General features: G+C 44.4%; 2 protein-coding genes, 1 long non-coding RNA gene and 1 pseudogene across 9 annotated transcripts in view; 2 read left to right on the top strand and 2 right to left on the bottom strand.

Moving 5' to 3' along the window:
- The window catches only part of TCF12 (transcription factor 12), a 394,477-nt gene extending 376,833 nt beyond the window's left edge, over positions 1–17,644 (top strand). For 3 of the 5 annotated variants that reach the window (XM_065940082.1, XM_065940084.1, XM_065940085.1), the window contains 3 exons: positions 3,620–3,852; positions 10,459–10,612; positions 13,732–17,644. In XM_065940082.1, the coding sequence (XP_065796154.1) occupies positions 3,620–3,852; positions 10,459–10,601 (376 nt within the window). In that variant the 3' untranslated portion in view covers positions 10,602–10,612; positions 13,732–17,644. The remainder of the gene's footprint in view (positions 1–3,619; positions 3,853–10,458; positions 10,613–13,731) is intronic. The other 2 variants (XM_065940083.1, XM_065940086.1) reach the window with 1 other exon arrangement.
- A 79,298-nt stretch (positions 17,645–96,942) lies between these two features.
- On the top strand, positions 96,943–267,746 carry CGNL1 (cingulin like 1). 3 transcript variants are annotated; one of them, XM_065940429.1, is made up of 19 exons: positions 96,943–97,057; positions 156,765–158,357; positions 159,145–159,239; positions 161,069–161,174; positions 163,475–163,576; positions 164,671–164,819; positions 171,964–172,099; positions 179,938–180,150; positions 234,661–234,867; positions 235,815–235,919; positions 241,402–241,554; positions 242,450–242,620; positions 246,700–246,861; positions 250,082–250,171; positions 260,991–261,074; positions 262,013–262,137; positions 263,043–263,151; positions 263,532–263,695; positions 264,766–267,746. In XM_065940429.1, the coding sequence occupies exons 2-19, from the start codon at positions 156,780–156,782 to the stop codon at positions 264,899–264,901; spliced, it is 3,885 nt and encodes a 1,294-aa protein (XP_065796501.1). In that variant the 5' UTR covers positions 96,943–97,057; positions 156,765–156,779; the 3' UTR covers positions 264,902–267,746. The 3 variants fall into 3 exon arrangements, with proteins under 3 accessions (XP_065796501.1, XP_065796503.1, XP_065796502.1); XM_065940431.1 differs by lacking the exon at positions 96,943–97,057 and adding an exon at positions 97,082–97,192; XM_065940430.1 differs by lacking the exon at positions 96,943–97,057 and adding an exon at positions 133,317–133,334.
- On the bottom strand, positions 165,790–166,275 carry LOC136172402 (BBSome-interacting protein 1-like; annotated as a pseudogene).
- On the bottom strand, positions 250,072–260,976 carry LOC136171628 (uncharacterized). The gene is made up of 3 exons (XR_010663897.1): positions 256,292–260,976; positions 255,740–255,845; positions 250,072–250,206 (listed from the first exon to the last, which is right to left on the bottom strand). It is a non-coding gene; the product is annotated as an uncharacterized lncRNA (long non-coding RNA).
- Positions 267,747–288,358: the final 20,612 nt, after the last annotated feature.

The raw sequence follows: 288,358 nt of genomic DNA, 5'->3' as shown, positions 1-288,358 counted from the left end.
GTTGCTTCCATGTCCTAGCTATTATAAACAGTGTTGCGATGAACATTGGGGTACATGTGTCTCTTTCAGATCTGGTTTCCTCTGTGTCCAGTTTACTTGTTGCTTCCTGACCTGCATACAGTTTTCTCAAGAGGCAGGTCAGGTGGTCTGGTGTTCCCATCTCTTTCAGGATTTTCTACAGTTTATTGTGATCCACACAGTCAAATGCTTTGGCATAGTCAATAAAGCAGAAATAGACATTTTTCTGGAACTCTCTTGCTTTTTCGATGATCCAGCAGATGTTGGCAACTTGATCTCTGGTTCCTCTGCCTTTTCTAAAACCAGCTTGAACGTCTGGAAGTTCACGGTTCACATATTGCTGAAGCCTGGCTTGGAGAGTTTTGAGCATTACTCTACTAGCGTGTGAGATGAGTGCAATTGTGTGGTAGTTTGAGCATTCTTTGGCATTGCCTTTCTCTGGGATTGGAATGAAAACTGACCTTTTTCAGTCCTGTGGCCACTACTGAGTTTTCCAAATTTGCGGGCCTACTGAGTGCAGCACTTTGACAGCATCATCTTTTAGGAGTCGAAATAGCTCAACTGGAATTCCATCACCTGCACTAGCTTTGTTCATAATGATGCTTCCTAAGGCCTACTTGACTTTTCACATTCCAGGATGTCTGGCTCTAGGTGAGTGATCACATCATCGTGATTTTCTGGGTCGTGAAGATCTTTTTTGTACAGTTCTTCTGTGTATTCTTACCACCTCTTCTTAATATCTTCTGCTTCTATTAGGCCCATACCTTTTCTGTCCTTTATTGAGTCCATCTTTGCGTGAAATGCTCCCTTGGTATCTCTGATTTTCTTGAAGAGATCTCGAGTCTTTCCCATTCTGTTCTTTTCCTCTATTTCTTTGCGTTGATCGCTGAGGAAGGCTTTTTTGTCTCTTCTTGCTATTCTTTGGAACTCTGCATTCAGATGGGTGTATCTTTCCTTTTCTCCTTTGCTTTTTGCTTCCCTTCTTTTCACAGCTATTTGTAAGGCCTCCTCAGACAAGGCTTTGGATTTTTTTTGCAAATTTGTCCCTCAAAAAAAAATGTTCCAGTTCAACCGTGTTTTTAAAATCATCACCGCTGATGGTAATATTTCTTTCTGGAACAGAAAGTAGTAGTTTTCTGAGATACTTCATTCATTCCGTATCTTAAGCTTTTCTTCCTCCTCCTCAGTGGACTGGGGAAAAGAACATAAGAACATAAACTATAATACATTAATATAATAGGACAGTGTTTCTCAGATGTTAATGTACATATGAATCTTGTTAAAATGAAGCGTCTGATTCAGTAGGTTTTCAGTAGAATCTGAGATGCTATATTTTTAACAGTAATGCAACACTGTTATTACAGTATGTTAAAAAGTAAAGTTTTTAAACAACAATACTGATGCTGCTAATCATATTTGGAAAAGCAGGGTGCTATAATATGTGGTCATTCAAATTATATTTATGAAGTGTTTCACTAATTTGAAGAAGTCTTTATGCAGTAATGTACAGTGAAAATACATTTAAATGTGTGGTATAATTTCAACTATATAGTTATTTACATCAAGGAAAGATTGAAAATTAATACACAGTATTTAAATGTAGCTGTTATCATTTGATAAAATGTATAGGTCATATACATAGAAAACTGTAAAACACTGATGAAAGAAATCAAAGAAGACACAAACAGATGGAGAAACACACCGTGTTCATGGATTGGAAGAATCAATATTGTCAAAATGGCTATTCTACCCAAAGCAATCTATAGATTCAATGCAATCCCTATCAAGCTACCAACGGGATTTTTCACAGAACTAGAACAAATAATTTCACAATTTGTATGGAAATACAAAAAACCTCGAATAGCCAAAGTAATCTTGAGAAAGAAGAATGGAACTGGAGGAATCAACCTGCCTGACTTCAGACTCTACTACAAAGCCACAGTCATCAAGACAGTATGGTACTGGCACAAAGACAGAAATATAGATCAATGGAACAGAATAGAAAGCCCAGAGATATATCTACGAACCTATGGACACCTTATCTTTGACAAAGGAGCCAAGGATATACAATGGAAAAAAGACAACCTCTTTAACAAGTGGTGCTGAGGAAACTGGTCAACCACTTGTAAAAGAATGAAACTAGAACACTTTCTAACACCATACACAAAAATAAACTCAAAATGGATTAAAGATCTAAATGTAAGACCAGAAACTATAAAACTCCTAGAGGAGAACATAGGCAGAACACTCTCCAACATGAATCACAGCAAGATCATCTTTGACCCACCTCCCAGAATATTGGAAATAAAAGCAAAAATAAACAAATGGGACCTAATGAAACTTAGAAGCTTTTGCACAACAAAGGAAACTATAAGTAAGGTGAAAAGACAGCCCTCAGGTTGGGAGAAAATAATAGCAAATGAAGCAACAGACAAAGGATTAATCTCAAAAATATACAAGCAACTCCTGAAGCTCAATTCCAGAAAAATAAATGACCCAATCATAAAATGGGCCAAAGAACTAAACAGACATTTCTCCAAAGAAGACATACAGATGGCTAACAAACACATGAAAAGATGCTCAACATCACGCATTATCAGAGAAATGCAAATCAAAACCACAATGAGGTACCATTACACGCCAGTCAGGATGGCTGCTATCCAAAAGTCTACAAGCAATAAATGCTGGAGAGGGTGTGGAGAAAAGGGAACCCTCTTACACTGTTGGTGGGAATGCAAACTAGTACAGCCTCTGTAGAGAACAGTGTGGAGATTTCTTTAAAAACTGGAAATAGAACTGCCATATGACCCAGCAATCCCACTTCTGGGCATACACACCGAGGAAACCAGATCTGAAAGAGACACGTGCACCCCAATGTTCATCACAGCACTGTTTATAATAGCCAGGACATGGAAGCAACCTAGATGCCCATCAGCAGACGAATGGATAAGGAAGCTGTGGTACATATACACCATGGAATATTACTCAGCCGTTAAAAAGAATTCATTTGAATCAGTTCTGTTGAGATGGATGAAACTGGAGCCCATTATACAGAGTGAAGTAAGCCAGAAAGATAAAGAACATTACAGCATACTAACACATATATATGGAATTTAGAAAGATGGTAATGATAACCCTATATGCAAAACAGAAAAAGAGACACAGAAGTATAGAACAGACTTTTGAACTCTGTGGGAGAAGGTGAGGGTGGGCTGTTTCGAAAGAACAGCATGTGTATTATCTATAGTGAAACAGATCACCAGCCCAGGTGGGATGCATGAGACAAGTGCTCGGGCCTGGTGCACTGGGAGGACCCAGAGGAATCGGGTGGAGAGAGAGGTGGGAGGGGGGATCGGGATGGAGAATACATGTAACTCCATGGCTGATTCATGTCAATGTATGACAAAACCCATTGAAATGTTGTGAAGTAATTAGCCTCCAACTAATAAAAAAAATAAAATAAAATTGAAAAAAATAATAAAAATTAAAAAATAATAAAATGTATAGATCATTTTAATTTTTATACTTTATAATTTTGTGCAATTAGCATATCTTACTTTATAGGGAACCTAATGGACATTGTTGTTACTTTCTTTTCCAGCAGTACTAATGAAGATGAGGATTTGAACCCAGAACAGAAGATAGAAAGGGAGAAAGAAAGGCGGATGGCTAACAATGCCAGAGAACGCTTGCGTGTACGAGATATTAATGAGGCATTCAAGGAGCTTGGTCGAATGTGTCAGCTTCATTTAAAGAGTGAAAAACCCCAAACAAAACTCCTTATTCTTCATCAGGCCGTGGCAGTCATCCTTAGTCTAGAACAGCAAGTCAGAGGTAAGTAGGTTCAACAGAGACATGTAACTGTTCTCCTTCTAATGGGCAGACATTAATGTGTCCACTCGCTCTTCGCTTGGGCAAGTTGTTTATGTGTTCTCCTAGTCCTCTTGCCACCGCATCATCTAGATCAGGTTTTCCCTGGTTATTTCACCTATGTCTCACTATGTTGGTCAATATCTGTAGCTTCAGTGCTTCCCACAATCCAGCAGAGAGCAACGCTATCAAACAGTGCAGTGAGCAGCCAGCCTGCCACTCAGCATTAGTGTCTCATGCCTCTTTGTTCTCATTGACTCTGGGATCCCACGCTCCTGAATTTACCTGCCTGCACGTGTCCTTCTTCCTGCTCCTTCCTTCTTCCCTACTTTTCTGTAGCCAGTTTCTTGCCTGTTTTCCCCTGGGGCATCTGTGAGGCCGTGCTGGTTAATAGGATGTTTGGTCATGGCCTCTCTTCGCTTTGCCTCCTATGACTATCCTTTGTATGCTTGTCAGTAAGGTGTCAAGAGTTGCTTCATTGATCCCTCATCAGGAATGCCATGTACTTCTTGGATGAATGTGTACTGGCATGCTTGTGTGTCCCTAAGGACAAAAGTGTGCTTTACACAGACTTATCCACTGTTGACTCAGGCAACTCTCCCAACTGGTTGACTCAGACAACTCTCCCAACTGTTATTTTGATGGAATCTTTGGCGGGGAGTGGGGGGGGATGGCGGGGGGGAGGTGGGGGGGTAGAGGGCACAGCACACGGCGTGCCTTTTAAGTTCTTAGTTCCCCAACCAGAAATTGAGCCCAGGCCATGACAGTGAAACGTCCAGAACCCTAACCACTAACGCACCAGGGAACTCCCTTAATGGACTCTTAAAGAAGCTTTGAAACTTTTTTTTTTAACAAAGTGTTTATTGCGCATCTCCTCTGTCCCAGGCAGCTATGTTCTAGACCATGGGTTATCAATTAATACAAGCTTCCAGCCCTTGAGCAGTTCTATCATCAAGCTTGCTTTTTTGCATATACCTATATATCTTCTTATTTGAAGCTACGAATGCCTCATCCTTAGGCTCCTTTGCAAAAAATGTATAGATTTTGGCATTTGGTTCCAGACTCCATCGCTAGCCTCTCTCATTGAAAGCAACTTTTCTTCCTTATTTATTGGGTATTTATATGATACTTTATTTAAAGAAAGTTGGAAAAGAAAAAAGAGTAGGAATGGACAGATGCTTGATAACTACAACAGGAACCCTCAGCACTGATCATAGAAGGAATATTCTTTCTAAGGAAACCAGAGTTAGAGAATTTGAACACATTTTCAGAAAGACATACACTAGTAATTAATTCATCTATTTTTTCCCTCCAGTGTTTTTAATAAATAAGAAAGATCAATAAGTAACATATCTACCACTAAAACCAGATGCTTGCTCCTGTTGTCTTAAGACTTTTGAAGTATCTGTAGAGTGTAGATGTTGGTGAAACCTGATTTTATGCAATCATTTGTAAGATCTGACCTTGTCTTGATTCCATGCAAGCCCCTACAGTAGAAAACCTTAGTCTCAAAGACTATCTAATATCTCGACTTATCCAGCTGCCTGCTAACTTCCTGGTCATTGTTATGGGTACTGACTTTTTCACACTATTCTGGAAAACTATATATAAGGAACCGTTGACCAATTAGAATGAATAAAGCTTACGTACACTGAACTGTAACTTCATTAGGGACTGCTTTAATATTTATAAAAGCCTATCTTCCTCCTACCTTTAAACTCTGGACTTCAAAACCCATGACCTACTTTGGACATCCTCTAGGCATTCTGAATACCTGCTTTGGTATGAGGTGGTGTTCCAAGACCACATCTAGCTATCCACATCCTGGCATCCTTAGACAAGTGGTAACACCAGGAGGGCAACCAGACTTGGGTCTAAGTGCATCCTTAAGAAAAGCAGAAAGTGGCTTCCAAGCCTCAGATTTTCCCAGAGCACTTTTTGTGCCTTGGTGCCCCATATATATAAGAATCCCATCTGGTCTATCATTGGCAGTTTAAACCTCTTCATTATCATGACTATAATTTTATCATTACTGTTTTACTAATACTCAGCAGATTTCACATATTACCTTCAAGTTTGTCCTCTCAGTTTTACTAAAGATTAAATTAGTGGTCAAACGCTTCCTCCTCAAACTCTTTCATAGGTCAGGTTGATAAACTCATTTCTCTTCTTGTGGTAATTTAGGGACAGTAGAACTATTAGGATTTTAGCTCCCCAGTCTCTTGGTGAATCTGAAGATGAATAAACTGGGACAGTGATTCTCAAATCTCGCTAGTCTCAGAATTACCTGAGGCTTTTCCTTTTCCCAGACAAATTTCCTACCCTCAGTAGATTTAATTCAGTTGCAATGAGATGGTCAAACATAGTAATAAATGGTCAAAAATATTCATTTTTAATACACCACTGAAATGAATAAAAATGGCATAAAGGATAAAGGGAATATAATAGATGAGAGAGTAAAAAATATGTGTAAGATAGTAGATAGAGAAGTGGTAACTGACTGACTTAGAAGAAATTAAGTGTAGCAGAGAGGAATACCAACAAGAAGCCCATCCCCTGAAAGCCTCTGGACTTTGGAGGTACCAATTATTGGGAAAAAGCAGAAGTCAGGCATCAGACCCCGAAACAGATTCATTGGAGCTTGCTGTGTAAGGCTGGATCCCTAAGTCTCCTCTGTACTACATATTACTTCTGCCCTCTCTTCCCTTCTACCATAGAAGTCAGGGGGGTTATTTTCTGTAAAAAGTGAAATCTAAAGACTGCAAATCTGGAACATGAAGAACAGAGAATGGGTGAAGCATAAAGCTGAACAGTGGGACCCCCTAGCCCTGTATTCTGCCTTGCTTCCCTAATGCTGGCAGCAGAGTATGTTAATGCTATCCTCAAGGAAATGGGCTAATTGTTTTCCAGAGAAAATAAAATACTCTAGAGAAAAGACTTCCAGGTTTAGGAATTCCTGAGTAATAATACCTCACTTTTAGATTACCATAGAGTAAAGCCCACCAGTTGATGTCTTACTTTAATGTTAAAGGACAACCAAAGATTTAAGAAAAACCAGCATGAAAAAGAGAAATTGAGATCAAACCAAACCAAAGAGAAACTCAGAAGAAAACGAAAACATGCAAAAGGCATTAGGAAACCTTTGAAAACTAAATATTTTCTAAGAGAAAAGGTATGCATAAAAGAGAAGCCATGAAAAACAAATAGTCAGGTAATATGATAGCAGAAAAAATATAGTAGACAAGTTAGCTGATGAAGCTGAAAAAATCTCCTAGAAAGAGATGAAAGATAGAAGAGAAGAACTAGTAAAATTAGAGAGGATTAATCTAGAAGTCTAGCATCTGACCAATAGGATTTATAGTATAAGAGGAGAAAGGAATGAAGGGGATTATGGTAATAATACAGGAAATTTATAAGTACTGAAGATTACATGTCTCAAGATTCATAAAATCTAATCTTCTATTAAGAATAATGACTTTTAAAATTACCTCAAGCTCAAGTATATCATTATGAAATTTCAGAGCATCAGAGTTACAAAAGAATATCCTAAAGCTTTTAGAGACAACATTTTAATAGCTCACAGAAAAAGGAACAAGAGTCAAAATGTCATCAGAGTTCTGAAGTAGTGTTGGATTCCAGGAGATAGTGGAACAATACCTCCAGAATTCTGAGGAAAAATCATATTCAACCTAGTATTCTGTACCTACCCAAACTATTAAAATGTGAAGATAAATATATTTCAGATACACAAAGGCTTTAACATTTTGCCTTCTTAGAAGTGCCTCTGCCACTTTCTGAGAGAGCATCTGGAACATGTGCTTAAACCAAGTAAGGACATAATCAGCAAAGCCAAGGGCATAGCACCTGGGAAAGAAAGGATGTACCACATAGGAGTAGCAGAAGAAAATCCTGTAACAAGAACTGCTAGACCTAGAAAAGAACTAGTCCATACTGAAAATAGAAGACTGTCAGAAGAAAGGTCTCCCTGAAAATAAGATAGAATTAATAAATAATATGATGATGTGTTTGAGATTTTAGGAAGAAATGTTGAGAGGCATTTGTTAGATCTATTTAGATCATTTTGAGGGGGAAAATTAGCATTATTAACAAATGAAAAGCAAAGCAACTATAAGTACAGGAAAAACAATCATATGAACAAGGAAACAATCAATTTAAAATTATTGACTTATATGTATATCCACATAGAAATAATGACACATATTTACCTAATCATAATATTATAAGAAGTAACTATTGAATTAGCCAAAAACTGTGCTATAAACACGTTAAGAAGAAGATGGTATTATAAAAGAGGTAAATTCTCAATCATCTACCAGAGGGTAAGAGATAGACACCTGATAGAAATGTGGGAATAACAATCACTTGTCATGCCCCACAGGGGATGTCTGACTTCTGAAAATTCCATGGACAGAGGAGTCTGGCAGGCTACAGTCCATGGGGTCACAAAGAGTCTTAGCTTTACATCAGGCCTTCTTGACTACATAACATGTTTGCCATGGGCTTCTCACACAGACCAGGAAGTATGAAGCAACAGCTCTAGCTTTTGCTTTTTTGAATCAAAGCTCACTTTACTTCACATTTAGTAGATCTTGTGTGTGTAGTTACTCAGTCATGTCCGACCCTTTGCTCTGTCCATGGGATTTTCCAGGCAAGGATACTGGAGAGGGTTGCCATTTCCTTCTCCAGGGGATCTTCCTGACCCAGGGATTGAACCCAGGTCTCCTGCATTGCAGGCAGATGCTTTACTGTCTGAGCTACTAGTAGAGCTTACTGTAGCATATTCTCTTGGTTCTTCTAGTCCTAAGTGTTGTCTCACTCATTGTAGGAGTCTACAATATCTTGTCTAACTTGAGTTTTTGGTTCTTGTCCTTTCCAGCTATCTTAATCATACCTCTCAGATCAAGTGTGACACAGAGTCATAGTTAGCTAAGAGTGATGTTCCATGGTAAGAGAAACGTGAGAATGTTTCGATTAGGAAATGTTCAAATCCTCTTTGGATTTTACATGTTAATTTGTGCCCTCTTTTCAGTCTCTCTGGTCATCGTATGAGACTCTTGCTACAAAATAAAGGGGATGTGACACCTCATGAAAGACAAGCTTCTCATTAGTCAGAGGTGCACAATCACTTGTTAAGAAAGCAGCTCCTAGTATTTTTACATAATGATGGACATGCCAGTTTCTACTATAAGTTATCCTGATAAATTAAGTAAAAGTATACCTTCCTTCTTTCATTGCCTCCCCAGAGTTGTATACAAGGCTTCATGTCTTTTCCTAAATGCAGGGGCCTAGATGATGAAGTGTTATCATGTATGAGTAACAGTTAATAGAGTCAGTAAGTTTACCATATAGTAAAGTCTTTTATCTACTTTTTTAAACTCAGAAGTGAACTAATGTATCTTGATACATGCACTTTCAAATATGTTTTCACTCTCTCTGAAAGAGGAGATGCATTAAAAAAAAAAAAAAAGCTCTGCTTGTTGCATTCAGCTAGGCCATCATTTTAAGAAAATCTAATATGTAAAAAAAATCAAATTATACAAAATTGTTTTCATTACAGACTAATTTAAGTGATCTTTTTATATTATATTTGTTAAGACATTTTAATCAGTTTATAAGAATAAATGCAGCAACTTTTATACTGTATGTTATAAACTGAAATAAAAAACTACACCAGGAGGCATCATGAGTTAAATATCTTTTTTTTTTTTTCTAATATCTTGTACTTACAACTCATTTAAAGAAATTATCAAGGAACTATTGTTCCTAAGTAGATTTTCATCCGGTGGGTCTTTAGTTCAGTGGATTTTCTTTACTTTTATTTTATATGGTAATATCCCATACTTTAAGTGTCTTTGAAAATGCCCACATCAGAAACTCCATTTGGTCTTCTCTGCTACCTAATTTATATACAAAGCAGTAAAGGTTTTTATAACCCTCTCAGTCACAACCCCAACCGTAGAAAGAGCATCTCAGTCATCTTGTCCTACGTATAAATCAAAGAAGAAAAACAGATATACTCAGGCTACCTCTCTTCCTGGAGGAACTGGCACACTTTCCTATAGAGGAATGGCTGAGGGTGTCTCTTAGTTTATCATTTTCTCAACTGGCAGAATTCTGGATAAAGCACAGATGTCCCTCTCCAGTACATAGAGAGTGTCAGCATTCATAGCAGTTCAGAGATCACCTTTGCAGGACATTGAGGAGATTGAGTAGTCTAATAACAGCACTTGCTACGGTGTTTGGATGAAACAGTAGAAGAACAAATTTTAGATACTGATGTAGATCAAGTCAAATCCTGGAAAACCAAGTCATAAGAACACACAAAATGGTCAGTAAGAATTATAAGTTTCAAGGCTCATTTAACGCTGAGGTGTTTTGTGAGCATATCATTGTTGCCTCTGCAGTATTATTCATCATGGGAATGAAATTACAGAGAGATTTGTAATCCCCACAAAAAGAAAAAATAGCAGCAGTCTGTTCAGTTTAAGACCTGAGTCCATGGCTCATAACTTGTGACTCTAATGAGAAAATTATTTTTCCTTATTTCAGAGAGGAACCTTAACCCCAAAGCAGCCTGCCTTAAGCGAAGGGAAGAAGAAAAAGTTTCTGCCGTATCGGCAGAGCCACCAGCCACACTGCCAGGATCCCATCCTGGGCTCAGTGAAACTACCAACCCTATGGGTCATATGTAAACAGCAGCCAGGTAAGTGTGTGTGTGAGAAAGTGCATGGCAGTCCCCCAGTTCAGCTCAAAGTCGAGCTAGAACCTTTGAGTTCTAACCTTTGTATTTTCTGGTGGCACTGGTCATGATAAGTGATTTGGAATCCAACAGCTTATTTTTCTGCTATATAGTTAGAGAACCCATGCCATTTTGTACCAAATTACTGTTCTCTTCAAAATGTGATACTGTGTGTGTGTGTGTGTGTGTGTGTTAGTGGCTCAGTCATGTCTAACTCTTTGCAACCCCATGGGCTGTAACCTGCCAGGCTCCTCTGTCCATGGAATTCTCCAGACAAGAATACTGGAGTAGGTTGTCATTCCCTTCTCCAGGGGATCTTCCCAACCCAGGGATCAAACTGGGGTCTCCTGCATTGCAGGTGGATTCCTTACCATCTGAGCCACCAGGGAAGTATACTTTGATTTATAAAGAATTTGGTACTGTTATGTTCTAGATCATCATGTATACTCCCTCACGTGAATATTATTCTGATCCAAGAAAAAAACAATACTATGATTTATCTGTCAAATAATACTTTTGCTACTACTGGTGGTCCTCATTCCCCTACCCAGAAGTACTTGGTGGCATCATCAACCAGTTTTTTTGTTAGCCATCTGCCTCTTCTTTATCATGAGATCTTCATACATAAAACAGTGCTTTCTTCCACTTGAATCATTAATGCAAGTCTGTAATACTCATATTCCTTCTCCTGTAAGAATATCAGTTACACCTTCTGGAATCTATTCAGGAATGTAAAGGTGTTGTGTACGACAGAACCAGAGCATCCTTCTCTTGGGAATTTACTTGTTAAAAGACTGGTTTTTTTAATCTTCCTCTTCATGAATTAAATACAGTTTGCTTCTTTATGGTCTTTTTTTTTTAAACAAAGTGACAACAGTGGTAGCAGGTTGTTGTCCAAGTAGTTAGATAATGTGAACCGTCTTTTTCTTAAACTATATACATTCATTTTATCTATAAGTTGTAAGGTTAATGTTTGCTGTGACAGAAATTAATATAGAACATAATTAAATATTTGGATCAGTAACAAAATACAGCTTGCAAGCATGGATTAGATATAGAAATGGGAACTTCATTTTTATAACCTGCCTCCACCAATGTATAGTTATTTTCCTAGATTAATCCGCAGAGTAAAAGCAATAAGTAAAAGTAAATGGATGTGAGATTTGGAGCAGGAAAAATATATTCAGTGCAGTTTCATTTTGTTAACTTTGTGGCTATCTCATTTTGAATTTCATTTCATTTGGAATTTGATAGAATATTTTGTAAACTACAAACGTTAGTTAATAACCCAACTTTACTTGAAGAAATTGATTTCCTACCACCTCTTCATATATCCTCCTTAGGATCAAACTAGACAGAAATGGATGATTTCATTCGGGGACAAAGAAGGGAAGTCTTGATGTAATTATTTAGGTGTCAACTATAATTCTAACATTAGCACCCTGGAAAAAGCTCTCAATCACCTTTCCCACCAAAAAAAAAAAGAAAATCAGCAATATAACAGACTATGCTTGTCAAAGAGAAGAGCTAGTTGAATTACAGATCCTCTGAAACCCAAGCCATTGATTGCTTCATATTCTGTGGAGACTATAGAATATCATGAAAAATATTTTTATTCAAAAATATGTTTTAAAGTCTTTAAAATAAAAACAAGCCAGTTGCCTGTTATCAGGTAACCTGCTTCTTGTGAGAAGAGCACTTCACATTCAGCTGTCACATTGCCTGCCTCAGAGGCTTTGTCTTCTTTTCTTGTCTTTCTCTCATTTGTTGCACACATTTCCTCTTCTTCTTTTCCTAGTGTCTCTTTAGCTCTTTCTCAGTCAGCTTTCCCTACCTCACATCTCTCTTCTCTCCTACTGTTTACTTCCTGTTCTTTCATTGCTTCTGTATCTCCTGCTGCTTTCATAGTTCTATTTTTATCTCTTTTTTGTGGAAACTCCCCAACTTTAGGTTAAAAGTAAGTCTTGAGCATTGTCACCTATCAAAGAGAATCCTTTTTTAAAAAGTATGGGGGAGAGGGGTGGGAGTTGTTCAAGGTTATAAGAAATGTAGTAAATGCATTTTGTTCCATAAGATTTCAAAGGCCTAGTGTTGATGAAATTAAAATACGTTTTAAAGTTAGCTAATTTCATGAAATCATTTATCTGGTTTCACCTGATAACCTTCAGTTATTTATAGAACTGGGTAGCAGATTAAAACCAGCAAAAGATAATCAACTACTAGAATCAAAATAGTTGATAAAAATGGATGACCACAGAATGACTGGCTAAAAAGTGCAAGAATTTGCCACCACATAATATAAGGCGAAGTAGCTTACTATTGCAGTTATCCATCCCTAAGAGCATCACTCTAATATAAAACCATTCTGTGGTCCTTGTTTAATAAGAAAGTGAAAGGTATGATTCTTCCTAAAACTGTTTCCATCCAAAATGGCTGAAATGGGAAATTTCAGAGCTCCTACTATGTATATTAAGAATATAAACATAAAATTTGTACTAATAGAGTAAAATTCTCTTAATAAATTTGTTGAACAAACATTTATTTGAGGACCTACTATGGACCAGGAACAGAAATCAATGTGAAAATGAGTTCAAAGTGAAAGTTTTTTTATTCAAAACTTTTGTTTTCTGACGTCCCCACCCTCAGAAACTTTCAGTTTAGAAGAAAGAGATGTAAACAATTAACACAGTACAGTGTACTAGATGTAGCAATAAATATATGTTTTAACGTTGTCTCCCCACTGAGAACTGGACTAGCAGAACCTCAGAGCTCAGGTATTGCTAACCTGCATGTTGCCAAAACTAAGGTTTGCATAATTACCACAGCTGTTGTAGCATCCCGTATTTTGGGATTCTATACTTACATGAGCTCCTTTAGAAATCTTACCACATACATCAAGAAAAACCATTTTGGTTATACCTTTAAAGAAAGAACATTTATAAGTTATGTAACTAATTGTGAATTTTTTGTCAACCTGGGCATAAATGAGGAATACCAAGTTGTTTTGTTTCTGGGAAGGTGTTTATTTTTACCAGTGATGTCCTAATTGGTTCTCTTCTCTCCCTTGACTCTCCCTGCCACAGTTCCAGAGTTATCAATAGGCTAGATAGAAGGTGACCTCTCCTCATAAGGACTTGGACAACTCAGATTATCTGAAGACACAAACCTGATAGGAGGGAGAAGAAAAAAAACACTTGAAGCAAGAAATGCAAATGTAATCCTACGATCAAAGCAACTGGTCAACACTTCCATCAGAAGTGAAGATAGGAAGCTCATCAGATAGAACGTCACCCCATGAGATGTTTGCAACAGATCATTTTGTTGCAAGCAGTGTGTCGCTTCTGCACAATCAGAGACTGTCTCGATCTCTCCACTCACCGTGGAAGTTGCCTTGTGCCTAAACTGAATTGACAAATGCATTGTAACTACAAATTTTATTTATTGTTATGGAACTGTAAGGTCTACATATAAAGGGAAAAAGTTAATGTGGAAAGCTGATCTCCACTCAGCTGATGCCAGCATTAGTTAAAGCTGTTCACGTGCAGAGAACAAAGCAGTGACAACCATTGGCCCTTAGCATTCCCGGCATACCTATTAGTGTCTTAAAAAGGAAGGGAAAAGTCTTTTGTTGCCCTCTCCTGTCCTTTTGCCATATGAATAGTGTTTTCCATGAAATAGGAAAATATTACTTGGTATAGCATTTCTCTCGTGTTCATTTTTTCATTCGTTTTTATTTTTTTGTTGTGGCTGTTGTATTTGGTCTCTGAATCTGAATAGATTATGGTCACAGTCCAGAGTCCTCCACGTAGCTCTATGTGCTTTGCATATTTACCTTACAAAGATAAGCAGAGACCATCTGTGACCATAGCCTAGCTAAGATTTTAAAAGGGGAAATTTTGTCCCCTAGATTTTCCCCAAAATAAATATTTGCTTTATTTCTAATAATAACCAAGACTTTTCAAGCTTCTAGGTTTTCATAGTAAAGCTTGTAATAGCAAGAAGTGTAAATTACAAGGGAAGAATTTACTTTTTAGAAATTGCTTTGTTTTCCAAGCAGTAAGTACTACATATAGTACTTGTAAAGTGTTAGCTGTAAGTAAGCACAAAATGGATTTAAAATACAAAGAAGATTTTTCAGGCTGTGATTATGTTGAACATAACAACCCAGTAGTCAATAAGGCAGGTAGTGTGATAAATGAACACACCACTCTGAGGCTAATTACCTAATGGAATATAAGAGCGATGGTCACGTGTGTGTCCTCCTTTTCACCCTTACTTCTCTGTCATTTGGATGGCTGGTCAGTGGGGAGGAATTGGATGGGTGATGTAATCAACTGCAAACCGTCTGCCCCGTCCCAAGAAGAAGAGCCAGATTAGCATCAAACCAGTCCTAGTCAGTCCATCTTATACTGTGCATTAAGGCACCCCTCTGTCTCTAATCCTTAAGAGTTGCTTTTTAAGACATAATAATCACTTTGAACTTCCATGAAACCTGTCTTCCACCACAACAACCCTGGGAGAGAAAAACATGCTGAACAAGGTTGTCTTGGCTTAATAATTCCTCATAGCCAATATCGACAGTGGCAATCAGCACACAGAAGAAAGGACCCAAATCACTATGTAACTTAAAGATTTCTGTTAATTTGAAAGAACAAAAACAATTAAGACAGAACTTCAGATCCTCCGATCAGGATGGTTCCTAACAAATCACTCTTTTGTAAACATAGTGGACATTTTGGTTACTTTAATTTGCCTGTATTCTCCGATTACATCAGACTCTATCTGTGGCCTTGTTCTTCATTTCAGTGTTAATCAGCTAAACAGAAGTTGTTGCTTATGATGTGTGAGTGAACATATGCCACTGCCTGGCCTTTTTCTTCAGAGCTTGTTGTCTTTTTCGCTATATTAGACTCTGCAGTATGCCCAGAAGCTTTCCTTCATAAAATAGAAAGAAAAAAACATTTGGCTTATTTTTCACTGTAGCTAGTCTTTTATACAATAATCTTGTAAGAAAATTTCTTGAATTCTAAATATTACTCTTTCTAGATTTTTGAAATCGAAAAGTTTTCAGTAAAAAGTTTCTTACTTTATTTTATTATATTAGGTAGTAAAAATGTAGGGTTATTTACCATAACCTGTTCATTAATATCAGAAATTTACAATAGCATTTTAAGACCATAGTAGGATTCTAGCATACCGTGTAGTACCTATGGAGTATTGTAAGAGCTAATTGTTCGAGATGAATTGCTTCTCATCTTGTTCTCCAGTTTCCATTGTTGGTTTATTGCAGATTTGTATCCTGTGTCAAATTCAAGGTATTATTGATAAACCTTTTCAACCAGCAGCAAGAAGTTCAAAATTTTTTCTGTCACTGTAACAGAAAACACAATATGTATATAACATTTATGTAGCAATAAATGTGCCATCTTTTTTTTAACATAGTAAACTAGTGAGTTTTTTACATTCCTCTCAAACAGTAATGCATTCTGGTTTTTTTCCCCCCACCATCTCATTGTCCCCAGGAATGCTCATACTGCTTTTTTTTCTTTTCTCCTACCTTTCTTGAGATATAATTGACATATGATATTGTGAATGTTTAAGGTGTACAACTTCATGATTGCTATATGTATATATTGCAAAACAATTACCACAGTAAGTTTAGTTAACATATGCATCACCTTAATGTAGTTCTTTTGTGTGTGTACGTGTGTGGCAAGAATATTTTTAAGGACCACGCTGCTTTTCTTGTGTGCATTGTCTGTGACCTTATCTGGAAAACCCATCAAGACAGAATCAGGCTTGTATAACCTAAGCTGATAATGTAGTCTACAGCTTCTCTGGGTTTTTTATTTCTCCTCTTACTCTCTCTACTGATAGTGGCCATTTAGCCTTTTCCTGAAGGCTGACCAAACAGTGATTAGTAGTTAAAATGTACTTATTTACACATTTAGAGCAAAAATGAAGATAGAAGAAGACGCAGATGAAGCTTTTCAAATTAACATTCTTTGAAGCACTTTCAGGTTTTATATCTCCTTCCTCACAAAAAGCCTGTATATTAGGGGATGGTATTTTACTGCTTTCAGATTAAAAGCTCTGTGTTTATTCCAGTTTCCACATAAACCCCCACTAACACTCCCCCACCAAAAATATGCATAATGATTATCCACAAGGACCTCATGGCAAGCAAGAGCCTAAAAGAAACAATGGATAAACTTCTTTGGACAAACATTTGTAGGTCTATATGTGAGACACCTGGGACATCCTCACACCCTCTTGGAATCCTGGCAAATTGCTTTTCTTGGTGAATTACAAAATCTGCTCTTCACATTGTAGGCCCAATGGATCATTTCACCTGTGGGAGTTAATGAAAAGAAACATTTTAGTCTGATTTCTCTTTATACAAATTGATAGTATAAAAAGCTCCATCTCAGAATAAAATATAGAATGTCAGAGCTGAAATTAAATCTTGAAACTGTCTTGTCAGTTCCTCGTTAGTAGATTTTTAAAAACTGAGGCCCAGAGGTAGTGTTATGTCTCCAAGAGCACATAGCTAATAAGAAACCAAGATACTTAAAATGTGTCCTGTAAAATCTCCTTGCCTTTCTGTTCTTTGTCTTATAGATCTTTAGGCCAGTTCTATTCAGTAGCTTCACTTTCTTTCCTCTACTGCATTTTTTCTTTCTTTTTCTCTCTTCTTGTTCATTTACTTTTTCTTCCATGGAAACTCAAAAAATTTAAATGTACATCACATTGTGTGTGTGTGTGTGTGCGTGCGTGCGTGCATGTGTGTATGCGTTGAAGGTTATAGAGTATTAGCTTTGCCATCAGTCTTCAATTCAGTCTGAGCTCAACATCTAATTAGCTCCATTTCCCTATCTGAAAAACGGAGAGCCTGTTAGAATTGTGTAAGTATTGAATGAAACAATGTATGGAAAGCTCTTACCATGGTTCCTGTCACATAAGTACTCAATAAATGATAAATATTTTTAAAATAAATAGTAGCTTTCCTTGTAACCAGCTCCCAGGAAGATTCTTCTCCAACCATCTTGTGAAGAAAGGTAAATGGTAAAATCAACTGCAAGGTGATGTCAGCCCATCTTTGCAGGAGTCTGCATTCTTTGGGGGCAATTCAATGAAACATTTATATTCCATGCCCTCCAATGGGTACATTTTATGAGGACTTTAAAAAAAAAAAAACAACTTCACAATTTGAAAGAATGAGCCAGGAGGCTTTGCTTGGTCACACTTCATGGGCTGACAGCTATGTCACACTGGGTCTTCAGGAAGGAGATACCAAGATGAAATTAGCAGGGCAGGGGATTTATTGGAAATAGTGCCTGTGGGGAGAGAATCAGGAGTAATTAAGGATGGCCTTCAGACCATAAAGTGGGTCTGACATCTGTGAAAGAAGAGAGGAAGGAAGATTAGGTAGGGAGAACCATGATTGCCTGTAGCTCTGGAGAAAGTCCTGGGCAGTCCTGAGGGCCAGCAAGATTTCCCATTGAGTTTTGTGTTGGACAGATGATATGGTTCCAGGGTCCCTGATTTGAGCAGTCATCTAGGAGTAACCTGGGGCAACAGGCCTCGGTTTGAACACTCCAAAGGTGCTGCACCTGAAGGCTGATGGCTAACCGCCCTGCCCTGACAGGTTATCCCTTAAAAGGAGATCTCAGAGGTGAATCCATAGCCTCCACAGGACTTCATTACTACTTCCTACAGAAATGGCAGAACAAATCCAGAGGGTCTTCTGCAGTCATTGGGACCACAGCTGACCTCAACAAGCTGATCAGAATTTCCAAAACTGCAGTTCTTTCTCCCCTGGTATTATGCAGTCAAAAAAACCAACACATGTCATCAAGAAGGATAATCTCACTCCTCTTATCTTCATGGGCCATGATGTGGACTGGTGTAATCTGGGTCTGAGTCCCTGAAGCTGCTGTGTTAATCTGCTGTTCTTCATTGGACATTGTGATGGTCTCTGCCTTCTGGGTCAGTGGATGGTCCACGGGGTCTTTGTGACCACCTGAGTCTGGAAGGCCATAATGTCCTCATTGTTTTAAGGTGTTTGCCTACTCTGTCTCTAGCCCCTGGAACTCTATCTCTGCTCTATACTTGGGGCATGTTCGTGTAAGTGGAAATTTCTTGTCTTCTTTTTCTTTCCTTCTTTAACCAATTATTCAAGAAGACATCCTTAAAAGGCTTTTCTGTTCCCTTTGGTGTAGACTGCTAATATCCTGGAACTGATGTGGAGCACTGCTGTATGCTCCCAGTTTCTCCTTTCTCACTCCTGACAGTGGGTGCCCCCCTAGACAAGGGTGCCTGGCTGTGTGCTTTTTCAGGCTCTGGACCGTTTTTATCCTTGGGCATTGCAGGCACAATGACCAAGGTCTCCGAGCCTGTTAAAGCCTATGAATATGCAACCTGAAAAAGAAAGTGCTGAAAGATTAAGCTGAACGTTTAAAAAAACTGCAAAAATGAAATTTTTTAAAAACAATTACAAAAATCATTTCAAATTTTTATAGTAAACTATTTAATGTTGGATTTGAGCTCATTTAATATATTTGGTATTCTTGCCTGTAAAATCCCATGTAAAGAGGAGCCTGGCAGGCTACAGTCCTCAGGGTTGCAAGGTTGCAAAGACTCAGACACAAACTGAGCAGCTGAGCAAAAAATTTGATGGAAAGGACTTCAAGACCTTCCAAAGACCTGACATCCTCAGTTCCTTCAATTCCAGTCTCTCTCATTTAATACTTTTGTCTTTGGCTTCTTAAGTCTTGGGAAGACATGCAACCATGTCTTCCCCTCAGGATGCAAGGGCCACCAGTGTACCTCTGAAGATCTAACATGCCTAGGCCATGAGGACACCCAGAGCGCACGAGTTCTTTAGAAGCTCTAAACAGACCACTCTTCCCTTCCTCCTACAGTGAGGCCTTTCTTCCTCTGTCCCATGCAGCCCTTTGAGATTCTTTGCTTCGCCCCATTGCTCTGGTCTTCAGCCCTGTCCTACAAGCCTCAGCTTTCCTCGTTGGACTGAGGTGGTAGCCCGGGTTGGGAGCTGGTCCAGGACAGGATGTCTGATCTGCAAGCTGGAGGTATCACCTTGTCCTGAAATAGAGTCTCCGTCTGAGTATTCCCAGTGGCCACCCTTGCAGCCAGGGAAGCTGGATGGTGTTCCAAAGCAGCACAGTGATGAAGCTCTGGCCCCTCCCTTGCAGGGCTGTGGGCACTGGGAGGTCCTCCCGTGGGGCCCCCACACACTCAAGCTACAGCCCCTGGAGCCTCTCCTGACACCTCTGTCCTGTGGGGCTAAACCACCAGACCCAGTCACTCCAGGGCGCCCCCAGGCCATCCCGCCTCGCCCTCATTAGAGCCTGTGCTGAAAGGAGCCGGGTTGTTTTTCAGACTCTTTCTCTGGCAGGGAGGTATTGATCAACCCTGATAGTGCGAGGAGCTTGATCTCACCCCAGACTGGCAGAGATTAATTAGCCTGATTCCCTAGCATAATCCCTAATTAGGCACAAGAAGAAAGGAAAGGAAGCACAAAGGAACTATTCTTCTGTCCAGAGCTGGAGGGGGAGGAGCAGGAAACCAAGGAAGAAACAGGTAAACATGTCCCAGCACCCCTGTGCCTCCTGCCCATTCCCAGCCGAAAAGAAGAGCGCAAGCAGTGCTAAGGAGGGGGTGTCTTCCTGCAAGGATCGCATATGAAAATGTGTGTTTAGCTTCTTTGCTTTGCTCCCTGCCTAACCACACACAGGAAGGCGCGATCAAACCAGACGCTTTGAAATAGCTGCCCTAGGCTTGCTCAGCCTTCAGGAGCTGAGGATGCTGCAGGGGAGAACAGCTCCATTGGGCTGGGAGAGAAAGGTTGACTAGGGAGATGGAAATCACCCTGAGACCCAAGTAGAAATAGTGAAAGGAACCATTTTCTGCAGCAGTGAAGCAGGAACCATCTTGTTCTATTGTTACAGGAAGGGGGACCCCTTCCCGGCCCAAGAGTGGGCTCTAACACTCAGAAGTGAATTGCCTGAGAAGACACATGTGCCGACAAAGCGAGAACCATATGGGGAAGGGGCACCCGGGCAGAGAGCAGGAGGGGAAGCTCAGAGTCCTAACCACTGGTATCCATACTTAGTTGAGAAGTACTTGGTTGCTCAGTTCTGTCTGACTCTATGACCCCATGAACTGTAGCCGGCCAGGCTCCTCTGTCCATGGAAGTTCTCCAGGCTAGAATACTGGAGTGGGTTACCATATCTTCCTCCAGGGGATCCTCCCAGCCCAGGAATCAAACCTAGGTCTCCCACATTGCAGGCGGATTCTTTACCGTATGAGCCACGAGGGAAGCCCTGACCACTGGACCACCAGGGAAAGCCCTCCTAGCATTTTCTAGAACTTTCCAGTCAGGACTAATGAGAGTAGGGAGGGTAATGGGAAGAAGGAGGGACTTCACTGAATAGCTGTGGGATTTGGCCTATCGAAACTTTACCCCTCAGAGCTTCAGTTTCCTCTTCTATAAAAAGGGTAATTTATAATCCTAGCTCGTGTGATGTTTTTATGAGAATTAACTGAGGGGTTCAGAGGTGCATGTGCATGGCGCAAGTAGGCACTTCTAACCCACCTAACAAAAACAAACCTAGGGAGCAGCAAATCAGAAAATGATGTAACTGTTAAGAAAACAGTTGTTTATATTTTTAGATGTGATTTTTTTTCTAAAAGTCCTTGTCTTTTAGAGACGCATATGTTGTTCAGTCACTAAGTCCAATTCTTTGTGATCCCATGGGCTGCAGCACACCAGGTTTCCCTGTCCTTTACTATCTCTTGGAACTCGCTCAAACTCATGTTCATTGAGTTGGTGATGCCATCTAACCATCTCATCCTCTGTCGTCCCCTTCTCCTCCTGCCTTCAGTCTTTCCCAGCATCAGGGTCTTTTCTAATGAGTCATCAGAGAAGCATATACTGCAATGTTTACAGAGGGAATGATGAGGTGTCTGGAGTTAGCTTAACTATAAGGTAAGCAGTGGGGATGGGATGGGATAAGAGGATTTAAATGAAACAAGATTGGCTGTGCATTGTAACTGTTAAAATTGAGTGACAGATACACAGGGGTTCTTTATGCTCTTTATTTTGTAGAGATGTTTGACATTTCTCTTAAGTTGAAAGAGAGGAGAAAGGGAGGAAGAGGGGAGAAGGTAGTGGGAGAGGAAAGAAGATCCTGCCCGAGTGTCCCTTCCCAAAGCTTCCCTGATCCCCACACTGGCAGGGACAGAGTGTATTTTCTGCTCATCCGGAGTAAAGAGGTCCCTGAGAAGACAGGAGGGACATCCAGGGAGCAGCCGCAAGCTGCAAAGTCCCTCCGGGGACCTTGGAGACAGTAGGACCGGGTGACAATGGACAGTGGAGCCTAGCACAGGTGGTGCCCATGACATTGAGGGCTTAAGGGTCACGGGATCAGAAGAGGTGCACTAGAGGGGAGAACACGAACAGTTGTGGAGAAGGAGGCAATGGCGTCCACGTCCTACCTAAAGAAAGGCGGGGCGGGGGCAGGCAAGGTTGGGGTGGGGTGCTCCAGGATTAAAGTGGTCCTGAAGGAGGCAGAGAGGCAACTGTACCCCAGGCGGATGTATCTGGAGAGACACAGGCCACTGAAAACAGTTCGTGGTCTGGAAATTGGATATGTCTGCACCCCTCAGCCACCCCAACCCCTCCACGCTCCCACCAACTGACAGATGGCGCTGGTTCTAGGTGTTGGGCCTGCCACCGTCGGGGGCAGAGTCCCCCACATGCCTTCCTGGGGAGACAGGCACCCCGAGCCCTCAGAGGACCAGAGCATCCCCCTTTCCCTGAGGTCCCCACAGGACTGAGACGCGTACTGCAATGACCCTTCCTCAAGGAAGGGCTGTGTCCCGGAGCAGCTGGCATGGGGGAAAGAATGTGTCGGGGTAACATGTCCACATCTGCTCGGGGAGGCTGGTAATGTGGAGAGATGTTTCTGCCAATTGACGAAAAGTGGATTTTGCAACAAGCTCGATGATGTTAAAAGCTTGGGTGGGGGCGGCCTGAGAAGACCAAATGTTTAATATTTGGAAAAGAGACTGTCTAAACAAAGCAATTAGGATGCTCCTTTGTAGTGATATGAAAGAGATGAATTGGGTTTATCCGACATCAAAGGACAGGAGACACAATGGGGAATGAGGCCCATGGGCAGCGTGGGCAGGGCAGAGCAGAGACTTGGGAGCAGAGACTTGGTTGTAGAGGAGGAGAGCTCTATATAGTGTGTGTTTGAGGATCACTTTGAAGCCTCCTCGCCACTAAGGCTTTCTCCCACTCAGTTAACACACTTCCTAAAACCTCCCCCCAAACTACCTTTTCAAAAGCAGTGTTTACCACCAACCAGGAGAAACACAGGAGCCTGACCTCCGCTGTTTACCAAAGGGTGCACACAAAGGGTTCTTTCTTGAAGATAAACTAAGGACAGGGGCCTGCCCACCTGGTGGAGCTCTGGGATTCAGCTGACCTGGGTGAATCCTGCCTCTGCCTCCACTGACTGGGTAACCTGGGCAAGTCATTCGGCCTCTCGAAGCATTAACTGCCTGTAAGGTGGAACAGTAACCCTTAAGTCACAAGGGTACAGTGCTGAGGAAGGAAGCTGGAGAAAGGGAAAAGGCTCCTTTGGATGAACTCTGATGAGCACAAGAAGAACTAAAGCTGTCACCCCAGGGGACCTTCCCCAGAACTCTAGAAGAGAGCTGATTATAGTCTCCACTAAGTACCCTACATCCTCCTGGCCCCTCCTGGGTACCGGTAGGGGCCAGGTACCTGCTGCACAGCCTGCCAGCTCTGGCTGGCTTGTTAGAACACAGGATGACTTTTGAGGTTCATTTAAGCCCCAAATTCAGTGATGCTACTTTTTGGGTTTTTTTTTTTTAATTTTTGCTTTGCTGGATCTTCTTGTGCTGTGAGGGCTTTTGTAGTAGTCAGCATAGTTGCCCAGCGGCATGTGGGATCTTAGTTCCCTGACCAGAAATCAAACCCACATCCCAGCATTGGAAGGCAGATTCTTAACCACTGGACCACTAGGGAAGTCCCCAGTGATGCTACATCTTGAGCTCATATTTTGAAGTGTTTTTGGGTGAAATGATATCTGGGTTTTAAGATAATTTAACAACAACCAGAAAAAAAGTACAGAGTAGGTCAAATGAGAATGTCAGAACATTGATAATTTTGAAACCAGATGAAGGCTTTTTATTTTATTCTCCCCTACTTTTGTGTACATTTGACAGTCTTCATAAGAAAAAGTTAAAGTTTCAGAAGTGCATTTCAGGTTCTTGTAGCTCTAGTTTTGTGCCAGTTGGGACTGAAGCTGAGTTGATGGGACTCCCTGCTCCTCCCTCCCTTTCTCCCCACAAAATTCAGGTTCTCCTGAAGCGGCAGGCCCTGCCCTTGATGCTGAGGGAAGCACAGAGATGACCATGATGCAGACCTGCAGGAGAGGCGGAGACATTAATGAGAAATAATAAGATAGTAAGGGCCCCCCAGGGTGTAGACCCAGGGCTCTGGAATCTGAGAAGTTAACTCAGACAAGAGAGCATGTCAGGGAGGACCGACCACAGTGACAAACTAATAGCAGCCCCAGCAGCAAACATTGGCTTCTAGCGGGCCGTGGGCCTCACATGGGTTTAGAGCATAGGCCCATTCACCATATTGTGGCGTTTCTTGAACTTGCTAACCTGAGCTGAATTCTACATTCAGATCTACCCATGATTGAGAAGTCAGATGTGCCATTAAGCCGGCGGGAAGTTAAAAGCTCAGTCCAGCCACTGACCTTGGGTCCTCTTGGAAATAAATCAGGTTTCCTGGGCAAACCTCATTCCCATTCCCCCATTCATAAAATTTTTCAGTTACAAATAATTTTTTTTTAATTTCTTATAACTCTGTGGGTCAGGGAATCAGGCAGGGGTCAGTTGGGCAGTTCCTTTGTTCCACATGGCACTGGCTGGGGTCACCACATCCTTGGGGGGGGGCTCCAGTCTAGTTGGGGTGTCAGATAGGTTAACACCAAGTTCGAGAAATGTTCACACCTTCCATCTTCATGGGTAGGAGTTCTTTCTAGTGGATGAGAGGATTGCAGTTTAAACAATATTACTGTGTTAGCCAGCCAAGTACACCCGGAGTCTGGAGAATGTACAGTGCAGTACTTTACTCCTAGTTCAAGTCACATCCTCTACAACATGCAGATGGCACAGGGCAGGCCGAGGTGTGTGTGGAGGTAACCCTGCCTCCTATTCTGCCTATGCGATGCTGGGAGTCCTGGGACCTCCACCTACGGGACTGACTCCCTGCCTCCTCTTCTTCCCATGTTTCCTCCTCTTTGTATCCGACCAGAGCTGGGCCAATCATCCAGGACCATTGTGGGTGGACAGAGGGGAAGGGCCATCACATCCTGGAGGTGGGTATCTGGGAGACGGCCAAGTCAAGTCTCCCGCAGTGCATCTCCCTGGTGTGATCAGGAGTCAGCGTAACTAGAGGCCCCTGCGCTGTCCTAGCTTTGGGGTGTGCCTGGACAGGAAAGAATGAGTATTTGAGGGGAGATGGGGATATCTGGAGTTCACACCCTAGCCCCTCCACTGGTTATAAAAACTGGGGGGCAGCCCAAGGAACTCAGGAGAGAGGAGGGAAGGCAGTCCTTTGGGGATCAGGTGACTCGGGCCTCAGGCGACTCCACAGTTAAAAGTGAAATTGTGTTTCTTGTGATTCTGTGGCTCAGGAATTCTTGTCCCACCCTCTCTCTCCAGGCCTGGGCAGAGGAGGGGTTCCCAGACCCCAGCAGACACTCTCGGGTCTTCCCTTAATGCCGGGCAGCCGTCTGGGACAGGCTGGTCTCTCTAAGCTAGTTTGGGGATATCTCAGTGGAAGGAACCACAGGGAATCTGCAACCAGGTAACCCTTCGTGGTGGGCTTTACCTGATGGCCCCGTGGGGTTTTCAACTGGGCTGCTTCCTTGCCTGGCTCTCAGCTCCTATATGCTGCCTGGCAACCTGATCCTACCTATCCTGGAGGGAGAAATCCCATTTCCCCCCAACCAGCCTCCCGCATGCTCCTTTCTAGAGCAACAAGGATGCGTGACTGAGTCCCTTGTCTAGAGTTTGGTGGCAGAGCGTCAGGTGGATGGGGATGTGGATTGGGGCCAGAAAATTTTCTCAATCATTGAACAAAGGATTTAGTTATTTAGACTAATTAAATGTTACACTATTTTTACCACATAGATTCATTTTTCAAAATGTTTAATGTCTCAACTTTATCCAGAGACTAAAAGGCCTATAGAAAGCAAGAAATGTGTTGGAGAGGATCTTTGAATGTGCCTAGTGAAAACCACTGGCTGGCTGATTCCCTGAGAAAAGGAGCATGGTCACTGAGAACTGCCAACCCAGGGTCTAGAGAAGGTGAGTGCTCCTCCATTGAGGGTGAGCAAAGTCAGATAAAATGCTACTGCTGCTGCTAAGTCACTTCAGTCATGTCTGACTCTGTGAGACCCCATAGATGGCAGCCCACCAGGCTCCTCTGTCCCTGGGATTCTCCACGCAAGAATACTGGAGTGAGTTGCCATTTCCTTCTCCTATGCATGCATGCATGCTAAGGCGCTTTAGTTGTGTCCGATTCTGTGTGACCCCATGGACAGCAGCCCACCAGGCTCCTCTGTCCACGGGATTCTCTAGGCAAGAATACTTGAGTGGGTCAGATAAAATGAGGGAGCTGAAAACAATGGAGGGCCTGGAACAGGGGAGGAGTGTTTTATTTATTGTTTCAGTGGGGAGTCCTCCAGAAATATCTAGGGTCCACAGCCGGCTGTCTATTCCAGATCGCAGGCATCCTCCCTTTTCTCCTGCTGAGAGAGCAAATCCCGGCCTTAGACTTAAAAAAAAAGTTATTTTTTAATGTATTTTTTGGTTATGCTGGGTCTTTGTTGCTGTGCGTGGGCTTTCTCTAGTTGGAGTGAGCAGGGGCTACTCTCTAGTTGTGGTGCGTGGGCTTCTCATTGTAATGGCCTCTCTGTGGTAGAGGACAAGCTCTAGGGCTCTCAGACTTCAGTAATTGTGGCGCAGGGGCTTAGTTGCCTCACGGCCTGTGGGATCTTCCCAGACCAGTGATTGAGCCAGTGTCCCCTGCATCGGAAGGTGGATTTTTAATCACTGGACCACCAGGGAGGAATGTGGGGTTTAGTTGCTAAGTCATGTTCAGCTCTTTTGCCACCCCATGGACTGTAGCCCACCAGGCTTCTCTTGTCCATAGGATTTCCCAGGCAAGAATACTGGAGAGGGTTGCCATTTCCTACTCCAGGGGATCTTCCCAATCCACGATTGAACCCTATAGTCTCCTGCATTGGCAGGTGGATTCTTTACCACTGAGCTACAAGGTAGCACTGAAAGTGAAAGTGAAAACCGCTCCGTCCTGTCCAACTCCTTGTGACCCCATGGACTACACAGTCCATGGAATTCTCCAGGCCAGAATACTGGCATGAGTAGCCTTTCCCTTTTCCAGGGGATCTTCCTAACCCAGGGATTGAACCCAGGTCTCCCACATTAAGGATAAATATTATGATCAGGAGTGATCCAAAGACACATCAAACTATTTGCAGGAGTCATTTAACTTGGCCCATTGTGCAGCTGTCAGTATTGGGCTCCAGACATGAGCAGTGAAGGCCCCTCCAAGGGGCAGTTTTGGGCCAGGATGGTATTGGGCTGCTTTCTACTCCTCTTTCGAGCCCCTCAAATGAGAGGGGAGGTCCAGAGACAGGATGCCCAGAGCCACTGAAGGTACAGCCCTGTTGGCCAAGAGGGTGCTGGTCAGAGAGAACCAGAGATGTGGTTGGTGTGTGGATTAGATGTTGGTGAAAGATGACAAAAATGTGGTAAGTGAAAGTGAAAATGTTAGTCACTCAGTCGTGTCGAACTCTTTGCAACCCTTGGTTCCTCTGTGCAGGGGATTCTACAGGCAAGAATACTGGAGTGGGTTGCCATGCCCTTCTCCAGGGGACCTCCCCGACCCTGGAATCGAATCTGGGTCTCCTGCATTATAGGTGGATTCTTTATTGTCTAAGCCACCAGGGAAGTCAAAAATATGGTAAGAACCAAACAACTGGGAAACCACTCAGGAGACTGAGACCAGAGTAGAGCCTAACACATCGTGAGCTCTCAGTAATTAGTCGTTGGTTGAATGACTCAGTGGGAATGAAACAAAGAACACTGGACTGGGATTCCTGTTACTTGAGTCTTTCAGTCCAGGTTTTTTGGCTTGTGTTTGTTTTTGGTGTTTTTTTTTGCCAATTTGCTGTGTGACCCTGAGTGAGTTACCTAACTTCTGGTAACTTCCGTCTGGGCTTCATATTCCGTCTGTGTGAATTGTGAGGACATTGTGGAGACATGGGGACTAGGCCTGGTCTAGAAGCAAAGCGCTCAGCCCCCTTCTTCCTGTGTCAGCCCACTTTCTGTGGTCCCGCCTAACTGTGGGACTCCTTACTGTGCTTTCAAAGCAGAGGTGGAAATCTTGGCACGTGTGGAAGACCCAGGGCACTGTTGGAAGCTTGCCAGCATGTGCAGGACAGTAAAGGCTGTTGTCCCTGTTCTGCCTGTTTTTGCTCTGCGCGTCCCACATGTGCTCCCTAGGTTTCTCTTCATCCGCCCTGACTGGTCTAGTCTCCTGTTTGTCCTCAGCTGCTGAAAGGGCCACGTTTGTTTTAATCACAATAAGATCCTTGAGGTGGGGGCAGACCTGTCCCACTCTCAAAGGGTCCCCACAGGCTCTCTGAACAGCGATCATGTCCTTCCACTTCCTCCGTGTTTAGACAAAGATGCGATCGAAGGGGCTTCTGGCCCTGAGAGGAGTTTGTCACTCATAACCTGAACGTGTGTATTCCTAGACCAAAGCAGAGATGATCTCTTTGCCCTCCAGGGAGGAAGATCATGAGACAAAAAAAGGACTTTTCAGAGGTGGAGTTGGGGTGCATTTGAGGACTTATTCTTCGTGTTTGATTTACTTTTCGAACTGGATTCTCCTTCCCAGGCGGGGCTCTTTCTAGCCCTAAGCTGCCTCTGTCGGGGCTGCCTTAGTGCAGGGGTGTAGTCCAGCTGCCCCGCCCTCAGGCTTTTCCTCCCCGACCAGTTTCCCTGGAGTCCCTGCCCTCCCCCTGGTCACCCAAGCCCAGCCTGGGGCTCGCACACCTGGCCCAGCCAGCCTTTAACTTCCAGCACTGGGGCTCCCCCTGCTGCTACAAATTATTGTGACCACTGGGCAGAGGTTTCATTTAGGGGCTGCTTGGGTTCACCCCACGGGGCAGCAAGCAGTGGCCAACAGTTAGCCGAAAAGAACCTGGGTCATCAGCAGGCCTGCACACTGCTGGGGATTGTGGAGGAAGCAGGGTAAGACAGGGACCATGGCTGCCGGACTCCAACCAGCGGTGTCGCCTGCACCCTGCCCACCTCCTGCCTGGAAGGCCCACCCCAGGCCACCTGACTCAGCTTTCAGCAAGACCCCAGGCTCTGCACCAGCCTGGTCACTGCAGAGGAGAGATCTGAGACCCCTGGGTGAGGAGGGTCAGTGAGACAGCATCAGGGTCCCATCCTAGCAGACCCCGCCCTCCCGCCTCCCAGACGCTCCTTTCCTAGGGGCCAGCCAAGCAGGAGCCAGTGATGACCCCCTCCCCCCATTCTGGTCCTGCTCCCTTCTCCGCTTCAGAACTGAGTCAGCTTTTCCACCTTCCAGGGACCAGAGCCCTGTCCCCAGCCTGTGTGGCCTCAAGGCCCAGGACCAGGGCCCACTCACCCACGAAACCCCAAGAGGCCCTCCATACCTTAAGAGCCTGTGGGAGTGTTTCCATGTCTTGTAAAATCAGATGGCAAAAATAAACTTTTAGGTTGAAGAAAACATTTTGGTATACAATATTAACATTTTCATCTTTATACTAACTCAGTCGTAAAATATAACTCCAAATACTATTTTGAGAGTGAAAAGGGCCCATCCAAGTTCTGATGCCGGGGAAGGCCAGATTACTTGGATGTGGCAGTGACAGGATTCTCTTTAAAGGGCCTCATGTGGATTCTTGGCTTTTTATTTTCTCTCTTAATAAAAATGTGTGATGTTTACATTGTCGCAGAACAAACAGAACCTTGGCTTGTGTTTCATGTCTTAGGAAATGGGTCTCATGTACCTTTGGCTGTTCCCTCATGTTCCTGGGAGTTATAATCCAGCCCCTTTGGAACGCAGGGACAGTACCTTTGGATGCTGGTGAGGTACTGTCAAGACATAAAATGTCAAGACATAAAAATAAATAAAATCAAAAGGCCATTTAAAAATATAACAATCCCCTCCCCCCAATAATAAAACATGTATCCAGAAGTCCTCTTTAGTAGAGCTGTTCCCCGTAGTGCAAAGCCTTTAGGATAGGCACTCGTAACTGCCAGCAATGGGGGCAGAGGGCAGGCAGGTCCCCCCGTCAGCCCCTCCCCTCGACTGATGGCCCTGGAATCCCGGCTCTGTCTTTCAGGCTGGCCCTCCTCCAGTTCCCACATCTGCCCTTGGGCATCCGATGATTCCAGTTCCACGCCCAAGTGGCCTTTCTTCTTCCTACAGGCCACCCCTCCTACGTGTCCTCTCAGGGGTTCTGGAAACCTCTTCCGTATCTATTACATTGTTTCTCCCACTGTGTTAGTTTGCCAGGGCTGCCAGAACAAAGGACACAGGCCGTGCGGCTAAACCACAGCAATCCCTTCTTCTGCAGCTCTTGAAGCTCAAAGTCTGACAGCCCGGTGCCGGCGGTGGTTTCTTCCGAGGCGCTGCTCCCTGGCCTGGAGATGGCCAAGCTGCCCCTGTGTTTTCACCTGGTCTTCCATCTCTCCTTGTGTCCTCATCTCTCCTTAGAGGGAGCCCAGTCTTTGGATTAGGACTGGCCCTAATGACCTCATTTTAGCTTCATTGTCTCTTGAAAGGCCCAGTCTCCAAACAGTCACATTCTGAGGGACTGGACCTCAACATGGGGATTTATGGGGCCACAGTTCAGCCTGCAACACCCACCACCACCTCTCCTTCCACACACAGAAATGGTGGCCAGAGCTACAGAATATGCATGTGTGAAGGGTGACAGTCTGAGAAGTCTCAGACTGAAGGGTGACAGTCTGAGAAGTCACAAGAAAGACGATTTTGAGGGCTGTGGGCCACGATGATGGGAAGCATGGTTGCCAACAGGCCAAGTGCTGCCGAGGCCTGCCAGCATCAGAGCCAAGAGGGGACACCGTGCATCAGGGTGAAACAGGGTTTCCATGGCGGGAAGAGGGTGTTCACTTGGCCAGCCCTGGAGAAGACTGCCTCTCAATGGTCGTACAATAATAATTAAAATGGGAAAGATTTAGTGCTTCTTAGTCTAAATGTGTGGGTATTCTTTATTCCAGGCTTATCATAAAGACCAATAGTACCCCCTCCCCTAGGCCTTCCTAGTCCATGGTGCCTCGGTCCAGACATTATCTGTCTTTTTAACCAAAAAGTCTGATACTGTCTGAATTTCTGGTCCGGTAATTCAACAGTGATATCTCCAAATTCATGAATTGAGTTTATGAAGAACCTCCTAGAGGATTCTTTTTTCTAGGGGAACTTGGCATGAACTCAGTCCGCACCTATCCTGTACTTGGGTAGAACATTCCTGGAAAGATGCTAACTTCCAACCAGCTTCCCCCATCACGCACCCCCCCCACCCCCCCCCACCCCGCAACTTCTGACCCCACCCATCTGATTGGTGCATGCTCAAGGAGTACAGTTCATCCACAGAGGAGCACAGTGGGGAAGATTAATCTTTTCCAAAGAGGGTAATTCCCTGTATTCCAAAGCCAAATGCAAATTAAAATGCTATTTTCTGAGATAAAATGCTGCTCAGTGTATTCTAGGCCTGGTGCTCCTCTTAATTATTACAGTTCCCAGTCTCTGTTCTGAGCCCATCAGTTCTCCTGCTAGTAAAATAAGAATGAGCTGGAGGATCACTTTTTAATTTTACCCACTTTGGCAGCAATCCTCTCTGGCCTCCCTTCACCAGACCACATTTTTCCTGGCGGTGGGAGACAGGGAGACGGGGGAGGGGAACGTTGTTGCAGCTGTGTCATCGCCTTCAAAGCAAAGCCCTCTGCTTACGTCTCCAGATGCTGACCAGGCCTTGGAGGAACACTAAATCCCATCCTGATTGCCACTCAGCCCAGAGTCCCTTGTGCAGAATAGCAACATCCCCCAAACTACTCTGCACATGGAGTTTGAACCCAGAGGCAGCCTCCCTCTAACTGTGCTCTGGGCCCCACAGAGACCCATGAAAACCTCAGACTTAGTTCCTGAGCAACTCCCACACTGTTCTTTTACTCCCTGCTTCTCCCATCTCTGCTCCCAGGCAACTTCATCCAAACATACTTCTTGCTTCCTTCCTCACACAAATGGTAAATGGTATGAGTCCCAGGGGCTGCACAGATTCATCAGATATACTTATTCTGGAACCCAGGTTAGGCTCATCTGGGGCTCCCCCCAGTTAGTTCTGCCAGAGACCTTTCCATCTCTGAAGGTCCCTCTGTCCAGGGATCTCACCATGGTGCCTACTGGTAAGTAAACCTCAGCCTGGGTTCTTTGTGGTCTCAACAGCAGGAGTGAGGCAGGGATCACTTATGGAGTGCCCTGAGCCCTTCCCCCACCAGTGCCCTCCATTATATTAGCATGCAAATGCTTTCAATTTCAGTAAGTCTTGAAATCATTTTTTTTAACTTTTTATTTTATATTGGAGTGCATGCTCAGTTGCTTCAGTAATGTCTGACTCTTTGTGATCCTATGGACTATAGCCCTCCAAGCTCCTCAGTCCGTGGGATTTTCCAGGCAAGAATACTGGAGTGGGTTGCCATTTCCTCCTCCAGGGGAATCTTCCTGACCCAGGGATCAAACCTAGTCTCCTGCATTGCAGGCAGATTCTTTACCGCTGAGCCACGGGGGAAGCCCATATTGGAGTATAGCTGATTAACAATGTCGTGATCGTTCCAGGCGCACAGCACAGGGACTCAGTCATACACGTCAAATGAGTCATGAACTCTCAAAGGAGGAAGAAACTCTGAAGCTGCCAGTCCAACTCTGACCCAGCGTTTGACGGGCACAGACAATGGACTATGCTAATCAGGGGTCTAGGGAAACAAAACACCAGAAAGTGGCTTCGATGTCCCGAGAGCTGGAGCAGGGGATAGAGCAGGACAAGAGACACCTAGTCCCAGCCAAGCTCTGGGTCCTGGATGCTTCGGAAGGCCTGGCTTATGAGGGCTGGGGGCCTGCAGAAGATGCAGGGGGCTGCAGGTTTGCCTAGGCAAACCTTCCTTGAGACTTATCTCTGGGACCAGTGTTCTGTTTCACCAGAGGCAACAAAAGAACTGGATTTGAGCTGGAAGTGTAGTGGGGATGCCATTAACCCAGCTAGAAAGGGAGCCCCAGAGGGCAAGCAGACTTGGTGAGTTTGCTGCTTAACATGTGTGTGTGTGTGGCATGGGGAGGGGGGGGGTGGCAGAAGGTTTTGCTCAAACTTCCTTGTATCCGGTGGCTGCCCAGAGGACCAAGAAAGTCATGCCCTCCTCAAAATGACTCAATTCCTTAGGAACTACGCCTGGAACTTCTCTCAGACCTGCACTAGATCTCACCAGTCTATGTCTTGGCTACAAAGTGTGGTCCATGAACCACAGCATCGGCAGCACCTGGGGAGCTTGTTAGAAATATAGACTCCTGGGTCTTGCCCCAGAGAGTGACTCAGAACCTGTATCTTCTGATCCTAGGATACCTGTATCCATTCAGGTCCAGAAACACTGCTCAGTTCTGGCTACATAATTCATGAGGCCCAACACAAAACAAAAATAGGGGACTCGTTAAAAAACTAACCATTTGAAGACAGCAGCAGCAGCAGAATTCTGTTTTTATTGTGGTAACATCTCTGTAACAGTTGTCATGTGAGCTCTTTCAGAATGCACAGTTTGGTAGCATTAAGTACATCCACACTGACAACCACCACCAAGATCCATCTTCAGAACTTTTCCATCTTCCCAAATGGAAACTATTTTACTTAGACAATAGCTCCTCATTACCAGTCCTCCCGGCCCCTGGCAGCCACCATTCTATTTTCTGTCAATGAATTTGACTCTTCTACATGCCTTGGATAAGTGGCATCATGCAGTACTTGTCCTTCTTCCACTGAACTTAATGTCCCCAAGCCTTGTCAATGTGAAGCTGAGTATTAAACCAAGTGTGGGGGCCTTATGGGCACTGGGCCCCCCGTGGCTGCACAGGTCACAGGTCCTGATACTCCTCTCCAGGAAGAAGCTGTTTTTCCAGAACACATCAAGAAAGCTTCTCAGTGTTTCCTCAAATCAGAGGCTGTCAGATTTTCTTTTAAAGCATCTTTTCAAAGCCAAGGAGAAGCCTCAGTACGCTTCCCTAATGAGAACAATAGGGCAATGGGAAAGTCATTATCAAGGTGTGAAAATGTCGGCATGACCTAGACACTTCCAGTAGGAACCATGGAGAGAAGAAAAAGGTTATTTCTAAGTCACAAGTCCAGAAAATATATCCCCAGTGGCTTCCAAAAAGGAGCAAAAATACATATAGTTCCTGAAACCCCAGAAGAAAATCAGGTCCAAAACCCCAGAGAGGTGGTGTCAGGGAGACAGTCAGCATGTCTGGTCTCTACCATCCTCCTGGAAGACACTACAATTTATCCTTGACAAGGAGCTGGGCACAAGATATGTGTGTGTGCAAGTGGTAACTCATCACACAGTGTGGCCCTCCAAATCGATGACCACGGGCACAGAGCCTTAGTGTTGGGATTGCATTTCATCCACAAAACTGACCCAACCCCTTATCTAAGTTAGCATCACATGTTATTTTACATCATTTTCAAAATTACCAGTGTATTAATATTTTAAATAATTGTTTAATATTTTAAATAAGCATTTTACCAACTACTTACTACCCCACTTGAGTGGAGGAGGTCTCAGCAACTTAGTGAATGACTGAATTCCATCTAGTTTAAAACTAAGCAGCTTTATTGCTCCAAGAGCATGCAGAAGCTTAGGCAAGCTAAATCTCAGGGGGGAAGATTCCATTGGGATCATTAATGAAGACTGGAAAATGGTTTATCGCTAGCTTATCAGTTAGTGCGAGGAAATGGAAGATTTCTTCATTCTGGAAAAGCCTGCAGTGATATCTTGTTTACACCATCGTTCGCTCAGCCCACTCCACCCTCACCATTTCCACCAAAGTAAACGTCAGCCCCGATTCTGCAAAACATCACACATTTTAAATTGCTGCATTTAAGTAAATTCTTGATATCTTATCCTGCCTTATTCCAGGCTCTTAACATGCTTTTTAAAGAAAACTGCTTGTATCTGTGGAAATAGGTGGTTCTGATATGTTTCTTTTTGAAGATAAAAGTGGCAGAAATGTGAAGGCTGTGACTTCATGACCTGCCTGAGTTCCCAGACACCCCATCGTTCATCTCCTCATTTACTGGGCAAGAATGCCCTCTGCTCACAGTCCTGGGCTTGCGGGAGAGGCCGGGGCGGCGGGAAGCTGCCCGACACCTTCACCGCCCTGTGAGACCACAGCACAAGCTCGGCTTGGCCGTGGCCGCTGCCTGTGCAGCCTCGTGGCCTGGCACCCGACCGCGTGTGCCTGCGCTGCCTGAGTCATTTGTTTTCCTCTTGCATCCTGAGGCTGCGCGCCAACACGGCCGTGGCCACAGACGCGCGGAACCCCACAGCTTCCTGGCGATGACATGATTTTCACACTTCTATTTTTAAAAGCCTTGGGAACAAGTCACCTGGGAGATCAGGGTGGTTGGGTGAATGTCTTTCCAAAGTTCTCACTGTCCTGGCAGGGGTCCCAACACAACTGTGAAACCAAAATGCCAAGACAGGTTGGCTCTGCAGTCCTGTTCCTTATGATAAAAACAAAACCCCCAGAGGCTCCCAGACCACCACGGCCTGTCTTACGTGACCACAAAGAGGACGCTCTGGCTCCAGGTCCCCAGGTGGTCTAGACTGTCACCTGGCCGCTTTGCATGGCTACACAATGCTTTTGCGCACAGGAGTCTACCACCAGGGAGCCAGCCCAGGAAGGAGGTGGGCGCTGGAGGGGAATGACTGGGGGTGTTAGGGAGGATTCTTGGGATGTCATCTGGGAGGGGGTAGGTGTGGGTGGAGAGAGGAATCGAGCTGGGGTGCATCTCATTAGACCTTCGGCTGCTCTGAAGCTGGGTGACCCCTTAGAGCAGCACAGGGGCCGAGGGGCTCAGAACTTGATACCCCAGGCCAGTCTGGCATTAGAGTGGCCCCTGGAAGCAGGGGTGTTGCGGGGATGCCCTGTGAGGGGCTGACAACCCAGGCCTGTGTATGGACAGCATCCCAGGAGGCAGGAAGGGGAGGTAAGTCAATGTCGCTTCCTGAAATGGGCCCTGCCTACGTCAGAGCACCCATGGAAGCATTTCATTTCTCTCCTTTCTTCCGCAATTTTTTTTAACGGAGGCAAATTTCACATCCCACAAAAACATAAAATGAATCATTTTAAAATGTACAATCCAGTGGCACTTATTACATTCACAGTGTTGTACAACTACCACCTGTCTCAAGTTTCAAAGTACTTGTTGTTCAGTCACTTAGTCATGTCTGACTGTGACCCATGGACTGCAGCATGCCAGGCTTCCCTGTCCTTCACTATCTCCTGGAGTTTGCTCAAATTCATGTCCGTTAAATCGGTGATGCCATCCAAACATCTCATCTTCTATCACCCCCTTCTTCTCCTGCCCTCAATCTTCCCCAACATCAGAGTCTTTTCCAAAGTACTTTCATTACCACAAATGAAACCCCCTACTCATTCAGCAGTCATTACCTTGCCCTCCTCCCCGACCCCCCACCAGCACCCCCCCCCCCTCGCCGCCACCAGCCCTGGGCAAGCACCAGTCTGCTTTCTGTCCCTATGGATTTACCTATCCTGGACATTTCATATAAATGGAATCATATGTGAACTTTTGTGTCAGACTTATATTACTTGGAATAAGATTTTCAAGATTTATCCATGTCACACCATGTGTCAGTACTTTAAATTCCTTTTAATGGCCAAATAATACTCCATTGTATGGATATACCATATTTCATTTATCCATTCAGCCACTGGTGGATGTTTGAATTGTAGCATCTTTTATATAGGGAGCTGAGGATCAGTGTGGAAGTTCTTGATTATCAAGGATATGACCTCATTTCATTTGGAAGCAGAAAAAGCCCCCCCCAGACTTGCTGTGTGGAAGGGACATAGTATGAATTTACATCCAAGGAGAGGTTTCTGCTCCATAGCGAGTCCAGTGCCTGCTGGCCTTGCTGGGCCTGACAGCACCACTTCACATGTGTCCCCCGCTCTCCTGCCATGCCAGGGTGATCTCAACCCAGTCTTACCTTGTTCAGGCCACACTGAGCCAGTTCTGGGCATGCTGCTTGCTCTCACTCCCCTCTGCTCCAGGGAACCAGCCCCAGCCCTGGGCTCAGGCCTCCTTTCCATCTCCCAAGGCCAACAGAAAGTCTTTTCCCTTCAAGTGTCAGAGTCACCCTCCTTGGCTTGAAGTCAGAACCACCATTCTAGAAGACATGGGGGCTGAACTCACATCCTCCCAGGCTCAGCCCATTGGTGACTCTCCACTTGGCCCTCTGCCCCAACCATCTCCACCTGAGGGCAGAGAAGATGCTGCTCCCCATTATTCTCTTGTGCCCACGCCCAGGGAAGATGCTGGCTGGGTAGCCGCAGCCCTGGCTACTCATCTGACCCCTCTGGATCCTGTCTGTCCAGCTCGTGCCCACCCATTTCTGTTCACCTCCTTCTCTGCCCCTCCATCGCTGTTCCCTGTTCCCTCCCCATCAAGCACTCATTGGTGACCCAGCACCTAGCAGAGAGTTGCTCAAAAAAATCTTCATGGACTGAAGAATCTCTTTCTTGGACAATTCAACTCCATACCTAAGACCTTCTCTAGAAAAAACTTTGTGAGAAGGATTTGTCCTCCTGTCATTTGTTGTTCTAATTTTATATACACAGAGTATGATCCTCAGAGCAATCCCAGGAGGCAGGCAGTACCTGGCCTGCAGGTGAGGAAGTTCAGGACCCAGGCGGGAATAGCTGACCCCGATGGGAAGCGGCAGGGCCGGGATTGCCCCCACTAGTGCTGCCAGGGCCAGCCCTGCCCCCATCCCTGAGCTGCCTGGGCCCATCAGCTCGGTTCTATCCTGAACCCCCTCCTGCCAGGCACGGAGGCTTGCTGGGCTCCTAAGGTGCTCTGAAGGGTGGGGCTGGGGAGGGTGCTTTCAAGTGACTTTTGGGGGGAGGGGCATTTTACCACCGGAGAGCTGTGCTCAGCCTGAGGGAAGGGCCCCGTTTCCGTGGAATTTGGGGTGACATACAAACAACTATTTATAGCATGCGTGCCTGCTAAGTCGCTTCAGTCATGTCTGACTTTTCGCGACCCTATGGACTGTAGCCCACCAGGCTCTTCTGTCCATGGGATTCTCCAGGCAAGAATACTGGAGTAGGATAGCATGCCCTCCTCCAGAGGATCTTCCCACCCCAGGGTGGAGCCCACGTCTCCTGCGGAGCCACCTGCTAGGCCCCAGAAGTCAGTTATCCAGATATCGGGAGGAGGAAGGGCGGCAATCTCGAGTCTGAAGTGGAGGCAAAGGTGAGTGAGGGTGTCTCGTTTTTCCTTTTCTTCCGGGCGGTGAGTAGTGAATTGTGCCTGCCACGAGACACTAACGCCGAAGCCCAAGGGCACCTGATTGGCGTTTAGCGGAACCCACCTGGCCTGCGCCCGGCGTGCCTGAGCGTGGCCAGCAGCCCAGACTTGGTGTCCGGCCGGAAGGAGGTCGAGGGAGCCACTGGCTGTATCCCTAAACGGGGTGGCCGCCTTTTCCCCCCTCTGCTCCCCCGCTCCCCCAGGGGGCAAACCCAGCGCCCCGGGTAGACCACCTGGCTGTGGTGAGCCTCTCGGACAGAGAAGCAGCCTGGCGGTGGCCCCTCGTGCTGCGGCGGGGAAGCCCGGAGGAGGAGGCCGGGAGGCCCAGTCCACACCACCTGTCACCAGGTCGCTTCGCTTCACTGCGTTCCTGACGTGGAGCTCTAAAGCAAAGAGCTTCCCAGTGAGGAGAAAGAAGGTTCTGGAGTCCTGGACGTGGTGAGTAGGGCGGGCCGAATGGGACGCTGAGGTGGGTGGTATGGAGGTGAAGGCTCTGAGCCAAACAGGAGAGAGACAGACAGACAGACAGAGACAGAAGCGTCCCAGGATTCAGGAGGCGAGAGAGCTCCCCGGCCTTGGAGAAGCTCCATGGGTCTCTGGCTGGTTGAGACTTAGGCCTTGCACTCCCCAAGCCTTCCCTGCCTCTCTCTGCGGTGGGGTCCAGGGAGGGGATGGGGGAGGTGCTGATAGTCTCCAGTCAGATGCACCCCACCTCAGCTACTTGCCTTAGAAGTCCCTGCAGCTGTAAATGGGCCCAGGTCGTTCCAGCAGAATGCCCTGTGGACAGGAAGGATGAGGGGGACAGTCACAGGGGTATGAGAAAGGGAGGGAGCGCTCTCCAGAGAGCTGGCAGCTCCAGGCAGTCGCCACCGTGGCAGGGTCCCTCACTTGCCCTCCACTCCCCCTGGGCCAGCACCCACGCATCCCTGCCCACCGGACCAGGATGCCCGGTCCCACTTCTCCTCTGCCAACGGAGTGTTAGAGGCCAAGTCTGACCAGAGGGGGCTCGCCTCTTTCTTTTCCCATCTTGTCCAGAGGAAAGGAGATGCTTTCTGACACAGGGGAAAGGATGGGGAGGAGGGATGAGAAGGGAAGGTGGTCCCCCCGGCATAGTTTGGGGAAAAGGCCTGGGCGGCAGCCAAGGACCAGCCGCCAAGGACAGCAGATGGCCTGGGCTCCCCCGCCTGCAGACCTCGTAGCAGCCTGCCCCACTCCAGGCTTCCCACATTTCCTCAGATGCCTGTGGGTCTGGCTTGCACTTGGACAGCCCTGATTATTGTTTCCTCTCAGAGGCTCTGCTCAGCCTTCACCTCAGCTGAAGGCTGAAGATTAGGCCAATTTCGTGGTCTCTCAGGCTTATATAGACGAGAGGCCTCAAATCCTAGGCAGAGGGCTTCGTCTCTACTTCCTTCCTAGGGCTCCAAGGACATAAAATGTTTGCTATGGGGATTCCCGCATTTGTAGAGGAACTGTTTTCAGGAAAAAAAAAGGATGATTCATAAGTTCTTTGAGGAGGAACAGAGTTCGTCCTTGGGGAGGTATGATGTAACAGCGTTAAGAAGAGGAATGATGACTGGCTTCAGTTTGTGTACTTTTTCTCTTTCCTCTCGGATCCTTGTGCAGGCTCGGGGCCTGCCAGCCACTCCCTCAGAGAACCTCATTCTGCCCAGAGTTCTAGCTGGTGCCCCACACCTGCATTTGCCTCTTGGAAACATCTAAGTGCAGATTTTAAAAAAGAATGTTAGAAATACCCAGCTAGGCTCACCAGGGACCGTCAGGGTCTCAGAAAGTGTCTTCATGGCCATTTTTGGGCCTTGCTGGCTGGACAAAGTTATTAGCTTGAGGGCCTTTGAACTTTCATCCCCATCTAACTAGCCCAGCAGAGGACCTTTCCTGTACTGACTCTCTGAGAAGTCTGCGGTTAACAGCACAAACTGGAAACTAAGTGTCCACAGGAGGGGAGGGAATGACCCAAGGCCCCACTGTGTGTAAGTGGCAGAGCTAGTCCCGGAAGCCAGGCTTTCTAAGCTGTGGCCAGCAGAGCAGCAACTGGGAGGAATGCTTTTATGAACACACACATTGTCTAATAATTGCCAAAGGAAAGGAGGTTGATTGGTGGAAGCAATGTAAATAAATAATAAGGGGCTGAAATTAGATGCTTTTCAGTCTTCTCTTTTCCAGTCTTTTCCAGTAGTCGAGAGAGCTGGACTATAAAGAGACCTGAGTGCTGAAGAATTGATGCTTTTGAACTGTGGTGCTGGAGAAGATTCTTGAGAATTCCTTGGACTGCAAGGAGATCCAACCAGTCCATCCTAAGGGAAATCAGTTCTGAATATTCTTTGGAAGGACTGTTGCTAAAGCTGAAACTCCAATACTTTGGCCACCTGATGTGAAGAACTAACTCATCTAAGAAGACCTTGGTGCTGGGAAAGATTGAAGGTGGGAGGAAAAGGAGACGATAGAGGATGAGATGGTTGGATGGCATCACCGACTCAATGGACATGAGTTTGAGTAAGCTCTGGGAGTTGGTGATGGACAGGGAGGCCTGGCGTGCTGCAGTTCATCAGGTCACAAAGAGTCGGACACGACAGAGTGACTGAACTGAAGTTAGACTGACATGTGATGGAGACAATCCTTTTTTTCTTTTCGAAAAAGCATTCCACTGGGCTTCGGCTGCGTGACCTTGAGGAGTTCGCTTTCCCTTTCTGGGTTTCAGCTTTGTTAGCTGCTCAGCTGTGTGCAACTCCTTTGTGACCCCACAGATGGCAGCCCCCCAGGCTCCTCTGCCTATGGGATCTCCAGGCCAGGATACTGGAGTGGGTAACCATTCCCTTCTCCAGGGGATCTTCCCAACCCAAGGATCGAACCCAGGTCTCTGCATTATAGGCAGATTCTTTACAATCTGAGCCATTAGGGAAGCCCAGGGCTTCAGCTTTCTCACCTGCTAAATAAAAGGGCTGAGCTTGAATGAGCTCGGATCCCTTCCCATGATGACATGCTTGTATACTGCCCCCGTGCTGGAAATACGAGTGAGGGCCTCTCCACACTAAACTTTCTGTTCAAAGATTCCTCGTGGTCCACAGCATCAAGCCCACACCCCTTAGCCTGGAGTTCAAGGCTCTGAGTGATCTGTCATAGCTCATCTTCCCAGTCTGGCCTCCCACTCACTACTTCCTATGGATTACCTGTTTCACAGCCTGTCTGCACCCTCTATACAGAGCTCGCCTCCACCTGCCCCAGTACCCTGGCCGGAAAAAGTCCACCTAGTACTTTAGCTCTCAGTTAAGATGCCTCGTTCTTTGGGCACCCCTCCTAAAATTCTGAGCTTGGACTCGTAATCTTTCCAAGTCTGTATCCACGATTATTGCCTTTACCTGAGTGCGTATTGTAATTATTTAGTCATTCAATCCATCAAATATCCCTGAATGATTAGCATGTGCTCTGACAATGACAGATTTGGACATAGTTCTGCCTTCATGGTGCGGGAAGGGAGACATTAATCAAAGAATCGAGCTGAGGCATGTATAACTGCAAACAGAAAGGTGTGAAGAGGAAGAAGAAAGAGTTCCTGAGAGCTTGTCTGATGTCTGGGAGGAGGAGAGGGTGGGAGGCAGAAGGAGATGTTCTGTGGAGGGAAGACCACGTGCTGATTCTGGCTGAAGGGAGTGTAAAGGATGAGGGGGCTGGAAGAAGGCCAGGGTGAGGGGAGGACTTCCAGAGACGTCAGGGGTGGGGTGGTGGGGGTGGGGAGCATGAGGGGACAGGGGTTTATTAGTACCATTATTAGTAATGGTACTAAGTGATCCCCTTGATCAGGGGAACCATCTGGGAAGCCTAGGAGGGGTTTAAAGAGGGGAGTGACAGATCAAATATGTGTTTCAGAACAGTTATCTTGGCGTCTGCACAAGGTGGCCTGGAGTGGTGCTTTGTAGCCCCAGATGTGTTGGAACCACAGAGAACCTTGAGAAGGACCCGCACCGTGGCCTCCCCTCCTGACATCCCCATTGAGTTATTCTGGAGGGAGGCAAAAGGAAAGAAGGTGCCCAGTAGGAGACCCTGCGGTGGTGCAGCCAGGAGACGAAGGCACCTCGGGCAGGGGCTGGAATGGACAGGGGATGGAATGGACAGGGTTTGGCCATTGACTCGCCTGGAGATGAAGGAGGAGGTGTTAAGATTGAGCCCTGAGTTTCCGGCATGTGCAAGCGGATGGAGAGGATGGCATTCTGAGATGAAAACATGGGCAACGATGGGGTGTTGGGGGGGCAAGGGACTGAATTGCAGATACCAGCCTCCTATCCCAACCTGGCTGGCATCTCCCCACACTCTGCGCCTGCACAGGGCTGGAGGCTGTGCCTAGCTGGGCCCCCCTGCAGCCCCTAGGAGCACTTGCCCTCAGAAGTCGGGGTGGGTCAGAGAGGCTTGCGGAGTGGAGATAAGAGGGAGGCCTAGAGGCCAGTAGCACTCAGGCTAGCAGAGCCCAGGCAGAGCCCAGTGTTCCAGCACATTTGGAAAGAATAATAGCACTAAGTGATCCCCAGTCTGGGAGTGGGTGTCAGCGGGGCTTTAGCTGCCTCCGGATTGGGGGCACCTTCAGGCAGGAAAGTGAAGAGGCAATGAGCTCCCTGTAACCAGGTCCACGGGGTGATGGGAGCTGGCAGGCGCCTTCCCTCACATCAGACAGACAGACAGACACGGCCATCAGTTCACTCAGGTTCCCTCTGCAGGGATGGCAGAGCAGTTGAAAAACCTGTCCACCTTCATTTCCTCCAGCTACTTAATGCAGTCGGAGTTGAAGGAACTGGGTGGGAGGCTTGTTTGGGGGTGGGGGAGATGGTGACAGATTTTGTGAGCTTGGGGAAGTCACTTAGATCACGAGATCCTGGGAGGGCTGGATGCAGGAGGAAGACCGGCCCTCTCTGAAGGCTCCCCGGCTCTCTAGCAGTGTGACAGACTCTGGGCAAAGAGCTACCTGGCCAGGTTTCCTGGAGGGAAAGGAGAGAGAGGGAGAGGTGAGGGAGGGCAGGAAGAGAGCGGAGAGGAGAAAGCCTGTCTCCCTGCATCCCCACCCCACACTGCACCTATGGGCAGGAGGAATTGTAGTGTGTTTGTACCACAATGACTATTTTTTGTCTTTTTTTTTTTTAATTGAAGCATAGTTGATTTACAGTATTGTGTTAGTTCCTGGTATACAGCAAAGCGATTCAGTTCTACATCTATATACATATTCTTTTCCATTATGGTTTATCACAGGATATTGAATATGGTTCCCTGTGCTATACAGTAAGACCTTATTGTTTATCTTATATCTAGTAGGTGTGTCTGCTAAAATGAAACGCCAAGGTTGAACTTCCAGTTGTTTTCATTTGTCATTTTACTTCCTGTATGAACACCCATAATGACTACTCTAATACATACACTTTTTGTGTGTTTGTTGATTAGCACTTTCCCCAAAACATGTTTTCTTATGTCCCTCAGTCCCTTTATCTATACTATACCTGTAACTCTAGGTAACAGTCTGAAAACCTGCCCTTTCCTCCGTGTGCATTCAAACATGTGTACCTGTGTGCTAAATTGCTTCAATTATCTCTGACTCTCTGTGACCCCATGGACTGTAGCCTGTAGGCTCCTCTGTCCATGGGATTCTCCAGGCAAGAATACTGGAGTGGGTTTCCCTGCACTCCTCCAGGGGATCTTCCTGACCTAGGGATTGAATCTGTGTCTCTTACGTCTCCTGCATTGGCAGGCGGGTTCTTTACCACGAGTGCTACTTAGGAAGCCACATTCAAACATATTCACACATAAAGGCTGTCACTGCTTTTCTGTCACTGTTTGTTTTACAAAAGTTGCATCACACTGTGTACAGCTCTCTTCCACTTGTCTGGCTCCCTGAGCAGTAACTACATCATGAAACTCCCTCTGCATGAGCAAATAAAGACCTTTTTCTTTTTAATGGTATGTTATACTCCATGGTATGGACTTAAGAGAACACTCCTACATAGACAAGATATTTTTCTTCCCAACAATAAAATAGAAAGAGGTTTGTTTGTTTTTTCAGTGCTGGAGACTTTAGTGAGGTCTGTTTACCTGGCAGGGAGCTAAACTGCCTGTATGGTTCAAGAGCCTAGACTGGCACCCGCTGTGTATGGGTTTGTTGGTAAAGACAGAGAATGGGCTTTGCTCTGAGGCGTTCACTCTGTTATGATGCAGAGATGGTGCCCTGTCCTTAGACAGTGTCCCTGAAACTCATGCCTGCAGGAGCCAAGGCTCGACTTAGCCCCCTGTGAGAGGGCAATCTAGAAGGAAAGTGCAGAGCCAGAAATTATCTGATGTCAGAAATTACCGAGTCAGATATTCCCTGGTAGCCCAGGGGTTAGCACTCAGCGCTTTCACTGCCAGGGCCGGAGGTCATTCCCTGCTCTGACAACTAAGATCCTACAAGCCACGAGGTGCAGCCAAAAAATATATATATATATCTGATGTGCCCCGTGGTCAAGACATGAAGCTAAGAAGGAGAAAGTAGGATTATTCACTGTGTAGGCTGAATAGACCCCTGCTTCCCATTGACTTTGCCCTGGAATTTCAGTCCCTCCAGCTTATTTTTGGCCTTTGTTTGGTTTCCCCCTCTGGAGGTTGAGCCTCCCGTCTCTTGATTTTCTAACTGCAGGATGGATAAAAGTCCCGAGATTTCAATCAAATGCTTAAGAAAATAATAATCCCTGGTTGTCCTAATTCTTTCCTGAAAATACCTCACACTGACAGAAATTGTCTCTAAGCCCCTTTTCTCTTCTCTCGTGCTTTAAATTTCTTCCTTAATTACAAAGAATTGTTTACCTGATGTGACTCCACTGGGCATATTTATTTTAACACTCTTCTTGTTTTTTTTTTTTTCCTTATCTTAACCCGTGACTTGATAACTCTATAACTCTCTATTCCTGTCTCAAAATGTCCATTGTCTCTGTCACCAAGGGATCATAATAATGAACTTTATAATCAGCCCATCTCTGTTCCCATGGCATGGAAACCATGTCTATAACAAGCAGAAAGCACTGAGCCCCTGAATTCAGCTGCCCAAAATTGGCCTCCTGTCCCTAGCAGAGATTTTAGAATGGTCTTCTAAGAATAATATTTCAGTTTCACTCACCCCTACCAACATTTGATGACTCCATTATCTAAAAATTAATGATGAATTAATGCCTGCATTCCAAAGTACCTGGCTAAATTTGCTGTGTAAAAAACAAGGGCAAGAGGCACAGCCAAACAGATATATCATTGAAACCCTGCAAGTGTTGACTGACAGAATTTTTTCCCATCCCTTAAGACGATGAAGTGCAGTACCCAGCCTGAGAATGCCTCTGAGGCACACCATGCAGTGACTTGGATCCTCAAGCCCAGAGGATTGTGATAGAATTAAGTCTGACTCAACAAATGAGGTCACTGGGAAGAAGGAGTGGCGTTAAATTTCCCGTTAATGCTGGGGGCTCATTTACTAAACAGTTATCTGCTTCTGGTTCCAGAAGACCGCTGGGTAATTTCCAGACACTGCCTGGGCTGCAGATAGCTTGGCCATGAAGTCACTGCACCCTGGCCAGTGTGACTTTTGGTGACCACCTCGCAGTACACCAGAAAGTATTTGCAGAGGCAGGGTGCCATTTTGGTGTGTAAAACCTTGGAAATCTGTGGAAGGTGACTCCTTATGTTAAATCTAGAAATGGGATGGCAGGAAGGGCGCATGTGACTCTTGGTGCCAGGAGGCTCAAAGTCTGGTTCTTGTGCTCATTAATAACAGCAGATGTTACTAATAACTGCAGTTCAAGTCGCTGAATGGCTCATCTTAGAGGTGTTTCTTGGTTAGAGATTGTTCTGCAACTAGAGGTGTAGAAAGGTAAGGAGTTCGCATTCACCAGTTGTCAGGTATAAAGGGTGCCTTCCCCCTCCCACTTCTCTGAGCTCTCCTTTCCTTATCTGTCAGATGGAAACACTAATTACTTGCTCACCTTCCACTGTACTCTTTTTTACCTTGTTAACATGAGTAAAAAGAGAACATAGATTTGAAATTACCATGAAAAATTCAAAGTTCGACACGACCAGAAAGCACAGATGGAGATCATTTCTATATTCTGATGAAACTTTTCAGTCATTTCCAACCACAGATTTAGTAATTCATCCAGCACATTCTTGCTGTTGAGCCTGTATCTGTTCAAACATTACAACCCAATGGCCAATGGTCTCTTCTCTGGCCAGCTCCTTGGGGGTTGGTCTGGCCTTCTTGCTGGTTCATCACTGCCTCACACTCTCTGCTCCTGACACTGGGGAAGCAAGAAACAGAGATGAACCTCTTGACTTCCTCCTAAAACTGTCTTCCTCACGGTTTCTCGGTGTGTTATCCAGAGTCTTCTTTTTGAATTCTTGGCTGGCAACCACTTTCATTAAACCAAGTCAAGTCTCCTGAATTCCTAGAGGCAGCCAAGCCTGGGACAGCTTGTGGGACTTTGGGCTACAGATCATTTATTAATTATCCAGCAACCTTACTGAGCTTTGGCTTTCTTATTTGTAAAATGGAGGTAATAAATCTACTTTACCAGGAATCCATGAGGATGAAATAAAAGAACATAGGTGAAAGAACATGGCATTTAATTTATTTTTGGCTGTGTTGTCTTCATGACTGTGTGTGGGCTTTCTCTAGTTGTGGCGAGCGGAGGTTACTCTATTTGTGGTGTGCAGGCTTCTCATTGCGGTGGCTTCTCTTGTTGCAGAGCGTTGGCTTGAGGGTACTTGGGCTCAGTAGTCGTGGCACATGGGCCTGGTTTCCCCAAGCATGTGGAATCTTCCCGGACGAGGGATTGAACCCATGTTCCCTGCATTGGCAGGTGACCAACTTCACTGAACCACCAGGGAAGTTCAGACTTGGCAAATTGTAGAAGCTGAAAATGCATTATTTTCCTTTCTCCTTCTTTCCGCATTCCTTCCCCACTCAGCTGCCTACAAGTCACTGTCTCCTCTCTCCTGATTATGTGCTCTGTTTACTGTCTTTGCAAAGGAGGTGTAAAAAAGCAGATTTAGCCACCTGTCTGTGCATTTTCCTGGAGAAGCCTTCACAAGGCTAAGTCTCCCCATCCACCCTGGCCTTCTCGGTGTGATTCTAGAGTCTTCACATTTGGAGTTGTGGGGTGGGGGGAACATCTGGATGTGGTCCCTAATTTTCCAGTTGCGTCTGGTTGTGTCACCCAGCCACACTGTAACTGCCCACTGAGCATCACGTCATGTGTGCTGCCAAAGCCTAGAGGTGGCTTTGTGTTCTATGCTGGGAGCTGCTGGGTTGGGTCCAGAGGAAGCAAGAGGGAACTCTGAGCACCTGCAGAGATGAGGCGTCAGATAGGATCATTCACTGAAGGTTGTTGACATACTTCTCGTAAACTCTCCACTTCCTGCTGCTTTCACAGGAGGAAAGATGGTGGGGGCTGGGAATCAAGCTAAGCAAAGGTTTCCCAAGGCACTTTTGCTCTTCCTTTGAATCCAGGGCCCTGGGGTAGCACGGCCTGTCAGCCACCCCTGTTTTGTCCTTGTCGCCCATCTCCATTCTGCAGAGGGAGCAGGAGGAGAGCAGAGGGATGATCACAGAAGTGCTGTCATTGACATCTGCATCCCACCCACCATGATGTCCGTTCCCCATCTCCTGCCCTCCACTCTGTCTCTCTCTTTTTTTCTTTTTATTGCTGTATGTATAAGATAGAATGTTCACTCTATTTATACACAAGAATCTGCCTGCAATGCAGGAGACCTGGGTTCTGTCCCTGGGTCAGGAAGATCCCCTGTAGAAGGGAATGGCAACCCACTCCAGTATTCTTGCCTGGAGAATTACATGGACAGAGGAGCCTGGTGGGCTACATTCCATGGGTTTGCAAAGAGTTGGACACGACTGAGTGACTAATACTTTCACTTCTACTTCACAATGTATAATATACACACATGTATATTTGAAGAAAAAGTTACAAGGAAAATTAACAAAATTTTAAGGTAATGAGCATCTTTCAATGGTGGAAGTATGAGGAATTAAATTTTAAATAAACTTTCATAATTCTGTGCATCTTCCCTGTTTTACTACAAAGGATTTGCATTATTTTGATAAACTGGTAAAACCAGATATTTTTTCCTAGTTTACAGTTATTTTCCCTGAGGTCTCTCTCTCTCTCTCTCTCTTTTTTTTTTGTTAAGTCTTGATTGGATTTGTTACAATGTTGCTTCTGTTTTATGTTTTGGTTTTTTTGACCATAAGGCATGTGGCATCTTAGCTCCCCGACCAGGGCTTGAACCCACGTTCCCTGCATTGGAAGGCAGATTCTTAACCACTAGACCACCAAGCAAGTTCACCTCCCCTGTCTCTCCATCCATGTTTCTCTTTATTTTTGTCTGTCCCCATGGCTGTCAGGGGGCTCTTGGGTCACCTTTGTCATCATAAACTCATGGGTTCCAAAGTGTGCTCTGTGGAACACTTACTTGAAAATATATCTCAGAAAACCAGATCCCACCTAGACCCTGTTATACAGAAAGAGGTAAGCCAGAAGGAAAAAGACAAATACCATTTATTAATGCATGTATATGGAATCCAGAAAGATGGTACCCACGATCGTATGTGCAGGGTGACAAAGGAGACAGAGACATAAAGGACAAAATTTTGGACACATTGGGGGAAAGAGAAGATGGGATGATTTGAGAGAATAGCATTGAGACATATACATTACCATAGGTGAAATATGACGCAGGGAACCCAAAGTTGGTGCTCTGTGACATCCTGGATGGAAGGGGTGGGGAGGAGGGTTCAGGAGGGAGGGGACACATGTATGCCTTGTGGCTGATTCATGTTGATGTGTGGCAGAGGCAAACACAATATTGTAAAGTAATTATCCTCCAATTACAATAAATTTAAAAACTTCTTTTAAAAAAATCTTTAAAAAATCAGATTCCTGGCCAATGACCAGGAATGCACCATACTCTGTGTCCGTCTCAGAGATTATCAGTTCATATTACCTATTGAGAACTCTGAAAAATTCCATAATAAATAGCTTAACATTGCTTAGTTAGTTTTTCCCAAAACCTTTTTGATCATGGACCCTTTCCTATGAACTCCCAAGGAATACCTATTAGCAGGGTCTAGGGAACTACGCTTTAGGAAAAGCTGGCATGAACAATGTATTATTTGTAGAAATGCTGTGAAGTCAAAATTCACTAATGAGAACTCTGGCATCAAAGGCCTGTGGAAAAATGTGTGTGCTCTGCTTCAATGAAAATATGACATTTGTGTAGATCAGAGGTCCTCACCCCTTTCACCAGAAAGATCCTTTTTAGTTCTTTCCTCAAGGGATTCCGTGCTTTGAAAGCTTTTATCTACCCAACAAACTACATTTATTGAATAATAATTTTTTCCTTTGAGTTTTATTCATCAAAGACATATAACTGCCAATTAGTGCTTCTGATCAGTCAAGATAACCACTGTTACCACACTGAGTTGATATGACTCCAGCCCAAAGCAAATAAACTTAATGTTTTATTTAGTCTGGGAACCTCATTGAGGTAAATGTATGATTTCCTTTGGGCTTTTTTGAAATTTTGAAAATAGCTTACAGACCCCCTCCCTGCCTTCCCAGAGCAAAAGGTGGGTGGGAAGCAGGACTGCGTGTGTAAAGCCAAGGAGGACACATGGTTGGGAGGAAGGGAGGGAAGCGGAGGTTATAGGGTTTGCCCATGGGCAGTGAGGACCGCAGCGTGGGGCTTGGGGAGCCTCTGCAGCCTCTGTGAAGCCCGATGGTCCATGGATTATGGGGCCCAGATCCTGATGAACAGATGAGAAGCCCCTGGCCAAAGGCACACACGTCAGGCTCCCCAGATGTGGGCAAGAACCTGGGTAAAGCCTCTCCCCTCCATGCACCCCCTACACCCCCATATCCAGAAGAGCTGTGGAAGATGGCAGGCCCAGGGAGGTGGGACGGGGGAAAGGAGTGTTTCGTGGGGCCGCTGGCTGCTCTGCCAGGCTCCTCTCCCTGGGCCGGCCTGACACTGGGTAGTTTTTGTCTGAGGCTACTAGGAGGTGCCTGAACTCAATTTGGTCACCCCCGTGGGTATTGATGGAGCCCTTAGAGACCTGAAACCCCTAGGTACCACCTTCCATTCTGTAGCTGGCTCCCTCCTAACACAAAAGGAAGAACCTCTACCCAAGGGGCTCATCCTGGCCTAGCAGTCCCCCTCCAGCTCCTCTGGGAGACTGTGGGCATCGCGGAGCTCAGCCTCAGACACCAGCGATCACAGGCTCTTGACAGAGACTCCTAGAACATTTTGAGACCAGGCACCCTGCGATCTGGGCTCCACTGGACTTTGCAGAAGAGCTGTAGGGGCAGCTATGGGTGCCGCAGGGGTGGCCCCATTCCCTTCAATGAGAGGGGGCTCCTCCATGGGAAGGAAGTGCTCGGGCCAAGCCCTGTACAGCCCAAACCACCACCATAGGCTGGGTCCCCAAACCCGTCCAGCCATGGCCTGGACCTCAACACCCAGCCTTGCTTCTCGGCTCTTCTCTCATCAGCCAGGACATTTTCCCAGAAGATACAATCTCTGTCTGGCAGAAACCCACTTGCAAAAATAAATCTTCCCCTGAACATATTCCAGGCCCATTTTAGAAACAAATCTGGGTGATGCCTTTTACTCATTTCCAGAGACAAACAGCCAACGCCCAAGGCCTCTCTCCCCTCAGAAACGTTCCAAGAATGGAGTACAGGCTCTGCCTCCCTTCAAGCAGGGAGGGTGGGCTTCCCTGGCAATTGTACTCCCCCAAACCACTGCCCAGGTCTGGGGACACAGGTGGGATGGAGCTCACAGACCGGGGCCCCAGGATGGTGTAGCCTCACGGCCCGGGGTCTCCCTGTGGAGCCTTCCTGTGGCTTCTGGAAGCTGCAGAAGTTGCAACCGCCACAGCATCCATCCATTCTCGTATGAAATATTTACACTGAGCACCTGTTAAGTCAGTATAGGTGGCATGCTAGGAGCTGCAATTCAGCAGGGAACGTGTGCTAAGGCCCCACGTCTGTGAGGCAACGACTCAATGACTGAGTGATGCGGGCATCACTGGAGTGATGATCACACAGAAAACATCACTGGAGTCTCTGTGCTTCATCAGGGTATTATCTCATTTGATTTTTACAACAGCCCTGTGAACTGGGAAAGAAGGAAGGAAAAGAAAGGAAGAAAAGGAAGTTTCTATTTACCGGGTCAGTTGTTGTTCAGTTGCTAAGTTGTATCTGACTCTTTGCAACGCCATGGACTGTAGCACTCCAGGCTTCCCTGTCCTTCACCATCTCCCAGAGTTTTATCAAACTCATGTCCATTGAGTCGGTGATGTCGTCCAGTCATCTCAGCCTCTGCCATCCCCTTCTTCTCCTGCCTTCTATCTTGCCCAGCATCAGGATCTTTTCCAATGAGTCAGTTCTTCATATCAGGTGGCCAAACTATTGGAGCTTCAGCTTTAGCATCAGTGAATATTCAAGGTTGATTTCCTTTAGGATTGACTGGCTTGATCTTGCAGTCCAAGGGACTCTCAAGAATCTTCTCCAGCATCACAGTTTGAAAGCGTCAGTTCTTCGGTGCTCAGCCTTCTTTACAGTTCAACTCTCATGTCCCATCCATACATGACTACTAGAAAAACCATAACTTTGACTGTATGAACCTTTGTGAGCAAAGTGATGTCTCTACCTTTTAATATGCTGCCTAGGTTTGTCATAGCTTTTTTTTCGAGGAGCAAGCATCTTTTAATTTCATGACTGCAGTCACCATCCTCAGTGATTTTGGAGCCCAAGAAAATAAAACCTGCCACTGTTTCCATTTTTTCCCACCTGTTTTCCATGAAGTGATGGGTCAGTGGTCTATGCTTTTACATGCACTACTTATCTTTTTTTATATACTTTTATTTATTTTTGACTGTGCTGGGTATTCGTTGCTGTGTACAGGTTTTCTCTTGTTGCGGCGATCAGGGGCTACTCTCTAGCTGAACTGTGTGGGCTTCTCATTGCAGTGGCTTCTGTTGTGGTGGAGCACAAGCTCTAGGGCACATGGGCTCAGTAGTTGCAGCTCCCAGGCTCTAGAGCGCAGCCTCAATAGTTGTGGCGCATGGGGCTTGGTTGCTCTGCGCCATGTGGGATCTCCCCAGATCAGGGCTTGAACCTGCATCTCCTGCTTGGCAGGCAGATTCTTTACCACTGAGCCTCCAGGGAGGTCATTTTTATCCGGTTAATCCTTTCAACTCTACTGTGTGGTAAGAGGACACCTCTGTTCTCGTTGTCACAGAAAAGAAAGCCAAAGCCCAGAGGAAGTGCCAGAGGAGGGATTGACCCGAGGTAGATCTGATCCCAGAGCCGCAGAATCTCTCTGGCACAGGCTCACACACCCAGTCACACACACACACACACACACGCACACGCGCACACACACACAGATGCATCTGTTCCACTGGCCCCTGCTCTGGGGACACCCAGTGACTGACCCGCACACTGAGGTTTATTTTCCCTCATCTGTAGAAATGTTCTGAGCACCTGCTCTGAATCCTGTGAGTTCCTCCCTGGGCCTGGGGGCCCAGTGCAAGCAGGAGAGCTCAGTCCCTGCCCCCTGGGTGTGCCACTGAGCACCAGAAGCGTGCCTAATCTGAGTAGAGATGTGCCGTGAGTGTAAAATACACACAGAATTTCCAAGACTTAGAAAGAAAGAATGTAAAATATCCTATACTTTATATGGATCGCATGTTGAGATTATGTATTTTGGGGATATAATAGATTAAAGAAAAAATGTTTTTAAAAATAGTATTTCCTGTTTTTTCTTTTTTTAATGTAACTGTTGGAACATGTAAAATCAATTATGTGGCTCATGTGTATGGCTTGTATTATATTTCTGAGGGGCAGCTCTGCTCTGGATAGAAAGACTCTCAGCAAGTAAACAAATATAGAAGAGGGGTGGTTGAGGGGAGAGGAAAGTGCTGGAAAAGAAATAACGCAAGTGGTGTGCTGAGAGGGATCGGCAGGTAGACACAGGCGACCAGGACCTCGGGTCATGAGCAGCAGATAAGGAGAGGCAGAAGGCCCTTATAACCATGACAATAAGCCATTTCCCACACTGTGGAGGTACCAGGGCCTCTGTCCTGAAGAAAGGAGTTGCCGTGCAAAGAGCCAGGGGGCTGGACAGACTCCCCACTGAGCCATGAGGCCTGGAGCTGCAAGGACCCTCAAGGTCACCACCTCCGCCTCTGGGTTTTAGAGGGTCAGTGTTTACCAAGGTCCTCATGTAGAGCTGGGTGACTCTCCGGTGCCGGCTCTGGTGGTGTTCACTCCACAGAAGGTCCTCTGCATGCCTGTGATGGTCCAGCTAACAATAAGCTCTGGAAAGGAAATGGTGAAAAAACCAAGTCCCTGCTCCCACAAGCTCATAAACAAGGCGGAGAGAGGGGTGGCTGGAGATAAACAAAAGACCAAGAAACATCTATGTCAGGAGTGGTAGGTGAACAAATCAAGAGGAAGAGAGGGCAGGTGGGAGCTGGGTGCTGCTTCATCAGCAACCTGAATGAAATCAGGGAGGGAGCCCTGAGGACACTGAGGGGAAGAGAGTCCCAGGGAGTTGGAATAGCATGTGCAAATGTCCTGAGGTAGGAACCTGCCTCTCAATTTCAAGGATGGCATCAGGCCAGTGCACTAGGAAAGAATAGGCAAGGAGAGAGTGACCTAGGTGAGGTCAGGGTGAGGACGTGGATGGACTTGGAGTCATGTGGGTAATGGTTTTCTGTATTATTACCAGTGTTCTAGTACTGTTAGAGTACTAGAGGGGAGCACAGGTTTCCTAGGAAGATGACAATTGCCACTATTCACAGGGTCTTCCAAGATGAGGAGGTGCCCCATCTTGGAGGTGGCCCCAAGGCTTGATGCACGAGAAATAGCCCATGGCTGGGTAGGCACACACTGTCTTATGCTCAGCAACTTGACTATAACAGAAACCATGAGGCGACGCACTGGGAATGGGGTGGTGGGTCTTGGGGTGGAAGTTTGGAGCTGTCAGAGGGGCCAGAGGCCCACATGATGACAGGCTCGGCGATTTCCTACAATCAGGGAGCCAAGGCCCTAGCGGCTTACTGAGGTTCTTTCCCAGGCTCTCCTATCCGCCCTCTTGCCTGGGTTTACCAGGCCGCTCCCTTACTCAGGAGCCCGCAGTGACTCTACTGCCCGCTGCTTTGCTCTTCAGCTGACCCTGTGCTGCAGTGATCACTCATGCCCCTCAGGTCTCCCTGTCCAGGGATGATTTGCCAAAAAATGTTGGCTAAGACTGCTGGAGGAAATTACTTGTTTATTTTTTGCTAAGAGGGAAAGACCTGCTTTAATGAATAATTTTTCCCCAAGAAAATGATCCTCTGACCTTCTCTGAGCCACAAAGTCAGCGCTGCCTTGACTGTCCCGGCACGTGGAGACGCTCCCCTGTCCCACGGGGAGCAGCAGGCCCAAGAGACTGCGGTTCCGTGAGCATAGCTGTGCTCACCAACCTGGCCTGGACTCAGTGGCCCTCCACGGGAGGCCTAATGTCTGTTAACAGGGTGTGTTCAAAGACCACCGGCCTCCCTCCCCATCCGCATCCACTAAGCCAACATTCACTGAGGACCTACTGTGTGCCTGCCACTGTGTGCTGTGGCCAGAATGCTCAAAATTGGTTTCTGTAGGGACAGCCTTGTTCCAAATATGCTTCTAGTAAAGAAGGGCCCTCACCCGCCAACCCCCCTTAAATGATTCCTTGTACAAACAAAAACCATTCTTTTCAATTTAAGTTTGGCTTAAATTTAAACCAAGTTTGGCTTAAAATTAAGTTGTAGTGAGTGGGGGCTACTCTTTGTTGTGGTGTGCAGACTGCTCATTGCAGTGGCTTCTCTTGTTGTGGAACGCGGGCTCTAGGTGTGTGTGCTTCAGTGGTTGCAGCTTGCAGGCTCTAGAGCACAAGCTCAGTAGTTGTGGCACATGGGCTTAGTTGCCCTGCAGCATGTGGAGTTTTCCTAAAGCAGGGATTGAACCCATGTCCCCTCTTCGGCAGGCAAATTCTTAACCAGAGAAGTCCCAGAAAACCATTCTTTTGAATCTGATAACCACAGTCCACCAAGCTTGTAAAAAATCTTTCCATGTTTTATCACATTTCATAGTGCCTGTTTTTTTGGTCTCCAGGGGAGCTCCAGGGTCCCGAGCCATCTGTTTGCCCTTCATCAGGAAGGTGGGCATCATTCTATAGTAGTTTGCACATGGGACTCAGAAAGGTAAATTACTTTCTTAGGATTACACAGCTACACAACCTGGAGCCAGGATGGAAGCCCCATGCCTGAATCTAGAGGGGTCTCTTATCCGGATGCACAGGAAACCTCTAGGGGAAATTTTACAACTACCAACTCACCAGCAGCTGTCCCCAGATGGTCCGATTTCATGGGCAGGCCTTGCAGAGACAGGGGAAGGTTAGCGCCCGCAGGTGATTCTAACAGGTTGCCGGAGCTGAGAATCCCTGTGCCGGGGCCTGCAGCCCGGGGACAGAGGAACCATCCCAGTTCTGCCACTAACTTGCTGTGTGGTTTGAGGCAAATCCCATAACCTCTCTGTTCTTCAGTTTCTTCATTTGTCAGAAGGGAGCTCTCTTTCAGAGTCTGTCTCACACGTAGAGTGATCTGAGTCATGGGATACTGGGACGATGCTAGAAGCCCTCAGGTAGGGCCACTGTGGGATAGGGCTTGGGGTCGTGACCCTCCTGGCATCGGACTGGAGGGAGAACAGGCCCAGCAAATGGCGTGGCTGGCCCCTGTCCTCCCACCCTGCAGCCTGTGGGGTGGGGCTGGTGTTTGGGAGGGGCCCCGGGGAGCCCTGCCAGGTCCACGCCTTCCCCCATAGGGCCTGTAGGACCCCGCGGGACTGAGGCCTGTGGATCTCCAGGGCCAGGCCTGGAGCAAGGAGAGAGGCCATGTCTGGTCCTGCAAGTTCAGCAGCCCCGAGAAGGGCTGGCCTGGCCGTGGGGGCTCACAGACCAGAAGCCAGGCTGCCTGAGATAAGTGGAGAGAGCGGGGACCAGCTCACTTGATTCTCACAGCCACCCTCTGTTCTCAGGTCCTGGTCCCATGTGCTGCAGCAGAAACAGAGCTGTGCTTGTTTCCCAGCTTACAAAGGTGAGTTCACATCCTTGAGTGGTTTTTCAGTGTTTCTGAGAGAGACTTCACTTTTCTTCTGGGACACTGTGGGGTCCACTGGGGCCTTGGGGGGGACATTAGGGGCTGGGGAGCTGGCGGAGGCCATTGCCCCTCCCCACACCACAGCACACTTCCTCCAGAGTGGAGGGGCTCAGAGAGCTCTGGGCTGGGGTGGGGGGTGTGGCTGAGGCTCTGAGAGTAAAAGGGCAGGAGGGCTGGCCCCTCAAGCCCCCAGGAGCTGCCTCAAGCCCCGCTACCGGGAGGAGGGAAGCCCCGCCAGCCAGGGCCCATCTCCACGGTTTCCTGGAGTCCTGGAGGGGCGGATGTCACTGACCCTTCTGACTGATGTCAGGGGGAGGCGGCTTCCCTGTGGAGTGACAGACACCCCTGTTGTGAGCTGAGCCCCCAAACATGGCTCCAGCTCCTCTCCCTGACTCAGAGGACATTTTTCTCCCCTGTAAGAGAAAATCCTCCTGGTCCAGAGCAGTCCAGAGGATGCATGTTGACTGGCCACATTCTCACCAAAAATGTGGGCCCTGGGGCCAGAATTTCTTGATTCTGAAAAAGTGCCTTCTACTGGCAGTGCCTCAGTAAGTGGATCGTAAAAATTCTCTGAGCACGCGTCTTCTTGTGTGGGGGGCCTCCACGTTCAGAGTCTGTAACACGAACCAGTCATGGCCAGGAAAGGAGCGGGGTCACTGGGCCGTGTTTCGGGGCACCGGGCCCTCCCGGCGGCATGGGCTATGGATCCGCTCTGTGACCTTCAGGTGCGGAAGTGAGCAGTTTCCCTTCGTCTTCTAGCCCCGGGCTTGGAAGGAAACCCCTTCTGTTGTGTGGGGGGAGCTTTTCTGCTCCTCGGGTCCAAGAAAGTGGAACCCTGGGACTCAGGTCTCCATGGCACGGCCGAGAGTCTGGCTCTTCAGACATTTTGTCCCTGGCTCAGCCCCGGGGTCCTCAGGCCCCGTACCTATGAACAACCATGGCCACCCTACTCCTACCAACCTCCTCCCCATTTGCGGAGACCACCACCTCTGTTCCCCCATCATCCTGGCACGCTTGACTCCCCTCTTCAACTCGAGTCCAATCTCATCCCTCTTCCCTCTGGGACCACACAGATTCCTCTCTCTCCCTTCTCCCCATGGACCTAAAATACAACAGTTCCTTTTTTGTTTTTTTAATACAATAGTTCTTAACTTGCAGAACTGGGATGAGTAGATGAGAGAGCTCAGCCTTTCGTAAACACAAAAATGGTCTCTTCTTCCCAGAATGGAGACGGGGCAAGGGAAAGACGACACTTGACTCTTCCTTTGAGAATTCAGGACAAAAGCTTTAGCAAATGACAGTCCCATTCGCTGCCCACACCCCTGAAACAAAACCAAATCCCAAAGACCAATTTTTTTGTTGTTTTACTAAATTGCTCACTTTGTTACATTAAGCTCATTTTACGGATGAGAAAACCAAGGCTTAGAGGGGTTAGTTACTTCAGCTGCCGTTTGGTCTCACATCAGTTTGCAGAGACACTGGCCCCACCATTTACTAGTCAGTGGGACCAGTGTCAGGTGGCGGGCCCTGCTCTGACCTGTGACCACAGAGCTCCAAGCAATTACCCACTGCTGAGATGCACGTTCCATCACAACCTTAGCCACAGCCAGTGAGCAGGTAGGACATGACCAAGAGACGATTACATTCCAGCCACTGAAGACAGGGGTTAAGTGTTCTTCAGGAACGCGTCACCACTTAGGACTCTATAGCTTAGGAGTGCTTGATTCCGATCACCTCTCTTGGACCACGCACCGTGCTCTCAGTTGTATGTGTACTATCTCACATCATCCCCCACAAGAATGCAACTATTACTTTCCTTCTCCAGATGAGGAAAAGCTTGCTAAGAATGCTAAGTAACTTTCCCAAGTCCTGTAGTTAGAAAGAAGGTTGACAGAGTAGAGAGTGAGAGTCAATCTCCTGACTTAAAAAAAAGAAAAGAAACCATTTATTATTTATTTATTTATGGCCACTGGGACTTCATCTCTGTATGGGGGCTTTCTCCAGTCCTGGCGAGCAGGGGCTACTCTCTCGTTGCAGCGCGTGCGTTTCTCATTGCAGTGGCTTCTCTTGTTGCGGAGCAAGGACTCTAGGTAGACGGGCTTCAGTAGTTGCAGCACTCGGGTTCAGGAGTTGTGGCGCATGGGCTTCATTGTCCCAAGGCATGTGAGATCTTCCTGAATCAGGGATTGAACCCATGTCCACTGCATTGGCAGGCAGATTCTTAAACCCCTAGACCACCAGGGAAGTCCGTGAATTTCCTAATTTTAGTCCCATGTTCTTCCCATAATTTATCAGTCAAGATAACTGGGCGATTTCATTTTTCAGAGAGACAAAAGCGAAGAGGGCAATGCCAGTGTTTGCTCCTTTCATTTGTGGCGACACACCAGCCATCCCTAGACCACAGGGAAGGCAATCAGACATTTCCGTCTGTCAGGAAGTCCATGATGGGAAAGCAGCCCCTACAGCGGTTATTCCACAAAGGACCACGTGGTGGCACCATTGTACAACAACTGCATACCCAGCTGCTCAACACGCCAAAACCGGAAGATGCAGCCCGGGGTAGTGGCCTGCTTTTCATTGAAGGTCACTGGAATGACCTGGAAGTCTAATGAGGCGGTGTCCATGGCCCGTCATAGCTCATGCTGCCCTGACGTCCAGAGCCGCTCTGCGAATAAGGAACTCAGTCAGCTCCTGTCTAACCCATCTATTTAGCAAACATGTGCTTTGTACCTTGTAGCTATTTACAATATCTTGACTGTGTTAGATCTTTAATATAACCTGATCTGTTTCTGAAAAGGTTATGCTTCTTTGTCTGGAGGTCCAGGGAGCAACTTTAATGAAGTTCCCCTTTAGCCTGAGAAGATGGTAGGGAGCAGTATTGGATCTGGGTTGAAGGTGAAGGGGTCAGAGGTCATGCAAGGGCAGAGGCCGGGTTTGACCAGATTGAGGGCCAGGCAGGCAGCTTTGCACAGTCCCCAAGGCCCCTGTAAAGGGTCAGGGACTTGGAAAGCTTTGGCACTGGAGAGAGAGGAGCGGGTGAAGTGAGTAATAAACAACTTCTCACACTGTTGACGGGCAGAGTCGTCTCCATTGCTAAGCTGGTTCTTGGGTTTTGGACATTCCTAGGGAGAGTGTGGTGGGCAGGAGCCCGGGGAAGTCTCCAGGTTGGCTCCACCCTGGCTTCAAGAGTGTCTGTCACACACTCTGCAAATACGCGCAGTGTTAGGACCCTGACACTTGGGAGAAACGGGAAGTCAAACCAAGGCTCCAGGCATTTTAAAAAATTTATTTATTTACTTATCTTTAGCTGCACTGTATCTTCGTTGCTGTGCATGGGCTTTCTCTAGTTGTGGCAAGCAGGGGCTACTCTATAGTTGCGGTGCACGGGCTTCTCATTGTAGTGGTTTCTCTTGTGGAGAATAAAGAGGGAATTTCCTTCCCATTTAGGTCACCACAGAGCCCTGAGTGGAGTTCCTTGTGTTATATCATAGGTTCTCATTAGTTATCTGTTTTATACATAGTAGTATGTAGATGTCCATCCCAAACCCCCAGTTCATCCAACCTACTCCCATTCATTTGTTCTCTATGTCTGTATCTCTATTTCTGCCTTGCAAAAAAGTTCATCTTGGGTTCCCAGGTGGCTCAACAGTAAAGAATCCAACTGAAATGCAGGAGGCGAGGGCCGGGTAGAGGGGGTGGTTGATCCCTGGGTCGGGAAGATCCCCTGGAGGAGGAAATGGCAAGTCACTCCAGTATTCCTGCCTGGAAAATTCCATGGACAGAGGAGCCTGGTGGGCTACAGTCATAGAGTTGCAAAGAGTCTGCAGAACTGAGTGACTGAGCACACACACATACCATTTTTTTAGATCTCACATATAAGCAACAATATACGGTATTTGTTTTTCTCTTTCTGACTTCACTTTGAATGAAAGTCTTTTGCAAATGGCAAAGTTTTGTTCCTTTTTAAGGCTAATATTCCATTGTCTATATGTACCACATCTTTATCCATTCCTCTGTCAATGGACATTTAAGTTGCTTCCATGTCCTGGCTATTGTAAATAGTGCTGTGATGAACATTGGGGTGTGTGTATCTTTTTGAATGATGGTTTTCTCCAGGTATATGCCCAGGTATGGGATTGTTGCGCTATATAGTAGGTCTATTTTGAATTTAAGAAACCTCCTTTTTGTTCTCCATAGCGGTTGTAACAATTTGCATTTTTTTTTTTTTTTAAGATTATGTATTTATTTTTTAATGTGGCTGCACTGGGTCTTAGCTGTGACACTTGGGATCTTTATTCTTCATTGTGGCTTTTGGGATCTTACTTACAACATATGGGATCTAGTTCCCTGCCCAGGGATGGAACCCAGGGCCCTGCATTGGGAGCACAGAGTTTTAGACATTAGACACCAGGGAAATCCCCTCAATTTACATTTCTGTCCAATTATTTTTAAAACTACCACACAAAATCTATGAAGAATGAAAATGAGTATTTTAAAATGTCATAGAAAAATAATTGCTGTCACTTATTTAAATATAGTTACAAAGGAAGTTCATAACAGAATTTGCATTGAAGTATCTTTATTGTGTAACTCAGATAATTTTTCCTTCTGTGTACCTTCTCTTATGTGGAAGCATAAAATGTCATAAACAATTGTTCTGTAAGAAAACATAAAAGTAAAATATCAACAAATAAGATTAAGAAATACAGCATAACCTCTATGCACTGTAGAAATACTTGTTTTTACTTAATAATTGGGATTTAAAGGACTTTAAATATTTTTATGTATCCTGTATATCATTGCTAACTCAAAGTACCTTCAGGCTGTTAAATCTAAATTCTAGTCTGTGTAGAGGTGATGCCATCTTCCAAGTATTAAGGGTTGAATTGTTCCTCCCCCCACCCCACCCCTGCAAAATTCATATGTTGAAATCTCAGTTCCTAGCACCCTGGAATGTGCCTGTATTTGGAGATATGTTCTTTTTTCTTCCCAACTTTTTTTTTAATTGGGGTATAGTTGTTTTACAGTGTTGTGCTAGTTTCTGTTGTACAAAAAAAGTGAATCAGTCATGTGTGTATATATATATATCTCCCCTCCCTTTTGGACCTCCATCCCACACCCCCATCCCACTCCCCTAGGCCATCAAGGAGCACTGAGCTCCCTGTGCTACATAGCAGGTTCTCACTGCTGCTGCTGCTGCTGCTGCTAAGTCGCTTCAGTCGTGTCCGACTCTGGGCGACCCCATAGACGGCAGCCCAGCAGGCTCCTCTGTCCCTGGGATTCTCCAGGCAGGAATACTGGAGTGGGTTGCCATTTCCTTCTCCAGTGCATGAAAGTGAAAAGTGAAAGTGAAGTCGCTCAGTCATTCCCGACTCTTTGCGACCCCATGACTGCAGCCTACCAGGCTCCTCCGTCCATGGGATTCTCCAGGCAGTGGGGTGCCATTGCCTTCTCCAAGCAGGTTCTCACTAGCTATCTATTTTATACATGGCAGTACACATATGTCATCCCCAATCTCACCTCCTACCCCCACGTTCACACACCTCTTCCCTATGTCTGCATCCTATTCCTGCCCTAGGTTCATCTGTACCATTTTTCTAGATTCCACACATATGCATTAATATCTGGTTTTTGTTTTTCTCTGACTTAATTCACTATGTATGATAGACTCTATGTCCATCCATGTCTCTACAAATGACCTGATATTGTTCCTTTTTATGGTTGAGTAATATTCCATTGTGTATATATGTGTGTGTGTGTGTGTGTGTGTGTGTTAGTTGCTCAGTCGTGTCTGACTCTTTGTGACCCCACGGACTGTGCAGCCTGCTAGGCTCTTCTGTCCATGGGATTTTCCAGGCAAGGATACTGGAGTGGGTTGCCATTTCCATCTCCAGGGGATCTTCCCGACCCAGGGATCGAACCTGGGTCTCTTGCATTGCAGTCGGATGCTTCACCGTCTGAGCTACTTATATATATATGTGTGTATATATATATACACATACCACATTTTCTTTATCCATTCTGGGTTCTTTACCAGAGGTAATTAGGATAAAATGAGGTCAGTAGCTCAGACCCCAATCTCATATGACTGGTGTCCTTATAAGACGAGGGAGTCTGAACAAATACACAGAGGGAAGACTGTGTGAAGTCTCAGGGAGAACACAGCCATCTGCAAACCCAGGGAAGAGCCCTCAGGAGAAACCAGCTCTGCTGACACCTTGATCTTGGGCTTCTAGTCTCCAGAACAGTGAGAAGATAACTTTCCGTTGTTTAAGCCACCCAGTCTGTCGTCCTTTGTTGTGGCAGCCCTAGCAAGTGAGTACACTGAGTTACACAGACTAACTGGGAAGAGCAGTAATGTAGAGGAAACTAAGGCTGCTTCTTTCAGTGATAAATTCCTTTTCACAGAATAATCTGTACATGTCTTCTTAAAGTAGCTATTTTCACCAAAGAGAAAAACCACGCATTTTCAAATGTCAAACATGTTCATTTTTATCTATGTAAGTGTATGTGGTTTGACAGTGATATCACCCTCGTGAGCAAATCCCCTGTCTTCTAAGGAGTTAGGCCTGTGCTGGGTCGAGGCTCTGGCTCCTGTTTGGGAAGATAACTGAACGGATTCCTCAGGTCCCTGTGGAGCTCTGAGCTAGGTGTCAGGAGCTGACACGGGGATCCCTGGGACTTCGGCAGGGCCAGCCAGACGGTGGAGTGACTCCCAGGCCCCGAGACCAGCTGCAGGAAGCTTGGCGAGGCCCCCGAGCGGGGCAGGGCAGGAGACCCCTGAACGGCCACCAAAGCTGGCCAGGAGGCCCTGGCCGGGTAGGAGTGCCGGGTCCCAGCCAAGGTCTCCCGCTCGGAACCGGACTGGGAGCCGGCGACCCGGCCCGGGTGGCCACACCTGGCCAGTCTCTGTTTTGCAGGCAGTAGCTAACTACTGGCCGGTTGTTTTTAAAATAATTAGTTGACGGATTGAATAGTGCTTTTCAAAATTTGGTTTTGTGTGGATGGGCTGGATTTTCCTAACATCCAAAGGAAATTTTCTGGGGGAAAAATCTCCAGAATGGATAGCTCTCGGTGTATGAGGTTGACAGGCCAAGGAGAAAAATTAATTATTATAGAGCTTTATTGCTTGGCAGTTGGTATCCCGCTGGCATTGCTGCATACAGGTACCTGAACTTTTTCTACAATAACACCATATTAATTTGAAATCCAAAGAACAAAAAGAAAAATTCTCCATCCCCTACTGGATTTTGCATTTACCAGGTTCAGCTTATCTCAGCACTTTCATTAAACAGTAATAAAAGGCGTCTGGTTGGGGTTGGGGACTAGCAGTGGCTTTGAAATAGTCACTATTTTTAATTAACCAACACTGAAATCGGGTTTTACTGTAATTTGGTATGATTTAATTAAGTTCGTGTCAGGCCTTAAACCTCCTTAAAACCAAGAAAGTCCTTGGAAAATGGCTTGGGGTAGGTGTTTCACACAACAGTGGGGCCTCTCAGAAGGCTGGTCTTGTTCTGCCCATCAGGCCAGCAGTGGGGACCCCACTTTTGCTCAGCAGCTTATGGAGTAACCTGTTTTTCTTTTTTTATTTGCCATTACTGCCAACTCAACATGTCTGAAGGCTTGTCACCTTCTTTTTGCCCTGGGTCCCCACCACATGTCGTCCATCCACAGGATCCCAGACTTGGAACCACCCTTAAACAAGGCTTCTCCTTTTCCCTCACACTGTACTAAATCCTGCACTAGCTTCCTTTTTTAAAAACTTTTTGTTTATTAGTTACTTACTGGCTACACCGGGTCTTGGTTGCTGCACGTGGGCTTTCTCTAGTAGTGGTGAGCAGGGGCTACTCTTCCTTGTGGGGCTTGGGCCTCTCGATGTGGTGGCTTCTTTCATTGTAGAGCACAGCCTCTAGAGTGCAGGCTTATTAGTTGTGGTCCACGGGCTTAGTTGCCCCGGGGCATGTGAGATCTTCCCGGATCAGGGACCGAACCTGTGCCTCCTGCATTGCAGGGCAGTTTCTTAACCACTGGGCCACCAGGGAAGCCAGCCATCTTCCTTCTCAAAGCCTGTCCGCCTCTGGTTGCCCCCATCCACGGTCCTTGGCTCCCTGTCCTTCTTCTTAACCTGCTCAATCCATTCCCTTTGCAAATGACCCTCTCATTCTTCTGGGATAACCCTCCCACAGCCCCCCAGCTCTCACTGAGGATTGTCCTTGCTCTGCAGAGCTCCAGAAATTGATGGGGGGACCTTGAGGTAAGAATGAGGGGACAGAGGGGACCTGGACAAGTCACTTTGTTCTCCCCACCTCTGTTCTGACCAGAGCGACCCGGATATCTCCTTGAATTCATGCATGAAGCTTCTGGGTAATATTTGATGTGGCAACAAAAGGTGTCTGTTGGTAAAAATAAGTTAGAAACCACTCATCTGTGCAATAGGCCCACGCCCTCCAGCTTCACAGTCATGACCCAGAACCAGGCAACAAAGGCGCTTCTCTATTTTCCTTCATTCCTCACTCTCTTCAACCCATTCACCCCATGGGGCTTGAGGGCATCTTATCATTTCCCACCTTTTTGCCTGCAATAAAAGGCCCCTCTTCTCTGTCTTTCTAATTCCCAGGGGTTTTTTGTTGTTTTTTTTTTAGATTTTTTTAAAATGTAGACCATTTTTAAAGCCTTTATTGAATTGTTACAATATTGTTTTTGTTTTATGTTTGGTATTTTAAAAATTTTTTGGCAGCATGGTATATGAGATCTTAGCTCTCCCCCCAGGGATTGCACCCACATCCTGTGCACTGTAAGGTGAAGTCTTAACCGCTGGACTCCAATTGCCAGTTATTGAAGGCCTACCTGCCCTGATGTGGCTGTGTGTGCCCTGACCACTGGGGCTGGAAGGCTCTCTCTCACTCTGCAGGCCCCTGTTCCTCTCTCTGGCCTGGATGGACCAGGGGACCCGTCATGGCCTTCTGTGGCCTGGCGCAGAAACCCCTGCCCACCGGAGCATGTGAGCTGGCGGGTGGAGCCTGAGCCGTTAGGTGACCGTGGCTGGTGCCACACGGAGGGGCCACATGGGGTCAGGAGCCACTCGTCAATCAAAACTGGGAGCTGGGGGTGCAGCTGTGGGCAAACGGAGACCGGGAGTCAGCAGAGGCAGGAGAGAGAGGAGGATGGGCGGACGGGGGTGACTAGAGAGAGGGACACCGGTTCTTGTCCTCATTTGTGAGACCCTCGGGGAGGCCCTGCCGCAACCTGCCCCTTACCGGAGTCCACTTGCAGGGGCCTCTGCCCCCGCCCACAGAGAAGCTAGCTCACACCCCTGGACTGAACCTTGAGCGCCTCGGGGCAGACCTTCGTCTCACTCAGCTTTTATCCCCTGAAGCACACACCACAGGAGCATGTCAGTGCGCGTGTGGGAGCCAGCGCCACCGGCCTGCCTCGGAAACACAGTACGTTTGCGCTTTAATGCTGAGTGCATGCAACCCAAACCTGGGTAGGGAGTGATTCCGAACCATGGGTACTGCACACCCACCAGGAGGGCCATAATCGAAAAGATGACAGTAAGGAGCATTCTCAAGGATGTGGAGAAAGCAGAACCCTCATATGCTGCTGGCGGGAGTGTAAGGTGGTGCAGCTGCTGTGGGAAACAGTCTGGCAGTTCCTCAAAAGGTTAGACAGAGAGTCATTGTATGATCCAGCAATTCCACGCCTAGGTCTGTACCCAAGAAAAATAAAAACACACATCCATCCAAAAACTTGTGCATGGATGCCAAAGGACTGTTATTCGTAATAGCCAACAAGCAGGAAAGAACCCAAATATCCCCATCAGCTGATGAATGAATCAACAAAATGTGGTTTGTCCATACAATAGTTTATTACTTTAGAATAAAAAGAGATGAAGTACTGATACATACTATAACATGGGTGGACCTTGAAAACCCTGAGCTAAGTGAATGCGCAGTCATGGAAGACCACACATGAGTCCAATTATATGAAATGTCCAGAATAGGAAAATCTATAGAGATATATAGAAAATATATGAGTGGTTGACAGGACCTGGGCAGAAGGGAGAACAGCAAGTAACTGCTAATGGGAATAGACTTTTTTGGGGAGGTGATGAAAATGTTCTGAAATTAGATAGTGATGATGTTTGCTTATTCTTGTGAATATACTAGAAACCCACTGAATTGCACACTTTAAAATGGTGAATTTTATAGGGTGTGAATTATATATCAATTTAAAAAAACGGGCACCACTAATGATTAAATACCTAAACACTAAGCAGCGATGATGTCTAATATGGTAAAAAGAGAGACAACCAGTTATTATGAGCTTCCTTTGAAAGAAAGAGATTCCATCACCTATGAAGGAGCTTTGCCAAAGGAAAAAAATGTGAACCTGAGTCCAGGCAAGCCCATACCTCCAACACAAATTTACAGAAAATAGAGAGGCAGAGAAACATGTAAAATGACATCATGGGGAAGTAGTCCAGACTTCAGGAAACTGAACTGGAAAAATGACTCAGTTACTTCAACAAACAAATTCCAAGGGAAAAAAGAAAAACAGAACGTGAAAGAACCCACAAATTAAAAGAGACAGAACAACAAATTGCTATATGTGAAAGTTACCTGATTCTGAGTCAAATTACCTATTTTTAAAAATTAGGGCATTTGACACTTTGGAAATGTGAAGACTGACTAGATATTTGATAATATTGATGCAACATTGTTAATTATTTTCAGATCCCCCCCCCAGCTTTATTGATATATAATTAGCATATAGCATTGTATAAGTTTTTACGTTGGCATGTAACATTGTGTAAGTTTAAGGTGTGCAGTCTTGATTTGATACACTGACATATTGCTCTATGATTACCGCCATAGTTTTTTAGCTAACACCTCCATCATGTCATATGACTGCCATTTCTTTTTTGTCTCGAGATCTACTCTCTTAGCAACTTTCAAGTATATAGGACAGTATTGTTATCTGTAGTCACAACATGGTGCATTAGATCCCCAGAATTTACCTTCTAACTGGAAGTTTTTACTCTTTGACCAGCATCTCCCCATCCCCACTGCCTCCATCCCATAGTAACCACCACTCTACTCTGTTTCTACAAGTTTGGCCTTTTTAGAGTCCACATATAAAAGAAATCCTATAGTATTTCTCTTTCTCTGTCTGACTTACTTCACTTAGCATAAGGCTTTAAGTTTCATCCCTCTTGTCCTAAATGGCAAGATTTCCTTCTTCTTATGACTAGATGACATTCCATTGTATGAATGTAACACATCTTTATTCATTCATCAACAGATACTTACTTAGGTTGTTTCCATGTCTTAGCGATTCTGAGTAATACCAAACATGGAAGTGTAGATATCTCTGAGATTTTTCATTCCCTTTGCACATTAAGCTGGAAGTGGGATGGCTGCATCATATGGTGGTTCTATTTTTAATCTTTTGAGCAACCTCCATACTGTCTTCCATAGTGGCTACACCCATTTACATTCTCACCAACAGTGCACAAGATCTTTTTTTCACACCTTCTCTATCACTTAAGCTCATGTCTTTTTGATAAAAGCCAATCTGACCAGCATGAGATGATATCTTACTGTGGTTTTGATTTGCATTTCTCTAAAAATTAGAAGTGTTGAGCATCTTTTCATGTACCTGTTGGTATTTACATGTCTTCTTTGGAAAAATTTCTATTTAAGTCCTCTGCAATTTTAAAAATCATATTGTCCTTTGGGTATTGAGTTGTGTGAGTTCTTTGTATATTTTGGATATTAATCCATTATCTCATATATGATTTATAAACGCTTTCTCCCATTCCATAGGCTGCCTTTCCTTTTGTTGATAGTTTCTTTTGCTGGTTAGAACTTTTTAGTTTTATGGAATCCCACGTGTTAATGTTGGTTTCTGTTGTTTCTACTTTTGATGTTATATACAAAAAATTGCTGCTAAGAGACATGTCAAGAAGCTTTCTCCCTCCATTTTCTTCTAGAAGTTTCAGTTTCAGGTCTTATATTTGAGTCTGTAACCTATTTTAATTGAAGAAATTCTCATGTCCCCATTGAGTATTCCCGGCTGCCTTGTCAAATGTTAGTTGACTGTATGTGCATGAGTCTATTTCCAGGTTCCTGATTGTGTTACATTGGTCTACGTGTCTATTTTTATGCCAGTATCATACTGCTCTGATTAATATAGCTTTGTAGTATAGTTTGAAATCAGGAGGTTTGGTACTTCTAGCTTTGTTCTTCTTGATCAGAAGTGTTTTGGATATTCTGTTTTTTATAATTCTATGCAATTTTAGGATTTTTAAACATTTTTATGAAAAAATGCCATTTGAATTTTGACATAGATTGCAGCAAATCTTTTCAGATTTGTCAATAGCATTTTAGGTTTTGTGTGTGTGGTCAGTTCTTGTTTCTTTAAAGAATCCTTTTCTTTTAGAATTACTGAGATATTTATTTAAAATGATATGATACTTGGAATTTATTACCAAATAATTAAGAGGGAGAGAAATAAGTGGAGGTATTGATAAAATAGGATTGGCCATAAGTAGACAATTATTGAAACTGGGTGACAAGTATATGGGTGCTCATTATATGTTCCTACTTTTTGAAATTTTTTTCAAAAAATTTGAAAATTTTTGAAATTTTCCAAATTTCCATGTTAGTTTATTATTTAGAAGAAAAGAAGAAGAGTTGAAAGAGGAAAGTTGTGACAAAGTAGTTGTTGAGATGGGGTGCCAGGGCAGACCTTTGTCAACCGCTGACTGCCAGACTCGCTTTGTCTGGTCTCCGACTGCACCCAAGTGTCTGTCTCCACCCTCCCTCCCTCACTGCCCCCATGGGCCCTTTTCCAGGAGGGAACTCTCTCAGTGGCCATGCCCATCTGGACCTGTGGACTTCCATGGACTAAGGTAGAATGAGCACATGCGACCACGTGAGGCTACCACTGTTATGGAACAATGATTCTACAGTGTGGCCCTCCCATAATCAGAGCACTTTCGAAAGCAAAGAGTTGAGATGTGTGAGGAGAAAGGGAGGAAACTTCTTGACCAGGAACCTACTGCAGTTTAGGGAAGGCAGAAGTGCTTTTTGGGTCAAATGTTGGGGCAAATTCTGGTCTCAGGAATGAATTGAACTAGAGCAACAGATAAATCATGCAAACCATCTTTGATTGTATTTCTTTATGAAAGTTAAAAAGTCCTACAGGCAGACATACTTTTTTGCTCGAAGATGCACTTTAGAAATGGCTGGAGGCTCAGTGGAAGATCAGTGGCAGGCTGGCTGTTTCAGGATAAAGAACACATTTCCCACAGAAGCAATGATGCATGTGGTATTGGGTTTCTAAGCTCTCCATCAATCTTTAGAATTTTATATAATCTTTGAAAATTGTGAATCACTAGGGACTTTCTTGGCAGTCCAGTGGTTGAGGCTCAGTGCTTCCATTGCAGGGGGCACAGGTTCGATCCCTGGTCAAGGAATTGGGATCCTGCATGCCTCAAGGTGTGGTTCCCCGCCCCCCCCCGAAATTGCGAATCACTGTATTGTACACCTGAAATTTATATACTATTATAAATCAATTATACCTCAATAAGAAAAAGACAAGAAATCTGAAAGACTAGACACTTATCTGGCTGAAAGACACCACTGACTCTTGGGTATGTCCCTGGTGCTATACTGCAAATCTGACATTCACTGTGGCACTTATCAAATGCCTTCATGTGAATGTGTGTCTGTACATGCTAAGTTGCTTCAGTTGTGTCTGACTCTTTGCCACGCTATGGACTGCAGCCCTACAGGCCCCTCTCTTCATGGGATTTCCCAGGTAAGAATATTGGAGTGGGTTGCCATTTTCTTCTCCAGGGGATCTTCCTGACTCAGGGATCAAATCTGTGTCTCTTATATCTCCTGCATTGGGAGGCAGGTTCTTTGGCACTGGCACTACCTGGGAAGCCCCGATAGATCAACTATACCTCAATTTAAAAAAAGACAAGAAATCTGAAAGACTAGACACTTATCCTTGAAAAATGGATTTATGTTACCTCTTTACCACATGTTGAATACAAGTTTGTAAGGAAAAACAATTCAATTATTTAACAAAAAGAAGTTAAAATTATTTAGTTCCATCTGAGTGTTATTTGTGAAACTTCAATGAAATCATCTTATCAACTGAAGGAAAATTAATTTTTTCCTTATTGAAGAAAATTGACTTCAAATAAAAAAGGAAGTTTATACAGCCAGTTTAAATACTGAGCATTTGCACCTGAAATAACAAAGACAATTTTCAGCCTTTGGGAAGTTAGAGAACGCCTGTGTTACATGTCAGGCTAGCAGAGATGTGTGCCTGATAGCCCTCGGGGACTGTTAGTGAGATTCAGAGGAAGGAGAGGGTCGTTCCAGTTAGGAAGCCAGGGTAGCAGAGAGATTTGAGGTGGGCTTAGAGTGCTGGATTCGTTTCAGGGTCGGAGCAATCCCTCTGACCTCCTTCCTCATATTATTTTAAATTATTTATTTATTTATTTATTTTTGGTTGTGCTGGGTCTTCGTTGCTGCACAAGGGGCTTTCTCTAGTTGTGGAGAATGGACTCTAGGGCATGTGGGCTCAGTAGTTGTAGCACATGAGTTTAGTTGGCCTGCAGCACATGGAATCTTCCCGGACCAGGGATCAAACCAATATCCCCAGCATTGGAAGGTTAATTCTTAACTACTGGCCAGGGAAGTCGCCTTCCTCATCTTTGTTAAGGATGATTCTGAAGTGTGCTTTGGGGCAATTCCCGTATTAGTCTGAATCGGGCCCAGGGATGAAGCCTGATTACGAGGAAGTGCTAGGACTGAGGCCAGATCCATCGGAGGCAGACAGAAATGTGCTCAGGATGTGCTGAATGACAGCACTGCCTCCAGGCTTTCAGGGTGCCTCCAGCTGATCATCGTGGCCCCACGCTCCTCCTCCGTCCGATTCCAGTCTGCAGTTCCTGACCTGGTCTCTCACTTCCACTTCTGTCAAAACTGCAGGGTCATATTGGCTCTTATCTTTGTTTTTGTTATGATGTTCCAAATACAGCCTTCCTCAAGTGATCTTTTCCACTAGGCGCATAACTTCTTCCTGAAACTAGCATCCAGAATACAAATATCAGATCCATCAAGCAGGTTCAAAAAATAGGTCTCAGATGGCTTCCTTATTTCGGGAAGCATTGGATTAATTATTTCCACTCAGGAAAATATTATGCTGGAGTCCATTCCTGCTTCTAGTCCCCAAGTGAACTCCAGTAAGAAACAAATGAAAAGCAGTTTTAGTGCGTGTAAATCAAAGGAGGAAAGGTCCTTGTTTTCCCTCACATGAAACTTTAATAAGGAGGATAAACTCTCTTGACTCCCTCCTTTCCACTCCCATAGCATCTAGGAACTCATCTCTCATTTGTTTCTCAGCAATCGACTGTTCATATCAGTTATCTATTGCAACAGTAATGCTGTGTAAATCTCCCAGATTTAGTAGCTTCCAACAACAACCATTTCTTATTGCTCATGTGTCTGTAGGTTAGATGGGGGATTCTGATGACTTATGCCAGTCTTGTCTGAACTCAGCTGGACATACTCTAGGGGCAGCTGGTGGCTGAGCTGGGGGCTGGTGGATCCAGTGTGGCCTCAGATGGGATGAATCGGTTCTCCTCTGCAGACTAGCCTGGGCTTATTCTCTCTTCCTGTAGCAGTCTTGCTCCCATGGCTGAGGCAAAGGGTCCTAAGAGAAGAGCAGAAGCATTCAAGATCACCAGAGTCCTGGACTTGAAATGGCACATCACACTTCTGCTCCATTCTGTTGGCCAAAGCAAGTCACAAGGTCAGCTCCGATTCCAGTGGGGAGAGAGCACACTCTGCCTCTTAATGGGAGGAGTCGTGAAGTCAGTAGGCAGGGGGATTGCTACAGGGGGGTCATTAACTGTGCCCATGAATGCCAGAAATCTGTCAGAACTGCCAAGATGATTTTTCTTTTAGTTGTGGACTTAGTCCAACTTCATACGTTAATGAAACATTCAGATTCTACTTCCAAATTCCTAATTCCTAGGGAACCGGGAAAGCAGAATACGCCAGCCTTCTGTAACCCTTCTTCAAGTGACAAACATTTCCAGAGCACCCACCATGCCCAGCCCCTCGCTCAGTAGGTCCTGGGGAAATGCAGGGAAATGACCGTGCTCTGTACCCCAGGTACTCAGCCCAGTGGGAGAATCAGGATGAGAACAGCGAGGGGAGATGCCACTAAGCTCCTATGGGAATTTCTGGGGGGAGTGATATTTGGTCTCAAGTTAGAGTTTTACAGAAAGAGGAGGGAGGGGGGTTTATCCCAGAAATCTTGAAGCTGTAAAGATGGTCATGTTTTCAGGAAAGAGAGCTGCTTGTAGGGAAGGGCAGACATGGGTTGTGAAGGATACGTAAAGCCACTGCAGGGCTTGGACTGAACTCCTGTGTCTGGGTTTGCTTTTGGAAATGTCTCTGGGGCAGCAGGGGGCTTCCTAGCTGGCACTAGTGGTAAAGAACACACCTGCCAATGCAGGAGACGCGAGAGATGCGGGTTCGATCCCTGGTTCGGGGAGATCCCCTGGAGGAGGAAATGGCAACCCACCCTAGTACTCTTGCCTGGAAAATTCCATGGACAGAGGAGCCTGGAGGACTACAGTCTGTGGGATCACAAAAGAGTTGGACAGAACTGAGCTGCTGAGCCCTAGGGCAACAGAAAGGTGGAGTGATCGCGGAAGACGGGGAGACTGGCTGGGAGACTATTCCCATTCCAAGTCTGTCCTGTCAAGTTGACGTTTCTCTGAGGCCCACCTGCCGGCTAATCTGCAGAGCCTCTCCGCACAGCTCAGAAGAGTACATAAGCCTGTGTGCCGTGGGGGCAGTGCCGGGAGGCTTTGCCCTTCTCTGCTCTTGGCTGACTTCGTAACAGGTTTGCCTTTAAACTTCTGGCTCGTTCCAGACACTGTGCCTCGGGCCCTGGGAGAGAACTTACCCTCCCTGACCCTGCATAACAGTTCCACTTTCTGGGAAATGCAGCCTATGCATGATCAGGTGAGAGAGGTGCACACAAATCTTCTGAGTCTCAAACCTCCCTTCTCTGCGTCGATCCTACTAAAGCTTCATCCTGGGAGCACTGTGGGTGCAGTTTTCTTCTGCTGACACCTAGTTCAGTTCCTGAGCTTTCAGAGCTCTCGCCCATCTCCCACCACAAGCGGTTTGTCACAGAACTCCTGGGGAGCATGGTGGGCAGAAGAGTGGCCCCAAGACGTCCACGTCCTGCCCTGATCCCCGGTGTGTTGGGGGCAGGAGGCCTGATGGTTACCGGTCTCACCTGGACCCGCGAGGCCCTCGAGCGGCAGGTTCTTGGGAGCAAGGGCTTCTGGGTCACACCTGGATCGTGGGAATATGCTGACATCAGCTGAAGTGACTGTTGATGGCTGAAAGGGTGCTGGGGAGACAGGCGGTGGGACTGCAGCCCAGGGTGTAAGGGGGAAGGGTCAAGAGGCTGATCTTTGGTGCTGGCACCTGGGCAGGAAGGGGACCCCAGCGGGTGCCGCGGCACTGAGGTGGCTACTGCTACCCACAGCGTCCCCCCAACCCCCGTGACAGTCATTCACAGCAGGCTCCACGAGGCTTCCCTGCTTCAGGCAGAGATGCAAGCTCAGCTGCTGGTGTGTGCTCCTCATGGAGCACGTGGGAGCCAGCTCCTGCCGCTGCCCCTCACTCCTTCAGTGAGCAGGAATCCCATCACACAACGGCCTGTCTCTCCTCAGTAAAATCCCCCACAGCTAGCTGTTCACAGTCTGAAGAGAGAAACGTTCCATTCTCAGAGTAGAGAAACATCCCTTCTTCCAAAGAGCCGCTAAGAGCCAGCTGCTAACTAGGTGTCACTTGAAATCCCTAGACACCAGTTCCCATGGCCACCCCAGGGCACTCTCACAGCCTGCCCTTGATACAGATGACTTTAGCAAGGGGTTTTGAAAGAATCAAATATTTTAGACATGAGTTTTAAACCCAGTTTTTAGGTAGACATCAAGGGGTTCCTTACCTCAAGTAATTTGATGAAAAGGCCACTGGTTGGCTCAGTCAATGAAAACAACTACTCTGGTGTGATTTTCAGTGGCTGGGAGAAGTAGGGCAGTCGGTGTAAAGGATGCACCAAGACTGCATCCTGGGATGAAGGGAACCTCTGAGACTTAGCATCATGTTTGAAATCCTTGGACGGCCTCTGTGCACAGTGCTGTTTGGAAATGATGCCAGGAATCAGAGAAGCCATAGGTGCGTGATGATGACAGCATTGGGGTGAGCCCTCCACCAGCCTGCATGATTCAGTAAACCCACGTCTGCACTTAGCCGCTTGATTCGGCCACATCAGTGCCTTCTGATGAGGACAGCCCTCTCCTCTGCCCTCTCTTGGGCACTGCAGTGGGTGAGTTAAGATTCTCTCCAGGCCTTCTTCTCCGAGAACAGGTTGTCTTGACCCCTGGTGTGGATTCTCCAGGCACACAGGCTTCTTAGAGAAACAGGCTGGGATTTCAGGATTGAGAAAGGGAAAGAACAGATAAGCCAGGACTAGCTTGTGGTGCCAGAAGATAGAGAAGTGCTGGAAACATAATGAAATATCCAAAGATCACAGGAGCCAACTTGAAAGGACTCTCAACAGCCAGAACTGCAGAATCTGAGCAACAAAGTAAATAAGGATAACAGTGGATCATGACCCCTAGAGTCAAATGAGTGTATTTTGCTAAGTGAAAGAAGCCAGATTCCCCAAAACTACATATTGCATGAATCCACTTATATGACATCATAGAAAAGGCAAAATCATAAGGATGGAAAACAGATCAGTATTTGCCAGAAATAGGGGTTGATCATGAAAGGACAGCATGAGGGAATTTTGGAGGGTGATGACACTGTTTCATGGCTGTGATGGTAGATATATGAGGCTATACGTTTGTGAAAACCCACAGAACTGCAAACCTCAAAGAGTGAATTTTACTGTGTGTAAATTAAAAAAATAAATAAATAACTGGAATGATGTGTGTTTTCCTGAATAGGAGGTAGGTTGCTGCAAATGAACCGGATCATGATACGGATGTATAATGTGACCACACTGAAGGGGGTAGGGAAGAAAAGGACCAACCTAAGTGCCTTGGGAAAACAGGGGTTTTGACTTGCTACCATCAGAGAAGTCTCTAAAGATAAGAAGAATGCTCGCAAATACTGTATTTCTAGGATTTGTACCTGTGCGCATGTGCTGAGTTGTTTCAATCGTGTCTGATTCTTTGCGACTCTATGGACTGTAGCCTGCTAGTCTCCTCTGTCCATGGGATTCTCCAGGAAAGACTACTGGAGCGGGCTGGCCGGCCCTCCTCCAGGATATCTTCCCCACCCAGGGATCAAACCTGTGTCTCATACGTCTCCTCCATTGGTAAGTGGGTTCTTTACCACTAATGCCGCCTGGGATTTATTTTTCACAGGAGTTAGTAATTCTGAAACTACCTTAGGTGTAGACTGTGTGCGCTAATTCAGTAAGTTGTGTCCAACTCTTTTGCAACCACACGGACTGTAGCCCACCAGGCTCCTTTGTCCAAGGGATTCTCCTGGCAAGAATACTGGAGTGGGTTGCCATTTCCTCCTCCAGAGGATCTTCCTGACCCAGGGATCTCATTTGCGTCTCCTGCATTGGCAAGCAGATTCTTTATCACAAGGCCACCTGGGAAGCCTTGAACAGATAAGTAAACACATTATAGATAATGAGAGCCAGGTTTCTCACTGACAGAGAAGGAAATTACAGGTAAGAAAAGGGGGAGGCTAGAATGAACCCTGTGGTATTGGTTTGAAATCTGAGTTGTCAGTATGAATGTATTATACATATATGTGTGTCATATATATAATACACGTCATATGTATACAGACAGGTAGGTAGATACAGGAATATGGATGTGTGTGAATGTATGGGTTAATATATAATATATTCTGGTTTCTCAGAGGGCCTAGAAGCATGACACCAGTGAGAATAAGTTCACCTAGTGCTCAGATCTTCATTTCTAAATGGAGTCACGTTTTTTGTAGGTGTGGTTGATTCTTGGACTTGGGCAGCAAAAATATAAGAAGAGCTTAGAGCATCTTACGTTCATGCTCAGTCACTCAGTTGTGTCCGAGTCTTTTACGACCCATCGAGTAGCCCCCCAGGCTCCTCTGTTCATGGGATTTCCAGGCAAGAATACTGGAGTGGGTTGTCATTTCCTTCTCCAGTGGATCTTCCCAATCCAGGGATCAAACCCACATCTCTTGCATCTCCTGCATTGGTAGTGGGATCTTTACCACTGTGCCACCTGTGACAGAAGGTAAGTAAATGCTCAGAAAATGTCAGGAAGACGTTAAAAGGGAGCAGAAGACAGCCTGAAGGAGCTTCCAATGGCCAAGGAGGAAACAATTAGAGTAACAGAATAATGATAACACTAGAGTATAACCCATAGAATAAAATAAATATACATGAGTTCATACTCATAAGCAAATAAGCAAATGGATGAGAAACAACAACTCTTCTGTTGAGAGAGTTTCAATTCTTACAATAATAATAAGAGAATAGCATAATACCAATAATTATTATTTAATGAGGTGCATATAAAATCACTAGACAAACACATTAGTAAAAGTTTAGTGTAGGCATGATTCATAGAAATTAAAATTGATGGGCAAAATTTGAAGGGAAACAACAGGCTATCTGCATAACCTCAAAGTAGCTCCTTTAAGTTATTTATTAACTACAAAAAGAAAAGTAGTAACTTTAGAGTGAAAAATCCCAGCAGGCACCACCTTAACCAAATGGCCAGGGTTAATATCACCAGGAATAAGACATGGAAACGTCATAACCCCCTGACATGATGCACTGAGGGGCCATTTCCTTTGTACTGTGGTTGGCAAAAATGGATAACTTCAGTCTAACCACAAGAAAACATCAGATAAACCCCAAATGGGGGACATTCTACACAATAACTGACTAATATTATTCAAAAGTGTCAAGATCGTAAGACAGGGAAAGATTGAGGATCCATCCAATACTGGAAAAGACCAAGGAGACAAATGCAGTGTGACATCCTGAAGGATCCTTAAGAGGAAAAAGAACAGTGGATAACTAGCGACAATTCATGAAAATGTAATAGCGTCTGTAGACTATAGTGGTATTGTATCCATGTTAATCATCTGATTTTCATAGATGTACTATCGGTGAAGTGAGATGTTAACATTTGAGAGATTTGGGTGAGGAATTTTGGAAATTCTTCCCCCCACCCCCAGCTTTATTGTTACAATTGACTTATTGTGTATTCCTGGGTCAGGAATCAAATCCTGCTGGAGAAGGGATAGGCTATCCACACCAATATTCTTGGGTTTCCCTTGAGGCTCAGCTGGTAAAGATTCTTCCTGCCGTGTGGGAGATCTGGGTTTGATCCCTGGGTTGGGAAGATCCCCTGGAGAAGGGAAAGGCTTCCCACTCCAGTATTCTGGCCTGGAGAATTTCATGGACTGTATAGTCCGTGGGGTCACAAAGAGTTGGACATGACTGAGCGACTTTAAAAAAAAAAAAAGATAACTATAGTCATATGTTGTGCATCTTAGATCCCCAGAACTTATTTTCTAACTGGAAATTTATAGCCTTCAACTGACATCTCCCCCTTCCCCCAATGCCCAGCCCCTAGCAGCCACCATACTACCTTCTGTTTCTATGACTTTGGTTTGTTAAGATTATAGATATAAGCGAGATTGTATAGTATTTCTCTTTCTCTGTCTGACATTTCACTTCGCATATTGCCCTCAAGGTCCACTCATGTTATGGCAAAGGGCAAGATTTCCTTTGTTCTCATGACTGAATGATATTCCATGTGTGTATATATACAAAAATATGTATATATACATACAAACACATATCCCATATCTTCTTTATCCTTTCATCCATAAACAGACCCTTAAGCTGTTTTCCTGTCTTGGCGATTGTGAATAATACTGCAATGAATGTGGGAGTTCAAATATTTCTTTGAGATCCTAATTTCATTTCCTTTAGATATATACCTAGAAGTGGAATTGCTGGATCATATGGTTGTTCTACTTATAATTTTTTGAGGCTTTACTAATTTCCGTTCCCACCAACAGTGCACAAATATTTCCTTTTCCCTAAATCCTCTGCAAATCTTTTCTTTTTGAGCATAATCATTCTAACAGGCATGAGATGATATCTCATAGTTTATTTTTTTTTTTTAACTTATTTATTTATCTGTCTGCGTTGGACCTCAGGTGTGGCATGTGGGATATACACTGTGTCATGAGGGATCATGTGGACTCTCTAGGTGTGGTGTGTGGGCTTAGTTGCCCTGTGGCATGTAGAATCTAGTTCCCTAACCAGGGATCAAACCCACATCTCCTGAATTGTAAGATGGATTCTCAACCAGGGATGTTCCTCATACTTTAAACAAAATTTTTGTTTCTTGTTCAACTATGGTCGATTTACAACATTGTACCAATCTCTGCCGTACAACATAGTGACTCGGTTATACACATATAGGCATTCTTTTTTAAAATATTCTTCTCCATTATGATTTATTACAGAATATTGAGTATAGTTCCCTCTGCTATATAGTAGAACCTTGTTTATCCATCCTATATATAATAGTTTGCATCTTCTATCCCCAACCTCCCACTCCATCCCTCCCCTACCCCCTCCCACTTGGCAACTGCAAGTCTGTCTCTGTGTCTGTGAGTCTGTTTCTGTTTTGTAGATAGGTTCATTTCTGCCAAATGTTAGATTCCACACATAAGTGACATCATATGGTATTTGTTTTTCTGACATACTTCACGTTAGTATGATAATCTTTAGTTGGATCCATGTTGCTGGAAATGGTATTATTTTGTTCTTTTTTATGGCTGAGTAGTATTCCATTGTATGTATGTGAGGGCTTTCTGGTGGCTCAGATGGTAAAGAATCTGCCTGCAATGTCTGACTGACTGCCTTTATTTAGTGTGATAATCTCTAGTTGCATCCTTGTTGCTGCAAATGGCATTATTTCATTCTTCTTTATGGTTGAGTAGTATTACATTATATATATGTACCTCATCTTTTTTATCCATTAATCTGTCAATTGACATTTAGATTGTTTCTGTGTTTTGACTATTCTGAATAGCGCTATGAACACACATGCGTGCATGCTAAGTCGCTTCAGTCATGTCCAACTCTTTGGGACCCTATGTACTATAACCAGCCAGGCTCCTCTGTCCATGGTTTTCTCCAGGCAAGAATACTGGAGTGGGTTGCCATGCCCTCCTCTGGGGATCTTCTTGACCCAAGGATTGACATGCATCTCTTACATCTCCTGCATTAGAGAGCGGGTTCTTTACCAGTAGCGCCTCCTGGGAAGCCCACTGTGAACATAGGGGTATCATTTTGAGTTACAGTTTTGTCTGAGTATGTGATCAAGAGTGGAACTGCTGGATCACACAGTAATTCTGTTTTTAGTTTTCTGAGGAACTGCCACACTGTTTTCTGTATCTCACTATAGCTTTGAATTAGATCTTTCCGAATATTAGTAATGTTGAGTAACTTTTTCTGTATCTGTTGGCCATTTTTATGTCTTCTTTGGGAAAATGTCTGTTCAGGTCCCCTGCCCATTTTTAATTGAATTGTTTGTTTTTTGTTATTGAGTTCTATGAGTTTTCAATGTATTTTGGACATTAACCCCTTATCTGATATATGGCTTACAAACATTTTCTCTCATTCTGTAAGTTGCCTTTTCATTGTATTGATAGTTTCTTTTACTAGTTAGAAGTTTTTAGTTTGATACAGCTCACTTATTGATTTTTGCCTTTGTTACTTGTGATTTTGTTGTCATATCCCCAAAAAATCATTGCTAAGACCCATGTTAAGGAGATTTTCCCCTGTGTTTTGTTCTAGGACTCTCAGGTTTCAGGTCTTACTTTTAAGTATTTAATCCATTTTGAGTTAATTTTTGTGAGTCATGCAGGGTAGGATTTTTCTGCTTGTGATTATCTAGTTTTCCTAACACTGTTTATTGAAGATACTATCCTTTCCCTATTGAGTATTATTGGTTTTCTTGTCAAATATTAGATGTTGTATATTTGAAAGTTTACTTTTGGGCTCACAGTTCTGTTGCATTGGTCTATGAGTTTGTTTTCATGCCACTGTTTTGGTTAATACAGTTTTCTAAAATAGTATGAAATTGGGGGATGTAGTGCCTCCAGCTTCTTTCAGAATGGCTATTCAGAGTCTTTTGTGCTTCCATACTAACTGTAGGATTGATTTTTGTATTTCTGTAAAAAATGCCATTGAAATTTTGATAGAGATTACATTGAATCCATGTATGCCTTTGGGAAGTATGGACATTTTAATTTTAATTCTTCTGATCCATGAACCAGAGCTATCTTTCCATTTTTGTGTGTCTTCATTAATTTCTTTCTTCAAACTCTTATAGTTTTTAGGAAAAAGATCTTTCACCTTCTTGGTTAAAGTTATTCCTAAGCATGTTATTCTTTTTTGTTGCTATTATAAATGTTTTCTTCCTGTATTTTTCAGGTATTTCATTATTAGCATATAGAAACAGAACTGATTTCTGTATGTTGATTTTGTATCCTGAAACTTTACTGAGTTCGATGATTAGTTCAACTCTTTTTTGGGTAGATTCTTTAGGATTTTCTATATATGAGTTCATGTCATCTATAGGCAGAGACAGTTCTACTTCTTTCTTTCCAATATGAATGCTTTTTATTTCTTTTTCTTGCCTAATTGCTCTCACTAGAACTTTTAGTACTATGTTGAATAGGAGTGATGAGAGTGGTCACCCTTGCCTTGTTCCTAATATTAGAGGAAAAGCTTTCAATCTTCTACCATTGATTATGATGTTAGCTGTGGGCTTTACACATAGTTTAGCACATACCTGACCTTGTGTGCTAAGTCACTTCATTTGTGTCCAACTCTTTGGGACCCCATGGACTGTAGCCTGCAGGCTTCTCTCTCCATGGGATTCTCCAGGCAAGAGTACTCGAGTGGGTTGCCTTTCCCCTCTCCAGGGGATTTTCCCAGGAGTTGAACCCACATCTCTTACATCTCCTGTATTGGCAGATGGGTTCTTTACCTCTAGCGCCGTCCTTAGCTCCCTATGAGTTCTCTGTAGCAACTGTTATAGCTACAAGTTTCCATTCCATTTGGGGGATTTGTCTTTCATTTATTTCCATGTTTGTAGTAAAAGGGAGTGTTTCAGTCTGTGCTCATTCAGCCATCTTGACCTGGAAGGTCTGAGTTACTTTTATCATGGAAAAGAAAATATATTCTAATATAGACATTACGTATAAGACAGGCTGGTACTATAGACATATGGTGTATCACAGAGCTTAAGCTCACAGCCTCTGGAGTTGGTCTGACCTATTTTGGAATCCTAGCCCAGCCACTTGCTAGCTGTGCAATCTTGAATAAATTACCCTAAATTGTGCATTCCACTTTCCTCCTTGCACAAGGAGTATAACAATATTGTCTGGGTTATCGTCAGAACTGAATTAAATAATGAATGTAAAGCCCTGGACAGTACCTGACACAAAGAAACTCCGCCCCTTGCATCTCTCACATCTTCACCTATTGAAACAGACAGCAGAATCAGGCAGAGAAGATGCAACTGGCATTATTATTATTGGTGGAGTTGTTGGAGAAGAGAACTATTAGGTAATAGATATCCTTCCAGAAAATGATGCCTCATGCCATCATCAATCCCATCTCAACAAACTGTGTTATAATATCCAGGTCTATGTACAGATTGTATTATGTATCTTAATACTGCTTTGTTGATTTCCTTCCAATAGTTCAACTGAATAGCAAACAATTTTACAATATGTTGGTAAATTCTGGAGGGTTCATAAGATGGGTGTGGGTGCTTCAAATGGTGGGGACCAGGTATAAGACTGGAGGAAAGCATGAGTAGGTGGGCCTTGAGCAAGATGCCAAATGTTATAAATGATTCTGTGATTCCTTTTCTTAGTATAATTAGCCTATAATATTTTATAAAATAAGGTTCAGATTTCCTACATTTCTCAGGTGCTTTCACAAGCTCACAAGGTCTTAAATATGCACCGATGCTCATACATTTCCATCAGCCAGATACAAATAACCAGAAAGCTATTTTTAATGTAAATATAATCTCTCTTCCTTTTTTCATATGTATGTACGTACATACTCACACACACAAATAAAACCACAAACACAGTGCTTTTGTGCTTTTTTCCTCTTGCAACCTGGAGCCACATGCTCTTTATTCTTTTTTTTTTTAATTGTGATAAAATCCACAAAACAAAGTTTATATACACTATTTTTAAGTATATTCACTATTAAGTATATTCACTATATACACTATTTTTAAGTAAGTTCAGTGGCATCATGTACATTTACACTGTTGTACTATCACCACCATCCATCTGCAGAAAATTTTCACCAAAACACAATGTTTGAAAACTATCAATTTTATTAAGTACCTTTCCTTCAAATTGTAACAGCTAAAGAAAGAAATGTAGACTTCGGCCACATTGGCCCTCAATGCTACTGTATTTCAGAAGCAATAAAGTACCCTTTTTTGAAAAATCTCTTCCCATTTTATCATTCCTTACAAAGCCCATAGTACTGCTGCTTTATGAAAACAAAATTTAAAACAGGAACTAGATGCCTTGTCCCATGCTGACATATGACAACCAAATTCTTAACAAGGTAACTAATTTATAGCCCTCCAGGCTGGTTAAGCCTACAGCCTTCCTGTTGTGTGCTATCTTTTGGACAGGTATGTAATTAAGATAGATGGTGTGTGATCCTAAGAGCTCCCTTACTGGAGATTGTTCTGGCCAAATTCAGTTTGTTACATTATACGGTTCTTTTTTATGTCCCTTAATGTCATACTTAGCAGTCTACAAAATATCAAGTGTAGGTCACTTCCTTCCTAAAATGTTTTCAACCTTTGTTGCATCCATTAAGGAAGTTATAATTCTAAGGTGTCTGAATTTTAGTGCTGACTGGAGAGATCTTTTTCTGTTATTAAGTGTGAGTATGAAAGCGATGAAATGATTTGTGAGAGTCATCTTTCACTTCTATATTTTCTAAGAATTTTGTAATTCCAGGAAAATATCCAGCACATCTTGTTAGAGCGTGGTGTCCTAAATTCCATCCTTCTTTTGGGGGCTTAACAATGTTCTAAACTATTTTTATTTATTTGGCTGCATCAGTTCTTAGTTGTGGCACACGGGATCTAGTTCCCTGACCAGGAATCGAACCCAGGCCCCCTCCATTGGGTGCTCAGAGTTTTAGCCACTGGACCACCAGGGAAGTCCCTAGATTGTTTTACAGTGGGAGTGGAGCACTCAGGATAAAGACAAGGGGAATGCACAAAATCTCTGGCATGAGTGGGTATCCCCCTCCTAGTTGGTCACCAGGCAAAGGGCTGACTGTGGAGGAAGGGCAGCTTCACCCCTACCCAGAGGGTAGGGCAGCTCAAGAGCGGGGGGCAGGCTGGTGTGGAGGCTGCCTGGCTCCGTGGTGCGCCCTCAAGTCCCCTGTAGTGGCCCTTACATCCATCTTTTTTTTTTTCCTTATTTCTTTTTGAAAGGTTTCTGCACTCTGCTCCTGGTAAGTCTCCCCTCCTGCCTGCCCCCCCACCCCACCCTTAGCTAATCTAGAATATGTCTTCTAGTGTCCCAGAACAAATCCCATAAGTAAGCTCCATATTTCTGTGCCTTTTGGTATGGGCCCAGAGACTCCCAGTGCCAAGGCCTTTCAACCCCCCCACTCTGAGATTCTTTTCTTTTTTGCCTTCCAGGCTGTCACATCCTATCCTGAAGACAGCAAGCAAACAGGAGCTTAAGAAGTTGTTCAGTCGCTAAGTCGTGTCCAACTTTTACATACAACCCCATGGACTGCAGCATGCCAGACTTCCCTGTCCTTCACTATCACCCAGAGTTTGCTCAAACTCATGTCCATTGAGTGGGTGATGCCATTCAACCATCTTATCCTCTGTCACCCCCTTCTCCTCCTGCCCTTGATCTTTCCCAGCATCTGGTCTTTTCCCATGAGTTGCCTCTTTGCATCAGGTGGCCAAAGTATTGGGGAGGGAGAGCTACAAAGAACAGAAGAGGGAGTGGGGTATGTGGGGCTAATATTTCAAATACATTGTCCCACTGATAGAAATAAAATATAATTCAGTTCTTTGCCTGGAAAATTGATGTGTAAAACAGTGGCCCATCTTCAGCCTCAAAGGATAGTCTCTTAGTTAAAAAACAAAAAAACCACAATGGAGAATTTGCTATTGAGAAACTTAAGGTCCTATGAGGAAAATTATTAGAATGAGGATTATAATCCTGTCTGCACATTGGAATCACCTGGGAGTTTTTTTTTTTTTTTAATGCCACAAATATAGAGTCTTGACCCACCCCTGGAGACTTCAATTAAGTTGGCCTGGAGTATAGCTCCATGCAAAGTTCTTTAAAGTTTTTCCCAGGTATTCAGGGTAGGGCAGAAACTCTCAGGATACAAGCAGGGCCACTGTGTGCCTGAACACATGATACTTTCAGGGCCCCACAAAAATGTTTAATTTCTTTTAAAGTTAGGGAAAAAAAGTAAACTTTAAGGTGGAAGAAAATGTGTTACTATATAATATCAAAATAATTTTCTTTACACCAGTACCTTCATAAAATAAAATTTTATACACATACTATTTATATATAAAATTATGGCTTTCCAGGTGGTTCAGTGGTAAAGAATCTTCCTGCCAATGCAGGGGGCAAGGGTTCGATTCCTGGGTTGGGAAGATGCCCTGGAGAAAGAAATGGCAACCCACTCCAGTATCGTTGCCTGGAAAATTCCATGGACAGAGGACCCTAGCAGGCTCCCATCCTTAGGGTCACAAAAAGTTGGACATGACTGAGTGACTGAGCACAGTATATATATAAAATTATATATAAACAATATATAAATATATATAAATGTGTCCAGGGTCCATGAAAGTCATAATGTAGCCATGTATTAAAAGGACCAGCATAAGGGTACATCTTTGACTATCCCTAAATATAGCTGTTCAGTTGACATTAAGATACCACACTGAAATACATCAGTGATGTCTGCATTTGTATTGGTAATAATGATGCCTGTATTTCCCTTTGTCATGCCCTCTCCCTACAGATGATTCAGGGGGTCTCCATCCTATTTCCACCAACTACTTGTAAATTTTCCTATGTTAACAGTTCCTATGTTGTCTGAAAGGCATTCTTAAGTGTCTTCTCTTCCATCCAAATATCCAGTACCTTTCTGATGTTTGGTTCAAAGCTACTGACTGGGTCCCCAAGGTCAGAACCGACTGGAGGCCTCAGAAAAAAAAAAAAGAAAGAAAGAAACTTTGGCTCTGAGCCAGAGGCCTGGGCCGACTCTGGCCCCCACCCATGTAGGGTCCTCAACCTGGGCTATGCTGGCCTCTCATGCCCCAGCTCAGCTCCTGCCTGGCCCCTCCTATGGGCAGCTTCCTAAGGCTGAGGGACACACACTTTGCTGCCTGCCCCCTTGCCTGTTTCCAAACCCATATCCATATTTGAGAAAGTGATCCTTATCATGTTGGTGCAAACTCTGGAATTCTCATGGCAAGGGAAAAACCCATGGATATCATCAGTCCCCGTGCCCTTGAATTCGATGGAAGGGGTTGGGGCACAATCAGTGCTGGGCTCCCCTGGCACTAGGTGAGACTCAGAGGAGGCTGATACCGATGAGAGCCACATGTGAAACTAAAGCATAGAGGGAGACTCAGGGAAAACCACCCAGCTCAGAACTCTCTGTAGCCACCCTGGATGCTGAGGTCTGCCCCCCACCCAGGCTTTCCACAGGGAGCTGGAGAGGAGGAAGCCAACTCTGGTCTGAAATGAGTGGAGGGTGGGATGAATCATCCCCTAGGGGCCTTGTAGTCTGCAATCTGTGATTCTCCCGCAGAGCTCAAGTCCTGACAGATCCAGGAGCATGTAATGAAGAATTTGATCTTAGGCAAGTTTTGTGGTTTTTCTGAACTCCTTCATTGGTAAAATGGGGGATAAGAACATCTATCAGGTTGTTCTGACATTTAAATGTTAAATGTGAGATTGTTCAAGAATTCCAAGTTTCTGGTATATACTCACAGTCACCTTGATCATAGGTCTGTGGGTACCAATCTGTGGTTCTCAACCTGCTCCTTAAGTTGACTAACTCTTGAGCCCTAAGGTAACTCCTTACACTTAAGTTTTAGAAAAATAAATCATATCTACTTCTGCAAGATAAACTAAACTCTACTTTTCATTATTTCAAAACCTAGCCACCAAATGGTCCCAGCTGGTTACTTTAGCTAAACACATCCAAGAAAAATGTGTTCTGGAAGAAGAAATTCCTTGTTACAAAGCATTGGCCATCGTAAATGAGCAAAAATGTGGCATTTAAAAATGTTTGATCTGGTGTTTTAGATCTTGTCTGTTGCCAGGTTGGCTTGAGAATGTGATCTTCAAGATGGCTTAGGTCATCTATGACCAAATAACCCCCCCCCCCCACAAATGGTTAATTTGCTACAGAGAAAATGTGGCCCACAGAGTAAAAAAAGAAATTAAAAAAAGCATTTTTTAAGTTTTTTTTTTAAACCTTGAAGTTTGAGCTATCCTGATTTTGGCCAAAACACAATGGAAAAGGGGAAATCATATCCTGAAGTTGTTTTAACATAGCCAGGCACACTTTCAGGGTTGTTGTTCAGTCACTAAGTCGTGTCCGACCTTTTGTGATCCCATGGACTATAGCCTGCCAGGCTTCTTGTTACCCTGAAAGTAATATCTAACAAATGCATCTTCATTGAATTAGTATCAGTTTATAGCTTGAGCATGACTGAGGAGACAGGGATTGTAAACTCGTCCTGTTTCTTGATTAGTCTTTCCTCTGCAAATCGACTGAGCTTTGCCATTCCTGCTTTTTTTTTTTAATTTCTAGTTTATGTTGGAGTAGAGTTGATTTGCAATGTTGTGATCATTTCAGGCGTACAACAGAGTGATTCAGTTATACAAGTATACATGTATCTATTCTTTTTCAAAACCTTTTTGCATTGAAGTTATTACAGAGTACTGAGCAGAACTCCCTGTGCTAAACAGTAGGTCCTTGTTGGTTATCAGTTTTAAATATAGCAGTGTGTACATTGACATTCCTACTCTTCTTCTTCTTCCAGGCAGATAGGGCTTCTAGAAAGCCCTGCCCTGCTTGGATCCAGCTGATCCACAAAGAGTATATAAAACACTTTGGTTATGCTGAATCTCTCTGTAGTTGCTATTTACGGTCTCTTGATTTTTGGTTTTTATTTTGAACATGCTGTGCATCTTGTGGGATTTTAGTTCCTTGACCAGGGATTGAATTACCCGGGCCCTTGGCAGTGGGAGTGTGGAGTCCTAACTACTGGACTGCCAGGGAATTCCCTTCACTTTTAAAAAATTTATTCTGCATGTTGGAACACCTCTGGGAAAAATCTGTGATCCTCTTAGAGCAAATGGGGAAGGGCAGCATGAAGTCAAACTCATGCCTTGCTTGATTTTTTTTTCTATTAAGAAACTTCACTCCTCTTTCAACATGTGCACCTGTATGATAGGGACATCCTACCTTTAAAGTGAATAAATAAATAATAAAGGAATGATTTCTTTATTTCCCAATTTCCCACTGAGTAAGAATATGTTAATGGCACCCTCATTACCTTACTCCATACTGTACACAAACACATTTGTTTTTCCAAAGTCTACTTAGGACCTTTAAAATAGTAATTAGGCTGCATCTCTTCCCTGTGGGGTACATGAATATCACCTCCCTTTATGAACTTTGGGATCCAGACCATAGGGAGATTAAGTTACTAGTCCAAGGCCACAAGTTAGTTTTTATTAGAATTCATTCAGATGGGCTGTATCATTCCCTTGTCTGTTCACAAGACATGAGCTCAGAGCTTGTTCTCAGTAACATTTCTTTCTTTCTTTCTTTCTTTTTTTTTTTATTAGTTGGAGGCTAATTACTTCACAACATTTCAGTGGGTTTTGTCATACATTGACATGAATCAGCCATGGAGTTACATGTATTCTCCATCCCGATCCCCCCTCCCACCTCTCTCTCCACCCGATTCCTCTGGGTCTTCCCAGTGCACCAGGCCCGAGCACGTGTCTCATGCATCCAACCTGGGCTGGTGATCTGTTTCACCCTAGATAATATACATGCTGTTCTTTCAAAACATCCCACCCTCACCTTCTCCCACAGAGTTCAAAAGTCTGTTCTGTACATCTGTGTCTCTTTTTCTGTTTTGCATATAGGGTTATCATTACCATCTTTCTAAATTCCATATATATGTGTTAGTATGCTGTAATGTTCTTTATCTTTCTGCCTTACTTCACTCTGTATAATGGGCTCCAGTTTCATCCATCTCGTTAGAACTGATTCAAATGAATTCTTTTTAATGGTTGAGTAATATTCCATGGTGTATATGTACCACGGCTTCCTTATCCATTCGTCTGCTGATGGGCATCTAGGTTGCTTCCATGTCCTGGCTATTATAAACAGTGCTGTGATGAACATTGGGGTGCACGCGTCTCTTTCAGATCTGGTTTCCTCGGTGTGTATGCCCAGGAGTGGTATTGCTGGATCATATGGCAGTTCTATTTCCAGTTTTTTAAGAAATCTCCACACTGTTTTCCATAGTGGCTGTACTAGTTTGCATTCCCACCAAGAGTGTAAGAGGGTTCCCTTTTCTCCACACCCTCTCCAGCATTTATTGCTTGTAGACTTTTGGATAGCAGCCATCCTGACTGGCGTGTAATGGTACCTCATTGTGGTTTTGATTTGCATTTCTCTGATAATGAGTGATGTTGAGCATCTTTTCATGTGTTTGTTAGCCATCTGTATGTCTTCTTTGGAGAAATGTCTGTTTAGTTCTTTGGCCCATTTTTTGATTGGGTCATTTATTTTTCTGGAATTGAGCTTCAGGAGTTGCTTGTATATTTTTGAGATTAATCCTTTGTCTGTTTCTTCTTTTGCTATTATTTTCTCCCAACCTGAGGGCTGTCTTTTCACCTTACTTATAGTTTCCTTTGTAGTGCAGAACCTTTTAAGTTTCATTAGGTCCCATTTGTTTATTTTTGCTTTTATTTCCAATATTCTGGGAGGTGGGTCATAGAGGATCCTGCTGTGATTCATGTTGGAGAGTGTTTTGCCTATGTTCTCCTCTAGGAGTTTTATAGTTTCTGGTCTTACATTTAGATCTTTAATCCATTTTGAGTTTATTTTTGTGTATGGTGTTAGAAAGTGTTCTAGTTTCATTCTTTTACAAGTGGTTGACCAGTTTTCCCAGCACCACTTGTTAAAGAGGTTGTCTTTTTTCCATTGTATATCCTTGCCTCCTTTGTCAAAGATAAGGTGTCCATAGGTTCGTGGATTTATCTCTGGGCTTTCTATTCTGTTCCATTGATCTATATTTCTGTCTTTGTGCCAGTACCATACTGTCTTGATGACTGTGGACAAAGATGCCACAAAAAAAGAAAACTACAGGCCAATATCACTGATGAACATAGATGCAAAAATCCTTAACAAAATTCTAGCAAACAGAATCCAACAACATATTAAAAAAATCATACACCATGACCAAGTGGGCTTTATCCCAGGAATGCAAGGATTCTTTAATGTCCACAAATCAATCAATGTAATACACCACATTAACAAATTGAAAGATAAAAACCATATGATTATCTCAATAGATGCAGAGAAAGCCTTTGACAAAATTCAACACTCATTTATGATTAAAACTCTCCAGAAAGCAGGAATAGAAGGAACATACCTCAACATAATAAAAGCTATATATGACAAACCCACAGCAAGCATCACCCTCTATGGTGAAAAATTGAAAGTATTTCCCCTTAAATCAGGAAGAAGACAAGGGTGCCCACTCTCACCACTACTATTCAATATAGTGTTGGAAGTTTTGGCCACAGCAATCAGAGCAGAAAAAGAAGTAAAAGGAATCCAGATAGGAAAAGAAGAAGTGAAACTCTCACTGTTTGCAGATGACATGATCCTCTACATAGAAAACCCTAAAGACTCTTCCAGAAAATTACTAGAGCTAATCAATGAATATAGTAAAGTTGCAGGATATAAAATTAACACACAGAAATCCCTTGCATTCCTATATACTAACAATGAAAAAACAGAAAGAGAAATGAAGGAAACAATACCATTCACCATTGCAACAAAAAGAATAAAATATTAGGAGTCTATCTACCTAAAGAAACAAAAGACCTATACATAGAAAACTATAAAACACTGATGAAAGAAATCAAAGAGGACACAAATAGATGGAGAAACATACCGTGTTCATGGATTAGAAGAATCAATATTGTCAAAATGGCTATTCTACCCAAAGCAGTCTATAGATTCAATGCAATCCCTATCAAGCTACCAACGGTATTTTTCACAGAACTAGAACAAATAATTTCACAATTTGTATGGAAATACAAAAAACCTCGAATAGCCAAAGTAGTCTTGAGAAAGAAGAATGGAACTGGAGGAATCAACCTGCCTGACTTCAGACTCTGCTACAAAACCACAGTAACATTTCTTTTTAAAAAAAAAAAAATGTATTTATTTATTTGTCTGCTCTGGGTCTTAGTTGCAGTGTGCAGGATCTTTAGTTGTGGCATGTGAACTCTTACTAATAGCAGGAGCGTGTGAGATCTGGTTCCCTGAGCAGGAGTTGAACTCAGCCCCCCTGGATTGGGAGTGCAGAGTCTTGGTCACTGGACCACCAGGGAAGTCCTTCAGTGGCATTTCTTGATAGCCATACATGTGTGCACTCACCATCATGTGTTCATTCATTCATTCAACATTTACTGAACAGCTGTCTGTGCTGGTGGCTAGATCCCCAAGATCTCACCTGCTCCCTGCAGTTAAGGAGTTCCCTGTGTGGGTGGGCTGAACTACAGACAAGTAGGTGCTGTGATAGGGGCTTCCCAGGTGATGCAGTGGTAACGAATCCACCTGTCAATACAGGAGATGCAAAAGATAAAACACTTCTCAAGGCAAAAAGGAAGAACAGAGGAGGAAAGACTTGAGTTAAACCTTTAAGGATTCGAGCAAGAGGGAAGGATATTCTCAATGAAGGAGACTTAAGAGCAGGGTCAGAGTGTAGGGGTTGAGTGGGCAGGGCGTGGCCCCCACATTGAGTTTTCTGGGTCAGAGCATGTGGGACTTTCCACATCTTGCCCAGGGGTTCATGTTTTCTTTAGACAGACAGAAGACCTGCCCAAGGACTCAAGAACTTCAAACAGAAATTGAATGGGTCTGGTGTATGAAGTCCCTTCCCCTAGCACGTGTATGTGTGAACACTTTGAGAAGTGTGGGAAGCACAAATCATCTAAAAATGAGACTGGGTACCCTCTCTCTTCTCTGCCCTGGCTCAGAGCCAGGCTTTGTGGGAAAAGGTGGTTGTGTCTCACTGGGAGTCAGAGAGCTGTTATGGTGCCAACCCCAGAGGAACTTGCTGGAAGTCTAATCTCTGGGGTTCTGGGAAAAACAAGGGCAGGAAGTTTCTTGCTGGAGTCACTCCACCGTGAGAAGGGCGGGATGGATGGAGTGGGGAGATAGCTCTGGGAGAAGCAATGGCTGCTGTGTCCTGCAGGAGGCCGGTGCTGGAGGAATGCTGTGAGAGCCAGGTGGTGGAGAGGCTGAAGCTGCCGGGGCATTTCCACCCAAACTCAGAGACACTTTGTGCTGATGACTTCTCACTTCAAGTCAGCTTTGTGGCCCGGGGAGCCCTCTCAGGATGGGAGCTGGGGTGACTGGCGAGTATAGTCCTCAGGGGCAGTCCTGGCTTGAGACTTGAAAATATAACTTCACCCCTCCTGCCCTTCAGATAGTTCATTCTGGGGGGCATTGAGCACGCTCCTCGAGGGGCCCATTGCAGGCAGTACCTGTCTCATCAGCACGCCCTAACAGTGGCTTCCGCCTTCTCCTCTATTTCACTCTTCCTGCTACCTCATTCCTGCTTCCAGGGATCCCCCGTCCTGTCTCAGGCTCTACTCTCAGGGCAACCCAAACCAAGGCAGCCCCTCTAACGGCTCGAACCAAGAGGCCTCTTGCCAGCTGCCCTCCCCCACCCTATCTTTCTTCCCAGCATAGCTTCTCCACTTCAGCCAAACACACCCCTCTGCTTTGTCGGTTTCTTCCTGCTTCCTATCTTTGTGAATGCCCTTCCACTCTCCCACATTCACTGCATCCTCCCAGTGTGACGCCCAGGAAAACCCGCGATGCTGCTTCCCTTCTATGGCCGATCCTGTGTTCTGCTTCCTTCCTTGTATGTCATTGACACCCCACAGCACTTCTCCTCTGCATCACAGTTCTCATGCACACAAAATCTGGTGGAGAAAAAAGGTGATTTTTCTCTATTCTCCCTCCGGAATATTCTCCTTTGGCAAGTTGCTGCAGTGGGCCAAAAAGCCTCTTTCTATGGGCTCAATAACATCATCCCAAAGGAGCAATAAAAATAAAGGGAGGATGCCTTTCAAAATTTCAGAAGCTTAGCCTGGGGAGGGTGGGAGTTCATTTTCAGCTGAAGTTGAAATGGCTTGAAATGCAGCTTGACAGTAGCAGCCTCAAAAGCAATTTCTCTAATAAACGGATTTCTGCCCTGCATCTCTTTTTGCCCCCAACAGCTCCCCTTATTTTTGTTATCAGGAAAAACCTGCCTGAAGTCAGAGTCAGTTGCTGATTAAATCTTTTTAGACTATTAACTAATATGTACTGTCTACTTTGTACAGCTCCTTACACAGGGGTCTATTGGAGAAGTGGGTTAGTGATATTCTGTGTCATGAACTACTTATCTTTTATATGTGTGTTAGTCTTGTCCGACTCTTCGACCCCATGGACTGTAGCCCACCAGGCTCCTCTATCCATTGGATTCTCCAGGCAAGAATACTGGAGTAGGTTGCCATTCCCTTATCCAGAGGATCTTCCTGACCCAGATCCATCAGAAGATTCCCTGGTTCTTCCTGACAGCTCTCAGGGATCCACCTCCTTCTCCCTTGGTTGGTGCCCCCTGCTTCCTCAGCCCCAAGTGAGGGCATTTCACTTTCTTCTTCTGGCACCTGATCTGGCCTTTATTCTCCTTTGCCTTCTACTTCCTGCCCCTCCTCCTGCTGCCAGTGGGGGCATTTCCACTGAAAAGTGCCATCATTACCTCACAGTCCGTGGAAACTTCAGCATCTCTCATTAAAAACTCATTATTTAGGGTGCTCCAAGCCACCAGCCTGGAAACCTCAGCTTTGTGTTTGCCCTTTCCACTCTCCAACTGCACACACTTGCTCCCCAAGTCCTCAAGGTCTTCTCTGGAAATTTTTTCTTTCCTATCCCTCCCTGCTGCAAGTCCCCCCATCACTTGTCTGGTTCCTGGGCTACAGCTGTCTGCCATCCCAAGTTCCCAGGGTCATCTAAGTACCCTCTGTCAGATGCAAGTTCCATTCCAAACATTTTGAGATGTCCAAGTATTGTGTGGGTAACTTGAGCCCCCTCACCTTGGTATTGAGTGCCTTTTCTGCCATCTGGCCCCATCACCCTACTAGTATGCATCCAGTGACCCCCAGAAGGCAGCCTCCATTTGGGAAAAGCTGGACCACACTCTGAACAGTGTTCACACACCCCATCCACACGAGTGTCTTCCTGGACTCACCTTCCCCTGGATCCATGATTTCTAGGATAGCTCAACTTCCCACTTCCTCCAAAGAGACTCTTTGACCATGGCTGCTTCCTTTGGATAAGTAGATTCCAAATCTCCCCCACCATCCTATCAATATTACTTTAAATATTTATTTATTTATTGAGGAATAATTGACCTATGGCACTTCATTAGTTTCTGATGTACAATATAATAATTCAATATTTGTATATATTACAAAATGGTCACCAAAATAAGTCTAGTTAGCATCTAGTTACAAAAGATTTTTTCCCTTGTGATGAAAACTTTTGGGATCTAATCTCTAAGCAGCTTTCAGCTATGCTGTTTTTGTTCAGTTGCTCATTCATGTCTGACTCTTTGTGACCCCAAGAACTGCAGCACGCCAGGCTTTCCTGTCCTTTACCATCTCCCGGAGCTTGCTCAAACTCAGGTCCATTGAGTCGGTGATGCCATCTGGTCCTCTGTCATCCCCTTCTCCTCCTGCCTTTAGTCTTTCCCAGCATCAGGGTCTTTTCCAATGAGTTTGCTCTTTGCATCAGGTGACCAAAGTATTGGAGCTTCAGTATCAGTCCTTCCAATGAATATGCAGGGTTGATTTCCTTTAGGATGGACTGGTTTGATCTCCTTGCAGTCCAAGAGACTCTCAAGAGTCTTCTCCAACACCACAGTTCAAAAACATCAGTTCTTTGGCACTCAAATATGTAATCCAGTATTGTTAACTATAGTCATCATGCTCTACATTACATCCCATGACTTATTTTATGACTGAAAGTTTGTACTTTTTATCCCTTTCACCCCCTTCATCCTTTTCAACCACCCCTCAGTTCTGCCACTCAGGAACCGCCAATCTGTTCTCTGTATATATGAGCTTGCTTTTTAGTTTTTTTAGATTCACATATAAGAGAAATCATACAGTGTTTGTTTTTCTCTGACTTAATTTCACTTAGCATAATGTCCTCAAAGTCCATTCATGTTGTTGCAAATGCCAGGATTTCCTTCTCTTTTTACAGTTGAATGATACTCCATTGTATGTTTAAACCACATTTTCTTTAGCCATTCATCCATCAAGGACATTGAGGTTCCTTCCACAGCTTGGCTACTGTAAATAATTCTGCAGTGGCATTGGGGTACATAAATCTTTTCAAGTTAGTGTTTTCATTTTCTTTGAATAAATACCCAGAAGTGGAATTGTTGGATTTTATGGTAGTTCAATTTTTAATTTAGGGGGAATCTTCATACTGTTTTCCATAGTGGTGGCACCAACTTACATCCCCATATCCTTACCTATACTTGTTATCTCTTATTCTTTTCACACCTATTCTGAACAGATGTGAGATGATAACTCATTGTGGTTTTGATTTGCATTTCCCTGATGGTTGGTGATGTTGAGTACCTTTTCACCTACCTGTTGACCATCTGTACATCTTCTATGGAAAAATGTCTATTCAGATTCTCTGCCCATTTAAAAATCAGATTGTATTTTTGCTAGAGTTGTATGAATTCTTTATATATTTTATGTTGATTCCTTATCAGATATGATTTGCAAGTGTTTTCTTGCATTCACTATTACTTTTAAAGTTTTTTTGTTACTTTATTGAATTTTAAAGTGTCTATTCATTCCATATGTCAACATACATTACTTATTAAGTACAGGTGGTGTGCTATTCCATATCTGTTTTCTTAGGTAATCTTCACAACATGGTGGAGTGGGTATCCTCCTATTTCACAGATGAGAAAACTCTCACAGCTGGTTAGCGTCATTCTGCAGTTTCCCATGGAACGGGCCTCAGCCATGCACCAGAAATCTGACCGCTAATCCCAGTTCTACTGCCATCAGCTGTGTGGCCTTGGGCATCTCACTTCCCGGCCTCTCTAACAGAGACGGACATTTATTCTTGGCGACCTCTCCATCAGTATTTCTAGACTTAATAGGTGCTCAGTAAATACTTGTAGATTTGGTTGTGGTAGGAGAAAAGTTATACACTAAAGTTTCTGACTAGGTCGGGGAGAAAAAGGCTGCCTGGAAGGGCAGGGAGAAAAGGGGCCGTGGGCAAGGGACAGAAGGGGAATCGGGGGTGCGAAACAGGCAAGGCTGTCAGGAATTTGGAACGGCCGAAGCTCCAAGGCGAAAAGTTACGGGGGAAGGCGGAGGGGAGGTGGGGGGACATTCCGATCTGGGGAAGGGTGAGGAGAAAGCGTTGCTGGAGAGGAGTGTGAGGCCCGACGGAGTGGGGTGGGGAAGAGGTGCCGGCAGAGGGGCGGGCGCGTCCCGGGCCGAGCCGAGGAGGGGCGGTGTCGGGGTGCGGGGAGACGTGTCCCGAGGGCCGGGGCGGCTCAAGGGGAACCGGGAGGGCGCGCCAGGCGGCTGCAGAGGGCGGGGCGGGCCGGCCGGGAATGGGGCAAGGGGGCGCCGGCCCCTCCTCCCCGGGGGCGGGCAGGCGTGCGGGGCGGGGCCGGGGCTCGCCCGGCCTCTAGGCGGCGCCGCGGACTCTGCACTCGAGCCGGGCTCTGCTGGAGGCGGCGGGAGCGGGACCCGGTAGGCAGCGGTGAGTGAGCCGAGAGCGGGTGAGGGGACCAGGGGCCGAGGTGTCGCCGTGGCCGGCGGGACCCGGAGGGGCTCGGGTTCGCCGTCCGAGCCCCGCGCCGCGCAGTTTGTGCAGCGTCTCCCCTGGGGCTGGAAGGTGCGCTCCAGGCTCCCGCGCGCGCGCCTGGCCGGGAGGCGTGCAGCACAGACGGTCGGGTTCCTGGGGGGCCCGCGTTGGGGCCCCAGGCGAGGGAGGGGCTCCGGAACCGCCGTGCAGCGAAGGGCGCCTGGCAGTCTTAGCACCCCTTGCCTCGACCCTCGGTCTTGAGTGACAGCTGCGAGTGAGCTAGGGTTCCTCCCGGACTCAAACGAGCACCTCTGTCCCTGTCCGACCCTGTTTTTCCTTTATTTCGGGCCGTGCTGGTCCCAACCATCCCTCGAAAAGAAAGGGCGGGTGGGCGTCTCCCTCTCCTTGGCGTTCCCGGTCCAGGCAGGTCCTCCTGAAAGCCCCCGCCTCGCGTACAGCACACATCCTAGCTTTCCAAGGGACTTTTCCAAGTTGCATCACTGTTTGGCCTCTTCACAGGTGCTTGGCTGTCATGCTGGAGTTAGTTACACAGGATTTTTAAAACTTTGTATATTTACTCGGTTTATACCCCTTCACCCCAAGGCTGCCGTACCTTTCCAACGCTGCTCGCAATGCACTGTTCAAAACACGTTGGGAATTCTTTGGGGTATTGGTTCTCAAAGTTGGCTGCACATATGGAGAGTTTTGAAAAATTGCGGTGCCTTCCCCCCACCTCTAGAGATCCTGAGCTGGGGCGCAGCCTGAACAATGGCGTTTAAGACGCCAGGTGATTCTAATGTGCTTTGGGGGGCGTGCTTTTTGCACTACTACTAGAGGAGGTCTTCTCAGCTGCTCTTGATTCCGCCTTCTGTAAACTGCCCCTCTACCTGAAGAGCCTGCGGGCTGGTGTTTTCCGACTTACGGTGGCTTTTTCTGGGGTTCCCTTTGCTTCTGCCCCTCTGTTAACAGAAAATACTGCGCTTTCTGCCAAGGAGATGGGAGTGCAGGGATTAAAGTCATGAAGTCCTTGCAAGAGTCAGTAGGGTTGTCTTACTCAGGGAAACTAAGTGATAGTTTGACTTGTCCTGTTTAGAAAGGATTTTAGATTAAAAGGAGGAAACATAATTTAAGAATCTGTCAGCTTTTGGAGATCCTCTGGCACAGATAGTGATTCTACACAAATGTGGGGAAATCTTTTAAGAACACAAGATCGGTATTTTGTAGTTGATATGGTGTTAATATGTGTGTTAGGCTTCATTGTGTAGATTGGGTTTATTCTCAGTATGTGATTAAGCCCAGCAGATGTAAGTGATAACAGTGTATGTTTCTTGTTGATAGAATAATATCTGAGTTAGGGAATTGGTGCCTACAGTAGCATGATACATCTGAGGTGAGACCTTCACCTTGTCGAATGATTGTAAAAATGATAGGGAAATAGGACTAAGGAAATACTGAATATATGTATACATTGATTGAATTTGATCACGTGTTTTCTTAAAGTGTGTTTGTTATTGTGACAGTCTCCTGGGATCTTGGTTAATTTACTGTGGTACCTAAGTATGATGTTCGTATGAGATTCCCACCTGTCTGCTACCTGGCCACAAACCAGTGGATTTTATTTTTTTCTTAGGCACTGGCCCTCTGTATTACATTTGTATTTGTAGTGGTTTGACATCCTTTTAAGATAATGCCTTCCAGAGTTGGGGGAAAGTTTGTGTTCATTTCTAGTTTCCTAATGTGAGTCAAAAGAGCATTCATTTTGAAAAATACAAACTGTAGCATTGTTTTTTCTCTTTTTCCCACCTTCTTCCACTGCCACGCTCTGCTCCTATCACTGTTCAGCTGCTGCAAGTGGGGACGCTGTGGCCTCCGGCTTAATTGTCCTGTCTTGAGAATAGAGGTTATATGGAGTGCACAGTCTCACAGGGTAGCCCCTGACCCGAAACCTCAACCTTTGGGGGAAAAAGACCATATGGAAAGTGTTTTCCTACTGTTGGATTTTTTTTTTTTTTTTTGGACCAGGCCAACAAAATGAAACCACGTTATTGACTGGTTTAACTTACTAACCTTGTGTCCATTTGGGGGAGGGGGGATGTTCATTTGAGGATACTGTTGAACTCTTAGTGTCTGAAAAATTGCACCTGAACAGCAATAAACTGTGACTATAATGGTACATTCTTGGAAAAAAGAAAAAGTATATGTAAATATGGACCTAAACAGATTTATGTAAACATTTTTCTCTTTGGAGTAGCAGCTCTAATATTCTAGAGATTAGAAGAAAGTAAGTGAAGAGTTAGTGAGGGTCTTCTTTATTTAGAGAAAGGATATGTGTCATTTTGGAAGAGTGATCTTTGATTTGTGTTAGGAATAGACTGCCCTATTAGCTTCTTTTTTCTTTTCCCTTCAAGTAGGGACAGTTAATTGCTTGTACCATGGGGTGGGAGGTCGTTAAAGAATTTAATGGCCTCCTTAACTTCCTCAATGCCCCCCCCCCCATCCCAACCCATTTATCTAAGAGATGCCATTGACGCTTTTTAAAAAACACAACTGATTTTATGCTTTTTCTTTCTTTTCTTCCTCTGATCCTGGCACTAAAGGGCAGTGAAATGGCTGAGAGGTTGGCATCAGAGAAGAAAAACAAAGTTCAAGGGGAATTTAAAATTGGGTAATTTCCCCTGAATGTCCAAGTACTTACTTTATTCTGTCACATGACATTGCTGTTATCAAGAAACAAATTATGCCATGAAAATCCTGAAAGTGGAAAAAAAAATAAAAAGAGGATTTGATGGGACCAACACCAGGATTTCTGATTTTCACACAGGGGGAGTTTATTGGAGTTTTCAGCCAATCATCCCAGTCCAGCTCCTCTTTCCCTTTCTTCTTAGCCACTGTCTTCTGTTCCTAAACCAATATTCCTGGGGGAGAGAGAGCGTCACCTTCAATTTCATATCAAATTTTTGTTTTTGTTTCATTGCTTTATTCACTCTCTTGACAAATGTAGTTCTTATAAAGTCCCCCCTCTTGGGGGGACTGGAGTGCTTGCTGGGTGCTAGGTAAACAGATACAGCCCATGACTTATGGAGTTTGAAATCTGGTGGAGATGTAAATCAGGGCTGATAGTGAGCTGGGAACTCTTACCCTCATGATGAGTGTGAAGAACCTTGGGGGCAGCTGGGTACCACCTGGCTGACATCGCCTGGATAGATAGATACCTTCTCAATTCATTAGCACAGCAGGCACAAGAAAAGTTTTTCTTAGGTTTAAGTTATGTTAAGTCCCTATGTCAAGTTTAACCAATTTCAGATACTTTTCTGATGGACGAGAGGGAAGGGTTTGTACACAGGTCATGCCAAGGGGAAATGAGGAAAGAGGAGGCATGATTCTGGTGGATGAAATTTGCTTAAGGAGTACTTAGTCAAGCAGTGTAGGGATATGATCTGGGGTGGTGAAGCTGGCAGAGAATGTGACTGGATCCATTTTTGGCGTGTTGGTAACTGGCAGCCGAAGCTTAGTGAGTAGAGGCCACTTCTGTGCACAGAGCTGGGAGGAGTGCACAGCAGCCATTGTGAGACGTTACAGAAAAACTTGAAAGAACTTTTTGGCCAGCCTAGTACTATACGAGCAGGTGGTTTGCTTCTTGTCTATGGCTCCGGCCAGCGTGTAGATGTTGGTTCTTTATCATGCTCTTGTTCCTTTAGCTCCGATTTCCTGGGACAGACAGGAAATGACTTCACAGTGTTCCCTTTGGGAAAGTGATTTCCAAACTGCTGACCCATGGGGCTAATAACCCCAGGGTTGCAAGAGGAGTCACATTTGTTGACTCTCTGTCTTTCACATGTCAGGTAACCAGCTAGGTCCTTGGGCTCTGTCTCTAAAACCTGTATGTTCCCTAGAGGGAGGTGGCAGCAGCCTCATTTTACAGATGAGGAAACTGAGGCCCAGAGAGATACTGGGGAGCTAAGATGCTCGGAAGCCATGGTAGAGCTGAGGTTTGAGAGCGCCCAGTCTGCCTGAATTCAAAGCTGAGCCTTTCCACTGCTCCTTGTGCCTCTAAAGCAGAACTGACTGAGAAATTATATTTCCTGTGCTTTGTTTTTCTAATACCACAGTCTCCTTAGATCTGGATTGATTTACTGTTTTCCTCTACAAGACGATGTGTAATATTAGACTGAAGATCGTTGTGGTCTCGTCATCTTGAGGGAAATTTTATGAAATCCTATTTTTTCTGGCTTTTTAAATGGAGAGGATAGATGGGTCTGTTTAGAAATGCTCTGAATGGATCCCAAATCCTGGGTTAGAGGGACATTGTCTTCACATTTCTTCAAGTTCTGCAAACTTCTGAATTTCTGGAGATAATTGGTTGTTGGCTAAGAGATTAAAAACACAATTCAGTGTTGAACATTCTGGAGCAAAACGAAGCTGTGCACATTCAATTCCTGTTTATGTGGTACTCGCAACAGAAACAAAACTTTGCTGCATTGTAATTACCTCAAGCTTTTAAAATTACAGGTGAGAAGGTTTTAGAGGTGCATGGAGCTGTAATCAGGAAAGGTGAGTTGAAAACAGGGTTACTGTGTGAGTGTCCATTACTGCAGTGGACTTTAGCTTTGTATTTCACCCTAAGAAGGATTGGTTTGGTGGAGAGGGTCGTCTTGGAGTTAGTGTTTGGGATTAGAGCACAGAGCATTGGTTGTGAAGGTGGAATATTCCAGCCAGCCTGCCCATAGCCTCTTGTTTATAGGGCAGATTCTATCCCCTGCTGCCCAATCACAGGACTTTCTGCTTGCCTTTGGTAGAGTCCATAATGGCTCAGGCTGTTACTTGGTAGTTTTCTTAAATCTATAAAGCTGCTTTATTATTAATATTTTTTCACTCTTGCTTATCTCTCTTTCCAGAGGACTGAGGCAAAATGATTCAGATTTTCTAGTTTTGGCTTCAGTCATTCTTTTGAGTTTTACCTCTGATCCCGCCTGGCTTTCTTGCCCCGAATTTTGCTGCCTGTGAAACAGGCACTCTGTTTTCCCTTGCAGATTGGAGTCCATTCAGGGAGGAGGACCCCTGAGACTAATACTCCTTCCACAGATCCAGCGATGTTTGTATTGTTGGTCCCGTTTTTTTTCCAGGTGAGGAACCTGGTGAGGTCTGGCGTTTGCAGATTCCAGCTCAGAGTTTGAGCTGCTCTAACGGCTGCCCTGTTTTGATTTTATTTCAGAGGGAAAAGAAATGGTCCAATTTTCAAAGTTATAAAGAGGTTCTAGGATATTCTATGAACTAATCCATATCCTTGAGCTTTGTTTTAGCTGTATTACAGATAGCTTTTTGTAAAAAAAAAAAAAGAAAAGAAAAAAAGAAAAAATTGCTTCTCCACTATTTTTGCCTATGAGATTTTTATCCTCCTTATTAAAACAGTGGCTTACTCAGAATTCCACAGCAGCAACTGAAAAGTTGATTAGCCTCTCTCCTTGCCCTAGTCAAATATCAAAAACCTGGAAAGTTTACTGAGAGTGGTGATTACAGTAAAAGCTTTTGGAGTTGGAGAGGAACTGATAGAGAAAGAATGGAAGGAAGGAGATAAGAGAGAGTAGTTTGCAAAGGGCTGGCTGGAGTTTACCAAATTTAAGATTTTTTCCGACTTGTGATCTTCAGGTTTGGGACTTGAGCACCTTTGTCCCATTTGTAGTCAGACCAGCTCAACCCTCAGCCCTAACTTGTCTGCATTGCCCTGAGCCACCCGTAAGCTGTTATTTTTATTTTTATTTTTTTTGGTGGGGGTGGTGGTGGTGGAAGGAAGTGTAAGGTTAGAGGGAGAGAGGAAGTAGGGAAGAGGGTTAGGGAAGAGGTTACCTAGTTCATCAGGTCTGGTCTGCTCAGGGTACCACCACCTCTTGCTAAGGGTCTGGATAACTGCAGTGAGCCCAGTGTCCTGGATGTGAGGCTGCTGCTGCTAAGTCGTTTCAGTCATGTCCGACTCTGTGCGACCTCATAGACGGCAGTCCACCATGCTCCCCCGTCCCTGAGATTCTCCAGGCAAGAATACTGGAGTGGGTTGCCATTTCCTCCTCCTTCCTCCAGGGGATCTTCCTAACACAGGGATCAAATCTGAGTTTCTTTCTTCTGCATTGCAGGTGGGTCCTTTACCACTGTGCCATCTGGGAAGCCCTGACTTCTCAGGACTGTCCAAATCAGTGATTTACATAATAATAGCAAATGCTTCTGGAGCATCTACCTCCAGCCCTGTCTGAGAGTGTTCAACCTAACAACTCTGTGGGACGGATGCTATCATAAACCCACTTTACAGGTGAGGGAAGAGAGGCCATGAGAAACTGGGTCACTTGTCAGATTTGTGCACCTGCTAAGTGGTTGGATCAGGGGTTCAAATTCTCCTGGCCCTGGGCTGTGCTTCTCTGGTTACTGCACGGCCTCTTCATTCATCCCCTCAATTCACCGCTCATTCATTTCTTCACAGACTGTTGACTGCTTGCAAGTCTAATCGCTTTATCTCAGCAGTTAGAACACGGTTAGTGCCCTTTGCCAACATGTTGGAGGAAGCACCCTCCTGCCCCCCCAAAAACCCTGTAAACAAACCTGCAAAGAGGAGGGATCTCTTGACTGACCTTGCATCCCTGTGTCTAGCAGGAAGTAGATGCTTGATAAAGTTTTGTAGGAGGAAGGATGTATGTCACTCAGCCCATTGAAACGTGACATCTTGTATTTCATGTCTCTCTACCAGTATCAGTGTTTTCTAAACAGAAAAATAGATGAGTGCTAAGAACAGTGAGAATGTGGGGGGGCTCTTTCACCAAAATAATTGGGGAATTCTTGATTAAAGCATATTTTAAAAGTATTTCAGACTCTCATGATCAGAGATATGCTGTTTGTCTTCATGCTTAAAGCATTTATTATTCAAAGGGCATGCCTACTCCCATGCAGATTTCTTTGTGAGTCAAGGAGGCCCTCAACCTTCCAGGCATTGCTGAGACTGTTCTTGCCAGCAGAGTGTATTTTCTTTGGAGTTGAGAATCAAACCCTGGGAGTGTTCAAGCCCATGTCCATCTTCCTAGGGCAAAGCATAGTTTTAATATTTTCAATACACAAGCTGGTAGAAGATAGATCCGCCTCTGGTCTTCTCATTCTGTCTCCCTACTGTAGGGTGAAAGTGTAGGGGGTGTCTCACCTGCTTGACTTGGAAGTCACATTGTCCCTCACAAGGAGTGTGGTGTTCTGGGCAGGTTCCTCATCCATTTCAGGGCTGTTACCTCATCTCTAAGATGGTCATATAACTCTTATCTTGTAGAGCTGTGAGGGCCATATCTCTCGGACGTAGTACAGTGGCTCTCAAATGCATTTGGCAGTATCCAGAGACATCCTGGTTGCCAGTGACCTGGGGGTAGTGGTGGCTACTGGCATGTAGGAGGTAGAGGCCAGGGATGCTGCTAAATTCCTTACAATGCATGGGATGGCCCCCCAGTGAATACTTGTGTGTTAGTTGTCAGTTGTGCCTGACTCTATGCAACCCCATGGACTGTAGCCCATCAGGCTCCTCTGTCCATGGAATTCTCCAGGCAAGAATACTGGAGTGTGTTGCTATTTCCTTCTCCAGCAGATCTTCCCAACCCAGGTCTCGAACCCCGGTCTTCTGCATTGCAGGTGGATTCTTTACCATCTGAGCCACCAGGGAAGCCCCATAAAGACTTATCCAGCCCCAAAAGTCAGTGGTGGGAGGCTGAGAGCCCTGGCAGGGTGGCATGTCTAAACCCCCGTGGTAGCTTTTAACATCTCTTATCAAAGAGAGCTGTTGACCAGAGGCAAAGAGTCATGCTTTCTTAAGAGGGGTGGAGGGAATGGAATTCAACTTTTTGTGGGTGCTTCTGGGTTACCCCACAGGTGCCCCAGAAATGTAGGAAGAGCTGCTTTTCTCTCCATTAAACTGCGCCTTAGCTTCATTTGTAATTGCGTGCATCTATTTACATATAAATATACATATAGATTTACATATACATAACTTATATGCTTAAAAAAAAAAATCCCTGAAAGTCTCAGAGTTTAAACCTGGCTCCTCAGGAAGACAACAGCGTGGGGCACGGAATAAAAGCCTGCACCCGCTGTGTGGCCTGAACAGGGCCTGAGCAGACCCTCGGCAGCTTGGCTTTCTCCACAGGAAAGGACAGGTAATTGCATCGCCCTCCTGTTTTACTGTGCTGTTCCAAGGACTAAGAGAATAAATCAGAATACATGAAGATAACTCTGTCCAAATGAAGTAGTTCTACAGACATGTGATTTTGAATGTGGTTTTTCCAGAGAACTTGGTGCATAAGTGGTCACTTAGGAAATGCCACTGAAAAGGGATTAGGGCTCAACAGCCAAAGGATGTCTGTGTTGTGGGCAGAGTGGGAAACCAGGCCCAGAGAGCATTCCGGTGGCAGAGTGTACGATTCTGACTCTGGGTTTGGGTGTAAGCTCCCTGCTGTGTTCCCTCTGGGTTCCTGCTTTGGCTTTTCCCCTGTTTGCCTGCTGACCCTGGGGCAAGCTTCTGGACTTCCTTGTGGTTGGGTTTCCTCACCTGTAGCGTCAGGTTAATGATAACACCACCTACCTGAAGACAGGTGTGGGGGAAGGGATGTAGTCTTAAGAAGTGTTTAGTGTTCTTGGGAATTTCAGCTCAAAAAATGAGTTATTAGTAAAATAATATTATGTATTACTTTGCTTGTGTGTATTTGCACTCCTGGATTATTATTTTGCTTTTATTATTTATTACTTTGCTTGTGTATTTGCACTCCTGGGTTAGGAGCTGAAAGAGGATTTTTCTGAAATTCCTGTTATTTTCTGTTTTGTTATGGTAAAACTCGTACAGTGTATAATTGACCATTTTAGCCAGTTTAAAGTGTTCAGGTCAGTGACATTAAGTACATTCAGAGCATTGTGCAACCACCACCACTAATTCCAGGGCTTTTTCATCACCCGAGAGGGAAACCCTGTACCCATTAAGCTGTCATTTCACGTTCCTCTCTCCCAGGCACCCCCGGTCTACTTTTTGTCTCCTTGAAACTGCCTACCTGGCTATCTTAAATAGGATCATACAACACGTGGCCTTTTTGCCCTGGCTTCTTTCGCTCAGCATCATGTTTTCCGGGTCCATCTATGCCCTGTAGTGAGCCTCAACTCTTCATTCCTTTTATTTGGTGTCTTTGTAGAGTAACCCAAGCCTCAGTTTCATCAGACCTGTTCTATCACATCATGTCCTGTTTTCAAGTTTTAGAATATCTTTCTTCATTAATTTGGGTCCTTTTTGGCCAGCCTTAATTTTCCTACTTTTTCTGTCCAGTGATTCTAATGACCCTTGAAATGAATCTTGGTATTAACACTGTCATGCTGGGTTCTCCACGCTGCTGGGGACTAGATATTATTTTTTATTTCTGCTGAAAAATTAGCAGCCAGGGCACACACCAGCCCCGAGTGGTGCTTCATTTCCCCGGGACAGCATGGCAGATTTAAAAAAACAAGTGTCTGGAAAACACCCACCAGGCCTTTTTCTTCCTCCCAGTAAAAAGCTTTCCACATGAGAAGTGGCCCTCAATTAAGTCATTTAATAAAAACCTCCCTCTGTTTTAAAGCTTTCTGGGGAAGTGTTTACATTTAATGCCACTGCAGGCTTCTAAATGAGGAGCTGTGGAGTGAGGGATCCTTAACCTGTGACTTTAATAATATCCTTCGCTTTAGATTTCCAGGTGGCGGCCCTGGGCCAGATTTGTAGCGTGTCATTGACCCAGACAATCTGGATTGTCTCCTCCCCCACCCTTTCAGCCACCCAAGATGGAAGATTTCAGAGAAGCCCGAAGCCCCATAGAGATGTAAAACTAGCTCCTGGAGAGAGACTAGAGTGAAAGGAGATGGTGTGTCGACGCCCGCCCCCCACCAACCCCCCACCTTTCCTGCACTTCTGAGTTTAGTAACAGGGTGGGGGCTTCAGTAAGAAGAGATTGAAGCATTTAGGAGAGCAGCCAGGGCTCTGAGATGCCGGGCCCTTCGGGCAAGGCCTCTAGCCAGGCCTCAGAGCATTCTTGGGTTATGGCCGTGTCCCTTCACTACTGAGGAGACTCTTCTTTTTGCTTTGTTTCTGGAGTGGTGAGCAGGCCCTGCCTGGAGGAAGCAGGATGTTGGCAGCTTTAGGGGGGGCTTACGAGCTCCTTTTGTGGGAAACACTAGAATTTATCCCAGAGGAGTGTCCAGGGAAAAGCTGTGTCCTGAAATAAAGGACATCCCTAGGATGGCCTTCCCGCTCGGCTTCTTTCCTGGGGAGCCTCATCGAGCTGGCTGAGGACAGGCTGGTAGGGAAGCCCAGAGTCCCTGGCACATGTTGGGATTTGCAGAGGCTGCAGGGCCTGGAATCTGGCCCCGGACTGCCCAGGTCCACTTCTGCTTCTGGGGTTCTATGTTGTATGAGTGAATCTGTATAGAGTGCTTGGAACAGGTCTGCCTAGAGAGGGATATGCGTGTATGGTCTTATTACTCTGACGCTTTTCTTTTGTGACTCTCACTTAGACTTGGGGAATGCTCCTTATTGTCAGAGCTAATTCACCTCCATGCCCAGCAGGCTTGTGCAATCCATGGGAGAGGGTGAGATCACAGGACCCTTCAAAAAAGCATGACGTGTGGATGGGGAAATCATGCTTGATGAACCTATTACGTTCTTTGAGGGAGAAAATAAATGTGGGAAGAAGGGCAAACCAGTGGATGTAATTTATTTAGATTTCCCAAAGACCTTTGAAGACTTCATGCCAAAACTTATTAAATATGAGTCTCCCACACCTCTGTGTGTGGTGGTGAATGTGAGGAGGAGTGCAGTCGAAACCCATCTTCTCTGTCCTCCTTGATAAAAGGAGAGGCAAGACGCTGAAATCACCACATTTGCTGGTGGGGTGGAATTCTTCTTTCTGTCTATTATCTTTTAAAGTCTTTATTGAATTTGTTGCAGTACTGCTTCTATTGTTTTTTATGTTTTTGGCTGCGAGGCTTGTGGGATCTTATGTCCCTGACCAGAGATCAATCCTGCACCCCTGGAATGGAAGGTGAAGTCTTAACCACTGCATTGCCAGGAAATCCCTAGAATTTTAAAAGTAAAATTGAAAGAAGGCTATAGGAAAAGTTAAACTATAGGAATTAAGCCTATAGTTAAACTATAGGAATATTTTTTAATTTTTATTAAAAAAATTTTTTAGGTACTACATGGAGCTGTCAACCATAATTTTAAATAATTCTTTTGTGGTCAGTGGTGCACCTGGGCAGCCAGGGGTTGGGGCTAGGAATTGTGTGTGTTGCTTCCTAGCACAGGTAACAATCATCTGCCTGGAGTATCATAGGTGCTCAGTAAACATATGTTGAGTGAGTAAATTAAGATTAATAGAACAAAGGAGTTCATTAAAAATAATTCAAGTTCTTTACAAAAAAGTTTCTAATTTCTGTCTTTAAGAATATATTTGTAGAAGGAAGTAGATTTCACCATTAATAAGTATGAGAATCAGATCCTTAAATGCATAGATACTGAATTTCATCCCTTCTGTGATTTAACCCAGGGCAGTGAATGAATGAATGAAATGAACAGAAGCTTTGCCAGCATGGACTGCTCTCCTCCAGTAGAATTTAGGAAGCTTGGGGATTTGCTAGACTAAAAAGACACTTGTAGGAATGATTACTTTCGTATTTTTCTTTATGCTCAGCTTCCTGTGGGGCTACTGTGGTGCCTCACGTGTAGGAGTTCTCTGCACATGTATGAATGACAAATGAATTAAAATCTCCTTAAAATAAGCACAAATATTTTATTATTGCTTGATTACTTGGTGCCAGGCAAACTTAGCATTACATTTGCTCTTAAAATGTTTGTATTAGATTTTACTGTATGATATTGCTGCATAACAAACAATCCCTGATCTCAGTGCCTTACAACCACAGGGATTTATTTTTCTACTTAGTTGATCATTTGGCTTTGAGTCTATTCCACATGTGCTTATTCTGGGACCTAGGGCATGCTCACCTTATGGCAAATGGCAGTAGCCTAAGAGGGCAGATGGAAATGCATGATGCCTCTTGAGGCTTTGGCTCATAACCATTAGTCAACAGCAATCACATGGCCAAGCCCAACATAAGTGCAGTGGGGAAGTATACTCAGGCCATTCTCATGGGAAGTACTGCAAAGTCACATGGCACAGAAGGGGGACATAGGACCCCATTATATAGGGGAGTGGAGTGCAGAAAACAGTGATTGAGTCCATCACAATGATCAGGAGTGAATGAGAGGGATGAGAAAAGCATGGGCCAAGCTGACCTTTTGGAAGTTTGCTCAGAATCATACATGTTTTGCCCAGGTGCCAGTCTGAGCCTTAGTAATCATTATAAGTGACTCTGACACTCACTGACTTGGCTGAACATCACCTCACATTCAGTGACTGTGATGCTGCTCCTGGGAGCTCAGCTTATCTGCGGGAGGAGTGGAAGTGGTTGGTTGGGTTTTCTTTTGGTTATTAGTCCTGAGCTGACAGGCTGCCCACAGTGATGGCAGGAGTGACAGGGAGAGCAGAGAGGGCTGGAGACAGGCCATCCGCCTGCCCTTGGCCTGGCCCCCTGCCAGCATAGATCTGTGGGGATCAGCCTCACTCCTGCCTCTAATAGTCTGTGACAGTCTATTACCTTCACACACCCTGTCCCCATCTTATCCTAACACGGACCCTGGGCCTTAGTTTCAGGAGCCCTCCTTTTACATTCAAAGAATGTGGAATGGGAGGTTGGGTGACATCTTTTCAGCCAGCCAGCTCATAAGTAGCAGATCTGAACTAGGTCATCCAGGTTCCAGTCTCAGGCTGTCCTTCCACACCCTGGTGACTGTCCCAGTCTAGCAGAGTCATGCCTGGCTCTAAGGCATTGGAGAACATACGGCCCAGGGTGACGGTGTCTGCTCTTCTGAATGAGCAGGTGAGCCTGTGTCTCACTGCTGTGTCGCAGGTGAAGCAGGATGAAATACTGGCTGTCTTCGGGTCACCTTTTTGCAATGTGTCCTTATTTGGGGAAAGAGCTACTAGACTCTCTAAGGAAGAAAGCACTCTGGCCATTAAGAGAAAATATCCTGAGAACACATGGGGACTAAACCCCGGTGAAACCAAGGCTGTGAGGGGACAGATGCTTTCGTATGTGCCCTGGGTGGGATTGTAAGTCCAGTGGGCGGCTTTTTAGAGAGCAGGTGAGGGGCTTCCCAGGTGGCTCAGTGGTAAAGAATCTGCCTACAATGCTAGAGAGCAGGTGGGAATACTTTCACTTGCAAGTAAACAAAACTCAGTTAAAAGTGGTTTAAATAGTAAGACTCTTTATTATCTCATGTAAACAAGAGGTCCAAAGTTAGCACAGTTTTGGGGTTCATTAATGAAAGGCTCAGCCAGGTTTCCTGTTTGCCAACCTCAGTGTTTGACATTTGACCTCCAGCTTGGCTCCTTGTGTTCCCGACCACCACATCCTCGTACACAGGGGATGTGTGGTGTCCAGAGGCAGGAAGAGGAAACCAGAGAAAACCTTTGCTGGGAACCCCACCCCCAGAACTTCTCCCGTGCCCCACTGGCAAAACGGGGCCAGATGCCCACATCTCATCTGATGACTGGCATGGAGAGAGGGGGCTCCCATTGCTTGCTTAGACCAGTCTTTGGGCCCAGCTTTCTCAGAGCATGTGGGCACTGGGAGGAAAGGGGGCAGAAATGGAGCTTGGCTGGCCAGAAGGAAAGCGCCAGTTGCTGTGAGTAGGTAGCCCCTGGTGTTGGCCATAGCTTTTATTTTCTTTCTCTCTCTTTCCCTTCCTTCCTCCTTCCAGCCCTCTCTCCTTCCTTGCTTCCCTCTCTCTTTCCCTCCCTCCTTCCCTTTCTTTCTCTCTTTTTTTCTAATATTATCTTTCAAAACTAAAAATGCCTATACACATTCCTGCTACAGTTAGTAGTTTATCTTACGAATATACCTGCGAAAGTGTGCCGGCAAACATGCAAAGATATTCACTGCAGCATTGTAATAGAGTAACAGTAGAAATAACCTAAATGTCTTTCAAAGGGACTGGTTAAATGCCATATAAGCACATTATGGAATTGAGCAAATCTGTGAGTACTGGTACAGAAAAATTCATAAAACAGACTTTTTTTTCTTTAAAAAAAAAAAAGGTGCACATTAGTTTAAGATACCATTAAAAAAAAGTCTCAATTCTTGGTTTGCGAATGTAAATCTCTGGAAAAAATCCTAAGAAACGTGCTTATTTCTGGGCTGTTGGATTGGTGGCATGGTTGGAAAGGAAATTTTCTTTTTCATTTCATGCCCTCCTTGACTATTTGTATTTTATAAAAAAGCAGTATGAGTTAACCTTTATAATAATAAAATGATAGTTGTTCTCTAAGTATTCACAGGGGCTTAAGGAGAGTAAAACAAAGGCCCTAAATATGGTTGTGAGGGGATGGAAGTGCCATTCGTCTCTGTTCGGTGTGAAGGGAGGTTGTAGAAAGTAGAGAGTCCGGGAGTGAAATAATGTCATTTTTTAATCTCCCTTGGCACCTGGCATAGTGTCTTACACATAGTAGAGTCAAATACATATTTGAAGTACGACTGTTTCGATCAAGACCCAAAGCAACTTTATGAAATACCTAAACCTAACCAGGCAGCTCACATCAGCAAGAAAGTAGACCCTGCTGAAATTTTTATTTTGCAAATAAAATATGGCTGCCATTACCTGATTTTCCCTTGAGCTCCCAGAATCTAATTCATTGGTAGGAATCAACCTGAGTATGCAACTTTCTCCTCCTTATCTGTCTCATACTGAAGGCTGATGTGCCAAGTTCTGGATAATAAAGCTGAACAAGGTTTTTCAACTAAAGGTAGAGCAAAGAGGCATCACTGTCACTGTCCTGAGTTAGCTGTGTTTGTAGATGTGGCTTCAATGGAGAGCTATCTGGGTGTCCTAAAGTCTGTGAAGTACAGAACCAACAGTTATATTTTAAGCAGAAGAAGTTTTTTGAATTAGAAAACTGCTATCTTAGTGGGAGGGAGGCCCAAGAAGGAAGGGATATATGTATACTTAAGGCTGATTCAGGTTGTTGTACAGCAGATACTAACGCAACATTGTAAAGCAATTATCCTCCAATTAAAAATAAATTAAAAAATAGAAAAAAAGATTGCTGTCTTACTTACGTCACTCTGATAATAGAGAAAAACCACAGATAGTGAGATAGGGATTTTGGACCTGACTGGCTAGTGTTGGTAGAAAGGTGTAAATGTGCCTACTGGTGAAGCGAAAGAATTATATGTAGTAATCTTTTCAAGCGCAGTTCTCTTCCACTTAGAAAAGCAGAATACTGTGGGTACTGAAAAGCTTTTTATTGGGAGAGGTGGGGGGGAGAGGAAGTCGGGTGTTACCCATATGTTGGCCTGGATAGTCTTCATAATCCCCTCGCTTGAGGATTCTCTGTCTCTGTGTTTGATTCTTGCAAATCAAAGAATAAATGTTGTAACTGACATTTCCACTGAGTAGCTTTTAACTTTTATACCCTTGGGTTTTAGCATTTAGTCCTGTCATGTCCACCGGATGCCCACTCGGTTCAGACAATGATGATATCATTGAGCTGTGTTAAGATCATTTCCTTTGGAACAAAATGAAAAACTTTCTGTGCTTACAATTGGAGGAAAATGCAAGGTTTTAGTAGGTCTCTGCTACAGGTTGAAAAGAGTCCATGTTTGAATATCACCCACTCAGCTGTTCAAGTGTGCTATGGAAAGGTTCCAGTTTTTGAAATGTGAAAGGCAAACATGCCTTTTCAGTGTGTGTTCTTTTAATGGGCCCTTGGAAATATTCGGAAGAAGAGTAACATTTCACGCCTTTGTTGGGATTATTTATCTTGGGATCAGAAGAACTTGGGATCATTGGCACATTCTGTTCTAGAGGGACTAAAATTACTTGTGAGAAGAGGGAAGGGTTTGGAAGGGTTGGATGTTTGTGTGCGCGTGTGTGTACCTACAAATCACAAATTTGCATATTTACTTGACATGAAATTAGTACACAGCTTCCTCTGGATATTAGACAATCTATCCTATATCTGCATAGTCTGTGATTAAGTTTCACAATTTTAGATGAATTCTGTCTCTTCATCTGAAGATTAAGAAGTGATGGTAGGAACACTTTTATAGCACTCGGTAGTGCCTGGCATTTTTATGCACTTAATATCTATTAACTCATTTACTCCTTTTAATAACCTGATTATTATCCCATTTTCCAGTTGAGGAAAATGAGGCCCAGAGAGATTAAGTAACTTGCCCGAAGTGGTAGAGCTAGAAAGTGGTGGGGCTCAGTCAAGATCCAGGTGCTCTCACTTTCCTTAGCTGAAAGTAAAATAGAAGTTAATGGAAGCAAAAATTCATGATGTGTTGCTGCTGCTGCTTCGTCACTTCAGTTGTGTCCGACTTTGTGCGACCCCATAGACGGCAGCCCACCAGGCTATCCTGTCCTGGGATTCTCCAGGCAAGAACACCGGAGTGGGTTACCATTTCCTTCTCCAATTCATGAAAGTGAAAAGTCAAAGTGAAGTGGCTCAGTCGTGTCCAACTCTTAGTGACCCCATGGTCACTACCAGGCTCCTCTGTCCATGGGATTTTCCAGGCAAGTGTATTGGAGTGGGGTGCCATTGCCTTCTCTGCATGATATGTTGAGTCATTCCTAATCTTGGTTGATCTTCTAATTTGGAGACTATTCTGCGTTTATAGTGTTTCATTTCACTAAAACTGTCTTGTATAATCTGAGTCTCTTGCTTCATGACCAACATTTTAAATTACTTTTATACAGCAGGCCTATACTTTAAAAATTATTTTAGTTGTAAATCTAAAATATATTAAAGGGCAGTAAATTTAGCCAGTCAACATAGAAAATCTTTTAACAGAGTGACTTGTCTCCTGTCTTTCCTTAGGAAAGAAAGATGAGCTCTTTCAGTCCCCAGATGACTCCTCAATTTAAAATGAGTTATTCCACTGGAATAAAAGTCTTTCTCCTCCTGCAGAAAGCAGCCACTACTTTCAGAAGCTAAAGCCATTTTTCTCTCCAATAGTCTGCGATTAATCCTGATGTGTACCTCCTGCCAGTTCCTTTCCTTTGAAACCTCAGCAGCAGCATAACTAGTGATTCCTCCTCCTCCTCAGGAACAATGCTTGTGGTTGGTATCTGGCACAAACCGTTTCTGAAAGCCTAGCTCACAGCCTGGCCTTCTGGCCTTGAGTAGTAGATAAGAACAGATACCGGGAGAGGTAGAGCAGTGCCGGCTGGTGCATAGTAAGACCTAGGGGATGTCTGTCCAGCTTCTGTTGTTACGTATTGTTCTCTTGCCTTCTGCTGGTGACTGTGTTACACACTAAATGCATCGCCTTGTTTAATTCTCATCCCGAGTACAGTTTAGAAACGGAAACTTAGAGAAGTTAAGACATTTGCTCAAGGCCACACAGCTAGTGAGCTTCCTCGGTGGTCAGTGGTAAAGAATCTGCCTGCCAATGCAGAAGACCCGAGTTTGATCCCTGTGTTGGAAAGATCCCTGGAGAAGGAAATGGTAACCCACTCTGGTATTCTTGCTTGGGAAATCCCATGGACAGCTGATGGGGTTGCAGAAGAGTCGGACATGACTGAGTGACTGAACAACACCCAGCTAGTAAGCAGTTAGAGCTATGGTGCAAATCCAGTTTATTCTTCTTTTTTTAAAGTAAGAAGCACAAATATAAAAAATGTTTACTGTCTTCCAGAATTTTTCTCTTGCTTCCTCCCAGTCATTGTTTTTCCACAAAGATCAATGGTATCTAGTTTCTATCACCATAGGTAAATTTGACTGTTCTTGAACTTCATAAAAATGGGATCTTATTCATATAATATGTACTCGTTTAGTGTCTGGCTTTTTTCGTTCAACACTATATCTGGAATTCATCGATGGATGTGCATATAGCAATAATCTGTTCTTTCTCATTGTTAAATACATGGCTAAATTTTCATTGTGTATTTCATTGTCTTACTATTCCTTGATAATTGATGTATCTGCTGTTGATGGACTTTTGAGTTGTTTGTAGTTCTTGGCTGTTATTGATAGTGTCACTTTCTTGTATGTGTAAGTAGGTTCTTTAGGTGTGTACCTAAGCATGGAGTTGCTGGGTCTTCCTGTATGTGGAGCTGTTGTTGATCCCAGAGTGGTTGCACCAGCTGACACTCCCACCTGGCAGTGAGTGTTTCATTGGCTCTAGTGTCAACACTGGGTGTTGTGTGTCATCTTCAGTGTGATCATTCTGGGGTGTGTGTAGTGGGACTGTGTTGTAACAGACAGTTTTGACTCAGCAGATGCTTATTGTAAAACATTTGGAAAATACAGAAATGTTTAAGATAAAATTTAAAAACTGTTTTCAGTTCTCCCGTTAAGATACACAATTACTAATTTGAGGTGTATTTCCTTTTTATTTTCCACTACATACATGTATGTGTGCTAAACACACAATTGGAGTTGTTTTGGTGCAAGCAAGGTTCTGTTAAAGGGGGTATTTTGGGTGCCTGTGTAATGAAATAGGAAAGCAGTGAATGGAAGGCCCAGGAATGGTCTTCGTGGTATTGTCAGCATGCGTCATATTGCCATTTTTCTATTATGTTTGGAGGAAGGAGGCAAGGGGAAAGGAAGCCAGCCTTTGTTGTGCACCTGCCATGCCCAGCCCGCGTGGTGCTGGGAAGTGGCGCACACTTCCAGAGTGGACTTGAGTCTCGTGGGAGACGTGTAACCCACCTGGCAGCCATATAATGTACATGCAGCATGTTTGAAATCAGGTATTATTTCACACCTAGTAACTGAGCCTGTGAAATACTGGACTTGTGTTGTAGTGTAAATGGAAGTTAATTAAACTGGCAAATTGTTTGCACAGTTTTGAAGGCTCACAAACCTCTATTGTTTCAGCTCACTTGAATACTAGCACACAGAAAATGACACTGAATGGAGAATACTTACTTGGTGCATAGGGTCTTTATTTGTCACAGTTGTCCTGTTTTCTTCAAATGCATTAAATCTAGCAGTTTGTTGCTGTTCAACATGGAATCTAATCAGAATCCTAAGTACAGTTCTGTATCTGAATAATGTTGCATTGTTGGCTGAAATGTTGGTTCGTTAATTTTTTGAAAAGTAGAACCTCTTTCTTTGAACTGTGCTTAATCTCTTAAAGACCTAGGGTTGATTTTTGTTGCCAGTAAAAATCCCTTGGGTGACAAATAGAAAAAAAAAATAGGTACACAGTAAATCAGTAGAGATCTCTTGTCTTTCTTGTAAAAGCACAGGGTATGGAATCTTTCTGTTGTGGATTGCAGGCCTAAGGTAAAGTTCCCAAGTTCAATTTGGGTGTTTGTGGAAATTACTTTCAATATTAATGGATATTTAATCCAATGGTTTTAAAAAATAAAAACCAGAATTCATAAATTTGTTCATTAAATACAACTTAAACATATTGAGTTGGCCAAAATGTTTGTTCGGGTTTTCTGTAAGATATGGAAAAAAGGAATGGACTTTTGGGCCAGGCCAATAGATTACTTGTAGAACATTTTGGGCAACTAGATATTTTACATTAATTAGTTCATTTTCCTGAATTTCAAAATTTATTTTTTTCAAGTGGTATGACTAAATGTTTAGCTTTTTGCTTAAAATTTCAATAGGGACACATTTCCCTGAACTACTAAAACCTAGACATGAAATACAGTTTACCATTTCATTCTTATTAATCTTATTTGTTGTGTGGTGATATATTCAGAGACTCTTAGCGCATAAAACTTGTTTCTACGCTAGATAGTTGTGGAAGTTGCTGGGCTTCTCATTCTGATGACTGGTCTTTGTGATTCTTCGGCCATCTTCTGTAACTGATGTGCTTGTTTGATTCTGTAGCAGCTCATCCTTTTGTGTTATTGGTTCTACTTGACTTTGGGTAGGAATTTTAACTTTCAACTGTGTGTGGTTGTGTGTAAAAAGTGGAGGAAGGCGGAAGTTCATGTTGAATTGTGTTCTGTGTTGGGTGTTGGATTGCCTGGTGTCTTAAACGGAAACCATGGGCTTCCCAACACTATGGTTTTGCATGTTCAAAGGACATTTCAGCTTCCATTTATTTTTATTTTTTTCTTATTATTGTAATAAAAACTGAAGCACTACAGAAATGTATGACTTAAATGGAAAGCACCCTATTTTATCACCTTTAATTATAACTGCTTTTAAGGATTTGGTAAATTTTTTTTTAGATGTTAATGTAACTTTATACAGACAAGTTATTTTTTAGAAATGAGGCTATTCTCGTAATCTCTCTCTATATATATTGTTCTGATACCTTTAAAAACAATGTATCTTGATTTATACTTTCCAAGGCTATGTATATAAATCATTAAAAATTAGTTTTCTGACATTCCATGACATGGATAATTTAGCCAAGCTCCTAATTTTTTTTAAGCATAGTTTTGTTTTTTTTTAATTGAACTGTGGTTGACTTACAATATTGTATGAGTTTCAGGTGCAGAGCAAAGTGATTCTTTCATATGTATGCATTCTGTTTTAGATTCTTTGCCATTGTAAGTTGTTGGTAGCCAAGCTCCTATGAATGGACATTTACGTTTTCAGAAATACTTGGTACATATGAAGTTATATACTTAGAAGTAAGTTAGTGTACTTGTCTGTTCAGGGTTAATTATTAGTAGTAGAATTGCTGGATGAGGTGGTGTGTACACTTAAAACTTGGTATTGTCTGCCACAAGTGTACCAGTGAGTATTTTTGTTTCCACATCCTTATCAAAGGCAGTTTCTGCGTATCTCCTTGTGTTTTCAAAGCACAGCCAAGAGTGTCAAGTTTTTTTTGAGTTTTAGCTTCTAGACTAAAGAGATGACTTTATTTCTTGGATGTAAGAGGCAAGAAAGAGGAGAAATGGATGCCTTTCTGTCAGGAAGGGAGGCAGACAAGACCGGAAGAGAGAGGAGGAAGAATGGATGGAAGAAAGAGAGGGCAGCAGAGAAGATGCTGGTCTCCACCCCATCAGATCCCCTCTGGTCCTCTGGTCCCTGCCTTGCCATGCCTAACCTAGCCTGAGCGTCTTCCTTGAACCTTTGTCCCCCTTCCAGACTTTTGGTTATCCACTTATCCTGAGACAGATAACCTCTGGAGATCTGGAGCCCTCCCTGCTGCCTTGAGGACGTTAATCCTGGATCTTTTATTTTTAACAACAGAAACTAACCCTGATAGATCTAAGCAGAGACCATCTATTCAGCACCACGAGGATGCAGTAAGACTCACATGACTGGAGCGGTGGGGACCAGGCTGTGGAAATGGCCTGGGACCCAGGGAGGCCCAGGTAGGTAGGACCGTAGCCTGATCCCGCCAGTAGCCACACTGCTGTCAGGACAGAGGCCCACCCCCACGATGGTTGGGTGGGGGCAGAGATGAGAGTTTGGCTGTTTCATTCCTACCAATTGATGGTGGAACCTGCCTCATGTGGATTCGCCTACAAGTGGTCGGGAATTCCCCAACACAGGAAGCGACTGCATTCACATGCTGACTGAAGTGTGGCTCATTGCCAGCCTCTGTTCTTTATCCCTGGCTCATGCCTTTTGCCTCCTTCCCAGGGTCTTTGAGATGTCAGAGAAGGGGGCTGTAGATGTGGATGTATAGATGCAGATTCGTGCACGTGTTGTGCATACATACTCATTTTACACCCCTCCTCGCGTTCCCCAGTGTAGGTGGTATTGTAGCACCAAGAAGCAGGCGTCTCTGAGAGTGCTGGGTCTGTCCGCAGGGGTGGGGATTCAGCCGACGGTTGTACCATGTTTGCTGGTGGGTAGGTAACTACCATTTAAGTGGGTGGATCTAACCTGGAATCTAAGACCTCTGGGGGATGGTTGGATGGTCATTAGGGACCCTGGATGAGTCACATGATTGTTGTAAATTGTCTCCTCATGTTTGAAATGAAGGTTTGGATGAAATCACTGTTTTTGAACCAGACTACCCATCGGAGGAATTACCTCAATTGCTTGTGTGTGTACTACCCATCGGAGGAATTACCTCAATTGCTTGTGTGTGTGTGTACAGAATTTTAGGTCTTAACTCTAAACCATCTATCACAATTTCTAAAAGTGGGGAATCTTAGGGATTTGTTTTTAAAAAGCTCTCTAGTGAGTCTGATGGAGCCACTGTTCTAGAATGCCTAAGAAACTTGCCTTTGAGCTGTAATGTTTCATGAAGTATGTTCAATTCAAAGGTGGATAGTTCTGGGAAGTTGGTTTTATTACTTGTTCATAGCACCTCCAACTTAATAAACTTTTTAGTTTCCCTGAAGTATAATATCACTTGAGCCTTCAAACCTCAATACCTTTTCTTTTTTTTTTTTTCCTACTACCAACTGTTAAACTTAGTAGACCTCCAAATTGGCTTATCTTCAAATTCTCTTTTTATGTGTTATGTGGCAAAGGCTGCTAATTTTACATCCAGTATCCTATCCTGCTTTCTCAGTAATCAAAAGCCTTACTTTTTGAGTACAGTAATGTGCCAAACTAAAAGACTTTATTTCCCAGCCTCTCTTTCACCTGGCTATGGGCCAGCGACTTAAGCTTTAGTGAGTGAAAGGTGAAGTGTGATGTGTGGCTTATAAGATGGTTCCAGGGACTGACTTGTATAGACAGTACGCCGCTTTGGCTTTTTCTCTGTCCTACCTACTGCTTGGAACATGGACACAGTGGCTGAAATCCAGCAGCCGTCTGGGATCATGAGGTAACCGTAATGTTGGAAGCCCTGCTGTAGGTTAGTGGGGCACCAAGAAAGGAGGATCCTGGATCCTTGATGCCCTTAGAGCCATGGTACTGGCCCTGAACTGCTGCTCTCCATACTTACTTCTTACTGTTTAAGCCGAAGTTGTTAGCTGAACCTAACCTGATTCCTCTGCTGTGTGGAGGCTTCACAGCATGCCCTCTCCACCATTTTGAAGGTGACTTGCACATAGTAGGTGCTCTGTGTTTTACAAGTTGAATGCCCAGTGGCATTCAAGTGGGGAATTTAAAAAGGCTCCAGCTCCTTCACCCTCTGCCCTTCCTGCCTTAGGTTAAATTACTCATAGGAGCCTTTTGTTTTTTCTCTCCCATCCCTCAGGAAAGTATTTCCCAGTCCTCAGTGTTTAGGGCTACAGGCCCAAGTATTTTGACAAGGAAGTGGGTCTTTGAGATTCCAACTGCATGCCTGCATTAGTTTAAATGAAAATCTAAGGGTTGGGCACTTTCCTGGATCTACTCAAGAGATTGGAGGTGGTAATTCCAATGATGTCATAAAAGGCCACCATGGAATCCTGTGCTATCATTTGGAGGCAGTTCTTTCCACTGTGCCTGCCAGGAACTTGATGTCAGAAGAGTCTTCTGAAAGTGACTCTTAAGGAGCCTTGACTGCCAGCTCTGGACAAGGAGGTCTGCCTTCTCAGTGGCAGCCTCAGAGGTGGTCTTGGCCAGACCAACCTGCCCCTGACTCATGCTGAGCTCTGTCGGCCAGGCCGACACACCCCTCTTTGGGGCCCAGTACAACGTGCTGGTTTCCTGGAAGCCTTTAGGCCAAGACTCTGCTGCTAAGAAAACGATATTATTTTTGCAGTATGGCCTAAAGGGAGCATGTTTAAAACTCTCCTTCTAAAGTGAGGTTCCTTTCAAAGAAATACAGGGTTAAAAAAAACAACCAAGAAACAAACCAAACCAAAAAAAGCCAAACCCAAGAGGTGAATTAACATTTCACTGATGCCAAGGGGTCTATTTCAAACCAGTTTTCACTGATGGTGGGGCTTTGGGGGCCCACCCTGTCGTGCGCCCATGGAGAACAGGGGCAGAGGCGAACCGACACCCTGCTGTGGGAAAGTGAATTCCATGGCAAACCCTAGTGGCTCGAAAGTGTTTGCTTCTCCTGGAAATAATTATAGAAATACGCAATCCTTGAAAGGCAGCATCTGGCTGGCTGGAGGCAAGCTGGCAAATACTAAGTCTAAATAGATGGGGGTGACGTTGTGCAGAAGCAACGGCCTGAGAGGACGGCCAGGGAGTGGTGGGGCCCCTGTCCAGGAAGCCACCGTGCCTGATCCTGGTCCCCAGGTTGACTTTATTCCCAGAGCTACAGGGCGGAGGGCCCCTGCCTTTCTTGGAGGCAGATGCCTACACAGCCCAGAGCCCTGGTACCCGCCCCTGCCCCTTCTGAGGCCCCCATGGAGGCAAGCGGTCTCCCGTGGCACTGGTGGGGCCCAGAGCCCAGATGTGTTTGCTGCCCGAGGAGTGCGCTGGACCCATCTCTGCGGTCAGCCTTGACTTCTCATCAGTTTCCATCGTGATGAGAGGTGTTGACTTAGACTGTCAGAAACACCTTTTCCCCTTGTGCTTTCTCAAGGCAGCCTGGGTACGTGTTCTGTGCCTGGGATCTGTGCCTGGGACCTCCGAACTCTGCCGTGCTTCCAGGAAAGTGGCTTACGTCTGCACTCCCTTCTCCCTGACAAGTTTGGAGGGCCCAGCTTTGGACCTCTTGGAACTCCAGGAAAAATCCTTTCTTTTCTCTCTCTTCATTTTTGCATCTGCCAGAGTAGCATCTTTTTGGATTTATGAATGTTGGAGATTTATTTTTCTTTTTTAATTGCACATCAGATATTTTCAAGTAAGAATGCAGTTCTAATCAATTTAATGAACCTGCCATGCGTTTTCTGAACCCAAGTTTCCATGAGAGTGATGGTAATGACATTTTGAAAGAACTTATTGAAAAATATGAGCCCTTATAACAAGTTTTTGCAGAGGGTGCATTTTCACATAAAAATACTTTCAGCAGCAGTTTTGTTTTATACTCTGCAGCCTCTTGCTGTGGTTTTGCAGAGCCCTGAGGCAACAGTTTTAAAGGCCTGGGCTTGACTTCTCTATGGGCTTTTCAGCTTTTGGCTACCTTAGGAAGGCTTAGAGAAGGCCAGATTTCTCCCAAGTCAAGAGAGTGTGGAATAAATCTCTAGAGGAATTTGGGGTGGGGTGGGTGAGGGGTATCCTGCTTTTGAATAGTTATTTGCATTCCATGGATAATGTCTTGTTAATCACTTGTATTGGGGCCTCAAGAATGAAGTTCATTTGGAATTGAGGTAGTCTGCCTGTCTTACTGGCTTTTATGTGAATCGGTAAAGTCACATTGTGTTGATGCTTTATAGTGTAAAATGCAGTGCAAGTATTAGTTACCAAAAGATAGCTCTTTCACTACATCCTTCCTATCGCGTTTCCATTGTCAGTGGTGACATCAACATCATTGCTCCCATGATCCCTGGGCTGGGCCACTTTCTCTCCTTCCTGGGCCGTGTGTACTGCTCTTGACTGTGTTGCTCCAGATTTGGGAGCTGTGACCTTTGCTTCTCCTGCCCTCAGGTAAGGTTTTCCTCTTCTGACTCTGCCTAGGTTTTCTGTAGCATTCTTGTTTTTGTAGCATCCATGTTTTCTGTAGCATTCTTGGGTTTGTAACTTGCATTCTTCAGCTCTTTCCTGTCTATCAAGGGTGGGCAGGGAGGAGAGGGAGCTGACTGGTCTCCTGGGCATGGGTTGGGGATCCCTGAGAAGGTGGTTTGCTAATCTGACTTCTTCTGTGCTCCTTGTATGTTCCCTTCCCCCAGCCCAGACTTAGTGTCTTTTCCCAGGGTGCTTCAGAGACAGGAAAGGTCTTGGAGACTGTGGAGCTTTATCACCCCTGTAGGGGTGCAACTTACATGTAATGCCAATGTTGTTTATTCATTCATTCATTTAATACAAGTATTTACCAAGAACCCATTGTGTGCCAAGCCCTGCATTAATCCTAATGATATGGCAGTATTCTTAGCACAGCGCCCATTCATGGCAACTTGAATTCTAGTGACAGAGACCTAGTAGGGGAGATGCCAGTAAACACAAATGAACAAACTACAGCATATCAGCAGATGACCAGAGTCAGAAGAACAGTACACCAAGATGAGGTGGTCTGTGAGGATGGCGGCAGGGGATGGTGGAAAACCCTACTTTATGGGAGTAATCTTTTCTGAGAGAGAGATTTTTTTCTATGAATTGATTACCAAGAAGTTGAGACCTGAAAATCTGGAGCTTGGCTATGTGGGGGAAGGGTGTTGGGAAAGGGGACAGGGACACCAACGTCCCTAAGGCAGATGGCACAGGGGGAGGAAGGTGTTTGGCGTGTTCCGGGACCAGCAAGGTCGGTGTCAGGGCAGCTGGAGGAGAATGAATGAAGCAAATGTATTCTATCAGTTGGTGGTGAGGCTGGGGGACAGTGCTGGACTTTGCATGTCATCTTAAGGTTTGTTGTGATGGGAGCAGGAAGCCAATTGAGGGTTTGGAGAAGGGAGTAGGTGGGAAGTCCAGTTAGGAGCCCAGAACTCTGGAATTTGTTCTGCAGTTAACAGCAATGTGACCTTGGTATGGTGACGTGGGAGAGTGGGGTCAGTGATGGGGCAGGGCCCTGAGGGTGGGAACAAAAGGTCTGCAATGAGTACTTCAGGAAACCAGATGCCTGCCAGGTGCAGAGGGTGCTCCTCTCAAAAGTGTGTTTAAAGATGCCGATTAAGCACAGGAGAGCGTACTAATCAGACTCACATGAAAGTGCCGTGTAAATTTAAAAGTTATTAGTATGCGTACTGAACTTAGAAGATCTCCTGGAGAGAGGAATGGCAACCCACTCCAGTATTCTTGCCTGGAGAATTCCGTGGACGAAGAAGCCTGGCAGACTACAGTCCATGGGGTCACAAAGAGTTGTACATGACTGAGTGACTAACACACTGAATACTTTCTGAAACAAGTAATTTTTTCTTACATGCATTTATTTATCAAAATATTAAATATTTACCAGATAGTAGTAACCTAGTGCTTACTGTACCAGTGGATAGTAGAATTTGTGACTCTTGTCATTGATGATTGGTCACAGTATAGTTGGCTCTCTTGAAACAGGAGGGAAATGGGCAGGGCACAACCTTGGAAAGAGTAACATAGCTGTTAGAGATATGACATAAACTGATTAGAACCAGTCAGGCCCAAGATGGTGGAAGATTCGACTTCTGGTAGACCTTGAGCCTCATTACATGCTGATTGTCTAAATGACACCCACAAGTGCCATGACAGTTCTGAGGCCAAAAAGTGGACGATGACCCAAATTGTGGAAATCTCTGCCCCTTCTCCAAAATATTTGGAATAATCCTCGCATTCATTAGCCTATGAAATTACCCAGCCCATGAAAGATAACCACTCCATATTTTGGGGCTCATGGATACGTGAGAAGTTTCAAAACATTCTGTTACAGCAGTGAGAACTAAGAATTAGTGTTTATAGGAGGTCTTGACTCACTTGCTATAATTTACCCTGATGTCTGGATCTATTTTTTTTCTTTGTTTTTACAAACTATTAAAAAGATTCCTCATCTCTTGTTTTCTGTATCACTTCTAGTCTTACCACACAAAAAGTCTTCAAAGAAATAATTGTGAAAAATAAGACTAGTGTGGATGAGATTTCTTATCAGAAAGCTCATTAGAATAATGTGTAGCCTTTTTGCCACTGAAAATAAAAGGTCCCTTTTGATAATATTTAGATTTTTAAGTTTAAAAAAAGGGGGTTCTGACTGTTCATTCCATATCTGAAAGTATTATTATTCTATGTAGTATCTTCAAAAGACAAGGAGCTGAGAGAGTGGGGTGGAAGTTAAATGACCTGATTACATGTCTGAGTCCCGCTGAAGTCTTAGGGATGCTCGGAAAGAAAATAGACCAATCCTTGAAATCATTTTTGAAAGCAACTGAGGACGGAACACACCCTATTAAACATTTATTTTGGTAACGGGGAAACTGTTAAGTTTCCCTTGGGGCCTCAAGTGTTCAGGGCTGATGAAAACATACATTCATAGGCTGAAATCATTTCCTTTGACAAAGACCTTTGTCCTGGGTGCCTCATTCAGAGGTAAGCCTCCTTTCTCTAATACGGGACCCCAGTTGTTGTCTTTGGACTCACTGAGTCAAGATTATTCAGAAATGTGATTCTGAAACTTCAGAGCAAAGCTTGGGCAGCCTTCCCTGAGCTACACTTCTGGAGCCTTTGCGCTTATCCATCAGTCAGCTTGGGGTGTGGTCTTAACATTGCCCTTTGACCCTTTGTCACATGTGCATTCATTGAGTGTCACTGAGTGCTAAACACTATAGAGATTAAGGGGCAGGCCCTCCCTCCAGGAGCCCCCGCACTGTAACGGGGAGGTCGAGAAGGAAGTGGACAGTCTTGGTCAGTGTTTGGGCCGAGAAGGGCACTGCAGTGTGTGTGTGTGGTGGGGGGAACACAAGGGAGGAAACCTGGCTGGGGACTCAGGGGAGGTGAGTCTAAGAGTGGATGTGGCCAGGCAGGCTCACAGAAGCCACGGAGTCCGGAGCCTTTGCAGGCCATTGATCCATGGTCTGTGCCTGTCAGGGGCCTGGCCTTCTATGCTGGGTGAAGAAGCTTGTATTATTATCCTGAACTCAAGGGAAATAACTGTTTGAATACTTAAGCTGAAGTGCCAATGAATGGACAAAATCTGAAAAGACCACACTGATGTGTGGACAGGGGGTTGGAGGAAGATAAGAGTGAAGGCTGCAGGATAAATGAGGCCACTGCTGATACCCGGATGAGACACACATATGGTCCCAATTAGGGGGCTGGCATGGGGATGGGAAAGAGCAGCTGAGATATTGGGGGGCAGGGTCGAACAGAAGCAACCCCTAACTGGGGTAGTGCAGGAGGCGGAGAGAATTACGATGCTTCCAGGTTGCTGAGAGAGGGTGGGGCTGACTGATTCCCCATCCCATGGGAAGCCAGGCGTTCATAGAGAGGATCAAATGGTCCCAGGAACATTCTTGCTGTTAGACAATTGGAAGGTACTACAGCAAAAGTAGGTGTGGTTCTGTGTTGAATTCACCTGGGGAGTTGTTTTTCTTCTGAGAAAAATGTAGAGAAACAAGTCCAATAAAACGCTGTTTGGTTTGAGAAACCAAACATCCAGAAGGGAGTTAGGAACAGAAAGCTCCCCGAGGACCACCTTTACTGTGTGTTTCTCGGCTCGGGACTTGCCCTTTCCTGGTTTGACGGGTGGTGATGGCTCCCTCTGTTTTGAAAGACTCAGGCACGAGCCATCAGCCTAGAGGGTGTTTTAGCCAAGACAGGCCAGGGCTCTGAGCAGGGTGTGCTCACCTGTTCAGGTGAGTGGAATTGCATCCTGGTTGGGGGATTCCCTATTAGAGGCATGCAGATTGTGTGCTGAGGAGTTAGCAGGGTCGGTAAGGTGGGTAAACATGGACTTGAGTGGGACAAGCCTGGTGTCCTCAGGATCCCAGCTGTGTCATCTGTTCGCTTGTTCAGTTCAGTCGCTCAGTTGTGCCTGACTGTTTGCAAACCCTTGAACTGCAGCACACCAGGCAACTCGCAGAGCTTACTCAAATTATGTCTATTCAGTCGGTGATACCGTCCAACCATCTCATCCTCTGTCATCCCCTTCTCCTCCTGCCTTCAATCTTTCCCAGCCTCAGGGTCTTTTCTAATGAGTCAGTTCTTTGCATCAGGTGGCCAAAGTGTTGGAGCTTCAACCTCAGCTGACATCAGTCCTTCCAATGAATATTCAGGACTGATTTCCTTTAGGATTGACTGGTTTGATCTCCTTGCAGTCCAAGGGACTCTCAAGAGTCTTCTCCAACACCACAGTTCAAAAGCATCAGTTCTTTGGCGCTCAGCTTTCTTTATAGTCCAACTCTCACATCGATACATGACTACTGGAAAAACCATAGCTTTGAGTAGACGAACCTTTGTTGGCAAAGTAATGTCTCTGCTTTTTAATATGCTGTCTAGGTTGATCATAGCTTTTCTTCAAAGGAGGAAGTGTCTTTTAATTTCATGGTTGCAGTCACCATTTGCATTGATTTTGGAGCCCAAGAAAATAAAAGTCTGTCACTGTTTCCATTGTTTCCGCATCTATTTGTCATGAAGTGATGGGACCGGAGTTAGCTTGTTTTATGTCTGAATTACTGAAACTCACTGTCCTTCAGTTTCCCCATTTTACTAGGTTGATAGGGAGATTAAATGTGAGCCTAGGCAGGGTGCCCTAACGAGCTCCTGACCCATGGTAACCACTTGGTAAGCTGTAGATTCTTTTCCTTAGTTAAGGTGGGAGCTGCTTATGTCACCATTGGACGGGAATCCTGGCTTTCTGCTTGTGACCTAAATGATGCTTGGATCCCTGAAGAGAGAGCTGTCTTCTTTTTCCTCTTCTACTCCCTGCAGCTAGTTCTGCCAGCAGTTGAAGGAGGACTTTGGGAGCCTTCCCATCACTTTTTTCCCCCTATTTTGGCTGTGCAGGCTGTTGGTTGCGATGCATGGACTTCTCTAGTTGCATAACATGGGCTCTGTGGTTGTGACGCAAGGGCTTAGTTGCTCCATGGTGTGTGGAATCTTAGTTCCCCGACCAGGAATCAAACCTATGTCCCCTGCAGTGTGAGGTGGATACTTTAACCACTGGACAACCAGGGAAGTCCCCATTTTTTCTTTCTAGGCAGACATTTCTGTGTGTACATGGTGACAACATGTGTGTGTGTGTGTGTGTGAGAGAGAGAGAATGTTGGGGTAGGTGGGGGAGTGAATGTGAGGCTCAGTAATAATAATTGAAAGAGAGGAAGAAACAAATCCAATCTAAATGTATCTGTTGCTCTATTATTTGTTAAAAATTTGTAAGTCTTGTTAACTCCTGAAGAAACTAAATAGAACCTAGCAAAACTGCTTGTTCCCAAGTATGGAACTTTTGCTCCCCAATTTTATCTTGGTGTATGTGGGTGCTCTTTAATCCTTGGATGTAACATGATGCACTTGTGTGGCTTGTTTTTTTCTCTTTTGCTAAAAAGACAAAATGCAGCCCTTTTCTTAGAGAGCAAAGTTTATTGTGTTTGAGCCTTTTCAGATTCAGAGGAGAAAATGAGATTTAATTAAAAATGACAGGATAACATATTGGTGGACCTTATATTTTAAGAGTCTGAAAATAACCCGTGGCAGCTTAGAGGACACAAAGACCACATTAAAAAACCCAATTTTCGAAGTTCACTGAAATTTCTTAAATGTATACCATACTGAATGGCACTATTGGCAATGTTCTTCTCAATATTAAAATATTACAGAAGAGTGTCATGAGTAGGGACTCCAACTATAGACACAGAGACTTGTCTGACCAGAGTCAGTTTTCTGAGTCTTCATGAGAATTTGAGTCCATCTTCTACCAGAATTGAGAGTCATCCTGAGGTATCTGGAGGCTCTCTTCATCCTCTCGAGGACTTGCTCACGGCTGGCTCAGGATTCATTCATGCACTCCTTGATTTCACCCACTGTACTCCCAGTGGGTAGCCCAAACCAGATCTGCTCATACTTCCGCTTAAAGAGCTTTCAGTTTGGCAGTTCTGACATTTCTGCTATCTCTTCTGCTCCCGCTGGTTTTCTTCACTTTCCTCTTCAATGTGGATACTTGCATTGGGCTTTGGCTCAGCTTCTATACTCAGTTTCTTAGTATCTTGTAAATGAATCCCTGAGAGCCTCCAGGTGCTTTTCTACATCTTCCTGAATATTGAAAGGATAGATATTGTCAACCATGAGTTTCCAGTGCTGCTTGGAAAATTCCACCAAGGCTCATGTTTTCTGTATTTTCTGTCCATTGTCCAAAAGCATTTACAGCTTTTAATGTGGCATCCTGGGTTTCCTTTGGGGCAGGCTAGAGTTAGTTGATTTCCTTCCTCTGCTGGGTGGGCAACCAGCAAATGATGATTTGGGGTTTGTGTTGGGATGAGTCTGGTGTCAGGGCTGTGTCTAGGGTGACTCATTCACTTCCGGTCCAGGCTGGAGTCCCTTAGGCAGTGGGTAGAGCCAGGGGGCCAGAGCACCTCCCCACGGCCACCCCAGCTGCAGGCAGGAGCGGCTGCACCTGGTCAGCAGCCTTATTCTCAAGTCCGTTCTGTACATATGAAAACCCAGGATACAATTTGGAGAAGACCTTTTTCTCTGGTTGTTCTGTTATCTTTTTCCGTCTTAAAGAGTGTGCCTGGCTGTTCTCACCTCTGTGCTTCCTGTCTCTGGGTTGACTGTCTGATGTTTTCTCTGATATGTAAATAGATGATTGTTAGTAAATAGGAGAGGGAGTCATTGACTCTCAGATTTGGAAGAGCCCTCCCTTGTTGATGGTTTGACCCTGGAATCGCCTTTTAAACCTATCTGTGAACTGGCAGCCTTGCCCTGTTTACATTCCTCCACTGTTTATCTTCAAGCATTACTGTTAGAAAACTATTCCTTGCTTCCTTTGAATTGGAATCTGTGTCCCTGGCATATCTGCTTTGTTCCTTGTTCTAACTTTTGGAGTCACACACAGCAAGTTTAATCCTCTTTTCACATGACAGCCCTTCTGGTATTTACATTTGGTGACAGTTTATCCTGTTTGTAGCACCCCTTCTCCTGTACCTGGTGCTGCCTTCTGGTGTAAGACCCAAACGTCAGGTCTCTGTTCCAGAGAGGAGCTCCCGCGACTCAATAAACAGTCCAGCAGATGCAATATGCAAGAGGCTTTATTGTCGGTTTGCGCAAGCCGGGCGACTCTAGTCTCCTCGGAGGCAGAGTCGCACCGTATAGCAGTGTAAGCTGACTTTTATAGGCAGAAGTCACATTGTCAGCACATCCAGTACAGTGAATGAATAACATAATGTATACCGTTAGCACACCCAGTACAGTGAATGAGTAACATAAAAGTAACATAATGTGTATCATATGGGGTCATCTTATCTGTGAGTACAGGTGCTTGACGTCAGTTGGTTCCGGAAAACAGCAGGCTTGTTTGTGCAGTTATTGGGAAACCTATAGACGTTCCGTTTACATTTCTCTATCCTTATTTTGCAAACGGAAAATTCTGCGCAAGTGGAAAATTTACACAGGCCAGGGAGTTTCATGGTGTTTTTCAGATTCTTTCACTGGGTTCTTGTTCCTGAAGTCACCCTGGCCAAACTTTTCTGACACTAGGCTCCTGCTGATCATCCCAAGCAGAGGGAGCTTCCAAACTCACCAGGGAGGGAGATATGATGGCACCGCTTAGCCAGGTTCATTTGGCTATGGCCACTGCTGGGTAGGTGGCACGTTTGTCCTCAGGACTCCCGGCATATTGCCCTGAGACTGTGTGCTTGGGTGAAAAGACATATTTCTGAAGTAGTTGGGGGAGTTGGTTTTAATTTCAGGGGTGTCTGCAGTATGATTAGCTGCCCTGCCCTCCTGGATCTAGATATGTAATTTTCAGAGGTCATAGCAATCTTTTGACAGTCATCTTACAGTGAACATGTTCTCAACTATTATCCCCAAGTCTTTTTTTTTTAATCAAGGTTTTAATCAAGGTTTGCTTCTGTGCCTCACCCATCCTGCAGTCAAATAGTTGGTTTCTTAAGGGCCTTCAGTTCTGCTTGTTAAACTTGGTTTGTTAGGCTTGACCCTTTGGTCCAGTCTGCTGACCTGCTCAGCTCCTTAACTTTCCCACAGATTGTCTGTGCTTCCTGGGTGCCCGTGGTTTGGGACACAGGCTTTAAAGTGAGAGAGACATGGGTGTAAATCTCCTGTCCACCACCTGCTGGTTGTGTGGTTTGGGGCGAGAGCTTACTGAATCTTCTGAGGCAACTGGCAGAGCAGATTAGTGGTGTCTCAAGAAATTCAAGGACAAGAGGCAGCAGGTCAGGAAAGCAGAACTGGGGGAGCTGGGGGAAAAATATCCCCTCATTCCTGCTTTTCTCTGAAGGGTATCCCCCCACCCCTCCCCTCACTGCGTGGCATGTAGGATCTTACTCCTTGACCGGGGATCAAGCCCACTCCCCCTGCATTGGAAGGCAGAGTCTTAACCACAGGACCTCCAAGGAAGTCCCATCCCTGTTTTTCCCTGAATATTTTTTTTTTTTTTTCCTTTTTTGGGGCCTGACTTTCCCTGCCCATTTAGGTGGTAGGTAGAATAATGCTTCCCCTGCCCCCAAGATGTCTGCACCCTAATTTGGGAACCTGTGCATGTTTCACCTTACATGGAGAAGGGAGTGGGACTAAATTAAGGAAGCTCAGGAGAGATTCTCCTGGATTATCCAGGCGAGCCCAGTGACATCATTATAAGGACCCTAGGGTCCTTATAAGGGAAAGAGGAAGAAGGAGAGTAGGAATCAGAGGAGAGGCTGTGAGGATGGGAACAACGTCAGAAGATGCTGCGTTGCTGGCTTTAAAGATGGAGGAAGGGGCCGAGAGCTAAGACCTGCAGGCAGCTTCCAGCTGGAAAAGCCGAGGGAAGGGATTTTTCCATTGAAGCCTCCAGAAGGAATGCAGCCCTGTTGAGACCTTGAATTTAGCCTTGTGAGATTTAACCTCCATTACAGTGAAAATAAATGTGTGCTGAAGTCAGTAAGTTCCATATGCCCTCTTGACTTCACATCTTCCTAAGGCTACCCACTCTCTTGTAGTAGTGAGCTCCCAATTGCCTCTGGAGCCCCACTCTGGAGGCCTTCCCACTTCCCTCATCTGTTGTCTGCCTCAGGGTCCAGCACAGACTCTTGGTGGGTTGGGGTCTTGGATATGTCTTTGGCACCAAAGCCCCCAAGAGAAACCTGATGGTGCCTTTCAGAAATCCAGCCATGTGACTGTAGTTCTGTGACCTCATAGCTTGGCAGCCCTGCCAGAAAAGGAATAAGGCCAGTGTCCAGTGAACTCTGAGCAGGCTTAGAGGTGGCTTTCTCTGTGTCCTGAGTGTTCTTTCACCATGCCTGGATCTGCTCTAGAGCCCCTGTGTGGCAAATCTACTTTGGTTCAGAGGTTGAACTATTGCTATGTTTTTATACTTGTCAAATACCAGACGTTGGATTAAAAAAGAAATCCACAGATATATGGTTTTGATGCCTTCCACTGTATTAATGTGTGTGTGTGTGTGTTAGCTCAGTTGTGTCCAACTCTTTGTGACCCCATGAACTGTAGCCCTCCAGACTCCTCTGTCCGTGAAATTCTCCAAGCAAGAATACTGGAGTGAGTAGCCATTTCCTTCTCCAGGGGATCTTCCCAACCCAGGGATCAGACCCAGGTCTCCCACATTGCCGGCAGATTCTTTACCATCTGAGCCACTGGGGAAGCACCTTCTGTTTTATACTGCAGTTGAATAAGTGCTTCCATTTTCATGGTCTCAGTGAAGCCCCATGGTGGCCCCGTGAATTGGCCAACTTCTTTTCAGTTTAAGATTTTCGTGTGTGTGTGAGTGAGGGTGGGAGTGATGACATCCAGACCCTTTACGTGGGCTGGGAATCCACCATCCCTTTTGATGGTCAGAGTCAGGGGTGGCGACATGCCCAGTCTGTCTGCATATGTGGGCCGAGGATGTTTCTGGTTCCTTTTCCCAAGGCTATTGGAACCACAGCTTACCACTCCTTTATAGTTGTGAAAAGCAGTCCCATTTTCCCCTTAGAATTAATTCTGCCCCCTTTCCTCACTGAAGCCAGCGTCCTCACCTGACTTCCTCTGTCCCTGCTTCTTTGCACGATCTCCTTGCATGACCAGCTGGGCCTCCGCAGGTGGTCTCCAACCAGGGAACCAGATGATTTACTAAAGTTTATTTTGCAATTAGTTGACTGTTTGGAACTAGAAGGCATCTTTCTGGGGATTCAGTGTCATAAATGGTGGCTAGATTCTAGGCCCCACCTGACATCTGTTGCTCCTGTTACATAGCTAAACTCTGGAGTAGTAAAGAGAAGGGGCTTTGGAGTTAGACAGGCCTGGATGGCTTGTGACTCTGTCACAGCTACCTGGGTGACTTTGGGCAGGTGACTTAACCCCTCTGAGTCTCAGTTGCCTCACCTGCAAAAGAGTGATAAGAAATAACTACCTGGCAGAGTTGCTAAATAATGTCTGAAAAGGGTTTAACATAGTAGTTGGCACTTCGTAAATGCCCAATGATTGCTTGGTATTATTTGCTGTTTGAAGTCACTTCAGTCGTGTCCAACTCTTTGAGACTCCATGAACTGTAGCCTGCTAGGCTCCTCTGTCCATGGGATTCTCCAGGCAAGAGTACTGGAATGAGTTGCCATTTCCTTCTCCTTTCATTTCAGGGATCGAACCTGCATCTCTTACATCTCCTGCACTGGCAGGTGAGTTCTTTACACTAGTACCACCTGGGAAGCCCTGGTATTCTTTATTACTCTACTACTAATTATGTATCTGGTTTCTTTAGTAGCACCAGGCTCTTCATCATTATACCACCATTTCTATGGGTAAACTGACTCCCAGGTCAAACTCTGTACTAGTCACTTGGAATTTTTTTCTTTTTATTTTTTTAGGATTAATTTTATTGGAGTATAGTTGCTTGGAGAAACAAATGGCAACCCACTCCAGCATTCTTGCCTAGAGAATCCCATGGACAGAGGAGCCTGGTGGGCTACCATCCAGAGTGTCGCACAGAGTTGGACACGACTGAAGTGATTTAGCATGCAAGCATGCATGCATAGTTGCTTTAAAATGTTAATTTCTACTATATGGCAAAATGAATCAGCTATACATACTATGCTTCCCTGGTAGCTCAGAGGTTAAAGCATCTGCCTGCAACGCGGGAGACCTGGGTTTGATCCCTGGGTCAGGAAGATCCCCTGGAGAAAGAAATGGCAACCCACTCCAGTATTCTTGCCTGGAGAATCCCATGGACGAGGAGTCTGGAGGGCTGCAGTCCATGGGGTCGCAAAGAGTCAGACACAACTGACCGACTTCACTTTCACTTTCATACATACCACAGTGTTTTAGGTTGAGTTCCCGTACTCTTCGGTAAGTTCTCATTAGTTATCTGCTTTATTGTTTGTTTGCTTTTAGTCACTAAGTTGTTTCTGACCCTTTTTTGTTCCCATGGACTGTAACCCTCCAGGCTCCTCTGTCCAGGCAAGAATACTGGAGTGGGTTGCCATTTCCTTCTCCAGCCCAGGGCATTGGCAGTTGGATTCTTTACCACTGAGCCACAGGGGAATCCCCATCTGTTTACTATGTAGTATCAATAGTATGTATGTGTCAATCCCTGTTTCCCAGTCATTTGAAATTAAAATATCCTCTTTTCCTTCTGAAGGTCTCAGATTGCTTGGGGGAGGGGTGGAGAGGGACGTGTTCATCCATCCATCCTTTCATTCATTTAATTCGTAAACAATAGGCATGCTGTGGAGCCCTGGGGCAAAGTGATGAGAAAGCCAATAGAGTTCCTCTTCTTGTGGATCTTACAGTCTGATAGGGGAGACAGACATTAATTTAAAAATTTTAAAAAATTGTAGAAATGTGGAGGTGGAGCTGCTGTGAAAGAACAGTGCCTGGGAGGGTCTCAGGGGCCTTTCCCGGGTGTCTGGTAGGTCTGTGGGTTGGGTTGATGTCCTTGGGTGGCACACACTCACTGTCTTAGCTCAGCATTGAAAGAAAGAAAAGAAAGTGAAGTCACTCAGTGTTGACTCTTTGTGACCCCATGGACTGTAGCCTACTAGGCTCCTCCATCCATGGGATTTTCCAGGCAAGAGTACTGGAGTGGGTTGCCATTTCCTTCTCCAGGGGATCTTCCCGACCCAGGGATTGAACCCAGGTCTCCTGCATGGCGGCAGACGCTTTACTGTCTGAGCTACCAGGGAAGTTCCTGGTTGGCAGCATTGGGCTCAGATCAAAGCAGGGGTGGTGGTAGCCTGGGTCCAACAGGCTACAGCGTAGGGTGTCTGCAACATCCAAGACTATCAGGGTCAAGAGCGTCTGTAACAGAGGAGCAGCTGGGGAGCAAAGGAGCCTTCCAGCTCTCCGGTCAGGGAGTTTGTTCTTACTGGTGTTTTTTAAGGGATGTTTGAAGTGGAACTTTAATTTGGTCTCTTCTTATTTTCAACCCAAATAACACCCCAGTCCATGCTTCCTGTCACTGTGGCTTCCTGTGACCAGACAAGTTGAATTAATCTTTCTGGCTATAATTGCTCCCATCTCATCTTGCATTTTTTCACTACTTCTTTCTTGCTCCCAATCCCTTTGTAATTCCTTTTTCCTCTTGTTTGGTTTCTCCCATTTAGAGTGACTAAATCCGCTCTTCTGTTTTTTTTATCCAATTAACATCCAATGACATTCTCTGAGGTGGAAGAGGAAGGGAGTAGAGTTCTGTCTTTATAAGCAACATTGGTGCACATGTTTTCTTTCATGCTTCCACTTAGACTCTGCTCAGATGCTACCTTCCCTGGGGAATGTGTTTCATCTGTGTTTGCCCAGTTTGCTAGTTGTTTCTTCTCCCTTCCACAGCATGCGGTTTGCAAGTTTGTTAGTTCTACTCTTTGGCTTGTGGGAAACTGTCCACAGTTCATAAATTTTCGCCACGTAGATCACATTCTCACCCCACCTTGCGCAGGACTCTGAGGTCATGAACTGGCTGGATGCCTCTTGGGGTAACGGTGATGTGATGCTCTGCGTTCACTGGGTCATGGAGGATTGTTGGCCCTGTTCTTCCTGGCAGAGGAATGATCCAGAAGGAATATTTTGAGACCTAACCAGGATGCTGTGCCCGGTGACCGAAGGACACTGGCCACCCAGCAGGCCAGAGGTGGAGGGTGAGTCAGGTATCCCAAGTGTTGACTCTGGAGTGACCACACTGACCACATTCATGAGTCAAACCAGTGTTTTTTTTTTTTTCCTTTAATTTACTTAAAAAAAAAAACTTTTTAGAGTAGTTTCAGATTTATGAGAAAATTGTAAAGATAGTACAGAGAGTTTTCACATACTCCCCAGTTTCTTCTGTTAATGTCATACATTTGGTCAGTCACAATTAAGAAACAGATACTGATAAACTATTAATTAGAGTTCATACTACTACTGGTATAACAGTAATCCTATATGGGTGTTAGAGTTGGACCATAAAGAAGACTGAACGCTGAAGAATTGATGCTTTTGAACTGTGCTGTTGGAGAAGACTCTTGAGAGTCCCTTGGACTGCAAGGAGATCAAGCCAGTCAATCCTGAAGGAAATCAGTCCTGAATATTCATTGGATGGACTGATGCTGAAGCTCCAGTACTTTGGCCATCTGATGGGAAGAGCCGACTCATTAGAAAAGACCCTGTTGCTAGAAAAGATTGAATGCAGGAGAAGAAGGGAATGACAGAGGATGAAATGGTTGGATGGCATCACTGACTCAATGGATATGAGTTTGACCACACTCCAAGAGACAGTGAAGGACAGGGAAGTCTGGAGTTCTGTAGTCCATGGGGTCACAGATAGTCGAACGCGGCGGAGTAACTGAACCACAAGAGTTCATACTTTATTCAGATTTGCTTAGTTTTATCTAAGTTTTAATATAAGTTTTATCTTAGATTTTATCTGTGTTCCAGGACCCCATCCAAGATGCCATACTACATTCAGTTGTCATGTCTTACTAGGCTGTGATAGTTTCTGAGACTTTCCTTGTTCTTGATGATTTTGACAGTTTTGAGGAGTACTTGTTGGGTATCTTATAGGATGTCACTGTATTAGAATGTCTTTTTTTTTTTTTTTGATTACACTGTGGTTAAGGGTTTTCAGAGGAAGACCACAGAGGTACAGTGCCATTTTCATCATTGTATGGTGAATCTTTTTAAAAAATTTATTTATTTTTTTTTGGCTGTTCTGTGTCCTTATTGCTGCATGCAGGCTTTTTCTAGTTGTAGTGAGCAGGGCTTTTTCTTCATTGCAGTGCATGGGCTCTAGGCTCACAGGCTTCCATTGTCGCATGTTGCAGCAGGAGGGCTCGATAATTGTGGCGCACAGACTTAGTTTCTCTGCAGCACGTGGGATCTTCCCAGACAAGGGATGGAACCTGGGCCCTCTGCACTGGGAGTGCAGAGTGTTAGCCACTGGACCACCAAGGAAGTCCCCTCTGCCTATCACTATTGATCTCAGTAAAATAGGGGCCTGGCTGAGGTAATGGTTATTTATCTCTTTCTTCTTGTAAAGTTATTCTTTTTTCTCCTTTCCGTACTGTTCTCTGTGGAAATTACTATGTGCAGTCTATGCATAGGGAGTGAGGAGCTATGCTCCCCTTCCTTTAGGGCAGAGTATCTAAATCAATCATTTTCAATTCTGCATGGGAGATTTGTCTATTCTTTCCCATTTATGTCCTGGAGAAGGGAATGTCCTGAAGAACCCACTCCAGTATTCTTGCCTGGAAAATCCCATGGACAGAGGAGCCTGGTGTGCTACAGCCCATGGGGTTGCAAAGAGTCAGACATGACTGAGCATGCATGCATGTCCCATTTATGTACTTATTCAGTCACTTGCTTATATCAGTATTTGCTCAAAGATATTCATTTTTATATTTTGAATTAAAAAAAAAAAATGGCCATGCTGCACATCTTGGGGATCTCAGTTCCCCAGCCAAGGACTGAACCCAGGCTACAACAGTGACAGCAGCAAGTCTAACACTAGACCATCTGTGAAAGTGTTAGTCATTCAGTCGTGTCTGACTCTTTTGTGACCTCATGGAGTGTAGCACACCAGGCTCTTCTGTCCATGGAATTCTCCAGGCAAGCATACTGGAGTAGGTAGCCATTCCCTTCTCCAGGGGATCTTCCTGACCCAGGGATCAAACCTGAGTCTCTTGCATTGCAGGCAGATTCTTTAGTGTCTTAGCCATCAGGGAAGCCCAGGCCACCAGGGAACTCTAATTTTTATACTTTGGATTTTAATCCAATATTGTTATTCAATTGCTAGGTCGTGTCCGACTCTTTGTGACCTCATGGGCACACTAGGCTCATCTGTCATCCACTATCTCCCATTGCTCAAACTCATGTCCATTGAGTCTGTGATACTATCTAACCATCTCATCCTCTGCCGCCCCCTTGTCCTTTTGCCTTCAGTCTCTCCCAGCATCAAGCTCTTTTGCAGTGAGTTGGCTCTTCGCATTAGGTGGCCAAAGTATTGTGGAAGTTTCAACCTAAGCCCTTCCAATGAATATTCAGGATTGAGTTCCTTTAGGATTGACTGATTTGATCTCCTTGCAGTTCAGGGGACTCTCAAGAGTCATCTCCAGCACCATAATTCAAAAGCATCAATTCTTTGGCATTCGACCTTCTTTTATAGTTCAATTCTCATATCTGTACGTGGCTACTGAAAATTCATAGCTTTGAATCCAAGACCACTGTGTTTATTTTGTTGCTCAGGGTGTTCTAGCTTTGGCCCCTAGGCACTCCAAAGTCTCTTTGACATTCCTTCATCATTGTGGCTTTTTTTTTTTTTTTTACTTTAAAAGCCTTTTCTACTTTTTAACACCACAAGATACTCCAGGCTTAGCTTATATATTTCCTACCCCAGTCCTAGAATCAGCGGTTTCTTTAAGGAGCTCTGGTTCCTTTAGGGGAAAAATTTATTGATATTAGAAACCAAGATTTGGGCCCTAGGTATGTTCACTGCAACAGAAATGTTACTGCTCCTAAGCAATCTTGGTTTACAGAGCAAGGAAATACATGTGTGTATTGTCTATAAACATATTTATAAATATGTAACCATCTGTCTTTATTAAGCTAAACATGAGTTTATACTGATATCTATAGTTCTAATCTCTTACCACAGGGATCATCCTAGTCTTCTCCCCTTGCATGTCTGTAACTCCCCACTCCGACAGTGAGAAACGGGGCTCCAACATCTGCCATCCATTTACTTGTTCAATTCCCGTGTATATATTTAGTAGTTTCAGAATTGCTAACCCATCCCTCTGTGGGAAGCAACTTTATTGGCAACAGTGAAATAGTATGGTATTGTTCCTTTTGCTTTTGGACTTGAAGACTCCACTCATTTCCAGAGTTTCTTTTTCCTCACATGCTTTAGTGAGGTGGTTTCATATATTTGTAATCCAGTTAGGTTCTTTTAATCTTATGACTTTTTGAAAGAGACAAATTGGAAGATAAAGACTCGGCCGTCAAGGCCCTGAGTTAGAGAAAGCTTGTGAGTGATTCATTTTCTTATATCTAACCAATGTTTGGTGGCTCAACGCCACTAGATGATAGGGTTATTATATTCTTTTCTCCCCTCTGCTTGCTTTGGTTCCTACCTGGTTGGTATGGATTGAATGTTTATGACCCTACCAAAATAAGATGTTAAAGTCCTAATGTTTAATGGTATTTGGAGGTGGGACTTCTGGGAGGTAATTAGGATTCGATGAAGTCATGAGGGTGGGGTCCTCATTATGGGATTAGTGGCTTTAAGAAAAGAGGGAGTGAGAGATCTCTCTTTTCATACACACTTATGTGCTGAGGTGAGGACTTTCTCCATCTGCAAGAAGCCTGGAAGAGATCTCTCATCAGGAGCTGAATCAGGAGCTAGCACTGTGATCTTGGAATTGCCAGCCTCCAAAACTGTGAGAAATTTCTGCTAAGCCTACTTACTCCAAGATGCTTTGTTACCATAGCTTGAGCAGACCGACACATCATTATACGTAGAAACAGGAGAGGCACCCCTGGGCTGTTGAGGGGCTCTTTCTTTTAAATTTTATTTATTTTTAATTGGAAGATAATTGGTTTATAATTGTGTTGATTTCTACCATACATCAACATGAATCAGCCAAAGGTATACACACGTCCCCTCCCTCCTGAACCTCCCTCCCATCTCCCACAGAGCACTGGGTTTGAGCTCTCTGCATCATATAGCAAATTCCCACTGGCTGTCTGTTTTACATAGAGTAATGTGTATGTTTCAATGCTGCTCTCCCAGTTCGTCCCATCCTCTCCTTCTCCTACCGTGTCCACCAAGTCTGTTCTCTATGTCTGCATCTCTTTCTTAAACCAAGTTCCGCTGATTCCCTTTCTACCTTTAAACAGCAAAGGGACCCCTCTTTCTCCCAGTGCATCTGGGATAGGAGTTGGATCTAGGTAAGGTTCTTAGTGGTGCTCCAGGGTAAAGCCTCTCCCTTGGAGTTGCCTGAGGATATCTGATGGGGCACCTTGGACAAAAACCAGCAATAGGATCAAAGGAATGCTTGTCAGGGGAAGGATTATAATTAAGATCTTTGGAGGAAAGCATAATCTTTTTTCCCAAGCAGAGTGAGGCCAAGTGAGAGGAGGACCTGGTTTTAAAAGCAGGAAGCCGATTCATGTCAGTGTATGGCAAAAACCACTACAATATTGTAAAGTAATTAGCCTCCAATTAAAATACATTAATTAATTTTAAAAAATCAGGAAGCATGCTGAGTAGTGTTGCGGCCTGCACTAATAGATGGTTCAGAGCTGGAATCCAGTCCTAGCTGTTGGGTGCAGTTGGCTGTCCTGTACTCTGGGCTGCTCTGTTGACTGGTGGGTCAGCGGCAGGTCCTGTCTCATGAACCTGGAGGCGCTTTGTCAACCTTAACATTGCACTGTGGATGTGAATGATGGTCCAGATTTCCAAGTTAAAAGCCTCAGCTTCCTTGAGGCAGGTTTCCCCCCCAGGATGCTGAATGTGTGTTTTTAGCTGCTTTAGACACGTCATTGTGTCTTTGCCCTAGAACACTCCAGTCGCTTCATACAGATAGAGAAGTCGTAGGAACGGTCACTAGCATAGGAAATAGAAAGAAGCCTGAAGCTTGGGAGAATGTGTCACCCTCGATTTTTTTTTTTTTTAAACCCCTTAACTTCCAGGGAGGGACTTCCTTTCATTGTCTCCTGGCTATGTTTCTTCCTTTTCCGCTTCATTTTTTCACTTTTCTTTGTAGTGCTTTTTGTTTTTTTGGTAAACCATGTCTAGGAGTTAAAAAAAAAATTGCTTTTATTGCCTGTTTCATCTCACAATTTGGCACCTGTTTTGATATGAGTGTTTGCGTCCTGCCGCCCTCAGGACAGTTGAAGGGTGTGGAGTAGATTTACATAGGGCTTGACCCCATGAATTCCACTGCTATGACCCAGAGAGTCTCCCATTGGAGAGATCTACCCAGAAAACAAATTATGCTTTGGTATTTAATGCAGAATCTTTCTAAATTGAGCCCCTAGGAAAAAATGAAAACATTCAAGTACTTTCTCTTTTTGCTGTTTTGTCCTATGTGGTCATCATTTTAGCCACCCAAATTAAAGTCTATGTGTTAATGTTCTACATTAGGCTAATGTCTGGAGGTTCATTTTGGACATTACTATTCAGAGTAGCTTAATGTTCAATATACAAGCATCTAGAAGAGTTCTTAGTACATAGTCCGAGTATTTAAGAGTTATTAGATCATCATCATTATTTTTTAATATATATTTTTAATCTGTTTGTTTGGCTGCACTGGGTCCTGGTTATAGTATGCTGGATCTTTTTTAGTTGCAGCTTGTGAACTCTCAGGGTTTCCCTGGTGACTCAGACAGTAAAGAATCTGCCAGCAATGCTGGAGACCTGTGTGAACTCTCACTTTCAGCGTGTGGGATCTAGTTTCCTGACCAGGGATCGAACCCTTCCCCCACCCCCACCCCCACTTAGGGAGCAGGAAGTCTTAGCCACTGGACCACCGGGGAAGCCCTATTATTATTATTACTACTACAAACTGAAGAACTGCTCCCATGTTGCATGTTGTGGGGCAGTAAGACAAAGATGGGGCTTGGGACCTAACATCAATATTCGGTGTAGGTGGAGGAAATATACTGGAATTGCTGCTGTGTGTTACTGGCTTGGGAGATGTGATGGTGGGCATGGGAATGATCCCTGAGCAGAGATTTGGGTTCTAAAAACTTGGAACTGGGGAGCTTTGAAAGCTTCTCATGTAATGAAAGTCAGGGTATGTTAGATGGTCTCTGAAAGCCTTTAGAATGTGATTCTGTGTAGCTTCCCCCCTACTTGGGAGTAGAAGAAGGACGGGCTGGGGGTGAGCATTGGGAGGTTAAGTCAGCGGCCCCCAAAGTTTTTGGCACCAGGGGCCAGTTTCATGAAAACAGTTTTTCCACTGGGGGTGGGGTGGGGATGGTATGGGGATGATTCAAGTGTGTGACATTTACTGTGTACTTTATTTTTGTTATTACATTGTGATATACAATGATATACAATGAAATAATCATATAACTCACCATAATGTGGAATCAGTGGAAGCCCTGAGCTTGTTTTCCTCTAACTTAATGGTGATGGGAGACAGTGACACCCCAAGTGTGATGTGCTCCTGTGGGAATCTAATGCTGCCGCTGATCTGACAGGAGGTGGAGCTTAGGCGGTAATATGAATGATGGGTTGTGGCTGTAAACACAGATGAAGCTTCACTCTCTGCTGCTCGCCTCCTGCTCTCTAGCCTGGTTTTTAACAGGTCCTGGACTTCTATTGGTCTGTGTCCCAGGGGTTAGGGACTGCTGGGTTAAGGGATTTTGTAGAGGAGAAGGAAAAGGAGTGACTTTTTCTTCTAGGTTGGTTTCTTTTCCCAATGTGTTTTCTGGCATTCTCAGAGTAAAAGGAGTTTCCATATGCTTCTGCAATTGGTGTTAATTAAATGCAGACCATACCTCTTCAGCCCCTCTTGGCACACCCTTATAGGTTCAGCTGTAATTCAGGATAATGGGTGACTGCCAGAGGGAGGGAAAAAAGTAATATTCCATAAAATTAGGTAAGGTCTGGCTTAGAATTCTTTGAACATAAAGGCCAGGTTATCCATTTTTATTTGCACTCTAGCCCCCTGCCCCCACTGCAGACACATCCCTGGGAGAGGAAACCGGCACAGCAGAGATTTTGTACAGAGGTGAAGGGGAGAGAGTTGGAGGTGAGCAAGGGAGGCATCTCCGTTTTCCATGACTGCCTTTTATTTTTGTGCTTTAATTGTTGTGGTAATTAACACTCCTTGAGGGGCTTCCCAGTTGGCAATAGTGGTGGTAACTCGCCTGCCAACACAGGAGATGTGGGTTCCATCCCTGGTTTGGGAAGATCCCCCGGAGGAGGAAATGGCAGCCCACTCCAGTATTCTTGCCTAGAGAATCCCACGGACAGAGGAGACTGGTGGGCTATAGTCCATGGGGTCACAAAGAGTCGGACACCACTGAAGTGACTGAGCATGCACACACGCACAACACTCCTTGAAAGAGTTGACCTTACTCCATTATCTAGTTATCCCACTCTGACTGGGCTCTCTGGCCTTCCGCTCCAGTGACAAAGTTCCCGGCAAGGTCACCTTTGATCTCCATCCTGGTCTTCCTCTGTTTATCAGCACTGTTTGGCTTATCTGAGCACTCCTTCCTTCTGGAAACATCGGCTTCTTGCAGCCAGGCCACCACCCTCTCCTAGTCTCCTCCTGTCCCACTGGCTACTGCTCCTTCTCTTCTAGACTTCTTGGGGTTGGAGTGCCAAGGCCTGGACCTTCCTATGGATCTTACTAAATGCAGGTGATGACTCAGTGGATCTGGGGTGGGATGTAGGACTTTGCATTGCTTTTTTAAAAAATTAACTAATTTTTGGCTGTGTTGGATCTTCATTGCTGGGCACAAACTCCCTCCCGACAAACGGGAGCTCCTCTCTGGTTGTGGTATGCAGGTCTCTCATTGTGGTGGCTTCTCTTGTAGAGCAGAGGCAACAAGAGAAGCCTGGCTTGGAATAACACCCAGACTCTTCCTGGTGAGTTTTCACCCCACTTAGGTTAAGACCCAGAGTCTTACTGAGGCCCACAGACCCTCGTGGTTTTTGTCCTGCCCTCTGCTCTGCCCTCCCACTCTCCTCTGCATATCTCCATTGTGTTTTGCCCAGGTCAGCTTTCGTGCTGATTCTCCAATGCACGCAGCGCATCTCTTCCTCTGTGGCTCCAGCTTGCCCTTTTCTTGGCCCTAGCCTGCCTTACAGAGATCTCTTCCTCTCTTTCAAATCAGATGTTCCTTTCTCAGAGAGACCTTGCTTGCCCACTGTGTCTGATGACGGACCTTCACTACCACCACCTTGCTCTCTCTCCTCACCCCGCTCTATGTCTTCATGGCACGGGCCACTGTGAGTTACTTGCTCTCTCTTCCCTCCCCGTCAACCCCATGAATGTAAGTCTAGGAGGGGACTCTGTCTCTTCTTGGAACTGTTCTAGGAGAGGGTCTAGCATGGCTCTCAATAGGAACTCATTAGAGATTAAATAAAACCTTAGTACCACCATATCCTGGATGAGCTGGATGACCACTGGTCTCTACCTCTCAGTCCAGTGCCTCGTTTATAATGGTTTAGGCTGCAGATTATATTATAATATTTTAATTGTTGTAAGCTGTTGGGAAAGAACTGAGGTAGATGGGCACACAAGTGAGGCTGTTACACCTCGAGAAGAACCAGTGTCTTCGTGGCAGCCTGCACAAGTGGAGGTTGCTGCCCTGTGATGGTGACTGTCTTCCTGTTCACAGCAAAACTTACATTATCATGCATTTTAAATTCATGTTTTGAAGTTGGATTGTATTGGTTTTTAAAATCATATTGGTATTTAACATGCAGATTTGTCTTGATTTTCTTGTGTCGTAAGAACTAAAATGGTCTTATATTTGTATGCTAAGTGAACACAAAGGGTCTTTCCGAATGTTTTTTCTTTAAAGGCCTATGTACATTATGCAAGCACGTGAGAGGCTCAATAGGAATTAATCAGTATTACAAATGCAGCTGAGGACAGGGACACCTAGGAACAGATCTTAACTTCCCAAAGTGCTTGTGAAGAGCTATTTTTGACAAAACAAGGGTAGTAGAGTCTCTGAGTGGGCCATTAAATTTTAGCATGCTTTCAAGAGAGAAATTTTAAAATACTTACATTCATATGAATTCAAAAGAACATACATACTGACAAACCCTGAAAGGCTTGAACATATAACCCTTTTGTTTGTTTATATAACTGAAACTTCAAGTTCTTATTACTGATTCAATTTCTGACTATTGAAAAACAGTATGAATTGTGAAACTTCTTACTGGAGACATCTGTATCAAATAAAGATATTTAAATATACGATAGAGATGATGGAGTTGATAGCTTTTACCCACCAGTGCCAGGGCCTGAGTTAGGAAGGCATGCAGGAGAAGCTCCCAGTTCTAGTTTTTCCCCAGACCTTTCTGCCATCCCCTGGCTCCTGGAACAAGAGCAGAAGAGATTCTGTACTTAGGCATGGGGCCCAAGAGGGAGACAGATTCTTACTCTAAGGAGAAGTGATGGTCGCCCCACGTGTGTTTCATTTGTGTATATGTATTCATTTATATCCTGATCACTTGTGTCATAGTCCCTTTGGGCTGTTCTAATAAAACCCGAGGCTGGCGGCTTATGAACAGCAGAAGTTTATTTCTCATTCTGGAGGCTGAAGGTGGCAGCATGTGGTATTCTGGTGACGCCCTCTTCTTGGTTCGTAGCTGACGCTCTCATTGCGTCCTCATGTGGTGGAAGGGACTAGGGATCTTGCAGTGGTGTCTCTTTTATAAGGCCACTGGTCCTATTTACGAGGGTTCATCCTCATAATCTAAACATCTTCCCAAGGCCCCACCTCCTAATGCCATCATGCTAGTAGGGGGATGTATGTGTTAGTATTTCAACGTTTGAGATTGGATTTTGGGAGGACAGACATGCAGACCATATCAACTTCCCAGTAGAATCTGAGGCTCTCATATTTACAAGTGAACCCAGTGATGTGCAGCTGTGAAGTCACGGAGACTAGATAGGGCAGAAGACAGCAGAATATGAAGTCAGGGACAGGGTGGGAGTGCTTTGGGAAAGGAGAGAGGGAGCCAAGGATCGTGGAAATGTTCAGGATGTCTGAAACTTCAGTCAGCTCTTCAGTTATCTGAGTAACTGATGAGAACATGATGCCAGTGGTTCGGTGACTTTGAGGTCTGGGAGAATTCCCCTCCCGCTGCTGCCCACCCAGGACAATTGTGGGGATGAAGATTGCACTGGGGAACAAAATCCTTGGTGTCATCAAACTTTGGGATCATAACCGTCTTGAAGAACAGATAACCTGAATTGATACATGTGGGAATCTGCTGCTGCTGCTAAGTTGCTTCAGTTGTGTCCGATTCTGTGCGACCCCATAGACAGAAGCCCACCAGGCTCCGCCGTCCCTGGGATTCTCCAGGCAAGAACACGGGAGTGGGTTGCCATTTCCTTCTCCAATGCATGAAAGTGAAGTGAAAGGGAAGTCACTCAGTCGTGTCCGACTCTTAGCGACCCCATGGACTGCAGCCTACCAGGCTCCTCTGTCCATGGGATTTTCCAGGCAAGAGTACTGGAGTGGGGTGCCATTGCCTAGGTTTCTATTTTATGTGTTATATTTTGGTTTTGGTCATATGTCAGGATTTTAGTTCCCTGACCAGGGATCAAACCCCAGCCATGGCAGGTGAAAGCTCTGAGTCTTAACCATTGGACTGCCAGGGAATTCTCATAGATTTCTGTTTTAGAAGGCTAATTTTAATTTCATTTTTTAATATTTTGAGTGACTTCACAGTATCATCATCTTTTTGTTTTTAATAGTCACACTGTATGATATTCAGTAGGTTTCTGTGGACAGTTCCAGATGTCTGTTATCCCCAGTATAGTCCTTCTGGGTCCCATGCAAACGACTGTGATTGATACATTTTTGAGATTGGGTGGTTTGTGAATTGATTCCCACAGGGATGTCTCTGGACCCTTCTCTTCCAGGGGGGCTCTGGATTTTGTAATCATTTGGACAAGTTTGTTCATGATGCCAACTCCCTGAGTCTTTTTCCTTGATGAGGACAAAGATGGACAGATTTTCCTGGTTTGATTTCTTTTCGGGGACCAAGAAGAACTACTTTGCAAAGGGTGTCACATACCTTCCTGGGGAGGATGTTTGGCTTTGGAATTCACTTTGCAGAAATCCTCTTTGAAGAGGCTCAAGGAATGAGGCTTGTTACAACTGGCATTGTTGGAATTCCAGAGGGTTCCTTTACTCCCTTTAGGAGATGCTTGATAACCCCAGGACCTATTTTCTACTTTTGGAACACACGCATCTTGTGAACTTGGCATCTGGAGGTGGGAAGAAAAGCCACAGTGATGCTGACAATCAGTTTAGTGTTTCAAACAGTGATACATCCAGTTGGAGGTAGTAGGCATGCGAGAAGGGAAGGCATGGAGATTTGTTATGGAAACGCTTGACTTTTTTAATTGTTGAAGTTTTAAAAAGGGATTCAGAGCTATTTGCATCATACATGATTTATTAATTCATCCATTCATTTATGGGTGCTGGGATATGGCAAAGAGGAAGGCCACCCTGAGGTGTGACGCATCCATTGAGTTTGGATAGACAAGAGACCCCTCTGTAGTGGGACATGGTGATGTGTTCTGGTTCACAGACATCCAGTGACCATGTCAGGATAACTACCAGATGCTGTGAAAGTGTTAGTTACTCAGTCGTGTCCGACTCTTTGTGAGGGTCTCTCTAGGGAGAGACTATAACCTGTCAGGCTCCTCTGTCCATGGAATTCTCCGGGCAAGAATACTGGAGTTGCCATTTCCTTCTCTAGGGGATCTTCCCAACCGAGGCAATCAAACCCCGGGTCTCCTGCATTGCAGGCAGATTGTTTGCCATCTGAGCCATCAGGGACACCTACCAGATGCTATGGGAAGCCAAAAAATGAAAATGTGGTTCCTGCTCAAGAAAGAGTGCAGATCTTAGGGGCAGAAGGTCTGGGTCTTAATCTCGACACTGCCCCCAAGCCAGGTATGAGACCATGGGGGCCATTACTGTCCCTCAGAGCTTACGCATCTCTGATGGGAGAAATTATCAGTAGACTCCCTCACAAGTGGGGCTGCAAGGATCTGACCAGATAAGATGATGTAAGGGAGAGCCTGGCGCGGTTGCAGCCTGGCTGGTCCATGGGCTCACAGAGTCAGGCATGACTGAGCGACTGAGCACACATCCTTACTGATGGACAGTAACTGCATGTGTGTGATGTTGAGGGGGCTTTTGAAGTTAGATTTGGACATAAAAATGCAGCGACAACGCTGTATTGATGTGTTTTGTGCTCAGGCTCCATATGGAAACTATAGCACATATGTCAGGGATCTGTTATGTCTGGTTAAGAACTTGTCTGTGAACCTGGCAACATAAAGACATGCATTTATTCAGTCAATAACTATTTATTAAATTTCCACTCTGGACATAGCACTGTGCTTTAGATTTCTCAACCCTCTGGTTTCTTAATTAGTTAATAAATTATTTCAGGATGCTGGTGGTTAATGCTGTTTGGTTAACCAGTGGGGTTTTTAACCTCTGCCTCAGAGGTATTTAAAAACGTTTTATGATCAAAGTCAGCTTTCTTGTGGCCATAAATGCCACACGGCACTTCTTTTTCACTTATTATTTCCTACTTCTTTTAGCGTACAATCTGTGATTTAATTTTCCCAAGCACGTTGTGAAGTCACCATTAATAATCTGACTTTAAAGATAGGAAAACTCTCAGAGAAGTTTCAGCTCTTGTCCAGAGCTGGAATTTAATCTGAGTGCAGTGTTAGACCCATTTCTGGCCCCTGCACCTAGCTGTTCTCTCCATTACTGGTCTTCAGAATTGCAAACTTGGTGTCTTAGCTTTGCCTTGGTGGAAGAACTTTAAAAAATTATTTATTTATTTATTTTTGGCTGCGCTGGATCTTTATTGTCGTGCAGGCTCTTTGCTAGTTTTGTCAAGTGGGGGCTGTGCTCTAGTTTCGGTGTTCGGACTTCTCGTTGCGGTGGCTTCTCTTGAAGCTCTGCAGGCACACAGACTTCAGTAGCTGCAGCACATGGACTCAGAATTTGTGGCTTGCAGATGCTAGAGTACAGGCTCAGTAGTTGTGGGGCACTGACTTAGCTGCTTCGTAGCATGTGGGATCTTCCCGGATCAGGGATCGAAACCCATGTCTCCTGCATGGAAGCCCCGGAAGAACTTTTAGAAATCATTTCAGGGGTCAAGAGGGGAAGAAGGACAAATAACGTTTCTGAAACATTTTTTGGATGTGAATTCTGATTTCTTTTAGACCATGTGAAGTATGAAATACCACTGAATTTTAAAGGTAAAGTGGGGAATATGAAAGAGGAGTGGGATCAAAACCAATGGAAGTGGAGCAGAGACTGACATGGTGGGGGACCATACATGGGGTGGGGCAGTAGAGGGCTGCACCTCAGAGGTGAGGTGAGGATCCCAGGGAGGCCAGCTTGGTGCCCATGCTCTGCCCTGACTCCGATCCGGGTAGTGAGTCCCTGTGACCCCTGATCTTCAGACCCCTGGTTGATTCTCCAAAGTCTACAACCATAGTATAAAAGGAACCTTCCTGCAGGCTTTTCTTTTCTCTTTGCCACCCTCCCTTTTGTGCAAGGTGAGTTTCAGGGGAAGCTACAGCACTCAGTATTGTAATCCGCACCCCTCAACCCCACCCCTAGGTAGAAAAGTTTTGGTCATCATGCTCATTTAAGGACATTCAAATCATAAGTCTGTAAGGTAGGCAGCCACTTTCCCATCATTTTCAAGCCTCAGTCTATTTTTGAAATGGTTTTCTCAGGGAATTCTGAAGACTTGTATCTGAGACATTTCCTTTGAAATCTTGTAAGTTTGGTTAGTTTCCTTTGTTGTTGTTTTTTCCCCCTACAGAATGGATGGATGGAGGGATTGATAGATAGGAAGAAAGAAATAGAAAGAAAATAAAGCTTACTTTAGGCAAGGCTGCCTGTTTCTGTCCTGTTTGGGAGTACACTGGAAGATCGATATGCACTTTGCTTTGTTGTTGACTGTTCCACACTCTGATTTTCACTTTTATGTTGTTGAGGGTCTAATGTGGCTACTCCTGCACAAAATTCATATCTTCCCACCAGTCCTACAGGCAAGTCCTTTTGGAGTGAACATTTTGTCCACTCATAAGAGGTGTAAACTTGTATTGTCAGACCGGCAGTGGCTTCCCTCTGAACGAGGCAGTCACCAAAGCCCACTCAGGGGAAATTAATTTTTGGTTGGTGGCTCCTTTCTTATTTTCTGGAATCAAGTTTATGACTGAACACAGGCTCGTCAGCTCCCTGTCCCTACTTTAAACACTCTCTTAACTGACTTGCATGATCAGATAGAATTCTTCATTCCAAGCAAATGTCCAAAGACACAGTCCCTGTCTCATGCCGGCTGCCCTCCTGGCTTCTGGGGTCTGCTGTGCTCTGGATGGAGGGCAGAGCACGGTGGGGAGGTTTCTCATTGTCTGGCTGCATACCTTCAGCAGCCATGAGGGCCTCTGGGATGGGCCGGAGGTGGAATGGGCTGAGGTAGCACTGGGAACTTGAGTGGGGAGGTGGGAGTTGTGGCCTGGCATTGTGACTAATCTCCAGGCTCAGCTGGTAACATGTGATGGCCCAGAGAGGAAATGTTTCTATCTGGCATATGTTCATAGTTCTGCCAAGTGCTAAGCTCTTTGTTCTTACTCACACACACGCTCATTGATCTTGCTAACTAAAGCAATTATCATCATTTAGCGGTCTTTCCCAAAAGCATTATTTCCACTCCAGAACACCTCTTTTATTTGCCAAGTGCCACAATGTTTCATCCTGGCAATTGGTCAGCATTTACTGCCAAATTATATAAGTCCTTGGTTGGGTTTAGTCCCTGACTGAACAAGTGTGCTGTGGTAGAGTGCATTAGGGTGATACAGCCTGGTGGCTGAAGATGGAGATCAGCTGTCCTTAAATCCATTCATTAATTCAGTGTTTACACTGTGATTGGGAAGGAAATCCACATTTGCTTATGACACCCGTGCCCAGCTGAGAAATGTCATTCTGTGAAAATCCTGGATTGAGGTCTGTTGTCAAGGAAATGTAAATTGTGGACATTTCATGAAATTCACATATGCGGATTAATTTGCTAACAGGGAACTAAGAATGTAATAAACCAAGGTGGTCTTACTCAAAGATTGAAATGTAATTAGTGTTGACTGTAGTGCAGCAGCTAATGAAAAGGACTACAAACCTTAGAAAAGAATTTTATTAATAAATATTAGGAGAAATATTTTCATAGAAAACTCAGCCTCAGTGTAAGAGGAGATTATGGGTAAAATGACTTCATTTAGTAAATATTTTAAAAAAGCTTCACACTGAATAAATTTTTACAGAAGCTCTTCTGTTAAAAATAATATTTGTTATAATTTTTAATGAGTATGGACTCTACTAGAGATGCAGAATAAAACATGCCAACACTGGTTGGAAATGAGAGATCAAGACACACCCCTTGGTCATTGTGGGCTTGGCCTGCAAGTGTTGTTTCATCTAAGCCATGTGCTGTTCTTGTTCTAGGATTAAGTGTTTTACGAACATTATTAATTTTGTCCAGCTGCATATGCTGGAAATGCCCTTTACAAAAATCCCACTCAGGGACTTCTCTGGTGGTCCAGTGGTTAAGATTGTGTGTTGCCAGTGCAGAAGGCTTGGGTTTGATCCCTGGTCGGGGAACTAAGAGCCCACACGCTGTTTGGCATGGCCAAAAGAGTTAAAAAAAAAAAAAAAAAAAAAATCCCACTCAGAAGATAGTAAAGGAATAAAAATTAAACCTCCAAAGACAAAGAATGGCAGGGGAGACTTGGTGGAGGAGAGCTCTGAAGCAAGTGGAGTGGTGATCATTAACACACGGTGAGAGATGCTTCATCCTGAGGGACCTGCAGTGTATACACGAGGTGATTTGCCTGTGGAGCTGCTGAGTGGCTCAAAGGTGGAAGGCATAGGTTACTGTGGAAGGCAGGCTTCAGGACCAACCTGATATGTAGGCACTTTGAGAACTGGGGCAGTTAGATTTCCAGGGTCTCCGCTGTGTACCGGATATCTGGGCATCCCCTGCCCACCACTTCCCGCCCTCCCCCAAGGGCAGATTAGAGCAGCAGATTAGAGCTCTCTTCTCTTTGGAAACTGAACTGAAATGATGTTGGAAGCAGGCATGGGGGACTGAAAGCGGAATGATGTTGGAAGCAGGCCTAGGTGACTGAAAACGGCTGCGGAACTCATGCTGGGACCTCCATGTTGCTCCCCTGCCCTGTCCCAAAGGCCAGCAGCCAGCCCTGTGGCAGCCCTAGCAGTGGACTGGAGGATTCTCGGGAAATCAGTTGGCTCCAGAGAAAAACGACCCCAGATACTGAAATGTGTGAATCCTTTAGTGGAAAGCTCAGCACTTTCCCTTCCACATAAGCTTGGGAGTTTGCCAGTTAATAATTCCTCTCCATATATACAGATCCTCCAACCTGCTTTTACTATTATATTAATATTTCCCTCTAAAATAGGATCAGGCAGCCAAAGATCCGAGTCATATTAGGAAGGCTTTCAACATGAAAGACGGGGGTTCAAACAAACCAGAAAGGAGAAAACTTGCAGAAGATGGAGATGTTGCAGACAGCAGAGAAACTGCATTTTTTGAAAAAAGTTATAGCATATACTATAATGAAGAGTTTCTCAGAGTGAGAAGCTGTTTTCATGTTCAAAATGAGAACAGCACTTAAGAAAGAAAAACAATTAGAGAAGAATAAAGAAATAATGGAAATTAAAAATGAAATACTTGAATTTAAAAGAATTTGAGGATGTATTTCTCAAAAAATTAGAAAAAAAAGATGGAGTACAGGAGTAGATGAGAAAAGAAATATGAAAAATTGAAATTCAGTCTAGAGGACTCAACAGTACTGATAATGCAGACACCAAGAACAGAATAAAATGATTCTCTTGAACATTATCACAGAAATAATGTAAGAACATTTCATAGCGCTAAAGTGAATTTCTAGATTGAAGGAATACGTTAAGTGCTCATGTTTTGTAAAAGCACCAGTTTAGTAAAATCTTCATGGGGGAATGTCATTTTGAAATTTTGGAACACCAAGGACAAAGAAAAGGTCCTAAAAACTTTCAGAGAAAAATAAACAGGGCATGCACTAGAGGAAAGGCTATCATAATAACAGAATTCTTAACAGCATTCTTAGAACCTAGAAGATAATGAAGTAATACTTTATTTTTTTTAATTTTACTTTTTATTTTTTTTTACTTTTTTTGAAGAAATACTTTAAAATCTGACGGGAAAGTTATTCTTAACCTGGATTCTAAATCCAGCTAGACTATCATTCAAAAGTAAGCATAGAATAAAGTCAATTTTCACGATACATAGACTCAAACAATTTTTTCCTTTTCTTTAAAAGTTATTGGAAGGAATTCTCTGGTGGTCCACTGCTGAGGGCACAGATTTGATCTCTCATCAGGGAACTAAGATCCCACAAGCTGTGGGGTGTGGCCAAAAAAAAAGTTATTGGATTTGTGCTTCATCAGGACAGTTCGGTAAACTAAGAAGGAGGAAGATGTAGAACTTGGGCAACAATATAGCACAAAGGGAAGCGAGCAGCTGAATCCTAATGTTGGGGTGGAGGGTAGAAGTTTGAAAGAGAGGTCATCATGGGAGAAGATCACCAAATAATCTGATACTTTTATCATCTGCAAATTAATACTGGGAAGCATCTAATGGATGTGATATAGCTGATGAAGAGATTTAAGGGTAGGTATATAGAAAACAAGATAAGCAAAAACAGCAGTTACTACCTCTAGAAAAAGTTATAGGAGAAAGGAAAAATAACCAGAGTCTACAATTTGGCTCTTCAGTATATAGTATTATATTATCACAATAATGTAAACACAATTGGCTCTTGATTTTATTGTTGGGAAGCTAACAGAATGATAAATTCATGTGTTGTATGTTTGTGTATCATCTACAATATGTAAAAATGATAGATTAATAAATTGTAGCTAGGTATTTTACTCAGCAACATGGAGGTAAGTAGTAGAAGAAAGAGCTACAATTTGCAATTGGTTTCCTCTGAGGAATGTGATCAGGATTGGGGATAGGAAGCTGAAAAGTACAGGTTTTCATTATATCTTACTTTACTTTGGTTAAAAATTAACTTATTTAAAATGTTAGTAATATCACTCTGAAAATGCAAGTAGACATTATAAACTCATTGGAATTGGTGAGATGATGATTTCTGCAGGTATATGTATCTAAGCTGTTCCTATCTGTTAAATGAGAGGCGATATCTAATATGATTTACATTTAAAATAATCATCAAGCAAACTGATGGTGCTCAGCTAGTGGTAAGAGACAAATATATCCCGGAAGGCCAAAGACAAATCAGAGACAGATGAGGATGTCTTTCCTGATGGCTCAGCAGGTAAAGAATTCACCTGTGATGCAGGAGACCCAGATTTGATCCCTGGGTTGAGAAGATCCTCTGGAAGAGGAAATGGCAACCCACTCCAGTATTCTCACCTGAAAATTCCCATAGACAGAGGAGCCTGGCAGGCTACAGTCCAAAAGGATTGCAAAAAGTTGGACACGACTGAGTGGCTAAGCACGAACGTGTGTGGTGTAAGTGAACTAAATCATTGATAAGGTATATTAAGTGGATATATTGCATTGGTAGGTGGGTTCTTTACCACTAGTGCTACCTGGAAAGCCTATACTTTTTAAATGCCATCACTTAAAATAGAAACCACATCCAGCACCAATTAAATGTTGACAAAAATTATCTATGTATTTGCCTACAAAAGAAATCTCAATACATTTAAAAAGGAAGAAATTATAGTGACTTCACTCTTTTTTTTGGCTGCTCCACGCAGTTTGCAAATCTTAATTCCCCAACTGGGGACTGAACCTGTGCCCTCAGCACTGCAGTCCTAACCAGTGGAAGTCACAGGGAACTACTGTGACTTCATTTTCTGACCATAATGCAATGCAAATATAAGTTAACAACATAGGTAAAGATCCTCCAAGTGAAAACAACACAGCAAACACACCGGATATGCAAAAACTTCCTCAAAAACAACTTTTTTGTCAAAAAAATCAAAACCACAAATTGAAATTGTCTAGAAAATAATAGAAACATTTCCATGGTGGAAACTACTGGCTGCCTTCCCAATGTCCATTCTCCTCTCTTTTTACCAACAGAACATTGACTTTGAGAGTGTCAATGACCAGTTTAAAAAAAAACAAAACCCTATTTCCCAATCCTTTCTTGTAGGTGGGGATGACCATAAGATTAAGTTCTCACCAATAAGGTGCAAGGGATTACTGGTGGGTGAGCCCTCCAAGAAAACTCTTTAAAAAGACTGACACATCTGGCCTAATAAACTTGTATGTATGATGCTAGATCAGCTATCTTGTAATTATAAGTTGTCTAATACATGCTAAAAGTAGATGAGTAGAAAGATCAGAGGTATTCCTTAGAAATATCCTGGCATCTATTCCAGCTCTGAACTTCCTATCTCTGGGGAAAAAATATCCTAATTCTTAAGTTGCTATTTGGGGTCTGTTCATTAGGAACCAACACTATTCCTGACATAGTCACAGATCAAAATTTGTGGACTATGATAAAAGAGTGAAAAACAAATGAAGCATGCAAGTCAAGAAATTGGAAAACATAACAGAATAAAGGAAAGCAGAAGGAAAGAATAATTATCAAACTAGACCTCAGTAAATTAGAAAATTAAGAAAAAAAGAAATGATTGATAAGTCTAAGCTAGTTCTTTAGGGGAACAACAATTTAAAAAAATATGTAGACATGTATTTTACCTGCAAAAGCAATAGGTGAAGAAAGCACAAATGAAACTAGAAAGTGAGAAATATAGAGGAGATGAAGTGATTTATACATTGCAAAATTCTCTGCAAATAAATTTGAAAATGTGGATCAAATAGATGACTTTTTGGGAAAATATGCTACTAGAGTGACTCCAGAATAGAAAGAAAACTTAAAAATGCTGCTAACAGTGAAAGAAATAAGACAGCAGTTTTCTGTGACCAGTTGTTTTTGCTCTTCCTGCCTCTCCGTGGCTGTTGGCGTTTTCAGAGTGAGAGTAGTGAATTTCTGGTGAGAGAACCTCTGAGTGTGGGGTGGCTGGAGCGAACTGCCTAGTGATCTGTGTGCAGTCTCTTGATAAGGGTGGTCACACACCAGAAGGGTGAAGACAGTGATTCTTGGCATTAGGACCCATCAGAAAATAAAGAGACCTGAATTTTCAGGTTTTAATAACATTTTTCAGGTCTTTATGTTCCTTAAACTTTTTTGTTTAAGAAAAAATTATTTTTAATCATTACTCTGATTCCTTAAAGTAAAAAATGTTTTAAACAGTGTATCAAAATAAATAATGATAAAGCCTTCAAGCAACATTGTGCATAAAGAAGCTTGAAAGGGTTTTGACAGGAAGATTAAGTTTTGAAAAAAAGAGAAAAATGTAAGCATCAGAATACTTTAGTTCTTACTAATTATTTTCATGGAAAAGTATCTTGTTCTCAAATGCTGGTAAGCTGGAACACCCTACTGGTTAAAAATAAATGGATAAAGTGTGAGGAAATGAACTAAGGAAAAAAACAGGGCAAGCGGCACAGCTAGAGAGAATAATTAAGCTCTGTTAAAGGCGTCAGGTCGTTTCGCCAGTCGTCCCTCCTAAGGCCAGGGTTCATGCTTGGTGTTGACAGATACCACGGTCACATGGGCCCACTGGCGTCCAGAAAGGCCTGTTTGAAAGAGCATTTGGTTCTGGAGTGTCCTTGCTATTGTATTAAAAGTGTTTTCTTTCCCCTGAACTTTGAAAGTTTTCTCCCATAATCTCTATTTAAAGAGATGTAATTTTAACTTAATGTCCTCTTTTTACCCCGTGTTTTTCCCTGGTAGTGGGACCAGTGAACCATGGAGCTGTATTTTGGTGAATATCAACATGTGCAACAGGAATATGGTGTCCACCTGAGACTCGCAAGTGATGAAACCAGGAAGTCCAGGAATCCCCAGCATGCTAAGGCAGGCTCCTACGGTGTCAGTATCCGGGTCCAGGGCATTGATGGCCACCCCTACATAGTCCTCAATAACACAGAGCAGTGTCTGGCGGGCACATCTTTTTCTGAAAATGGGCCATCGTTTCCAGCTCCGATGATAAACAACCTGCCCCTCCATCCCAGCAAGGGGTCTGTCGTGGAAGAGAACAGTGCAGAGGAACTGCAGCTCCCAGAAAACCCATATGCCCCACCTGGCCCAGTAAGAAACCCGAAACAGACCTCTCTCTTTGAGGGCAAGAATGGGGCTGTAGAGCGCAAAGAGGAGCCAAGGAAGGCATCCCCCGTGCTGAACTTTCAGAGGCATCCAGAGCTTTTACAGCCCTATGATCCTGAAAAGAATGAGTTGAGCTTGAAAAATCACCAGCCTCCTGGAACCAGCTGGCTGAAAGCTTTAAGAGAAGAAGGGACCAACAATAAGAAGGCCTGGACTTGCATGCCCAAACCTAGCCATTCCCAGCCCACCAGCCCTCCCTCCGAAGACCCGACCAGGTCCAACGTGACGGCCATCCGTCTGTGCAGCTCCGTGGTCATTGATGACCCCCAGAAGCAGACCTCGGTGTGTGTGAACGTTCAGAGCTGCAGCAAGGAGGCTCTGGCAGAGGAGGCTCTTGCCCCTAGCGGGAGGCCCCTGCCCACTCCCAGCCTGCAAGCCCACCCGGAAGCCAAGAAAACCAGACCGGATGTGCTTCCCTTCCGGCGCCAGGACTCAGCCGGGCCGGTGCTGGACGGAGCCCGGTCCCGGAGATCCTCCTCGTCATCCACGACTCCCACTTCGGCGAACTCTTTGTACAGATTTTTACTCGATGATCAAGAATGTGCCATCCACGCTGACAATGTGAATCGTCATGAAAACAGAAGGTACATCCCCTTCTTGCCCGGAACTGGGCGGGATATTGACACGGGGTCGATTCCTGGCGTGGATCAGCTGATTGAAAAATTTGACCAAAAACCTGGGATGCAGAGAAGAGGCAGGTCTGGGAAGAGAAACAGGATCAACCCAGAAGACAGGAAAAGGTCCCGAAGTGTGGACAGTGCCTTTCCTTTCGGTCTCCAGGGGAACTCGGAGTACCTAACGGAATTCAGCAGGAACCTGGGCAAGTCCAGCGAACACCTGCTGCGGCCGTCGCAGGTGTGCCCGCAGCGTGCGCAGGAGCCCCGCGGGGGGCAAGGCGGGGGGCGCGCCTTCGCCAGGCTGCTGGGAGCCCAGCCCAGGCCGCCCCTGCAGAACAAAGATGGGAAAGTTCCAGAAAACAAAGGTGCTCAGGAAAGTCCGACTGGGCGCACATCCTCCCTCCCAGCACAGACTAAGAAGGAGGAGGAAATCAAAACAGCCACGGCTACGCTGATGTTGCAGAATCGGGCGCTGGCGACTTCCCCTGATTCAGGGACCAAGAGGATTTCCGTGAAGACGTTTACTTCCACCTCAAATACTCAGGTAATACTGGTGGGAGTCATTTTGTTTCCCTTCTAAACGATCTACATCCTGGCTGTAGGAATACGTATCTTCCATCTTGAATCAGTAATTGCATCATCTTGAATTAGTATTATTTTTTAGAGTTTTCCCCTATAGATTATGACCTGCCAATCATTCATTTTTCTAAACTAAGTAACCCTAGGTTCCTGTTGTGTTCTTGTTTGTGAAGTAACTTATCAAACACAACTGAGAGACTCGATTTTTCTTTTCATGTTTGTGTAAAATCTGAAAGTATGCAGTTTGTTTTCAAAAACAAAGAGAGGCTCCATGCCTAGATTTGTTTTGTTTAGATGTGTTAATTTTCCTCATGACTTTGAGTGACTGGATTAATTTCTGTCCTGAGAAATTAGGTTAATCCTAATTTAGGTTTATCCTGAAGTGATGGAATTTCTTTAAGTGGTACATTTAGTGTTTTGGTAGTAGCAATAAAAATAATGATAGTGATAAAATCGATTATAAGGTTGGTAAGTGCCAGGCACTATTTGTTATGTATTATAGGATCTCACCAACCCCATGAAGGAAGGTATTATTAACTTCTAATTATAGGTGAAAAATTGAGGTGAGGAAAAGTTAAGTACCTTGCCCAGGGTTACAGAGCTACTAAGTGGTGGAACCAGTTGTAATGAGCATCCTTACCTGAGAAATTCTTTCTGGAAAGTAGGAATGTGTTTGGGAGCTTCTGCTGTGGGGTGTTGCCTTCTTCCTGGAAGTTTCATCCTGTGATCTAATAACAGACATTGTATTCCAGGCCACACCAGATCTGTTAAAAGGCCAGCAGGAGCTCACTCAGCAAACCAACGAGGAGACCGCCAAGCAGATACTTTACAATTACCTCAAAGAAGGGTTAGTGATTTTCCTTCAAGGAGCAAAGTATTATCCTTTATGGTGGGCCTCTTACTTTTCTGAGACCTTGTGTTTCGTGCTTCCTTCTTGCCCTGTGTGAGGCATTTCAGGGTTCGGGCTCCATGGCTGGAGTTTTCATAACAGCATTTGAGACTTGGGTGGAGGAGGGTGAAGAAGGGGAAGGAAATGTAGGGAACGACATCATACTATAAAAGTTCAAAATGACTATAACTCTCTACTATTTAGAAACAAATTCAAAGATAGGAAGACTTGTCTATTCAGTTTTGAATTGAATCAGTCATTGACTTGAGTTTGCCTCTGTATACATAAATGTAATCAATCGTCCCTTATTATAAGTTACAAATAAAAACACTTCCTCCTCTCCCCAGAGTTGACGTTGGCGGGGTGCCCCTGCTTCCATTATTTTTAAAGCATGTATGAGTCATTTAAAAGATGTGCTTTCCACTTACTTATCTGGGAAGGTTGAGTTTGAATAATCTGGTTTTCAGTCCTTACTTAGATACCAAATAAGCTGGAATTCTAGGCCAGGAATTTGAAGTTTCTGTTTCAGTTCTCTCATCAGATATGATTAAAAAGAAGAAAAGCTTTATACTCTGACATGACTGAAAGTCACTTGGCAAAAATACTCATTGGTATCAGAACACTTCATAGTTTTGTATTGTGGCTTATAATTTTCTGTCAGTAATGTAGAGCTGACAGAATAATTCAAAATACAAGATAGGGGCTCTTTTGAAGGGAAAAAAAAGTAAAGAGATTCTTCTAACTAAGAACTAGTTATTAGTGTCTTTCTGTGAAGGGTTTTACCATGAGAAAATTAAAGTAGAAGAACTTTTAACATTTAATATGGTTTCTCTACATTCTTTTGTTTTTTTGGACCTTGATTTATTGAGAGACTGAGACAGACTTTAGTGGGAGACACTTATTTAAGGAAACTTATTAACTTTTCTTAAGTGTCAGGTATGTACGATAGAAGGTGCAGGGCGGGTAGCTGTTAATAGAACTTTATCTGACCATTACTTGTGAAAGTCTAGACAGAGGGCAGCCGTGTTGACAACCTTGGCTTGGGGGATTTATTTTTTTTTAAACAAAGTCAAACAAATTTGATATCATTGTGGAGCATTCGTAGTGTCACACACATATAGGAGAGATTCCATGTTGGAATAAATATTTGTCATTTAATTTAGGCAAGAAATAGATGACTAAATTTTTATTGAATGTCATCTTCAAGCTTATTTAGTATGTACCTGTGTCTCTTTTCACATGTCTGGAAATGAAAACCTCTCTCCCAAATCAAGTGGTAAAGTAGAACCAATTATTTGGGGGAAAAATGCACTATCCATCCTATTCTCCTCACATGGGTTCTGTCTGAACCTTAATTTGTTCCTCTTGCAATTTATCTTTTTTTTTTTGTTTTTTGGTTAAATTTTATTTTTTATTCTTGTCTGTGCTGTGCTGGGTCTTCATTGCTGCACGATGGCTTTCTCTAGTTGGGGCGAGCAGGGGCTACTCACTAGTTGTGGTGCCTGGGCTTCTCTTGTTGCAGAGCACCGGCTCTAGGCATGTGAGCCTCGGTATTTGTGGCGCATGGGCTTTGTTGCCCTGTGGCATGTGGAACCTTTCCAGACCAGGGATTGAACCAGCATCCCCTGCATTGGTAGGCAGATTCTTAACCACTGGATCACCAAGGAAGTCCCAGTTTATCTGCTTAAAGGGCCTATTGTTTGTGTGTTGTGGCACATAAAATAGTCTGAGACTAACGGTTATGCCTTCATTTTTTTTTTTTTTTTTTCCTGCTGCGTCTTTTCCAGAAGCACCGATAATGATGATGCTACTAAGAGGAAGGTCAACCTGGTGTTTGAGAAAATCCAGACTTTGAAATCTCGAGCAGCAGGGAGCACACAAGGAAATAATCAAGTAAGGAGAAGCTTGGTGCTTTGTAGAGGGCATTTCACATGGAGCATGTGAGGCAGATTGCTTTCTTCAGTCTGTACTTTTGGTTGCAGCAGGAAGTGGGGAGTTTGCCGTGTAGTAGGCAGTACCAAAGATGGAACAGCATGCTTTAACTGTTGGTAATTTGCACCCTACCTTTCTTCTAGAAAGGTTTTAAGAAATTTTACTTCTAAAAAATCTGTAAAATAAAACAAGACAAAGTGATAGGTGGTAAAAATTTAGAAAGGGAAAAGAAGACTAGGAAAAATGAAGCATTAGATGAAGAACCCTAGCATTATAGTAGGCAGGTTTGAAAGGTAAGTATGAATAGGCTTGTACACAAGTTCTCAAACTTCAGAGAATAAGAAATAAGAGAATCAAACTAGAGAATATGAAAAAGACTGATGGGCTGACCTCTGTGGGCCGAAGGGAGAGGAAGGAGTGCAGTGGGGCCAAAATTTTTTTTTTTAATTTTAAGAAAAACTGCCTGTTTATAATTTATTGTTTTGGATTTGAGTTGGGACGTGGGAGATTTTTTGGTTAAAGGAGTTGTCTCTTATTTAGTGAACATCTACTAAATGTTGGACATACTTTGTGCCATGAAAGGAAGCAGGATTTATGAGGGAGGACTAAAATCTTGTCCCTCAATTCTGTGTCACCTTGACTTGGGCCCATTTCTTGCTTGGGCATCTTCCCTTTTCCCTTGTTGGGGGGTATTCTGCACTGGAAGGAAAGAGGAGATACCCAAAGGCAGGCAACAGGGAATATGTCCATAGTTTCTTTTTTAACTTTGGCAACATTTGAATGAAGAATATTTTAAGGCATCAACTATCCTTTTTCCTGTTGTTCAGTATTCCCATGAATGCTGCTCTGGCATCAAATAAAAACATTTAAGAGTTGAATTGACTAATTTATTACATATAACTGTTTATAGTTACAGATTTATATATTATATACTTATTTTTAATATATTCTGTTATATATTGTATTGAATTTGTAAATATATAAGTTATATAAATGTACACGGGCACACAGTTCCCACTGGGGAACAGTTAAATTGTACACTTTGCTTGTAGGCAGGCTTTAGGAACTGAACAGTTTTTACAATTGGGTTAGAATTTTTTTGCTGAAACTTTTACATAGAAATCATCACCATGACTGTTGCTTTTCATTTACCTGCATATTCTCTTGGAGAATGCATCCTTTGGCCTTGATGTTCAGATTGTCATTGTGGTCCCAGATGAAGGGTATTCAGCCTTAACTGGGGAAGTCGGGGTAGCCCTTCTGGAGTCAATAACTCTAGTGCTGTCTCAAAATATCTTAGAATTCTCCCAGACAAGGGGGAAAGGCAGGGCATTCTAGGTGGAGTGAACAGCACAAAAAAACATAAAATATAAAGAGATGTGCACTTGTCATGTTTAGGGGACTGGAGGTAGTTTAGTGTAGCTGGAGGAGGGAGCTAGGATGTGGGGACCAGGCACCAAATAGGAAGGACCTTGTAAATCATGTCAATTTCAGGCAGAAGGTGATAGGCTAACAATGATGGACTTTTAAATGGCCATGAGTGGTGTTGTGTTTGTAAAAATTTATTCCTTTGTAGCTTTTGAAGAGAGGTAAGATTAGAGGAAGGGAGACCAGTTAACAAGCTGCTCCTTCTTAATCAAGCCAGAGATAATGAGGTGAACTTAGGCCCTTAGACTTCTGGCTCCAGTCATAGTACTGTGACTGCTTAATTGTCCACATTTTTCTACTCTCTATGTCTCTCACTTATGAATCTGATTATTTGCTGGCAAAGGTTTTGGGATTTTATATTTTGGTGTCAGTTAAGTGGCTTCCTGCAAGAGAACCCTCTCCCTTAATAGACTGAAACCATACTGGAAAGCAGAGAAGCAGGCAGTTTTTGTTTGGAAAAGAACAACCTACATTTTTTCTCCTTGGGTTAGGTTTGTATTTCTGATATGGATTGTTCTCTTTTTGCCTAAGAAAATAGGAGGACCTCTGTTTTTGGTGATTGTTGGTTTCTGGTCTGCTTCCTAGGAGCAGATGAGGAAGTACATCTTTCTAGGTTCACGCATGGGTCACACCTGGATTTGGGTGCATGAGAGCCAAGATACTGCCTTTTCTGGTTTTCATTTCTGCTTTCCCCTCCCTTTTATTTGTAATTTTCTAACCACTTTGCTATAGGACTTTAGCCAGATCCTTTTGAGAGTGTCATCCTGTTAAATCTATGCAAGAAAAAGAAAAAAAGCACCTTGAGCATTTAATATCTTTGCAATTGATTGTAGGCTTCTAATTCTTCATCTGAAGTCAAAGATCTCTTGGAACAGAAGAACAAGTTGACCACAGAAGTGGCTGAACTTCAGACACAGCTTCAACTGGAAGTCAAGGTACCTGTGATTTTTCTTTGTACTATTTTATTCTTTTCTATCATGATTGATAGAGTATTTTAAGTACCTTGGGTTGCCCAAGTGAAATGAAAATAATTTTTTTCCCCAAAGAAACTTTCTTCCCATTACTGAGCAAATTCCTGTTTCCTGAAGATTTTTTTTTTTTTTTTGGTAAGTAACCAAAATCATGGCTGCATATGGTGACTGCAGCCATGAAATTAAATGACATTTGTTCCTTGGAAGAAAAGCTTTGACCAACCTAGACAGTCTATTTTAAAGCACAGACATTACTTTACCAACAAAGGTCTGTCCAGTCAAAGCTATGGTTTTTCCAGTAGTCGTGTATGAATGTGAGAGTTGGACCATAAAGAAAACTGAGCACCGAAGAATTGATACCTTTGAACTGTGGTGCTGGAGAAGACTCTTGAGAGTCCCATGGACTGCAAGGAGATTCAACCAGTCCATCCTAAAGGAAATCAGTCCTGAGCATTCATTAGAAGGACTGATGCTGAAGCTGAAACTCCAATACTTTGACCACCTGATGCGAAGAATTCATTGGAAAAGACCCTGATGCTGGGAAATATCGAAGGTGGGAGGAGAAGGGGACAACAGAGGATGAGATGGTTGGATGGCATCACCGACTTGATGGACATGAGTTTGAGCAGGCGCCTGGAGTTGGTGATGGACAGGGCAGCTGCAGTCTATGGGGTCGCAGAGTTGGACATGACTGAATGGTTGAACTGAACCAAAGCATGTAGAGAATGTTGGCTTTGAGAGAGTAACAGAAATGCTGTTGGATTCAGACAGGCAAATTGGAAACTAAATGTATATAAAATGTCTGGACTAAATAGTAGAAATAGCACAATGTGATTAAGGTGTGTTTGTGTTTTTCTTCTAGAAGTATTACAATTCGTTAAGTGTTCGATATTCTTTCTAGTTGCGAACTCCTATGCCTTAATGGAACAGTTCCATCAGGTTGTTTAATAATCTAAGTGCAGAGACATGGAGTTCATCAGAGTCCATCTGAGATTCAGGATTCAGTGGGGTGACATTAATGTACAGTGGAGGTGTTTTAACTCACACATTTGTTTTAGAATCAACAGAACATCAAAGAAGAGAGAGACAGGATGAAAGCAGACTTAGAAGTGTTGCAAAGCCAGCATGACAGCAAGGTGGAGGAGAGCTCTGCGCTGCAGCGGCGGCTGGAGGAAAGTGAAGGGGCGCTCCGGAGACACCTGGAGGAGTAAGTGTGGGCCCAGAACCTGAGCCCTCCCCACCCCAGGCTCCTGAGCTGAGGAGCCAGATTCTCTGTCCACTTAATTCTCCGCAACCTTCCAGATCTTCATAGGGGCTGCTGAACCTGCCTTTTCACCCTCTTACCCTTGTAAAATTGTAAAACCAATGACGTGTAGACTGGTAAGCAGAATTTAAAAATTATTTGTGCACCTCAAAGGATGTTTTGTAAAATTTCAGCCCTTAAAGTGGATCTCATGGCAGGTAAGTGAGCAGCTGGGAATCCTGAGTGTTGTATCTAGAGATAGTTTTTTAAGAACCTGAGTCCAGTCTCTACAAAGCAATGTCACGTGACCTCCACAGTCTTACGGGTTCAGAGTTTTATCCTGGACGATGCTGGCTTTTGTGACCAGTGCTTTTTTTTTTTTTTTGGTTCTTTATTTGGAGTGCATTTATTTTAGATCTTTTAAAAAACTTATTTCCCACAGCAAATTTTAAATCATATAAAAGAGCATATTTGAACCTAGTTAATTTAAACTTTGCTCTTGGCAAGCTTTTAAAACAAGAGTACAGTAGTAAATAAATAAATAATTTTAATATTATACTTGGGAAATACTTGCACACTTCCTTGTTTTTGATCTTATCTAGAACTTAATGAAATTTCTACATGTATATACCTTTCATCATTAAGTTCTGTTACCAAGTAATGCTTGTGTTATAAAAATTATTCTTCAAAAAAAAATTATTCTTCAAAGACTCAAAGTTTTACATTTAGTCAGTGTATGAGAAAACAGTAATTACTGATAACAGTTATCTAAAGGAAGATCACATTTCTAACCTCTTTTGCAGAGCCTAATTACTCAGCAAGGCCTCAAGGTCCATACTAATTTAAACTATTACCAACTGCAGCAAAACAACCAAGAATTATATTCAGAATTTATAAAGATATTCCTAGGAACATACCCATTACAGGTCTAGCTACAGTCTTTTAGAAATAAAACTTCCAAATTTATATTCATTTTATTTCATGGGCTCTTTCAAGTCCTTATTATTAATTTCCATTTTTAGGGTTTTGATTATGTTTTGATACCGTTGTTCAGTGAGTTATTTTCTGTTGTTCCTTTTCTGTCATTTCCTGTTGGTGAATTGTATCCTGTGCTGCTTGCTGTATTTTCTCCAGTTTTGGCACAGTCATAAATCTTAATGGTAAAAGTACGGGTTTACATAGCACCATTGTGGGTATATCTTCTACATACAACTGCTCTTATTTTGGAAGAACTTCCCGGAACAGCAACTTCATTTCTGCCATATCTGAAGTGTTGGATACAGTCTCGTCCTGAAAGTTCTCCTGATCCTTTTTCCCCCCGCAACTTTAGGTATCCAACCCGGTATTACAAAGATGACTGACAGGTGTTGACTCAAACCTACAGAAGGAAAGATGCTTTTCTTCCCTGACGGCTCAGTTGTTGCCCAGGGCAACTGTGAGTCTGGGCGAAGGGTGTGACCAGTGCTTATAGTTCTTTTACATCTTTAGAGAGAGAAAGTCAAGCCCAAACGGCCCTGCCATTTTGTTGTATTAAAATCTGTGACAGAGGGCATTTTATTCATTTCAAGAGATTTGAAAGAGAAAATTAGTAGTAGATCCACCACCGTTTTTTTCCCACTTGCTCTTGTTGCACAAGTTCCGCATCCTTTCTAAAGAGTCTGTCTAGATGAAAACCTGTCCACATGTGGAAATCCATGAACAAAAAACCAGAGAGCCCAAAGTTATGTGATTGTTGGGATTCTAGCAGTGATTTAAGAACATACAAGTAAAATACTTGACCCAGTTTTGTGAGGAGAATGTCTAAATGAGTGTGTATGTCATATGAACAAATGTGGGATATACAAAGGAATACTTAGAATACCTCATTGTGTGTTTTATATCTGATTAAATCTGTGTGAAATACAGAATGAACATGTGTAACATGTGGGATGTCTGAATATGTGAGCTGCATCTCAATAAATTGTATTCTAATCTGAAAAAAATATATGACAAAAGGACTTGAAATGAAGGTCTGAAATGAATGGTGCAGTGAAGTCTACTGGCCATGACAGAAGCCTTATATGAAAGGTTAAGCAGGAGTGAAATCTAGAGGGAAATTCAAGAACAATAGGACATTGTATCATAAAAGCATTTCATTACCTTTGCCATTTTGATGGTGTGGTTTGTGCTTTTAAAATATTCTTAGAGGTTAATTTCAGAAAAGAGGATGAAAAGGAAAAAATCCTGAAATTTAAACTGTAGCAGATGTATGGATGTGAGAATTGGACTGCGAGGAAAGCTGAGCACTGAAGAATTGATGCTTTTGAACTGTGGTGTTGGAGAAGACTCTAGAGAATCCCTTATACTGCAAGGAGATCCAGCTAGTCCATCTTAAAGGAGATCAGTCCTGGGTGTTCATTGGAAGGACTGATGTTGAAGCTGAAACTCCAATACTTTGGCCACCTCATGCGAAGAGTTGACTCATTGGAAAAGACCCTGATGCTGGGAGGGATTGGGGGCAGGAGGAGAAGGGGACGACAGAGCATGAGATGGCTGGATGACATCACCGACTCGATGGGCATGAGTTTGAGTAAACTCTGGGAGTTGGTGATGGACAGGGAGGCCTGGCGTGCTGCGATCCATAGGGTCGCAAAGAGCCAGACACGACTGAGTGACTGAACTGAACTGAACTGAAAGACTTTACTGTGTTTGAGTGTCTCTTGAGGAGGTACAGGTCAGCAGTGGACCGCTGCAGGGGCTCTGGGTGCAGTAGACCTGGGTATGACATAAGCCCTCTTGGAGGAGGTCGCCATTAACCCCGCCAGAGAGCACCCAGAACTTACATAGGACTGGGGAAACACACTCTTGGAGGGCATAGACAGAACCTTGAGTGCACCAGGACCCAGGAGAAAGGAGCCAGTGGCCCAAAGAGAGACTGACCCAGACTTGCCCATGAATGTCCAGGAGTCTCTGGCAGAGGTGTGGGTTGGTGGTGGCCTGCTGCAGGCCTGGGGGCACTGAGTGTAGCAGTGCCTGCATGGGAGCTTTTGAAGGAGGTTATCTTTATTACCTCCACCATTATCTTCATTAACTCCACCATTATCTTCATTACCTCCACCATAGTTTGGTTTCAGGTCAAATAGCAGGGAGGGAATACAGCCCCACCCATCAACAGAAAATTGGATTAAAGATTTTCTGAGCATGGCGCTGCCCATCAGAACAGGACCCAGTTTACCCCTCAGTCAGTCTCTCCCATCAGGAAGCTTCCATAACCCTCTTATCCTTCTCCATCAGAGGGCAGACGGACTGAAAAACACAGTCACAGAAAGCTAACCAATCTGATCACATGGACCACAGCCTTGTCTAACTCAATGACACTATGAGCCATGCTGTGTAGGGCCACCCAAGAGAGACCGGTCATGGTGGAGAGTTCTAATAAAACGTGCTCCACTGGAGAAGGGAATGGCAAACCACTTTAGTATTCTTGCCTTGAGAACCCCATGAACAGTATGAAAAGGCAAAAAGATAGGACACTGAAAGATGAACTCCCCAGGTCTGTTAGGTGCCCAGTATGCTACTGGAGATCAGTGGAGAAACTACTCCAGAAAGAATGAAGAGATGGAGCCCAAGCAAAAACAACACCCAGTTGTGGATGTGACTGGAGATGGAAGTAAAGTCCAATGCTGTAAAGAGCAATATTGCATAGGAACCTGGAATGTCAGGTTCATGAATTAAGACAAATTGGAAGTAGTCAAACAGGAGATGACAAGAGTGAACATCGAACTTGATTTCGATGTTTTAGAAATCAGCGAACTAAAATGGATTGGAATGAGTGAATTTAACTCAGATGAACATTATATCTACTGCTATGGGCAAGAGTCCCTTAGAAGAAATGGAGAAGCCATCATAGTCAACAGGAGTCCAAAATGCAATACTTGGATGCAGTCTCAAAAATGACAGAATGATCTCTTCATTTCCATGGCAAACCATTCAATATCACAGTAATCCAAGTCTATGCCCCAAGCACTCATGCTGAAAAAGCTGAAGTTGAACGGTTCTATGAAGACCTACAAGACCTTCTAGAACTAACACCCACAAAGATGTCTTTTTCATTATAGGGGACTAGAAAGCAAAAGTAGGAAGTCCAGAAATACCTGGAGTAACAGGCAAATTTGGCCTTGGTGTACAGAACAAAGCGGAGCAAAGGCTAGTCAAGTTTTGCCAAGAGAATGCACTGGTCATAGCAAACACCCTCTTCCAACATCACAAGAGAAGACTCTACACATGGACATCACCAGAAGGTCAATACTGAAATCAGATTGATTATATTCCTTGCAGCCAAAGATGGAGAAGCTCTATACAGTCAGCAAAAACAAGACCGGGAGCTGACTGTGACTCAAATCATGAACTAGTTATTGCAAAATTCAGACTTAAATTGAAGAAAGTAGGGAAAATCACTAGACCATTCAGGTATGACCTAAATCAAATTCCTTATGATTATATAGTAGAAGTGACAAATAAATTCAAGGGATTAGATCTGATAGAGTGCCTGAAGAACTATGAACAGAGGTTCGTGACATTGTACAGGAGGCAGGGATCAAGACCATCAGCAAGAAAAAGAAATGCAAAAAGGCAAAATGGCTGTCTGAGGAGGCCTTACAAATAGCTATGAAAAGAAGAGAAGTGAAAGGCAAAAGAGAAAAGGAAAGATATACCCATTTGAATGCAGAGTTCCAAAGAATAACAAGGAGAGATAAGAGAGCTTTACTCAGTGATCAATGCAAAGAAATAGAGGAAAACAATAAAATGGGAAAGACTACAGAGCTCTTCAAGAAAATTAGAGATACCAAGGGAAAATTTCATGCAAAGATGGGCTCAATAAAGGACAGAAATGGTATGGACCTAACAGAAGCAGAAGATATTAAGAAGAGGTGGCAAGAATATACAGAAGAACTATACAAAAAAGATCTTCATGATCCAGATAATCACGATGGGTGATCACTCACCTAGAGCCAGACATCCTAGAATGTGAAGTCGAGTGGGCCTTAGGAAGCATCACTACAAACAAAGCTAGTGCAGGTGATAGAGTTCCAGTTGAGCTATTTCAAATCCTAAAAGATGACACTGTGAAAGTTCTGCACTCAGTATGCCAGCAAATGTGAAAAACTCAGCAGTGGCTATAGGACTGGAAAAGGTCAGTTTTCATTCCAATTCCAAAGAAAGGCAATGCCAAAGAATGCTCAAACTACTGCACAATTGCACTCATCTCGCATGATAGCAAATTAATGTCAAAATTCTCCAAGCCAGGCTTCAACAATATGTGAACCGTGAACTTCCAGATGTTCAAGCTGGATTTAGAAAAGGCAGAGGAACCAGAGATCAAATTGTCAACATCCGCTGGATCATCAAAAAAGCAAGAGAGTTCCAAAAAAACACCTACTTCGACTTTATTGACTATGCCAAAGCATTTATATGAATCACAACAAACTGAAAAATTCTTAAAGAGATGGGAATACCAGACCACCTGACCTGCCTTCTGAGGAATCTGTATGCAGGTCAGGAAGCAGCAGTTAGAACTGGATATGAAATAACAGACTGGTTCCAAATTGGGAAAGGAGTATGTCAAGGCTGTGTATTGTCACCCTGCTTATTTAAATTGTATGCAGAGTACATCATGAGAAATGCTGGACTGGATGAAGCACAAGCTGAAATCAAGATTGCCAGGAGAAATATCAGTAACCTCAGATATGCAGATGACACCACACTTATTGCAGAAACAAAGAACTAAAGAGCCCCTTGATGAAAGTGAAAGAGGAGAGTGAGAAAGTAGGCTTAAAATTCAACATTCAGAAAACTAAGGTCATGTCATTCGGTCCCATCACTTCTTTGCAAATAGATGTGGAAACAGTGAAAGACTTTACTTTCTTGGGCTCCAAAATCACTGCAGATGGTGACTGCCACCATGAAATTAAAAGACGCTTACTCCTTGGAAAAAAAGTTATGACCAACCTAAATGGCATATTAAAAAGCAGAGACATTACTTTGCCAATTAAGGTCAGTCTAGTCAAAGCTATGGTTTTTCCAGTAGTCATGTATGGATGTGAGAGTTGGACTATAAAGAAAGATAAGCACCAAAGAATTGATGCTTTTGAAGAAGACTCTTGAGAGTCCCTTGGACAGCAAGGAGATCTAACCAGTCCATCCTAAAGTAAATCAGTCCTGAATATTCCTTGGAAGGACTGATGCTGAAGCTGAAACTTCAATACTTTGGCCACCTGATAGGAAAAGACCCTCATTTGAAAAGACCCTAGTGCTGGGAAAGATTAGAGGTGAGAGGAGAAGGGAATGGCAGAGGATGAAATGGTTGGATGGCATCACTGACTCAATGGATATGAGTTTGAGTAGGCTCCTGTAGTTGGTGATGAACAGGGAAGTCTGACATGCTGCAGTCCTTGGGGTTGCAAAGAGTTGGATACAACTGAGTGACTGAACTGAAAGACTCCAAAAAAAAAAGGTAGAATAGCTGTGAGTTTAATTTGGAACAGAGGTTGGCAAACTTTTTCTGTCAGATAGTAAATGTTTTAGAGTTTATGAACCATACCATATGAAATTGTTAATTTCTGCCATTGTATGGTGCAAATGACCATAAGCAATACATGAATGAGCATGGTTTTGTTCCAATAAAACTTTATTTACAAAAGCAGGCAGTGGGCCAGATTGGCCCACGGGCCATAATTTGCTGACTCTAGTGGTCTGGAGTACTGAGGGTGGGGTGGTACAGAGTCGGGTGGCTTTAGTGAAAACAGCTCTGTGGCCTAATTCCTTGTCTTCTCTATCCAAATTCTAGTACCATGTGGTCTCCTTTTGTGGAGGAAATGTTGTTGTATAAACTTTCCCATTACATTGGCTTGATTTCTCACTTGTCTTCTCCTTGGGCAATTAGACTGCTGGTATAGTTCCTACCAGTGCCTTTCTGGTTTGTGATATTTTGTTCAGCACAGAACAGAGAATGGGAGGCTACTTGGGGACTTAGATGACTCTGCTTGACTATCTGAAGGTCTGAAATCAGACTGGATGAAAATAAGCAGAGACCAGGAGAGTGTCTCTCACGGGTTTCCTTTTCTGCCAGGCTGTTCCAGGTGAAGATGGAACGGGAGCAGCACCAGACTGAAATCAGAGATCTCCAGGACCAGCTCTCGGAAATGCATGATGAATTGGACAGTGCGAAACAGTCTGAGGACAGGGAGAAGGGGGCTCTGATTGAGGTAAGCTGGGGCCCGGTGACAGGAGAGACCCTGTCTGCCTGGAGGGTATGGGATAGGTTGGGGCACTGGGAGCCATTGTCTGATGTGTGCTTGTTCTACTTGTGAATATGGTTCCCTTTTGTGAGAGCATCGTATGCAATAGTTTGTCTTAGGAAAGTTTTCAACTGTGTAGAAAGGTAGAAAGAATAATGTGTTAACTCATGTAGAGTCCCAGTCCAAACCCAACAGTTGTCAACATGTTTCCGTATTTACTCCATTTTTTCTTCTGTCCATCCATTCAACTTTGTTTTTTAACTTTTATTTATTTATTTATTTTTTTGTTGTTGGTTTTTAAAAAATTCATCTCTCTATTCTTCTCCATGAACTTTTTCAAGGGAATTTACAGATATTACCACATTGCAACTGTAAGCTTTTCAGCATGCATTTAAATAGTTAGATAATTTTCTTATAACCACAATACTATTATTATATCCCCTTCATGGATCATAGCCTTGTCATGGTGAAGGGGCTTGCATAACTCAGTGAAGCTATGAGCCATGCCCTGTAGGGCTACCTAAGATGGATGGGTCAGTGTAAACAGTTCTGACAAATTGTCCCCTGGAGAAGGATTGGCAACCCACTCCAATATACTTGCCTGGGAAATCCCGTGAACAGAGGAGCCTGGTGGGCTGCAGTCCATGGGGTCACAAAGAGTCGTATACGACTGAGTGACTCACACATGGTACACAGCAACTATGATGTGAGCTTCAGTTTTGGTGATGTGTTTCCAGGCAGAGGCTAATAGTGAGAATTGCAGGAAAGGGAAACAGAGCACATCTTTTCTTAAAAATGTTCCTGGTGTTGCTGGCCTTCTGTTTTTTTGCCTTTCTTATGATGGGAGCTATATCTTCTGCTGCTGCCTTTCTGCAAGATAAGTTAGGACACAGTGAGCTTCTCTGTGCCAAAGTGGCTTTCTCTCCTCCCACTATTTTTATCAGTTTCCTTTGACATGTCAGTGACATTTGAAAAATGATCTATGATTTTTATATCACAAATTAAATAGACCCCATCTCCTCATCACTTTCAGTTTATTCTTCGTATCTTAATAAAAAGTGGTTGGGGGAATCTGATAACAGATTATAGTTGTAGCCAACTTTTCCACTGGACTTGGCTTAGAATAGACTCTTAAACTCAGCAAACATTAAACACTTCTGCTTTTAAATGCTTGGAAAAGCTTGAAGGCCCTGTATTTTGTGAGGCCTGCATAATGCACACGATTTTTCAGGAAATATCTTTTAGTACTATACATTCTATTAAATGACATTGGGTCTCTATATGGAGTCAGTATGAAAAGAGGATAGAATCATTATTTAAAAAAAAAAAGATTAAAGGAAAGACAGAAGAAAGGAAGACATAGTATAAAATACCTATTCTCTTAGGATAAGCCAGATATTAATAATTGACCAAGAATAGAATGACTTTGTTATTCTTAAGTAACCAACTGATGGTTTTGAATTTCTTTTTTAATTTAAGATACAAAAATAATTATAGCTCAAGTAGTCATTTCTTTGACCCTGAGTATGTTTCCCTTGGTTTTGGTAGTGATGGGTAAAAATGAGACCTCTCTCTAAGCTTCATGACAGTGGGGTTCTCTAATTACTGAAGATCATCTCTGATGGGAGCTTATAGTGTTGACAGATGGGCCAACAGAATCCTATGGTGTTTTATCCCTGACATTTGCCAAGATGCAAGTACTTACGTATCAGTAAAATATTCTGGTTATGAAATCCTGTTGGTTTAGGGGTAGACTGGTGCTCAGAAATAAAAGCTCTAAAGTAAGTATAAGCTTATTTTGAAGTGACATTACTGAATATTATACACAGTAAAGAAAATGATGATTGTCACCAGCTGTGTTACAATTTCTAGGCCATTTTTCTGTGGAAAAAATGACATAATTCTTTGTCAGCTATATGTTTTCTTGAGGGGAGGGCACAACATATAGCATGTTGAGATCTTAGTTTCCTGACCAGGGGTCAAACCCATACTCCCTGCAGTGGAAGCAAGGAGTCCTAACCACTGGACTGTCATAGAATTCCCATTTCTTTTCTTTCTTTTTTGTTTGATTTTTGGATTGTCAGCTGTAGTTTTGATATATGACGTTTACTTGTCTTTTCTGTGAGCAAGAGCTTCTGTGGAAGCTTTTGTGCAAAGGATCTAGATCAGTGTTTTTTTCCTGTTGACATGGAATATCTATGGGTAGGTGGTGTGTGAAGATGTTCTGTGGACTTGTGAGTGGCTACTCTGGATGTTCTGGTCTGTGTCTTTCTGTGCACCTACTTTTAGGACAGCCTCTGGCTTGTTGCTGTTAACAGCCAGCTCCCAGAGCATGCTTCCTTTTCTTCTCAACTTTCCTTGTTGTCTTTTCAGGTTCTGGGCAAGTTTCTTTGCTTCAGTTTAAACAGGTAGACCTCCTTCTAGGCACTTCCAACTGAATCCAGTACCCTTTTCATTTGTATCCGAGAGCCAGAGCGCAGCCACACTGCTTGCTCCTCAGCCTCTTTTGAGCGTGTAGTTTTGTTGTCAGGCCTGCAGAGGCTGTACGGTGAAGAGAACCAGCATTGTTATCCAATCTGGGTCTCATCTTGGCTCTATCACTTATATGCTGGGTTATCTTAGGCATGTTATTAATAGCATCTCAGAATTCCAGTTTTTTTTTTAAATAAATGAGAACAATAGTATTCATCTATGATTTTTAGAAGTGCTTAGCATAATTCTTATTATGTAGTTAGTACCAAATAGTCTTTTTAGCTTAAGCCCCCTACTCCTCCCCATCCACCCCCAAATATACATCCATACTAGGTCTTTATCTCTTGTGGCTTCATGTGAAGCCAGCCTAGATGTGTATAGGTTTTGAAAGTGCTGATTCTGCATACCCAGAGTTTTCCTTTGTTTTCTTTGATGGGAGTCTGCAGACTGTCATGTGCATCTCTGGTGGATGTTTGCATATATTTTAAGGTTTATATGTTTTACTCTTGCATCCTTGGTGGCTCAGTGGTAAAGAATTTGCCTGCCAATGCAGGAGACACGGATTTGATCCCTGGGTCTGGAAGATTCCCTGAAGGAAATGGCAACCCACTCCAGTATTCTTGGCCTGGGAAATCCCACGGACAGAGGAGGCTGACAGGCTACAGTCCTTGGGGTCGCAAAGAATCAGACACGACTGAGTGATTAGAAAGCAGCAGTATGTTTTCTCTCACTTCTTTGGCTTGATATAATTGACAGTAAAGCCTCAGAGGTGGTGAAGTTTTTGAAATCTCCCGGTGCCTTTTGGTCTCTACCCTGGAAAGCTTCAAGTGCTTCTCTGTGATACGGTGAGGTGTAATCTGATTGGATTCGTACAGCACAGTCCATTTAAGCAGCAGCCCCAGTCACAGATAACAGCATGTTGGTGTAGAATGGACCATAAAAACTTAGTTTCTTGACATGCATTGGTGGCAGTACACAAAAGGCAACATGAAGCACAGATATATCCTGGAAAAGATAAGTGTGGGAAGAGGAACTGCGTTATCGTCAAAACAATTGAGAAATGTGTGAGAGTAAGAGCAGGAAACAGGAGTAGGCTCACAAGGCCTGCTGTGAAGCTGGCAGGAGGCTCCAGGAAGACCTAGAGGGGTTGCCAATAGCAACAGTGATGTGGGGAGGGTGTTTCTAATAACCGTGAACTGGACAGTTTGATAAATAGCAGAATGGGATATATTTTCATAAAATTTGCTTATGTGTTTTGTGTTTGGTGCTTTGGAAGAGTCAGAGTTGCTCTAGTTACCTGGATGATTCTCTGGAAGTTTCTTCTGAGCTTATTAATACCTGCCAGCTGGATTCTTGAGGAACTAGGTCTTAGTCTGTGCAGTGCAGCTCCACCCTGGAATTGCAGAGGCTCCCCTGGTTTAATGGGGCTCCCCTGGTAGCTCAGCTGGTAAAGAATCTGCCTGAAATGCAGGAGACCCTGGTTCAATTCCAAGGTTGAGAAGATCCGCTGGAGAAGGGATAGGATGCCCACCCCAGTATTCTGGCCTGGAGAATTCCTTGGGCTTGCAAAGAGTCAGACACGACTGAGCGATTTTCACTTTCCCCTCATTTAATGTATGTATGTGCCCTAGAGCAATGGTCCCCACCCTTTTCCACGACTGGTTTTGTGGAAGACAGTTTTTCCACAGACCAGGGCAGGGTGGGGGGGTTGATTCAAGTGCATTACATTTACTGTGCACTTTATTCCTATTGCAATTGTTACTTTGTGATATAATTTATAATAATTGTACAACTCACCATAATGCAGTATCAGTGGGAGCCCTGAGGTCGTTTGCCTGCAACTAGATGGTCCCATCTGAGAGTTTTGATATGAGTCTGCAAGCAATAGATTTATTACGGTCTCTGTGCAGTCAAACTTCTCTGCTAATAATGTGTATTTGCAGCTGCTCCCCAGTGCTAGCATCACCGCCTCAGCTCCAACTCAGATCACCAGGCATTAGATTCTCATAGGGAGTGCACAACCTAGATCCCTCATATGCACAGTTTACAGTAGGGTTCGTGTTCCTATGAGAATCTAATGCCACTGCTGATCTGACAGGAGGCAGAGCTGAGGTCATAATGCGAGTGATGGGGAGCAGCTGTAAATACAAATGAAGCTTTTCCCATTGCTCACCTCCTCCTGCTGTGCAGCCTGCTTCCTAACAGGCCACAGACCAGCATCAGTCTGTGACCTGGGGGTTGGAGACCCCTGCCCTAGAACAAAGGAAGGAAATTCCATTGTCAGTTTTTCTTAAATTGATACTAATAGTGTCACCCCCTCATCAGTGACCCACATCTTGAATGCGAAATATTTTTCTCTCTTGAGACCTCAGTTCTCAGGTGACAGCCCTTCCTCTAGTTCTACAGGAGCTCTGAGAGGACAGGATGTGTATTTACTCATGAACTACCAGTGAAAGAATGGATGAGTTTAGAATTCTGGCATTTCCAGTCTCTTGCTGTACTGCCCATTCTAATATATGCCCAGAACAGGCCTGCTCCCAGCTATCACTGATCCATGCATCAAAAATATAAATCAGATCTGTTTTCAAGAAATTGGTAATCTTGTGAGTGAAAGTGAAAGTCGCTCAATTGTGTCTGACTTTCTGCAATCCCACGGACTGTACAGTCCATGGAATTCTCCAGGCCAGAATACTGGAGTGAGTAGCCTTTCCGTTCTCCAGGGGATCTTCCTGACCCAGGAATCAAACCAGGGTCTCCTGCATTGTGGGTGGCTTCTTTACCAGCTGAGCCACCAGGGAAGCCCAAGAATATTGCAGTGGGTAGCCCATCCCTTCTCCAGCAGATCTTCCTCATCCAGGAATCAAACTGGGGTCTCCTGAGTTGCAGGCGGATTCTTCACCAGCTGAGAGAGATAAGCAAATAGCATCTAGATACAAGGACTGCAAGGTAAAAGTATTAAGTACTGTGAGAAGCACAGCTAAAGTGAAGTTGGGTATTCAGGAAGAGGATTCAAGGAAGACTTCTTGGAGTAGGTCATACAGTATCTGAGTCTTGAGAGGTTTTCTGAAAGAGACAGATGGGACCAAGAGGGGTGAAGGATGCCCCTGACAGAAGATACCTTGTGGGTGATGGCATAGACTGCAGATGAGAAACTGGAGGTGGGGGAGTTGTTGGATAGCTCGTGCAAACCACCTGGGCCAGAGGTGAGGAGAGCCTAACCCTGGAGAGGGGGAAAAGGATCTAAGATGCTACAGAACTATGTAGTCATGAGGGATAAAGATGAGAGGGATCAAGGTTGTTGCCAAGCTCCCGAGCCTGTGAGCTCCTGAGCAGGTGCTGTTGTCCCCGAGAGTAATGAACAAAGGAAGAGGAGAGGAAGGGACTTGATGAATTCACTGAGAAACGTAAGCCTCCTGAATCTCAGGTGCCTGAGGGACATCCAGATGGCTGAGGCTTGCAGGTCTGAACTCAGATAAGAGTTGGAGGTAAAGGTTTGGGAGTTATTTATGTAGAATTAATAGTTGGAAAACAAAACAAAACTAGGTGAACTTGCCAAAAAAGAGTGAAGAATGTGAAATCACATTCTTGGGGATCATCTTAGCTTTTTAGGAAGAGGGAGGGAAAAGCCAGAAAAGATTGTCACAGAAAAAGTGGCCCAAGGGAAGAAAACAGGAGCATGTAGTATCTTTGAACTGCAGGGGAAAGAGAATTCTAAGGGTACGGGTGCAGAGGATCAAAGCTTGTGCGTATGCTCAGTTGCTCAGTCACGTCTGATTCTTTGTGGCCCCATGGACTGTGGCCTTCCAGGTTCCATTGTCCTTGGGATTTTCCTGCAAGAATACAGGAGTGGGTTGGCATTTCCTCCTCCAGGGGATCTTCCCAGTCCAGGGACTGAACCTGCATCTCTTGCATTGGCAGGCGGGTTCTTTACTACTGAGCCAGCTGGGAAGCCCCAAAGAGGATCAGAGGAGAGTAAAGAAAAGTGAAGACTTAGCAAAGGCCTTTGGATGTCGCGGTGAAGAGACCCACCTTGGAGGGAACAGTGGCAGTATAGTAGGAGCAAAAGCCATTTGCAAGAGATTAAGGTGATCAAGAAGTACACACAGTGAACAGAAATTATACTTTCAAAAGTTTGGTGGAAAGCTTGGTTTTTTGTGTGTGTATTTTTTTTTTGTTTTTGCCCTTGACTGAGAGGATTCTTGTCCCCTGAGGAAAAGGACATAGATTCAAGGAAACAGAAAGGAACAAAATGACAGGAAGAAAAAAAAGACGACTGATCAGTAAAGACTTGCAGCAGGCTGGTGAGGAGGAAGCTGGCTGTCCGTGAAGTGGCTTGGGGTGGGGAGGAGTCCCGGCATGCAGAGGAGCTGGGTGGTCAAGCCCAAGTCCTGGCTGAGTGCACAGTAAGGACGTCTGTGGGGCAGGGGGAGCCTGAGCTTGAGGGTTGCTGAGCAGGTCTGACAAGGAATGGTGACCTGAGAGGCATGCCCAGTTTAGGCAGGACACAGTTGTGTTGAGGTGATGCCACTGGTAGTGGAACTTGCTGCTCCAGTTTGGTGACTTTGCTCGTGAGCAGTGAGGTTATGAGGCAGGGAAGGTGGAGAATGTGTGACTATTATCCCTGCTCAGAATGGAGCAGAGGCATCCTGAGGACTTGGGCTGTGGGATCAGGGTTCCGGGGGTGAAGTAAGAGAGGCCAGCAAGTCGGCATCTGTTCCCCCCCCGCCCCCCGCCAACGAAGCAACAGCTCATGAAGGCCACTAGCAGGGACTGCAGACTGTTGCACTGAAGTGAAAAGTGAAAGTGAAGTCGCTCAGTCGTGTCCGACTCTTAGTGACCCTGTGGACTGTAGCCTACCGGGCTCCTCCGTCCATGGGATTCTCCAGGCAAGAGTACTGGAGTGGGTTGCCATTTTCTTCTCCAGGGTATCTTTCCGACCCAGGGATTGAACTCGGGTCTCCCGCATTGCAGGCAGACGCTTTAGCCTCTGAGCCACCAGGGAAGCAGGGACCGCAGACCATTGCACTGAAGTGAAGTGAGATGGAAAACACAGACCTGGCGCCTCAGAGCATCGAGAGTAAAACCCGTTTCCCTTTTCCACCTCAAATTAAATCTCAGGAAAGCTAAGATAGTGGAATCAAGGGATACGGTGGCTTGTGAGAAGGGGAAGAGAAAGAGAGGATGGGGGCTTAGCCAGTATGTAGCGTGCGGGGGAGAGAATAGGGAGGTCTGGTGAGGGTGTGACCGTGAGTGCGGGGGCCGAGGTGGAGGCGCAGGGCCGCTCAACAGAACGCTTGTATCCTCAGCTCCCTGCTCGTGTGTTCTCTCTGCAGGAGCTCCTGCAGGCAAAGCAGGACCTTCAGCATCTGCTCATCGCCAAAGAGGAGCAGGAAGACCTGTTGAGGAAGCGGGAGCGTGAACTCACCGCGCTGAAGGGAGCCCTGAAGGAAGAGGTTTCCAGCCACGACCGGGAGATGGACAAGCTGAAGGAGCAGTATGACGCTGAGCTGCTGGCCCTGCGGGAGAGCGTGGAGGAGGCCACTAAGGTGGGTGCTGGCCGGAGGGGGCAGGCAGAGCACAGGGGAGGCCCAGGACCCCCTCACCCAAACATGTGTCCATTGTTTGCCTTCCTTTTCATGACAGAGTGAAACTCCGTTTCATCCCATCATTGATCCAGAAAGTGAAAAGTGAAAGTGTTGGTCATTCAGTCATGTCTGAGTCCGCAGCTCCACGGACTGTAGCCCACCAGGTTTCTCTGTCCGTGGGGTTCTCCAGGCAAGAATACTGGAGTGGGTAGCCATTCCCTTCTCCAGGGGGTCTTCCTGACCCAGGGATTGAACCTGGATTCTCCTGCACTGCAGGCAGATTCTTTACCATCTGAGCCACCAGGGAAGTCCTGTTGATCCGGACCTTATTCACAAACAGTAAACTCAACAGTTATGCTATTGACCACCTTAAGTCCATAAACATAAAAAATTTAAGGACACTGCTTAAAATCTCTGGTACATGGTGAGATTTAGAGGCCCAGAAGTGACCACTTCCAGGGTTCCTAGGGCATTGCTGCCTTTGCTGATGGGGCAGGGTTGCGGACAGGATGTTTCTGGCATCTTTCCCCCCTGCTCCACTCTGTTCTTTCTGACTTGTGAAGCCTTTTGTTAAGACGATTCAAGTTCTTTTCTCAGCACAGTTACAAGAGGGTTAATGAGCTGAATTGCCCAAACCTTTGCAAGATAATTTTTCTCTTAATTGAATTCTTGGCTCCTACAAATGGATTCTAAATTATTTTGAGGTCTTTGGTGTGGGCCTTGAGTTGGCTGATTATGAAAAGGGGGAAATGAAGGGGAAAATGTTTTGAAATGTCATGCCATCTTTAGGGAAAGAGAGGAATTACACAGTGTAAATTTTTTATGTTCTCTGCCATATATATATAGGTTAAAGATGATGAAGAACACACGCTTGATATTATTTACTCTGTGATGACTACAGTAATAGCTCAGAGCTGGTCAGTCCTCTCGCCCCTACACTCCATAGTGATTCACTGATCTTCAGTTACAGCACAGTAATTGCAGATGACAAGAAGTGAAAAATGGATTTGTTTGTACAACAGTAAAACGTTTGGGAAAAATAGTCGGTTTGGGTTTATTATAACTGAGGTAGTTAAAGAAAAAAGCCTATCTTAACTTTTTTATTCGTTTGCCTATCTTTTTTGAGATTTGGTTTCGTTTGAGGGAGAAAAGTGAAACTCATTTAATTTTCAATGCTTTGCAGGGACATATCTGTTTTTTCCATCTCATTTTCTTTCTGTGCAGCAGCCTGTTGTCCTTGCTGTTGGCCTGTATGTGCTGCTGCGGCTTGGGGAACACGCCAACAGGCTGCTGAGTAAAATAATTTTCCTTTGGACCCATCACGTCTTTATTATCTTCAGACCTTACATCAAAGCTTGAGTTAACATGGTTTATTCATTGAAGGGTAGTTGAGGATGATATTTGGCAGATTTGCAGTGTTTTGACTCTAAGGAGAATTAAACTTACAGCACACATAGGATGCAGGAGACTTTATTGGAAGCTTCTAGGTCCTTTGCTGTCACATGTTTTAAGCAGGGAAGGGAATGATGATAGGTGAGGAAGTATCTTTGTTGTATGGGAATGAGATAATCTGTAAAGATTTAGGCTCCTGATTTTTAAGCATTGCTTCACATTAGACAAAAAAGGATCACACAGACCAAATACAGGCCATCTGCAGGTTGACAGTGTGTGACTTTTGTCCTCTTGTCCGTGTCCCTCACGCAGTGTCTGATGCATGATCGCATCTCTGCAGTGTCTGATGAGTGAAAGTGGAGGATCAGTTCCTCTCTTAACTGGATTTTCAGTCCCTAGTGTGTGGTTCTGGTTAAATTTTCTCCAGTGATGATGTGGGAAATCTTTTAGGAAACTGCTGTTTCTCTGTGAATTTCTCTGCCTTGCTTTTGCATTTCCCTGCGGTTTCTTAAAGAGGATCATGATTGTGTTTTTACACCTCATTAGCTTTTGCTTCTGAAGGTGTTTGCTGAACAAATGTGGCAAATGTGGCTGAACAAAAAAGGATCATATTTAATGGAAAAAAAATTAGCACTGTAATGGACAGATGCTGCCTTTTTGATACATTATGTATATGTGGGTACTATATAATAGAAATCTAGTTTGGAAGAGAGAGCATTAAATGTAACTTTTTAATTTTGTAAAGTGTTTCTTAAATTTATATATCAGCCTTTAGACTTTTCCTGTCTTGGGAGGGACTCATCCACTACTGTGATTAAAAGCTGACATTTTGTTAAGCAAGTGTATTATTTTAGAAGGTTTATTTCCTTGGTAAGCCTTAGGAGGCAGTCCAACCTCCTGGCATCAGTTTTTAAAATTTTTGCCACTACCCCAGGGCCAAAAATTCCTAAAGTGCTATTTTATCACTGTCAGATAGCAAATACTTCATCCTCGCCGGAGCTTGAGCACTAAAAGTTTTAAATTGCTAGAACATTTGGTGAAAACCATCACATTATATTAAGGATGTTTTACAGGTATTCCAAACAGATACTCTGTAAAAGTGGTTTTCGTAGACCCAGAGAGCCACACCTTTTTAAGAGCAGATTGATTGCTTAACAGAAGAGAATTCATGAGCTCGCTGGTGCTGGGGGCTTTGGAGGGTGGGGAGGGCCACCAACATGGTTGGTGGCATTAGGTAAGCTGCTTCAGTTGTCTCCCCACAGAAGGAGGGGGTCTTCACGTTGTTAGAGGATTCTATCATGCAGTCTTTCAAAGGACTGTTGAGGACTTTTACATGTTGTTTCATAACATACTTCTATTTTTAATGTTGTGTTCTTTTATACTCTTTTACACTCTTTCCAGTTTTGGAAAGGAAATGTCCTCTTTCTCTTTGAGTTTGTGGCAGTGGCTGGGATCCACATGCAGAAATGGACAGGCAATGTGTGACTGTCATCTGGGAGTGAAATAAAGACTCTCCACAGCTGTTAGCATCTTATTTTAATCCTTACCCTCTTCTTGTTCCCAGTTCTTGAGCAAAAGAGAAGTGTAGTCAGTGGTCAGTGTTTTCAGATTTCTCAGAGACTAGACTCAGGTCAAATTCCAGCTCCTCTACCAACTTCCCTGCTTGCTTCTTGGACCTTAAGAGTTTCTGGGGGCCTGGTATTGCCAGTTACAGAATTGGAAAGAGTAAATGCCCCAAGTGAAGTAGAAATGAAGTGCCATAGGAGATGGCTTATGTTGGTGGCAACCAGGAAAGATTTCATGGAGGGAGCGGTGAGCGGTATTTGGACGTGTGAGCATGGAGGCTGAGGACACTCGGGAACCAAGTACAGCATAAGGAACACCTTGTTAGGTGGGAATGTGCAATGTGTGTCTGGTCTGGAGCCTTGTGGAGCAAGAGAAGTTAAGGTGAAGTGGAGCGAAAGTGTTTGTCGTTTAGTCGTGTCCAACTCTTGGCATTCCTATGGAGTGTAGCCCACCAGGTTCCTCTGACCATGGGATTTTCCAGGCAAGAATACTGGAGTGGGTTGTTACTCCAGGGGATCTTACCAACCCAGCAATTGAACCCGGGTCTCTTGCATTGCAGGCAGATTCCTAACCATCTAAGCTGCAAGGGAATCCTTGAAGTTAAGTGGTTAGACACAAAAAGAGAGTTTTAAGAGTCAGAGACCCTGATCCAAAGCATGAACCGTGTTTGGCTCTCTTTTCAAACAAACCAATTATAAAAAACAAAAAAAATAAAATGAAATCATTGGGGACATTTAAACACTATCTCTGTTTTTACTGGTAGTAAGAAACAATATAAACAGAATTTTTAGAGGTGAAAACAGTGTTCAGTTCAGTTGCTCAGTCGTGTCCGACTCTTTGCAACCCCATGAATCGCAACATGCCAGGCCTCCCTGTCCATCACCAACTCCCTGAGTTTACTCAAACTCATGCCCATCGAGTCGGTGATGCCATCCAGCCATCTCATCCTCTGGCGTCCCTTTCTCCTCCTGCCCCCAATCCCTCCCAGCATCAAGGTCTTTTCCAGTGAGTCAACTCTTTGCATGAGGTGGCCAAAGTACTGTTTTTCAAAGTCTTTATCTTTTAAAGCAACTCAAGTATTGGGTTGGCCACCAGGTTTGTTCTGGTTTATCTGTAACAGCTTACAGAGAACTCCAAATGAATTTTTTGGCCAACCTAATATTATTTATGGGTGAAATAGAAGGCTATCTGGAATTTGCTTTGTTTTTATTTTTTTAATTGAAGTATAGTTGATATATACTATTAGTTTGAAGTGTATGACATAGTGATTCAATATTTTTATAGATTTATGCCATTTAAAATGACTGTAAACACAGGGTATATTCCCTGTGCTGTACAATGTATCCTTATAGCTTACTTATTTTGTACATAGTAGTCTGTACTTCTTAATATCCTCTTACCTCTCCCCCTGATAACCACTAGCTTGTTCTCTGCATTTGTAAGTGTGTTGTTTTAAGGAATTTGCTTTAAAATAATTCACTGGGGGGAGAAAATGAGTAGGGGTATGGTTGAAGCCAGATTAGCTTTGTGATGATAAGTGTTAAAATTTGGTGATGACTCAGTTAATTATACTATTCTCTCTACTTGGATTCAATCCCTGTGTTGGGAAGATCCCCTGGAGAAGGGAAAGGCTACCCACTTCAGTATTCTGGCCTGGAGAATTCCCTGGACTGTATTAGTCTATGGGGTTGCATAGAGTCACACGACTGAGCCACTTTCACTTTCACTTTTCTCTGCTTCACTTATGTTTGAAATTTTTTATAATAAAATTTTGGATTCTTTTGAAGTAATTAAAAAAAAAAAAAAAACATAAAACATTTACAATAGAAAAGATGAGGTGGATTGAAATTGTGAGGACTGCTTGAATACCCTAATGCCATGACAGATGAGTAGGTTTTCTTTCCTTTTTTCTGCTTTGGCTGTGCTGGATCTTCATGGCTGCATAGGCTTTCTGTGGTTGCAGAGAGAGGGGGCTACTCTTCGTTGCAGTGTGCAGTCTTACTGCGATGGCTTCTCTTGATGCAGAGCACAGACTCTAGGGTGTGTGGGCTTCAGTAGTTGTGGTGCATGGGCTTAGTGGCTCTGCAGCGTGAGAAATTTTCCCAGACTGCGGATTGAACCCATGTCCCCTGCATTGGCAGGTAGATTCTCGATCACTGAGCCACCAGGGAAGTCCCAGATGAGTAGATTTTAAGTGCTGAGGGAGCACTTTGTTTTTTATTAGGGATCTTATGGGGGCGTGGTTCTGTAGAGGTGTGACCAAGAAGTGGGAGAGATTAGCAGTTGGAAGAAGTAAGGCTTGAGGAGGAATGAGCTCAGGTCAGACCTGACAGGAGAGACCCCCCAGGGGGCATGATGACGGGTGAGGAAGGAAGGAGAGACCAAGCCAGGTCCTGGGTGCTTGGAAGGAGGCCTTTCCGGGAATAGGAAGTTTCCAGTGGGGCCTTTGGGGGAAGGCGGGTAGTGAGAGGCCGGGCAGCCGTGTTGTTGGGCAGGACGATGAGGAATCCACGAGGGAGGGGGACACTACTTGGGGGCTGTGACTGGACAGAGAAGATGGGCTTAGGAGTGGAGGAGAAAGAGGAGGATGTAGATGCAGGGACTTGAAGACAAGCAGCCAAGTCTGGAAATAGGAAAAGCAAGGGGAAAAGCATTGTATTTGGCTTAATTAATGATACATTTGAGAAATTTCTAAAAGCAGCCTGTTTTTGTATTACATACATTTTTGTTGTTGTTGAGGAAAAATGGTAAACTAAAAGTTTATGTACTCCTGCAGGTTAAAACTACATCCTTCTGAACATTTTGAAAGAATTGCATAGTATTGTAATCCCCAAAATCTTCCAGTTTAAAAAAAAAATTAAAAAGAGAAAGTTAATACAGTTGTACCTAAATTCCTTCCATAGCACCGTCAGAATGAAATCAGGGAATATGTGTATGGTCAATTAAAATTATTTGTTTTTTAAAATCAGAGTATAGTTGCTTTACAGGGTTGTATATTACATACTTATATGTTGAGTCTGTGTGCTTTTATATTGTTCTGCTCTTTATAGTATAATTTCTTTTAATGTTATGCCCACATTTTATATTCTTTAACCCTTAGAGAAATTTTATTCAATTTCAGTAATGTTGAAACTTTTTTTACCCCTCTCCAAAACTGCCCTTTGATTATGGCCTTATGTTTATGTTTTACTCAGTGATTTGGAAATGTCACTCAAGCTTGTAAAACCGAACATGTGCTTCTTCCCCATAGCACTTCTAGATTTTTCCTTCCCTCTTTCCTACCAATCTGTGAACAATTTCTTTTCAAAGCGTGAGGTCAATAGAGGGTCAGATGGTAAAACCAGTCCTAATCTCAGGATCAGTGGAATTGCCTCCCTTAAGAGAAGGCTAATTCTGTCTTCTCCAAGGGGGAGTCAGGTTAGCGAGGAAAACTGTAGAAATCTGTATTTCCTCAGCTCTTTAACGTCACATAATCAATTTACTCTGAAGGGCAGCTGTTGAGAGTAGGAGATGCAAAGATGCAGAGATGTTGGGGGATGCAGCAAGTTTGTAATCAGTGCTCAGGGAAAGGAAAATGTCTCTTTTCTAATGGGCCTAGAGTGAATCAGAACCCTCCATCAACAGAAGTAAAACAGGAAGATTCAAGGTTAAAAAAGTTCTCCTTTTCCTTTTTTTTTTTTTCCCTCTCTCTAGTTTCCCTCTCCCCTGAACTGGCTCTTAATAATTATATCACTCTTCTGCATTCTGTCCTGATTAAAAAGTAGCTATATAGGAGGCTTGGTGTGGTGTCCTAGGATGTTTGCTTTGAGCCTTCCAGCAAAGCCCCAGACATGTCACCTCCCTGTGGCTCTGCACGTGGGTCCTGGTAAGCCTCTTATGAGTCTTGGTGAACAATAAGGACATCCTGGCACTTCACTCCTGGTGTTTGACCCGAGCTGCCAAAGTCACTTGCCGTGGGTGGAGAACACAGAGTCAGAGTCCCCAACATGCCCATTCATTTCCCGTCAAATATTTGTGTGTGTTTTACCACTGCCAGTCACTGAGAACACAAGTCAGGCCAACCATGATTTCTAGCTTCAAAGATCTTATACAGTCTTGTGGGGAGAAAAGGTGCAAATAAGAGGATAATGAAGTTATAGGTGCTGTTTTTGAGGCCCTCGCCTGTAGGAGATCAGGAAAGGCTTACTATTTCCATTGGTAGCTGTCAGGAGGGAACTAGCACATCATTCTGCAACTTGACACCCTCCTAGTCTTTTCTGTACGAAATACTTAAGAATTAGACGTGAGAACGACAGTTCCTTTCCCAGGATCTCTCTGAGAATTTCTGGGCAGTAGCCCATCTTGAACCTGCTGACTATGTGCCCAACTCCTTTTATTTATTGTTAATTTAAAAAATTTAAAAAAAAATTTTTTTTTGGCCTAGCCTTGTAGCGTATGGTATTTTAGGTCCTCGACCAGGGATCGAACCCACACCCCCTGCATCCCTGCTTTGAATGTGTTCCCACAGCTCCTGGGAAAGAGGAGGTGGAAGTAAGACTTTCTGGTCACCCCGTACACCCGGAGGACCCAGAAAATCACAGTGAATTCACATGTGGGTGTGATAAGCAAGTGTGGAGACTTAATCAGGAGGAAAATAAAAGTGAAGTCGCTCAATTGTGTCTGACTGTTTGTGACCCCATGGACTGTAGCCTACCAGGCTCCTCCGTCCATGGGATTTTCCAGGCAAGGGTACTGGAGTGGGTTGCCATTTCCTTAATCAGGAGGAGGAGAAGTAAAAAGCCTCATCCTGGTCTTGCTTGCCCAGGGGAGGGAGGACAGTTCTTGCCTGTTTCCCATTTGGGTGAAGAGTGACCAGAGGTCAAGGCATAAATAACTCAGAAGGTTTGACAACCAGTAGTCAGCATCATGTCCTCATAGTTGGGAATGGATTGTTGATACAGTTTTGGACTGTCTATCAATAAGTAGTTCATCCATAGTCATTAGTTAATTAGGCAATTATGCATCGAGCATTTCATTTGTGCCAGGCACTGTGCTGGGTTGTGGGGATAAAATGGAACAGAGTGGGAATGATAGACACATGTATAAATATGTGTATTGTGATAAGCACCTTGAAATGGAGGGATGGAGGGAGGCAAGGGAGGCTTCCTTGAACAAAATGAGGATGGAATCTGAAGGGTAAATAGAAACTAACTAGGTTTCCCTGGTGCCTCAGACAGTCAAGAATCTGCTGGCAGTGCAGGAGACTCAGGTTTGATGCTTGGGTTGGGAAGATCCAATGGAGAAAGGAATGGCTACCCATTCCAGTATTCTTGCCTGGAGAATTCCATGGACAGAGAAGCTTAGCGGGCTATAGTTAATGGTGTCCCAAGGAGTTGGACATGACTGAGCTACAAAGACTTTCACTCCTCCCCCCCCCCCCCCCCCCCAATAAAGCTCACAGGGTGTTCCAGGCAGGGGAAACAGCATGTGCAAAGGACTTGGTGGTGGGTGGAAGTATTACCTGGTCTATTCAAGGTAATGAAAGAAGGCCAGTGAGGCTGGGCTGTGAAGGATAACTGGAAGTCTGGAGTGAGAGGAAGTGGAGAGTAGAATAGGGACCAGCTTGTACTGCCTGTGTGCATCTGAAGGGTTTTCTTCTTTGCCCTAAGAGCAGTGGAAATCATGGAGGACTTTAATTTATTTATTTAAATTTATTTTTTTTTTATTGAAGGATAATTGATTTACAGAATTTTGTTGTTTTCTGTCAAACCTCAGCATGAATCAGACATAGGTATACATATGTCCCCTCCCTTTTGAACCTCCCTCCCACCTCCCTCCCCATCCCACCCCTCTAGGTTGATCCAGAGCCCCTGTTTGAGTTTCCTGAGCCAGACAGCAAATTCCCGCTGGCGATCTATTTTACATATGGTAATGTAAGTTTCCGTGTTACTCTTTCCATACATCTCACCCTCTCCTCCCCTCTCCCCACCTCCGTAAGTCTGTTCTCTATGTCTGTTTCTCCATTGCTGCCCTGTAAATAAATTCTTCAGAAACATTTTTCTAGATTCCACATATGTGCGTTAGAATAAGATACCTATCTTTCTCTTTCTGACTTACTTCACTCTGTATAATAGGTTCTGGGTTGTGGAAGACTTTTAAATAGGCGTGTGTGTGTATGTGTGATGTGAGCAAATTCTTTCGGTGGCAAGGAGTCAGCTCTGGTCTTTACAAGTAAGGTGTGTGTTCATGCTGCCACTTTATACGGAGGCACCAGTTCTCTGGCGTCTCTTCAGCAATCCATTTCCTTTTTAAAAAATATTTATTTATATATTAATGTAGACCCATGGCTGAGTCATGTCAATGTATGGCAAAAACCACTACAATATTGTAAAGTAATTAGCCTCCAATTAAAGTAAGTTAATTAAAAAATAAGTAAATCAAATAAAATTGCAAAAAAATTTACTTATTTATATATTTATCTGTGCTGGGTCTTAGTTGTGGCATGTGGGATCTATTTCCCTGACCAGGGATCAACATGGGCCCCATGCATTTGGAGCTCGGAATCTTAGCATCTGGACCACTGGGGAGGCCCCTCTATTTCCATTTTTAGTGTGGTTATCACCAGTGTCTCTCTCTGCTGAAGGGCACGCAGAAGGGGAAGGGAATTGGGAAATGGGAAATGGAGAGTTCCATTTTGTTTGTGACATTTTGTTCTTTGCCAAGTGTTCATTCGCTGAATTTATAAACTTTGTCCGTGAGCAAGTGGATGATGGTGAATAGGGACTATGGATGAAGGGAGAAGTTTGGTATGGTATGTTGGTGGTGAGGTTTGTAGCAGGAAAGTTTTGTTTTGTAATAAGGCTGTTATAATGTCATGGTGCTAGAAATGCCTTTAGACATTTATGGAAGTATTAATAGAGAGAAAAAGTTAGTAAGGCATTTGTCTATCTCCCCAAATGGAACAAATGTTCTGAGATCTCTGAACCATTCACGGACACCACCCAGAATCCAAAAGTGTGAGCAAGGCAGAAACAGTGGTCACTATCTGAGGGCCAGTAGTCAGGTGCATTTCCAGTTGCAGATGTGGTCAAGCCATAGAACTGGGCACTGTAAGCAGAGGAGCTAGTTTAAATAGCCAATGATGACACTCACTATCATATTGCAAATAGTTGCATCTTTAACATCTCAAAGGAAAACTGCCTTAATTTTGTCATCAGAAATCCTACTCAGTCTGTGTTACACTTTTTTTGATCTTCTCTTTCTGACCTTCTAAATTCTGCTGATGCTTATTTTTCTAAAGACTTGCCAAGATCATTAAGTAGATTTCCACTTGGTGGAAAAACTTGGCACTATTATGTGATCACTCTAAGCAGAAAATGGAGCATGTCATAAGCTCTAAATCCATTAGATAAGAAGCTGTGTGGACCCAAATATCTACAGTGTCAAAGTAAATCAGGGTAGATAGGGCGTTTCTGGTAGCCAGCCTCTGAGATCCTGTGTACCCGCTGCCGTGATGTATGCTTCCTGTGACTCTTACTCCTTGGTAGGCCCATCCCGTGTTGAATAGGACTTCTCTATGTGACCAGTAGGGAATGGTGGAGTCTGACTTCCAAGGCTAGATCATAAAAGACACTCTGGCTTCCTCTTGAATCCCTTGCTCTAGGGAAAGCCAGCTGCCATGTTGTGAGGGCCCTCAAGCAGCCTGCGGAAAGTCTCATGTAATGAAGGACGGAAGCCTCCTGTCAGTAGCCGTTCGAGTGCACCATCTTAGACGTGGATCCTTTAAGACCTGCTCAAGCCTTCAGATGACTGCAGCCTTGGCCAGTATCTTGGGCCAATCTCACTAGAGACCCTGAGCCAGAACTACCAAACAAAGCACTTCTAGATTCTTTACTTTCAGAAGGTCTGTGAGATAATAAATGTTTACTATTGTTTTAGGTCACTGAGTTTTGGGGTAATTTGTTATGCAGCAATAGCTAACTAATACAAATTTTGACAAAGCCATCTCTTTCATGCTGCATTTCCTTATAGCCACTGACTCCAGCAGATCTGTAGCATCCGGTCACATCCTGGTCTTGTCCTTGTTTTGCTGGACTGTACCAGTTAGGTGATGTGTCGTTCTCCCCATTTTGAAGGAGGGACCATCCTATCCTTTGTATCATCAGTGCTTTGCAGAGTGCTCAGTAACTATCCTCTGTATGCGTGAATCAGAATGTGCACAGGTTCAAAAGAGCAGTCATATAGTTTAAGGAGAGATCAGGATTCTAAATCTGACTTTGCTTTTATTGACCTTATAAAAGACGCCTAGTCCTTCCTGATTTTTATTTCCTCTGTTGTAAAAGGATACTATTTTTATTATAAAAAACAAATAAAAAATGAAGCCATATGCATACATACTTGTGTACCTGTGGACTATCTCAGGGGGGACACAAAGTAATAGTGCATTTGGGGACAAGGAGGGGGATGCGATGAGAAGAAAACTTTAAAAAAGAGCGTATGAAACCTTTTACACTGTCTCAGTCTGTCCCATGTACAGTGAAATGGAGGTGCTGATCTGTGCCTTGCCTAGGCAGGCTTAGAGGAAGCCCCGAGTTTAGTGATGTATGTTTACTTTTTGTCCTTGGGAGCCTCTGTCTCAGCTTTGGTCCTTGCGTTCCATCTGCTGCCCAGGCCTGTGGCTTCCCTGTCCATGACATCACTTCCTTCCTCGGATCTCCTTTTCCATGGCCGCTGTGTGGGTTCAGGCCTCATCTTCAGCCCGCATGGTTTCCACAGCCCTCCCTGCATCCTGTCCTGGTTTGGCCTCTTCAGACCACACCCACCCTGGTGCAGGTGGGTCGCCCTCTAGTCCTCCTCTGCCCCCAACAAGTTCTGATGGCCTCCCTCTAGTTAGAGTCACAGCTATGCATGAGTGTCTGCCACCTGCCTGTTCACCTCTGACCCTCACTGTCATCCATGATAAGCCTAGTGCCAGCTACACAGAAGTCCCAGGCCCTGGTAGACACGTGTACTCTGTCCCCCCATGCTTGCCGCCTCTGGGCTTTGGCTCTGCAGTCCCCTTCCATCTGGAGCCCAGTGTGGTGCTGGAGACTGAGTAGAGGCTCGCTGTCCAAAGATGTGGGTCTTGTCTCCGCTGCTTACCGGCAGTACTGTATTTCATTTCATTTTAGGGGTAATATTGCACATATTTTTTAAAATTGAATTTCTGTGCATGGATTGCCAAAATACCGATTCTTCCTCCTCCTCCCAGTTCCTGCGACCACCTTGTAAGTTCTTGGGGAGACAGTGTGCGTGGTGGTTGCCATCTAGGTGTGATCCTACCCACTGTCTCTGGGGAACATTTGGCAACGTCTGGAGACGGTTTGGGTTGTCATAACTGGGGGGATGCTACTGGCCCCTTGTGGGTGGAGGCCAAGAACGCTGCTGAATACTCTGCACAGGACAGTTCCCTGCCTTCAGTGTGTTTTTGTTGAGAAGCTGGAATGTGTGTATACAAGTGTGTATATGTATTTGTGTGTGTGTTCTTTTTATACAATGACTGATGTGTGACCTTAAGCATAGTTGGTGAGCAGTAGACTGAATGACTGAATCCTGTTGGCAAACCTCACCTGTGATCCCCCAAATTGTCTCTGTTGGGAAAAGAATCCTAACAGTGCCTGTCTCCCAGGGTTGCACATATTCTAGCTTCAGGCTGTATGTTCCGAAGACTTCTCCCTTGCCTTTTGTCCTCTGTCTATCTGATCAGATTAGCTGTCTGTTCTCTAATGTTCTTTACCACCCCCTATACCTTTGTCTTTGCAGTTATAATCCTGCCTGTCCTCCAGGGCTGAGCTCAGATGCCCTCTTTGTGTGGTCCAGCAGCTGCTTTCTTCACTCATTGAGCACCCCGGGGCCTTTGCCCCTCTTGTAACATTTACTGTGGTTTGCTTTGCCTGTAGTTGTTTATTCACTCAGCTCCTGCACATCGTGCAAAGCCCTGCGGTTCAGAGATGGACAAGATGGTCTCTGCTGTCCCAAGACAAAGTTGATGCTTTCAGTGTGACCGTGGCATCCATGTTTGGAAAGGTTTATTTTTAAAAAATTTTTATTTATTTATTGACTGCACTGGGTCTCCATTGCAGTGTACAGGCTCTTCGTTGTTGTGCATGGACTTTATCTAGCTGCTGTGAGAGGGGGCTACTCTCTAGTTGTGGTCTATGGGTTTCCCATTGAACTGGCTCCTCTTATTATAGAGCATGGGCTCTAGAGCTTGGACTCAGAGCTTGCTCACAGGCTCTAGAGCTCAGGCTCCATGTTGTGACACACGGGCTTATTTTGCCCCACGGTATATGGGATCTTCTGGATCAGGGATCGAACCTGTGTCCCTTGCATTGGCAGGCAGATTTGTAACCACTGGACCACCAAGTAAGTCCCTGGAGAGGCTTTTATATGGTATGTCGAACAGAAATACAAAAAGGAGTGATTTCGCTCCATATAGTCAGGCTAGGAAAAGTTGCTGGGGAGACTGAGGCTTGGATTGAGTCTTGGGAGCAGTGAGAATAGTGAGGTGATTTAGGGTGGGGAAGCACGTTCTATGATGGGGAAGAACATCATAAGCTGGAGTGTGAAACCTCTGGGGTTGTTCTTTCTTGAGACGTCAAGGGTAGCCAGTTCCCTCACTCATTTTTGTGCTGTCCATAGTCTTACCCTGCAAGTGTTAGTGACTCAGTCATGTCCAACTCTCTGTGACCCCATGGACTGTAGCCCACCAGGCTCCTCCGTCATTGAGATTCTCCAGGCAAGAATACTGGAGTGGATTACCATGCCCTCCTCCAGGGGATTTTCCTGACCCAGGAATTGAACTGGAGTCTCCTGCATTGTAGGCAGATTCTCTACCATCTGAGCCACCAGGGAAGCCCATAGACTTACCCTAGGCAGTTAATAGATTTGTTTGTGTGTTCATGTACTTACTCATTCAACAAATATTTTTGAGTGCCTTCCATATTGGAGGTATTGAATGGATACAAATGGGTTTAGCATGTTAAGTCGCAGATGGACTGCAGTGGAAACCATTAGAGTAGTAGGTGGCCTCTGCAGATGTGGTTTAGTGAGCTTGGAGCTACAGATTAAGTCATGTGTTCGTGCCGAGCGCACGTTAGGATTCTGGAAATATGTGTAAGAACACTCAGTGGCAGATGTAACGGAAAGTCCTCCTGCCCCAGTGATTTCTGGGGAACAGAACTTGTGTGCGCCAGCACTATTAGGCTGGTTTCATAAAAGACAGAGTAAAGGGCAAGGTGTTTGTTCTCCATGGTGATTGTGGCAGTTTTCAGGGTCATGAATAAAGCAGTGTTGTTTCGCCAGTGCTAAGTAGGAGTTGAGTGTGAGAGGGGACAAGGGAGAAGGCTGTTTTTTCCTAGGACATTCCAAAGTCATGGATGGATCTTATCCTCGGGGATTTAGAGATGAAGGGAAGAAGATGGCCAAGTGTGCATATTTCTCCTTTTAACACTTCCCCTCTTTTTCTTTGTTAAGTTTCTGCACATGTGTCTCAAGTGTGTGGTCCAGAGAGAAGAAATACTGGCTGTGTCTGGATTAAGGGAAACTCTGAGTCCACTTATAGTTAGAAAAAATGGGCTGGATGTGCTTCAGAGACTTGCTGGCACAGGACTGGAGGGGGCAGGGGGAATAAGTCTTGGAAATAAATGTCAACAAATCAAGCGTATAAGTGACAGAGCCCAGAAGAGGTGGCAATAGAGAGGACACAAATGTATTTGGGCAGATGTGGCATAGGAGGTTGTGAAAGCCTTGTCTTTTCCACCCCTGCATCATCCAAGAGCCTCAAGATGTCTGTCCTGCCCCAGGGAAAACGTTGGCTAGATGACAGCAGAGGGGAGACTCAGATGCCTGCACATTTACTTGAGAAACACTGAGTTCTTCATGGCTTCAGAGCAAGAGCCAAAGCATTAATAAACTCTGAAAAGTGGGCAGCGGGATTCTCCTGTAGAGTCCACATGGACAGTCTTTTGAGCCAGTTGGGTTTATAAATATGACCCTGGAACTTGAGTCCAGCCTTTGCCAAGCCCCCAGGAGCAGTATAGTGTTTGAATCCCTGTGCTTTCTGATCTACGGGGTCCTCTCTACATGGTCAGGCTTTTTTCTTCCATGACTCTAAGCCTATGACCTTGTCTGAGAAGATTCCCACTGCTTCTTCCATACTTGGTTTCTGAGACCTCAGGATGCCAGGAACTGACCTGCCTGCTGGGCTTCTTTCTCCCATTCCTGTTGAGGACAGTGCCTTGCAGCCTCCACTCACTGCCACTCCCCATTTCTGTCTTAGTGACCCTCAAGGCAGCAGCCGACGCCTGTGCTGCGTACCGTGAACTTCCTGCTGCATGCACTGGGGAGAAAGCGTGGCTGGCAGGCGGTAAACGCTGCAGCTGATTCAGGCTCCGTGGAGAACCGGGCTTAATCATTTACCGCAGTTCTCTGCAGTCACCGGTGTTGACCTTGACGAAACGGGTAGAAGTTAGAGCCTGGCCTGGCATTTAACTAACAGGATAATGTGACAGAGAAATAACTTCTTGTTGAGAGCTTAATCCTGTCTCTGACTTTACAGTTGACATTCACATACATCCGGTGCTGTTTGCATCCGAGTGGAGAACTGTTTGCTTACCGTATTCATGCTGTTCACCGACAAAGATATCACACAAGGTCAGGGGCCTGGCTATACGTGGAGCTGCTCATCATGGCAGGGGGACAAAAGCCACATTGATGGCGAAGCCCTTTAGGGTGAGGCAGCGGAACAGATCTGGGCTTGGCGGGCTTGGCAGGTGAAACAGGCTCTCCACCCCACCCCCACAGCTTTTCTTTTCTTTTCACAGCCCCTTGGGCAGTTCTGAATCTTTTACCTCTGGTGCTGGGAGAAGGTTAAACTGATTCAACCTCCTAGTGTAAAGTCTACAGCACTGCTGCTTCTAGAAGGTACTTCAGTTTGAGGAGGCAGGGGCCTCTCACTGTAGAATATGTTCTCTCCCTTCCCTGAAATGAAACCAGCCTCAGGGAAATGGAGATAGCTAGGTGAAAAGCTCTAGTTAACTACTGGGTAAGCCTAGGCTATTAACAAATATGTGGTAATGCAAAGGTGGATTCTTCCTTGCTAAGGAGTTACCTAAATGCTGGTTAGGTGTGCTGTGGGATTGCGGTGTTGTTGTCTGCATGGACGTGCAGTCATTTCCCTGTCCAAGGACTGCAGAGTGTGGACAGCTAGTTACCCTCTTCCACCCCTGGCCCTGTTGTTGTTCAGTCACTAAGTCATGTCCGACTCTTTGTGACTCCTGGACTGCAGCACACCAGGCCTCCCTGCCCCTCCCTATCTCCTGGAGTTTGCCCAAGTTCTTGTCCATGGAATTGGTGATGCCATTCAACCCTCTCATCCTGTGCAATGATTTTGTTAGAAATGGTTCTAGCATGTAGTTTCTAGGTTTCTGCTTTTTCTCGTGCACTGGCTGGCATTTTTATCTAGCCATCAAATAACAAGCTCTCTGAAACAGATGTGTACTCTGGGGGAAGGCAGCTGGCCTGAGATGGAGTATGTGCAGGATGGGACCCAAAAGCTGAGCGCTCTAGCAGAAGGAGAGGTAGAGAAGGAAGGGCAGAAGCTAGAAGGGAGAGGGTTGGGGCTGGAGACTGATACCCAGCTCCAGAGGAGATCAGCCTGAGAAGCAGGCAAGAAGGACAGTTGTAGTTGGAAGTGTGATGGGCGTGATGGGTGCAGTGGAGGCAGGAGAGAGAAGAGACAGGCAGGGGGAGGATGAGGTAATAGGATAGGAAGCAGGGAAGCTGGAAGCATCAGGAGAGTCTGGAGTTTGAGTCACAGATCTAGAGGGTGAAGGGAGGAAGGATGTGTTCTGAGAGGCATGAGAGGGGGAAAGCAGAGGATGGGGGATGAGCCGTGAGCTATGTATGATGCCAGGTGGGATTTCTGCTTCAGGGATGTTGGCTTTCAGTTATCCTAGGTGAGAGCCTAGGAGAAGAGGAGCCAGTGTTGATTTTATTGCAATATTATTGCAATATATTGAAATACATGATTATTAAATAAATGACTTTTTGAAAAGAAGTGTGAGAAACTAGAAGAGGATCAATGAACTTTTTGTCACCTGAGATCTGTAATCTTTATGCCTCCTATTTCTAGGGACTCTTTGTCAATAGCATTGAGCATGGCTATGAATAAATGCATTGAATTTAATGTTCAAAAGAGCTACAAATGTCATTTATTTGCCTATGGAAAGTAGGACTATAGTCCAATAAGTGGTAGCTCTTTCATCTGGTCTTGGGCAGGAGTTTGAAGAGACTCTTGGAAAGATATCAAAAGGAGAATTTAAATGACTCAGGTCCCACCCATGAAATGAAACTAATACTTGTTTTAAAAAGTTGTTTATGCTAGCTGAAAATTTATACAGCCTTTTAAAGAGGAGACAGACATAGTCTAGATTCCCAGTGATAGATCTGTGAGCTTGTGGTATTGCTCCTTGGGTCCAGCACCTTGTTGTTCCTACCAGCTGGCTTGGGGCCATCTTCCTTCCTCTTAAAACCAACTTTCTTTAATGCTTCATTGGAGATTGCCTATTACTCCCTCCAAATCATTCCTCAATGAACAGTACTTTAATAGACTTGTATTTATATCGAGACATTATCATAACAATCAATAGTATGTTACTAGTTCTAGAATATTTTTTGGGTAGTTTCCTTAGGACTGTCTATATAGACAGCCATCTCATTTGTAAATAGGAATCGTTTTATTTTTTTCTTTTGGTCTTAATGCATTTTACTTCTTTTTCCTGCCTTACTATGCTAGGTAGAACTTCCAGTACTATATTGAATAAGACTGGTGAGAGTGGACATCTTTACCTTTGTTCCTCATCTTAGGAGAAAAGCATTCCATCTTCAACATAAATACAATGTTAGTTGTATAATTGTAGATGATCTTTATTAAGTTGGGGATGTTTCCCTGTAGTTATATATTTCAGGGTGTTTTTTGTTTTCCTTTTTTTAAAATTTGAATCATGAATAGGTGTTGAATTTTAGTAAATGCCTTCTTTCTGCATCCATTGATATGATCATGTGATTTTTCTTCTGATTTTCAAGTCATGCGTCCCTGAAATTAACTCTACTTGGTCCTAGTGTATAATAATTCTTTTTATATATTGCTGAATTCTATCTCCTAATATTTTGTCAAGGATTTTTGTGTCTGTATTCAAGAGGGCTATTTGTTCTTTTTTCTTTTGGTACTGTCTGTGTCTCATTTTGGTATCAGGGTAGTATTGACTTCATCAAATGAATTGAAATGTTTGTTACTCTTCTGTTTTCTGGGGAGAAGTTGTGTAGAATTCATATTTATTCTTCTTTAAACACTTAGTATAATTCTTCAGTGAAACCATCTAGGTCTGGAGATTTCATTTTCAGAGTTTTAAAATTGTGAATTCTACTTCCTTAAAGTTATGGCACTCTTCAAATGATTTATTTCTTATTCGGTAAGTTGTGGTAGTTTGCACTTTTTGAAGAATTGGCCCATTTCATCTAAGTTGTCAAATTGATGTGTGTAGGGTTGTTTGTAGTATTCCTTCATTATCCTGTAGATGCTTGCAGGGGCTGTAGTGATAGTCTCCTATTTTATTTTGAAGGTGAAAGTCACTCAGTCATGTCCAACTCTTTGTGACACCCATGAACTATGCAGTCCATGGAATTCTCCAGGCCAGAATACTGGAGTGGGTAACCGTTCCCTTCTCCAGGGGATCTTTTCAACCCAGCGGTCGGTCGAACCCAGGTCTCCCGCATCGCAGGTGAATTCTTTACCAGCTCAGTCACCAGGGAAGCCCATGAATACTGGAGTGCGCAGCCTATCCCTTCTCCAGTGGATCTTCCCGACTCAGGAATCAAATCGGCTTCTCCTGCACTGCAGGCAGATTCTTTACCAGCTGAGCCACCAGGGAAGCCCATTTTATTTTATTTTTGATATGGATAATTAGTATTTTATCTTTTTTCTTTGTCAGTTTTGCCAGAGGTTTGTCAATTTTACTGATCTTTTAAAAGAATCAGCTTTTTGTTTCATCTTTTTTTCCCTGTTTTTCTTGTTTTCAATTTCATTGATTTCTGTTTTTATCTTTATTATTTCCCTCCTTTTGCTTGTTTTGAGTTTATAATACTCTTCATTTTCCAGGTTTGATTTTTTTGTTGGGTTTGGTTTTTTGGGGGAATGATGTGTTTGGATATTTTCATATTATCTTTTATTGATTTCTAATTGGATTCCGCTGTGGTCAGAGAACACACTATATAATTTCAGTTCTTTTAAATTTATTGAGATTTGTTCTATGGCCCAGAATACATTCTGTCATGGTAAATGTTCCCTGAGTTCTTGAAAAAAAAATTGTTTTACTAGAAAAGGATTAAAAATGGTAAATACAGATCAATCTCATGGATAAAAATAAAGATTTTTTCATGGGCAGTAGAAAGATTGTTCCTAGTTGAGCAAGATGAGATACTTAACCATCCCAGGTCTTAGTTACATCATTTACAAAATGGTAATAAATGAGAGACTGCATTCTTTTTAGTAGTTTACAAATTCAACTTTATTTGCATGATAAAAGTAAGTAGTTAAAAAAAAGTATCAGATTTGACAGTGAAGGTTTTTTTCCCCATTCAAATAGTAATTGTGGATTTCTTTCCCCTGTTTTATAGTTGTTTTAGTAAACAAGAATACTGGAAAAGACTTGCTTTAAATTAATTTGGGCGTTGCATAAGAGCATAAGGTAGTCTCCTACCTTATTTATCTTCTCAGATAAATATATGTTTTGGATCATAGTTTGATAGCGCATGTTTTTCCTCTCACAATATATTTGGAGCATCTTTTTAGGTGAGCATGTCTGGACCATCCCCATATTCTTTGATGGCAGCAGCACAGCCCACTGGACAATGATTTAACAGGGATTCGGCCACCTGCTGTCTCTTCTGGTGCCCCAGCCTCACTGAACTCTCCTGAGAGTCTAGCATTTTCCTTCTAGAAGAATCAAAGAGCCTGCCAAAGGAACTCAGCAAACCAGGTCAGAGTCAGGAGAGTGAGGAATTCAAATTCATGAGCAGCTGAGTCAGGGGACTGGAATCAGAAGTGAGGGTGAGTCAGGACCAGGGCCCAGGCTGAGGTGGTAACCTTTTTGAATCAGCTGCCTTCCTGATTCTCTGGGATAGGGTTGGGCTCAAGTTTGCTGAAGCCTGAAACTTTGTCTCCTACAAGGGTTGACCACCAGACATGGCCAGGGAAGTTGGCCTAGGTCAAGTTTCTCCACCTTGCCTGTACTAAGTCACCTGTCAGAAACATGTAAAGCAAACTTTAGAGTCCCATGGCTCTGTTTCTCTGTGTGGAAATGGGAATGGTATTGCTGCAAAGGGTCAGGAAGAAGGCAGGAAAAGGAGAGGAGAGGAAGGTGATTAATGAATAGTGATGAAGAGGGAGGTACAGGCTTGGAGAGTAAGACAGACTTTGAGCTCTTCCGGAAGAAGTAATCTGTTCTGATCACCAAATCTGGTGGATCCTACCTCTCAAGTAAATCTGCCTGCTCCTCCTCTGCCCCACTTCTGAGTCTCTCTTTAAACAGGAGTCTCTGCTCACAGCCATGGTTTGATTGAACGGATGAGAACAGATTGTTACGAGTGACCATCTGATACGTATACGAAGTGATGGAATGAATATTGGAGACATTGAGAGATCCAGAGGATGTCTAGGTCTTGGCAGGGTGGTGAGTGGGTGAGGGCTTCCATTTTATTCACTTTGAGTCTGATTGTGTTGTGTTTGAGGGGTGTTTGGGACATCCAAGGAGAGGTCTTTGGTGCAAGAGAGAGGCTGGGCTGGAGCTACCAATTTTGGTTGACCCCAGTGGGCACTGCATAGTTAAATTATCCTAAGGAAGAGGCTGTTTGAATTCTGCCCTAATTTTTTTAATTTAAAAATTTTTATCATTTATAGTAGATCCTGTTGGTTGTCTATTTTAAATATATCAGTGTATACTTGTCAATGTCAAACTACCAATCTATCCTTGCCTCCCTGCTAACTAGAAGGTCATTCTCTAAATTCATTCTGTGAGTCTGTTCCTGTTTTGTGAGTAAGTTCATTTGTATAATTAAAAGAAAAAGCTCTGCATATAAGCAGTATCATGACATTTGTCTTTCTGTCTGACTTACTTCACTTAGTATGGTAATCTCCAGGTCCATCCACATTCCTACAGATGACATTATTTCATTCTTTTTTAATGGCTGAGTGATATTCCATTGTACATATGTACCACATCTTCTTTATCCTTTCATCTATCAATAGACTTCTAGGTTGCTTCCATATCCTGGCTACTATAAAGTGCTGCAGTGAACATTGGGGTGTGTGTATCCTTTACTGTATTCCCATTGAAAGGATATGTTCCAGAACTTCCAATTGATGTCACAGCAGTTGTAGGCCTGGCCCTGCCAGCCATGCTAGAGATACTGTGAAGATAAATTACTTTTTTGATGTTTTTTTTCCCAACCCAGTTCAGCTTGTGTTCCTGATGCAATGTAAACTTTTAGTGGAAGAAAACTTTTCAGTGAACAAACAGGCTTGAAAGTCTTTCTACCAATACTATCACACTAAACTCTAATTGCACAGCAGGTAAAAAGACCAAGATCAGATGCTATTTTATGTGTGTATTTTGGGGAAAGGGGGTTGACTTTGCAAATTCATATTTATTATAAAGATTAAGACCACTTCTCCTTGGGGAATGAATTTTCTCAGGATGGTAAATGGATTCTAAAATATCAACTTTTCCTTTCTCTTCTTGAGTTTATAACCTTCTTAATTTATTTTCCCTCCAGTCAACATTACTTATTTTTATTTTTTTTAGAGTGTTTTTTCTTTTCCACTTTATTTATTTATTTTATTATTATTATTTTTTCATTTATTTTTATTAGTTGGAGTCTAATTACTTTACAATAGTGTAGTGGTTTTTGCCATACATTGACATGAATCAGCCATGGGTTTACATGTGCTCCCCATCCCGATCCCCCCTCCCGCCTTCCTCCCCATCCCATCCCTCTGGGTCTTCCTAGTGCACCAGGTCCGAGCACTTGTCTCATGCATCCAACCTGGGCTGGTGATCTGTTTCACCCTTGATAGTATACTTGTTTCAATGCTATTCTCTCAGAACATCCCACCCTCACCTTCTCCCACAAAGTCCAAAAGTCTGTTCTGTACATCTGTGTCTCTTTTTCTGTTTTGCATCTAGGGTTATTATTACCATCTTTTTAAATTCCATATATATGCTTTAGTGTACTGTATTGGTGTTTATCTTTCTGGCTTACTTCACTCTATATAATGGGCTCCAGTTTCATCCATCTCATTAGAACTGATTCAAATGAATTCTTTTTAATGGCTGAGTAATATTCCATTGTGTATATGTACCACAGCTTCCTTATCCATTCGTCTGCTGATGGGCATCTAGGTTGCTTCCATGTCCTGGCTATTATAAACAGTGCTGCGATGAACATTGGGGTGCACGTGTCTCTTTCAGATCTGGTTTCCTCGGTGTGTATGCCCAGAAGTGGGATTGCTGGGCCATATGGTAGTTCTATTTCCAGTTTTTTAAGGAATCTCCACTCTGTTCTCCATAGTGGCTGTACTAGTTTGCATTCCCACCAACAGTGTAAGAGGGTTCCCTTTTCTCCACACCCTCTCCAGCATTTATTGCTTGTAGACTTTTGGATAGCAGCCATCCTGACTGGCGTGTAATGGTACCTCATTGTGGTTTTGATTTACATTTCTCTGATAATGAGTGATGTTGAGCATTACTTATTTTTAGGTATGCAGAGCCAAGAAAAAGTTATTAATGAGGTGAGTTGGTTTATGTTTGTTTTTCTGGTAAAAATGATACTGGGAACATTTGGAATACTGGGATAGAATACTTTTTTTTCCCCTCACCGTATTTTTTAGGAAATCTGAGGGTTTGGTGTTCTCTGATATTGGTAATAATGTAAATGTCACTGGATGCTACCAAGTCTATGTATTTAAATTTTGTTTTTGTTCCTGTTTTCTTTTCAAAAAAGTCTCAAGTTGAGGCTGTTACCTACATGGGACTGGGTGATTAGAACTGTGTGTAGTTGCTCGCTTTGTAGATAGTGCTGATTTTGAGAATCTTGCCTTTCCTAGCTACTTATATAATGTGCAGGTCTAGAATGAAAAGTCATGTCTTCTGCCCAGATGCAACAGAGTTGGGTACAATGTGTTCAGATGCTGATGGGTATGTTAGATGGAGGAAAAAGAACTTTAAGATAGCCTTTCTTGAAAAATGACTTCAGTATTCTGTAACCTTTAGATATGGTTTCAGAGTATATGAAATGTACAAGTTTGTTGTCAAATGTTTTCCTTTATTTAAGATAGACTCTTGGGTTGCATGGTAACTATATTTAACTGTTTGAAGAACTGACAAACTCATTTTTAAGGTGGTTGCATCCCTTTGCATTCCTACCAGCAATGTGTGAGGGTCTCGGTTCCTCCATATCCTCCCCAATATGTGTTATTTATCTTTTTGAGTATAACCATCCTTCTGGGTGTGAAATGGTATTTCATTGTGGTTTTGATTGATATTTCCCTGATGGCTAATGATATCCAGCATTTTTGCTTATGCTCATTGGCCCTTTGTATATCTTCTTCAGAAAACTGTCTATTCAGATCCTTTGTCCATTTTTTAAGAAGTTGGATTGTCTTTTTATTATTGTTTTTAGCAATTCTTCGTATAGTCTAGATCCCAGTCTCTTTTCACATATATAATTTGCAAAATGTTTCTCCCATTCTGTGGTTTGCCTTTTCGCTTTCTTGATATTGTCCTTTGAAGCACAAACATTTTAAATTCTCATGATGTCCAGTTTATGTAGTTTTGCTTGTGTGACTTGTATCATATCTGAGAAGCCATTGACCAAACCAGCGTCATGATGACTTACTCTTCTTCTAAGAATTCAGTAGTTTTAATATTACAGTTTTTATAGTTTTAGCTGTTATATTTAAGTCTGTGCTCCATTTTGAGTTAAGTCTTAAGTATGGTGTGAGGTAGTGGGCCAGTTTCGTTCTTTTTGCATTTAGATTTCAGTTGTCCCAGTACCATTTACTTTTTTAAAAAGTTTATTTTATTGAAGTTTAGTTGATGTAAAATATTGTGTTGATTTCTGTTGTATAACAAAGGGATTCAGTTATCCATATATACATTGTTTTTCATATTCTTTTACATTATAGTTTATTACACAATATTGAATGGAGTTCTCTGTACTACACAGTAGGACCTTCTTTATCCGTTCTATATGTGATAGTTTGCATTTTAGAGACTTTTCTTGCCCCGTTGAATGTCTTTGCACTGTTCTCTCTCTGTTCAGCTGTGCTTTCCAAGCCCCTTAACTGTCCAAGGACCCCTAGGCTTCAAGTTTGGTAGTGAGGCCTGGACATTAGGGAATTAAGACGCTGACCCTAAAGAGACCAGAAGGGAATGAGATACTGCTGTGTGCTAAGTTCAGGTCAGGGTTACTGCTCTCCCAGGTGGGTGAGAGATTGAGAGGAACATGAGACAGGATGTAGAAAACAAAAAGGGTGTCACCGTCCCTGAATGTCTAGAGGTAGCATTAAACACTTCGTGACCCTGCTTTGCGTGCAACTTTACTGAGGTCACTTGGCCACCTGGAGAGATTTAGAGGCTTGGACTTTCATTCAATGGGCAACAACAGTACTCAGAGTAGTAAGAAAAAGGAAATGAACTTAAGCAGTAGAGAGCAAGGGTTCCTCATAAAGTGTCTGTTACTAAAAAGCTGTGTGACCTCAGGCACCCTGCTTCCACCGCACCTTCAGTTCTCTCCTTGTCAAGGCAGGGCTGGATTAACAGCCCTTGGGTCTTTTCCTACAGTAAAGTTCTGTGGAGCTGGTATATTTGAAGCTACTGTCAACATGTCAGGCTTCACTATTTAGAAACTCTGTTATAAAAAATATACCTGTAAGTGCCAGAAAGCTAAGGAAACACTCAAATACACACATGCACACACACTGGTGCAGGTGTGGCTCAGGGACACAGCTGATTGAAAGAGCTCCCGGTGGCCCAAGCCTCAACAATTTGAGCACTTCAGTAAAGGAGTATTGAATTATAACCCCAAATATAAAGTAGGTACCCATGGATGCATACTGAGGTAAACACAAGGTTGAGTAAATAAATAAAAGGGGAAGGATAGATAAGTCTGTCTTAAATAATAATTACAGATAATTTATAAAGGTACTTTGCTTTCAAGGAGGTAGAGTTTAGCTCCCCACTTTTTAAGTGTGGGTTGTAGATGGTGACTTCCTTCCACAGAGTACAGTTTGGAAAGAGAGTGAAAGAAGAATAAAACCTTTTTTGGGGTCAGTGATGAAACTTGACACCACTGCCTCAGCCTGAGGGTCAAGGTCAAGGTCAAGGTCATCAGTGATTAATCACACAGTAGCCCAGACCCTTGATAATGATTATTGGATGGCATCACTGACTCGACGGACATGATTATGAACAAACTCTGGGAGATGGTGAAGGACAGGGAAGCTTGGCATGCTGCAGTCCACGGGGTCACAAAGACTTGGACATAGCCACTGAACGACAACAAATGATGTCATGGGAATGGCACTTTACCTCTGTGGTCTTTTTCCCTGAAATCCACAACCCCAGTCTAATCACGAGGAAAAATATCAGAAACCTCCTAATTGAGGAATATTCAACAAAATACTTGACAAGTACTCTTCAAACTGTCAAGGTGTTCAGAACCAAGGAAAGTCTGAGGAACTGTCATAGCCAAGAGGAAGCTGGGGAGACAGGATGACTAAATATAGGTGGCATCCAAGCTGGAACTGAACAGAAAAAGGGCATTAAAACCAAGGAAGACTAAATGAAGTATGAACTTTTGTTCGTAGTGATGTATCAGTATTGGCTCATTAATTATGACAAACGTGCCACGCTAATGTAAGATGCAATAAGAGAGGAAACTGAGTGTGAAGTGTATGGGAACTTTGTATTAGCAACTTTTTTTTATAATCTAAAACTGTCCTTAAATTTTGTTTAAAAGAACCTCCCTGGTGAAATCTTCTGACACCCAATTCAGTACATCTTCTGTAAAGTCAGCTCTGATCAACCTTCTCCAACACCACCACCTCCTCCCCTGCCCATCATTTGCTGCTCTGTTACACCACACTGCCCTACTCGCCTGGGAGCTCCATGTTCATCTTTATGCACAGCCTCTGGCATGCAAGAGGGACCGGGCATGTTTGTTGACTGATAAAATGAAGCAGTGAGTGTAAGAACAAGTATTTCATGGTGTCTTACATGCATGACCTTTGTTCTTGTGGTCACTGTACTCAAAGATGTCTACTTTGTAGCTCAGAGGCTGAATTGTAATTGGATGATGATGCCACGATGCAGGATGAGAAAGAAATACCTTTTCTTTCTACTTTGGAGAACAGAGTAAGGCTCACAGTGAAATCCTGTCAGTCAGAGTGCTCTGAATATGTGTTCATTCCAAGTGGGATTCACATAGTACTACTGGGATCAACTCCCTTACTCCCTAGCCCTCCAGCTCTCTCCCAGGTCTTTCTAGTTGGAGACTTTATTTCTTCATTGAAGGCTTTTACTCTTTGAAATCCTTAGTTATGGTAACTACTCTGGAGGAGTATTTATCTGGAGTGTATTTATCATCTGGAGTCTTCACTTTCTCAGACTGATGAATGCAGAACCTGGGAGACTGGGTAGTAAGACAGGTACCTCTTTAAAATTTTTAGTATTGGAGTAGGAAATGGCAACCCACTCCAGTATTCTTGCCTGGAAATTCCCATGGACATAGGAACCTGGTGGGCTGCAGTCCCTGGGGTTGCAGAGTTGGACACAACTGAGCACGCACATACAAAACAGACTCACAGACATAGAGAACAGACTTGGGATTGCCAAGGAGAAGAGAGAAAGAGGAGGGATGGACTGGGAGTTTGGGGTTAGTAGATGCAAACTATTACATTTAGCATGGATAAACAACAAGGTCCAACTTTATAGCACAGGGAACTATATTCAATATCCTGTAATAAACCATGATTGAAAAGAATATGAAACAGAATATATACATGTATGTATAACTGAATCACTTAGCTATGCAGAAATTAACACAATATTGTAAATCAGTTATACTTCAATAAAATTAAAAAAACAAAAAAATTTTTTTAATATAAGTTTTGAAAGTTTCTTTTCATTTACAATTACTGCAAAATAAAGGTTATATTCCCCATATTGGACAGTACATCCTTGAACCTATCTTATACCCAGTAGTTTGTACCTCCTACTCCCCTCCCCTCATACTCCCCTGTTCTTTCTAACCACTGGTAGCCATAAAGTTTTTTCATCTGTATCTATGAATCTGCTCTTTTTTGTTTTTTTTTTTGCTGTATTTACTAGTTTGTCTTTAGAGAACAACAGAGTTGGACAGAGTCTATTTATTTCACTTAGCATCAGGCCCTCCAGGTCTATCCATGTTGCTGCAAATGGCTAAGTTTCATTCTTTTTTATGTCTGGATAGTATTCCATTGTATCTCTTAATGCATAAGCTAGAGGAACTGACCCTCTCAGTGGTCCCAGAAAATGAGGCTCAAAAGATGAGGTGGGCCCAACTTGATTTACTTCTTCAGAGACATCATATCCATTCTAAATTATACTCCACTCCTATGTGATAGCACAGGGCAAAGATGAAATGCTATGAAGTTCTCATTTGAGGGGCAGATTTCCGGGAGCAGTAGATTTGCAGCTTTTTTTTTTTAATACTTTGACATTTTTCCCAGGATGAATCTGAGGCAGCTTACAAGAGTATATATAATAAAATAAAAATACATATAATTATAAAAAAACTTATGGGATGTATAAATTCAAATACAGTTAATCTTGGGGGTAGCAGGGACAAAAGACAGCCCAACTATGTAGTCCAAAGATCATAAAAGAGAATTAAAAATGTGGCCCTGAGATTTTTAGTGGTTAGAATAAAAAAGAAATATGATTGGTGTTATGATACTTGCTGTCCATAAGGGAAAAAACAATTTCCTCAGAGAAAGTAAAGCTTTCTTTTGGCATACAGTTTTGAAAATTACACCCAAGTTTCTTTCCTAGCCTGGGGATTATAGAAACTTCCTAAGCAGAGAGAGGAGGTAGATGCTGAGATCCAGACAGGCCGGCATTTATGCTGTCCTCAGGCTCACAGCAAAGAGGAACTAAAGAGCCTCTTAATGAAAGCGAAAGAGGAGAGGAAAAAACTGGCTTAAAACTAAACATTCAAAAAACTAAGATCATGGCATCCAGTCCCATCACTTCATGGCGAATGGATGGGGAAACAATGGAAACAGTGAGAGATTTTATTTTCTTGGGCTCCAAAACACTGCGAGATGGTGACTGTAGCAATGAAATTAAAAGATACTTGCTCCTTGGAAGAAAAGCTATGACCAACCCAGACAGCATATTAAAAAGCAGAAACATTACTTTGCCAACAGAGGTCCGTCTAGTCAAAGCTGTGGTTTTTCCAGTAGTCATGTATGGATGTGAGAGTTGGACCATAAAGAAGGCTGAGCGCTGAAGAATTGATGCTTTTGAACTATGGTGTTGGAGAAAACTCTTGAGAGTCCCTTGAACTGTAAGGAGATCCAACCAGTCCATTCTAAAGGAAATCAATACTGAATATTCATTGGAAGGACTGATGCTACAGCTGGAGCTCCAATACTTTGGCCACCTGATGTGAAGAACTAACTCATTAGAAAAGACCCTGATGCTGGGAAAGCTTGAGGGCAGGAGGAGAAGGGGACGACAGAGGATGAGATGATTGGATGGCATCACTGACTTGATGGACATGAGTTTGAGCAAGCTCTGGGAGTTGGTAATAGACAGGGAAGCCCGGCGTGCTGTAGTCCATGGGGTTCCCTAGTTGACTGAGCCACTGAACTGAACAGGCTCATGGTAGAAAGCAAAGAGATCATTGCCCTGGAGTCTTGAATAGCCCTGGATTTGGGTATTTCAATTCCTTATTGAGAATTATGGGAGCACGTCTGTCCTCTTGTATTTGTGGGAAAAGGGGCCTCGTCAAGCCGCCCTATATAGATACATGAGTATTCATGATTCTGACATCTGATTAGATTGCGGGAATAAATAAGGTGAGGACAGCAAGCATATTGGTTGGGAACTAATGCTTTTAATAATGAGTGCATGGTTTTAAATTTGCAGTGAATAAAATTTGCAGGTGATAAAGTTCAGTCACATTGATTCTCTTGTCCTTCTTTATAAAATATTAAAAGTTCAAATAAGAGCTGAAGAAAGATATGGTCCCTGGAAGTCAGAAAAAAACTCATTTAGTATTATTCACATTATGCTTTCTTCCTTTTGACAGGGTTACTAAGCAAGGATATTGGGGTTACTGACCGATTTGGGAAGAATTTTCCAGTGATGGACAGCAAGACTCTTGGCTCAGTCCCGTTAACTTGTTTTCCATGAAAAAGACACAGAAAGCATATTCATCCAGTCTGTAGGTGACCCCCAGCAGGCAGAGAGAGCCCGCTGCTAAATGATAGACCTGAAGTTCAAAATGGCCTCGACAGGCAGGAATACCAGTTTAAAAATCAACTTGATTAAACTGAAAAGAGATAAATGACATCTCTTGTTTCTTTATCTTTTGTATGTTTGGAATGCAGGATCTAAGGCTGAGCAGGAATGAGGGATGACCCTAAAGTCCACAGATACATTCATGTGTATTAAGTCAACATACTGTCAAACTTCATTTGAAAAAAAATTTTTTTAATTGAAGTATAGTTGATTTACAATGTTGTGTTTCTGGAGTATAGCAAAGCAATTTCATATTCTTTTTCCCATTATGATTTATTAGTAGATATTGAATATAATTTTCTGTTCTACAATAGAACCTTGTTGTTTATATATTTTATATACAGTAGTTTGTATCTGCTAATCCAGAATTCCTATTTTATCCCTCTCCCACACCCTTTTGGTAACTGTAAGTTTGTTTTCTATGTCTGTGTATCTGTTTCTGTTTCGTAAACCAGATTGTGTTATATTTTAGATTCTGCATATAAGTTATATCTTAAGATATTTGCCTTCCTCTTTCTTACTTAAGAATGGTCATCTCTGGGTCCATCCATGTTGCTGCAAATGGCATATTTTTTTTTATGGCTGAATAGTTATTCGTCGTATATATGTACCACATTGTCCTTATCCATCCATTCATCCGTCAGTGGGTATTTAGGTTGCTTCCATTTCTTAGCTATTGTGTATAGCGCTGCTATGAACTTTGGAGTAACATGCTGTCAGACTTTAGAATCCTCCAAACTACCATTTCATGGATTCAGAGAGACTGCAAATTCTTAAATTCTGTTAACTGCTGTGGTTATAGTAGGCACTTGATAACTTTCCCCACTCGGTGGCTTTTGGCAAACAGCAAGTATTTATTGAGCTCCAGTTGTATATAGGTCCAGGTACTGGAGCTGAGAAGGTAGAGACATGATCTCCATCCCAAGAAACCTAGGCTTCTCTCCTAATTTTGTGCAGGTGGTGGACGAAGTCATATGCCCCTGTTGTACCCCACAGTACTCAGAAGAGTAGTACAAGCAGTAATCACCCGAAATGCCAGAATACTAATTGGGGGTATCAGCCTGAAAATCACTTAGAAAATCAGGTTCACAAGGCAAGAGAACATGGGGTCCAAAGACTATCATTTTTATATGCCTGTGGTCTTGCCATTTAAAAATGCTTCATTAATAGGCTCATCTCGACTCATTTTAAAGACATAGTCATTCTATGTTTTTTGATAACTGGATAGTGTGCAAGAGAGCTGGAGGGGCTGGGAAGGACCTGTGTTCTGAATTGGAGGCCAGAAAGCTTTACTGATGATGGAAACATGGAGAATTCTCTGTCCTCTCTCCTCATCTGTAGCTCTCTGCTGCAGCTCTGTTGAAATCCAGGGTGTGAAAGAGCCCACCTCTGCCACCACCCTGTCTTTTGGTCCTTTTTTCCCCTCTGCACCTGGATTCAGCACTTAACACCCTTCCCTTGTGAGTGGCTTATAATAAACTGCTCATATACGATCAGGTCATTAAAAATAGAAAATTCAAAAGCATTAGGAAGGATGGCTTTTATTTTGGGAAAGGACCCAATCCCATGAACTTTCTGTTCTTTCTGTCTGGGACTAAGTGGGCCTGGTTCTTCGTTTTAGACAGATTGCAAACTGGTGCACAGTACATTTTCTACCCCAGAACAACTGGAGTGTGTCTTTCTCTGTTCATTCCTGAGCCCCATCAGCTTGTGAGTGTGCACGGTATTCAGCTGGTATCCCACCCAGCAGACTGTGGCCAAGGGTGTTCCCTGGAACTGTGGGTGTCTGGGCTTGAGCCCAGGCCCTGGCAAGTTTGCCAGCCCTCTAAGTGTCTCCATGTGCTCCTTGTGCAGAACTCGCTGTAGAGCTGGAAGGGAGCTCCTCTGCTCTGGACTCAGTAGCTTTCTCTTTGCTCTTCCCTTAGGGATTTATTGCCCATTTGACAGGAATTGTGAAGAGGATTGTCATCACCTTGGAACTCCTCCAAGGCAGGGTCTTGTTTTATTTTTCCTCACATTTTTGGGGGCTTCGAAGTCTAGAGGATCTGTTCATGTAACTTGGTGATACCCTGTGGATCACTGAACCCTGGACTTTTGCTGTAGTTTCTTCAGGAAGTTTCTCCTTAGAGGTCACTGAAATAGCTCGCCTGTGTGACCCCCTGAAACCAGCTGTCAGCAATTGATTTGCACTATATCAGTATTCTTTTTTTTTGGCCTCTGTGCGGTATGCAGATCTTAGTACCCCAACCAGGGATCGATTATTTGCCCCCTGCTTTGGGAGCTTGGAGTCTTAACCACCAGACCATCAGGGAAGTCTGTCTTCTTACTCTCTTAACCAGCTCATTAACCTCCAAGCCTTCCCTGTGTTGGCCTCATTACCAGCTTCCTCGTGGATTGTAAGATGCAGTGACCGAAACTTCTGCCACTTCTCAGACCTCAAGGATGTTTTGACCTGTCTTAATAGAAGGCCTCCCTCCCTTCCATGTCAAGAATTCCTCCTGCCTGTTACCTGGTAGTTTCTTTAAAATCAAGCATCGTAAAACCTGAGTTTCTAATTTGATATCTATGGTGACTCTGAAAAGCAGCCTTATTTTGCCCTTTTGGCCTTGGACTGCCACGTAAGAGAGGAAAGGATGGTGGTAAACATGAGCCTGAGGGGCTGCCGGCTTGTCTAGGAGAATAGAGGTATAGCCGCTCTCCTGTTTGGGGGTTTTGTATATGAAATTGTTTATAAGCAACTTTGGGGAGTTGCTTATAAACACCAAGTAGGAGCGTTAAATGAATCCACCTTGTCTTTGAAAGTATAATTTGATTTGGCTGAGGACTAGCATTATTTTTCTTGGTGTAGATTGACTTTCATAAAGCCATTCATTGTAGCTTTGGTTGACGCCAAGTGAAGGGTGAAGATATGAAGAAGACAGTTATGTTCATTTGGAGGCATGACTTTGGAAGCATATAAAGTGACTAGTTGACAAGAAAAATGAAAGCATATTTCTAAAAAGCCAAGAATGCCTTAGCAATCCAGATAAATGCTGCTTGTAAAAACAAAACTGATAACCGGGAGTGACTGTGGAATGGAGCCTCATGAACTCTGGGGAGTGAAGATAAGATAAATGAGTGAAAGACGAGGAGGGAAGTGTGTGTTTCCAGGGAAAATATTTGCAAGTTTTTTGTGAAGGGCAACTGGATGTGCTCGTGAAGATGACAAATATGTCAAATAAAAACAAACCCAAACCACCGTGTTACCTTCTTTGTAGGCTCTTCAAACCAAAATGTGACTCTTTCCAGAAGAATTGTTCTGACTATCGGTAGACTTGTCTACTGGCCAGGTGGAGATTCATGCTTGACCTGATAATTGGGTTGAATACAGCCTTCCATTGCCTAACAGGTCTGTCTTGTGAAGGAATTACCAAGACCTGTAAGAGAGGGGTGGGCTTCCTGTGCTATGGAGCTGGATAGACCCTGTTTGGACCCAGTCCTGTGATTCGAGGCAAGTCTAAGCCTCAGTTTTCATGTCAGTAAAATGGGGATAATGACAGGGCCTCAGAGCTGAGGCGGGGGTGAAACACGATGGTTGGCAGCACAGTTATCACAGTGGAGACATGCTGGGTGGTGGTCTCGGGCCAGGAAGGAGAGAAGGGTGAGGGGCTAGGCAGAAGGACCATTCTGGGCAGCCATCAGAACAGAGCTGCAGAAAGGCACCTCCTACCCCTGTCCTCCCGGGTTGGATGGAGGGTGGCAGTGGAAACAGGAAGTCAGGGGGTGAGATTCCCAGCTGCTGCAGGGCCCTGAGGGTGCCTGGCACATTCAAAGGGCACTAGTGAGCGGTCAGGCCAACAGGAAAGGAAGTCTTGGGCAGGAGGCGCTTTGTTTGCTCCTGTGTGCGCCTGCCCCGGCAGGCAGGACCCGGCTGTTTGTTTTGTGGAACAAAGAACAGGCTTGGTTAGATTGGGGGGTGGGGGTGGGGCGGGTGATACCTGACAGGATTCCTCTTGGCTAAAACAAACTCCGGAGAGAAACGTCTGGGTCTGGGTCTGGCGTGTGTTTCCCTGTTGCCGATGGGGAGGGGAATAAAGACACACATACCCCTGCTTCAGCTTTGATCCAGCGAAGTCAAAGCCCCATAAAAGGGTCCTGGGTGGCCCCACGCTCTTCATCTCAGCTGCTTATTCAGCCTCCCTAGGAGTGTCACTGGGGTCACTCTGTGGCCAATTGCAGAGTGGGCTTAATGAGAGGCCTGTGGCTGCCAGTGACGGGGCAGTTCCGCAGGAGCAGAGGGTTAGGGTATAGGCTGGGCAGAGGGGCAGACCCCACAGGATCTGTATGTGATGGCTTTAATGTCAAGACCACGATGTGCTGAATGTGTGGGCTGGGCAGGTGCCCTTGCACATGGGGAAGGTGGCTCTGAGGATGACCACCATGCAGAGAGCACAGTGATACGCGAGGGTGTGCTCACTTCCCAGTTAGCAGACACTTCTGTGCCCTGCGGCCAGTGCACTGCCTGTCCTGCTGGGGGGGAAAGTTGAGAAGATCTTCTCCCCTCCCTTGAGGATCACAGATGGGCGAGTTGGTCTAGCTGTACAGCCAGCCCTTCCGAGCTTCTGCACCTTGGCAGGTGCTGTGTTTTCTCTCTGCTCTGCCTTTCGCTTCCCTTCTTGGCACCCAGCACTTGGCAGCTTTGCCCATCTCATCAGTTAAGGCTCCCTTGCCTCCTCTCCCAGACCAGTTGGCTTATATATCCTTTGTGGAATATATTGTATTATGCTTTCTTTTTTTTGTTTCCGCATAGGTTGCTCATACTTTAGGTTGATTGTTATAGTGGCGTTTGTCTGTGTGTATTTGATTATTTACTTTGGGCCAGACACTTAAACCTAGCAAGCAAAACTGGGCACTTGTTCCTTGCCTTCAGAAAGTTTTCAGTCTAGTGGAAGAAGATTTAAGGGAAAAAGTCATATGAGTAAATACAAATTACTTGCATAGTTCATGTACAAAATACAAAGGTTCATGCAAGAGGGGGACTGGGATTTGACCTAGTCTTGGAAGGGCAGGAGCTGTTTCCTTGAGGAGGTGGTGATTGGCATGAGCAGGAGCTCATGAAGTGAAGAGGCGGAGGCAGAGTCTTCTAGGCAGATGTGCAGAGGCCCTGGGGTGTGCAGGAACATGGCATAGGAGGACACATGAAAAGGCCAGTGGAAGGATGGGTTGAGTGAGGAGAAGTGTGGGATGTGATAGCGTTGGGAAGGTAGGTAGACCACGTTAGCCCTGTGGAAGGGGGTCAGGGGTTTGTTGTTTTTGCCTCAAGAGCACAGGAAAAGCCATCGACATATTTCAGCAAGAGTGGACATGATCTGATTTGGGACTCTTCTCTCCTGCCTTAGTGTAATGGGGACTGAATTGAAGAGGGTGGAAGAGGGGAGAAGGTAGACGAGCGAGGGGGCTTTTGGTGTTGTCCAGGAAGGAATGCTGGCAGCTTGGACTGGTGTGGCAGCAGAGGTGGAGAATGGAGGGTAGGTCTGAGATAAATTGGGAACTCTTGGGATAAAGTTAAATGACTTTTCCTGTTATAGGACTTCTCAGAACCTCTACTGCTTAGGCTGATTGTGGATTATGACTCTCTAAGACAAGACTTGTCTTTAAGAATTCCTCAGAATTAGATGACCACAAAATTATTTTTTCCAAAAGATCTTCCACAATTCTTTTGTTTTATAGAATGCTTTCTGGGAAATGCTGTGTCATATAATTCTTTTTTGCAGGATACTTTCCACAGAGGGTTCTGGATACTTGACAAAGGCCTGTAATTGGGAATGAACTTGATAATATAAAAAGAGATCTGTTGGCCACAGAGTTTGAAGATTTGGAGAAAATCAGATTGAATGCATAGATCCAAGTCAGTATAGAAAGGTTTTGGAGGCCAGACTAGAAGTTTGAATTCATTTTGTTGTTACATGTTGGGCGTCATTCTGGACTCTGACCTGAGATGGGTTGTGATGGAGGTGTCACCTTAGCCACATTGTTCTGGAGGACCTGATGTGATTGGTCAAGCAGTGAGGTATGTATGAGAACTGGGTATCCTCTCTTTCTAGAACAGAATAGATGAGGCTCTGGACTTGGGTGTCAGAGTAGGAATGGGCAATGCATCTTTCAGGTCGAGAAAGAAATGTAAGATGTTTTCCTTCACACCCTTTCCCCGTGGCAGGCGGTCGCCAGCAGCAGCAGGAAGCTGAGAGTCTCTTCTGTGTTTTTCTGAGGCCAGATAAGCAGAAGGAGTCCCCTGGAGCCCTTGGGTTCCCAAGCAGAGTTGGAGGAGAAGGTGTGCGTTCAGAATTGCTTTGTTATTGTCAGGGAGCAGGAGAGGCATTACTTAGGGTTAATGGATAATGTCTGATGAGGTGGTTAAATTTAAGTCCGTCAGGTTCTTGCCACAGCTGAGATTGCACTGTGTGACTTTGAACAAGTCATTTAACCTCTCCAGACCCTGGTTTGCTCATCTGGAAAATGAGTAGCTAGAACATGTGTCACGTTTCCCGTAAGCTAAATAATTCCAGCTGTCTCAGGGGACTGAAAATTCATTCATTAAGACAATCATTTATGAGGCTAAGTAGGAACTTTTGCCTTCAGAGAAATTTGGATTGAAAATGAGGTCTTTGTTTAATTAAAAAAAAAAAAAGTGAGGAGTGTCCAATTCACACATTGCTTTGAAATTCAGGCATCTTTTCTGAGCCCAAGATGCAGCAAAGCAGATCGACTTCAGGCAGGACAGCCCACTTAGCAATGCAAAGGTAAACAGCACCTAATGAAGGAATCTGTTAATTGCAGACTCAATTTAGGAAAGGAGGGTGCTAAGAATTTATTTTTAGATAGGGTGTTTGGAAGTTGAAAGAACTTTCTCATGGAGACATTGTTCTAAATTGAGATTAGGTGCTCATGCCAGATAACAAAAGTTGATCTGGCTCATGACACTGGAAATGGTGTGTATTGACGATAAAATAATATCAAATAAATGTGCTATGGGCAGTGTGTGCATTGGGTGACTATCATTGGATAACCATTCAAATAGACTTGGACACTTAAAAACGCATAGAGCCAATTAATTCAGTACAGTTGAATTGTGAGTTTCCCGTGTGCCAGGCACTGGCTGGGTAGGGAGGGCCAGTGGAGAGGCAAGTTCTGACTATGAGGAGCTCAGTGGCTGGTGGTTGGTCTGCTGAGCTCTCAAGTCAGGTCGTCTGGGGTTGTACCTGGCCCTGCTGCTTACTGGCCCTGAGAATGGAGCAAGTTATGTAACCTGTTAGTGTCTCCATTTCCTCACCTGTAATCAAAGAATGTAACAGTGCCTGGGGCTTCCCTGGTGGCCTAGTGGTTAAGACTCTGCACTTCCAATGCAAGGGGTGTGGGCTCAATCCCTGGTTGGGGAGCTAAGATCCCACATGCCATGCAGTGAGGTCAAAAAAATATAAAAACAAACAGAAAACAGCATTTCTCTTGAGAAGAGTGGGAGGGAGGGGGTAACGTAAGCCTAAGTGAGATGCCCATGGGGTGGGTATAGTGCCCAGCATAGAGTGAGTGCTCAGTAGATATTGTTCTGCCTGCCTGGCCAAGAGCCTTGTCCTGTGGGATGCAACTGCAGCTTCCCTGGGGCCAGTGGGATATAGGGTCTAGTCCCCCAAGCGCAGCCCTGGAGAGGGATGGGCTATGATGAGAGAGAAATGTGGGAGGAAAAAGACTTAGCAGCAAAGAGACTAGGGTTGAGGCAACAGGGTGAGCTCCTGGAGCTATCTGAGAAATGCGTGAGAGCCAGAGGGATGTTGGGGATACTCCGGCGGCAGCGGGGAGAAGGGGAAAGGGGCTGGCACCTGAAGAAGGGATGGGAGCAGGAGGATCCCAGCCGAGACTTCTATACTGTCTCCTTTGGTCCCTGCAGCATCACTCACAGGGCAGGTCCTGGGAAGGGTCTAATGGATGTCTGTCTCGAGGTGGCCAGAGCTTTCTTTTTTTCTTTCTTTGAGTTCAGGAACCAGGTTCCCTCTGTGGTCTCCATACAGACACATCCCTGTGAGGATCTGTTTTATTTACGAGCAGACTTTGTCTCAGGAACTGGGGCACATGATAATCAAGACGACAGTTGGCAAGATTCTTCCAGGAATATTGTTTTGGTTCTGGGCCCCACATTTAAAAAGAGTACTTGGTATTGCACCCCAGTGGGTGAAGAATAACCTTTGAAAATTTCTTCTTTGAAAAGAAGAGAAGACAAGCTAAGATGATGTGAAGGAGATAGGAGGGCTTCACATGTTTGAGAAGCTGAGATTTGGAGGAAGGACTACGCCCTTCCTGGTTGGTCCCAGTGACATTGCAGGAATGCAGATAGCAGCTTAGCATGAAGGAGATGTTTCCACGCCTGGGAGCTGGAGAAGATGGAAAGGCTTGTTTTGCGAGGTAGTGGGTTTCCAGCTCCAGGAAGCAGAGGCTGGATGTCTGCTTATCTATCAGTGATATGGTGGGGGTGGAGAGAGATTGGCGGGGGGTGGTATACTGGAAATTCAGATTAGGGTTTGAACCAGAGAAACTTGGTGTTCCAAAATACACTGACATCCTACCACTCAATAAGTAAAATATAAATGAGTAAATGAATATCCAAGTCTGTTTGAACTTACGTGGAGAAATACAAACTTTGGTAGGCCAGAGAGAGAAGGAAGCTTTATCTGCCATATGGATGCCATAAGTCTTGACTCTTTGTGACCCCATGGTGTGCAGCACACCAGGCTTCCCTGTCCTTCACTGTCTCTGGGAGTTTGCTCACACTCATATCCAGTGAGTCAGTCAGGGATAGGCTAGATTTCTGCAAATTATATCCACGGGCGCCTCTCAAACGGTGTATCATCCAGGCTGGTGTGATTATCTCAGGGGTCTGGTTGGAGTGCCAGGTCTGCCAAAGTCCTTGTGCAGAGCACTGCTTGTGGCCCAGGAAATGGCAGCCAGTGACTTGGCTGGGGTGGTAGAGAGGCTTCTGGTCAGATGGGGTATGGAGCCCAGGGTGGAAGGCCAGTCGAGGACTGGGCCCTGCATGTGTGTGGGGTGCAGTGTCACTGGCCCTTGGTGCTCAAGACTCTCTCAGGACAGGCAGGATAAAGGGCTTAGAGTAGGGGGAGGCTGGTAGCTCACTTCCTGAGTGGCTGCCCCCTGTGCCTGCATCCCGGTGGCGGCTCCCATGGATGCTCACAGCCACCCTGAGAGTGGACACAGTGTTAATCCCTGTTGGCACAGTGGGAAGCAGAGGCTCTAGTTCCACAGCTGTTTAGTGACTGAAGCAGGGTGACAGTAATGATGAGGGTCACTACAGTCACCGCTGTTTCTGTAGAGCCCTCTGTCTGCCGGGCCACATGCTTCACGTTTCACATTCACTCCCTGTAACTCCCCCAGCCCCAGCCCCACCCATGCTGCTGCATGGTGAGTGATGTGATTGCTGTTTCCAAGGGAGGTGAAGCTCAGTAAAGGGCACCTGACTGGCTCGGAGTCATGGGGCTTGTAGGTGGCTGAGTCAGGATTTGAACCCAAGACTACCTGATGCTTGAAGCCATGCTGTTTCCGTGTTACAGCCCCACCGTCTCTTTGGGATGAAGCAGTGGGAGGAGCGGATGGTGAATCACTAAGTGGCCTGCATGTGAGACATGTTACTTGCGCTCACATTGCATTGGCCAAAGCTAGTCGTACGGCCACAGCAGGCTTCAGGGAGGCAGGCACGCACTACTGTACAGGTGCCTGGGGGCTCGAGGCGCAGTGAGTGCCCACCGTGGTGATTTATGCGGCCTCAGGGGTGGGTGCCCCAGATGGCCTTAAAAAAACAATGGGACATGGCCCTCAAGCAGTTGTGGGGCAGGTCTTTGATCGGGCTTGACTTCATTCCTCCCCTCTGTCTCTCCTGGCTCTTCTGAGAGGATAGGTGATGTTTATTTGCTCCTTTATTCAGAAGCTGAGGGGCTGAGTAAGAGTCCTGTCAGCAGCTGTGACGGGGAAACAATTAGGTCAGGGGGATGGAGGCCAAAGAGTCACCATGCCTCTCCCAGGGCTCGTGCCTGGGAGGAAACCAGCAGGCATGCTCTGTGACTTCTGGGTGGTACATACTAATTCCCTCCTGGACACCCTTTGCTGTACATACAGTGGCTAGTGTTTTGACACTCTGCACTATCTTCTTTCATTTTTCTTTATCCATGCAGTGAATGGACCCGTAACACTACCCCTGTTTTTAAAGAAAACGGAACTGTAGTTCTGAGAAACAAAGTGGCCAGGTGACTACCCCTGGATTAGGACATTGCTATCGGTATTTGTGGCTCTGTTCTCTTTGCCTGGCCGCTAGAGCTAGCTGCTAACCCCTGCAGACTGGCCCGTAGGGAAGGGGCTGGAGACCATGTATGGGCTTTGCAAGTGACCAGTCTGCTCAGCTCTGTCCCAGGAAACAACCTACATCTTTGAAGGAGGAAATAAAGGTCACCCTTATTATATGTCTTAACCCTGGAGATGGTGGGAACCAGCCTCAAAAGCATGCTGATAGTATTGGTCCAGCCTCTTCCATTCCAAACATGAGGTCAGTCTGATTTTCTTTCTCCAGCCCCTTTTATCATTGTTCCTGCAAACGTGGAGGCAGAGGGAGGAAGGAAAAAGTTGACAATTCTCTGTGTGAAAGTTGGTCTCATTTGGAGTGCAAATAGGCGCTAAGGAGAATGGTCATCAGATTGAGAGTTCTTGGTCTGAGAATTTCTCTTTAAATTTTTTAAATGGAATGATTTCTGCCACTTAGGGTTGATTGTTTCAGCACTAATGGAAACATGGCAGCAGCCACATGGGAAAGTTGAAGGATCTACTTTCCCAAATAAGATTTCTGAGAAGGAAACTGCATAGACCTGTGGGCTTGATTAAGGCCTGTTGGCTTCCAGATCGAGCCTTGGTTTATCTTGAGGGGTCCCCACAGCTCCCCAGTGGGTAGTGCCCTGGAGCACCTGCTTGTTTATCTTCTGTCTTCAGAAATCCTGTTCAACCTGTTGGAGGTGTGTCCTGACAGCAACTTGATGTTAACCGTTTGTGAAGCTGTTTGGTCCATCGGTGATGAAGTCAATCTGTCCGGGTGTCTAACCCCTGCTTTTTCCCTGACCCCACCTCCTAGTATTTTCCTGGTGACGCAGAGCTCTGGACTTACGACTTTGTCTCGGTGGAGCCCCTTCTGCTAGCCAGTGGCCCCTTGAGGGGCTCACGGCACTAGGGGGGAATGTTGGGTTTTATAAACATAAGTTTCATGTGCTGGTCCGAAGATTAGCATTGACTGTGACCCTCATGGTGAGGGGGAGATGGTGTCTTACAGCTGTGATCTGAGGCTGTTTTAATCTCCTGGACACCAAGATGAACCAAGGACACTGGGGAAATTTTTGTAAGGATTTTTAGGGAATGGTGTACCAAAAAAAAAAAATAGCTGAAGCATAATTAAAAATCTGTAACCTAGAACTTAGTTTCAAAGAAGCTCTTCTTTTAAAAAAGGCTTTTTGTCTTACACATTTTATTTATGGCCATGCTGGGTCTTCATTGCTGCATGCAGGCTTTCTCTAGCTGTGACGAGCGGGGACTGTTCTCTAGTTGCAGTGTGTGGCGTTCACTGCGATGGCTTCTCTTATTGTGGAGCATGAGCTCTGGTTGCTCAGGGCTTAGGTAGTTGCGGCACATAAGCTTTGTTGCCCTGTGGCATATGAGATCTTCCCAGGGCAGGGATTGAACCCATGTCCCCTGCATCGGAAGATGAATTCTTAACCCCTGGACTACCAGGGAAGTAAGTCCCAGAGAAGCTCTTGCAATGCGGTTTCCCTAGTGCTGAAGGACATAGCTGAAGCCCCTGGCTGGCAGGGGTGCATCTGCCTTTTCCCTTCTCTGGCTAACTGTGGGGAAATCCCCCTAAAGATGCTGCTCTCACTCAGAAGCAGCTGGTGGCAAGTAGCAGAGATCAGAGACAGGAGTCAGAGGGCTGGGTGCAATCCTGGTTTGTGGCTTTGGTCTACAATGGCCTTGTTTGTAGCTGTCATCGATTGTCGTCATTTTACCGTGTGCCTGAAACATTGCTAGGTGCCTGGCATAACGTCTCCATTCATTATTAGAACAATGGGGAAAACCAAGACTGAGAGGTGAAACAAGTAGGGCCAGATCAGGTTGCCAACCCCAAGGCCTGAACTCTTGTTTTGTTTTTAGCGATAACATTCACATAATGTAAAATTAACGGTTTTCAGCATTTTAAAGCATACAGTTCACTGGTTGGGCAACCATCACCACTGTCTTAAGTTCAAAACAAGTCCATCTCCCGCAGACAAAGCCCCTTACATCCAAACTCCCTCCTTCCCTGTCTCCTGGCAACTAAAAGTCTTTCCTTTCTCTCTGGATCTGCCTGTCATAGGTGTTTCATGTTGGTGGAATCACATTTTATGTCAAGGCCTGAACTATTATTGAGCAATGCTGTCTGTTGGAGAAATTATGTGACCTATTTGTATGCAGAGTATTTTTATCCTAGGTATTTTTACTCCAGTAGGAATATAGGTTTGTTGTGTGGCTTAAATGATAACCTTTGTCCAATGGATTCTGTGAGCAGACGTGGGACATTTTATTAGCCCAGTGTTTGCTTGAACCTCTGTCTGAATTGCAGGCCACCCTGAGAGTAAATCTTTCTGGTTTTTTAACCATTTAAAGGGAAATGTATTGATTTATTTCACAAGGATATTGTGAAGAAACCAATGATATTTTTAGCCTATATAATCACCAGGTTACTATAGGAAAAAACTGGGTATTAGAGTATGATTAAAAGGGAGTATATTTTAGGTGGCTTTATAAGCAGGAAAAGCACCCTCAGGGCAACAACAAAAAATAGGATGTAAACAAAACCTTCATTAACTGTGATAACTTTCCAGCTTAGTGAGTTCTGGCAATTTGGTGACTGTGGAGAGAGCAGTGCTTAGCTTCGTGGCAGGAAGTTGGTGTTCAGATGTTGTCCTTAGCTGTAGATGCCATGGCAAGGACATTGGTTTAAAAAAAAAAAACCAAAAAACCATCTGAGTTAAGCTAACAGCATCAGCATTTGCAATTTAAGTTATAAGGGTAAAACCTCTTAAATTCTTCATTTAATGGTTGCCTAATGCTGCCCAGTTTCTTCTGGTTCATTCTAGAATCCCAGACTTTTGAGCTGGCAGAGACACTGAAATTAGCTAGACCGATGAGTTCGTGTCAGAGGGAAGGAGACTGAGGGCGGATGGAAATTAAATGACTTGCCTGAAGTCATCATATAGTAAATTATTAGCAGAGCCTAACCCAGAATCCACATCTTCTAACGAAAGGAAACTGAATACTTACTTTTGCTACTCTGGCTTTGGAATCAGCTCTTCCTTGAAAATACTTAGGGTTTTGGTAATGAGTAGTCCCTCCTTCTTTACTGTTTCCTTTGCCAAATTTATTCCCATCTTCCTCACATACTACTCCATTGCCACTGTTGGGTCAGTTTTTCTCCCTCGGTTCTCACCTCATGATAGCAAAGAATTGAAGTGACAGACCAGGACAGCTCAAGCAGGCAGGGTTTATTAAGAGGCAGTTCATTCTCAAGCGAAGAGAGTGGACCAGCCCCCTTAGGGGTGGTCTCAACCCTTCTCAGTTTCCCTTTTTATATCTTTTGTTACTTCCTCTTTGGTGGTTTCTGGGGCTTGATTGGTTGTGTCCGAAGCAAACAAGGCATGAGCCTGAGACCAGTCGGGGGAGGAGACATGTTTTCCCAACTGGAGATCTTCACTCTGGTCCATGATTTCTCTTATACAAATGAAGCATAAGCCCGAGACTAGTCAGGGAAGGCGGGGTGAGAGGGGGAGGCCATGCAAATGAAGTATGAGCTCAGGTCCAATCGGGGAAAGGAGTGTGAGTACGTTTTCCCATTGCCATTTTGGACTGCCATTTTGGGGCCCTGTTTCTCTATTCTAACTACTAGCACCACAGAGCTCATCAATGAGGAAACTGGATAACCAGTTCTGTAGTTCTGAACTACAGATAGGCTGGGGAAAAATGGTACTGGCATTTGGTAAATATAGTGAGAAAATTTTTGAAACGCTGATGTAACTCTTAGAGAAGGGGTTTTAAAAATCGTGTTTTTCAATGGCTCAATCTCCTTTCACCAAAAATGGTTATTAAGTAGGCAGTCAAAAAAGAGTAAGGAAATCCCCATCACTTTATATTAATGCAGGGATCTCAGCTTTTTGAAGCTCTTCATATCTCTCTTTTGGGCAGTGGTGGTTTCTGACCCGTTTAGAGCAAGTATTACCTATTATGCTTTCTTTAAGGATGTGAACTGAGTTCAGGGTTTGCATAGGTCACAGTGTAAGCTGACTGCACATCTACATCTGCAGTGGCACCCAAGCTACCTGATACCCTATCCCAGGCCCTGGATTCATTCCAGGAAGCATAAAGGGATGTGGAGAGTGGGGACCTGAGCTGTGAATGTCTGCTAGAGAGCCTTGAGGTTTCCTCAGCCTGGACCTCACTCCTCACAGGGGGACCCACAGACTGGCCTCGCTGGCACTGCCTCCGAGTTTGTTAGAGATACAGAACCTAGGCCTGCATTCTTCCTGAGTCAGGATGAGGATTTAAGAATTCCCCAAGTGAGTCCTGTACTATTGAAATGTGAGAAGTCCTGGCCTAGAAGCCTCATGCCAGTGAAATTCATAGATATATCTAGGGAAAGAGATGAAATGCACAGCTTATGATTAAAACGGATGCTATTTCTTTTCCTCAGTAGTTTACTGTTGCTCAAGTAGGGGAAATCTGCCGCCATAACACTGGGGACTTGGTTCTCCACACATTCAGAGTGACAAAAGGACTCATCATTTGTGACCCAGGTCCTCACTATGGACATGAAACTGATGTCCACAGCTGTGATGTGGAAAGGTGGTGACCTCCCAGCAGGTGACTCGGCCTCAAAGACACTTTGAGGACCCATCCGCTGAGCTCCCGCGACCTCACTCACTGAAGTGTGGGGTTGGCTGGTGACGTGGAACCAGTGAGCCCGCGTTCTAGTCTCTGGGCTTGCAGCCTCCACGCCTCAGCTGTTTTCCCTCATTCAGCAAAAAAAGGAAAACAGAAAAGAAACAAAAACTGGCTGTGGAAGAGGCCTTGTTAATTAGTAAACTCTGATGTCATGTGTGTTGGGTCTGTATTAGGACAAGCCAGGAGGGCCTCATCTCACCGGATTACTTTTTATCCATCTGGAGCAGGCCTGTCCCAGGTGTCTGGTGTGTACTTCTGCAGTGCATCAGCACCTTTGGGTCAGGAAAAGCACCCAGACATGGCTATTTGTGGTGCTGCTGGGGAGTTTTGTGCTCGTCATGGATAAAAGCTTCCCCTGGCCCTAGGCGACAGTGTGAATGTTTCTAAATGTGTGCATTAACACATGAAAATGTGCCTGCTTATATGCAGGTCATTTTTTGCAATGAATGGTGGTACCAGGCAAAGACTGGGGCTTTGCTGTTTGTGTGTGTGTGTGTGTGTGTGTGTGTGTGTGTGTGTGTGTGTGTGATGACAATTATATATTCCTCCTCCAACCACCACCACCCCCCTTTTAAATCAGTAATTAGAGCTTATGGTTAAAAGTCAACTATTTTAGAAGTAGGGGAGATTCAGCTGAATTTGCTGAGTTGCATGTTGAAACATGCTGTTTGTTTATTTGGAAGAATTTTCTTAGTTGCCATCAGTTTGCCAGAGCATCCTTGATTGGGAAATGGGGCTAAATTTTTAATGAATTAGCCAACCAAGAAACCTGACTTGCCCTTAAAATAAGGGGTCATGTAATTTGTGCAGTACAGTTGCACTTGAGAGTCTGTTAAAAGATCTTGTTCTCTCTTTTGAGAAATCTAGGCATGATATTGAGCTGGTAAAAATGGACAAGTTAGAGTCTGAAGCCAGGTTTGATTTAGAACCACAGTAGGTCAGCTGGACAAAGTCCTGACCTTGTGAGAAATAAATGTGGGTTTCGTTGGCTTGGTTTGTGTCTTGGCAGCCACAGGAGCCACTGCTTAGTTTTACTAGCTACATACAGTAGTGTAGGTAGGTAACCCCTTCCCTCTTCTACAAATGAGGAAACTAAGGCTCTAGAAGGCCAGGCCCAGAGAAAGGGCCCAGGAAGAGACACAGCCTGGATTTGAGTCTAATCTGGTCGATTCACTGCAGAAACCTCAGCTCCATCTTGTACATTCCTAGATGCACATTTTTAGAGTTAAAACTGAGCATTGCATTCTTTTTTTTTTTTTGACATTTTGAAGCAAAAAAAATTTTTTTTCTTTTACATGTATTCCCCATCCCGATCCCCCCTCCCACCTCCCTCTCCACCCGATCCCTCTGGGTCTTTCCAGTGCACCAGCCCGGAGCACTTGTCTCATGCATCCAACCTGGGCTGGTTATCTGTTTCACCCTTGATAATATACATGTTTCGGTGCTGTTCTCTCAAAACATCCCACCCTTGCCTTCTCCCACAGAGTCCAAAAGTCTGTTCTGTACATCTGTGTCTCTTTTTCTGTTTTGCATCTAGGGTTATCATTACCATCTTTCTAAATTCCATATGTTGAGCATTGCATTCTTGAGGTGATTTATGTCTGTGTTATTCAGACTGAGATATGTGTATGCGTTCTGGGTGCGGAGGAGAGTGCTTGCCATGACTACAGGGGAGAAGTGGCCTGTCTTCCTCGAACACCAAGAACACAGTGTCTCAATATAAAGAGACATGGAGTAGAATGAAAGTCACAGTGTCGATTGCATATTGCCCATGCCTTTTGGATGGAGAAAACCACACCTTAGACACAGTTCTGTGCCTCCCTCAGGTGTCTCTCATCACCCCAGGTTGGACTTCTCTGCCCTGGGGTTGCTGGGGTGGAAAATTTGGAGAAGCACTCATGTAAGTGCAAGTCCTGGGCCACGTGGGCCTTTTCCACTCTTCCAGCTCTATGTGGTGAAAAGGAATTTCTTAACTATATAAACCAGCGTGGGAGAGCTGGCGCCCTGCCCTGTTTGTACAGCTGCTCCCGGCTCCTGCTCCGCAATCTTTCATGGCCTGGAGGGATCTGAGAGTCTGCTGGGAGAGGGTTTTCTGGAGGCTGGAGGAGGTGGGAACTGGACTGTGGAGGTACTTGTCCTCCAAGTGCCTATGGCCATTGTTAGTCTTTTCAGCAAAAGTTGTTTATTTAAACATTTAAAAATACTTCTTGAATTTCCATAGTTCACAATTTAAAAGTTATAAGAGGGGTTGCAATGGATTACCTCTCTCTGCCTTTTTTCATAGCCCCAGTTCCCTTCTTTACAGCTAGCCAGAGTCACCAGTTTCTTGTGTAACCCAGTAAATGTATATTTACCCCTTATTTTTTTTTTCGTTCAGTAGCCAAGTCATGTCTGACTTCTTGCGACCCCATGAACTGCAGCACGCTAGGCTTCCCTGTCTTTCACTCTCTCTCAGAGTTTGTCCATGTCCATGTGTCCATGTTCATTAACTCATGTCCGCTGAGTTGGTGATGCCATCCAACCATCTCATCCTCCATGGCCCCCTTTTCCTGCCCTCAATCTTTCTCAGCATCAGGGTCTTTTCCAATGAGTTGGCTTTTCACATCAGGTGGCCAAAGTATTGGAGCTTCATCTTTAACATCAGTCCTTCCAATGAATATTCAGGATTGATTTCCTTTAGGGTTGGGTGGTTTGATTTTCTTGCAGTCCAAGGGAATCTCAAGAGTCTTCTTTATACAGACAGAAGCACACCATGTATATGAGTCTGTGCATTGTATTTTCCTCGTGTAACCTTATCCCCGCCCCCCCCCCGGCCCCCGCCACCTTTTTTTTCCCCCAGATGCATGGGATGTCATTGACCTGATGTAAGTTATGTAACAAGTGCCTGATTGATTGGCATTTAGTTCTTTTCAATCTGTCAGTATTATAGTGCTGCTATTGATAATCCTGTTAATACGTCATTTTACACACTTGTAGGGTAAGTGCTAGAAGAGAAGCTGCTGGGTCAAAGGAAAGGTACGTTATATTCCTGATGGATGCTACTGAGTCACCCTCCAGGAGCTCATCCCAGTTTCTAGCCCCAGCAGCTGTGGATGAGGGAACCTGCTCCTTACACCACCACACAATGTGTTGTCTGACCTTTTGACCTTGGCTGCCTGATAGGTAAAGAAATGCTCCCAGGCAGTTTTAAGGGATGGTCCAACCTTGAAAAACAAGAGAACATCTGCTATTTTTGCCTTTGTGGTGATGGCCTAATGTAGTGTTGCCAACCTTTTGGAGTGGAATTAGAGTTGATATTTGTTAACTATTTCTGATGGCTTGTCTGAATGAATAATAGGTAAGATATTAAAAGACAAATCCATGTGATCTTTTTTACAAATAGATATTACATAGAGCATGTGATGTAGCTAAATGAATCATTACGAACTATGTGCAAGAGATGTGAGTTCAATCCCTGGTTTGGGAGCTTCCCTTGGAGGAGGAAATGGCAACTCACTGCAGTATTCTTGTCTGGAAAATTCTGTGGACAGAGGAGACTTGGTGGACTACAGTCTATGGGATTGCAAAAGAGTAGGACACAACTGAGCACACACACATGTGATGGAACATCCTCCCTGGTTTTGCTGTGACATCCAACTTAAGTTCAAAGAATCACAGAAACAAAGTATTGGCAATTAGTTAATTCAGTGAGGTCAGCAGTGTTTGTCCCCAGTGACCTGTCAAAGTAGATCTTTACTGACTCTGGTCCTGGTAGAGTTCTCCTGCCTTTGACAGTCATGAGATACAGACTGAAGTGTTTGGAAAAGATCTGCATAGATGAGAGTTCAGAGTTGGAAGACCTTTTAGAGTCTCTTTGCTGGGAAGTCATGGAGAAGAACTTTGCATGTAGGACTTGCCTTGAATAAAGGGATATGATTTTTATTCCTTCAGATTCCAGCACTGCTATAAGTGAATTAGGTTTGGTTTCAGGAAAAGCAGTCTTATCCTGTGGACTTTATATGAAATCGTGGACTGGTGGTGTGGTGGTAGAGTGGGGGCAGGAACAGGGGAGCGGCTGAGAAAAGTCTTGCCAAGGGTGGTGTAAGTTAAATTTATTTGTATACATAATGTGGTTTGCCACACTACGGAGATGTAAAGCAAAACACATTATCATTTTACAAATAGTCAAAACAGGACAAAGCACCTCAACACATACATGCTCCCGTAGAGTCACACTCAGCCTGTGAATGTGAGAGTTGGGATTGGGGCAGACCCTGCCGCCAGATGCCAAGTGATAACCTGCCTGGTCCATCCTCCCGAGATGAATGAATGGACTCAGGATGCGTCCTACAGCTTTCAAACAGAGAGAAGACCGAAATGTAAACATCAAAGTACAGCATAGGGTCCTTTATCTAGCATGTCAGGGTGCCAGATCCGCCCAAATCCAGCTTAAACCAGGTCTGGTTTTCAGTAAGTATCCTTGCTCTTCCTGAGATTTCTGAGGGAATGGAAGTTGGCTGCACTGGATGTGTTCTTGCCTTTACCAGAACATTTAGGCAAAGATCTTTAGTCTCTTGTTCTCACTGATACTTCAGCAGACCTCAGATCCTCCTTCCCCTCCGGCGGACTCAGTCTCTAGGTTTCCTTCATCCTGTTTTTCCTCTTTTTGAAAATCAGCTGTATTGAGATACTTAGCATATGATTTGACTATTTAAACTGCAAAACCAGTGGCTTTTAGCATCTTTACAGAGTTGTGTAACCATCGCTATAATTTTAGAATGTTTTCATCAACCCAAAACAAAACCCTGTACTTTTTAAAAACAAAATATATATATATATATATAATTTTAAAATAGTATATGGAATCATATGCTATGTAGTATTTAACTTCCTGTGCACCACATCATGACTTTTAAAAATCTTTGTTGAATCAGTGTTTTTACAATGTCATGTTAGCTTCAGGTGTACAGCACAGTGATTCAGTTATATTCTGTTTTAGATTCTTTTCCATTATAGGTTAAAAATATTTCGTATAGTTACCTGTGTTATATAGTATGTCACTGTTGGTTATTTGTTTTATATAGTGTGTATATTTTAATTCCAAATCCTGTACTCTTTAGGTGTCATTTCCCAGTCTTCTCATTGCTCTCAGTCCTAGGCAACCACTAATTTATTTTTTCATCTCTATATAATTGTCTATTGTGGACATTTAATATAAGTGTTCATATGTGGCCTTTTATGAATGACTTCTTTGACTTAGCATAATGTTTTCAAGCTTCATCCATGCTGTAGCTTGTATAAGTACTTTATTCCTTTTTAGGACCAAATAATATTCCATGATATGGACAGACCATGGCTCAGCTGGTAAAGAACTGCCTGCCAGTATAGGAGACTCAAGAGACATGGGTTTGATCCTGGGTCGGGAAGATTCCGTGGAGAAGCAACCCTCTCCAATATTCTTGCCTGGAAAATTCCATGGACAGAAGAGCCTGGTGGGCTGTAGTCCATGGGGTTGCAAAAAGTTGGCCATGATTGAGTGAACACACATTGTCATGGTCATGGTCACCAGTTGATGAATATTTAGGTTTCCACTTTTTGGCTACCATGAACAATACTATTGGGGAGTTTTTGCACAAGTTTTTATGTGGCCATATGTTTTCATTTCTCTTAGGTGTATATATAGGAGTGGAAAAGCTGGGTCTTATGATAACCCTTTAAAATTTTGAGCATTTTTTGAAACTGTTTTCCAAAGTGGCCACACCATTTTGCATTCTCACCAGCATCATATGAGGCTTCTGATTTCTCTTTATCCTCCCCACCATTAGCTGTTATCTTTTTTTTTTTTTTTAATAATTTTATTTATTTTTAGCCTCAGAGCATGACATGTAGGATCTTAGTTCCCCAACTAGGGATTGAATTCCCACCCTCTGCATTGGAAGAAGAGAGTCTTAATCACTAGACCACCAGAGAAGTCCCTATTATCTGACTCTGATTATTGCCATCCTAGTGGGTGTGAAGTGACTCATTATGGTTTTGATTTGCATTTCCCTAATAGCTAATGATATTGAGGATCTTCTCATGTACTTGTTGGACTTCAGGAACTGTTTAGAAGCTTGAGAGTGGGGTGAAAATTTATGCTAGCAAATTGAAGTTCTCTTCAGAGTTATATCAGTAAACCAGAACTCAATCTATGCCTTCCCACTAAGCATTTAAAAATAAATTTCTTTTCTTAAACGGGGAAAAAGTTTGATCCTCAAGTTGGGAAGACCCCATGGAGAAGGAAATGGCAACCCACTCCAGTATTGTTGCCTGGAAGAATTCCATGGACAGAGGAACTGGGTAGGCTACAGTCCATGGGATTGCAGAGTTGGACATGACTGTGTGATGACTAACTTTCATTTTTTCTTTCATATATAGATATATATATATAAATATATATGTGAAATATATATATATTCTTTGAAAGATGTCTGCTCAGATCCTTTGGTCATTAAAAAAATTGGATTGTCTTTTTATTGAGTTGAACATTTCTTTATGTATTTTAAATATGAGTTGTTTATCAGATATATGATTTGTAAATATTTTCTCTTATTGTGGGTTATCTTTTCACCTTCTTGTTATCATTAGCATGAAAGTTTTTGATTTTGATAAGATTTAATTTATCTATTTTTTTTTAATTACTTGTGTTTTGATGTTGTATCTTAGAAGCCTTACATAACTCAAGCTCATGATATTTACTCCAGTGTTTTCTTAGAAGAGATTTATAGTTTTAGATCTTACATTTAGGTATATGATCCATTTTGAGTTAATTTTTATGTGTGATGTAAGGAAGGGATCTAACCTCATTCTTTTGCTTTTGGCTTGGCTTGTTGAGGATCAATGGACAGGTTGATTTTTAGACTGTTAGTTCTTTGCCATTGAACTACACGTTTATCCTTATGCAAGTACCACTTGCTAACTATATCTTTGTAGTCTCTTCTCTCTTGATGGGAAAGTTAGGGCTGTTGCTGTTCATTTGCTAAGTCTTGTCCAACTCTTTGCGACCCTGTGAACTGCAGCACTTCTTGTCCTTTACTATCTCCCAGAGTTTGCTCAAACTCATGTCTATTGACTCAGTGATGCCATCCAGCTGTCTCATCCTCTGTTGCTCCCTCCTCCTCTTGCCCTCAGTCTTTCCCAGCATCAGGGTCTCTTCCAGTGAGTCAGCTTTTTGCTTCAGGAGGCCAAAGTATTGGAACTTCAGCTTCAGGATCAGTTCTTCCAGTGAATATTCAGGGTTGATTTTCTTTAAGATTGACTGCTTTGATCTTCTTGCAGTCCAAGGGACTCTTAAGAGTCTTCTCCAGCACCACAATTTGAAAGCATCAGTTCTTCATTGCCCAGTCTTCTTTATGGTCCAACTCTCACATCCATACATGACTACTGGAAGACCATAGCTTTGACTATATGGACCTTTGTGGCAAAGTGATGTCTTTGCTTTTTATTAAGCTATCTAGGTTTGTCATAGCTTTCTTTCCTAGGAACAAGCATTTTTTAGTTTCATGACTTCAGTTACTGTCCGCAGTGATTTTGGAGACCAAGAAAATGAAATCTGTTGCTGTTTCCACTTTTTCCCTTCTGTTTGTCTTGAAGTGATGGGAGTGGGTGCCATGACCTCAGTGGTTTTTTTTTTTTCTTTTTTTTTTAAATGTTGAGTTTCAAGCCAGCTCTTTCACTCTCCTCTTTCACTCTTATCAAGAGGCACTTCAGTTCCTCTTCACTTTCTGCCATTAGAGTGATATCGTCTGCATATCTGAGGTTGTTGATATTTCTCCTGGCAATTTTGATTCTAGCCTGTGAGTCATCCAGCTTGGCATTTCACATAATATACTCTGCATAGAAGTTAAATTAGCAGGGCTACAGTGTATAGCCTTCTCATTCTCCTTTCCCAATTTTGAACCAGTCTGTTGTTCCATGTCTGAGTCTAACTATTGCTTCTTGACCTGCATACAGGTTTCTCAAGAGGCAGGTAAGGTGATCTGGTATTCTCATCTCTTGAAGAATCCTCCACAGTTTGTTGTGATCCACACAGTTAAAGGCTTTAGCGTAGTCAGTGAAGTGGAAGTAGATGTTTTTTCTGGAATTCCCTTGCCTTTTCTATGATTCAGTGAATGTTGGCAATTTGATCTCTGGTTCCTCTGCCTTTTCTAAACCCAGCTTGTACATCACCAGGGTCTCGATTCATGTCCTATTGAACACCTAACTTGAAGGATTTTGAGCATAACCTTACTAGCTTGCAAAATGAGCACAATTGTCCAGTAGTTTGAACATTCTTTGGCACTGCCCTTCTTTGGGATTGGAATGAAAACTGACCTCCTCCAGTCTTGTGACCAGTGTTGAGTGTCCCAAATTTGCTGACAAGTTGAGTGTAGCACTTTAACAGCATTATCTTTAGGATTTGAAATAGCTCAGCTGGATTTCCATCACCTCCACTAGCTTTGTTCATAGTAATGCTTTCTAAGGCCTGCTTGACATCACACTCCAGATGTGTGACTTTTAAGAAGCCGAAAAATAAAAGCCCATGTGATATCTGAAATTAACAGTAATCATTCTGTAATTGTTGCTATTCCTTTCAGTTATGCATTGTGTGCTGCACATTCTCGTCTTCAGATGATAGTATCTGGAGTTTGCAGAATGAATTGTATCATAATTTAAGCATATTTTAATTTCCATTTTATGTTAGACATTAAAAAAAACTTACAAGCAGAAATTGCTCTTCTTCAAGAGCTGTACATGATTAGAAATCAGGAAAATGAACTCATTGGTGGTTATAAGACTAGGTTCTGCATTTGTTCTGCCTGAATACGTTTCCTCCTACATGAACTTGGACAAGTTCCTCAGTCTACCCGAGTGCCAGTTTGTTTGTCTTTTTAACCACTTGGGCTTTCCTGATGGTCCATTGGTTAAGACTCTGCCTGGTAATGCAGAAGACATGGGTTTGACCCCCGGTCTGGGAAGATAGAACATGCTGTGGGGCAGCTAAGCCCACAAGCCACAACTTCTGAAACCCACATGCTCTAGAGTCTGTGCTCTGCACAACAGGAGAAGCCGCTGCAATGAGAAGCCTGCTCAGCACAACTAGAAAGTAGCCCCCACTTGCCACAGCTAGAGAAAGCCCGCACACAGCGAAGACCCAGTGAAGCAAGCCAAAACAAAGAGGATAGTAACCACCTCCTAGAGTTGTTAAAAGGTTGAAATTTCATGTCAAGGACACTGGCATGGTTTGGCAAAACTTTTCTGTAAACAGCTAGATAATAAATATTTTAAACTTTGACCCCAAGTCCTGACACAGCTGTTATACCACAAAAGTGGCCATAGATAGTATGTCCTCAAATGGATGTTGCAGAGTTCCGGTAATGCTTGATGTATTTTAAAATTTTATTTCTGTATTTGACTGCATCGGTTCTTAGTTGTACCATGCAGGATCTTTGTTGCAGTGCATGAGCTTTCTCTGGTTGCAGTGCTCTGGCTCCAGGGGGCACACGCTCAGTAGTTGCAGCATGGGCCTAGTTAGTTGGTTAGTTGCTCTGTGGCATGTAGGATCTTAGTTCCCCAACCAGGGATCGAACTTGCATCCTCTGCATTGGAAGCATAGAGTCTTAACCACTGGACCACCAGGGAAGTCCTGACACTTTAGTTTTAATAACAGGTGGTGGGCTGGACCTGTAGGCTGTAGGATGCCAATCCCTGGCTTAGCATGGTGCGCGGCCCGTAGTGGGTTTTTAAGAAATGTCAGCCATCCTTGAAGCTGGGGGCTGGGCCCTGACTGTGGTTCCCATGCTCACCTGTTCCATGTCTCTACCAGAATGTCGAGGTCCTGGCCAGTCGGAGCAGTACTGCAGAGCAAACCCAGGTGGGGGCAGAGATGCGTGTGAAGGCTCTGCAGGAGGAGAACGAGAAGCTTCGGGGGAGTGTGGAAGAGCTGGAGCGCACTGTGGCTCGGCTGCAGAGGCAGCTTGCTGACCTTCAAGATGACGAGGCCAAAGCGAAGGAGATGCTCAAGAAGTGCGAGGTGAGGCTTGCTGGGCCCCCAGCTTGGGCTTGGCAGCCACGGATCTTCCTTTCCTGTGTGAGTGACTTGAGAAGCTGAAAGGGATTTATTATCATAATCACGTAGGAAAGGTCAAGGTGGCTGTGACTGCCTCTCTGTAAACCGTTGCTTTTGTTCCTCTGTGCGTGGTACAAATGGGAGATGGCTTTGGAAGAGACCTGAAACAGGTCTGATGGAGTTGGCCTGGGGAGCTCAGGTGCAGGCACAGGGGTCCCCGTTCGCCCAGACATCAGGTGTGCTCAATCTTTTCACACTGAGCAGAGCCCTCCAGACACCCCAAAAGGGCATCTTAACCCTGCCATCAGGCCCACTCTCACTTGTGACTGTTTTTTTCTTTTTTAGCAGTTGGTTGATTGTTTTTGAGGTCACACAAGTTTTACCAAACCCGTTATCTGGTTTTCCAGATCTCTAGCAGTGGGAGGCCATTAGCAAGAGACATGCACTGATAGGTGCGAGAAATGGCAGCTGACAAAAGATAGAGACAAAAGAGACGTGATGGGAGGTGTATTCTAACAGAAGTTTCCCAAAGGGTCACCGTTAAAATCACCTGAAAAGCTTTTTCTCAGACTGTGTGCTTGAGTTCCTTCAGTACTTGAGTATTGAGTTGATTCATACTTGAGTTCATTCAGTGTTGTTGCTGACGTTCCTGTGCTGAGGGTGGATATCTGTATTTCCCCCCAGATCATCTCAGATGACTGGATTGGATGTTCACTTCTGGTTAAGAATGGCACTGCAGACAGGCACACACATCTGTTTTGTGCTGTTGTGGGCCTCTGACAGGTGCATGGAGACTGCAGCCCCTGCCGGCTGTGTCTGTGGATGTCCCCTGCCTGCCTTTCATGCTGCTGAGTCAGCTTCGTAGGCACAGCACCCATCTGAGTGTGCATTAACCCCGTGTTTCTTTGTAGGGAGAAACTCGGCAATTAGAAGAGGCCCTTCTACATGCAAGAAAGGAAGAGAAAGAAGCCACGTCAGCCAAAAGGGTCTTGCAGACTGAGCTGGAAGAGGCTCAGGTAAACATTGAGGGCCCTTATCTCCCCACAGAGAAAGCTCGAGAAGGAGGGACATGTCCAGATCGCCACTGGTCCTGTCCTCCCAGGCTGCTTCTTCCATAATAACCGGCATGGACTTCCGACTGTCTATATAAGCCAGTGGTTCTTTTTATTCATTCATTTATTTGGTTTTGGCTGCTGGGGCTTTGTTGCTGCGTGGGCTCTTCTCTGGTTATGTCTTATCATTGCAGTGACTTCTCTTGTTGCGGAGCATGGGCGCTAGGACTCATGGGCTTCAGTAGTTGTGGCTCCTGGGCTTTAGAGAGCAGACTCAGTAGTTGTGGAGCACGGGGCTTCGTTGCTCTGCAACATGTGGGATCTTCCAGGATCAGAGATTGAACTTGTGTCTCCTGCATTGGCAGGCGGATTCTTTACCATCGAGCCACCAGGGAAACCCCTAGACTGGTGTCTTTTAACCTGGGGGACATTCAGCAATGTCTGGAGATGGTTGCCACAGATGGGGGGATGCTACTGGCATCTCATGGATGGAGGCCAGGGCTGCTGCTCCCTATTCTACATAGCCCAGGACACCCCCACAGCTGTGAAGCACCCAGATGTCAGTAGTGCTGGGGCTGAGAAGTCCTCCAGACATGGAAGAGCCTGACAGCTTTCCAAAGATAAAATACGAACTGTGTGAAAAGGCCAACAGAATCAGTCCCCAGGGCTCTGTGGAGTCGCTATGTGGCAGAAGCTGATTTCCTTTCTCCTCTGGGCAAATAGATGCCTCAAAGCAGAGTCCTTCAAAAGGGCTATTAAACGAAGCCCGAGGAAGTCATTTTTTTGAAACTGGATAGCTATCTCTATTCAAAATCAGCAGATTCTTAGAAAATTAGTTTTTCCCATTTGAAGGTTAGAAAGATTGTTTGAAGTATGTTCTTTAAAAAAGAAAACAAAAAACAAAGTCTGCACTGAGGTTCTGAATAGACTTTGCACAGTGACCTCAGTGTGATCCAGGTATGTCCTTCCTTCTACCTGCTCTGGAGTTTTAAAGAACCAACAGCATCATGCATCCCTCAGGTGAGTTTCTGAGGAGGTAGAAGCCAGTTGTTTTTGAGCAGCTGTCTTAGAGGAGTCTGTTAAAGTGTTTCCTTAGGACTTGTGTGTCTGTAAGGAAGGGTGAGGGAGGGGCACATGAAAAGTGTCAGGAGCTGAGTCAGGATTCAAATTTGTAAATGCCTAATTGCAGCTTTCCTTTCATATACAGCATCATCTCCTCAGGGTTAGAGGAGTGTGTACCGGTGTTCACTCAGGTCAGCCACAACTCAGGAGCCCTCACCCCCAAATCTGCACCTTCTCTTTGGCTTTAGACAGAGACCTTGTTTTTGCATGCAGTAAAGTCCTGTATTTTCTTCATTTTGGTGTCTTAGCTTTGGATTTCTTTTTCTTTCTTTATTAATCTAGATCTTTGTTGTTAACTCTTGTTTGGTTGATTTTGTGTGAACGGCAGTTGCCCTACGCTGCTGTTAAGGCTTATGATGACTACACTCCAGCAGCAAAGTGCAGGGCTTAGTAACATCTCTGAGCTTGTTGGGGACCGAAAGAGAGGAAAAACATTTGTATTCTATAGGGGCAAAAATCTGCTCTTTTGTGTCACATCCACACTAGGCAGTGGGTAAAACTGTTACAGGCTCTCTCTTTATCATCCTTTGATCAAACCAGAAACTTTCACACAGAAGGAGCTGGTTCACCAGCTGCGAATCTGCAGCTCACAGCTAATTCAGTGGAGAGAACAGATAATGGCCTCAAGGTCTGAAGATCTTAATGTGATCCCTGCTGGCCTCTACCTCCAGATCTCCATCCCTGCCTTCAAAATTATCCCTGACTTATTATTTTTGTTCAGGCCTGTTTTCCCAGTGGTGTTGAGATGGTGAGACTGCTTCAGGCAGCATGTGGCTATGCTAACCACTGGCAACATAATCTGGCAGGAATTTTAAGAGGGTTCGACAGTCTCACCATCGTTATCTGAATTATCTTGTTTCAAACGTAGTGCTATGGAAAACACACCATCACTCAAAACTACTTTGCTTTTTCTCAATTTGGGGACCAAACAGTCATTCCTTTAGTTCTTTCTGCATGCCTCTCCCAGAACTGACAATCAAAAGGGAGCTTAACACTTAGAGGAAGAGGAGAGAGTAACTTTTTTTTTCCCCCACATAAGCATTTTATATTTCAAAATTTTTGTGCCTTTAACAATCTGCTGCATCTTCATGTATGATAAATATATTTCTTGACATTGTAGGTGAAGACCTTGTGAACTTAGGTCTAATTTATTTTGGCTCAGTCAGAGTAGGAGTTCTTAAAGGGGATGCCATTCTTGGTTTACTTCAGCCTAACCGCTTGGTTGAGGATTGGGCTGCTGTGTAGACCTGTTTAAACTGTGTTTATGACAAAGATGTCTCTGATTACCTTGAGAAATGGCTTTTCTTCAGGGAAGGATGATGATATATGTTCTGTTTGCCTGTACCTCCCACCCTAGCAGACTTCTGTGTGCTGAGACCACAGAAGAAAGCAGCCACGCTTGTCACAGTCCACAGTTAACATGTGTCAAGGGCTCTGAGATCCAGTGCTTTCTGATCAAGCATCCCATTCCCTTAAGCCCTTCTGCTCACCTGCCACATAGTTATTGTTAATATGGACTGATGGAGGCCTTGCTCAGCCATACAGTGATGGCTTTGCATCCACTGAGATAATGGTCCCCAATCTCAAGGGCACTCACTGTACATCTACCAGCCTTGTGTTCTGGATTTTTCACTCACAGATTTTCCTCAAATTTTGTCCCAATGTTAGTCAAGAGACTTGTATGGCTGGTCTTGGAAATGTAGTCACTGTAGCTATAGAGCATTTTCACACCTAACTCCTAAATGCAAAGTTGCCAAGTTTGCTGTTTTTAATGTGAATTTGGGACATATTTTCTTAGCAGTGACTTATTAGAACCTATTTCTTGAATCTCTGAAGAGGCAGAGCATTGTTTGAACAGCATTTCTAAACTTTTGAGTATATCAGAATTATCTGGGTAAAACTTTCAAATGCAAATGTGTGGGCTCCACTCTAAGAAAAGTTGTGATTCCATCAGAAAGGGCTAGATTCTGCATTTTACATAAGGAATCTATAACCCTTGCTTGGTGATTCTGATATAAGAAATCTTTAGATCACTTTTGGGGATAGGTGTTAATTTGCAACCACAAAGTTTTTTAATCCTGTGCCTAATAGTGAATCTGGACTAATAGACATATTCAGATAAAAAGTCTATTCGTTGCCTTTATAGATCTTACTGCCATGCAATAGAGGCAAGCATGCAAGAAATATTTTTAAAATGATTTAGCAAAATTATTCTTCTAGGCAAATGTGTATGTGTTAAAGTTGGGACGGGGTGTGTTGGCCAAGCCCAGCTCAGATTGTTTGAGTCTCAGGAGTCTCCAGTAGCACAGGAGAGCAGAACCTGGGCCAGGGAAGTGGGTGTTGGTAGCAGAACCCATCCTGAGACAAAGGTAAAGCAGAAGAGCTCTCACCATGTGGGAGTTGAATGAAGTCGAGGCTGGCTTGTCTTTTGGCCTGGAGCCCCTGAGATTTGGGATCCAAAAGGAAGAAAGAGGGGCTGTAAGGGTAGGGGTTGAGTTGTATCCTGGCAGTTGTACGGGAAGGTGATGATGTCCCTCTGTGAGTGGTGGTTTAGTCACTAAGTCGTATCTGACTCTTTCGCAGCTTCATGGACTGTAGCCCTCCAGGCTTCTCTGTCCATGGGATTCTCCAGGCAAGAACACTGGAGTGGGTTGCCATTCCCTTTGCCAGGGGATGTTCCTGGCCCAAGGATCGAACCTGCGTCTCCTGCATTGGCAGGCAGACTCTACCACAGAGCCACCAGGGAAGCTGGTATCCCTCTGTATTTGTTGTTTTCCAAGAATTGGCATTCTGAGATGCCTGTTCCTGAGAGTTTGCTCCCACACAGAGGAACCGTTCCTCATTTACCTTGCCCTGTGTGCTGCCCCTTGCTCTCGACGCACTAAATCAGCCACAGACATGAGGCCCAGGGCTGACCCTCCGTCTGGTGTGCGCCACGCCGACCGTGGTGGCTCTCAGCCCTGCTGATTGCCCTACACTGAACTCCCAACCCCCTTCCTCCTTCCCTCAGCTCTCCCCAACTGCTTTTGTTGACGTTGGTTCCCTGCAGCAATTAACTGCAGTGGCCTGGCTTTGCTGGCTTGTTTCTCTGAGCACAGTCCTCCACAGGTGGCTTTTTGGCCCCAGGCTGTATGGCTGGCCAATGGATCTGTTCCAAAGCTTTGCAAACCAGGAGCGCCTGAAGTGCTTTGTGATTTCAAAATGCCTGAGTTCCTGCATGTGACTGCAGCTTGTAACCTGTTAAGCACTGTACAAATATAACCATTGTCCTTAAACAGCCTCTGCAGGGACACAAGACTTGAGTAGGTCCCAAACAGTACCTGTACTAACTCGCATTCAGCCCTCAACGCCTGATGCCCTTTTTCTTACGATCTAGCTGTGTTTGGATTATGCTCCGCTATTGTGAGCCGTGCCCCTTCATGATATCCTTATGCCACAGCCTTTCATTCTTAGCCATTTAAAGAAGCTACTATAGTGTTCCTAAGACACTTTAAGATTTTTTCTTGCTTTTAGAATTGCATGTTCTTTTTTTTTTACATACAGGACATCAGTCTGTATAATGTTGTGAGATGAGAGCCTCAGAGGAACCCAGGGGAAATATTGCACCCAAGATGTTACATTTTCTAAGAAGTACTAGTATTTGGTGTGATTCACTAAGTAACCACTCATCTGTCTTTTTCCTGATGAGTGTGTCTTCCATCTCATACCTTCTGTCCAGCAGGCTCATCAGCCTGTAGATTGCCAGATTCCTTGTCTTCTGCGTATGAGTCCATCTCAGGGATTGTTGACTATAACTCCCCCTGCCCAAGTGGAATCTTGGCCCATGGGACAATTTCTCTTTCCTTAGAGTTTCATTTTTAGCTATTTTAATTGTAAGAACCATCTACATAGCAGAGACAATGCTAGAACATTAGGTGCAACGCTGTATATCACAGGATGTAAGTTGCCGCATGGTTGAAGTTAGTCTACTGTATAACTTCCCTGTGGTTTTTGGGCATGAGCTCTGCCAGGTTTTTGGATACTGTCCTGAATCACCATTCCCAGCAGCTGTGGCCGTTTTCTGTATTTCTGTAATGCATCCCTCATCTGCCCCTTCATTCCTGCCTGTGTTTTTGGTGAAGTCAGCTTCCACTTTGGTCCCTGAATTTCAGAGCTGACAATGTCCTCATGTCTCTGTAATGGCTTTATTTGGACCCTTATCCTTATCAGTGATGCAGCAGGCCTGACTGCTTTGTGGTGTGGCTGTGAAACTCCTTTTGCCACCCGTCCCTGCAGCTGCCCTGGCAGGTAGGTGACAGGACTATCCTCTCCTTGCCATCTGCAGAGAAATCTGAGCCGGGCCACCCAGGAACAGAAGCAGCTGTCTGAGAGGCTCAAAGACGAGGCCGAGCAGAAGGAGCAGTTAAGGAGACTGAAGAATGAAATGGAGAATGAGCGATGGCACCTTGACAAGACCATTGAGAAGCTGCAGAAGGAGGTGAGGGGCGGGAGTTGGGGAGGGCTTGGGGCCCAGCCCCTTCACCCCCCCGCCATGCCGGAGGGCCTGACGGAGCTGAGCAGACCTGCAGTGTGTCTCAGCACAAATGTGTCGGGGATTTGCAGATCCCCTGAAGCAGCTCTTCAGGCCTGTTGATCATTCCACTTACAGAGAAACTGGTTTAGAGAATGCCCGCTGGACCACAGGCCCAGTTCCTCTCATCCCTTACCCAAAGAAGCCTGGCCTTGTCAGTGCAGATGTCCCTTTTGGTACCTCGATAAGAACCTCTGCCTTTGTGCGTAATCAATGTACTTGCTTCACCTTTCTTGTCCTCAGAGCGTGAAAGGCAGTTTAAAGCCCCGTAGCCCTGGCTTCTCTGCTCACCTCTGCCCTAGAACACCCAGATGGGGAAAGGCAGAGAGCCACATGGGCTCTCCGTGTTCCCTGAGCACTGGCCAGCTTCTGGCCTCTGCTGTGTCCCAGGCAGTTTACCAGCTCATTCATGTCTAAGTAGAATCCTGTCTGTCTGCATCATTTTAATTTTGACAACAAGCCTGTCAAGGTATAGGTTATGCCTTCAGTGTTTTTCATGAGCACACTGCAGAGGCCCAGAGAGGGCGGCTAATGCCCCAGTTGTGTAGCTGGTAAGTGGCAGAGCGAGACTCAGGACCCAGGACTGAGAATCTAGCTCCAGAGACAGGCCTATTCAGGTCGCCACGCAGCTTCCACGTTAGAGGTGACTAGTCTGGGCAGACCATGATCTGTAGACTTTGGGGGGCTACAGAGGAGAGAAGAGAAGGTGTGTTGAGATGGGGTGCAAGCCTAACTCCCTGGGCTCCAGATGGAGCCTCATGGTGGGGGGTGGGGGGGCCTCACACCTGTGTCACATCTCCAGATGGCCGACATTGTCGAGGTGTCCCGCACATCAACGCTGGAGCTCCAGAACCAACTGGATGAATACAAGGAGAAAAATCGCAGGGAACTTGCGGAGATGCAACGACAGTTGAAGGAGAAAACTCTAGAGGCAGAAAAGTCCCGTCTGACTGCCATGAAGTTGCAGGATGAGGTAATAATGGCCGACCAGAGCAGTCCTGGTTTACCCGTGTTCAGAATCTGCTTTGAAACTCTTCCAGGAGAGGCTGGGGTAGATTCTTGTTTCCTTTTTTCCTGCTGCCTTGGCACACAGCGTTTTCAATCTTAGTTCTCTGACAGGGGATTGAACCTTTGCCCCCTACACTGGAAGCGCAGAGCTCTAACCCTGGACCGCCAGGGAATTCCCATTGGGGTAGATTCTTAAGACAGCATTTGAGCTTGATTCTCAGGATGGTTGCATCAGGGCAGATGGCATTCTAAGACACAGAGCAGGGCCTCTAATGTGAAATTGACACAACTTTAGCTTGTGTGATTAAGCCAAGATTTTCTGCCTAAAAATGCTTAGCGGCCATTTGTAGAGCACCAGTGGTGTGCCCAGCTGTATCTAAATGATTCATGTGTGTTAATGTTTTAATTTAATCCTAGAACAAAGATTAAAGTAAGCTTTTTTTTTTTTGCCATTGGCTTAAAATTACATGGACTTTCATTGCAGTAGAAGTGGTGGGATAAGAGTTTCAGAACAACAGTGGAGACAGAGAGAAATCTTAAGGAATTTTATGAGTACTGAAAGTAGTAAAGTGTATTCTTGGTTTTATATTTAAGAATAATAGAGCAAAGTAACCCAAATGTTAGCTCCCTTAAGTCTTGACTTCTGAAGAACTGTGAATAATAAAGGGAATGTTTTTGATTATTTTAATGGAAAGGTGAAGGTTCTAAAATGCCAGTACTGTGTAAGCTGATTTCTACTCTGCCTCCTGCCAGCTAGATGACCTTGAGCAAGTTACTCCAGTTTTCTGAGCATCTGTTTCTACATCTTTAAAAGTATACAAAATAAAAATGATTTAATAATTAAATGAAGTAACGTGTAAGACTATATGGCAAAGGATCTGTGTATCCCGAACACTAATACTAGTTTTTGTTATAATTCTAAAGCTTGTCTTTTTTTTCCACAAGCAGTACCAAGGGTACTAAGATTTCATAGGAAAACATATTTTTCTTTAAAAAACAAACTTTTATTATCTTTGATGATCAAAGAAAGATCATTCATGAGTCAGTGCTGAAACTGTGTGAAAGAACAATGGATATTTATTGCAGGCTTTTAGACTACTTCTGAAAGGACCCTGATAACAGATCTCCTCTGGTTTAGGGTCTCAGGACACAGGACTTCTAGTAAGAACTGAAATTAGGGTATTGATAGCACAGTTCTCTTTGGCATTGAAAAACAATCATTTTTTATAGCAACTGAGTGAGTGGATTCAGATATTTGCTAGAACACCAATAAATATTTGGTAAGCTGCTTTGATTTCAGAAAACCAGTGTCACAGTGACCCTTGTCCAGTGCTTCCCTTTGAGTTTTGTAAATGGTTATGCTGCTAAAATCCTCAGGTTGGAAGGAACCTTAGAGACCCTCTAGTTAGATAAGGGAACAGATCCAGAGAGATTAGTTAGGGCCAGATGGAGACCAGTGTTGTTTGTAAAAGGGCAGTAATTCAAAAAAGAATTCCTTAAGATGAAAACAAAGACTGTACTTCCTTGATGTTCTCACTAGTCTAGCCTTGTGAGACAGTGTTTTCATTTGAACGGCAGAAACAGACATCTCCTCCTCCTAGAAGGAAACTACAGTCAGAAACCACCCTAAGCGTGCTGAAGTCATGAAGTCACTTGAAACAAAAGTGAATTAATAAGCCAGGGTCACATGGCTCAAACTCAACTCTGTTCACCACCCTGCATCCCGTTTTGGTTGTACTTAGTTAAAGCTCTCAATAAGTGGAAAAAACTGCAAGGGTCTTTGCACCTTGAGTGCTGTAGTACTGCCTTATTCGTTTTGAAAGAAACAGGCCTTTTACCTTTTTTACCTTTGACATAGAGCTAGAAAAGTTCTGATGAAGATAATCTTTAGAGAATTAAGACTAGAGTTCACTGTTGCATTTATTTTCTAAATCCCACTTTGCCAAGGGCAGTTTTTAATTACTTTTAAAGTTAGCACTGGTAGGTGCAGAAGTTATTTGTCTACTTCATGATTCCAGACATTGTACTGCTAATTGTCTTGTGCATGTCCTTCTCGGATACTCTCGATTATGGTAGAGCTCTTGGTGGATGTTAGGGACTGAGGGCATCAGAAGGCAGGAATGGGCTGGGTGTTCGAAAGGATACCAAGAAGGAAATGTCAGCTATACCATTACCTATCAGTCTGACTCTAAAGCCCATGTGCTTTGGGTGGGGTATGACCTCTTTTGAGTCTCAGGACAGCTCGTTAAGGTAGGTTTATTGATATATTTATCACAATATTGCAAATCACGATCCTGAAGCACAGAAAACTTTTTAAAGACTTTTTTATTTGGAGAGTTGTTTTTCATGTCTTGGAGTATCTCTGTATCCAAAGAATGTCTCATCATCCTTTTTCCATGGAATGATTTTCATTTTGTGCTTTCACTCAGTCACCACTGACACCAGTCTAGTCCTTGTCAGGAGATGTCTTTGCTGTGACTGTGCTCTTCTCGCAGAAATGTCGGGTGTTCCTGTTAGCCTCCAGGAGGCAAACACAGTGCCTAGTCTTCCCTCTGGGCTTCCTAAACTAGCCTAACCTGTTGGGTCCCCAAAAAGATTGTCTTTGAGCCTTCCCCACTTTTCTGTGAAAGCCACTCCTAAAGGCTGGCGTTTCTTTTCCTTTTTAATATTGAATTGCATACAGCCTCTCAGCAAAGTGTGTTTTTAAAAATAATTTTATTTCTATATTTATGTAATTTGGGCAGTGCTGTGTCTTCATTGCTGTGCTTGGGCTTCAGCAGTTGCAATGTGAGGGCTTCAGTAATTGTGGCTTGCAGACTCTAGAGCGCAGGCTCAGTAGTTGCGGCTCATGGACTTAGTTGCTCCGAGCCATGTGGAATACTCCCGGACCAGGGATCGAACCAGTGTCTGCTACATTGCAAGGCGGACTCTTAACCACCGCACCACCAGGGAAGCCCCAAAGCTGTTACTCTATTGGAGTTTGCCATTTGCTATCATAAAGGAAATTAACCCATACAGTCTGTTCCCGAGACTGTGTTTTCCACCTGTTATCCTGAACCACCCCCAGGAGGGATGCTGAGAAATAGACGACAGCCCTCACTGAATCAGTCTACAGAGATATTTAAGGAATACCTACTGTGTGCTGAGGTGCCTAGTCCCCTTGGGGAGATTCCAGCTTGGGAATCAAGCTCATTGTCTCTTACACTTTCTTCAAAATTGTCAGTTCAGTGCCACCTTGTGGAGGAGGAAAACACTGTAAATTATGACAACTGATAACATTCTTTAGAAAGCAGTGGTTTTCTCTTAACTTGTTTAGAGTAATAGATTTTGTGCCTGTGGGTTGCTTTGGAGTCATGATTTTAGCTTTTATTTTCCCTTCACTTTTAACCTCTGTTGAGAGGAACCTATTACAGGTGAGCAACAGATTATGCTCTGGGAAGTGCTTGCTTAGCTCAGGGGCTTTCAAGTATCTTTGACCATGACCTGCCTTAAGAAAGATGTCTTGCCTTGTAACACAGTAATGCATGCATCCACACAAATGTATTAGTATCTAGTAGAAATGTTTCAGAAAACAATGTTTGCTTGTACTATGATATTTTTTTCTGTTTTATGTAATGCTGGCCAACATCTACTGAATTGAATTTATAACCCAATGGGGTTTTTCTCTGTAGCTGGAAAATGACTTCCTTTTTAAGATTTTTTTGAGGGAGTATGTAGACCATTTGTAAAGTCTTTTTACTAAATTTGTTACAGTATTGCTTCTGTTTTATGTTTTGTTTTTGTTTTTTGGCCCAGAGGCATGTGGGGTCTTAGCTTCCTAAACAGGGATCAAACCCACAACCCCTGCAAACCAGGGAAGTCCTCAAGCCTTCTTTTCACAGAAGAGGAAACTGAGGCCAAGAGGGAGGTGGTGCTTGCCCAGGGCTTTCTGACCTCCAGCATAGTGGGAGCCGCTGTATCCTCTCCGGGATCAGCCTGCGCACTCACGGCAGCTCTGTGCTCCTGATGTGCCCAGATCAACACCCCCGGCCCTCCTCATTCTAGATGCGCCTGATGGAGGAAGAGTTACGGGACTATCAGAGAGCTCAGGAAGAAGCGCTCACGAAAAGGCAGCTTCTAGAGCAGACACTCAAGGACCTGGAGTACGAGCTGGAGGCGAAGAGTCACCTCAAGGATGACCGAGGCCGACACGTCAAGCAGATGGAGGTTTGTGGCAGCCGGGGTCTGGGGAGACGAGCGTGGGACAGAAGGGAAGCAGCAGCCTTTGCCCACACCTCAGCCTTTGGAAAGTCTTTGGTTTTTTATTCCCTTGCACAGTCAGATGTTTGTAAAGTCATTTCTTTCTTTTACTGTGCTGGGTCTTCACTGTGGCGCATGGGCTTTTCGGCAGCACATGGGCTTAGTTCTCCTGAGGCATGTGGTATTTTAGTTCCCTGACCAAGGATCAAGCCCAGGTAGATTCTTAACCACTGGACCATCAAGAAAGTCCCTAAAGTCACTTCTTGATTTGAAGAAGAAACCGGGTAGTTCATAGACTCATAAGATGTCAGTGCTGGAAGGAATGATGGAAATCATTTATTGTAGTGTCATTATTGTCTTGAAGAGGAAGCAAAATCATCCAGAAGCGATTAGGTGATTTTTCAGAAGGGCACATAGATAGGGCACAACAGCTAAGTTTGTTGATTTGGGTGGTACTTCCAACTGCAAAGGAGGCAAGGCTGCTATGAATATAGAGGGGCTCAGCCATGCCTTGGGTCCCAGCCACCCAACACCTAGGGACACCCACATGCTCCACTTTTGTTCCCCGGATTCTGGCCCGTTTTCTCACAGAGGATCCAGCTTTGCCAAAACAAGCAGCAGACTGGCTCAGGTCACTTTTGGATAACCATGTATACATAGTCCAGGACAGTCTATCAGAAAGTGCTCGGCTGGGGTGATCTGTTTACAAGATGAAAACACAACCCACTAGAAAAATGTGAGTAATAGAATCCAAATTTGAACATTCTACCAAGAAAGACAGGAAGAAACTTAACATCAGTCCAGCTGAACTTACAAAATGAACTTATAAGAACAAAATCCACCCCAAACCCAAACCAGAAACATCCACCCCCTACTCCCACACACAGCCCACATCCCAATGGAATTTAGAGAGGAAAAGAACCACTTAAAAATCAGCCTCAGACCTATGGGAAAAGTTAACATTGTCAAGGTTTTGATAAAAGTCAGACAGTGCTCAAGGCCAGGGAGAGATAGCTGGAATTTAAAAGCTATGGAATTCCTGATTCTACTTTGCAAATAAATAGAAATAACTTTTAAACCTCCAGGAGACTTAGTAGCAGTTTATGTCTAGGAAGTGATGTTTCAGCCATTAAAGATTTTATTAGATCAGCCCTTTTGGAGGCTTAGAATTACTTGGTTATGGTTTTATCTTTTTTTTTTTTTTTTTTCAAGATTGCAATATATTTTCTCAATGTCCTGGTTCTAATCTCATTAGGGGAGGTCATTTTAGGCAAACTAAGGTCAACCCAGGTAGCTAGGAAGTGATTATTCTGCAGCCCCAACAGTCTGGTTAAAGACAAGCTAAAGCTTCGTCAGGCAGTGATGTGAAAACCTTTTGTGTAATGACCCGTGGCCTGATCCCCTGAAGTCTCCTGCTGGGTACTATACAGTATAAATTGTAGGCCGGGAGAGAACCCTGTGAAGAGGTGCTTTTAGTCAACCATTGAGTCGTCAGGTCATCTCCTTCTAGAATATTCTGACTCGCTTCCTTTGTGGCTCAACTGGTAAAGAATCCACCTGCAATGAGGGAGACCTGGGTTCAATCTCTGGGTTGGGAAGATACCCTGGAGAAGGGAAAGGCTACCCACTCCAGTATTCTGGCCTGGAGAATTCCATGGACTATGTAGTCCATGGGGTCACAAAGAGTCGGACACAACTGAGCAACTTTCACTTTCACTGTATAGACAAAGAACTCAAAGAACTCTACTCAATAGAATATTCTGACTATAAAAAACATATTCCATTTACTAACTCAAGGTCTAGAAGCTGTTTTTCCATTAGGCATGAAATGAACAGCTCTCAAGACCCCACCAATGAGGCACACCAGAGGGTGCTTCCTCTCCTAAGAGGCAGCTGGCAAGACTGTCTTTCTGTGACTAATATCTTGCTTATTCCTTCACTAGCACTTAATAGTTTAATTCTTAGACCCAAGAGCTCTTTCATTAATGAGCCTGTAAACTCAGAAACTCAGGTGTCTGTTTTCTCCTGGGAGACAGGTCTTTGGGTTCTCTGTAGGTTTTGCTCACAACAGAGAAGGCATTCACAGACATTGAGTCATTCATGAGAGTTCGGTGAGTTTTATTTTTGGTGCACACAGAGGCTCGTCAGCCAACTTTGACAATTACAGAGACAATATTTATGTACAGATGCTGCAGGCTCCCATAAAAACTTAAAATGCTGATTGCTTTTAGTGTGCCTGCCGCATGACTCTGACTTAATCTGGATGTATGACGTGTTGGTTGGTGACAGGAGAAATGCATGGACCAACCTCACAACCTCCCCCATTCTAGGTGGGGTTGTTTGTGTTTGAAGCCTCTTTTTTTTCTTTTGGTACACAAAGCTAATTTGAAGTGCTTTTCTCTTAACATTCAGTGATGTTAAGTTAGGAGCCTGCAAGGAAGACAGAAATAACTATTTTTTTGTATTATGGGTGGTTTAGCAGTATGGGCCAACACTGTCTTTATGTTACTCTGCTGGGGACTTGGGACTGCACCGTCATTTATGAGGTTCCTAGAAGGAAAAGGCAGATGCAAAAGCCTGCTTCAGACTCTATTCCTGTGAAGGTCTTGGAAACCCTGAGCAGGAGGGAGGAAGAACATTGTCCTGATACACTCAGGGCTTCTGGCATTGTCTCAAAGACATCCCAGAGAAAGTTGTTGGGTATTTTGGTAATAAGCTAGAGAACTGGAAATTAGATTGGAAATAAGCTCACATACAATTGAGGGAAAAAAAGAGAACATTGTCCTGAGTTCACAGTATTTAGCGAAGAGTGCCTTGGATGGTATCCTGGTTTCCATATTGTCTTTTAACAGGTAACATATGCCTGTTAGGCTTAGGTAGATCTTTGTAGAATTACTGATTCATAAAGAAAAAAAAAAGTTGAAGGAAATATAAAATAGCCTCAGTGGGGCAATTTTTTTTCTCCTTTTATGTGTTTTCTAGATGCACAATTACATTATAAAGCAATAAAACAGGTTTTAAAAGATATACTTTGGACAGTATGAGAAAAAGACACATTCTTTTGCCAAACTCTAATTCTGATTCAGCTCTGATGTCCCTGTGGTATTGTGCAAGGCAGGGCAGTCCTTGCTTCTAAAAACTTGGTCAGTGCAAGTTAAGTAGGCTGTGTTTGTGACTTCTTTCTTAGGACAAGGTGTCTCAACTGGAGATGGAGCTGGAAGAAGAAAGAAACAACTCAGATTTGCTGTCCGAGAGGATCACCCGGAGCAGGGAACAGGTACTATTCTGTCACTGAGTGATGTGTGGATCATCCTGCATGGAAAAGGAAATGTGAGAGGTTAACCCTGAGGATTTGACTGGTGGAGGGGGAGAAAGTCCAGGGCTTATGGAAATGATGGAAGATGGGGCTAGCCACTACAAGGGAGGTGAAATATATACCATAAAGTGTGTAGCGTGAACGTTTCCAGAGTGGCTATGGAAAACAATCTCTTAGTCACAACAGGCAAAGTGCTTTTAGAGCTGAGGCTCTAAGAATCATGAGTTCAGCAAGCAATTGTGTGAAATTTGGTGGCTACCACTGTATTAGTGCCATTGGAAGTAAATGATACGGTGCAGTCTGTTCCTTTAAGAACTTTGCCAGCGAGTTAGCAATGCATACATTCATATGTATGTGAGGCGTTCATAGCACAGTAACAGTGCCATGCAAGTGACTGATTTTTGCAGTTTTTAATCGGCAGGAGTTGCATTGATACCTGATCCTTACAGGAACACTGGGAGGCAGCCAGGGACAGTTCACACTTTCCTCACACTGTAGACAATGGAACTGATTTTCCAAACTACACTTGGTATGATCCCAAGGTTTTTGGGTTTTGTTTCCATTTTTTTAATTAAGGTTCAGAGTGCCTCAATCACATCCTGGGGATGGGGTGTCACATCACTAGGAAGTGGTAGGTCTAGGAGTGTGTCATCCCATCTTGATTTGTTGTTGTTGGTCAGTCTCTCAGTCGTGTCCAACTCTCTGCGACCCCCTGGACTGTAGCATGCCAGGCTCCTCTGTCCTCCACTGTCTTCTGAAGTTTGCTCAGATTCATGTCACCAGGCACTTAAAACAGCCTTGCAGCCCCCAAATATCAGACAGACTGAACCAGAGGTGGTTCAGCTGGTGGTCCAACCCTAAGGAAGCTCCTCACTCAGGTCCCTCCTCTCTTTCCTCCCAATATGGTTCATGGAGAATGGAACTGCTCTCTGTGATCTGGTCAAAGTTGAAAGTATTTTCCCTGAGCTGAGAACATAAAGCAAGCCTGGGGAGGACATAGAGGGAACCTACTTGTTTTATGGGAAAGAGTCCCTGTCCAGTCTCCTGCACTGACCTCGTGTAGCTGTAAGGAAGCCCTAGCCTCTCTGAGCGCAGCCTCTAAGGTCTAGACAAATGAGACTTGTTTGTCTAGGAGATTTTTGAAGTCTTTTCTGAATTCTGACATTGAAATGCCGTGAGAGGATTTTATAATATTAAGTATCTGAGTCACCCTTTAACTCTTTTCTTCTCTCTGTTGGTCTGTGTTTATGTCCCTGTAAAGATGGGTTTCACAAATGTCTCTAGTCTTTTTGCAATATTTGTTCTATTTTCCTTGTCATTTTTCTTTGTTCTCACTGTCCTCTCTAGGGGAGGGAGCATAAAGCGAGGTGTCTGTTAAAGTGGAGAAACTGAGCATTGTGTTCAAACTGATGTAGGAATTACTGAAACAATAAAATGAACTCCTGAGAGAAGTGAGGTCTCCTGATGGGAGTTCTCTCCTGGCCTATGTTGCCTTTGGATTTGTGAGGAAAGGTAGAGAATGGGTTGATCAAAGATACCTGCCTTACAGGAGAGCATTACTTCTCTCTCAGAGTCAAGGTAAGAATCTGAGGCTTGCTTCTTGCCTCTTAAAGGTCCAAGGAAGGGCTCTGGGTATAGATGAGGGGGCCTTGATTCTGATACCATTTCATTCCACTTAGGTTAAATTCTAGGGATGTGCTGGTGCCTTCCTGCCAGAATTAGAGAAATGGGAAACTTGTAAACCTAAGACCTCTTCTCCTCCACCCCCTCAAATGCAGCTCTGTGACAGCTCCTTCACAGGAAGAGTCCTCTAAAGAACAGGAAATGGTGCCTGTCTGTTGTCTCCAGCCTGACTTAGAGCATTGTCTCTGGATGCTCCGCAACAACCCTGAAACAGGAAGGTCTGGGGAACTTTGTTTTGGATCTTGGTCTCTTGTTAAGAAGTCAAAGATTGAACTTCTTCCCTCTACTTAATCTCTGCCTGTGCACAAGCGCCTCTTCTAAATCTTTGCTTCCTCTGAACATCTCCCGTTATTTTTCCTCATCTTAGTTATAGGGCTTAAGTGGAAAAGCTAGAAAGAGATTTTCCCAGCAATTATAGTGAGTGGCCTACCCCGTTTATGTTGTGGCTATCTGAGCATGGTTGGTGAAGAGTTTCCAGACATAGAGCATTTCAGAAGGGAGTGAGTTTATTAAGAACAAAGAGCAGAGATAATAAGGGTGCTGCAAGCACAGTGGGCCAACTCCTAACAGGCCAGGGAGGGTTGACATGATGCTGTTAGAACAGTGAAGCCAGTGTATATAGCCTCAAGACAGAGAATTCCTGCTGGGAGGGTGGTATTAGGTGTTGGTTAAGGTGCCACAGGGTGAGTACTAGGGTGAGCGTTTTTGCCTAATTTAGGGTCAGGAAGCCTGCTGGTGATGATCTGGAGGCTTTTGGCAATGGTTACAGGTGGGCGAGGTCAGGTTCACAGGTGGCCTTGGTTCTGGGCTCTGCTTCTGTGGCCTTGGGGCAGGACTCCAGAATTTGCAGAATCTTTGATCTGACAATGACCTCCCAGGTTCATTTCCCCAGACTTCCTGTGTAATAGACAGAGAGGCAAGGCTGGAGTTACCTGTGAGCTAGCTAAGGCACATGGCTGACTCTCAAGGCAGAGTTCTGTCTAGCAGTGTGGGCAGAATGGGATGGACACCCACTGTGTGCATAGCCCTGAGGTCAGGCTCCAGGGTTATTGAGAGTGGTCTCTATTCTTGAGGTGCTGGGGTTTGAGGAGGAGAGGCATGCCTAAACAATGGAAAATCGTCAAGAAAAAGCAGCAGATAACTATATGCCAAGGGAAGGGGTCAGGCAGCTAAGGAGGGAAAGACCATCATAGCACGGGTGACTGTGGGAGTTCTTAGAGGAAGGCTGCCCAAGACCTGGCTTTGAAGATAGGGTAGGTTTTGAACAAACTACCGAAGGAATGGGAGATGAATCCTAGATAGAATGGAGTGGATGAATAAAGATTCAGTGGTAGGATCTGTTTTGAAGGGCATCAAATGGACTGCTGTGTTTGCTTAGGTTTCCGGTTTCCTTAAGGCAGTAACAGGAGAGGCAAGGTGAAGGGTTTGAAAGGATTGTATATCCTGAAGGCAGAGGGGAGCCTTGGAAGGTTGTTGAGCAGAACAGTGAAGCACATACCGTGTGCTCCAAGCAGATGCAAGGGTGGGCAGGAGCCCAGGAACCTGAATGAAGAAGCCTCAACTGGGCTGTTCCCAGGGACGGAGGACAGGAACGGTGGCTGTGAGACCAAACATTCTGTCCTTCTCCTCTTTTTGTTTCCAGTTTCTCATGCTTACATCTGATGCTCAGTAAATGCTGGCAACATTATTTGTAAGTTCCCAGGCCTTCTGAAGCCTTCCTTTTCAATATGTGCTCAGGATATTCTTAAAGTTGAAGGAAATTTGAATACAATAGTGGGTGCTTTACTTGGTTTTGGTCTGTTTAAATCCAGAAAAATCTCTCTTCCTCTCCTTCCTCCAAAACCTTGTTTCTGTTTATGACATTTTCCGTCCTGACTGAGGGTTCCTCGGGTTCTGGGCACTGAGCCTGGGACTTGCATGCTTTCTCTTGTTTTAGGGCTTACAAGGTTAAGTGACTGCATACGGACTCGAGACCTTTACAAAGGTGTGGAGCCATGACTTGATTTCAAAGCCCACTGCCTCCCACTGTTGCCATCATCCTGGCAGTGGGTGGGTGAGGGTGGTATAGAAACACCCCAAATGTTTGGGTCTCTATTCCCAAGTGAAAAGTAACGCCACGCTGTCTCTTAATATGAGAGGATTTATGTTCACCTGCTCCTCTCCTGACTCTCCTGTGTCCAGGAATGAGATGGCCCAGCTTGGTGTTTTAAAGATGACCCAGAGGCTGATGTTCTGACTCCTCAGGCACTGCTGTGTGACTACTGGTGGCTGAGTGCATACAGTTAACAGTAGAGCTGGGCCTAGATAGAAAGGTGTTCTCTAGGCCTTGGAGGCCAAGATAACCCAGCCTAGTGGAAAGAGCATTTGTTCAGCCCAGGTGGCCAGCAGGCAAGGGGAAGAGTACCAGCTTGAGGGCTGCCCTTTTGCCTTGGCAACTGCAGGATAAATCCTGGTAGATAAAGGAGTGGGCTTCTGCAGTCATGTTTGGGAACTGCTCCTGAGTGGCCAGCTCACACCTGCTCCTCTGTCTGCACCAGGGGGGTGCAGTCATTGGAATATGGGCCTGGGAAATACGGCCCCTTTGCAGTCAGCGAGTGAAAGGTCAAAATGGGGTTTCTTTCTTTCTTTTTTCCTTTAATTAAAATGATCCCAGTCTCAGAACTGCCTCCTATTGTAGAGGCTGCTCAAAAGCCCACCGTGTGCAGTTGCTTAATAATAATTTTCCTTTCTTGTGACTGAGTATCATTTTAGTACTAGGTAAGAGTGTGTGCGCACCAAGCCCTTTACAGCCCAAAGGTAAACACAGGTGATGGGGTTAAATATTATTATTAGCCATCACAAATGTCTCTGGCTTTTCATTAACCCAGAAGGCAGCTGCTTCTAATCCTGAGAGCTGGCTCAGGTCACGAGTGCCTTTGACACCGACCCATTGGAATCTGACACTGTTACTTCCGACCAACGTGCTCAGGGTTTAGCTTTCTTCCAGTCCAGCTGTGATAAACTGCTGCCTTCAGCTCCTGTTCTGTTTTTTATTTCACTGGAAAGTTTTTGTTCAGTGTATTTAATATGATTGAAGGGTAGACAGCACGTAAAACGCTAAGCTTATATAGAGAAGTGTTTTCCCAGCCTCTGATTCACTTCTCTGCTCCAAAGGAGGAAGCAGGCTAAGCCAGAGGCCATCTCTCTCTCTGTCTCTTCTCTCTAATTGTTGCCAGTGTGGATTTGGGGCTTACCCAGTGATTTAGTAGTAAAGAATCTGCCTGCAATGCAGGAGAGGCGAGTTTGATCCCTGGATCGGGAAGTTCCCCTGGAGAAGGGAATAGCAACCCACTCCAGTATTGTTGCCTGAAAAATTCCATGGACAGAGGAACCTGGTGGGCTACAGTCCATGGGGCTGCAAAGAGTTGGACTGAGCGCAGAGCAGTGTGGGTTCAGGGTAGGAAGGATCTGATTTAGAATATTCAGGAGTCACAGGTCCTGTCCTGGTGATCACTGTAGTGAGGAGCACGGCCAAAACACTTGTGGTTTATGGTGAAACCTGTCCTTGGGAGTGTTGTCTGTAACATCACGAGGTGTTCCTTGTGTAACGCTCTGCGTGGTATGTTTATTTTAGCGTTCAGTGTCTGGTGCTTCTTTTTGAAGAACTGAAGGAAGCCTATCATGTTTGCCAAAAGCCTTGATTTCTAAAAGATGGAAGGAAAATTGACTGTGTGGTGACAGTAACTGGTTTACAGCCTCAAATCTGTTCCTTCCTACTCTTCACTCTGATTTATTTTGCACTTTTATTTGAATAGCCATCTTTTGAGGTGATGTCGCGGAGTCTGGATAATAGCTGTTTTGTTTTACCTTCAGAGAGTCACATTTGCCTGGGGCGCTCCAGGGAGGTCTTGACCTATGGGGAACCTCCAGGATGCTGGTTCCTGAGTGCCTGTCTGTACCAGGAGGCCGTTTCCTGCAGAGTTCAGAATTTCCAGTCAGTAGCACTGAGGGAGCAAGACGTTGGCCAGTGGCTGCTGCTTGAAGTTGTGGGATTTGTCCTGAAGTTCAGCCTGGGCCTGTGCCGTGGATCCCTCAGCAATCTCTCAATCCCTCTTCGGCGCTTTACCTCACGCTGCATGAGGTGCTTCTTCCTTTTAGGCTCCGAAGGACCCCACCTCACCCCCCGAACTCTTCCCCCTTTTAGATTTTGTCCTTCACTGAGGGACCTGGTCCTGCAGGCTTTCAACCCAAAACTCCCACCTGGGAAATGGGGGTGGTAACGTCTGCATTTGAGGTCAGGGACTGTCTTTTTGTCATGATGTCCAGCTGAATGAGCAGATGAACCCATCCCATCATTCCAAGACCACCCCACCACCAGCTCACAACCATGTGTGTTCACAGACACACCTTCCCTCTCACCTTGATAAAGTGAATCTTTTCTGGGGACACTCCCAAAGGACTGGAGAGATGGGCTGGCTTCTGGAGCCAAAGGATGGAGATGGAGCCTGAGCCACCCAGCACCCCACAGTGGAGTGGGGGCCCCAAACGTGCATTCAGGATAGCAGAGGCCAGCTCCAAGGGCCTTACAGGCCGTCTTGTTCAGCTTCTGTGGTTAGAAATGTGGAGTCCACATCCCAGAGGTGAAACAACCAAGGTCACATGTAGGTGGATACAGAGCCAGGAGAGAAGCTGGGCCACTGTAGCCTGTCTGTGTAATCGCTTCCCACTGCAGTGAAAGTTTAACCGTGTCCTCACTGAGGTCCTGGCCTCTGCCCAGCAGGCGTGAGCAGAACAGGCTCCCCCAGGAGGCACATTGCGGTCCCGTGGCCCAGCCGTGCTGACGACCTCCGCGGCGGTGTTGGCTGGTTCACAGCCTTGCTGGGGGGCAGGGGTGCTGTGAGGCTGCATCCATTACCTGCGGACGTGGTGCTCTGAGAGCAGTGACAGGAGTCTCCGGGCATTCTCACAGCATGTGATTCCCGAGGGCCCCAGGGCCAGGCATGGGTTGTGGGTCCAAGGGAGGAGTCTACATGCACTGACTACTGACCTATGCACGGCTGGCATTTTTCCCCTGCTGCATTCAAGGATACCCTAAGGAGACCAAGTGCCTCCGGGGCCTTGGTTTTATATGAAAGCTGTGTCTAAACCCTAAGTCTGCTTGAAGCCTTTTCACTGTGTTAGTCCAGAGAGCCTGAGCAGGTGTGAGTAGGCGCCACCTGGGTTCTTGCCCTGCTCCTTCTGTTACGTGGATGATGGCAGTGGACCTCAGCGTTCTCTGCTGTAAAGTTCTGAACCCCTGTGACTTAGAAGCCTGCCAGTCAAAAAAATGCAAAAAAGGTGAACTTGTGGACCCTGTGGGCAGGGTCCCAGTTTCCTGCGGTGGTACGAGCGCTCCACTCCCCAGTCCTGCCCGTCACCAGCCTCCTCCTTTCTTACCGCTCCGTCACCCGCTCTGGGCCAGCCGCACCACTCTGCTTGTCGTTTCCTGCATGCTCCATGGTCGGGACAGAGGGAGCTGCAAGCCCAGCCTGCCGTGGTGGCACCTCCCCTCATTATTCCCGGGACCCCCTGGTCTTGCCCTCCTGGTGGATGGCAGAGAAGGGGTGTCCTTATCACTAGGGTGTTTGTTTAGGAGGTGAAAATCCAAGTCAAAGTCAGGCAGAGTGGAGCTGTTACAGATGCTCCCCAGCCCTCTGGGGACTCCTGTGTGCACACCTCTTACCTGGGCCAGCCTTAAGAAGGGAAGTATGAAAGTGTCAGTCGCTCAGTCATGGTCGATTCCTTGTGATCCCATCCCACCAGGCTCCTCTGTCCATGAATTTTCCAGGCAGGAATACTGGAGTGGGTTGCATTTTTTTCTCCAGGGGATCTTCCCAACCCAGGGATCAAACCTGTGTCTCCTGCATTAACAGGTAAATTCTTTACTGCTGAGTCACCAGAGAAACCCTAAGAAGGAACAGTTCAGTCGCTCAGTCGTGTCCGACTCTTTGCAACCCCATGGACTGCAGCATGTCAGGCTTCCCTGTTCATCACCAACTCCTGGAGCTTGCTTAAATTCATGTCCATTGAGTCAGTGATGCCATCCAACCATCTCATCCTCTATCGTCCCCTTCTCCTCCCACCTTCAATTTTTCGCAGCATCAGGGTCTTTTCCAATGAGTCAGTTCTTTGCATCAGGTGGCCAAAGTATTGGAGTTTCAGCTTCAGCATCAGTCCTTCCAATGAACACCCAGGACTGATCTCGTTTCAGATGGACTGGTTGAATCTCCTTGCAGTCCAAGGGACTCTCAAGAGTCTTCTCCAACACCACAGTTCAAAAGCGTCAGTTCTTGGGCGCTCAGCTTTCTTTATGGTCCAACTCTCACATCCATACGTTACTACTGGAAAAACCATAGCTTTGACTAGATGGACCTTTGTTGGCAAAGTAATGTGTCTGCTTTTTAATATGCTGTCTAGGTTGGCCATAACTTTTCTTGCAAGGAGCAAGCATCTTTTAATTTCATGGCTGCAGTCACCATCTGCAGTGATTTTGGAACCTGAAAAAATAGTCTGTCACTGTTTCTACTGTTTCCCCATCTATTTGCCATGAAGTGATGGAACCAGATGTCATGATCTTAGTTTTCTGAATGTTGAGTTTTAAGCCACCTTTTTCACTCTTCTCTTTCACTTTCATCAAGAGGCTCTTTAGTTCTTTGCTTTCTGCCATAGGCTGGTGTCATCTGCATATCTGATATTTCTCCTGGCAATCTTGATTCCAGCTTGTGCTTCATCCAGCCCAGCATTTCACATGATGTACTCTGAATATAAGTTAAATAAGCAGAGTGACAGTATACAGTCTTGATGTACAACTTTCCTGATTTGGAACCAGTCTGTTGTCCATTTTTAACTGTTGCTTCTTGACCTGCATACAGATTTCTCAGGAGGCAGGTCAGGTGGTCTGGTATTCCTACCTTTTAAAGGATTTTCCACAGTTTGTTGTGATCCACACAGTCAAAAGCCTTGGTGTAGTCAGTAAAGCAGAAGCAGATGTTTTTCTTGAACCCTCTTGCTTTTTTGATGATCCAACAGATGTTGCCAATTTGATCTCTAGTTCCTCTGCCTTTTCTAAGTCCAGCTTGAACATCTGGATGTTCACGGTTCACGTACTGTTGAAGCCTGGCTTGGAGGATTTTGAGTGTTACTTTGCTAGCGTGTGAGATGAGTGTAATTGTGCGGTAGTTTGAACATTCTTTGGCATTGCCCTTCTTTGGGATTAATATGAAAACAGACATTTTCCAGTCCTGTGGCCACTGCTGAGTTTTCCAAATTTGCTGGCACATTGAGTGCAGCACTTTCACAGCATCATCTTTTAGGATTTGAAATAACCCAACTGGAATTACATCACCTCCACTGGTTTGTTCTTAGTGATGCTTCCCAAGGCCCACTTGATTTTGCATTCCAGGATGTCTGGCTTTAGGTGAGTGATCACACCATCGTGATTATCTGGGTCATGATCTTTTTTGTAGAATTCTTCTGTGTATTCTTGCCACCTCTTCTTAATATCTTCTGCTTCTGTTAGGTCCATACCATTTCTGTCCTTTATTGTGCCCATCTTTGCATGAAACGTTCCCTTTGTATTTCTGATTTTCTTGAAGAGATCTCTAGTCTTTCTATTGTTTTCCTTTATTTCTTTGCGTTGATCACCGGGGAAGGCTTTCTTATTTCTCCTTGCTATTCTTTGGAACTGCATTCAAGTAGGTATATCTTTCCTTTTCTCCTTTGCCTTGAACCTAAAGGCAAAGAAGGAGCAGACAGTTTTATTTTCCTGGCTCACTTTCTTAGTTCTCTGGGCTTCTCTATTCTGCCCTCTGCTGGACGGTCCTGGGAACAGGCTCTGGGGCCTCTGCCTCTGAAGAGCGCTTTCCACTGTTGCTGAAGGCACTCTGGGGGTGGGGCATGGAGGTGCCACAGGCAGGCGATGGGATTTCTTTCCAGATGCTGCTCAGCAAGGCTCATTTCCTATTAATATAGGAGAAATCCTCGGGAAGGCTTAGCCTTTGCCAGGGCACCTGGAGTGTTCTTGCTGACCTCTGATCCTGGCGTAAGAAGGGAGAAATCTTGCAGTGTCTGAGACATGCAGGCTATGGAAGCCTCTGCCGAAGCTTGAACTTGTAACGCAGCAGTCAGGAGCTCAGGGGAGTCCTGGCTCCCCGTTACTGGTTGTATTGATCCCTGACAAGCTGGGTGACTGACTCACCCCACTTTGCCTGGGATTCCCCGTTTTAGCATTCAAAGTCACATGTCCTGAGCATATCCTCAGTCCTGGGCACGCTGGGGCAGTTGGTTACCATCCAGGCTGGTTAGCTTCTCCAAGCCCTGATGTCCTAAGCAGAGATGCTAGTATGTAGTCGTCAGGTTGTGGCGAGAATGTCACAGGATAAGTGCGCGTGGAGGGCTGAGCAGGGGTGGCAGCTCTCAAGGGCTGCTGTAACCAAGTACCATAAAGTAGGTGGCCTGGAACAACAAAAATGTATTGTCTCAAGTTCTGGAGGCCAGAAGTCTGAGGCCATATTCCCCCCGGACCGTAGGAGAGCGCTGCCTTTCTTCTGGTAGTTTGTTGATGGTCTTTGGTGCTCCTTGACTTGTAGACGCCTCACTCCCATCCTCTGTCTTCACGTGGCATTCTCCCTGTGTCTCTGTCTTACCTCTGTGCATGTCTGTCTCTGCATTCAAATTTCCCCTTTTAACCAGGACATGGGTTTTACTTGATTAGAGTTCGCCCTAATGACCTCAGTTTTTAACTTGATTACTTCTGTGAAGATCCTACTTCTGACTAAGGTCGCATCTGAGGTTCTTGGGGTTAGGACTTTAATATATCTTTTTGGAGGGGACACAGTTCAACCCATAATGGCAGGGTTAACTGTAACTATTATTGTTATTTGTATCATTATCATTGCAATCATTGAGAACTCAAGAATATCTAAGAAACAGCTCCAGTATTCAAGAGGAGAAGACAGGGGACCCCTGTCACGAAAAAGAGCTGACCTGGTTGTTGGAATTCATACCTGGGAACCATTTTAGCACAGAGGCTATAGGAACCACCCTGCTGACCTCTGGGCTTTTGCTCTCTGTGGTGTAGATGGAGCAGATGCGGAACGAACTACTTCAGGAGCGAGCCTTGAAGCAAGACTTGGAGTGTGACAAGATTTCTCTGGAGAGACAGGTGAGGGCAGCTGGCCCCATGAGCCCCCCGACCCTCCTCGTGGCTTTAGACTAGAGCCCTGTGGTTGAACCTTCTTTGCACAGCACGCCCAAGAACTCTGGAGCATAATTCATCTGAGAGGTAGAGATTTTTCTAAGGCCTTTTCCAGAAAGGTTATGCCCAGTAATTTTAAATGTGCTTGTAAGTTTAACAACTACAGAGAAGTAGAATTGCAAGTGTTGTTTTCTAGATCCTAAAGAAGGCTAAATTCAAGTGAAAAGAGTAAAATAAAGTGTTGAGACTTCTCTGGCAGTCCAGTGGCTGAGATGCCTCACTCCCAATGCAAGGGCCCCAAGTTTGATCCCTGGTTAGGGAACTAGATCCCGTATGCTGGAACTAAGAGTTTGCATGCCACAACTAAAGATCAAAGATCCTGCGTGTTGCAACTAAACTAAGACCTGTCACAGCCAAATAAATTTTAAAAGTCAAAAAACAAAAACCAGTATCTTTTTGTTTTTTGTCCAGAAAACAAAAACCAAGTCCAATGCATGTGTTGGTAACAAATCTTACTTGAATCATTGTATCTTTAACCTGCCATTAATGTACGTTCTTCACTGACTATGACATGATATTTCTGAAGGAGCCGATTTCTCCCGTCCCACACCAATAGGTTTATAAAAGGCCAAGGTCAGGTTCATTTGTCTGTTACCCAGGAGTCTTAGGACATGCCAGAGATTTCACTCAGGCTTATAAGGAATGTGGTAGAATCTCTTCTTTTGGCTTGTCAGGACCCGAGTGCAAATCTTTTTCCTGGAAACATCCCCAGGTCTCCCAGCAGCACCCATCTGAAGGTGGAAAGCAGGCTTGTCCCAGTCACTGACCACACACTGGCCCTCCCTCTGCTCTGCACAGAGGGTGTGGTAGACACAGCCCCTCATGGTCTCCCTGTCTGATTCCAGAACAAGGACTTAAAGAGCCGGATTATCCACCTGGAAGGTTCCTACAGGTCCAGCAAAGAGGGCCTGGTGGTGCAGATGGAGGCCAGGATCGCAGAGCTGGAGGACCGTCTGGAGAGCGAGGAGAGGTGAGCCGGCTCCAGCCCTGGTGCACAGGCCCTGCTGGGCGCTGGGCATCACATTATGGAGTGCTTTTACCCCTGTATCTCTGCCCATCCTCCTAACCTGTGAGGAAGGCAGGGCAAGTACAGCCTTGTTGGAAAATAGTTTCCATTTTGTAGATGAGAAAATTGAGGCCCACCGAGTAGGTAACTTGAGGAAGGTAGCGTGAAAGGATATTGTTGCAGCAGGACTAAGACTTGGGACTCTCATTGCTCAACTCAGAGTTGTTCCTTTCTCTACACCTTAAATAGGGTAGGCTGCCTCATGAGTTAATGAGTTTGAGCTGAATTAGATGAGAAGGGGCTGACTGTGCTCTAGGGGCTGGCTGTGTTCAAGCAGGGGCTGAGTGGCCATCTGTCAGAGATGGACACAGGGGTGGGAGGGCCACAGGAATGACCATACCCTCTCCTGCACCATGCTTATCTGCAGCTTGTCCTTAGACCACGGCCCAAGGGCCAGCTCCTCAATTCTTACTGATGGCCCCTCACCTTCCTAGAAGTTGTGTGTGTGTGTGTGTGTGTAGAGCACTTTACATTATCCATCTTCAGGGAGACTTTAGGGACTAGGTCAGGGCAGTAAGCCCTAAGTACTGACAGCCTAGCAGTCTGTGAGCCTCTGCCTTACCAAGTGACGCCTGGGACTGGGAGAAGTCAGGGCAGGTCTGCCCCCAGCTCAGCCTCCTCCTGGCTCTGCAGCCTCAGGCAAAGTCACCCCCTTCTCAGAGCCCCTGTTTCCTCATCTGTCCATTGAGTAGCGCTTTCCTCCTGTACAGTTGTGAGTCTCCCTGACCCTAAGCCCGCGTATACCAGGCCGCCTGGGGCTGGCTACCTGTGGGACTGGGACGAGACTGTCTTCTGTTCTGTCCTCCCAGGGACCGGGCCAGCCTCCAACTGAGCAACCGCCGGCTGGAGCGGAAGGTGAAGGAGCTGGTGATGCAGGTGGACGACGAGCACCTGTCGCTGACTGATCAAAAGGACCAGGTGGGGGACCCTCTGCGAGTTCTTTTGAGATTTAGTGTGGGCTGGGGGAGCCAGACGGAGGGGAGGGCTCGGAGGATGGACAAGCAGTGAAGTTGAGTGGACCGAGTCTTCTCTTTCCACTCTACCCCTTACGGCATGGAATGGGGCCTTTAGAGTCCGCTTCAGCAAACTTTAGACCCTGAACTTGGCTTTGAAAAAGTGGGATTTTCTGTCCTAGAGTCTTACCTCCACTTTCGCATGAGTCCTGTTTCCCACTTTACCGTATCTTGTTGCTTGGAGAGAAGGGGTCTGGACCACTGGCCTTTTCTTGCTGGGCTGGGCGACCCGCCAGCTCACAGCCTGCCCCCCCCCTACTCTGCCCCCCACCCCCACCCCTGCAGTTGAGCTTGCGCTTGAAGGCAATGAAGCGACAGGTGGAGGAGGCCGAGGAGGAAATCGACAGGCTGGAAAGTTCTAAGAAGAAGCTGCAGAGGGAGCTGGAGGAGCAGATGGACGTGAATGAGCAGCTGCAGGGCCAGCTCAACTCCATGAAGAAGGACTTAAGGTGGGCACAGGGTCAGCGCCCCCAGGGGCTGTGGCAGCCCTGACGTTGGAGGGGAGCACGATGCTTTCAGAGCCTCTCGTGTTGTCTCCAGCCACTGTGGCCACTTTGGGGTCATCCCGTCCTAGAGATGACAGTGGCTGTATCTACTCCATTCACCCCATGTGCTCAGTAGGTATCTCATGTGTCATCCTCATACCATTGCCTGGTGTTCTCAGGACAGGTATTGTCCCTGTCATCCGAAAGGGGAAACTGAGGCTCGGGGCAGGTCAGACTGGCTCACACCACCCTGTAGAGAGGAGTTCCTGGGCCAGCCCATAGGTTCCCTGGATTAGGGAGAAAGGAGATGAAGTTGTGGGTTCCTGTTCTCAAGAGGACTAGGATATCCCAAGCCTGGTTTCTGGAAAGAGTTGCTCTTACAAGCTCCCTGGGCACAGCAAAATGATAGGAGATTAATGGGGGTTGGGGGGACATTGCTTTCCTTGCCTCATTGTCACTGCTTAGGGCATTGGAGTGAGGGGTGGGTTTATGTTCATCCTTGTTCATAAAGCTGGGCTTTTCCTGGAGGCTGATGGTGACCGGAGGCTTCTTGCCAGCTGCCCAGGCACTTCTCTCATAAATGCACTGAAGAGCCTATTGAGAATCCTGTAAACACGGCACGTCTGTCTATCAAGAATCCAGCCCCAGATGGGCATTAGGAGGCAATATATAAGGGGGCACCAAAAATCTTAATCAAAATGCAGTATTAGAAAAATTAGTGCAAACCACCCATGGTGCACAGGATGATAAGATTTCACATTAAGATGGAATTTACGCAGGACCCTGCCAAGCCAGGAGGGAGCTTGAGGCAGGAGGGAAAGTCAGGACCACTGACCTTGACTCAGCCCCGCCCCGCTCTCTGTCGGCAGCAGCCTCGCATGCTGCCAGGTGGGCAGTTTGCTCCCTGCTGCTGGAGAGACAGGCACCTTGTCCACTCCCTGGGGTGGAGAGACAGGCACCTTGGACCCCTGCATCTCTAGAGAGGAAGTGAGCCTCAGTCCAGGGCCAGGAAACATGCCCCCATTGTCTTACAGACTTAAGAAGCTGCCAAGCAAAGTGCTGGATGACGTGGATGACGACGACGACCTCAGCACGGATGGGGGGAGCCTCTATGAAGCGCCGCTGAGCTACACCTTCCCCAAGGACAGCACCGTCGTCAGCCAGATCTGAGCCCACTTCCAGGGGCCACAGTGGGAGGCGTGAGAGGGAGCGCCATCGCCTCCTTTTCGCAGACCAGGCGTCTCCTCTTGACGTCACGTCCTCCTGGGATCTCTGTGGTAGCACAGCTCTGGTGGCGTGGGCAGCAGCTCTTGCAGGGTACGTGTTGAGATGCCCACGGCCACGTGGCAGGATGGAGCCCCCTTCTGCACAGCTGTCTGCCGCGCCATCTGCATTGCTGCTCCTCCCCCACGTTCCCCTGTCAAGAGAAAGGATCCAAAGGCTGGTTCCTATTCAGTAGCCCTGGTGTGGGGGAGGGGATGATGTGTAGACTGTATATATTTTAAAAAATCAAACCTTCTCCTAGACTGCTGCTGTTCCATTTTGGAATGTTGCAGAGGCTTCACGGGGTGGCTTGTTTGTAAAGTTCACATGTGTCTATTGAGTATTATTTTTAAAAATACAAAGCTACTAGATTTTTAAATATTACGGCGCCAGAGGCAAGAAGGAGAAGGTAGAATAAAGACCACTCTGGACCTTGGAGTTGGAAAAAGGAATTGTTGAGGGGATGAGGGACAGTTAATCCTGAAAAAAGAAGTTCAGGTGGTTTTAGTGAAGAACTCCCTGAAGGAAGGAGGGGAGGGTAAGTCTGAGGTCACTTATATCTATGGTCCTTGGTTGCATATTTTATCTAGAATTTTGTTATGATTTCTGAACCACATTGAGTCGATTCTGGTCACTAATTGCCATTTCTTTTGTGCAGGTAGAGTGGGGAGACTTGTTTGTAAGGTTTTTCCACAAATGATGTGGTTTCTGGAGGCTGGAGCCTTCCTGTCATTTCTTATTGGTTCCTTCCTTCCCCTTCCCAGAGCAGGTCTGCAATCTATACTCTTGGGGCCCCTGGACCAGTTGTTGGTGGGTGGGCACTGGGGGGGTTTGGGGAGCAGGTTCATGGACTTAGACTTGAGGAAGAGGCAGGTGATGGGGAAGTAGGGGAGATGAGCAGGTGTGTGGGGGTGTAGGTAGGAAGGAGGAGGAGGAGTTCTTGAAAGCTGGGGGATGTGTAGAGAAGAGGCGGGTTGAGCAGGTTCCCAGGTTTATGTCAGGAGAGGGAGAGAAGCAGCAGAAGTCAGAGAAATGTCTGTACAAACTGGAAGAATTCTTCTCACTTCTGGGACGAGGGATAGGGGCCAACTGAGGCAGAAGTACCTGGGACTGGGTGAGGTCTGGGCAAGGCCAGGTCCCTGGGATGGAATTTTAGGGAGGCATTGGGAGTCTGCAGGGTATCCAGCACTTCCTCCCAGGCTTCCTGTGGCGGTTCCCAGGCTCACCCAGAGGTCAGGTCCAGTCACAGCTGGTCAGGCCCATGGCCAGGGAGGGAGCCCTGCAAGTTGTATGCGTGTGAGTGTTTGGCTGCCTCACAGTGTCTCGATGCATCCTGAAACATGAGAAGCCTGTGACCCTGACACGCCCTGACAGTTGTCGTTTGGAACAAGGAACCTCAATGCCCTCCCTACCCCAGGTCACAGAGCCCACCCATCAGGATTCAGAATGGTCAACCCCATTCATGGGTGGGTGTCGTCACCCACTGTGGGTGAGGCCCCCAGAGCAGAAGTGTGAAGCCTTCCTCTACCTCTGCTGGGTGGGGTGCCTCTTGCCTCTGCTTACTCATTTGGAGTATGGAGACATGCCTCCCTTTAACCATTCATTCATTTAGCAAATACTTATTGGACATCCATGATACCCCAGCCTCCGGCACTGGGAACACAGCAGGGAATACAGAGGCTCACAATCCCTACCTTCCTGGGGCGCTGTCAGGGGAGAGGGTGACAGACAACAGCCACGCTGATGGACACGGGCAGAGCCTCTCCGAACGCATCCCGGAGCCCCTCCATCCTCTTGGGGACGCAGCAAGCCTGTGGTTGGTGGACTGGCCCGCTGGACCCCGAGCAGGCCTTTGACTCTCACACGTCGTTGAGTTCCCCGCTGCTTCCACCACCATTAGGTATTTGCCAAGAAGCCTGCCCAGCAGTGTTTCACGTCTCATTCCTACGGTTTGGAGATGGAAAAGGTTGGGGCCCAAGAACCTTGGGAGTGCGTCACCTTGCGTCTTGGTTTGTGAGGAAGTTACTGCCTCTAATTCTGGCCAGTTCCTTCCGGTAGCCACAAGGCAGGCTGCAAGAAGCATACTGTCTGTGAAAAGAGAACAGAGTTCACCATTCAGAAGTCCTGCATCTTTACCCTAGAGGTGAGACATTACCCATGTCGACCAACTCGCCCTTCTGCGCTGTAACAGGACTGGCGGTGAGCCGGATGCATACAGTGTGCTGAGCTGGAAGGAACACCAGCCTCGGAGCTGAGATAGATGTCGTCAAGTTTCGGCTCATTTTAGCCCAGTGACCTTAATGGAATGACCTTGAGATAAGCGTGCTTACAGCAACAAACTATGCGGCATGAATTGAGGACCAGGGCTCAAGGTCCTTGCCAACTCTGACGTGCTATTGTTCTTTGATTTTATGTACACATATACGTTTTTTTCTGTTTGTTAAGAACTAACTCTACTCAAGAATATTTCCTTTAGCTAGTTTTAAAAGAAAAAAGAATATTTTATTTAATAAACAAGTATGTGGCCAAATGCTGTGCTGAAGAGACAATCATCTTATAGCTTTATAATTTTTCTTCCTGCTTCTGAGTGTCATCCGACGAGGCCAATAGGCTTATTGTGTTGGGTTTCTGCTTGCGGGTCTGGTTTGATTGCCTTGATTTGTCACATGGAGGAAATTATCTTGGCAGCTGCCTCCTGTAAGTGAACTCCTGGAGAAAGCGAGTTTGCCTTTCAATAAACGATATCACCCAACAGGAATCTTGACTCTCCCGTTATTTCAGCTCCCTTGTTTTCTCCAGATCTTGGCTCCCGGTCTGCCAAGAAACAGCCCAGCTGAATGGCTGGAAAGTCCTCAAGGTAGAGAAACTTGGGGCATTCCAGGCTGGGAGTTGGGTGGGAGGGGGTGAGGGGGGAACACAGAGGATTAAATGTACCCAGATTGTTGTGATGGTCTGAGAAATCCGGACGGCCCATTTCCAGAAAATGGCAAAAGGGAAAGTGTGTTGGTAACTGAGAATGAACAGGCACCCGCTGTCTAGTCCTCGTCCTGAACTGCGGTGGGTTCTCCTGCGATCGCTGTGTGTACATCATCTCATTGGATTAACAGCAGGTTCCATGGTTGCCCTTTTATATGAAACAGAAGTCACTTCTGCGTGCGAGGGACCTACACTGCTTCTCCTCTACTCTCAGAGCTGTGCTCGCCCTGTCCTCTGGAGGCCGAGCCCTGCAGGCCCCGGGGCTCCCCCCGGGGTTCAGCTGGGGGAAGCAAGTGAAGGTCAGTGTTTCTCTACTTGTCACTCCCTCCTCCGTGCTGCGTTGCTGGCTGTGGTGCCTGTTGAGTGGCTATACCTCCTCCAGTTCCCAAAGTGATCAGGGCTGCCCGCTGCCGTTCCTCTGGGCCCTTCAGCAGGCCTGGCAGGTTCTCCGGGCACTGCTTCCCCATGGGGAGTTTCTTCAGTAAACCCTTTGCACCATCACAGCAACTGCTGCTTCCTGCCCAGAGCTGTGCCCACTGCCCCCTTAGCACCCCCCGTGATGCCTGCCCATCAACCTATCCTGAAGCCCTTGATACACTCTGTTATGACTAAACAGAGCATCTCAGATATTAATGGGGATGTCTAATTTTCATAAGTCCTTGAAGTTTTTCTATAAACTGTTTGCCCTTTTTTTTTTTTAAAGCATCAGAATTATTGGGGTATAATTTTGTCATTTATAGATAGGTAAAAGACACACTTTTGGCACTAGTTGCTTTTGAAACTGTAATCTCTTTGGCCTCTATGCTAGGGTCCTCCTGGTGGGCATAAGAGACCCTGAGAGGTTACCTGTTAGGTTAGACCTGTGGGAGGGGTGTGTGTGACTCAGGACCTCAGAGCCAGAGAGAGTAAGTCCTTTTGGGCTTGCAGCTCCTTCCCCCACGTTCTCAACATTCCTTCTTTGAGCTTGTGAATGGGTACAGCGGTTCTGTCTTGAAGAAGGTCATCAACCAGAAAGCTTTCTGCTCGAAACTTTCAAAGGACAGGAGAAAATGCCTCGACAGCAAGTTCCTATCAGCAGCCAAACAGCCCCAAATCCAGAAATTCCAGGCTTGGTGGAGGGATCAGCAGACTTGGTCTGCCCTCAGATCTGCACTGAAAATCATGGTGGACATGCACGTGTATGACCTGAGGCCCGGCCTGTCTCATCAGCAGAGCACGAGCTGAGTGTGTGCCCCATGCTGGGTTCGTTAAAAGCTGGAAAGACTGGCAGTGCCCTTCCAAGAGACATTCAACAAGAATACCTATTCTGTGAGGGGAGTTTGCAAGTTTCCTACTGTAAGCAATCTCACTTAGTCTCACTACAGATTGTCAACAACTCCTCCTGGATGGGGAGCGTGGTTCCAGAGGTTTTCTAGGTAAACAAAAATAAACGCTTTTATGAGAAAGGGAAAAGTGTTCGCAGGGAAGGGATCTGAGGCTTGGCAGGGCTGGGCATTTTCCCATAGGTTGCATCTGAAGTAAGTACGACCTGCCAGTGTGGGCTAGGTGCTGCTGCAGATGCAAGGTTTAAGGTATAGTCTAGGACCTTTATATGCTTACAGTTTGATTACAAAATGATTATTAAACAAAGTGGAAATTAGATACAAATATTAAGTCCTTTGTATATGTATGGAACACCAAATTTGTCTTCTCTTGGGCTTTGCCAGCCCTTCTGTCTAGTTAGTCTTGCCGTTTCCCCCTGGTTTTCCACATAAAATTCAGTAGCTAAGTGTGTTGAGCACTTACCTGCCGTGTATTGGGTGAACGCTTTACGTTTATTGACTCCTTGATCTTTCTGACCACCCCTTGAGCTGGTGCTTGTGGCAAGTGAGGCAGCCCCGACAGAGGGAATTACTGACCTTACCCAGGGCGCAGGGGGCTGGTGGAAGAGCTGGGAGTGGAGTCTGAGTGTGTGTCTGGAGTTCACACTCGGTGCTGGCAATCTCTGCTGCCTCCCACCCACACACCCCTCCCTGGAGGACGAAGATCTTCCATGCATTCCTGTATTCGGGCCTCCCGAGGTCTCTTGATGTTCCTCTTTCAGATCTCCCCTTCATTTGTGAGTCTGTGCAGCTCAACAGCCTGCTCTCTGCCTCATCAAAGGGCAACCTCTTTGAGAAATCAAACTTTAAGAAATCAAAGTCAACCTCTGAAGCCACAGAGTTGATGGATGAGGCTAGTCACAGATCTCAACTGCTCTTTTAGCAGCCTTAGGGGTACCACTTCCTACTTTGATCTTTGGATCTCTCGTTGTACCACTGATGGCCTTTTGATGTTGTACTAATGTAACTTGCCTGGGGCTGACCTGGTGGTGGGGTGCTGGGGTGGTCATTGGGCCTTCCCACCATCTCGCTGTGTGCAAGGTGGTCTTGGGTAACACCAGTAAATCCCTGGGTTTGGGTGAGTCTCAGGGAATGTTGACCTTCCCAATCCCCAGAAGACTTTGGGATGAGCACCTTCTAGAATTGTACATAACAATAATAGTCTTCTTGCGTTATGTACCTTTCATATTAGTCTTACATTCAAAACTGCACTTGCCACCTGAAATCAGCAGGTTGTCCTCGATGGGACACTATCGACTATGGTCACTAATGAAACCCCTCACCCCGAAGCAGCTCTTTAAAGAATATGGAGTGGTTGGGCTGAAATCTGGGAACCTTTGACAGCAGTGGGCTGCCTTCTGGAGGTAGCACGTGGTTTCTACTGGACTGATTGGGACTGGGCTCTGGGCCCCTGCCAGTGTGCAGGGTCTGACCAGTGTTCAGGGAGGGAGGAAGGATGCTGGGCACAGCAGCTTCAGGGCCTTTACCAAGGTCATCCTGAAGGAAGGGGATCCCTCTGCACCCCCAGTCCCAGGAGTGGTTAGACTCCAGCTGTGGAAGCTGACTCCCCGCCTCCTTAACTTGGTCTGTCAGCTAGGGTGGGGGTGATGTGTGCCGGCTGGGAGAGGTGGTAGGCACCTGCCTTGCCATCCACACAAGACAGAGGGCCTCCCTCCTGAGCCCCACCTGGGGCAGTCAGGTTTGCCCTATGGATGGACCTTATTTTGGGGCAGTGGGAAGGATTCTTTCTTACATCTGAAATCCCTCAACAGGGTAGAAGCTGCACTTGGGCAGACTGCTGTGGGCAGGAATCTTTATCTGATTTAATCTGCAGCCTGCAAGGTAGGTGGTGTTACCCCCTTTTGCATGTTAGGAAACATATGTGCAGAACAAGAAGTCACTTGTCCTAAGTCACCGACTAGTCAGTAGTGGGGGTGGGGATGAAGCCCCCTGTCTGCTGCTTTTACTGGTCAGACTTTCCTCACACCTCGGCCCTTCTCCCTTGCTGCCCCCCTGAACAACCACTGCTGACTCCCCTGACTGTGGACAGTTAGGCGCAAGGGCTGGGAGTTCGTTGGTGGTCACGGTGCCTGGCTTCTGATTTGCAAACTTGCACTTGGACTATGAGGCCTGGGTGAAAGGAAAGCAGCCTGCCTGTCCACTCCTCTCTGCAAGCCCCCTCCTGCCAGCTGCTGGCTGCCAGCCTGGCTAACCTCGTTCCAACCACTGGGCCTCCTTGCCCTTCCAGGACAGCCTTGTTTTCCAGGAAAGAACTTAGAAAATAAGATAAACCAGCTGTATCTGGTTAAACGCCCTCCCGCCTCTGACAGGGCTGAGCTGGTGCACCTGCCAGCCCAGCTCCTTGTGTGCCCGGTCCGTCTCTGGCCTGCCTTGCCTTCCCTTGGGTGCCAGTGGCTCCTGTGGTCGTGAATGTGGGGCTCCCTGCAGAGTTGGGCAAGGAAACGGGATCTGAAGAAGATGAGGGACAGGGCCCTCTGGGGCTCCTGGCACCGGAGGCAGTCGTGTGCACTCTCCTTGGGCAAACGTCTCCTGGCATTCAGATAATGAAGAACTAGAAAACAGAACTGGCCTCCCTTCACCCTGTCTGCAGCCTCCTTGTACAACCCAGGTATTGTTCCTGGTTCACACTTGACTTCCTAAACCAGCTTCATTTTCTGAAACGAATAGCTCACTCTACTACCACCTCCTCTACATAGCAGTTAAAAAATTTTTTTGTCTGTCTGTCTCATTGCTGATGGATGCTAAAATCAAGCTACAAAATGCTCATGGGCTTAATAAACTCATGTGGCCTTCCAGTCTAGGCCCCATGGAAAGGTTAGGTGTGCCCAAGATAGCTTAGTGCACCCCAGTGATGGGCAGGGGCATGCATGCAGGAGGCATCGAGCTCCCCCTGCTGGTCATCACCTAGTCATTACATTGGAGGACTGCCAGTGTGTGTCCAGAGCTGCTTTCTAGATGTTAAGAGGCCATGTGTGGAGTTAGTCCCTGTGACTTGGCTACCAACATCAGCAGCAAAGATGCTTAGGGAGTATCAAATATGATGAAGACAGAAATAGGCAAGATAAAGCAGCTTGGCACCGGGTCTCAGAATTTCCATTTGAGGACTTCTTGTTTATCTTGTTGAGAAAGTTGTGTTCCCACAACCAGGAATTAATAGTGGTTAATATTTGGTCATATCTTATTCACATTTTAAATAAGAGAGAAGATTCCCCTTTGACCCTCACTCCCTGCATAATTCCCTTTGCTCTCTGCCAAAGGCAACCGTGATTCTGAGAATCAGTCAGTTACATTAGCATTTAGGATAAAAAAGAATGACTGGAGGTGAGACTTAGAATTGTTTTAAACAAATACTCTATGGGGGGAAGTTAGGACCTTAATAGTTGCTGTGGGGAGGGATGAAATCCCCAAGGGGAACATAATTGGGTAATGCTTTGAAGACTAAGCTATTCCTAAAGGTGAACCCAGGTAGGGGTAGAGCCTTGGCTTGGCCAAGCTGGGATGTCCAGGCTTGGGTGTCCTGAGCTTACTTCCCTCCATGGTGGAGAGATCTTATGCTGCCCTGGAAATACTCTTTCTCCTTCCTTATCCACCATATGCTGAACGAATACTGAAGAGGATTGATCTGAGGGATCACTTAGTTATTTGCCTGTTTGGGAAGTGTCATTTTGCGTTGCCTGTGGTTCTGGTTTGTCTAGTTTCAGGCTTACAAAAGCCGGGTCTCACTAGCTCCCTCTGCTGGGCAACAAAGAGCACAGCATCCTCCGTCATCCCTGAGAACACCCAGTCTGGGCCTGGCATGGGCGTTTGTTCCTGGGCTGTTGCTTCTATGGATCCTTGTGCTCGCAACTTCCTGGATGGTCACAGCGGTGAGGAAGAAGGCTGTGCACCTCACTCAGGGCCAGCTGGGCGCTGGTGGCCGTGTTGGTTTTGCCACGTTCTGTTTGGACCCTTGATGATCAGAATGTGAGCATCATTTCATAAACTTTCCTCTTTTGGGATTTTAAGAGTTTAGTGATGTGGATCTTACTTTGTGAGATGGAGTAAGGCACGAGTCATGGAAACTTTAAAGTGTGAGTAAACTTTGCTTTTAACTTCAGCTTTCCAGGAGCTGGAATCCTTACATACCGGGAGCAGCTCTTTGAACATTTTGTCAGCAGAGGCGTGCCTTATGTTGTTTGTTCTTCCTTAGGTGTACATTTCCTAGCCAGAAGTTTCTAAAAATAAGATCACACCTCAACTTGCCTAGAGGCCTCATGTATTCTCCTGCTTGGCAATTACAGGGATTGAAAGATACCCTTTCTTTATTTACGTATTTATTTTTCCATATAAAATAGAGCAACTATATTAACAAAAAGTTGGAAATAACGCTACCAGCCTAATGTAGTCATCATGAGAATTTTCTTTATTTTTACTGGAGTATGGTTACTTTGCAATGTTATATTAGTTTCTGCTGAATAGCAAAGTGAATCAGCCACCCATATACATATATTCCTCTTTTCTGGATTTCCTTCCCGTTTAGGTCACCATAGAGCATTGAGTAGAGTTCCCTGTGCTATACTGTTAGTTCTCATCAATCATATGTTTTATACATCAGTTCAGTTCAGTTCAGTTCCTCAGTCGTGTCTGACTCTGCAACTCCATGGACTGCAGCACGCCAGGCTTCCCTGTCCATCACCAACTCCCGGAGCTTGCTCAAATTCATGTCGTTTGAGTCAGTGATGCCATCCAACTGTCTCATCCTCTATCTTCGCCTTCTCTTCTTGCCCTCAATCTTTCCCAGCATCAGGGTCTTTTCCAGTGAGTCAGTTCTTCGCATCAGGTGGCCAAAGTATTGGAGTTTCAGTTTCAGCATCAGTCCTTCCAATGAGTATTCAGGACCAATTTCCTTTAGGATTGACTGGTTGGGTCTCCTTGCAGTCCAAGAGACTCTCAAGAATCTTCTCCAACACTACAGTTCAAAAGTATCAATTCTTTGGTGCTCAGCTTTCTTTATAGTCCAACTCTCACATCCATACATGACCACTGGAAAAACCATAGCTTTGACTAGACAGACCTTTGTTGGCAAAGTAATGTGTCTGCTTTGTGATATGCTGTCTAGGTTGGTCATAACATTTCTTCCAAGGAGCAAGCGTCTTTTAATATCATGGTGGCAGTCACCACCTGCAGTGATTTTGGAGCCCCCACAAATAGTCTCTCACTGTTTCCATTGTCTCCCCATCTATTTGCCGTAAATGATGGGATTGGATGCCATGATGTTAATTTTCTGAATGTTAAGTTTTGAGCCAATTTTTTCACTCTCCTCTTTCACTTTCATCAAGAGGCTCTTTAGTTCTTCGCTTTCTGCCGTAAGGGTGGTGTCATCTGCATATCTGAGGTTATTGATATTTCTCCCGGCAATCTTGATTCCAGCTTGTGCTTCATCCAGCCTGGAGTTTCGCATGATGTACTTGGCAAATAAGTTAAATAAGCAGGGTGACAACATACAGCCTTGACGTACTCCTTTCCCGATTTGGAACCAGTCTGTTGTTCCATGTCCAGTACTAACAGTTGTTTCTTAACCTGCATACAGATTTCTCAAGAGGCAGGTCAGGTGGTCTGGTATTCCCATCTCTTGAAGAATTTTCCGCACTTTGTTGTGATCCATACAGTCAAAGGCTTTGGTATAGTCAATAAAGCAGAAGTAGATGTTTTTCTGGAACTCTCTTGCTTTTTCGATGATTCAGCAGATGTTGGCAATTTGACGTCTGGTTCCTCTGCCTTTTCTAAATCTAGCTTGAACATTTGGAAGTTCACGGTTCACATACTGTTGAAGCCTGGCTTGGAGGATTTTGAGCGTTACTTTACTAGCATGTGATATGAGTGCAATTGTGTGGTGGTTTGAACATTCTTTGGCATTGCCCTTCTTTGGGATTGGAATGAAAACTGACCTTTTCCAGTCTTGTGGCCACTGCTGAGTTTTCCAAATTTGCTGGCATATTGAGTGCAGCACTTTCACAGCATCATCTTTTAGGATTTGAAATAGCTCAGCTAGAATTCTATCACCTCCACTAGCTTTGTTCTTAGTGATGCTTTCTAAGGCCCACTTGACTTCACATTCCAGGATGTCTGGCTCTGAGTGAGTAATCACACCATTGTGATTATCTGGTTCATGAAGATCTTTTTTGTAGAGGAGTTCTGTGTATTCTTGCCACCTCTTCTTAATATGTTCTGCTTCTGTTAGATCTATACCATTTCTGTCCTTTATTGCGACCATCTTTGCATGTAATGTTCCCTTGGTATCTCTAATTTTCTTGAAGAGATCTCTAGTCTTTCCCATTCTTTTGTTTTCTTCTATTTCTTTGCATTGCTCACTGAGGAAGGCTTTCTTATCTCTCCTTGCTATTCTTTGGAACTCTGCATTCAAATGGGTATATCTTTGTTTTTCTCCTTTGCCTTTAGCTTCTCTTTTCATAGCTATTTGTAAGGCCTCCTTAGACAGCCATTTTCCCTTTTTGCATTTCTTTTTCTTGGGGATGGTTTTGATCACTGTCTCTTGTACAATGTCACGAACTTCCATCCATTGTTCTTCAGGCAATCTGTCTATCAGATCTAAACCCTTGAATCTGTTTGTCACTTCCACTGTATAATAGTAAGGGATTTAATTTAGGTCATACCTGAATGGTCTAGTGGTTTTCCCTACTATCTTCAATTTAAGCCTGAATTTGGCAACAATATACGTCAATCCCAATCTCCTAGTCCACCCCGCCCTCCTTTCCCTCCTTGGTGTCCATACATTCGTTCTGTACATCTGAGTCTCTATTTCTGCCTTGCAAGTAAGTTCACCTCTCCCATTTTTCTAGATTCTACATATATGTGTTAATACATTGGTCTCCAACATTTTTGACACCAGGGGCCGGTTTGGTAGAAGACAAAGTTTCCACGGGGACGGGGAGGATATGCTTCTAGGATGATCCTCATAAGGAGAGTACATCCTAGATCCCTCGCATGCACAGTTCACAGTAGGGTTCCCGTTCCTGTGAGAATATAATGCCGCTGCTGATCTGATAGGAGGTGGGGCTCAGGTGATAATGCAAGCAATGGGGAGTGGCTGTACATACAGATGAAGCTTCGCTTGCTCGCCCACCACCCACCTCTTGCTGAGTGACCCAGTTCCTAACAGGCCACAGACCAGTCTATGGCCTGACGGTTGGGGACCCCTGTGTCAATATACGATATTTGTTTTTCCCTCTCTGACTTACTTCAGTCTGTATGACAGTCTCTAGGTCCTTCCACGTCTCTGCAAATGGCACAGTTTTGTTTCTTTTTATGGCTGAGTAATATTCCATTGCACCTCATGAGCATTTTCACATACTTCCTACCAGTCTTTTTTCCTATGTGTTTTTTAAAATTTATTTATTTTTTAATTGAAGGATAATTGCTTTACCGAATTTTGTTTTTTTCTGTCAAACTGCAAGATGGATCAGCCATAGGTGTACAGATGTCCTATGCAGTTTTTAAAGCATAACTATACCCACAGTGTTAATGTGAGTTTATATCCACTTTGCTGTCACTTAACATTAGAATAAGCATGTTTTCTGATAATAGATAATGTCTATCACTTTGGAAGATGCTAAACAGCAGGCATTGTATGAATCCCATCACTTACTTACCATCCCTATATTACCATATGTCTAAGATTCTAAATTTTGTCTTCCTATGATGAATATTTTGTATCTGTATTTTTTTCCATAGTAAAATTATTTGCTTTGGTTAGATAACCAGAAATGGAATTACTGAGATAGCAAGTGAAAAAGAAATCTTAATGTCAGGCTCCTCTGTCCATGGAATTTTCCAGGCAAGAATACTGGAGTGGGTTGCCATTTCCTACTCCAGGGGATCTTCCCGACCCAGGGATTGAACCCATGTCTCCTGCATTGGCAGGCAGAGTCTGCACCACTGTACCTCCTGGGTGGCCCATTGTGTCGCTATGAAAGTGCTAGTCACTCAGTCCTGTCCGACTCTTTGCGACCCCACAGACTGTTGCCCGCTGGGTTCCTCTGTCCATGGAATTCTCTAGGCAAGAATGCTGGAGTGGGAGAAGTCCCTTCACCCTCACCCAGGGATAGAACCCAGGTCTCCTGCATTAGAGGCAAATTCTTTACATCTGAGCTACCAGGGAATCCTTGTGTCTCTATAAATGTTGCCAAATGGCTCTTCAGAAGGGTTTACTAATTTGTATAGACACCAACAATATGTGGAGATGTGGCCATTCCTTTTTGTCCCCCACCCCTTGACTAATTGTCCTCTCTCCCTGAGTAATAGAATAACTTCTTTCATCAGGTTAATCTCCTTCTATATTGTTTTATAAGTTAATCTTATAAGATATCCTTCTGTGACTTGTCTATTCTTAATCTTTTTATCATTACCTATTAAGGCTAGTGTGGGCTTTCCAGCTGGTGCCAGTGGTAAAGAACCACCTGCCGATGCAGGAGGCCTAAGAGATGTGAGTTCAATCCCTGGATCAGAAAGATCCCCTAGAGGAGGGCAGGGCAACTCACTCTAGTATTCTTGTCTGGAGAATCCCCATGGACAGAGGAGCCTGGTGGACTACAGTCCATGGGATTGCAAAGAATCAGACATGACTGAAGTGACTGAGCTTGCACCCAAGGCTAGTGCATTTTTTTAAGTGGCAGATGATAAAAATGAAATTGGTATAATAGATCGAAACAGTGAAAATTAAGTCCTCCATCCTTAACACCAATCTCTCTTCTGTCTCCCCAGAGGCAACCACTCTTCCTAATTTATTTCTTCCAAGTCACCTTCTCAGTGTTTAATCCAGGCCCTGGAATTTATGTGTGTCCCACTGGACACATTCACAGAAAAGGAAAGGAGAGCAAACTCGAGAGGATTTACAAAGAGAGGGGGGTGCCTGGGAACTCCCCTCCCGCAGGGCTGACTCCTCCCCCAGCTTCCCCATGTGAAAGAGACCTTCCTCTGGACTGCTCCCCAGAAGGGTTACATTCAGGATGTGGGACTCGTGGCTCAGTGAAGTGATCCTGAAGGAAGGTTGTCCACCAGGTTGGGTCTTGTTTTCAGTGTCTGTAGCATCAAATACGTGAGGAAGCTTCAACATAAGAGGCTGGGTCTGTCTGAAAAGGTCCAGGCCTTCCTGAGGGAGCCAGCACCTGAATCCCTGTGCCTGGATGCAACCAGCACTCTATACACTCAAGCCCCAGGCAGTGACCATGTCAGCCTCAGACTGCTGCATGGACCATCCTTTCCCGTTTGCCTACCTGGCCTCCCTGTCTCTTGTTCTCTGTTCTGGTGATCATTTTCTGCTTCTCACCCTCTGTTTCCTGAGGATCTTGATTCCTTACTCTCTGACTACCTTCTGTCTCTCAGGGCCTCTTTCAAGGGCGCTCTTCCCCAGCTCCAGTGTCCGGCCTGATGCTATCTCTCCCTTAGCAAGTCCATGTGGTCAAAACTATAAACGTAGGGACATTTATTGGGGGAGGGCAGAGAGGATAGGGGCCACTGGAGCAAGTTGCCTGAGAGGAGAGATATTACAGGATCGACCCCGTCTTCCTGAGATGGCAACAAGAGATTTGGACGAAAGGCCCAGGGTCTGCTGGAGGCAGTATTCCCAACCAGGTGTCAGTTCTGGCTGCAGCAGGGGAGCTCTCCCATGGCTCCGGGGTTCTCCCGTGGGCTCCTTAAGAGGCTGAGGCTGATGGGGTGGAAGGCTTTATGGGGCTACCTGCAGTAAGCCTCAGCACGACCACGGTGGTGGCCAGCAGGGGGCGTTGGTGGCTGCTTCTGGCTCTGATGTGGTAGATGAGTGGGTGCTGGGTGTCTAGGGCCCCACCCACCAGTGGTAGAGTCCCAAAGAGGACTTTGGACAACAACAAGGTTTATCTTCCCAGCTTTGCCCAGGTCACCTGGGACTCCTCAGTTAACTTTACGTTGCACTGTTTGCATCATGCTGATTTTAATTCCGACATTTGCTGTGAGCTGCTTTTTTGTGAGAGACCAAATTTATTTAGTTGCACCTTTCAAAGAGTATTTACTGTACACCCACTGTGCACTGGCCAATGCTGAGATAAGTAGGGCTCAGTCCCTGGACTTGAATAATGCCTACTAAGAACTAGATAGCAGGGGGAGGGTCTACAGCACTCAAAGAGAGGTATAGATGAAGTGTGATGGAGGTTCATGATGGGAAAGAGCCTTATTGACTGGGGTCATTAGGGAAAGCTTCATGGAGGAAATGGCATATGAGAGAGCCTTAAAATTGGTGCAATGTTTTAGGAGTTTTTATTATAAAATTTTAATCTTACAAATGGATGTGTCTTTGACTGGTGGAAAGAACAGAATGAACTCATGGATGCAGGAGAGATTCTTAGAATCATCCAGTTCATTACAGTCTAGGATAAATAAAGTGGAGGAGTGATTGGAGGTGAGGCTGGAAAAGAAATTTGGGACCATATTTTTGGAGAACTCTGAGAGCCACTCCCAGAAATAGGAAAGCAGTGGATGTTTTTAAGGAGGAGATTCTGGATAAAATGCAGGGCAGCTGGGTTTTATGCCTCATTATCCTTTCTGAGAAGGAGATGAATAATTTTTTAAAAAGTGACTGGTGAACTTAAGTTGTTATAAAAGGTATGATGCTTGATCATGAAAATGGAGAATTAGCTACTCTCAACTGGAAAATCTCTGATTATCCGTTTCATGCATCTCAGGATGCAAATCACTTAGTCTAAACCAGTGCTTCTCAAACCTGAGTGTACATCGGAATCAGCTAGGGGGGCTTGTTAAAACAGAGACTGCTCCCTTTATTCCAAGAATTTCTGGGACCACCAAGAATTTGCTGCTGATGCCACTGGTCCGGGTACCACACTGAGAACCTCTGGATAAACTTCTTACCCGACCTTTCTCAGCAGATCCACTGGGTGGCAGCAGAGAGTACCACAGTCAGCACACTGGCCCAAGCTGGCGTCCTCAGGCAGGGGCTGTGTGGGGCTGCTTCTGTGAGCGGTGAATGCAAGGTTTAGCTACCGAATAACCACACAAGACAGCCATGACATGCAGCTCTCCAACATACAAGGACACCTTAGAGAAGAAAATGCTTGGTGACTTGGATCTCGTTCCTTCTCCGGGGTTTCCCTACCCTAAACACTCTGTGGATCCTCAGAACTCTTCTCAACTAGTCCCTCCCTGAGCGTTTATGTGATAATGTTCAAGGTCACTTCCATTAAGTTTCTGTCTGAGGATACGGTGAACTGGAGCTTGAAAAGGGAACCGTGGGGTCCAGATGGATAGATTAGACTCTGGCCACAGGCTCACCTAATGTCCTCAAATCAGGGGGCTCTCTGCCCACTGTTGTCAGCAGAGCGCACTCCACCCCAGACCCAAGGCTGGAGGTAGCCAGGTACCATCCCACCACGCCCTCCAGATGTCTAATGAACCTAGAACCTTGCTAGGTTACTCTGTGAATCACTGAGAAAGCACCCACCCTGTTCTGGTCAAAGGTGGCAAGTGGAGTGAACTGTAATCAACAAAAGACAGGAAGTCAGACATACCTTCTGTAATGGCTCTTTATTTTCTCTGTTAATATTTTTCTCTAGTTCTTTATAGTCTAGTTTGCTTACAGCATTTATTGTCTTCTGTTGTATGTTTGAGATCACATACCAGCTGTTTTTATCCTAGTCAATTTACTTCGTATCAATAATATTCTATGATATCTTAAAGCATTATTCTAGTGTTTTTGAACATTTTTGAACACCTAATGTTTTGAACATCATGAATCTTTTAAAATCACTATTTTTCTATCACATATAGAAAATATACTTAATTCTTATAGACATTATTTTCTTTGGTATTTAGCATCATTTTCTTGAAGTAATACCCCAAAATAGGAGTTATTGTGTCAAATGCCATTTTTCCATTCAAGTGGAATTTTAATTAACTTTTTAATTTATGCAAATAATTTATGGTGTTTATTTATAAATACAGATACGTAAATGATTATATAAATATGAAGGAGAAAGAGGAAGGGTAGAAGGGAAGTCATCCTTGATTTCATTGTCTACAAATAATTTTTTTTGTATATTTGTCTAGGCTTTTTCTCTATGCATGTTTATTTTATAAAGTTTGGAATCATACTTCTTGTTATATAACCTGCTTTTCCAATTATCACAGACTTTTCCCTGTGTAAAAATGTATCTCCTCAATACAGTTTTAATGGCTACATAATATTCCATGGAATCATAGTAACAGTTACCATTTATTTTATACTCACCACATGCCAGGAAGTTACATACCTAAGCTTGTTTGAATTCTCACACTATGAGACAGCTGTAATGACACACTCCATTTTAGCAAAAAAGAAAGATTCAGACATAGTGAGATCAGATATCTTGTCTAATTATAGAGATCTCACATATGTATACAAGTCAGTAGTCTGCTGTAGGATAGTTAAGTCATGTCGTTTTGGTTGCTTTCATAGGTGATGTTGCTATTAATTCATTAAATAAATAGTCACTAAATTCCCATATATGCTGGGTGTTTTGCTAGAAGCTGTGTCCACAGGGGTAAAATGTCAGCAGAAGGTAGGATTGGAGGGGAAGCGCTGATTGGCTCTTGTCATCGGGACTGGGTTTTCTCCCTACTGTTTGTTCACATAGCTGAGGGGAACTCAGCTCTGTGACAGTAGCCTCTGACTGGGTATGGTTCTGTCACTTCCATCAGCGCCAGTGTTTCCTGGTTTCTCTTCCTGCTCACCTGCCAGGGTGGGGCCTCATGGAGTTGGCCGCCTTCCTTCCTGAAACAGCCAACCAAAGCCAGAGGAACTGGTCCCACACCTCTGATTCTGTTGTTCCTTCTATGCAGTACATTCAATGATCATGAAAATGCCTAGACATATTCCTTATCAGCTATTAAAGAAGAATGGCCCTGGCTGCTTCAGTTTGGAAAAGTATCCCATGGAGGCTGTAACACCCTCCTAGATCTCCACCATTTGTTACACACTGTTTGCTGATACATATTTGGTGTCTTGGGAGGGAGGCTAAGACCTTTCTAATTTTATACTTTTATTACCCCTAAAAGAAACCCCGTATCTTGTAGCTACTCCTCATTTCTCTCTCCTTCCTGCCCATGGCAATCACTAATGAGCTTTCTGTCTCTATGGATTTGCCTATTTGGGACATTTTAAATAATTAAAATATGTAGTCTTTTGTGTCTGACTTCAATTTAACAGGATGCAGTCAAAGTTTGTCCATGTTGTAGCATGTATCAGTACTTCATTATTTTTTCGTATGGATGATACTATTCCATTGTGTGAATATACCACATTTTGTTTGTATACTCATCAGTTCATGGGCATTTGAGCTGTCTCTGTTTGGCTATGATGAATAATGCTGCTATGGACATTGTGTTTGAACATATGTTTTCAATTCTCTTGGGTGGAATTCCCTCTAGGAGTGGAATTCCTGGGTCATAAGTTATCTCTGTGTTTACTTTTTTGAGGAACTGCCAAGCTGTTGGCCAAATGGCTGCATAATCTTACAATCACATCAGGCTTGGAGGAGAGTATCATGCATTTTTCATTGCAGTTACCATGACAATCTCTAAAATCCAGGCAAGTCACAAGCCAACTGTCCCCATGGCTCCCCAGCTTAGAATTCCACATGCAGAAAATGCTCAACTCGACAGTGACCCTCTTATCTTTCTGCAGGACAGGTTGACAGGCATACCAGGTCTCCGAGACTCATGGTTGCGTATGTTCTTTAGACAATTGTCCCTGGTGACTCATAGTTTCCCTCCCAGTACCTGACTTTGATTGGCATTGGTGACCTTTGAGGCTAGTGACTTCAGTGCAGAGGCTCTGTCACACTTTAACCTGGAATTTTGCTTTGGACCAATAATAACACTTTCGTCATACAGTTCTTTGTAGTTGACAGAGTACTGACTACTTTCCCTTGTTTCAGGGCCTTGTGCTCTGCTTTCAAAGGTACTGGCCTTATTTAAAGCACAGAAGTCCCTCTGAGGTGTGTTAATGGCCAGTAAAATGTTGACCTTTCAGTGGGACTCACCAAATCCTCATAATTTTCCAATATGAAAGTGTCTCTAATGGTGAGAATGGAGGGCTTTGGAGGCCCTCTCAGACCTGGCCCTGGAAGACTCCCCTTCTGTGTGAGGGTCTTAAGCTGGGCATTGTGTAGGAAGGTAATGCTGTGTTCAAGTTGAATTTTTCTAGATTTTTCCTCTTACAGAAAGATCATTGATGAAAAAGCTAAGATGGGTGGCAGGATTTAAAGGAAGTTTTCTTTTTGTTTATGTTATTTTAGTTTTCTGAAACACTGAGTATGTAATAACTGAAAAATTTTAAAGGAAGCTAAACAGTTATGTGAGGCCCAGGATCTGGGGTTGACAGTTCTTCCACAAGCACGATTCCTATTTATGCACACTCCTTCCTTCTTGTCCATAAGCCAGTTCTCCATGCCTGAGAGAACATTTCTCACAACGATGGTTTCTTTAAAAGGAGAGCTTTTGCAAAAGACTCTTGTCAGATGTTTTTTTATGAACTGTAAATTACATACAGGATGGACTTAGGGACTATTGTACAGAGTGAAGTCAAAGGAAAGCAGATATTGCATATGAACACATATATGTGGAATCTAGAAAAATGGTGTATAGATGATCTTATTTGCAAAGCATAAATAGAGACATAGACTGAGAGAACAAATGTATGGACCTCAGCGAGGGGGAAAGCGGAGTGGGTACGATGAACTGGGAGGTTGAGATTGACGTATATACACTGTTGGTACTACGCATAAAATAGATAACTAATGAGAACCTACTGTATAACTCGGGGAACCCGACTACCCACTGCTCTGCAGTGCCCTAAATGGGAAGGAAATCCAGAAGAGAGGAGATATCCGTATACATATCCTGATTTACTTTGTTGTGCGGTGGAAGGTAACACAACATTGTAAAGCAACTCTACTCCAATAAAAACTAATTAAAAAATAAATTACATACAACTCTTTTCTCCTAACATCAGCATCAATGTGCACGTTAATTCCTTCTGAAAATGGTCAGTCACGATTATCCTCAGAAAGGCCGTCTTCCTGTCTGTCTCTCTCATTCCTCAAAATATGTATATTCCTACATATTCTCTGTGTGAACTGTTTATTTTGCCAACTCAGCCTGGACAAGAAAGATAGCAGATTCTATGGATGAAACCCCCTTCAAACCCAACTCCTAGGACAGTTTTGTGTTTCCAAAGGCAGAGTTGTCCATAATCCTAGTTTGTGAAGGTCCTGAGGTCAGTCTAAAGGCTGTATGTTTTTTATTTAAATTCAAATTTATTTTCTAGCTTGAATGCAAATACACATTTCCAATAGTCCCCTACACCACTTATAGTGCAGTCTATTTGTATTTTCCTGTCCTAGCATTATATCACTCAGAGTTCTAATATTCCAACAGACTACCAGATTGGAAATAAAGCAATTTGAATTCCCAGAAACAGTGGGCTGCCATATTACCATTGCCCTATTTCTGTGTGAATAATCTTCAGAAATGAATTAATGTCTTATAATATCTGAGGTCATCTCATTTAGTTCTTTGTTTTTAAAAAAAAAATTATATCTAAAATAACCCAGGATTTGACTATCTACTATATTCTTATAATATCATGGATGTTAAAAGATGACTGTTTGATAAATAATTACTTCCAGGATCTAATTTTTATGAGTTTACGAAGTTCTACTTGATCATATCATGATTTTATATATATGTATGTGTGTGTGTGTATATATATATACATATATATATATTTTTTTTTTTTTTTTTTTCCTGTGTTGCAAGCCATTTTCTCACCAGGGGCTTCCCTGGTGGTTCAGATGGTAAGGAGTCTGTCTGCAATGGAGGAGACTTGGGTTCAGTCCCTGGGTTGGGAAGATCCTTGAAAAAGGGAATGTCTACCCACTCTAGTATTCTTGCTTGGAGAATCCCATGGACAGAGGAACCTGGCAGGCTATAGTCCATGCAGTCTCAAAGAGTCATACACGACTGAATGACTAACTTTCACTACTTTCAGGCCATTTTCTCAGGGTGGACCTAGTAACTGAAAGCAATTAAACTCTATGCGTCAAGTACATATTATATATCAGAAACTGTACATTGTGCTTTATAAACATCACCTTATTTTATTTTTAAAACAGCTCCATGATATATATATATTACTGGCATCCTTTTCTAGATGAGGAAGAAGAGGCCTATAAACATGAAGTATCTCACCCAGATGACTCCATGAGACTTCTGGTTAAATGTGGCAGGTTGAACACACTGAACTACTCCCCCTTCCTGAAATTTGCTAAAATATCACATTTAAGTGATACTTTTTTTTATGGCTGGAAAACAGCAATAATAGAGGACAGTAAATAATAAAATCTGGAAAGCGGGAAAGAGGTGGACATGTGTTAGTTTAACAGAACAGAGAATGGTATATTGTGGCAGACAGTGAAGGAATCTTGAAATGTGAAGGATCCTCTGAAAATGGAACAAATGGGGCTAAGTATAGGATTTGTTGAAAACTTGCATAGATCCTCTTTCATCCTAGCAGAAGACTCTAGACACAGGTCCCCTGGAGCTGTTGGCTTTGGGCAGTGGTACAGCTGAGGACAGGGCGCTACGCCACACTGGGGACTGAGCGACAGTCTGGGTACTGAATGGTGAGGCCGTGGTCCCCCGACTCCCCTGCTCCAAGGGTACTGGCAGCCAGACCGTTGCCTTCCAGACAGGATGCTGGAGGGTTCCCTTCTGGGGAAGATGACTGGCTCAGGGCACAGGACTTAGAGGTGCTGAGGGTCAAGAATGGCAGTGAGAATAGCATTGAACTTCTCAAGAAAAACAAAGTAAACTAGAAACTTACAGTCATGCCGTCAAAATTCTGAGAGAAAACTACTTCTCCATACCTGGGATTCTGTACATATCCAAAACACGAAGACAGTTTCAGAAATGCAAAGTCTTGAAAGCATTCTAATTCCTGTTTACCCTCGAGTGTGCTTCCAAAATTAGAAGATTATCTAAGAAAGGGGGATTAAGATAAACGAAGTTGGTGACCCACCCCTGGAAACGCACCTGGAGAATCCTCAGGATGAAAGTAAGAGAAGCCCAGGGTAGCGCTATAGGGCTGGCACGGAGAACCACCAGTCCAGGCGGGGGCAGGAGTGTGGAGAGCTCTCCTGGGAAGTAGGGGTGGGGGACGTCTCCAGAAAACGCCACCACTGATACCAGACCACATGAATTGTATCGTATTGAGAGACTGCTGCTAATTTTGAAGGAAAGCTGTTGAAGAGTTAGTAATAAGTACATAGAATGCTAAATGGAAAAAAGTGACAGTTGTTAACACCAGGAAAAGCAAAGTTCCAAGAGTGGACCCAACTGAGTGACCCAACTTCATGGCCAAGAGTTGGACCCAACTGAGTGACTTTCACTCTCACTTTGCACTTTGACTTTTTGTGGCCTAATAATCACATGATCATAGGGTGTAAGCACTGAATATTAATTTAACCAAACATGGCTCTATTCAGAGAATGGAGGAGGGGAAGTGGGCAGGGAGATATAAGAAACCAAAATCTCAGCTTCCATTTGAAAGTTGATAAATAAGACCTAAAATCTAAATAAAATCTAGGTATAGCTACATAAGTATATTGTTTGAATATATAGATGTAAATATCAGAATAAGTAGCTAAAAGTGATTGTGTCTAGATGGTGGGAACCAGGGGATAGGAGATGGAGCAGGAGAATGCCCATTTTCATTGTAAAGCCTGTAGAACCATTGGACTTCCAAAATCATGAATGTGTGTGACTTTGGTTTCTTTTTTAATAAAATTAGTAGCAGGTAGTTGCAGAATCACTATTTGAACCAATTCTATCTGAAGCCAATCCCACTTTTTCCTCTTAAGATAAATTCTTTGTATTTATTTGCCTCTAGACTTTGATGTTCTTTAGTTTGTTTGTACAATTGATCCAATAATCTGCAAGCTCCAGGAGTGTATAGCCTGTGGTAATCCTGTGGGGATTACCGTGAGTGATAAAGAGAACTTGTTCTGGGGTTGGCGGGTTGTCTTACAGAGCCCTAGGCAGGAAACTTGAACGAGGGACTGGGGCACCATGGGGAACCCTGAAAGTTCTTTCTCTGTTGTTTCTATATGTTCCCCCTGCCTGTGTCTGCTTTATTTGATTCCTGGTTCACAAGGTGGGAAATAGCCACGAATTTGCACCTGAGTGGAGTCCTTGGGAGGGGATGTGTGTCTGTATGCATGTGTAGCTGCTCAGTCGTGTCCGACTCTCTGTGACCCCATGGACTGTAGCCTGCTAGGGTCTTCTGTCCATGGGATTCTCCAGGCAAGAATACCGGAGTGGGTAGCCATACCTTCCTCCAGGGGATCTTCCTAACTCAGGGATCAAACCTGGGTCTACTGCACTGCAGGCGGATTCTTTACCAGTGAGCCGCTTGGGGGGCTCTGGGAGGGGATGAGGTAAACCCAGTTTGAGTGCCAAGTCCTGGAAAGTCAGAAGGGAGTTCCCAGTGGGAAACACATGTTCTTTTTGGAATTTGAAAGGGGGTCATTTAATGAATGGGCTTTAGGACCCTGGACCCTGTCTTCTCCAAGCAGCCTGCTGGTGCTGGGGTGTCCCTGTGGACCCCTGGCTGCATCAGCAGGCAGTCACACCCCGCATGAACGACTGGACTAGGGGAGCTGTGGGGACATCTGGAGAGAAGTCATTTACTTGTGTTGGAACAAGCACAGCTTAATGGCAGGAACAGCACTGACTTGGGGTCTGAGGAAGTCTCCCCAATTCATGCTCCTCTTCTTATTAGCTGTGTAGCCACTAGCCCTGTGGGGCTGTTGAGAGTTTGAAGCGTAGCTAGTCTGAGAGCTTGAAATTTGCTCTGAGTGTATAATACACACTGTATTTTGAAATCTTAGTATCCTCAAATACAAAATATCTCAGTGCTATT

This window comes from Muntiacus reevesi, chromosome 7 (genome assembly GCF_963930625.1).
Source record: "Muntiacus reevesi chromosome 7, mMunRee1.1, whole genome shotgun sequence".
Taxonomy (NCBI): Eukaryota; Metazoa; Chordata; class Mammalia; order Artiodactyla; family Cervidae; genus Muntiacus; species Muntiacus reevesi.
Note: the sequence above shows the minus strand (reverse complement) of the source record. Positions and strands in the feature narration are given on the sequence as shown.

Bases quoted from the DNA above. Each gene is read 5' to 3' on its own strand.
- CGNL1 (XM_065940429.1), top strand. From the start codon at position 156,780: ATGGAGCTGTATTTTGGTGAATATCAACATGTGCAACAGGAATATGGT. The intron at 262,138-263,042 runs GTGAGCCGGCTC...CTGTCCTCCCAG, and splicing joins CGTCTGGAGAGCGAGGAGAG to GGACCGGGCCAGCCTCCAAC. The intron at 263,152-263,531 runs GTGGGGGACCCT...CCACCCCTGCAG, and splicing joins TGACTGATCAAAAGGACCAG to TTGAGCTTGCGCTTGAAGGC.